The 288,358-nt window shown below is 47.5% G+C and overlaps 1 protein-coding gene across 10 annotated transcripts; it reads right to left on the bottom strand.

Moving 5' to 3' along the window:
* Nucleotides 1-49,919: 49,919 nt before the first annotated feature.
* On the bottom strand, nucleotides 49,920-284,164 carry TCF4 (transcription factor 4; the record flags this gene model as incomplete). 10 transcript variants are annotated; one of them, XM_082013467.1, is made up of 19 exons in its annotated part: nucleotides 283,609-284,164; nucleotides 281,845-281,917; nucleotides 209,457-209,518; nucleotides 206,807-206,903; nucleotides 167,467-167,531; nucleotides 143,394-143,453; nucleotides 141,115-141,244; nucleotides 140,594-140,643; nucleotides 89,049-89,154; nucleotides 86,551-86,684; nucleotides 83,059-83,191; nucleotides 73,862-73,929; nucleotides 72,505-72,583; nucleotides 69,831-69,907; nucleotides 67,360-67,563; nucleotides 54,327-54,462; nucleotides 52,928-53,090; nucleotides 50,569-50,798; nucleotides 49,920-50,056 (listed from the first exon to the last, which is right to left on the bottom strand). In XM_082013467.1, the coding sequence occupies exons 1-19, from the start codon at nucleotides 283,708-283,710 to the stop codon at nucleotides 49,920-49,922; spliced, it is 2,106 nt and encodes a 701-aa protein (XP_081869593.1). In that variant the 5' UTR covers nucleotides 283,711-284,164. The 10 variants fall into 10 exon arrangements, with proteins under 10 accessions (XP_081869593.1, XP_081869595.1, XP_081869598.1 ...); XM_082013469.1 differs by lacking the exon at nucleotides 143,394-143,453; XM_082013472.1 differs by lacking the exon at nucleotides 143,394-143,453 and having other exon boundaries at nucleotides 52,940-53,090.
* Nucleotides 284,165-288,358: the final 4,194 nt, after the last annotated feature.

Here is a 288,358-nt window from a genome sequence, read left to right as displayed (position 1 = left end):
CCTTCTTGACTTGCTCCTCTCTTGCCTTTAATTCCAGATGCATCCAGTGGAGGATTCGGGAGGTCCCTGCTAGCGCTATGTGCACGGGGATCGCTCCAAACGCGGGGACGTGGTTTCTCCTGGCAGAGGGAGGTGCACGGGGAGGGCACTGCGGGCGCTGCCGGCGGTGCCCTCGCCACCACCATCGCCCTCGTGTACGCTTGGGGCACGGGCCAGCAGCACAAGACGGATACAGCCACGCTCTCTTGGAGCCAGACGACTATCACCATGCTCTTTCCCGGCGCAAGACAGCCATAACCACGCGCACGGGCTCGGCGGGCAGCACTGTCACCCCCCGGGCGCTTCGCGCGGCACTACCGCCCCGTCGCCCCGCAGCCGGCTCTCGTGCAGCCGCTGCGACGCAGCTCCCAGGCCAGAGCAAGGGTCTGAAAGCTGGAATAACCGTGGTAAATCAGAGGGGAAAAAAAAGATTCCTGGAGGCACTTAAGAGTTGCAGGAGCAATGCAGAAAGCGCCTGCGCCTCGGATCCTCGCCCCAGGCAGTGGTCGCAGCGCGGCTGCAGTCCCTCTCCGGCAAGAGGCTCAAATAATTACCTTGAACTGCCAGGTGAAACATTTCATTCATCTTTTTTTTTTGTCCTCCCCCCACAATGGCCTTTTTCTGTGAATATTCATTTTAAAGGGTCTTTTGTTTCTTAAATTCAACCAGAGACATTAATTATTCCTTTAAATTTTTCCGTTTGTCAAAAGAGGCACAGGACCCCAAGAGATTGAGGGAGCTTTTCAAAATTGAAAAAATACATCCATACCTGAAAAAGACAAAGCTGACCTGTATGCTCCAGTATCAGATGTTCTGAAAAATCAAAGCATTTTGGTTTACAGATTTTCAACCAAAAAACAAACTAATAAAAAAATCCAGTTCATTTCTCATTCCTTTTCTGCATTGTTGGGATTTTTTTTCAAAGAAGAGAGGAACTGAAGAACAGACGCCCTGTCTGAAAGACAAGTTTGATGGTATAATACGTGATAGGCAAAAATTGCGTTACATGTATTGCTCAGCTCGAGTAGGAGACTCCCAAATGTGCCTGAACTGTGGAAGGGGCGGCGAGTGCCTCTCACCCCCAGCTCATCACATTCCCCTGTGAGGACACGGCATGGCCGCACCGGAAAAATCCCCTCGTCCTTGCAGCTGCGCTCCAAACACCACCGGCCACCAGCAGATGAAAGGGACAGACAGAGCGATTTCACCCACCAGTACAGGAGATCTTCTTCCCGCCTAAAGGGCTGTCCGATCCAGTAAATGCCACTGGTGTTCCCCTGGCGTCACCTTCATGCCTCCTAAATCGGGAAGCCCAAACAGATCATGGCTGTGGAAGAAGACTTTGAAAGACCTTTCCCAAGGACTGCCTGGTCCTACCGAATCCATTGAGGGCGTCCATTAGGAAGGATGGGGAGGATGACCTGGGCTGCAGACGTGGATACGGACCCCACGGAGAGCCACCCGCCCCTGGCCGCCCAGCAGCCGAGCCGTGTGCCGCGTGCTGGCACCATGCGCAGGAGAACCCACAGGGGCCCCGCTGGGCCGGCACCCCATCCAGCGGCTGAGCTCTCCCGGAGAGACAGCCTGTGCATGGCCACCACCGGCCCCTGGACAAAAGCCGAAGGACGGCTCCGTGCTCCGCACCGCAGAGCCCCTGGTGCGCTTCTGGCCTCCCAGCTCCTCCTGGAGAAGGACTTTCTTGACTCATCCTGTGTCAATGAACGCTACGGGAAGAAGGACAATGTCAGATGTTGGCTTTTATTGTTGCTTTTGAGTTGCCAGTAGAAAAAAGAGAAAAAGAAGAAAGGCAATGTAAACCACACTGTCGGAAACATAACTGCAGTTGTTCTAATCTTGGTTCTGAACCTAGCCTGCTTTTATTTTCTCACCTTATGATTTGTCAACCCGCCCTCTTACTCTCTCCTCTCCCACCTACACCTCCATAGCATTTTCCATCTTTGCTCTCTTTCCACCCCTCACTTTCTCCTCCCCGCTCCCCAGTGTGCCCATGAGTGCCTGCTTGCCTCCTGAAAAAGGACTAGATGGAAAAACAGGACTTGGGTGATTTCCATCCGTTCATGGGTCAGTCCAGGTTATTAGACTCAAAGCAACACACCCCCCCCGCCGCCCCGCAGATCCAAAAGACCCAAGAGAAGCCTAAAACGTGACCCAGGGCTGGAACATGTGGCTCCACGTGAGTCATGAAACACGTCGCCATGTGGGAATTCCTCTCGCAAACACACTGGTCTGATCTTGACTGGAGTAATTGGATTCAGTAACTTGTTCCAGGTGCGGAGGAGCGGGCACTGGAGCGACGTTGGCAATTTATTTGACGGTCACTGCTTATGGGACCTATAAAAATGTGTACTATCCCTCAAGGCACAGAGATGGCTTCTGCGGGTGTCGCAAGGGACACGGTTCTGATCGGATCGTCTCTCTCCGGAGCGTACCGCCATCGGTCGGTATTCATACGGATAGACGTGGGCTGAAAATCTGGCACAAAAATGTACAAGTCTGTGATATATTCTGCACTTACTCTGTGCCTATGGAAACTCGATATAATGAATACAGATCATGCGATTTCAGGCTAATTTTTATTGGTGTGTTTCTGGAGTAAACATACTGATTTCAACAAACTTTGTAAGAATTTAAATCATTGTAATCAAGAAACTAGGTCAAGTTTCGCAGTGTGGCTCAGCAAATACTGCTGTGCTGTAGAAGGGAAGGTGCTTGCTCTCAGGGACCTCCAGCGCTAGACACTTTCCTTGCATTAATTTGTCCCTAATTTGAAAACATCCCACTTTGATTACTGCTTTCCTCCCCCCCCCCCGCCTCTTTTCAGCTTAATGATACCGCAAGTTTCTTCATTAGCAAAATCTCGGAGGGTAGATGGTCTTTTCTTTGTTCTGCATCGCATCCCCTCAAAGGCAGCGCTCTCCCTTCTGGTGTATCATGAACTGTGTGTGTAACAGATGAGAGATCAGTAAAGTAGCCTTGAAACAGCCCTAAATAAAGCAGGGAAGACAACGCTGCTCCTTTCCACTCTGGATTTCAGCAAATGGTGCTTCTCTTCTCCGTACAAACCTTGCATGTGTATCTGCCAGAATTCGTAAGGAAGACGATGCTACCTTAATATGAGAAGAGAAGCTGGAGCCTCAGCGGGGGTAAATGAGTTTCCTGCAGGTTTGGAAAGCTTTCTCGGATCCAAAGTGGGGTGCTTGAACAGTTCAGATAATGAAATGAAATGAATTTTCAACTGCTATAGAAATGCTGTTCAGTGGACCCGAACACAGACCACAATTGCCGCTTGCTGGGTGACATTAGTCTGCTGACAGATGCTCGTTTCTTCACATCCTCCCATTCCTTTTATTTTAAGGAGCTCGTGCTCTGTTAGCCCCTCATGTGGGTCACGCATCGGGAGCCGCCGAGGCAGCTTTAAGCACTTGGATATTTCCTTTCCGAGGAGACCCGGGAAACTTTGTTGGGCATCGGGCCCTCCAAATGCCAACGCCGTTCCCCCCGAAGAAACGTGGCACATTAGCAATTATTATTCTTAGGCTTCCTTTTTCTAATCAAAAAGGAGTTAATAGGTTCTATGTGCAGGAGGCATCTTTGATGGAACAGAAAAACCCAGACACAAACAATAAGCGCTTCCCTTCAAGGACCGGCCCAGATTGTCCATTAATTGTTTTAATTTGTCTCATGTGGCTTCACATCAAATCTGTATTGAAATCACTTCAAGGTAATTGAGGGTAATGGACCCCATTGCTCACTCTCCGCCGGGTCCGCTGGCCGAGGCACCGCCGCGCCGCGACCCTGCGGGCTCTCCCCGGGGGTCGGGGTCTGCCGTGGGGGGCTCCACGCTGGGGCAGCCCCCCGGGAGCCCGGCCCGGGACCCTGCCCGGCGCCTGCAGCATCGCGGCCTGAGGGCAGCCTTGCGGGGGCCGTTTGACTCTCCCAAGTGCCCTTATTTAAAATAGAAAAAGCTAAAGTGTTGTTTTGTTCAGGAGTTGAGTTCAATTAAGATTATGTGCAAATATTTTTTTTTTAACGAAATTACTATACTCATATGTATAAAGTTTCTATGTAATTTCATGAAATAATTATTGTAATTAGCATCTCAATTTGAATTTAGAAGCCATTTCCTTCCCCCAACCCTCCTTTTTTTTTTTTCCTTTTTGAAAAACTAAATTAATTCCCTGGGAAACTGATGAGAAATTTTCAAACTAGAAATAAATGTCTGTAATAAATCAAGAGATAAGGGAACAGGCAGAGATTATTCTGCAATTAAAGTTTACGGAATTAATTCCACTTAAAATCCGTAGAGTTCAATGTGATAAAGTCCGTATCTTCTGTCTTCGTTTGGAAAGGAACATCTCCTAAATCTGGGAGGAAGAAGAGCTCAGCGGCAGCAGCTCCAGTAGTCACTATTCCCCCAGCCATTAACAGTCAAAGAGGTTTCAGCACTCCTCCCACATTTTGACATTCAAAAATATAAATAAACATAAGGCACAGCAAACATCGGCAAATTGATTGGAAATTTGGACAGGTGATTGGAAGTTGAATGTGAATATTTGTTTTTTACCCAAATGAATGTAAATTTCATTAGTTGATAATTAAAAGGAAATTATACAGACATTACAATTATTGCCAATGGCATAAATTATGAAGCTATATGGCAAAACAATTTAGGAATTCACATTGCAGTTCTTATTGTCAATTTGGTTACCAAAGAAACCAAGAATAAATAATATACTCAGTGACTATGCAAATGAAGCCTTGATGTGTTGCTAGGCTGTTAAAGCTAATGTCATTGTATAAAACAATAATGTTAAACATTATTAGTTTTTTAATTATGTCAGTTAATTAGAATTGTTCTTGTTAATTGCCTATGATTCATCTCCAGAAGAAAAATGTACAGCTAGCAGCTTGGGGGGGGGGGGGCCGTCCTCAAGATATCGCCTAGAAAAAGACCCCCAGTTTTGCATTATCGTCACGTGAAAAATAGCGTTACCAGGTTCCGCGCCCCGACAGGTCCCGCTGCACCCACGGGCAATCGGGGAGGGGAGGGAGGAACGGCAGAGGGGGGCCGGCGCCGGCGCCGCGCGGCGCCGAGCGGCGAGCGCCGACCCTCGTGCCACCGGTGGCGACGCCGATCGCCGCGAGATGCACGAACTCTGGTTCACGCCGAGGAAAAAGGAGCGACGGCTTGAGGGGGAGGGTGACCTCCTGCCCAGGAGCGGGGTGGCCGCCTTGCCCAGGACCTAGCCAGCCGTTGCTTCGACGGAGCCCCCTCGGTGCTGGCGAGAGGTCGCCCAGCGGCGAGGGGGCTTACGGGCGCCGCTGGGTTTGTCTCCCGTGCAGCTGCGGGCTCTTCGCTTCGGCCCTTAACGGCAAAGTTTTCAGGTTTAACTTTCAGATTTAGGGACGGGTGATGTCCCGAAGACATCAGCCTGTGCCACAGCGGTTTCCCTTGAGACTCAGAGGCTTCCGGTCGGTGTTTTGATGTCAGGTGTAAAGCTGCATCCCCTCCTATCCGTCAATCTACAGAATTAATGACAAAAGCCTCTATATCAGTGAAACGGTTCGTGCTCAGCCTGCTTGAAGCGTTGCCCTCGGGCGGCGCGGCGCCCTGCAGCGCCGAGGCACTGATTTACCCGCGTCGCGGCGGAAGGCAGCGGGGTGCACCCGGTCCCGCCGCAGCCTGCGCCCCGGCCGCGTCCAAGCGGCCGAGGGACTGCTCCCAGCGGGGGGGCTCGCGGCAGCTTTTCCGCGGCAGTTGGCAGAAATTTGTCAACGTTAAGAAGTCGTAAAACCTGAATTATTTTCCTCCCCGATGGGTGCTCGCCCGCCTGCGCTGGGACATGGGGGCTGGCCTGCGCCAGAGCCGGGACGGGGATGTGCTGCAGGGCCACGGGCGAGCTCGGGACAGGCTCCCTGCTTGCGCGGCTTGGTTTCCCGTGACGGGTGCAGTCGCGGAGGGTCACATCAAAAACCATCAATTTGGGGGTGGGAATTCTGGGCTTAGGCATAGGTTTCTCTTTCTCCTGTGATCTAGTTGTACCACTGAAAAGTGCCGCACAGGTCTTGGTCAGAAGGTGCGGAAGAGTCAGGCAGCAAATTACAGAAGAGTCACTTAGCGCTTGTGAACAGTATTCTGACCCCAGCAAACCCGAGCAAGAACCTCACCCCTGAGACTGAGCGAAACCTCTCCGGCCTGGGCGCTCTGCTAAGGGAGACCTGAGGGATTTGAAGCAGGCTCCAGATACATTTGCTGGTGTTTGCGGAGACATCCAGAAACAGAAAAGCAGACCCGGGTGCCGACGATATTCCGGAGCAGCCCCGCAGACCCCAGCCTCCGGCGGTGCCGGCACTGCGGCGCGCCACTGCCCGGCTGCTGCCGCCCGCCTCGGGTGCGGGGGATGCCACCGGGTGACGGTTGCTGCCACGACAAGGGAAGGGATCCCTGGTGTTCCTTCTAACGCATTAGGATAGTTTCCCATCCCGGGAAGAGACGTGTGGTTTCGCTTTCTGCCCCGGCCCGTGCTTTTTTCCCCCATTTTAGTGCAGGTGAAGACGTGCCCACGAGGCACCTTTTCTAAAAAAATGAGCGAGGTGATACTTCTGCCATTGCTACCAGGACGCTCCAGGTAACTGGGGCTCCTGACGGCACCTGGGAAGCCGGCAGTAAAAATATTTGCACAGCCCGATGGGTGCTGTGATCGCTGTTCGGCATCGCCCATTCCCCAGGCAGCGAAGGGACGCGACTCCAAGGCTCCCGCACACGAAAGGCAGGGGCTATTTGAAAATAAAATGTTGTTACCTACATTCTCCAAGTAGAAAGCCGTCTTCAGCAGATGATGGAAAGGTTTAAATCGTGGGGTAAGAAAAGTAAAGGGTGTATTCTCAGCTGGGAGCGTCCCCATCCTCGCCCGGCTCGGCACCGGCCCGTCAGCATCAGCTTCCTCCTGCTTTGCTTCAGCTGTTCTCGTCTCACGCTCGGTACCCGGCGCGTTTCCCCACGTCTCCAGGTGCGTTTCCTGTAAACAAAACCCGTTTTTTAACTAACTTAAAATCATCAATAGAGATGAAACCTTAACAAACAAGAAAACTGTAGGTACTTGATATCACTTGCATTTCCTTTTTAATTTTAAGATTACTATCTAAGCCTGCAGCCTTCGGAGGGAGAGACGGTCTCACAATTTCAGTATGCACAATTGTGAGTGAAATGGTTATTCGCATTAGGGTTTGCAGGCTCAGGCCCTTCTCCTTACTAATTATTTTTTAAGGACTGGGTTTTTTTAAATTTTGTTTTACTCATTGTTATTTTACCTTGTGGCACGGTTCCTGTAAGAATTCCTCATTCTGCCCCTGCCAGCACCGCTGCCCACTGACATCCACCTCCCATTGCCAGCTCTGCTCCAGGGCAACTTCCATCCCTGCTCACCATAGTGGGAAGAAATAGGAGGATTTATTTTTCTCTACATACACGTTTGAATTGGCATGTGATGAAAAACAGTTCCATCGTTTTTCCCGCTGCTGGGATCTAACCCCATCACACAGAGGACAAACGCCGACTGTCAAACTCGGGTTGCAAATGCATCCTTGTCACTTAAACTAAGTTAATGCACATAAATGTGTTGTATGGAAACACAATCCAATTAGTATCTCACATTTACAGAAGACTACAACACAGCTTTCTTAACACCAGAAACGAAGGGCTTAATAAGTCTATCAAATTATAGCACCATCTTTCTGCTTTGTAATGCTGGATCTGGCTTGTTAATATTCTGTTCCCCTCCTGACAGCTCCTTACCCAAATGTTGGATCTGCAATTTCTCTCTTTTTCTCCTAGTCTTTATACCTTGCGGTCTAAATACAAACAGAAACAAAGATCCTAATTATGATCCGAAATCATTATTCTCTGAAGAAGTTCCCAGTAATTAAATTTTAAAGAAAAATATATTTAATGAGCTTTTTACAGTTTCATCCAAGCGATACGTATTCAAGTAGATAGTGATTAGAATGAAACAGCTCTAATTTGAATGACTTGATAAAAGCTCCTACTTTACTACTATGTTTTTAATAATTGTGTAATTACATGGAGAAGTATTCCTGTAAATACCACTTGTTTTGGACAGAATGGATGACATCAAAATGGGAGGGGTTTATCTAAATTTGCCGTGCTTTGAAATGGTATTTTCTTATGTCAGCTAAAAAGTTAATGTGCGTATCTCGATATTAAGAATACGGAGTAACATAGAAACCTGCACGTTTTAGGTCTCATAATTAAAAAAAAAAAAAAAAAATCCACTTTTGGTTTGATTTAAAAAATCCAGCCACACCCACGAGCCAGCAGCAAACCGTGTTCCGCAGCGACGGAGACGCTGTCGCGCAGAGGGACGGACGAGGGTGGGACCGTCGCGGTTGTCCCCAGCCTGCGGCCGGCCCCGGCCCCTCTCCTGGGCTCGCCAGGCTGCTGCTTCCCGGCAGCTGCCCACGGGTTTTCGAGCCGGTTTTTGCATCAGGGCGTTCACTTCTGGGGTCACAAGAAATGCTGTGGGAAGAGACGTCTCGTGTGGCACCGCGCGGGGGTCCTGCCCTCCGTGGAGATGCCCTCCTGCCCCCGGCTGGGGTGCCATGCCGGCTTTGCCAAGGGAAGGGGATGACACGGGTCTCCAAAGGGAATCTTCTCCCTTTGGGAGTTGGACTCGAAGATCCTTACGGGTCCCTTCCAACTTGAGATATTCTGTGATTCTACACATCTTTCACCACCCTCACTTCAGCCTCTAAAGCATCTCCTCTGGCCCAGCTCCCTGTCCCAGGTTGCCTGAACTTCCCGCGCTCCTCTAAAGCGCTCACCCAAACGTTGGTGGGGCCTTCATCCCACGGCAGGCATCGCCGTCCCAGGCGAGATTCCTCGTCCGCTTTGCATCCTGACTGCCAGCCCCCGTGGCAAGCGCCTGTGCTGGAGAAGAAATGGCAGCGCCTGCTCGCGAGAGGCAAGGTCAAACAGGCATTCAGCGCGGGAGCTGTGCTCCGAACTGGGTAATGTCACAGAACCACAGAACCATTAGGGTTGGAAAGGTGCTCTAAGATCATCAAGCCCAACCGTCAACCCAACCACCCCCATGTCCACTAAACCATGTCCCGAAGCGCCACGTCCACACATTTTTTGAACACCTCTAGTGATGGTGACTCCACCACCGCCTTGGGCAGCCTGTTCCAATGCTTGACCACCCTCTCGGTGAAGACATTTTTCCAATATCCAAATGTCGTTATCCCAATCCATTGGCTTCCAGGGCTAAATCCCTATGAAGTCCTAGTAAAAGCAGCAGACACCCAGTGGCCTCGCTTTATTTCCCACTCATAGGCCCTTCCCCACGCTGGGCTGTAGGAACAGCAGTGGGTCGAGTCAGCCATGACCTTGGAATCCTTCAGCAGAAGCGATCGAGTAAAAAGTGTTGGAGTTGTATTAATTGGGGGCATTTCAGCTCCGAAGATGGCTGAAAAGTGGATCTGAAGGTGTGAGGTACATAAAGCTGTGAAACACCAGAGTATTTTGCAATTAAGAGAAGGTTCGGGAAGCCTACGGTACATGGCATCCTCAAGCTGGGTGTTAGGATTCACCTTGTGAGTGAGACATTTGCAGATGAAAATGAAAGCAGGAAGCCTTAAGGTGAAAGATTTGCCAAGGGCTCATGATAGACAGCTGTAATTTTAATTGCATTTGTTCCTTGCACGTGATCGAGGTGGCTGCAACACTTCTTTCCGTACGTGTGGAGGGAGAGAAGAAGATTCTCGTACCGGAAAAAAAAATGTAGAGAAGGGGGGATGTTTCCCAGGCAGCCAGCAACCAGCGTGGGGTGAAACCAGGCACCCACTCCTGCACCGCTCCCTGCCCCTGCTCCGAGCCCGGCCGGGCACGGATGGCCACGGCTCAGCATCGCTTTGCCTCTCCTCGAGGCTGCTGCCGTCGCTGCTGTGGCAGCTTCCCTCGGCGACCGCAAACTGCCGCGGCTTTGTGCAGCCGAGTGTTTTCACTTGGTTTGGGTTTTCTGCTAGCCCCGTGTTGGCTGGACTCGTGCTCGTCCCATCCCTGTGCTCCCCAGAGCTCCCCGTGTTTTCAGCCCATAGCAGGAGCAAGGGAATGGGGGGCTCACCCTGACCCGTGGAGAGCAGCGCTGACCCCAGAGTGTTTTCAGCCCTTCCCCATGTCCCGCAGAGCCGGAGCTGTCTGGAGTGGACGGGGCTGGCAGCCAGACCACTTGCAGGATATTTGCTTGAAATGGAAAATCAGCAAAAGCCCACACTGATTACTGCTGCAAACGAAGAAGGGCAGGAAACAGCATTCATTTGGAGAGAAAAAAAGAAAAAGAAAAAGATAAAATCTGGTTGGAGCATGAAATAAGCAATTAAAAAATACAGAATGAAATGAATCTGGAGTGCAGCCTGCAGCTGTGCAAAAATTAAGATCTTGGTGAAGCCTTTCCTGCACCAAGCTGGAGACGCACCGAGGGCTGGATGCAGCTCCGGCAGTGAGGGGAAGAGCGGGAGGGACGGGCTGGGAAGAGGAGCACAAACCTGCGGCCGTGACGGCACAGGCTGCAAGGCGTCAGGCTGGGGAGCAGCTTTCCCCCTCCGGACAGGACCGCGGCAGGGTGGAAAACAAAGGTGAGATCGCTCCAGCTGGTCACTCGGTACCAGGGTGCCCACATTTACCTAACAACGTATTAAACTTTGGAGAAAAAAAAAATGTTCATCTTCCATAACATTCTTTGCATCACTTGGGCAAGAGCCCTTCAAGAAGCAAGCCCTCCAGCCCGGTGTAAATAACACACAGCATTTCCATTTACTGCAGGGCTTCCACTGACTGGAGGAGAGGAGACTCGGCTCCAGCAGGCTGAAGCCTGACCGTGACCTTGTTAAATTTTTCAAGCCCAACTTTGTGGAGCAATGCTAAATGAAAAAGCAATTTCTAAAGCGGTGTTAATTTGGGTTCGCTCATATTACATTCATCTGTATCATAAAGTTACTTTAGCTCATTTACACAAAAAAAAGCAAACCTCTCCAGTTCTGTTCCTAGCATGTGTTAAGCCTCAAAGTGGTAGTTTTCACTGATTGACTTTCCTAAGTAGGTTTTAATAATAGTGGCACAACTAATTTGCTCAGATATGAAACTCAATCTAAGTGATATTATCTGTGAGATAATTAAATAGGAAAAATTTTAATGTAACTCTGATTTTTCAGTCGAGGCTGCAGGTGACTCCCTAAACATCTATTTCTCCCTCTGTATGGTTATTGTATTTAGCAAGTCCCTCGCCACCCTTTCACAGTATATTGCTCTTCTTTGAGATCATACAGCGGCATTGACATCATTATCTTGTGCGGTGATTTGAATTCATTTCTTTTTGAAATACATTCATACGCCGGTGGAAATGACTCACCTCCTGGTGAAATCCGTCAAGTGCCCCGTCAGACGCCTTCTCGGCTGGAGCAAGGTCTGGAGAACCGTGGCCGAGCTCCACCGGGTATCGCTGTGCCCGCCGGGGCACCGGGCTTCGGGGCACCCCAAGATCAGGCAGTCTTCATGCTTACTGCATTTTTTTCTGCCTCAGGCTTGTTTTCCCTGCTTCTATCCCTTTTTTTTTTTCTTCCTTAACACCTTTAAGGATTCAAGCCGTACGCAGGATGGAGACAGCTCCCCAGGTGCCGTCCCCGCAGGCACCCTCCTGCACTGACCCTCCCGGGAAAAGGCTCCAACTTGTGTAACGTCTGTGCATCTCCCTGGATGCATTTACAGACAGAAGCATTTCAATGTATATGCGTCACCCATAGGTGTCCCCTGCACACGGGTGTTTAGCTAGCTCTCCTACGCCTGCACACCCGTGGATGTTTCTGTGTCTGCCCACAGAAGTGCTCCATTCCCGTTGGTTTTCCTACCCAGCCTTGTGATCCTTATCCTATAAAAGATGCCTGAAATTTCCTTAAATTGGGACTTTTTCCACTTGCAAGTTCTCGTCAGGACAGCAGTTCATGTAGAATTGTTTTGGGGTCTTCCCCAGTAACTGGCGTTACTCCGAGGGCAGCTCCCACGCAGAGATAAGCAAGTTCTGAAAAATCGTCGACATCCCAGCAAGAAGGTTACGTCTTTCCTGCGAAGGTGCCCACGTGCATCAATTTTTCCATCGTGCGCATCTAGAAATGGGACGTCCCTTTTGTTTGCCCCTGCCAGCAGCTCAGAGCCCTGCCCACCGCCCCGCGCGCGTGCCGCCGCGGCCGGGAGCATCCCGAGGGCTTTCCACCTCGCACCCACGCCAGCTCACTTCCAAGTTCAATGGCTTATTCAGCTGCAGAGACAAAACACCTCCCAAGCCGGAGAGAGAGGCTGTGATAACTCTACACAAAATACTTTTTTTCTGCATTGCAAATGCGCTGCTCTGCTAAGGACCACGCAGACAAGACTGGAATCCAAAGCAGATGTGAGGCATTAGGTGTGATACGAGACAAGATTTAAAATACGATGTAAGATTTAAACGCCCACATGTCAGTCTGATATCCGTGCGGATTCTGCATCTTCTCATTTATACGACCAGGCATTAGGAGGTGGATGTGAGCTGCCAACCAAAGGCAGATTCCCCTTGTTCCGGGCTTTAACGCTACAATTGTTTACCGCAGGAAGGCTGGGCGGCAAGCAGATCCGTCCAGATGTGGCTGGACATCTGCCCGCCCTTGCGCGGAGCTCTGCGGCAGCCAAGCTTTGTCTCTCTGCGAAACGGGCGCCGTAAATCAAGGCGGCCGACGCAGCCGGGTGCGCTGCGTTGGGAGGCCCGGTGCGGTTTCGTGCCCAGCTCGGGAGGCATCTGGCAGCTCCAGGCTGGCTGTTTTCCAGCGCCTTGGCACTTGGCATAGGCGCAAACCCGTCTATGTGCCCTCTTCGCTCCGCGGGACCTCGGTTGCCATTGAGGCTGGTCTCCAGCTTGGAGGGAGGAGAGAGATGAGAGCAAAGGCTGCTCCTTCCCTCACTGCTAAAAGAAGGGGAACAGTTTCAGGAACTCGGGTTTAGCCTCGGCTGGAGCAGGCGTGCCCGCAGCGCGGCGCCCGCACGTGCCCGGCTCATTGCGCTGCCGTTGCTGGAGGGTGACTCTCCCGGCGACGCTCAGCCGCAGGATCCTGGCTCGCATGGAGCACCAGAGGGGTAACGTATGATGCCCCAAATACAATTCAACTTTGATCTGCTGCAAGGTAGCACCTTGTGTTCCCACACACCTAACATATAAGATTACATACAAAAAATACCGTTGCTTCACTTGACGAAAAACCACAGTGTGAGCGGGGGTTTCTGTGCGGCTGGGCTGGGCAGCGGGGACCCGGCAGAGCCTTTTCATCCCGACGTCCCCGCAGGGAGCGGTGAGCCCAGCCGTGGCACAGGGCAGCGGTCGGCCGAGCCGCCTCCCCACGCCGGGGAGCAGCGCATCACCGAGTATAAATCCATAATCAATTGTTGTGAAAGGAGAATCACGCCGTGTGCTTGCAGCGCTTTAGTTTTTCATTAAATCACAATAAAATACCATTGGCCTATGGTCTCCTGCGAGACCACTTTTAATGATTTATGTATTCATTTTCACTTGACAGCCAGCTGTGAGAGCAGGCACGGCTGATCTAATAGATATAGATATATGCCGTTCGCCCGCTTATTCTAAAAGCAAAGGAAAACCAAAGAAAAAAGTCGATGCACGTATCCTGCCCGGCAATGCGCAGGATGAACCCAGCTCCACGCGCCAGGAATTTCCCCCGCAGCCTCTGTGGGGCAGAGGCTGGAGCACATCAGCTGGTGGGTGACTCGGCTTTCATTGCGGTTTGGGAAACGGGTCTCGGGGATGCTGCTCTTCAGGGTCCCACCCAGCACCCAAATTAGCAAACTTCATTAAGCTGGCAGCAGCGGTGGGGATGCTTGAGGCTGCTCCACCGGAGACGTGGCCGCCGCCGGGCTGGGATGCGGAGCTGGTGTGTTGCTCAAGAGCTCCTCACTGAACTTAGAGCCTTAGCCAAACCCAAACCAGCTTTTTAAGCTAATTCAAAACAAAATCAGACCGGATTTCTAAATGGACTAAAAATACATTTCCTCTCTTTTGTCAGTCACTTGTGATGGTTTTTTTACCCTACTTTCCAGGGGCTTAGTGCTCAGATTTCTCTTTCCCCTGGGCGGATAAGGCTGCTGTGCTGACACCCAAGGAACTGGTTCCAGCTTTTCCCCAAACCTTTCTCACCCGTTCGTTTTTTTTTTAAACCTCCCCGGTCCCTTCTAACAAATTGAGAGCTTTTTACCAGTTTGCTTTGTCTAACACCAAGCTAGGCTCACGCCCGCAGAGCTACATCACCCACGGCGCGACCGCGGCTGCGGATGTTTGCTGGGGTGCGGGGGGAGCGTCAGCCGAGTGCGCGCGGGGACAGAGCCGGGCGAGCGGGCCCCGCGCCCCCCGGGCGTCCGCCCCGAAACAGAGATGTCCCAGGGCCTGTCGCCTGAGGGGATTTCAAACGGCGTGGCCCCCCGGGGTAAGCAAACACACCGCTGACACGGGCTGGGCTAACGGGGGGATAATGGATAGAATAAAACCTTTGCGACCTGCTGAGCGAACCCAGACGTGCTGAACGGCTAGAACATTCATGAGTGAGAGATCTCAATTACGTCGTTTGTAATTAGCTCTCCCAGGACTAAAAAAAAAAAAAAAAAAAAAAAAAAAAAAGCAAAACTAGTGAATGCAAAATACCTGTAGCACTCACACCGGCGCGCGCGCCTCCTGCAAACGCCTTTTCTGCGAGCGAGCGGGCGCGGGTCCGGCCCCTCCCCGCAGGGAGGGCGCGGGGGGGCTGGAAACGAACAGCCTGGGCTTCGCGGCTCGCTCTTTGCTCCGCCGCAGCGCGTAGGTGCCCCGGTCGCGGGCCGGCGGGCCCCAGGCTCTCCGCTCTGGGTTTTGGTCGCAGGTAACTGGAGGAGCACAAGGACCCTCCACCTTCGGTATGCGAAGGTGCTGGGGGTGAGGACAGGCGGGGTCTGGTGGGTGTCCCCCGGGGGCACGTCCAGAGCGGCCGCTGAGCCCTGCGCTCTCCTCCGGGCACCAGCCGGCAGCCGGGCTGGGGCACCCGCGTCGCAGAGCTGAGCCCGAGCCAGACTTCCACGGCGCAGCGGGTCTCGTTCGGGTGCTGGCCTGAGACACCTTGCAAGACCCAAGCCCGAGCAGGAGCCAGCCCGGAAAGCGAGCCCCTCCGCAGGCACTCCCCCGCCTCCGGTGGGGAGCCGGACCCGCAGCCACGGCCGGGCACCTCCCGGTGCCAGCAGCCGCGGGGCGCGACGGGAGCAGCCTCCCACGCAGCGGGGGAGGAAGGAAGCTTTTCCCTTGCCTGAAGGATGCCCTTTGATTTTTTTTTTTTTGGTCATTTCCAACATTTTTATGTCATCCTTGTTGTTCTTCCCCATTTCCTTCCTCGTGGGTGTCACAAGCCTTTTCTTCAATAATTTTTGTGGTTTTGCTTTCAACAGTTTGTCGTCTGGTTCCCTTTCGTTTTTCTCTCCGGCGCGAAAGCTGTTCCTTGCTGGCCCTTCTGCGGCGGCTGGATGCCGTGCCCCGGGGAGCCCCGCGCCCTGCCCGCTTTACCTGCCGCCAGCTCTGCTGCCTTCTTCCCGTGTTACACAAGCTGCATCCTCCCACAGCCCAGAGCCATTAATTAGTATTAGGGTCCCTTTTTGTTACGTTGTGCTATTTATGTGTATAAACCAACGCGTTCCTTGTTGCAGGGAGTGTTGGAAACGATGGAGACAAATGCGGCGGGAGGTAAGCAGTGATCAATGGGAGGATAGCACGTGTCTTAGGAGTGCTTTGGTGAACGTTTCATTTCTGCGGGTATTGTTTTTAACAAAATAATGTATTCCTACTGCCTCGTTAGCTGTCTCGGGTAGTTCCTTTTTAAAAGAAATCCCATTTTTCATTCCAGATGTTCAAAGCTGGATGTCACAATACCTTTCAAGTTAATCAAAACCAGCTTTTGTAATTAGCTTGCTGCATCAGATGGGGACGGGACACCCTTTAGAAACAGGTTCTGATAATAAAGCCATTAGGCAGGTTCTGTTTCCAGTAAAGGAGATGGCCTGTAATTAATTCCTCTCCCAACAGAAACAAGGTGAGCAGATGGCTTAACCCCCAAAATAGATGCGCTATTTTTGCAAAAATAGATCATAGCAGGCTCCCTGGGTCAGGTTTCAGAAGTACTTGGGGCGCTCACACGTTTTCGCCCACCTGACCCACCCGAGGAGATGCTGCAGGTGAGGGGGAGACGGGGTGCCCCGGGGTGCCCCGCCGCAGCACAGCCCGCCATGGCCCCCGCCATCTCTGCTCGTGCACGGCCGCCGGGGCAATGACCTCACAGGGGCTGGCGGCCAGCCGTGCCCACGCCGCGCGTCTCCAAGTCCTCCTCTCCGGTTTTAGCGCACGGGACGGTTTCGACGGGGTTGTGCCAAGTCTCCCTGGTGCACCCGCTTGCCGCGCCCGAGCATCGCTCGGCACCTTTCCCCGCGCCAGGCCAGTCCCCATCCAGCTTTGAAGTGCCGTTCCGTGTCGTTTCTCCCCACGCACATATGGACGGCAGTAAGTGGAAATCCCTCCCCAAAGCCTTTAGTTTGCTCACAGCTCTGCCTGACACCCCTAAAATAGCACAGCATCCTGTTCGGCCCCGCTGGAGCACAGACCTTCCTGTCATTTGCACTGATAATTAGCTGCTGGGAGCATTGCACTGATAATTAGCTCGCTGGGGGATGCCCTGCCCTCTTGCATTTCTCTCGATGGACATTTGCTCACACAAATGTTGAATCACAGAATCAGAGAATCAGAGAATCACAGAATCATTAAGGTTGGAAAAGACCTTTAAGATCATCAAGTCCAACCATCAACCCAACACCCCCATGCCCACTGAACCATGTCCCCAAGCGCCACGTCCACACGTTTTTTGAACGCCTCCAGTGCTGGTGACTCCACCACCTCCCTGGGCAGCCTGTTCCAATGCTTGACCACCCTCTCCATAAAGAAAATTTTCCTAATCTCCCGTCTAAACCTCCCTTGGCACGACTTGAGGCCATTTCCTCTCGTCCTGTCGCTGGTTACTTGGGAGAAGAGACCAACCCCCACCTCACCACAACCCCCTTTCAGGTAGCTGTAGAGAGCGATGAGGGCTCCCCTCAGCCTCCTCTTCTCCAGACTGAACACCCCAGTTCCCTCAGCCGCTCCTCATCAGACTTGTGCTCCAGACCCCTCCCCAGCTCCGTTGCTCTTCTCTGGACACGCTCCAGCACCTCTCAACGTCCTTCTTGGAGTGAGGGGCCCAACACAGGACTCGAGGTGCGGCCTCACCAGTGCCGAGTCCAGGGGCACGATCCCTGCCCAGCTTTGCTGGCCACACCATTGCTGGTATAGCACTGGTCTGGGTTTGCTCCATTTAGAGGTGGGTTCCTCGGGGCAGCGGGGGCTGCCCCGGGGGCTGGGAGCCCTCCCTGCCCGCACTCATGGCCCTGGCGGCTCTCCCCAAACCCTGAGCGGGTCCTGCGCTCTGGAGAGGAGAGCTCTGCTCCCGGCAGGGGAAGCTGGGGGCTTGAAAGAAAATGAAAATGCATTTCTGTAGTACACGAAGAGCTGGTGGGACCTGCTGCAGTTTGAGTCCCGGTCACACCCATCACCTTCCCCCCAAAACAGACGTTCATGGGCATCCCCACAACACCTGCAGTTACCACAATGCACGTATCAGCGGCCGTCTCACACCCATGGAAGGACAAGAAGCAACTGGCACAGGCCAAAATACAAAGAATTCTACTTTAATCCTTATGATTTTATTTTCTTTAATTGGGAGAGTGGACTACCAGTAGGAACAGGCTGTCCAGAGAGGCTGTGGACTCTCCATCCTTGGAGATATTCCAAAGCTGTCTGGACGTGGTCCTTGGAAACTAGCTCTGCTTTGCCTTGCTGGAGACTGGGAGCAGGACTAGATATTCCGGAGATGCCATATGCACAGATGAGCTTTGCCGGGGACGGATGGATGGATGGCTCTGCGGGTTCTGTAAGTCTGTGGGAGCCGGTCCCCGCACAGAGCTGCTGCCCGCGCTCCTGCCCTGCCAGAGCCGGGCAGGGAGACGGTGTAAAGCACAGCTGGGCAGGGATGCTCGGCCACAGGAGCAACCTGTCCTGTCCCCAAAGGCAGGGGGAAACTGAGGCACGGGGTGACACAGCCTGGGACTGATGCTGTTTGGGACAGGGTGCTCTCAGGGGAAAGGCAGAAGGGAAATAATAAGATGGGAGATCTGAGCCTCACGGCTGCTGTGGGCTGGGTGGTGCTCAGCAAAGCCAAACCAGAGCTAGGCTGGGAGAAAACAGGAAAATGATCTGAAAATAGCCGGAGCCTACCAGGGAAGACCTGCTGGGAGCTCTTTGTGCAGCCCAAGCCTGGTCATGTCCCCCGGCAATCACATAAGCAGCTCCAGAAAAGTCGTGTGGGACCCAGCTCCGTGCCAGGAGCACCCCTCCAGGAGGGGCATGTACAACCGGCCACGGCGGGCGCGGGGGCTCGCTGGGCACATCTGCCCTCCCGCAACCTTGCCACAGGGCTTGGGTGCTGCTGGGGATTTGTGCTGCGCTCACCCGCTTCGCGGCGCAATTTGAGCCTGCCCGGCAGTGCCCTGGGCACAAGGCCACCACGAACGGTGGCTGAGGACAGCGTCACCGCTCCGGGCGCCGGGCTGCATCCCACGGGGCCAGATCCCGTGCATCCCGAGGGAAAAGCAGCCGTTGCTTTCCCCACAATGTGGCTGGGGCAGACAGCCCGTGCCTGGTCCTGCGATGCTCCACGCCGGCGGCTGAGCTGGCTCTGCCGTGGCTGGGCTCTGTGGAGATGAAGGTGGAGGATGCAGCTTGCTGCCTGCCTGGTCTGTGGATTTAAAATTGTGTTTTTCTGGCTGGGGACACGACTCGGCGGTTGGAGTTTGGCATCTGGAAGCAGGTTTGCAGTGCCGGTGGTGGGAGCCAAAGGCGGAGGTTTGCTGGGAGCCCCTCTGCCCCGCGCGGGGACGGAGCCGGGCAGGCGGCAGACAGACAGCCCTGGCTGCCGCACGGATGTCTGATTCAATTTACAGGGGACAGACATGAAAATGCTTTGCAATGCTTTCTCTTCCTCAGAAATCCTTTTATTAATCTCTTTTAAAAGTGCCTTTGAGTTTGTTCTCGGGTCAAGAGTAATGAAGGTAATTATGGAGGGACTCTGAGCTCTGATATAAAACAAAAGCCAACCAGAAAGCCATTTGGTGATTACACATTTCTATTCCAATCTTTTTTCCACATATTCCTCTTTCTAACACTGTTATCAGAAGCCGAGTTCACAGGATTCGAGCGCAGCCAAGGTAAACAGGCCGGGAATTTGGAAAGTCATTCATCTTACTCCAACAAAAGGGCGATAATCCAATTTACTGGACGCGAATGCTTTGAATTTTGTTGGCTAAATGGGGTGGTGTGGCAGTGCCCGGCCTGCCAGCCAAAGGAGAAGGGGCAGCAAGGACCTCCGGCAGTGCCGGCGTGGCCTCCCATAGGTGCCGGGGGCTGGCAGTAGCTTTTCTATTCCTGCAAGGCAGCGGGGATGGCTCCGCACCTTTCCACCCCTGTGCTGCCGGGACTTCTCCATCCACCGTCTTTCCCCCCATGGCCGGTTCTCCTGCCTGCCCTTTCCTCATCACATCACTCGATATTTGCCCGTCCCACCTCTCGGGGACCTGCATGGCGTGTTGTCCTCTGCGTACAACACGTCCCCCAGCACGGCGGGTCAGCGCCGCATCTCTGCAGCGCCCATGGGTGCCCGTGGGTCTGCATCACCTGGGCAGGTTTGCTTCACCCAGGCAGTTGGGCATCGCCCACACAGTTTGGCATGGCCCACGTGCTGCACCCTCAGCTGAGCACCACCACCAGCCTCCCACACCACCTCTCCTGCCTGGGGCACCTTCCCAAAAAAAGTCCTCTGCAAACCCCACCGCACTGCTGTTCTTTCTCCTGCATCGCTGTCTGCCGTCTGTCAGGATGGCACCTCTTTGCTCCCCAGCGCTCCCCACCTTGTGCCATCTTCCTCTTGGATTTAATTTTATTTTAAAAATATAAAACTTATTTAAAATTTATAATTTAGTCTCTTCTGCAAAGTAACCAGGGATAAGACGAGAGGAAATGGCCTCAAGTTGCGCCAGGGGAGGTTTAGACTGGAGATTAGGAGAAATTTGTTTACAGAGAGAGTGGTCAAGCATTGGCACAGGCTGCCCAGGGAGGTGGTGGAGTCACCATCACTGGAGTTGTTCAAAAAATGTGTGGATGTGGCGCTTCAGGACATGGTTTAGTGGGCATGGGGGTGTTGGGTTGGTGGTTGGACTTGGTGATCTTAAAGGTCTTTTCCAACCTTAACAACCCTGTGATTCTATTAATTCACCCGCTGTTTGGGGCAGGGGCTGCTGCGTGCTTTGCAGCCGCTTCTGCTCATTTTTAAGGAGTTTGGCTATGGCTAACGGATGTCTTCTGCGCAAGCGGGCAGCGGCAGCGTTCCTAGGTGGAAACTGAGCTCAGAAGTGACTTCGGTGTCTTCGAAGCCCGGCTCCGCGCTGCCTCCATCTGACCTCCCCATCTGCGCATGCCTGCGGCCGGGCAGCGAGCAAGCCCGCCGGCATCGCGCAGCCGGCCAAGACGAAGCGGGGACAGCGGTGCCGGCTTCCTGAGCCTGAGCCACGCGTGTGACACGGCTCACCCATGGGAACAAGCGGCACAGCCAAAAACTGCAGCCCATCGGGAAGGAAAGCACGGCAATGTCAGCACAGCCACGGGGAAGCTGCAAAACAGATACAGCAGCTGATAAAGTGGTAGGTAAACAAATCCATGAGTATTAAAGTTTAGGCTCTAGTAATTAGCGGAGAAGTACAGGATAATAAGCACAGCAGGATGTCCCTCAAGGTACTTTAGGCTCCTACTGTGTTTATTATCCAGTATCAGTATGGAAATATATGCCTGACTACATTTATGGTGGCATTTAGAAGTTTAAAAGAGACTCTTACGCTGAGGAAGAGGTTACCAAATGACTCGCCCTCAGAGGTCTTTCTGCCGGTTACCATCCCGCGGCCCCGCGCGCGCGGCGAGCGGGCACCACGGCGCCCAGGACGAGGGACCCCGGCAGGGTGCTGCCCCCGCGGAAGCGGGGAGCAAGGTGTTGGCCAGCGTGCCGTGGCCGAGCCGAGCCGAGCCGAGCCGAGCCTCCCAGCCGCCCCCCAGCACAGCCCCCCGCTTCTGCCCGGCGCTGGGGCCGGCGCCTCCCACCGGCGCACCGGGCCGGGCGCCCGCCGGCGGAGCGCGGCGGGACGGGTGGTTCTGCGCAACGACAGCACCGAGCGGCTCCGTCACCTCCGGCAAGGAAAACGCCGCTCCCCCGTGAGCCAACCCTGCCACGCGCTAGGTGGCACTGCGGGCCGCGACGGGCGGGGGTGGCTTTGTGACACACAGCTGCGAGTCCCCGCTCCCGCCGCCGCCGGCGGCCGCGAGGCTCTGTGCTGGTCTCCCTGCCGTAGCCTGGCTGGTTTCGATCCAGCATTCATTTGATTTTACTTCTTTTCTAAAGGCGCTGTTCTTAATCGAGCTCGGGATGTCTGCGGCTTTGCGAGGCAGTGAAACGCGTGGGGGTTTTGCTGTGGCGACGGATCCGGCTGCACGTACCCTCGGCATTGTTTCGAGCCCACTTTGTGCCGCCGGGTTTTCCCCCCACCGCTTTGAGAAACGCGCGGGTAACGCACACAGACCCTGTGATTTCAGAGAAGGGCCCATCAGTATCCTGAGATTATTCCCAGGAAAATGCAATGAGGAAAAATAAAAAGGCAGCGAAAGGCAAGAAAAAGGCAGTTAAAATAACCGTGGTGAGGGTGGGCCATGCGAATAAACAGGATTGCTGCAAGAGCACAACGCGAACACGCGCCTGAGAGAGAAAAAGTGCCGAACCCAGCCCCAGCCGGTCCCGGGGGGCAGCTGGGGCAGCCCCACACCGAGGTCCAGGGCACTGGGGGAGATGGGGCGGCCGCCTCCTCCGAGCCAGACCTGCCGCTACCAGGCAAGAAGCCGGGTGGGTCCAGTTTGGGGTCTGGCCCGCGCATCACCCCGGCACAGGATTTGGGGCGAGGTGCCGTTCCTGTGCCCCCCTGCAGCCGCGGCAGCCCCTCCCTCCTGGGGACGTGCCCCAGCAGCACCAGTCCCCGGGTCGGGCACCGTCCTGCAAGGGTCCAGCAAAGCACCCCCCTGCAACGCCCCGTCCGCGGGGGTCCCGCGCCGCGGAGGGTCTGCGCCCCCCGCCCCAGCCCTCGCCCCTCCGCAGGGCTCTCCCGAGCTCAGCCCCGGGCCCCGCAACAGGCTCCTCGTCGGCCGCGGGTCGTAAATCACGGCAATAACAGGGTGTGCCGGGCGGCAAGGAGCGGCCTTTGGGGAGCGCGGGCAGGGGAGCAGGGCGCGCGTAGCGTTTCCAAGGGCAACGGCAACAACAAATAAAATCGAAAGATGGCAAGTATGTGGGAGCAAACGACCCGTCTGTAATTCTTTTCTTATTGCGTTTGATCGTGGTGGAGACAGTAGGAAGGATTGATCGCTCCATGTACTTAATACCTTTTATTTGTTTGGGGGACGAGGTGAAAGACGGATCTGTGGAAAGAGGGAATATAGAAATTTTAACTGCAGTGAATAAGCAGAACAAATGTATTTCCCCTGGTCCTCTCTTAATTTTATTTGTGTCAGTCTATTTGCCGTGGGAAGTCTGCCTGAATCCCAAATTATTTTAGCTAGTTAATCTGCTCAGTGCCAGTTTATTCTGCAAACAGTCTCTGTAAATCCCAAATAATTGTAGTTAATCTGGTCAGTGCCAGCCTATTCTGTGGGCAGCCCATGTAAATCCAGAGATCCATCAGTTAAATTAGGTCAGTCCATTTTAATAAGAGTAGAGGTCACGCTCTGCCCTGCTCCGCCGCGCCTCGGCCGCCGCCCGGCATGCGGCGCGCTCACGCCAGCTCCAACGCGGACGCTGGCGGACCTGGGGAGCAGGGACGGCTGACTGTCTTTCGAGAGGCAGAGGAGGTGAAACCGCGGCTCTTCAGCCCAGGGGTGCTGGAGGGGGGTTGCCCCCATTGATGGTGAGGGTCAGGGATGGGGAGGGCTGCTTCCCTGTGCGTCCCCATCCGCCACCTCGGCTCCCCGCAGCGGGGATACGCAAGGGCATCGCCTCTGCCACAGGAAGAGCTGGGAAAGTTTTCCAGGGAAGCATCGCTTGCCTTGCCCTATTTTCATATTCTTTCCTTTCCTGCGCATCCGGATGTGGCTGAGGGGCGGGCGGGACGCGAGACAGGCCCTGGGTGGGACCCTGCCTGGCTGGCCTCGGGGATGAATCTGCGTGGCTTCATCCCTGCAAGCCCCTGCCCGTGGGCATGCGTCGGGCGCCCGCTGCCGCTGGCCGGGGCAGCCCGGGGAGCTGGGTCCCCTGAGCCTTCTGCCTGAATTTTAACCAGCCCCTGCGGCACAGAGAGAAGAGGGTATAGGCCAGGATAAATCCACAAAAACAAATGCAGGATTTTAGATGTTTTAGAAACCTCACCTAGATTTAATGAGGGTTTATGCTCAAGAAATCCGGAAGCTCCTGTAACCCACTGAAGTTTCTTGTTCGGGTGCAAAAGCCTCTCACCGCGCCTTGTACCAGACCTTTCACAAGTGACCACGCCTCTTTTCCATCCTGCAGATAGGCAGAGTGCTCTTGGAAACGGCATTAGACAAGCGGCACGCTGTCGCCGGCCGGAGCGTGGCAAGCGAGCGGCGGCTCAGACGGGCCGGCAGTCAGGCATCGGTGCTCGCAGGGCTTACGGAGCCAGCCGCTGCTGCACAGCAGGTGATGGTGTGGACGTACCCCTAAGTACTCGGCTTCTTCCTGACTGTATGATGTACTTCAGACCAGCAAATTTAAAACCCTGTCCTTTCCTGAGCTGGGGCTATGGATGTGCCTACTGCCTGCAGAATCCCAGCGGAACTCTCATCAGGGCCAGGGCTGCTCCTGCAAACTCAGGCGGAGCCTTCAAATGGCTGGGAAACGAAGGAGCATCTGAAGAGCTAAACTAAGCAGTGTCATTTGCAAAATGAGTTGGCGATTGGCGTTAATCCCAGCATCTCCGGGAGAACATGGCCACGACGAGCCCTTCCGACTTGGCTGGGTGGTCTGTTTGCTTGCAGGGAAGCCAGTCGGACTAAGGGAATACTGCAGAGCTGGAGCATCTTCTTGGGCAGAGGTAACAGGCCAAATCCATCCCCAGCAATTATTAATGAAACCTTTGGTGCCGGTCTCTCTGTCTAATGCTGCACAGGTTTGCACTGAAAAGTGGCAGGAAAATACACATTTACTCGCCCGAGCCCGTCTGCAGGGCAGGTCAGGTACCAGAAGGGATGCTATAGGGACTCCTACATGCAGGAAAACCAAAAAGGCTGTTTGCTGAAGCGGGTTTCTCCGGCGCAGAGCGGAAGGGGGACGGCGAGGCGGAGGCACGTGCGAGCAGGAGGGCAGCAGCTCGCTCCAAGGACAGGCAGATGGAAGAGGGCAGCGAGCCAAGGCCTGGAGCAGGAAGGAAATGGGAGGAGGAAACCAGAATATTAGGAAACATACCCGGCGCGGGAGGGGAAATGAAGGGTGAATGAGTTCAGCGGAGCCACGTAAGGTTGAAGCTGGCCCAACATAAATTAGGATGGCACTCCACTCCAGCTGCTACGAACTCCAAATCTACTATTTGCAGGGCTCTTCAGTGAAAATACATCAAAACACTATCGGAGTCACACTGTCCATAAATTACGATTGCAATTCAAAAGCTATCTAAGGTGACTAAGATTTCCGTTACAAACCCAAACCACAAAGCTCTTCTGGGATCCCTGTCACAACAAGTTCAACTGAGCCTTCTTGGGAAATATCTTATAAGGTCCAAAATTGTTTGTAGTAACTGGAAGGAGAAGCGTTTGATGTTTGTTTCTGGTTTGTTTGGTTTTTTAACTTGGGAAAGATTTTTCAAACCTGAACTTCAGCAACTTTATCTGTGGCTCACGACAAAGCTATTTTTTACTTTATTGTTGTTAAAAATCTAACAGTAAGCTTACAGAATGCATCATCCCTGTGGTACCCACGAGCATCCTCTACGTTCCTGGCTGCTTGTGATCCCTCCGGGCAACGCGGCCGCCAGCTCCGCTGCTCTGGCAGCCCCTCAGGAGCCCAGCTCGGTGGGGGGCTGTGCCTCCAGCCCCGCAGAGGCCAGAGCTGGGCAAGCTCCGACATCTTCCCGCATGTTCTGGCCAGCCTCATCGTGGCCAAGCTAAGGAGCGCAGCAAACCATCAAAGGAATCTGGTTTTCTATAAAACCCTCCCAGACCGCTCCTTGACTAAAATCAGTGCGATCCCGTTGGAGTCAATGAAGCCGAAGCCCTCTGCACCGGTGCAGATTGCAGGAAGAGATGCAGGAAGGACTGAGCTCAGCTGCAGCAGAATGAAAAAACATCATTTTGATTAATTTTCACCTTTGGCAAATATCCTGGCATGCACTCAATGTTTCTGAACCACCTTGTGGTCCTTGGGTGAAAGGGGCTCGGCGGCGGCGAGGTATTTCTTTCTTAGTTGCCACAACCGCATTTGCTGTCCCCATCAGCACTGGTTTTCTTCCTGTTGATGACTGTTTGAGGACTGTTAAAATAGTATTGTTTAATTTGGCTTTTAACCCATGAGGAGTAAGTGCTTCCATACCTCTCGCTTCACAAAATGAACCAGTGGAATAAAATCAGTGCTGATGGGCTGTGTGACAGCTTTACTAAACTGACACAACGACCTCCTGGTTCCCAAGTCCTGGATCAGTGCAAAAATTACCCTGAAAATGCCCTGTGATTGCTCTGTCCACTCACTGACCTTTTGCTGCGTCCTTTCCTCCATCCCTTTGAAGATTAATTACCCCGATGGAAGATTTTGCAACTGTACGAGGCAAAAAAAGGTCATTTGCTCAATCACGCTGCTGCACTGAAGTGGGGAGGCAGCAGGATTATGCCCGGTGCCTTCGTCCTCTCCCACTTACCCGGGGTCTGCCGGGAGCGGCCGCTCGGCGAGGGGCTGGGGGCTCCGAGACGGAGGGATGGTGTCTGTGGGAGGAGGTGGGGGAAATGGCTGTTACAAAAACATCAGGGAAAACCACCGAAAAAAGTAGTTAGAGGGGGGAAAAAAAAAGAAGAATGAAAGATCACCCCAAGGTTAGAGCTTTCAGAAAAGGATGCTACTTCAGAAGTCAGACGGTGTGCCCACCAAGCGATTTGTCTACTAATGCAAAAACTCATGCAGATGTTTTCACCTTTCTGTAGGAAAACGCCTGGAGGGTGCTGGGGCAGCACTGGGTCCACTGGGGAGCCCCTCTGGAAAGCCCTTACAGCTGCCACGAGGAGGTGAAGCTGGCGCCAGCCATTGCAAACAGTAAGAGGTTAAAGCACAAAAATCAGAATTCAATAATAAAGGCAGAAGGCTGCAGCTCCTCCTGCCTCGTTCTGCTAAGGAAAACATTTTTCTTTTTTTTTTAATTGCGTTTAGATGCCAGGCCGGGCCCTCGTCTGGTCTGGCTCAGAGTGCTGCCGGGCGCGGGGTCTGAAGCCGGGCGCGTGTGGGAGCGTGAGGCTGCGGGGGCGAGAGCCTTGCCGGGACAGCAGCCGCGGAGGCGACTTCAACCGCGCCCGCGGGCTCCTGCCCGCCCGGGGGCCCAACGGCAGATCTCCAGCACGGAGGTGCCGCCAGGGAGGAACTCCCCCGATTTCTGCTGCTCGCCCCGGGGTGCCGGGGGTGGCGAGAGGGCACCTGGCTTTGCTCGGGTACGGACCACCGAAGGGTGCGTGCCGCGTGCCCGGGGCACACCACAGGATCACAGAATCCTTAAGGTTGGAAAAGACCTTCAAGATTGCCAAGCCCAACCATCAACCCAACACCCCCATGCCCACTAAACCACATCCCGGAGCGCCACGTCCACACGTTTTTTGAATGCCTCCAGTGATGGCGACTCCACCACCTCCCTGCGCAGCCTGTTCCAATGCCTGACCACCCTCTCCGTAAAGAAATTTCTCCTAATATTCAGCATAAACCTCCCCTGGCGCAACTTGAGGCCATTTCCTCTCGTCTTATCCCTGGTTACTTGGGAGAAGAGACCAACCCCCACCTCACCACAACCCCCTTTCAGGTAGTTGGGGAGAGAAAACATCAGGAGCTGCCTTCTGCACTCCACAGAATCACAGGACGGTTTGGGTGGGAAGGGACCTTTCAAGGCCATCTGGTCCAACCCCCTGCAGTGAGCAGGGACATCTGCAACCAGAGCAGGGTGCTCAGAGCCCCGTCCAGCCTGACCTGGGATGTTTCCAGGGATGGGGCATCTACCCCGCAGAGCACTCGCGGGGCCGCCGCAGCGACGCGAAGCGATGCGACGCGTACGTGACGTGCAAAGCCGCGGTCAGCCCGAAAGGGAGCATCCCCTCGTCCTCGCCGCACGGTTTTCCCGGGCTTTAACTCAGGGGCAGGCGGAGCTCAGCTAAGGCTGCCCGACGCCTGCCCTGCCCGGGGCTGCGCCCGCGCACCCTCCTCCGCCAGGTCCCCCGCGGGCCCAGCTCCCCCGGGACCGCCGGCGCATCTCGTGCGGGTACTTCGTAGCCACCGAGCCATTCCTTTATCTGTTTGCGTATTCCTCGCTGGCTTCGGCGAGACCTCCCCTCCATATCTATAAGGAATTATCAAATAAAACACACTTCACATTAAATCAAAGGAACATTTCAACGGCCAGATTTAATAACACAAAATAAAGTCTTGTGGAAACCCACACACAGCTGTGGAAACCCCAAAATAAATCAATTTTCAAGTGGCTGTACAGGAGCCAGGGAGCAATTTTTTCAAATTGCTTTTTTTCTAATATAACAAACTCCTGCCCAAGGTTGTGCTGCAAATGGGAAAAGAACATGCTCATTTTCTTATCACTACGCTATTGTAAAGAATAATAATCAGCCACTCCAACATTACTATCATGGTTTTTACATCTATTCTTCTGTTTCCCCTAAGTAGAAGGCAAGTGGAAGAATTAATTAACGCAAGATTGGATTAGGGCACATTGATTTACAATGTATTTCAGACAAGTATGTGTGATCAGAGCAGAAGAACATATTATAAATAAAAGTAGGGCTGCGTCATTAAGGCATCTGATTTGCTTCCAAAGCTTTATAATTTAACCCTGCGTAGGCAGAGGCACTGCAGAGGAGGGAGAAAGACAGAGCGAGCCGTGTCCAGAGAGGTGCGGGCTCTGCTGGGTCCCTGGGGGGGCTGGCAAACGCCACCACTCTTCCAGAACTGGAGTTCGAAGAACTGGAGAGATACCAGAAACCTAGAAGTTGGAAAACAAGATTTCTAACCTTAAAATAGGACCCTAAAAAAAAAAAAAAAGAGTGAGCTAGAGCAGAGATATTATAGAGCCATCAGCTCAGCATCGAGTCTCAGAAAATTACTGGAGCAATTAATCAAAGAATTTTTAAGTATATGGAACAAGGAGATGAGTAACAACTAATACGGGTTTGTCACGAATAAATCATGTCAAACCAATCTAATTCCACCCTGCAGCAGGGCAGCAGGCCTCCGGCGCGGAGGAGAAGCTGCGGGCGCCCGCGCCTGCGCTCTGGCAGGGTTTCCGATTGGAGCGTGCCAAGGCGGCCCGACCTGGAGGGAAACGCCACGGCCCGGCGCTGCTCCGGCGGGGACGCCGCAGCCGGTCGTACGCGCAGGCGTGCTGCTCGTACGGCGCGGGAAGGAACCCGTCCTCTCCGCCGGGCGCTGACGGGACCGCGGCGGGGGAACGGTGCCCGCTTCCGGGCGCTGCGCCCCAGCAAAGGTGGGGGCCAGCTGCAGGGAGTCCAGAAGAACGTGGCAACACGCGGCGCCTGAGCACCGGACTGAGCCCACAGAAGACGTGATGCTGGCTTTCCAACACGCAAAAAGACCAAAGAAGAAAAGAAAAAAAAAAACCAAACCCAGAAGTTTGTCTCCCCCCTCAATTTATGTATTTATCTTACACCGTTTTCTCAGCCATGTTTTCGTCTTTCATTTCTTTCAACACCCATTGTCTCCTTGAGCAGACAGTTCTCTCTTAGGCAATCAGGCTTTTACACAGCGGCGTCCGAGGAGATCTGGGAGGGAAACACGTCGGCGCGGAGCGCCCGGTCCGGGTCTCCGGGAGCAGACTGGCTCGGCCGGCGGAGAGGAGACCGGGGAGGCGAATTCATGGCCGTGCCTATATTTTAAGGTCTGCTTGACTTCAGCCAGCCCATCCCAACGCCGTTACAGGGTCACGGTCCGCACACCCATCAGCTTCACCGCGCTGCGGCTCGGAGCCCAAAGCCCAAGTGCTCAGCTCCGTGAGCACCCAGGGGCAGCCCCGCCGCTCTGGAGGCACCTTCCAACCTCCGTCCGAATTTTCAGTCTTCAATTACCAGGATGGTACTTTGCCATTTGGGGGGTTTGTCTGCCATTTTCTCGCTACCTCTCCTTCCTGCGGGCCGCGCCGGTGCGGGGCCGGGGATGCTGCCCCGCAGCCGGCGATGCTCCGTGCCGCCCGCCGCCGCCCGGCAAGGCACTACCTAATGCTTTTCATGTGTTCATGCTCTCGCAAAGGAAAAAAAAGAAAAGGAGAAGAAAAATAGATTGCAAAGCGCTTCATTATCCCCCTCCTCACACTCCCACCCCTGGAATTTGTGGTTTCTCTAACTGGGTCTTTCTTCTCCACATATCCCACATGGTCGCCAGCACTGTGATACATCTGTATGGGAATGTGTTAGTCATATTCAGCTTTTAATTACATGATATGGTATAATGCTATTCATATCCCAAGAGAGTTATTCTTTCTACTATAAATATAGTCTCTTACATGTTTCATTTATGAAGCAATTTCTGGAGTAAAATGGTTGGAAATATCCTTACTCATGCTATGTTTTTATGCCTACAAAGTCTTTGTGAGATGGCAGGACCATCAACGTTTGATGTGGAATACTTCTGATAAATTGCTTGAAGAAGGATATTTGGCTTTTCCAAAAAAAAAAAAATAATGACATAAGCAGGCTGCGGGAGCCTCATTCTTCTCCAGACCCACTGACAGTCAGGTGAGAGACGTGTGTTTTAGTCGACGCACCGGTACAATTACCGTAAGCCACGGCTGCCAAAGACCATTCGTTGGGCAGCAGCACCGCTGTGCCGTGGGGTGAGCGTTTCCAACCCCAGCTGGGGACGGGCTGTGGGGCACGGGCACATGGGGTTGGAAATCCGGCAGGCACGGGGTGTGCTGCTGCTCCTGCAACGACCAGCCTGGTCGCTCGGTCCCTGAAATTCGGTGTTTAAGCAGTCACCATTAAATAAGCAATTTCACCTTCACAGCAGCAGACCTCTGGTTAAACTCGGTGGGCAGAACATTAAAGCGGGGCCAGTGAAGTCAGGTCAAGCTCACTACTAGCTTATATATCATCTCCCCGCCGAGGTCAGGGGGCTTGGCCCAGAAGCCGTTGACCTGCAGACCGAGGACTGCACATTGCACTCCCACCCTCGCACGCCTGCAGAGAAGTGCCTAAGTCTGCCGCAGGCGGCCGGGAGGTAGCCGTTCAGATCCTAGCGAGGGCGAATTTCCACGCACGCATATAAACAGCAGTTCTGCGCTTCTATACATCCTCACTCTAATCCGCTCCCGTGCTTAAAAGGTGAAGCACGCGATTAGCCTAACGGGCAGTTCGCTGCGAGTTTCTGGCCGCGAAGGCGGGCGCCGATTTGACACCCTCGGCAGCTCGCCGCGCAGCGCGCGCCTGCCTTCAGCCGTGGCCCCGCAGCCCGCGCCGCTCAGCCTCCCGCCCGCCGCTCCACGCGCCCGAAATTGCTCGTTGGGAAGGACGAAAAGACATAGCTACGCGGAGACGCGCGCTCGAGCGGCGTAGCGCTGGCTTTCAGCTCTGCCAGAGCTGCCCGCTGCCGGCGGTGCCGCTGGCCGCAGGAGCACGGCCCCGCGCAGAGGCAGCCGGCGTGGCGCTGAGAGCCCGCCGCACGCCCGGACCCGGCAAAGCCGGACGTTGAAGGGTTTCGCCAGACGCTTGTGCAAAGCCAACGCGGCGGGCGCAGGCTGGCGGCGCTGAGCAAGCTCGGATTCCTCCTGCGGACTGCCCCGCGCGGGCGCGGCTCTTGGTGCGCCTTTTGCGCTGCATCAGGCGCCGAAGCTGATCGCTACCAGGCCCTGATGGCCGTGGACGGCCGCATCGGCAGCGCCGACGCGTTCGGGACCCGTCCTTTATTCGCCACGTTCAGAGGGGACAGCAGGCGGAAGGGACGGCGAGGGACCCCGCGGCGGGTCGGGGCACGGTGGCGTCCAGCAGGGACCCCTCGCCCGGCACCCACCCCGCGCCCGTGCTCCCCCCGGCAGCCTCGGGGTGAGGGCGAGACGGGAACCGAGCCCTAAGCTGGACAAATCTCACAGCTCTACGAACTAAGACCAGATTTAGATAAAATAGGAACAAGCTGGGACGCAGAGCCAGGGGTTAAGACAAATGTAAGACAAACCCTTTGAATCCAATTCCGACTTTCTCGTAAAGCTCCCACTGAAATCAACGGCAGTTTTGGACAGAGCATTTGTTTCCCATTAGCTTTAATCGTTGTTGATGTTTCTGTACTCCTCGAGGCCAGGCGGGACGAGACACAGGCGCTCGCAGGGCTGCACATCGAGCAGCCAGGTTCGGGGTGCATCGCCGGCCCCTCGTCAGGCACGAGCTCGCTGAGGATACAGACACTTACAGCCATGCTGGGCCGATGTGCACATCGCACCTCTCTCTCTCTGCTTTCGATCAACCCACATCATGGGCTTTTTTTGGCCATTTTTAAAATCGAGATTGACAAAATTAAGTATTTGGGATTGTGGATGAAAGAAATCTGCTAGGCATTTTAGGCCGGGCTCACCTCTGGGGTTGGGAGATTTACTCTTTGAACTGTAGATGAACTGTTTGATATTAGCAGTGTGTCTTAGCAGCTATTTTTATTCTGAGCCTCGCCCAGGCCTCTGATTTTATCCTGCGGGGGGGTAACTCTCGGCTTTGAGAGTCCTCACCTGAGCTTGCAGCACTGGTAAATGGCAGAATCTGGCTCTGCTGTCTGATGGCATTTGGCCCTAAACCACAGGGATCCTTGAAAATGTACTTTGAACCTCCCTCCAGATTAGCAGGATGTAAATAAAGAGCGTTTTGGTTCTTATTGATTGCTACGAAAAAAAAATTATCTTCTTCCCTTGGGAATCATGACAGTCACCTGAAGGGTCGCTGAACAGCAGCTCCAGATACTGTGATTCCCTTGAGAGCGAGAAGTGGTCCAATTTGCACAAAAAAGACCTAAAAATGGTTCTTAACCTGACATACGGGCACCACACGAACCCGCTAGCCAGGTTTGCCAGGCAGCTCCTCCGGTGGACCATTGCCCGGCGGAGCTGGGGGGGGAGCGGTGCCTTCCCTGATGCCGCCCCACGGGGCTTTTGGGGATGTTTTCCTGCTTTCTGCTCACTCACCCGCTCCGGCAGCATCACCGCTGCACCCCCTCTCCGCTTCTCTGCCTGCTTTTCCTTTTCTTTCCGTTTTTCCAGGAGCTCTTCTCCATGGCCAGCGCACCGCCTCCGCCTGCCCGCGCACACCCCGTGCCCACCAGCCGCCGGCCCGCGCACACCCCGTGCCCGCGCACACCCCGTGCCCGCCAGCCGCCGGCCCGCACACACCCCGTGCCCGCGCACACCCCGTGCCCGCGCACACCCCGTGCACGCCAGCCGCCGGCCCGCCGCCCTCCGAGGGGTCCCCTTGCTGCCCTGCGCCTCGGGACGGCCCCGGCAGCCCCCGCCCTGCCCGCCTGCTCCCCTCCGTAGTATCACGCACCGGGTTGCTACCGCCCCAGCCCTTTTGCTTGGCCTTTGCTGACGCTCTCAGAGGAAGGGGCTGAACGGAGGTGAAAATTTTTTACAAACCCTTACGAGACCCTTTCCCCGCTGGTTGCTCCACGCCCCGCTTCATCCCAGTACCCCCATCCCTGCTGCGGCCGGGCATCTCCAAAGGCAACGCAGGGCCGAGCTTGGCTCCTGCCCTCGCAACGCCGTGTGCTCCTCTCCCGACCTGCGGTCCCAGCCTCCTTCCCCAAATCCTCCTGCCTGGCCTGTGCCCCCTAAACCCAGCTGGCACCCTCGCCTGCCCCGTACGGGGTTCAGCTGGCCGAGCACAGCCCTTTCTCCCCATGCAAATTTCTGCAGAAGTGGCAATCTTCTAGCCTGATGTCTTCCCTACTTTTCATTTCCTGAGTTGTTTTAAGAACTTGCACCTGTGTAATAACTGAATACCAGGTTAAAATTGATACCAGCCTTCCAGGAGGTTGCTTGACCCGCCCTGGCTTTAAACGTGATCTTTGAACAGATAAATTTTAGACCTTAACACATATTTTCTTCCTTGGAAATATGCCACGTGTTTCTGACAAGCAGGAAAATACTGGATAAAAATTAATAGGAAATAAACCTGCACCACTATCAGACTTCCTTCAATGAGTTTTTTCTAGTAAGTAACTGAAAAAGGAGAGGGCGAAGGGATGGAGGAGGAGAGGGAAGAGAACGATAGCGCACCGAGCACCCACGAACCTCAAATCCGTCTCCATCCCCAAGTCACACTAGAAACCGCACCGTGGGAGTGCAACACCCCAAATGCGTCCACATGAAAGCGAGTGGGCTGGAAAAGCCCCCACGACGGTGGTCCCGCAGCCTCCGAAGGGGGTGCGAGGCTCCACCGACGGCGACGACTGCCAGGATGCAGCCGTTCACGGCCGCGCTCCGAGGGCGCTGCCGGCTGCAGCCAGGGAAACCCTGGGGTACACAGACCCCCTCGGCTTCTCACAGCACAAAGTGGAGTCCCGTTAAAGGGAGGGGCTCATGGACGGGGTGAATCTATCAGCTGGCCCGATGGCTTTGGGGCCTCCATGGCGTGGACCCACGACCAGGGGCAAACACTCAGGGTGCACCCAAAACCTGCTGCCCCCCAGGCCAGGCGCAGCTGTGGTGCCCTCGGGTGCCGAGCCAGCACCCCTGGGAGCTGGCGGTGCGTGCCGGGGGCCGGCGAGAGGCAGCCCGAGCAGGGCAGAGGGAAGCTGCTGGGTCACCAACCCAGCCCCACGGCGGGACCCTGATACCCCCCCAGGGAGGCAGATGAAGAAACTTCCTTATTTTGCACTTTATTGTTTTTCTTTCTTCTCCCCCCCAGTTTTTCTAAAGAATGAGAACCAAAAGCCGTGGGCGCTCTGCTGGGGCTGGCCAGCCCCAGCCGGCCCCGGCAGCCGCCGAGACAATACCCGGGGCTGTGGGAAAGGCGACGCAGGAAGGAGCCGGGGACCAGCCCCAGCGTCTGCCCCTGCTCCGCCAGCGCTGCGGCTCTGCGCCGCGGCACCCGGCACGGGGGGCTGAGGGGGCTGCCCCTCCCAGGGGCGATCAGGGAGCAAGCCCCCGCCACCGCTGCGCTCTTAAAATAGCTGCTTGCAGCGTGCAGTAAAAGAACACGCAGGATCCGCCAAAAGGAACTCAAAAGGCGTTTGCCTGCAAAAGCCGCAGCCTCCCGCCTAGAGCAGATGATATTTGGCCTTCCCCACACCAGGGCCGAGGGAAGCTGGCATAATTGCATGTGTCTAGGAGCCGTCTCTCTCCACCAAGTATCTGATCAATTTATACCGAGTCCCCACTGCTCGGAACATGATAGCACGGAGCCCTGGCAGTAGGTCTCCAGATTTTTGGCTCACCTCCATCCCGAAGCCCCAGTTTGATTGGATAAGCCTATTTAAAAAGAGCTAGAATGACTAAACACAAATTAGAAATAGTATGATATAATTTCTCCTGCTAACAGCGCATCGGAGGGATGCGGGAAGATGCTTGCTCAATACATAGGAAGGAATGTCTATGAGAAATTAGTCAGCAGCAGCAGAACGAATACACAGTTTTCTCAATAAAAGCTGACTGCTTATTTACCCATCTGGGATGAATTTATATGCTTTGTGCAGAGGAATGAGCAGCAAGGGCCTGATTGGAGCCTGCATTCCTATGCAATATGTCTAATTTAGCTTTCTGCGTTACTTTGCCCTCACAGTCTTAGAAGGAGCTTGAAGGTAGAGATACCGCAGCAAAGCGACAACGAGCTGTTCATAAAAATTAGAGGAATCGAGTGGGAAAAAGGTTTTGGTGGGGTGAACCACCTGCAACATGTTTCGCGAGGGGACTCCGCGTTGGCCGGCAGCCGCAGCGAGCTGCCGGGACAAGGCGCCCGGCGAGGGGTACGCGTGTCCTGGGAGCAGTTCAAACTGGGAGTAAAGACGATCCACACGGACACCCGCATTTCTGAGCAGGCATAAGCCAAATTCTGACTCTGCGCTGTGAAAATACCTGCTCTTTTCCTTGGTGGATCCTCATCCCTTACCCGAGAGCATCACTGCAAAGGCTGGCAGGAATAAACTAATGCGCAGTGCAGGGGAGAGAAGAAAGGCTGAAGAAGTCGGTGAAGTCTTGGGCTTTTGGTTGTTACATGAGTTCCTCTTAGAGAGAGATTTCACAGGCAATGAAAGAGGAAGACTGAATGAGTGATCTGAAAATAGGGACAGCGCTATTGGAAACACTCTTTCCGCCTCCAGGGTAGTTTTTTAAATGCCCTAAAAACCCCACTAAGGCTTTTATTTAAAAACAAATAAAACTGGTCTATAAGCAGGTGAATGTATCACTTTTCCTCTTAACAAACATGTTGATTTGTCTCTTAACCATCCTGGGATCACATAGCTATTTATTCAGTACACCTTGTCACCCATGTGTCCCCGTCCAGTGCTTCTCCCCGAGGAAGAAGCACTTGTTTTGCTGATGGGCGAAGTTTTTCCAGATATTATCCTTGCTCCGTCACTAGTGCCATAGCAAGTAACAATTTTCCTCCCTCCATTCTGATTTTCACGCTCTCAGCCCCAGGTAACCATTTAGGATCCATTCCGAGGACACGGGGACAGTATTTCCAGCGCAGGGATGTGCCTGGCCAGGCGAGGCCGGTGGTTGGTACTTGGGCTGTAAGGATGAATAACTGACTGTAAAATCCCAAGAGTTGTTGGCAGATGCTCAGCTGGTGTAAGTTATCATACCTCCATCCACTTCAAAGATTATTGACTTCAATGAAGCTAAGACAATTTACAGCAATCGCAGATCTGCCTCTAATTATGCTGGCTCTGATGCTGTAATATCCTGAGCTTCCTCGAATCCGACTGACTTCCGACCGACAGCATCAAACAGCCCCGGGGAGGGACGGATCCCTGCAGCTGGGCAGCCCCGCTGCAGGGCAGGCAGTGCCGAGGAGGAAGGGCAGGGTGAGGGGCAGGCTGGGGAAGGGCATTTGGCAAAACCCAGCCCCGCTGCAAAACCTCTCCTCGGCAGCCTGGTGCCGGTTTCCTCCCACCACGGACCCGGCCCGCACCATCACCCACTTCAGTTCGTTCCCAAGTGCTTCAGCGTTCCCCTGTGATGTTTCAAAAGCAATATTAATTTTTTTTATTATTTTTTTTTTAAAGCATAACTCTTTTAATCCAAACCACATTTTCACAAACAAGCCACTACATGTTTGCCGTTTTGTTTTTTTTTCTTTAAATAAATCCTGCATGCCAGATCCTCTTCGGATGTAACTCATTGTAGCTCTCGTGCGGTTAAAACGAACTGGCCCCGTTCACACCAGCCTTTTGTGTTTCACCCTCCACAAAAAATCCTGCCCCCTCCCCCAGGAAGAAGCACGCGTTTTGCTGATGGGCAAAGTTTTTCCAAATATTATCATCACTGTGACAGCAGATAAACGGTTCGAAGAGGCAGGCCGGGTGCGTTTCGCACGTTCAGCTGCTCAGCCTCGTGCTGGGGGACAGGGCAGGGCCGGGGGCGTGGGGGTCCCCCCTGGGTACCGGCCTGCCCTCGGGGCCGGGGAGCTGCCAGCCCTCCCGGGAGGTCACAGAGGGCTGCGGGCACTCGACAGGGTCGCTCTAGAGGTTTAGGGGATCTCGCTTATCCTTATCATCATGCTCCAAATCTGATAGTCTTATTTCTCAGCTAAAATAAGTTCAACTGACAGCAGATAAGACGGGCTCAGCAGTCTTACATTTTTGTTTCCGTTAATCTCTGATTAATTTTAATGATCTTTCAGTCCCTTTTATTCCACATTATTCAGGAATTTCACATAATCTTTGCATCCAAGTGTGGCTCCACTGCCTTTAATCCGTGCCGATATTTTTGTCTTCCCTTGGCGCGCCTCCACGTTCCACCAAAGCTTTTGTTTTCGCCTGCGCATTTCACGGGGTTCTCGCCTTTTATTTTATTATTGGCGCCACAACGTTAACAGACAGTAGGAATTGATGATGGTCTAAGAAACCAAAGGCTAAACCCAGCTCACCTTTCCACCCCCGAAGTGCTGGCTGGCTGTGGGCATGCTCCGGGGAGGGCACGCTCCGGGGAGGGCACGCTCCGGGGAGGGCACGCTCCGGGGAGGGCACGCTCCGGGGAGGGGGACCTTCCACAGCCTCGTACTAACCCATTCTCAGTTGCAGCAAGGCCTGGTGTTATTTGCTAATTAGAGACATTTAGTGCAGCCGAGATGAAGGGCACCGCTAGACGGGTTTGCCATGGCCGCAAGTCCCTGCGCCGCCGACCCGTCCTTTTCCCGGCGGGGCCCTTGTTTTTCCCTATATAGGCTGAGCAATCCACGCTGGAAACTGTTTTCTATCCTGCTGCCCAATGTTAATGCGCCCCAAACGTATTGAACATCTCTTGAATTCTGCCTCCGCGCGGCCAAGCCCCAGGGCAAGCCCACGGGGAGCGCAGCCTGGCCCCGCGGGACCTGCCTCCTTGGCACTTCTCCCTCTGACAGCTCTAATTTCTAGGGAAAAAGGTCCAGCTAAACCTCTCGGGCTTTGAAAGGCTCCTCCAACTCGCTCTCAACCTCCCCATCATCAGCGGGCTGCCGGAGCTCGCGGCCAGCCGAGCCGTGGCGCGCTCCAGCCCAGCAGCTCGGGGGCGGGCTGGGTGCCGCCGGTAACGCGGGTCGACACAGCCGGACGGCTCCGGGTGCAGCCGCCGGACGGAAGGAATGGTGCCAACGCGGAGCGCGGAACACCTCCACGATTACTGCCAAGCACAAACGTTGCTTTCCAACCTGACCGTTGGGTCAAGCGTGACCGCTCAGGTCACCTCCATGGTGCAACCATCACCCAGGAGCTACACCCAGCGTCGGGACAGGGACGCCCGCCGGCCTCGCACCCTGAATCGGGGCACTGCTGCTGCGTGCCAGCACCGAGGCACCCTAAAGGACACAGCATCACCCCCAAAGGTACCCCGGGGGGTCTCGCGCCTGGCTTTAGGGTTCCTGTAGCCTACAAGGAGGTGGCGTTGGTTCCAAGCGACGCCAACCCAACGCCGAGTCCCTTAGAAAGCCCTGTTAACACAGGGAGCAGCGCCAGTCCTCGGACACACCGGCAGCCCGGCGGGAAAACCCCGCAAGACACAGCCAAAGCCTCCGGCTATTGGAACGCCAGTACCTTGGAGGGGTTTAACTCCTCCTCTCTCACCTCCACAGACGCGCGCTGCCACGATCTCCGGTGAAGCCTCGCGATCCCCCGCGCCGCTGCGGCTCCCCGGCCAGAGAGCCAGCCCAGGCACCTGCGGGTGGGGCGGGGGATGCCCGAAGAATTACACTACGACTTTATGTTGCGTAAAGCGGCCCCAGCGCTCCGAAAATGCTAAATATCTTCCTCCACACCTGTATGGGCAAACCCAAGGATTTGTCTTCGCTAGTCACCAGTATTTTCTATTGCCTTGCTGGGTGCCCAGCTGCACATACACACACATTACCACACACCAGAGTCCCCAGGATTTTAATTCTGCCTTCCAGGGCTTATATATTTGCCCTCGCAAATCATTAAATCCCAGCAGCTTGCTGGGGATGCAGGGTCACAGGTGATGCCAGCCCATGCACCGGGCTCAAATGCGACCAAGACAACAATGACAGCGCAGAGGACGATGACACGCGGCGCTATGGAAATGCTTCACCCCCAAATTGGGGTCTGTCTGCTTCTGGTGTAAAGGCTTTATCACCAAAGCTGCCGAGTCGGAGCCTCTGCCGTTGCTGACGGCATGCGACCTGGCGCCGGACAAAGAGCTGCATGAAATCTCCCCTTCTCGGCTGCAGCAGGCGACACCGAGATGCTACGCAGCCCCGGACCGACAGCTTGCAGGCTGCAATGTCATAGATGTTTGGGGTTTCCCCCCCCCCTTTTTTACAAACATGATTTTTTTTTCTCCTTTGGATTAGAGCACCACTAAGCCCCCCAGCCCGGCGTGCCCTACATTGCCCGCACCGGTCCTCGCGCGCCAGTTCCCAAATCCGGCAAGCGGGATAACGCTGCTGCTCCCGCGCCATCCTCCCCGGCCGCGCAGGGAGGGCGGGGAGCTTCCCGGCACCTCGGCGGTGACTCACTCCTCTTTCAAAGTTAAAAAAGCAGCAACAACAAAGTAGTTCTGGCCTATTTCAGACGGTTTAATCCTCTTTAGACTTCTTTGAATCTCAGGCTTACAGTTATTTAGCGCATTTCAGTAAGTATCTGAGCGCTCACCAGCACATCTGCACGGAAGTTTGCTTCGCGCTGCAGCCCCCGCCGCGCCGCCTGAGCACGGGGACGCTTTGCCGGGCTTCTCTTAGAGGTAGATCGGAACTTAACTTGCAGCGCTACTCTCCCAAGGCTCTTTTTTTCCTGATAGAGGCGCTGAATATTTGACAACAGAAAGTCGTTTCTATCAATATTTTACTCTTACTAAAAAAAAATCCTACTAAAATAAAATTCTGGCTATTTCCGGAATAGACGGCTGAGTCTGCGGGCGTTCCTGTCCCGCGCCTTCCCAGCTCGGGCCCTGGGCTGCCTGCGGGGCCACGGCGGGACCTGGGTAAGGCCTTCACCCCGCTGCCCGTGCCGGGAGCACACCGCCCGGCTGCGCCGGGGAACGGCTTTAGAGGAAGGCTGCGGGATTTCTCTTATAAATAAGAATATTGGCTTAGCGGAGCAAAGCAGATAAGCGAGCCCTAGCGAAGGATCCGCCTGCGGTATTTAGCACTTCTGGAGGGATGCCAGGGCACCAAGTACCAAACCCCAAGGTGGCGGGATGAGCTCAACCCCGGGGCTCTGCCTCTGCCCAGCTTCGCCTTCAGCACCGCGGGCCCTCACGGAGACGCGGCCCCCAGAACCCTCTTTGCTGACGGAGCGGCGCGGTGTCAATGCCGCCGAGGTTTCGAGCCGTCCCGCAGCATCGCGCGAAGGCTCCCCGGCCTTACAGCCCCGCTGCTCTGTACCACGGACATCCGACTACAATCTGATTAACACTAGATTACAACAGAGTGGGTTTTTAAGAGCTTAAAAGCAGCTCATGCTACAGAGGTCTATCTGATCGTATAAGCAGCAGTATTTGAGAAAAATCAGTGCCTAGAAGCAAACAGAAAATTTTCAGCATTTCTTGCCAAAAGGGCTATTTACTGAGAGAGAAACTTTTCAGCCCATTTCATCTAGTGTCGGTTTGTAACTGCAGAGACTCCCGCAGGTGGGGAAGGACTCGACACGTCACCCTCCGGGGGAGATGCCTGGGTAATGCTGGGTTATCTGGGGCTATTTTGGGGTAATGTTTCCATTCTTCACCAGAAAAGCTTCCAGGTTTCCCCCGCATCTGGAACGGGAAAACATTGGCAGCTTTGCCAGCACTACAGATTGTAGCATTGGATGGGAAATCAATTTTCCCGGGAAGGATGTGGTCCCAGCTGGCAGGCATACCCCAGAAACCCCATTTACACAGGGAAGGGCCTGCTTGTTCTTCTCAGAGGTGCCTCAAACAGGCTTTGAGCCTGACAACTCCCAGTAACACCAGTATCAGCAGAAAGGAGGGGGAAAAACTCCTTAAGTTATTCCAAGAGCGTGCAGACGGGTAGCTGGGTAAAAATTAAGCAATTAAAAGAAAACACAGCGACTGCAGATCAAGGACACATCAGTGACCATCCTACCTGAGGCTGGGAGGTCGCTGCCAGCACCTTATCACTTCGTCACCGAGCTCCCGCATGGCCCCAGCTGGTCCCAGGGCCACCGCGCTGCTGGGCAAACACCCGCAAGTCCCACAGCAAAACCCTCCTCCGTCGGGCAGCCTCCCACTGCCCCAGCAGCCTTCCACCCTGCTTTTGCTCTTAATAGACCACAGGTCTCACCCATCTTCCCAAAACACACCTGACCTTGTCTCTAACTGGTTGGTGGGTTGATTGATTGATTGATTGATTGATTGATTTTATTAACACACCCAGGAACCACCTCTCCCAGGAACAGCCCCTCCCATCAGCCAGGCAGCTTTTATCTCCCACCTCTTCCAACACTGCTGCTTTTGGCCTGGTCATTTTCCTCATCCCCATACCTATCCCAATCCCCATACCTTATCCCATCCCCATACCTTATCCCATCCCCATACCTTATCCCATCCCCATGCTGAGGCCGGGTCGGGGCTGGGTGCCTGCCCCGGGCAGAGCCTTTCTCCCGCAGCACTCCCCTCCTGCAGCTTTGGGTACCGCTGCTTCTTTTTCTTAGCAGAGACGCTGTGTCTGTGTGTGTGCTTCCCAGTATTGCAACTGGATTCCAGACACAGTTTTCCAGAACAAGCGTCCCGGGGACCCCAGGTGAGAGCCAGCGCCGGGCCCCGCCAGCGCCGCGGGCCACGACAGCGGCCTGCGCCCTGCGGCGTTCCGGTGCCTGCTGAGCAGAGCCTGCCCGAGCTAACCGTCGCCACGTGGCGGGTTGGGGCACGGGGCCCTCCCCCGGGTGGCTGCCGGGCGGCCGCGGGCCCAGGCTGGCAGCGGGCCGCCCCGTCCTGCGCCCGGCCGGGGCAGCGCGCCGGGGCTCTGCCTTTCCTCTGCCATGTGCAGAACGCCGGCGTCGAGCCGTGGGCCAGCCCGCTTGTCCTGGCGGCGTGGCCCGCTCCCCCGGACGCGGGGGGACCCCCGCTGCTGCCCCCGGACAGGCCTTGGTCCTCCCCTCGCCGGCGAGCGCGTGAGCACCGCCGGCAAACGCGGAGGGCTGCTTTCCCGCGCCCCGGCGCAGCAGCAGCTGACGGTGGGGGCGAGAGCCGGGGTTTCGGGGCGCGCCCTGGAGTGGGTGGGTCTTAAACACCGTCTGCTTCGTTCCGGGCTCGGTGGGCTTGTCTCGGCAGGCGGCTCGTACCGAGTGCGGGTGTTTCAATAAAGAGGGGGAACCGCTCACAGCAGGGCCGGTGGCGGTTTGCATCCAAATGGAGAAGGACAATACAGCGTGAAAGGCTTTGGCCCGGAGGGACCCTTGCTGTGTGCCCACCGAAACGGGTTTTGGATCTTAAAACCACGGGTACCAAAGCCGAAAGTAAACAAGCCCAGGGGAGCTGCACTTTAGCCTCAGCACTGCTTTGAAAAGCAAAACAGAACAAGAAACCCCAAACCTGCATGTCTAGAGAAGATCACTGCGGAGGATTTACAGAAGAGGTGCAGGGAGGGAGCCCGCGGGGTCTTCTCTGGCTCAGACATGGGGCGAAGCTCCCTGTTAGCCCGCCGTGACCCCCGTGCCGCATAACGCAGCCGGGCTCCGTGTTCTGAGCTCCAGCCGAGAGGACGGGGCGGTTTCATTCCCAGTGCTCGCACTTCGAAGATTTACAAGCTCAAGACACTTGAGATGTATTTACTGGCTACCGACATAATTGCAGCGTAATTGCACATGATATCACGCCAAATTCCCTAGAGCTGTCAGCCACGGGACAGGGTGGGATGACTCCTCATCCAAGCTCTATCTATAGAGACACCAGAAGAATGAGACCCATTCTTCCACCCTTCAGCTCTTCCATTCTTTTTCAGAAGAACTTGGAGCCCCGTTGCTTTATTAGTAAACAAAAAAATCCCCCAAGCTCCTCATAAATGAATTACCAAGTGAATGTCCTGCTGAAAGCCCTCCGAGGCAGCGTGGCCGAGTCCTGCCAGTGCCCGTTTCCATCGCGGCCCCGGGATGGCAGAGCTGCACCCCACGCCCCGTCCCACCCGCGCACCTTTCCCAGCCCCCGCAGCCCCTCGGGGCACCCCCTTGGCAAAGGGCTTTGGTTTCGCGCGCGAGCTGGAGAGGGGCTCCGCCGCCGGAGGGGACGGCACCGGCGATGACGTGGGAGCACAGCGGCTTCCCAGACACGCTGGGTAGGCTCCGGCGGCGTCTTCAGAGCAGGCAAGGCAGGCAGAAGCAGGCAGGGGCTCCTGCTCGCTCCAGGCTGGCGGTGCAGGGAAGCGGCGGTCCGGTGGCTGTGATGAGCAGTGGGGATGTGGGCTGGGGGGCTGCAGGGGTTCCTCCAAAATGACCCGAGAGTTGGCAGGGCATGTGGAGACCTCCCCGGCCGGGCCGTGCCCGGCAGCAGCGCGCAGCCTCGAGGGGCTCGAGGGACCCCCCGCTTCTCCACAAGGGCTTAACTGGAGATTATTTTCCCTCTGAGAAGTCCGAGCACTGTCCCCCAGGAAATACCAGGGAGCCAGCGTCCACGGTTATTGGAAACGACCCACTAGCCTGGTCAGGAAGGAAAAACTCAGTTAAAGACATCATTTCCTTTCTAGCACTCGAAGAGACCAAACTGCATCGTTCAGCAGCAATAACGAATCCTGGCGGAGGGTTCATTGGCAAAACTACAGGTGTTACCGTCCAAAAGCTTTGCAGGTACCCGGTGCGTGTCCGGTATAGCCCATTAAATCGAGCCCTGACATTTTGCGACCTACGGCCACACCGACGGGCCTCGCAGGCTCCTGCGGGCGAGCGGCCGGAACGGCACCGAGAAGATCCCCAGGGCACCGCACGGGGCAATTCATTCCTCAGTGCAAACGTGCGGTGGCTTTCGTGTCCGTCCCGGGCGTCGTACAAGTGTTGTGTGAACCAGCCCCCCTTGTTTCTCCGAAACCAGCCCAGGGCCGCTCCAGCGAGATCCCCTCTCGGCTCGCGTGTCCTCGCCGCCGCAATTTGCGCACCTTTCTGCCGGTAGGATGCGACGCACGGGGTTTGTACAGGCCTGAACTCGGTGGTTTCCATCTGGCTTGAGAAGGTCCAACAGCGCCAGCTGGAAGCGAATTATTTAAAAAAAAAAGAAGTGGAGATACCATGAAGCTGCGGCTGCGGTTGGCAACGCCCGGCGCTCAGCCACGGGGCATCGCGCGTCTTCGCTCCAGCTCCAGCCGTACGGCGTAGCAGAGGAAGATCTGCAGAAGGAAGAGCTGACCCGCGGCGAGCGCCGACCGCGCGCGGCAAGCGAGGGCACGGCGGACGCTTCGCCGTTTAACTTCTGCAGATGCGCAGCCTCGGATTTTACAGACCCCGCCGGTTTTTCCGCGGTCCGCGCGCCGGCACTCCCACTGTATGGCATCCCCGGCTTGCTCCAGCAGGCGCTTCGCCTTCTTCCAGGGGCTCAAGCTGTTTCAGGGTGAAATGCAGGCGTGTTCCTTACGCAGCAGAGCGAAATCTATGAGGAGAACGATCTCGCCTTTTCAGAGCGCTTCCTCCAGGGGACTGCAAAGCGCTTTGCCAACGCTCCCGGCCGGCGAAGAAGCCACTGCGGGGGGAAGCCCGAAGCGCCCGGCACCGCCGCCAGCCGCCCCGGCCCCCGGCGCGGTGCCGAGCCCCGGCACACACGGGAACGACGGGGCTTTACCAGAAACACACACACGCACTAAAAAACCAACCCCCAAGGAAAAGCAGCCGCTCCCCGAAGACCCCCTGGGCAGAGCGCCGGGGCCGCGGGCGGCGGCGCGGCGGCCGGACGGCCCCGGCGGCGATGGGCACTGCGGCACGAAATGAAACCCAAGTGTCAGCAACGGTTTATAAAAATGGCACATTTATTGCTACAGAACGGTCATGTACATGACGGCATTGAGTAACTACAGATGAGAAACAGGTAATGGCCTACACCAAGCTGTCTTTGTTTGCTTGTCATCTTCTTGAAGGAACCCCAGCACACAACCTGTTTGGACACTTCTACAAATCAGAAATACACCAAAAACATGAAAAAATCGAGGCACTCAGCCACACATTGAAAACAAGGTGTAACTGTTCTTTTTTTTTTTTTTTAAATCTTTTTCCCTTTTTTTCATTTTTTCCCCCTTTTTTTTTGTTTTTACTGCTGCAGCTATGTGTATAGTCGCAAAAATTTCCCCGTTGCGACCTACAACTAAAAAAAAAAAAGCTACCATACAGTTTCATCTCAATAACACATGGTAAAATAACATCTTTTAAATAGTAAAATAAAGTAACAAACTTTTACTCAGAATGATTCCAAAAATCTACAAAGAAGAAATATTCAGAATCTGACAATTTTTTTTTTCCCGTAATATTCGTGGTATAAAAGGATTGCTCCTGTGAAAAATAAGCCAAATATATTTTTTATTTTTAAATTTAGGTTTTTTTTTCCTACTAGGGTGTACTACAGTCTATTTTATAGCAAAAAGAGCACTAGACAAACGAAGCTTTATAACAAAAAGCCAGGCACTGATACATGGTAAATCTCTGCTTTTTTTTTTTTTTCCTTATCTTCACTTAATTGCATCACAAGTAACAAGAATGAAAAAGGCCACAGTTCATATATTTTCACCATTACATAAGTCTATAATACTTGAAATGAGTATGGTCAAACCAGCACTGCACAAATATGAATCAACTTCAAGTCCCATGAGAAAGAACATGTTTTTTTAAAAAACAAACAAACAAACAAACCAAAAACGAAACGAAAAGGTAGGGCCCCCCCGGGCCCTGGTGCCCCGCTCTGTTGGAATTCATCGTATTCCACCTCTAGGTTTTTTTTTTTCCTAGTCAATCAGTGGACTAATTTTTTCTTTTTCTTTTTTTTTATTTTTTTCCCCCTCATTTTTTATTTGTGCTTGTTTCCGCTGAAATCTCTTTATTCCTAGCAATATCCCGTATTGTTCGCTTTTGGACACGGATCGTATTCTGCCTATTGGATAACACAGGTGAACCCCTCCTCTCCCTGACCACCCGTCTTCATCTCCTTCCCCCCGCCCCGCCCCCTGAAAAAAACCTAAAAAAACCCAAAAAACCTCGGAAGACTGAATCAGTACAAGTTGCATCACTGGTAGGACTGACAGTTGTATAAACATTAGTGTTCCTTGCAGCTACACAGAAGACAAATGGTAAAAAAGTTCTAGATGAACAGGTTCCCTATTCAGCATATTCATAAATTACTTGAATGTGGAGGTGGATCGGTTCAGAAAAAGCTGCTAATTCAGTATTTCTTTCTTTCTTTCAGAGTTTCTTAGCCCGGTTTTATTACCACAGGGTACAGCCTCCTAAAACCTTCATCGCTGTAACTACGTATCATCAGCTCGGAGAAAGGCAGCTCGAGATGCGCACACCTTACCTGGGCTGGGAGGTAACGGGAAAAATAAGGGTTTACACACTCGTGGGGTGGGGGTTTTTTAAAAATCCTGCCTCATCTGGAGCGGAGGCCGGCCAGGATCCTCTGTTCTTAAATCCAGGGCGGATGAGGGCGCATCCTGCGTCAGGTAGGGCCCGGGAGCCCCGGAGCGTCCGCGGCGTGCCGCCGGCATCCATCGCCGCGGCGGCCGCCGGGCACCGCCCCGAGCCGCTCCTCCAGTTCAGCGAGAGCCGAGTGCGAGCGGAACAAGAAAAGCTTTTTCTTTCTTTTTAAGTTCCAGAAACTAAACTCGTCATTTATTTTCTGTCCACAGATTGTTTTAAATAAACATGAAGTTGGTCTCATAATTTTTTTTTTTTTTTTTTTTTTTACATCGTTTTTCAGAAGCACAGTCCTCGGCACCTTGGCGATGCTCTCCTCGCCGGCCCCTACCCCGATCGAGCGGCGCGCTCGGACAGACCCAAACCGAGCGTGGCCCCACCGGCTCCGAGGTCTCCTGGAAAAAAAATATATGGCTTGTTCATCGGCATCGTGCTCTTCACGCCATCCGGAGGGACAACCCGCGTGGCACGGCGCAGCAGAGCCCTCCGGCCCGCCGAGGGCACCGCCGGCCCCGGTGAGCGCCCGGCGGGGCTCGAGCTGTGCTAGACCCCCTCTCAGATAAACCAGGCCTGCTCCAAGTCCAGCGTTTCTCCTGCAACGAGCCTTTGGGACTCAGCACCACGCCTCAGCGTGGCCTCCTCTAGCGTCTGCTCTAGCGGTTGAATCCACCTCCACATTTGAGAAACTTATCGACAAATCAAAACATCGAAAGTTTTATCGCTACTGAACATATTTACAGTTTTCAGCACGCACACAGCTAATCCAAATGGGTATGGGGACGTCGAAGGTGAGCACGTGGCAACTACCGTATTTGTTCTTTACGTTTTCAGAAACAAACATAAAATTCAGATTCTTGTATCTCACTATTTCATTTAAATGAGACTTTTTTTCAACCACACAGATTTTTATAAACAAAAAAACTGATACAATGTATTAAAACACATAATAACAAGAGTCTACATGTAAAAATATAACTTTTACATACACGATTTCAAAATAATGATACGTTTGCCATTTGTTGCATAAAATTTACAAATGTATTTTTCATTACTATATAACTGGCAAAACAGGAGAACAGATGGAACATTTAGACCGTTTGATGGATTTATGGCATTTATTCAGTGTTGATAGGTGGAAAATCTACTCGAACAGGGAGATTTTATTTAAAATACATGCCAGGTCGGTGTGGCTGTAAAAATAGAAACTGGAATTAGAGACAAAAGGATGCTGACAAATACTTAACTAGGAGCACTATCTGTTAATCGTACTGTACACCAAAGTCAATCGTTATTAAGATTCACTATGGAAGTTGGTTCAATTGTGCCCAGACTTCAAAGCTAGTTATCTGATGAGCTGCTGTGCCATAGTTTGAGCTATGTTACTATTAAATATGTTAAGTAAAAACTTCATTCGTACTGGCCAGAGAAATACTGTACTACCACCCCTCCTCGAGAAAGTGCAACTTAATGCTTTAGGACTCATAAGGCTTGGTATAATGCTGCGTGATGACCGGAATTGGCATTTCACAAAGAAAGGAGGAGGCAGCAAGTGGTCTACACTTAAATAATCCACTTAAAAACGAGAGAAGAACAACAGAAAAAGAAGTCGATCAAATCTGTCACGCTACTTGCAACTCCCCCCCCTCCCCGTGATGCTCCCCCCCATCTGACCACGTATTCAGCAACGCCTCACTGCACACTGTTTAGGCTACACACATAGGTAACGCTTTAATCGCTTCGTTAATCACAGCCACTTTGATTATGTTATGTTTCCGATGATATAAACGTTGGAAGGCACAGCGGTAACATTGTAGCATTCTAACCTTGTACCTCTGAAAATCCCAGACCGGGGCGAGCGGAGCGGCGGGCGCCCGGGCTCGCTCCCGCGCCCGGGGTGCCGGCGCGCCGCCGGACCCCGAGTCCCGTCTGCCCCGAAGACCGAAGAAACAACTCTCTACTTTAGTTATGAATGAGAAGCAACGTCAGGGTCAGCATTTCGTCCTGCACTACCCCTCCAGAGACAGAGTTGGCACTACAGGTTACAATAACAAAAACAGGGGAGAGGGACAGAAATAAGACAAAAAAATCCTTATTTACAGTAAAATCTTCTTTTTAAAAAAGTTAATCAGTACTATTTTTTTACAGGAGCAAAAAAGTCTGAAACAAATGAACAAAAGCTTACCATATTCACTAAATTTTTAATATATATTTATATATATATTTATATATATATATTTGTCATAGGTCTATAAGATCCATCTGTTCCTCCTACCCTAAGGAATGGCTAATGTCATCGCTTCCGTTTTCATTAGGACGTTTGCTGGTTTTGTAAATATCTGGGCAGCAAAGCTTCCCTTTTAATATCCAGTAAGTATAAACACTAGCTGTCTAGCACACCAACAAAAACGCTCATTTTTTTTTTTCTTCAGAAGTACACTTTTTCATTATTGCAAGTTTACAATTTTAAATTAAATATTTTTTTCAGACTTACAAATTAATTATATTTTTTTTTTTTTTTCCAAAAGAAGTTTAGGCACAAATGCATTGTCCCACAGTGTGGAGAAGATTGCCATTCAGTCTCTAGGCTGTGCACTTACAGCTCGTAACATACTGCGTTAGACATTCTGCATGATATGTTAAAGAGAGTCGTCCCTCAAGTTGCACTTTTTGTTTGTTTTTTCTCGGTTTTAATAATCGGGAATGCTGAAATCTCTTGCGTCTGTGATTCTTAACTACTCAGACTTGTCTTATATTACAAAAAAGGGGTTAAGGAAAAGTGTTTATGTGGGTTTAAGATAATACAGCTGTTAAGGAAGTGGTCTCTTGCTTAAATGAAGAAATGTGGCAACTTGGACCTGTGGAAGAAGTAAAAAATCTCATCAGTCCAGGAGAGCTGAGCGAGCGTCCCCACACCCTCCTCCAGCAACCCACCTGCACGCCGCCTTGGAAATCAAGCGCGCTCGCAGGGCGACCCGAAAATCAGTTTCTACGGGGCGGGCTGGCACGTCCAGCCCCGCGCAGCGCCCGGGGGACGGTCTGCCCGGGGGTGGGGGGCTGGACCGGGGAGCCCCTCCGGCCGCGGGGCAGAAGGCTCCCAGGGCACGGTGAAAACAAACTTGCCTTTTTTACATCTGTCCCATGTGATTGGAGGCATCTCCCATCCCAGGGTGGGGTCCCGCCAGGGAAAGCGGAGGAGGATCTGAAGAGACTTTCTCTTCTTCCCTTCTTTTCAGACACGCTGCTTTAGGATTCAGATTTCTTTCTGTTGAATTGAAGCAAAAGGCGATTTCAAATACTCACATTTTGATACCAGATCGGACCGTTCATTGCATGGGCATGTAAAATAATTCATCGTCAGCTATTCGTTCCGGTCCCGCTACGGGAATGTAGCGGGCCGACGCGGAGGACGCAGCTGGGTCAGGCGACGCGCTGAAGGCAGTACGACCCCGGACGCAAGCTCTGCGAACGCCTCCGCGCGCCTGAGCGCTTTGCTAACGAGCGGCCGAGCTTAATATTGAACTCGGATCTCGCTAAAGAATGTAGAATGTGCCGAGGCTGCCGAGGGCCTGTGCCAGCATCCCCGGCGCCACGGGGGAACGCAAGCCCCCCAGGTGCTCGGAGACGCCCGGCTGGCTCTGGGTGCCAAGGGCTAGGTCTTGCCCCTCTCCCTGGCACCAGGTGCCCCATGCCAAGCTTTCCCCATCCAGAACGGTGTGTTTGGCGTGGCCGAAGCCCAGGAGGGAGGTGAGGAGGTAGAAGAGGTGGCACGCTGACCTCTGACTTGCTGTTCTAAGCTGAGGATGACGGCCACAGCCTGGTGTAAGATCAGGAGCTTGGTCTGGGGCTTGTCGCTCTTCAGATGGAGCTGCACCATCCGGCCCAACTCCTTGAAAGCCTCGTTGATGTCGCGGACGCGCAGGCGCTCCCGAGCGTTGTTGGCCATTCTCCTTTCCTTTTCCCTCTCGGCCTTCTGCTCCGGTGTCAGGTCTTCGTCATCGTTATTGCTGGGAGACAAAAGGAGTACATCATTTTCTAATGGTGTGGGAAATAGGTAGTACAAAGATTTTCAACAGGCTTCATCCAAAACCAGGATACAATTCATGAGCAGACACCCTCTGAGCCATTCTTATTTGCTGCTCTTCTTCCACCAAACCTGCACAAAATTCAGTCTCCTTAAATTTTACACTGAGTAAAGCCTCGGTTTGAAAGGAAGCTTTACATCCTGCGAGGCAGGACTTCCGATATTTTAAAGCAGCAGACATATGTTTTTTTTCAATAACATTTTATCACAGCCAATACTGCAACGTCTGAAGTCGTGGCAAATCTCCACTTATCGTCACCCTTTAACCCCGAAGGACGCGGCGGTGGCTATGTGCGCTGCTCCCGCTCTGCTGCCCGCGCCTTCGCCTCGGGAACGAGGAGCTTGTCCCCAGCCAGCGAGGGGACCTCTCCCTCTCTCCCTTGCACCCAAGTCGCACGGGCTCCGGCCTCCCAGCAGTAGCTTCCAAGCCAGGATGACAGCCGCGCATTTACACGCCCTCCTTTCAGCAGACTGTCACTCCGGTTTTGGAAGAAACTTTCTCCACCACCGAGGGTGAGGATCCGCCACCCTCCCGAGCAGCGGCAAGCCACGGGCAGCGGGTGTGGGCGGCACCCCAGTCCCTGCACGGAGCACGGGGCACCGAAACGCCCATGGGCAAAGAGCCACGGAAGTAATTTATGGCTGAAGAGCCCTACGGTGAACTTCTGCATCCTTTCTGCGACAAAACTGCTTTCTACCCAGATAAAATGATGATTTTAAATTGAAAACACATCCACTGGTGAGTCACTGGCACTATATAATTTGAACTGGTTATGCAAATGCAGTAATAAATTTTCAGCAGCCCTAACAACATGGATTTAGACATATAACTAAATATCAGGAGTAACCTTTTAAAGCTGCAAGCAAGTTAAAAGCAAAAACGTTAGCCTGCAATAGCTTCAAAGCACATATAAATATGCATAAGCGACAGCATATTTGTTGAATTAACAAGCACTATGATCACCTCACGTCAGCATAAAGGTGCTTTCTTCTTACCATATCGTAAACGCACATGAAAACCTCACTTGTACATACGGTTACTTCAACACATTTATTCAGAGAAAATCTCGAGTGTCAAATATTTTCTCCACTCATAAGAGACGTAAATGTAATTAATGTTTTAAACATCGGCGAGCGCTGGCCTGGGAAGTCCAAGCCTCGGCGCTCTCTCGGAGGCAGCACGTCTGCCCAGACGCTTCCTACCTCGGCTCGGTTTTTACACAGAGAACCAGGCGTGGAAGGAGAAAAGGCAGAAGGACGCTGCCATCCATCTTTAAGAAAATCCCCTGAACAGAGCAGGCTTGTGCCTGGATTTCGGCTTCACTGGGATTTCTGCTACGATGACGAGTACCGGCAGTCCCGAGCTGTACCTCGGGCCCTGTGGTGACATGCAGGCGAGGCAGGTGAAGCTCAAGGGACAGAAGTGAAGCCTGTCCCTTGCTCAGGCTCACGTCTGCAGCACCCACAGACGCTGCTCGCGTTCACCATGGGCATGAGTTCCCCGATGATACAATGCAGCTATGACTTTGCTAGTATTTCCCCAAAACTTATAAAGAGTATGCCAACCAAGTAAAGACCTCTAAACCCTCCGCTTAAACCTAGGGAGCCCTAGAGATTTACAGAAATTGAGGACTGGGAATGACACATTTATTTCAGAGGTAGAAGAAAAGCATACGGTTTGTTAGTTCAGATGCAGGTGTGATCAGCTCTTAGGCACATCTTTAGAGAGATGAAAATCCATACTGTATTCCAATTTGCAAGCGCAGGCAGAGAGGAATAACAGCCTAATTCATACGCTTTAGCGTAACGCAATTTCTTTACAGATTGTGGAGAACTTGCTCAGTGTCCAAATCAGTGAATTGTTCGAATTTGAGGACGTCCTGGAGTACAGGTACCAGAAAGGTACTCGGTACGGCCAGAACAGCCATGCCGTTCCACTTAGGCTGTGGTTTTACCTGCCAGGAAAAAAACTCATAGTTTCCTCCTGTTCTGTTCACTTCATCGAAATCCAGTAAAGGAATTAAATGAAGCGACACTATTATATACTGTTACCTAGATCTTGACCTAGTAATTGATTTGATATCCTTCTTGTCATCCTCTAGTTTCTTGTCCTCAGAAGACTTTGTGTCCTGGAGGTTTTCATCTCCCTCGTCGTCAGATTTGATTTCGGAGCTACCCGAAGAGACGCTCTGCCCTTGCAGTCCGGTTGGCATGCCTGCGAGAAAACACACGGACAAGCTGTCAAGCCGTGCTTAAGCCAACGCCTGAACGGTCCCGGGTCTGCGCCCTCCATCCCCAGCGAAGGGCGACCCGCGGCGCAGCCCCAGCTCAGCGCCGCAGAGCCGGGCGTGGGCGCGGCAGCTCCTGAGAACGGGGTTTCGAGGTCTAGCTCTGCTCCTCTGCCTTCAGGAACAGCCGAGGGCTCACGCTCTACAGGACATCAGCTACATCAGCGAAAACGGCACCGGAGACCGTCATCGCAGGAACCACGCGCCTCGCTCTGAGCGGGGAGCTGGCACGTGCACCGGCCCTTACCCTGAGCTGCTTCTGCAGGCAAGGATTTAGGGAGAAAGCAAGACTTTGAACTCCTCGAGCAAATTTGATTCCTATGGCTGAAGGAGTTCTGCACGCTCACTACCTGTCAGTAGACGACATTATCTGCTTTTTACAAAATGGACAGAGCTTGTGATCTTGCCCAGACCGGCGTTTCCAGCTGCTCGGTAGCCGTGGAAGGGGGCACAGATGCCTAGCTGCTATTCCTGTTCTTCAATCACTACATAACTTTTCCTTCACCTTAAAAATAAAAAAATCTTTAATATGCTGTTCTGAAAATAATGAAAATACCTCGGCTGCAGCGAATAGGCAGGACCTTGTAAGGCATCATAATAGTTTGGGCTCGCTCTTCCGTGCTTGAACGGGAAGATCAGCTGCCTCTAAGAAGAACGACAAGCCCCCGATGTCCTCTGGGTTCGCTTAGCTCCAGGCAGAGGAGTCTGCCAGGCTTCGGGCACTGCAGCATCTCGTGAGACAAGGAGAGGCTCCCAGTGCTGCCCTGCCCCCGGGCCGAATTGTAAAGGTGGTGGAAAATCTGCGGGGCTAAGCCTCACCTTAAACTCATGCCCTTTTGATGTGCCTGCTGCAGTGTTTTCTACGCTCTTAATTTTGTGCTTAGAACAGTCCTGGTCTCAAGACTTGCCGTCCAGAGGTAAGCTGCTGGCACACTTCTAGTTGCAACAGCTGGAGCACTTCAGAGCGCGGAGCTGAATCAGCGAACAGGCTCTGCCCTGCCGTCTTGCCTGCGCCCTGCGTCCTGCGCCGCGTTACAGTCTCCACCACCCCTCTGACCAGAAGCGCAGACGCCTCATCCCTCCAGCCCGGGTCACAGCCGTCTGGGCCGCGTGTTTGGGAACGCTGCACCCCGGGACGGGCTTCCCAGGCAGGCGGTACTCACCCCTGTACGGGTCCTGGGGCGGGTTCAAATCCGGGGACGTGGCAGACTGGACGGGCAGCTGGGGGACCGGGACCTGGTTTGGCACGAGCGAGTGGCTCCCGCGGAGGCTGACCCCGTCCTCCCGGTGCGCTCCGACCTGCCGGGGAGGAGAGAGGCAGCGGTGAGGCCGTGCGGCACCGGACAGCCGGCCGAGCCCCAAGCGCCGGGGACCCCAGGAGAGGGATGGGGCCGGTGCGCCACGGCGCCGGGATGCGTTTCACTAGAGGGCGCAGACGGCCCGCACAGCCGCGCCGCGCACAGCCGCGCAGGCCGCCCGGGAGGGTGCTGCACCGCACGCCTCGTGACAAACACGGCCGAGCAGCTCAGGCAGGTAAAACGTCAAATCGTCTCCCAGGGTGCCGCAGCCGAGCGCACTGAATCCTACCCATCTGTCTTCTATCATGTCCGCCAACAGATCTGACAATTATCTTAATGCCCATATGCTTAATTGTGGGCTTCTCAATTCCCCCATTGCTATCGGAAGTCCTGCAGGAATTTCAATTTGGCATTCGACTTTCATTTCGGGGGATCAGATTCACAGGCCTGCCATTTTTTCCCCCCGTAATGCCAGCTAAGCCTCTGACAGCGGGAGCTGCGGCAGCGGGTGGCGCGGCCCCCGCTCCCCCCAAACATAATAACGTGTCACCTGCCTTTCCAAAACGAGAAGCCCCGTCCAAATTAGCGCTCGCTGGATTTCATTAACCGCCGAGTCCCAAACCCGAAGGGGCACCATTCCTGCCAACACCATGACTCCAGGTAATACACCAATAAAGGTTTTATTAAACACTCCAGTAATGCCATCATCATCGGAGCTGACAGCGTGGGCGTGATGGAAGCGCATCCATTCCTCCCCTCTACGTGGCTCACAGACATACTCTGCGGAGCAGGGTTGCTCCTCCATTAAGTGAAGGAGACTGCCGAGAAGCGCTCAGCATCTGAAGAGCAGAACTGTCAGGAGTTGCAGGGGACACTGATATAAAAGCACCCGGAGCGGTACCACCGGCGCTGCCTCCCCGGTCCTGCACCGCAGCTCCGGCTGGCTGCGCTCCGAGCCAGAGAGGTACCGACAGACCTCTGCAGGATGGACAGACAGCATGTCCACAAGCAAAACTCAGCACTCCACCTCCTCAGGTGCGTGCAACCCCTAACACTCGAGTGAAAGGGGTGATAAACCCGGCAGAGAACTGTAAATCGCTCTTTATTCTCAAAAAGGACTCGGGCAGATAGAAAGATGGAGGGATGTTTCTAATCAGACTTACAAGATAATATAGGATAATTGCTAACAGCAAGTCGAGACCGCAGCGAGAAAGATAAAAGGGAATCCTGCCAAGGGGAACTTGAGAAAATCTTTTACTACTAGTCAAAATGCAAATAACCGAAAGCAAGTGTAAAATAGCAGAGACAAAAAACTCTCTCCTTGTTGAGACATTCTCATTTTTAAAACATCAGATACTAGGAAAAGACTGGAATCGGCATCATTTGGTTTAAAGAGAGAACCAGTTGTCATGAGGTGCTTGGAGCTCAGCAGTTGCCCCTCCTGAAATCTCAGGGCAGAAAACTGAGTGGTAAAATCCTGATGACATCCTTCCGAGGAGAAAAAGTACTTTCTCCCCACACCTGTGAAGGAAAACGCCTAGTGAAGCAGGCTGTCCTTCTCCATCCCCAGCGATTCCCAGCTCAGCTGGGTATGACCCTGGGCAACCCCACCCAGCTTGGGAGCTGGACCTGACTCCAAAGCTGCCCCCGCCGCGAGCAGGGGTCTCTCCTCGGCCACCTCCACAAGTCCCCTCCAATCTACATTTTTCTGTGATTCTACAAAAGATGAAAACCGTTTAGTTTTGAGGTCGACGAAGACAAAGAAACATATGATACCACTTCTGGTTGGCAACCAACCACCACCCTTCGAGCAGAGCTCCCGAGAGCGGCTGGAAGCTGTAAAGCGCTTTGACAGACACGATGTCTCGCTCTGGGTCCCCCCCTTTTCCTGCCAGCCTCCCTGGGATCCGTCCATGGCCTGTGCAGACAGACTGACCGACCGACCCAGAGACAGCAGGCGTCCCGTCCCCCTCCTGCCCCAGCGCAGGCCACCTCCTCCCCTGGACCACCTCCCTACGGGGCTACACGAGATGCCTCCAGTTGGGTGGTCCAGCTTGAAGGAGGACAACCTGGCTATCTTGATTATTTGGCCTGACTTCTTGAAGGCTACGTCTTGTTTTACCATGTCAAACAGCAGACATGGTAATAACCAAAAGCTAATGATTTGGAGGATTTTTAAAGTGAAGTGTTGAACTCAGATGTAAAAAAAGAGATGCCATGAAGTCACCACTTTACCACTGACATATATAACTAACATGAATTACCTTTTTAAAATTGATTCCAATAAAAAGAGATTTCCTCACATTTCTTCTCCTTCAGGTTCTGAAGAGATCTGGCAGGTAACCACCTATGTTACGTTTCACAACTGAATGGTAACACCTACCAACTCTTTTCTTCTCTTTTACAACCCACCACGTGATCAATCTTGCTTCTTGAGATCTGCAGCTTTTTTTCCTGCCAACTGGCAAACTCTAGGCTTGCTTAATGAGCAAGTCCAACCTATGGCCATCCCTGCATGAAAGACAGACCATTTCTTATCCACTGGGACTGACTCGAAGCCCATTTTCCCCTCTCTCTGCGTGGGAGACGCGCATCCCGAGGTGGGATGGAGCTTGGGCTGCACAGCACCCCTCCCACCCGCAGTCCTCCCCACGCCGCAGCGAGCGAGCTGCTCCGAAACACCGACGCTTTCTAACTCTACGGCCACACAAACCACCACCTTGCAATGGCCTTTCCGTAGCATGTTTTCCTACATACTTTATTTCTCCGGTTTCCATCGCTTGCGAGCGGATTCAGGCAGCCCCCTCACGTCGTTCTCCATACCCGGTGTACTTTCTGACAGACAGAAAGACTTCACCGCCAACTCTACCGGGCTATAAACGCCTTTGTGTGTGTGTGTACGTGCAAAAGATCCAAACTAACCACGCCAAGCAGTCCCCCACGCAGAGGACTACAGGGGCAGTTTTTTCTGGCAGTGCTGCGGTTTTCAGCAGGCCACCGCATCTCCCTGCCCACGGGACGCTCTGTCCCGCATGGGTACCCAAACAACCGCTTTTGCAGCAAACTTCAGGCCTCAGTTGTCCCCTAAAAGAGGCTGGCCACTTACTTTTCTCCTTCAAACATCATCAGCCGCTTTCACCAGGAGCCCAGCACCTTCAGGAGCTCCACCACGCCGCCAAACGCCGCCGAAACCCACCATTTGCCCGGGGACGCGACTCCCTGAAACACAGCCCAGCCTACAGAAGGTGTTGGGGACCGAAAGCAGCGACGCCTGCGAGCTCGGGGCGTGGGCAGCTCCCGGCACCGCCGGGGACACAGAGGATGCTGCGTTTTCTGCTTCCCCCTCCCTCCGCAGCCAGCGGTGCCGCCGGTTTGTCTGTTATACAAACAACAGCTCTGCCCCGAGGTGGAGCGAAGATATGAATCATTCCCCCCAGCCCGGGAGTGTAGATTATAAATACTACTTATCTTTAGAGAATCAAACTCACTTTGAAGTTCTATTAATATTTTATTTATTTCCATCTCTTTAAACAGCCCCTACTGCAGCACTCAGCAGATTGGAGTGGAAAAAAAAAAAACCCCAACAAATAACAAATCCTAAAATGTGCACGGGAGGTGTAAGTGGGCTCTGCTGTTGATGTGCAAATCTCTGCCTTAACCTCCCCTTTGCAATCACCATCTCGGGCACACGCAGGTACCCAAGCATACGTGTGCATACCCGCGTCTGCAGTGCATTCCGCTCGAGCTAATTCAGCCAAAGGGAAAAACCGTGAGAAGCCCCAGTCCTGTGTTTTTTTGGCTACGAAGGTTAAAAAGGCTTCTGCAAGATAAATGAACACAGGTACAGAGAAGGCTGATCCCAGAGGCAGGGAGTCAAGTAAGGATCAAAATCTATCCGTGGACTTTCCAGTGCAGGTCTCTCTGGAGGCACGCACGTACTAGGCTGACAGAGACAGGGTGAAAACCTAGACAGGTATGTCCAAATTCATACTTTTATGGCATTTAAAAAACTTCCAAGAGCTGGAAGAAGGCCAGACCTTGCCTTCTCTTAACTCTGCATTTGCATTTCTATATACAGTAACAGGTAGTCGGTACAAACGTCAGGCTTTTCTGGTTATGCTAGTTTGTACGTATTCCAGATTATTTGCACTATCTGTATATACCTCGGGGATGGGAAACTGTTTTAAAAAAAATACGTGGAAATTAATTCTTGAATACTCAGCATTTCACGATGGAGAGGTATACCTGTAGTTACGCCAGGTAAAGAACATGACGGGAAAAAACCTGCAGTTTCGCCCCCGTCCTACAAAGTGCGTTCTTCTTTCTTTTAAAAAATAAACGCTACTCTGCTGCGTCCAAGGTGCTCGTTTCATCAGTGTCACGACGTACAGCGTGACCTGACAGTTATTCAATCCTTACGGACACCATCCCCACAGACGAGCCCCCAGAGCAGGCTGCTGGCCTGAGCCACCCCGGCACTGCTGCGCTGTGGGAGCCCGGGGCTGGCTCGCTTCGCCCGCTCACACAGAGCCACCACGGCTCTTTCTCTAGAAGGAGTTTCCCCGGCTCTCTGCTGCAGATGTAAAAATCACTCCCGAGAACCGAAACCCCGCTCTGCAAGCGTGCCTTCCCAGCGGCGGCCGCGGCGGAGCGGGGGGCCGGGGAGCGGCACCCGCCCCGCGCCACCGCCTCTGTGCCCGCAGCGCAGGCCCAGCCAAGGGAACGAGGAAAGGCGCCTGCGTGGTGATCAGACCCCCCCGACACGCAAACCTGCGCTGGTGCCTCTGACTTGGACCCTCCCCGTGAAACCCTGGCTGCACCCGACAGCCCCAGCGCCACGTCCGTGTTGGAACGACCTCGGATTCCCTCTCTCTGTGTCATGTCTCAGGACGAGGAAAACTTCATCCTCCGGAGCAAGGAACCCCCCACCTGACCCAGAAGTGAATCCCGAGCAGTGCTGAGAAATGGTCATCCAGGAGTTTCCTTTATTGCTCACAGACGGGCATTTGAAGCGGGGGCACGGTGAGGAGCACCCATCAGCTGTAAGAAACGAGGAAAGGTTTCCTACGAAGTTATGAGCGTTGCACCCCGCTCCTCACGGTTAACCCTTCTCATGCCGAGAGGGGGCTTTCACCCCCCCCATTAGCTGTCCAAATACAACGGAGAACTATCACCTATAGCCTGGACCACAGCTTCGGGCTCCGCTTAGGAAGAGATTAGTCCTACCTCACCGATACTGTGAACAAATGCAACAAGCAACGCGCTTTGTCCTTTTAAAAATGATGACCTTGTGTTATCCAATTAGCTAAATAAGAACACGTGGCAAGAAAGTTGTAAGGTGATGCATGTTAACATGTGTTCAATATTGTCAAAATTTATATGTCTGACAGAAAGCAGATTTGTGCAAAGCCCTTATAAACCTCTAACCGCTATATTAAAAAGGGAACAGCGCAGGCCACTCTGACACAAACGGTCTCTCACTGTATGTGTGTATTATTGGTCCAAATTATTCACTCTTATTTAACTGCGCCGAAGTCTTTCATCTCCATGCTATACAATAATAGTTTCCATATGACCAGTGGCTCAGCTATAAATAAGATCAAAAGGAAAAGAAAGGATTTAATAAAAAAAAAAAAAAAAAAAAAAAAGACGACATTAAGAGTGGCATTAAATCAGGAAAAAAGCAAAGTTCACTTTTTTTTCTACAGAAAGAAAGTAGCGCCGAGTACGGAGCAGCTCGCCAAGTATCTTATGAAAGGGCGGTTTGCGAGCCAGTTGTATGCAAAAGCCATTTAAACGGAGCTGGAAGTGGCAAAGACGGACTTCGCTGCGAAAAGGAAGGGGAAGAAGATGAAGGAAAAAAAAGCGCAAGTGCCACGTCTCCACGCCAGGCCGGGATGCCGGCGCAGCGGCGGCGCGCGTGCCTGGAGGCCACGGGAGCGCGCGGCGTGGCGGGGCTCCGCGGGGAGCCCCCGTCCCCCAGCTGGGCAGGAGGAGGCCTGGCTCGGCGCCACGCGCCGGCCCCGCGGGAAGAGCCGAGCCCGGCTGGCTTTGCCCCGCGCGGCAGAGGCCGCGGCCGAGCGTCGCGCCCGCCTCCAGCTCTCCAAAGCCGTCCCCCCGCGGGCAGCCGCTCAGCGCGAGGGCTCCCGCGCTCCACCGGCCTCGCCTGCCCGCCGCGGGAGACGCTTGAAGCACGTGAAGGGAATCAACGGGTTGCGACCTATTATGGAGAGAAGTGGGTTGCCATGGCCGTCGGAGGGAAGTCACCGGAATAATCCCTGCGATTTCTTTCCAACAGAGATGATTATTCACTTAAGGGTTGGCTAAATCCGCAGATATAAAGGATCCTAAAGTACAGGATTAAGAATATTAACTCTTCTTCGCTCGACAGCCGGGAAGGGAGGGAGGAAACCATGCCGCAAGCAAGTCCGCACGCCTGGACGCTTTAGTTCGGGACCCGGTTGCAGACGACGGGGGGCCCGTCCAGATGACGGGGTGCCCTCGCGGCCGCTCCCGGCAGCGGCCCTGCCTCCGCACCTCGAGACTCCGACACTGCGCCAAGCGGCTCTTCAAACACGCGGCGGCTGCTCCCCGGCGCCACGCGGGAGCGCGCGCCTGCCGGCCACGCGGAGCTCGCAGGGAGCTCGCGACGCAGAAATGAAACCCGGGAAACCAAAATACGACGGGGTTTTAACCACGTGCCTAATTAGCGGGTTGGAAATGAATGGAGCCGTTGTGCGAGGACGACGCTTTCCAGAAAAGGTGTCGTTTAAATATTGGTCCGTGGTTTCTCTCCTGGTCAAAATGAACTTTATAGCTCCAACATAATTTAAAAATATGATAAAGGCTGTAATTGCGTGGCATTAGGAATGTCAACCAATTAGGCAGAAAACGGTGCTATATAAAAACCCTACACTGGTGCCTGTTATGTCAGACTTCATTCCAGTAAGGTCAGTCTGTCCAGTTTTTCTGAATTTATATTACACCTGCTAACTAAAACACACGGTCAAGCAAAACAAACCACAGACGCGGCAGCTACAACCGTGCTAAAAATTAAGAGGAGAAAAAGATAGTAAGACAAAGCAGCAAGAGCCATATTTTGTCTTTTAAATAACGCCAAGTCGCTTGACGCTTTTTGTTTGTGTACGAATGACATAACTGAATTACTTCACGAGCTCCTACCCTAATTCCTAGGGGTGGAAAATTCCGTAAGTTAATTTAATGTGGATGTAAAAAAAAAAAATACGCACGAACACGCTCTCTTCCTGTGGGCCCTCACGTGAAGCATGCAGGCTGGCTGACAGCCTTCTAAGCGCTAGCTTAAAAATAACGTACACCGGTTTCTGGTTTATAGTGATTTTAATCGATACCTTCGTGCACCACTACAAAAGAAACATGTGTCTTCTAACACTCCCGTGCAAAAGTTAGCATTTAAACACGGTTTTCTCCAACTCAAGTCGAAATGTTACGCTAAAATCCCCGCAGTCCGCATAACCTCTGAAATAACAGGAACTGCGGAAAGCCAGGAAATTCACAGCTCAAGCTGAGAACATACGCTGAGCTCAGGCCCTTGAGGGATGGAGATGGGCAGAATACATCAACCCCAACTCCGAGTTTGCGTCTTGACACGCGACTTCTGAAACTTTGGCCTTAAAGACCCTTGTGGAGGCAGAAATGTTACGAGCAGCCTGACAACAAACCCACATCAGCCCCATTTCTCAGCCACTTCTGCCTCTTCCCAGAAGTGTCCTTGTTCCGTCCCGGCTTTACGAGCCCGGCGACGGCAGACTATTTGAACGACGATGTTTGCAATCCCGCAAGCGCTCGTGCACGCGCTTGCCTTCAACGTCACGAATAGTCCCAAGGGGACGACTCGTGGTGGTGAAGTCGAGCGCACGTGTGTTTGCAGAACCCGGGTCTCGATGGGATGGGAAACCCGAACCTCCATCTCATCTGCTCCATGAGCGGGATCCCCGCCTTCCCCGCTCCCCCCACGACCCCCAGATACACCTGCAGAGGGCCCAGCTTTGGGCGAGCAGCCGCCGCACCCCACCGGCGCGCCGGGGGGACGCTGGGCGTTCAAATTCCCACCCGGCCAAGGAAGCCGTGCCCGGCGCCCTGCGAGGGCTTCCCCCCCGGCTCCTGCACCCGAGGGCTGCCATTTGAGACGTATCCCTGTTTTAAGACGTTCCCGCTGCCCTTCTCCCGGCTGTACGTGCTGCTGCTGCAGCGCGGCGGGTGCAGAGGCGCGGGCGGCTCCCGCGGGCCCGCACCGCTAACGCGGTGTGCTGCTACGCCGGTATCCAACACGCCGCACTCGTAAGCGCTGGGAATTAATGCACGCCGGTTTGCTCATGGCACGGGGGAAATTAGAAACAGGGACATCAGCAAATTCCAGGGGCCTGCTAAAAATTAGTAAATGCTTAAACGCTCTCCTTACTGGGCCGCTAATAAAAAAAGCGAGGGAATGTAAAATAAGAAATCCCTTTTAAGACAGCCTGCTGCAGCGAGCCGTTCGCGCAGGGAGCAGGACTCCGCTCCCAGCCACACAGCTGTAAATCTGGCCTCATTCCATTCAAACCGGAGCACTTGATTCCCATTTCCAGCAGCATCCGACCGATCTCTGCCTTATTTTTGTCTGGGGAGAAAAGTCGCACATCTGCTGCGCGAGGGAGAGCGCGGGCAGGGCGCGCGGGCTCCGCAGCGCTCCGGGGTCGCCCCGGCGCGCTCGGGCAGCGTGCGGAGGTGCGCGGTGGGCACAGCCGCTTCCACCAGCGCGCTCTACAAGTTTCCGGTCCATACCTCCCACTGCTACTTTATTTACTGCAGCTGGCCAGCCTTTTATAGCCTGTTTCATGTATTAAAATTCAAATGTGGAAAACATTACCAGTATCCTCCTTCATTTTTTTTTTTTAAATTTTTTCCCCCTTCAACTTCCTTTTCAGCGTGGAATGTATCAAATGGTCAAAGGCTAACTTCAGACTGACTCTACTCAAGAACTATTTCCTTTGTTCTTATGTTTTTACTTCAAAATTCATACCAGTTTTCCAAAAGAAATTATCGGGCCCGACTCTTTCACCCAAGTTACGGTTTCAGACAGTGAGTAATGCTGCTTGGGAAGGCGGCAGGCTCTGGGTTTTCAGAGCAATGTCCCCGTCTTGTTTGCAGCAGCAGCGCGCTCTCCAAGCATCCGAATTCTCCTGCTCGGTTACCTTGCTCTGACCACATACTTATTCAGCAAAGTCCAAACAAAACTTCGTTTTGTTTGTGGTCAGACCCCATCACTCGGCATTTCTCTTGGAAAAGCAAGTGCCTACATATTCCTAAAAATATGAAGGGTTTTTTAGACGCATGATACCAGCACTTCGATTTCTCATTGTTGCTGCTTTTTTTGTTTAAATCTAACTTCACCTACATCTGGTATTTAGGCGAGGAGCACATATTTATGGAACAAACTGTCTCTGAAGTGATGCCCTGGGTGCATGTTGCATCAGTTTAACATATGCAAAGCGAACAAAGCTACAAAAATTAAACTCTTTTCTCTTGATTGAGAGCAGATATGCAGAAACAGTTGTAAGTCACAGATCTGGCTTTTAATAAAGCCAGATTTCTTCATTAAAACCAGTATTGTTTAAACACTGGAGGAAAAAATAGCTTTGTACAAACTAAAATCTTAGATTATATGTATCCCAAGTGTATTTAACACATTACCTGAGGCCAAGCTAAATTACAATCTAGAATTTCCTTTTGTGAATTCTCAGCAACTGCCACAGAGAGCAAAACAATGTCTGGTTCATGCTAATTTTATTGGGGAAGGGGAGAGGAGATGGATTTAACGGAGCTGCTGAAAAAGCATCTTTTTCCCTCTCGGAGCCTTTCGCCAGACCATTCTCAGTTAACACTTCACTTTTTTTTTTGAATTGCAAATGGTGCAGTCTCAGTTGTGGCTTTTAATGATATTTCACCCACGACGCAGTCGCTTTTAGTAACATCTAATTTAACGAGGAGCAGAGCCTGTCACAAAGCTGCCCCAATAAAAAAATACCCCCCGCCGCCTTTCCTTTCTCAGGTGCTTACTTTCAACAACTGATTTTACATTTTTAGTAACCTGAAGCAACAGAAACTATGGGCAAATATTTAGCTTAGGGCGTTGTATGTGGACAAGTTTGAAGGGGAGAACTGTTCAGTCAAGGAAGCTGGGTAAGGACACCTGCAAAGCAAGCTTTTCCTTGCAGGGGGGAAGCAGCAGACAGCTGGGATATTTAAATGCCCGCATGAGATGGCGGACCTCAGCTGCGAAGGCTCTGGATGGTGCTCGGCACTCAAGCCGAGACAGAAAACCTTGCCCTTGGCCAGAGATGGAGTGTGCCGAGGGCTGCGGAGCCGTCCCCAGTGCGGGATGGAGAGCGGCCGAAAGCCGCAGCCAGGCTGGAGGAGCCGCCCGAGGACTTCCCCCAGCATCGCACCAGGCTCAGGAACGGCCCTGCTGAATAAAGCCGTGCTCTCCGTACCGCTGGAGGCTAATTATTTTATAATCACCTAACCGCCTATCACGACACGCCTAGCGCGAGGGCATCCCCGGCGCGCAGCAGGCCGGGGGACGTGGTAATTATCAAATAATTGGCCACCAGGAGAAGCTCCTTCCTTCCCCTAGTAGTTGCCTCACACTCGGGCATCAAAGTTCTCCTTTCTTTCTTTACTTTTTTCCTTCCCTTGTGATAAAAAGGAGGAATCCTGTCTGAATCCTATCAAATAAAACTCTAAATGTTTGCATTTTCCATATGATGTCTAATCCTATTTGGAATGCTTCTGAACATTTGGCCTTGATTACATCTTGGAGCAATGAATTTCACAGGTCATTGTGTGTTGAATAAAAAGTATTTCTTTTTGTCAGGTTCACTGAATGTCCCCTTGTTCTTTAATTATAAGGCAGGATGAATAGGAGAGCTAGATTTACCTTCTCTATGCTGTCCATTATTCTATGTACCTCTATTATGTCTCCTCTTATTCATCTCCTTTCTAAACAAAATCACCACAATCTGTTCAACCTCCCTTCACATGAATATCCTTCCATGCTTGCAATCAGTCCTGCCATTTGTCCCTGAACTCGTCCTAATTCCACTACACTTTTTTGAGATAGGAAAACCAAAACAGAAGACAGCTCCGGGGAAGGTATACACACGTATGTATATGTAAATATATACCCAAGGCACATACTGCGACTCCATCAGTTTTGGCGTCCTTTCTCATGTGCCTTTTCAATTCAGTGGGTTTTTTGTCTTGTTTTTAGGGATCCTCACACACCAAGGAGAAATTTCCATACGAGTCTAGCAGAGTCACATGCTTTCCTCCCTATATGTATATGGTTAATTGAAATTCTTTCTTCTAATCTGCCCGGTCTTGCCCTCAGCATGTGAGAAGAGCAGGGGATCAAGCCTAGTCCTCCACAGCGCCGTGCAGCAGCAAACTGGCCATGGATCTGTCAGGTCCCTTTCTCCTTCCACATATTTTCCCCTAGTCTTAATTAACCTAAATAGCTTGAACCGTCTGAAAATACTGCCAGATAACTACTTGTTGCCTTCCCCCATTCCACGTGTGAGTAAGCAACTCTATTTCTGGAATGAAATTTGGAAGTATAAAACGAATGCCTTTTAATCCTGCTGAAGATTGCGCTGGTCTAGTTCAGCTCTGCACGTGCGCAACTTCGCCGCTTCCTAATTGAGAATTGCTGTTGCTCAGCTCCTGCAGGACTGTTATTTTTTCGTTAACTTCTGCTGAGGGACTTTAAGAATTTCTGTAGACTCAAATGCATTAAATGATTTTCCTTATTACTTTTCTGACATACTAAAAAAGAAAAAGATTGAAGAGACATGTTTCTCCTCTGCAAGAGAGAAAGCAACCGCAAAATATTTCCTTTGCCAAGTGCAAGACGTCTGTCCTGGAGACCTAAGTGGTGCATGTAAGGCAAATTACAGAGCTGATCCCACGGGCTTTTGTGACACACCGCTTCCCCAGGCAGCGGTGACAGTCGGGGGACTCGGAACCGCAAGGACAAGCGCGCGAGCCTGAGGAGGGTTTGCAGAGCCAGGCTTCTGTGCCCCGGCTATTTCACGTTACAGAAGGGTCACGTAATCCAGAGTGAAACACATGCCACAGCGAGCACATGCAACTCTAACTCTGAACTACCTTCTCCTCCCAAATTTAAGCATGTGTTTAGAACAAGAACAGGATTACCTCCCATTCCTTAAACCTTCTCCAGCCCTGCATGCCAAAACCGCGCCTTGCACTGAAAACTGCCCCAAGCAAGTGGCGGGTCCCGAGCGACAGGCGACACTGCCAAAACCTTTTTCAAAGCAAAAAGGGAAAAAGTATTTCAGGACCTCCGGCTCCTGCCGGCTGCCACGGGGCAGCTCTCACCGGCACGCTCTGCCGCCTGCCATGGGGCTGCTGTTCCCCGTACACCCGCTGCCCGTCAGTGCCTTCTTGGTGCACGCGTGCCCTCAGCCAAGCCGGGCTCGTCAGCAAGGACGGCTAACGAGGCCGGACACGGCGCCGAGCAGCTCGGTACCAGTGACAGGAGTCGTGCCAGCTGGGCTGAGGGCACAGGCAGTGCCGAACAGGAACGGGTGCGCTCACTGGCACCCGAGAGAAACGCGCGTACGCACATTTGTCGCTGTAAAATAGCTCACGCGTACACACTGTGCGAAGGCAAGGCGCTACCGCTCCCGCCACGAGTACGCTCACGTGCACTAGTGTGTAACATCTCTGAGAATCTGCAAACCCTTGCAGACCCTTACACCCGTCCATACACCCATCCACCCCTTTCTTCCCGCGTCCCCAAGCCCTTGAAGCTGGTTAGTTTTCCACCCCAGCGCTGTCAGCGAGCCCCATGGCTTACCATGAGCGAGTGCCGGTTGGCGGAGAGCAGGCCGGTGCCGTAGCCGGACCCCAGACCAGCCATGGCTCCATTGTGCGACGGCCCTATCAAGCCGTGCATGTCGGCGTGGCCCCCCGGCATGGCGGTGGCGGGCCCCACCGCGTGGTTGCGCAGCACGTGGATGGCGTCGTCCAGTCTCTCCAGGCGGTCCTCGATCCGGCTTTGCTGTTTGCGTGCGAGAAACAAAGCAGGAAAAGCATCAGCAGGCGCGCAGGGCTGCCCAGCGCCGGGCACGAGGCGCTGCCGCCGGTGGGCGTGGGGCGCGCGGGGGCACGGTCACTGACAGCCAGTCCTTCCTTCTCAACCCCCTGGTGTTTTTTTGTTGGTTTTGGCTTTTTTTTTTCTTTTTTTTTTTTCTTTTTTTTTTTTTTTTTTTGAAAGGAGTGGTTTTGTTTCCCTAGGGCAATGTTTAGAGTAGCGTTGCGGGGAAGGAGAGAGCATGGTTAACACGAGTACAGCTTTGATTTTCATGGGCAAAACAGGTTCAATGATTCCTCATGAACATAATCATTACAGTACATATGTTGCCCTCTATGTCTTTGAAAAGTTTTAGTGATACTTAAAAAAAAAATAATAAAAAAAATAAAAAAAGAAGTAGAAGTAAAGAAACAAATATACCTCTAATCGTAATCAATCTCTGACTGGGATTTTCCTCCCCCCATCTAATCCCAGGATCACGCACAAAGAGAGAAAGAGGAACTACCAGATCCTACAGTCCCTCGCTGCCTGTTGGATTTTGTCCCTACAGGTATGTATCCTGAAATCACTTTTTATCACTGGTAAAAGCAGCAATAAATACTCTTCCCTAACCGAGCAGCTTACGGCCGCTGAGCAACGTGGCAGCGCCCAGCAGCCGGGGCGGTCCCGGGGCACGAGAGGCGCGGGGCTGCCCCGACCCCCCGGCTGCGATGCCACTGGGGTCCCTACAACCAGGCGCCAGGGAAGGACGGGCCCTCGCCTCCCACTTCCCCACCACCCTAACAGCCAGCCCACCCACAGCCCTTCGAGAACCCTGACCGCCGCTCTCCCGACTCGCTGCCTCCCAGCACTGTGCTCCTGGCTAAGCCAAAAATATCCCCTGAGGCGTGCTGCTGGCAGGGCCAGGATGAGGAGAAGTGATGGGCTGCAGGGAGGATCAGTCTCGAGGCATCAGCCTGCGTGTCGCACAGGCTGCTCCACGGAAGGAGGGACCCACGTCTGCGTGGCATGCTCTGGGAACAACCTGCTGTGGGAGCTGCTGCCCATGGAACCCCCCTGCACCCCCTCCTCTGCTTCCCCCAAGCCCCACCACTGCCCTCGGCTATCCTCAGCGCAAGCCTTGTGTGGACCTGGGCACCTGAAGTCTTTGCTCTTTAATAAAATACGGAAGGGGGAAGCTCCCAGGACAGCCCCCAAGCACGGGGGAGCCTGAGCTGCAAAAATAAATAGGCACAGCTTATGGATCTCTTCAGCAAATCTCTTGGCCGACCCATTGCTCTCCACAAACCAAAATAACTAAAAAACCTCCAGAAGACAGACAGCCTAGAAAATATCACAGTCAATCATGAGAAGGATTTCTGTATCGGGGCGGAAAAAACAGCCCCTAATTCCAGACTCTGGCAAACTTCTAACGAAGCCAACAGGAGTGTTGCATTGCAGAAAAAACCCCACCCCATACTGGGGGGTTAAACACTGTGCCCTCGGGAATTACCTGATGGCTTTTTTCTTTTTAAGGAAACTTTCAAATTCTAGCACTATTTATTTCACACCCAGCAATACGTCAGGCGTTTCACACAGATTAGTGAAGCCCCCAGACTTCCAGCTGAGGCCGACAACCAACCGAGAAGAGCGAGACAGAGGACGCTGGACTCTCTGCACTTCTTCTCTGCCCTACCGTGCTTTTGGCCAGCTCCGACTCTTAATCTTTCCACTAGGAAAGGTGACAAATCTTACCCACATCCCTTTAACCCTCTCTGCCACATGAGCATTTAGGACCAGCTCGGCCTGGCAAGCTCAGCCTGCCGGCTTTTCCCAGGGAGAAGACTCCCGACCACCGCTGCTGCATCGGCCGCGCTCCCTCCCTCACTCCACGGGACTGATGGAGGCTTGCGTCCTGCGTGACAGCCACCACAGCTTTCTACTCCCATTTTCTCTTCAATCTATTCCATCTGCCTGCTCATCCTCCCCTCTGTTTGTGGTCCTCCTTCCCCTTTGCAGTAGACTTCAACACCGCATCCCCTGTCAAACAGGAGACCCTGGCCAGCAGCATCTCGAACCGCAGCACGTAGCTAGAGCACGGGGCGCCCATGATATGAAATTAGAGGTGGTAAAATCAAGTCCGAGGGCATAGCGGTCACTAACGAAATGAAAACCTGTGTGAGAAGAATGGATGAGAAATGGAAAGAACAGCAAGTAAAATACTGAGGCAGAGGAGGTCACTAATCAAAACATACCAAAGAGTGTAAGGGACCTTCATAATTGGGAGATGATGACGCTTGACCTCCATTTCTAGACCAAACAGCTGTGCCTGCTAATAGTAAAATTGGAATTACCATTAGAACTATGCAAACAAAAATGTCTTTCAAACTTTTTGGACAGTTTTGTAGACATGTAAATGCCGTATTCCAGATAGACTATAGAGCAGACATATGGAGAACTTCCAAAATACACACGGATTAAAAAAAAAAAAAAAAGGTATTTTGTAGCAAAGCACGTAGATGCAGGCCACAAAGTTCCCCCAGGCTGCTCCTCCGCATAGAGGGCTGCATTCATTCGGCAGCTGGAGCTCCGAGAGGCTCCGGGAGAAGGAAACGTCTCGGTGGTGGAAGCAGAAGCAGCGCTGCTGCCGGGTGCTGCGGGGCGGCTGGACCCCTACGCGAGCCCAGCGCAGACTAGCCCATTCTCCTAGCCTTGCTTCCAGACACACTCAGGGCCACCGATTACGTCATCCCACCATCAAATTCACAAAATCTTACAGAAAGAAGTCAGTAAAAGCACTGCACACAACATTCACGTATACGCTGATGAGGTTTGCGCTCTCTCTTTGGGCAGGTTATTTGGTTTAGCCCGGTGAGACCGCCAAAGGTCTGACCGAAAACCTTCTGGTTTGTATCCGCTGCTCCAAATCTGTTCCTGTTGCTCCGGGAAGAAAAGGGCTCCTGGTCTGCAGCAGCATTTTCTAAGGAAAAATTTGCCCTTGTGAAAGAGGCAAACATGGGGAAAAGAAGGTTTTTTCCAAGTATTTTCCCAAAAGCTTTTATACAAAGCTTAGACATTTTATACTGTTCTTTTGAATGAGCGATCTTCTGAATGATCTCATAAAATGGGGTTAAGAATTTGAGATGGAAATATTAGGATTTTAGTCTTAATGTCTACATCGAGTGGTATTTCCTTGAATTGAGACAGGCCAGGGTGGAACTCATGGCAATTTTTTTAAGCTCTCACAGTATAATTTTTTTCTCATAGAAGTCAAAATTATGCCAGTTCTAATTAAAACTTACATCTTCCCTCTTCTGGTCCCCATGGAGTTTTTAGTTGAGGTTTTGCTACAGCACTGAATGGAGCAATGAGCAGCAATCTTTACTTTCAAAGTATTTTTTAACTAGTCCTTGATATCCTTGAGGGAAAGCGGCTTGCGTGCTAAACACTTTCAGCTCTTATCTAAACGCACTTATACTCCTTATTTTTATTTATTTTGACACTCGGTTCTCCCTATTTACCCAGCAGAGCCTGGGTAATCCCAAATTAACACGGGATTTTTCTCTTTGGCTCGGCCCTTTCCATCGAGAAGGAGGGCAGTGCCTTGCTCGGAGAAACGCAGCCCCGGCACCACGGGTGCTACACCTCGGGGGCGGTTTCGGGCAAAGTAAGGGCAGAAAGGCATTTCCTGAGGCGTGAGACCCCCTCCTAAGCTACGACAGGCCAGGTGGCCCCTCCGTCCCCTGCTAGGGGTGGCTTATGTGGGGACATTTGTTCGCCCTGACGTTACGTGCTCCTTCGCAGCAGGCGAGCCGGAGGGCGGTGGACGCGGCGTCCTCCTAGCCCTCGCCCTGCAGAGGCTGCCCGCGAGCACAAGCTTCTCTCCATCCCTCCTCCCCAAAGGGTCTCGTCACCGCAGAGCTGCTACTAGCCCTGCGTCTCTTTAACGGATGAGGAGCCCAGGAGCTCCTTCCACCTCTGTCCTGCTCCTCATGCCCCACGGAGGAGGAGGGATGGATCACACCTCTCGCCAGCACGGCCCTACTGCCTCGGCTGCCTCTTAGGGTTCCTGGTGAGGTTAACAGGATGCAGGGCTCATGCACAAAGAAGAGGAGACCGGGGTCTTCGGTTACTTGTGATACAGACCTCGTCTCAGGGAGGGGATGGAAAGCCGGGAGGCGTTCTCCAAAGAGTCAGCGTGTGCTGCGTGGGAGGAGAAGCCTAACACTCTAGCTGAGAAGTCTCAAGGTTTAAGAAATATGAGTTATATTCAGGTAAACATTTAAAACACCTGATGCTCATGAGAACTACCCTGGGCCTCTAGATCTTTTCAGTTTAGGCTTTTATTAGTAAAGTGGGTTTAGTTAAAATATGCGTTTATTGTAAACAAACTATAAAATGACTCAACTGGATTCACAGGGGCTCAGTTTGTCCAGAGACACATTTAATGGATCAAACCAGCGTTCGCTTCAGCCCCGGGAGGGGAGGGGGTAACAGACAAGGAGATGTACCTGGCACAGCCACCCTGGCGTGAGGCTGCCGCGAGGGCGGGGGTGTCCCTGCACAGGGGCACGGCCACGGCACGGGGACACGCTCTGCACAGGGCAGAAATCACCTGCCACGAGACCCCGAGGGCACTGCAGGAAGCTGCAATAAAGATGCATAAACCCACTGTGCTTTTCTGGAAATGCATCCACCCAAGAGCTGCAACGACCTTCTCTCTGCACTGGAAATACAGCCTGTAGGACACCTCTCTGCTCATCTCTCTGGGGCCACCAGCCACCTGCGACGCTGCACAGCGATACGGGAACCGCCTGGTGCTGCCGGCTGGATGCACATCTCACACCCAGTACCGCAGGAGCTCATTTAGGCATCTCCTACCAAAAATATGTTGAAACGTTCAGTAAAATAGAATTGTAACAACAATACCTGAGAGAGAAGGGGGAGAACCAACAGGAGTTGAAGGATTTGATGAAAAGCTGTTGTTGGTGTGATCTGGAGAATAGATCTTTAAAAGATGATACAGAATTAATCTAAAGCCATCACAAACTGATGCAGAAAGAAATATGGAATTCTTATGCATTCAGTTCATTTAAATGAAAGCAGGACAGGTTAAAAAGCCTCTTATTCAAATATTAATATTTTTATAAAGACAAAACTGTATTAGATGCAGGAAGCTAGACAACAGACCCCTTTTGATGGGAACAGACACTACCCAATTAAGCGATGGTTTCTGATCGTCACACGGATCTGCTACGGTAGATAAACACATTTCATTGCATAGACTACTTTACGAATGAGTGTCATTGAACAAGGCCTTAAAGCACGCCTGAAAATTGCTTTTTTGTTAAGCTGAAATCCCTTAACGGCCAAAATAAAGCAAAGGGAGCAGAGCACGTTAAACCCTGGCACAGCGGGTAATCCGCAGCAGCAGACTCCAACTACTCGTCCGCTGCTCCGGCGAGAAAGCCCCCGCGTGCCTCGTGCCTGGGCGAGGGTGCCACCGCCCCGCGGCGTCCCCGCTCACCACCCGTGCCATTTGTCAGGGCACCACTTCAAAGTGGATTCTGTACTGTATCAGTTATTTCAGGCAAACTAGACTCTGACTTTTCGTCTTTGTCAATGAAGCATCGAAGAATATTAAAAAAAAAAAATTAACTCTCATGAGAACTCAATGGAACCCACTCTGCCCAGAAAATAACTATAGTGGTCCTTATTAAAAGTCAGCCCGTGCCAACTGGTACCGCAACAATAGCTGGGGCACGGCAAGGTTTCCTCCTGCTTTGAGCTGGAAACCTGCCGTGCCCCAGCTACCCAGGTAAGAGGTGGTAACTGCTGACTTTAACAGTAACCACAGTAACTGAATAGGTGGAAACCGCCATGAAAAATAGAAAATCTAAAGGCAAATTCAAAAGGAATCTTGTTTGCGGATGGCTCGGTAGTGCCAACCTGCTGCTGGGTTCTGTTCAGACCTCCCTCGCCCTAGGAAACGCAGGGTGTGATAGACTAACAGACACAGCTCCTTGGCACCCAGTCAATGCGTCCAGGTCAAGGCTTCCCCTCTTTCCATTTCTATTCTACCATAAAATTAAGTCTAAAGCTTCTTAAACACCATTTTGCACCGATTGTTCAATATTTCGGTTGGCAGTAACTCCACGCGGGTGATCTCTGAGACCAGATCTCTCTCATTTGCTGTTCATCTTCGTAAACTCCAGACGTCCAATTCTGATTAAAGTTCACACTTTCAAAACGGTAAATGTGTATTCCAAAGTAAATATTTCCTTACAGAGGCAAGTGCTTTCCCCAGCGCATCACCAGTCTGCGAGCTGCCTGCTGCCCCACTTCCTCTGTTTGCTGAAAAACAAAAGACTCCATGTAAAAACAAACAGTAAGACATCATAAACTTCTATTCCTGGTCCACTTACTCATCATTTAACTGCATTTTCATGCTAATTACATAAAATTAATCTTTAATTACCATTAATCTGTTTGCTAAGGTAGATATCAAACACATTCATGCTCCATTTTTGCAGATAAAATATGAACTTGACATGCTGTTTTTTAAAAAAATACATGGCGTATTTGATAGTACTCGGCCACGTGGCTTTACTTTTTCTGAACGAAGGCTTCTAACAGTAGAAGATGCTCAAAGGTATGGAAAATGTGCAAGCACACAGCTAGGCAAGCCTGCGGTGAGCTGAAGCCTGGGGTTGAGGAAAGGCTCCTGCCTCCCCTGCCCCGTCCTCAGAGCCGGCAGCCGTCTGAGGGTGCCGAGTTTGTGCTCTAGGATGTGCAAATGCAGCCCAACGAGGGTTTTCTGCTTCAAAAACTCTATGGCGCTTATCTATAAGGGCAATACTTCACACTTAAAACGTCAAAAACTACCACCGAGGAACATTATAGAGGCGGGGAAGGGGAAGACAAGCCCCCTGGGGCCGGGAACGCCAGCGCTCAGCCTGCCTGCACAGCCCGATTTCCCTCGGCGCGCCTGCCCTGGGAGCAGTCACTAACTCCAGGCTCTTGCCGCGCTCCCAGACAGCCCCAGCCTCCCCGGCTGCAAGGGAAGGACAAAGTGCCATTAACAAGCAGCTACCCGGTATTTTGTTTTCTCCTCATTCACTCTGTGACCCTGGTCCTTTGTACACTTTTCAATGCATGTTTTAAAGGTGTTATTAAATTCCATACGGACTTTTCCAAAGTGTTCCTTCTGATTTCACTTGAACATTCCATGAGCATTGAATGAAATGATTTTTCACCATGTCTCAGGTGATGGGATTGCACCTTTTATATGAGAAATTTAGGGCAAGAAAAATAATGGTGTAGCAGGCCACCCAGTTTCTCAGGCTCAGGTGATCTGATGGAAAACTTCTCCGTTACAGGAGAAAGCAAAGGAAAGAAAAATTAGGGCAAAACATCCCACCGGTTTCAGCATCTGTATGTCCATTTATAAACTAAAAGCACAGCTTTGCCTGACAGCTGCCCGCGATCAATGCTTCTGCTTTCATAACCCAAATCAGGTGGCCAGAAAATGATTAACAAGCAGTCAGTAACCACCCCTGAAAGCCCAGATTAACGGCTGGAACGCGAGGGCTGAGGCAGGAGAGAATCCCGTACGTGGTGGGGGTTTGTACCACAAAGCCCATTTTTTAGTCATTGAAAAGTAGTATTAAAAAGCCTCCTCCAAGTTTCACCCCAGTATTTTTCAGTTAAATATTCAGGGCACGGGAAGGAGCAGGGTTGGATCCATTTTAGGGTGCTCTGATTTTGGCGTTGGTGTAACTACCGTCACTAGTAAAGTAAACGCAGCTGGATCAGCACTCAAAGCAGATGAGCTGATCTGCCCGCAGACGCTGCAGCTCCACGGCAGCGGCCGGGAAATCTGTGGTCCAGGGTATGTCCTGCCACCCCCCTTCAGAGCAGCCTTTCTGCTCCACCTCCTCCAGTCTTCCCACCCTGAAAGCATTTATCTCAGTCACTGTCTCCGCTTAGCTTTTCCTAGATTCCATCCCTCGCCCCTTTCATCCCAGCCTTCCTCGCTTAGCCGTTACCGTATCTCTGCTGTCAGAGGTATCAGTTGCTGATCACCCACCCTGCCTAAGCCCAAAATTTCTCATAGTAGCTTCAGCAGGGTCTAGTTAAGAAAACTTAAAGAATGGCACAGCACAGTGTTTTCCTTCTATTTCTCACGAACAGCATGCATGTTACCCCATGTAAGAAATGCAGCATCTTCAAATTTAACCTGACTGCGTAACTTGGACATCTCAGCATTTATCCTACAGCATCCTCCTCTGCTGTAGGATAAACGGTCTTTGCATTTATCAATGCAAGGTCTACGTGAGTCCCAGATGCTGTTAGACAAACTTGTACGGTGCGGTTTGCAAGTACATCTTTGCTGACTCCTTTTCCCCCTCCTTTTCTTATTTAAACTTTTATTATTGCATATTTGAAAATGTGCTCATCTGCCAATGGCAGCTTATTTGTGATCTCAGCTCAATTTGAAATTAGGCATCAAGATGTATAAAATAAGATATATAAAGAAATGTGAAGAAAGATAAAACAGGTGGTGTCAGCTAGAGATACAACTTATCAGGGCAATTTAATGCTGTAAATCACAATCTAAAGATTTGTGACTTGAATAATACCAGGCAGATGTCCAGAAATTCAGTTACTTTGCTGTAAAGTGAACTGTGAATTTACATGTAAACCATGCATTGTTTTTTCCTTTTTGTAAGTGACCCTAACTGCATTATTCTAAAATTAAAGTCCTACATTTGTCTGTCTGAAGGCTGGTTTCTCCCAACGAGATGAGCTATGCTGGTCCTGTGGGAGAAGCAAACGCAGGAACCACAGTCTTGCTCCACGTGCTCTTAGAAACCTGACAGCGCTGAGCTGGGCCACGTCTTATATTAGTTACTGCTAAGAACAAAGGAATTCTTCAGATATACTGAATATTAAACTTTTCCTGAAAGACTTTGAAGACAAATTACTGCGGTAGGCCTGGAAAACATACAGGGAGAGCCTCAGGGATGGGCAGCAGTGTGCAAAGTCCAATTTCACAGAGAAGAGGGAGCTTCCCGGGGAAAGGGATGCTTGAAAAGCAATACAGTAGAGGTTTGTAACATGGGGAAGGCAACTTCCCATCATTATTCGTTGCTCTCCCTGTATAAAAACTGAAAGCCACCCATTAAAACAAACAAACAAAAAAGGTGTTTTCTTTTCAGTCATGTCCGGTCAATGGGGAAAGTCATTGCTTTAAGGTATGCAAAGACCAAGCTTACATCCCTAACCGTTTCACATGTGAACTGTTAGCTGCTTTAGCTGCCATTTCAGTAATGTAGGAGACACGACTGAAATCTGTAGGTGACTAAAGAAAACGCTGTATTTGAAGAAAGAACAGAAAAATAAGAGTCTTAATAAGAAACACAGCAAGAAGCTCTCATCTGCTGCAAGAGCCCAAACATCTTGGGAGCAATGGGACAAAACTAACATCATCCCAGGACTGGGCACTACAGGAATAAGAACGAGACCTCGAACACAGGAAACACTAACCCAGGGTATCACTGCAGAGAAAGGTAATGTACAGCGCTGCTTTACATTGGGAACAGCTATGGAACACAATCAACTGTTTCTATTAATATCGCACAGTTGTTGATCCATCACTTTACCACTGGCTTCAATGAAACACGATTTAAATACAGCCGCTGACGCCCCAAAGGCTGAGCAGGGACGGGCTTAGCTGACAGCTTCGGTATGCACTGCAACTCTCAGGTTTAAACAGTCAGGATATCTACCCGAGCTCTGAAAAGCACCACTGGTGTCCAGAACAGCACCCAGAATGGAAGAAAATGTATATAAAAAGCAAGAAAGTGTATCTGGACAAGGCTGGGACGTGCATCGTGAAGGCAGATGCAGATATTCAGAGCATGTCTGTGCAGACCCCGCTCCTTGTGCGTGAGCGGCCGGCGGGAAGGTCACGGCAAAGAAGGACTGCAGCCCAGCCCGGCTGGCATCAGATTTGTCACTCTGCGCCAAAGAGTAATCTGATGAAATCCGTGGACGGTGCTCCCACAGCAGCCCTATAAATCTTCCCAGCAGGGACGGTCGCAAGGTAACCTGCGGAGAGCATGCCGAACCCTGGCTGAACGAACTCTGAAATAACTTGAGGGTCATCACCATAGGGTCTCGGACAGTCTAAAGCCTCGCTCTGTCACCTCTGGGTAAAACCAATCCTCAGGTGGTTTTCCAAAAAAACCCGTAGAACGTAGAACAGGTATCGATCCTACCTAAATAAAAGGCTTTCCTCACATCTAACAAGCGCTCCTGAACTTCCCTTCAGCTTTTGGAAGAAAACCATACGATGTTCAGGTTGAGCAAGATGGAGGATTTTCAGCAAATACTTAACACAAGTTACATGTAAAACTAAAAAAACCCAACAAAATCTGTGAAAGAGCCATTTTAATGGCTTAAAAGCAATTATTACAAGCTTTTTCAAGCCCATCAGAAATAGGCACAATCATGGATGGATGCTAGTAACAGGAGAATTCAAGGAAAAAAGGGTACTAGAAAAAATGCTAAACAGATTATTTTCATCTGCCTTGCCATGGGACAGATGATATTTTACAAGGGATTAGTCAGAAAAATTGGCTCCAACTGAAGTGTCAGTGTAAAGGCTTTAAAATAAATCAACAAAAAGAAAAATAAAGAAGAGCCAAATGACATTTCTAAGAGCTCTCAAGAAACTCAAACACAAAATTGTCCAACTTCTAACTGCAGTGTAAACCAACTGCTTAGACCAACCCAGTTCTGAAGTAAAGAAGGTAAAAAACATTAAATGTTTAACATTAACATTAAATTAAAACCAATACTGAAAACAAAGATCTGTGAATTCAAGAGCCATCAGATTTTAAACTTGACTTCTTTACTAGGAAAGATGACAAAGAGCAATATACATAGAGTCAATTACACCATATTGCACACCCAACACTGCTTTTTTGGAAGACAACATGTTTTGCAAATCTAAATTCTTTCAAAAACATGATGAGCACACTGATGCAGGAGATCCAGTAAATATAACAGATTTGTACTCTCAGCTTTCACCAAAGCCACTCCTGAAGGCTCTTAAAGGAACTAAACTGTCTTCTGATAACAGAGAAGTGAGGACGTTCTTGCAGATTAAGAAATTATTAAGAGAGACTACAAGAGCAGGAATTAACAGTTAGCTTTAAAAGGGAGGAGTATTACCAGGAAATTCCCAGTTGTGCAGATCTGTACTGTTCAACATACGTGGCCTGGAAAAAGATGTGGTATACGCCGAGGTTGTGACGTTTGATTCAGAATAATAAAATATAATGTTATTTGTAAAGAGCAGCTCTTGTAACACTAACTTGCTGGCCAATAAATGCCATGCATACATAAAAAATATCAGGCAACAAACATGGGGGCAAAAAAAGCCTTATGCCATAAGTGAGCTCTCAGTTACCTAATAAGCAGTCCACGAAGAGGAGAAATCCTAGAGCTACAGCGAGTAATTAGCTGACAACCTGAGCTGATGGTTAAGCAGCAGAACCCACCCCTCACTGCCCTCAAGAAAACCCCAACAACGAGCAATGACTGGGTGAAGAGCAGAGATAACCCAGAAGCTTGTTATGGCCCTCTATGAGTTGTCAACACACATATATTTTGGGTAAGGAGCAAAGATCTGGTAAGTCCATCAAGAAAGAGCATCAAGCTCTACAGAACTGAAGAAGTGAAGTCAGAAAAAGCAGAGGGTGGCTCCTTTAGAAGATGAACTCAATAATGTGGATTCTCCAGCTTGCAAAAATCTACACTGGGATACGGGGAAGGCTACATAAACCCAAGCAACAGGGCAGAAAGGCTATCATCTGGTGCTTACAGCAACGTGAGAAGGAGGGAGGACCACGCTGGGTCTTGAGGGAGCAGAATCAAAGTGACAGAGGAGCACCGTTTCACAAATGTGTAACACCACTGTGCCAGGCCAAGCCTCCAGGAAAGGCTGGGTCACCTCATGGAGAAGAATGAACTCAAGCTTCCTAAATACTCAGCGTTGCACCCAGCGCTGGAACGACTGGGAAAATATATATGCTTACTTTGTTTTTATATTCCTCCCAAGGAAATCCTTACAGTCTTTGCTGGAGACGGGAATGTCTCATAGATGAGCTTTTAGTCTGAACAAGGACAGATGTTTTCAAGTTCTTACACAAAACACTGGACAACTTAGTGCAAGGTACAGTAGGGAACTCCCCCAGATCTGGAAGGGCGCAGTTGATTCAAGACATTTCTGCACTGGGCTTTAATTGAATGAAATAGGCAAACCCAGACTTCAAGAAAGGCTTCAATTAATTAATCAATGATGGACAAAGGTTTGAGGCAAGAGCAAGTGAACACATGATGAAACTTCCAGGAAAAGAAATTAAAACAGGTAAGCGAAGTCCATCTCCACACAGCAGGTAGTGAGCATGCAGCCAGGGAAAGTTGGGCAAGCAGAGAGTTTCCGCAGGTTCAAAGGGTATTAGATGATTGCAGGGACAACAGGTCCACAAATGGGTGCTCAAAGAACCAGGCAGGGATGTCCCCTCTAACCTCACCGGCATGACAGACCTGGGTGCTGGGACAGTATGAAGGGCAGGAGCTGCAGAAATGGCCAGGATCACATTTTGCCACTGAATGCTAAGCTAGATGGACCACTCGTCTGCAGCAGTAAGGCATTTCTTATCTACCTATGCTAGTCTTTGTTTCCTCTACATGTACTTATGTTATTAGAGAATACAGCCATGCACATGTGAGCCTGAACGCGGGCATCCCCCCTTGAGAAGGCAGCTCTCCACCGACACAAAGCATCAGCAAATTTTGGCATGATGTAGAATCAAAGATAACTTGGGAACAGGACTATAAAACAGGGCTTGAAAACGCACCGCAAAAGCTTGTTGCTTTTACTTGTGAGCTATTCCCTCCCTCAGAAGACTATTAATGTACTGAAGACATCGTGAAAGACTGCAACCTTTTGATGGATTGATTCTAACTCTGTTGAAGAGCGTGTTTATTGTTACAGTTAATCTCTTAAAACTTTCTCAGCGTGTTTCTGCAAAGAACAATTCTACACTGGAAGGCAAAGGGACAGAATGATGAAGTACAGCCTTTTCACATCCTTCTGGTGGGATTCTGATTGTAAATCTTAGATTATTGAATAAACTTCCAGGAATTGGTATCTCAGCGAGTATAATTATATCTAGCAAAGCATCTAGTGTAACCGATAGGCTGGAGCCTTCTATAAGAGAATTCCAGCCAGACTTTTTATAGTTTAGATTCTAGTACAAACTCACGCTGTTCTGATGGAATAGTGCTTTCTAAAACAGCAGACTGGAAATTATGTTTCTATGTTAGGAAGAGTGGAAAAACTTGCACCATCTCGGTATTCACAGCTGATGATCTTCCCAAATTATGAGGAAGTGACATTGCTGGATAGAAGTCATATTCTTCTTATGCTGTGCGACAGTTCACCACCCTCCTGTAACTGGAAGCTTAACATTCTTGTAAAATATACAGTGCAGTATTATGTGACTGCTCTGGTAATAAAATTACTGTGAAACCAGTGCCTCAAGGGGAAATGCACATAATGTTTCTCCTGGAAAAGCTGCGTGTCACAGTGCATAATGTCATACAAACAACATGTCATTAGAAGTGAAAGCAGCGAGCGGGATTAATACATGCATCAGATGGATACGATAGACTCGTACGGCGTACGCTAAAGGCGCTCTATCTCCATAACTGGTTGCTTAAACACTGCACCGCTTCAGACCTTTGAAGAGAAAAAGCCAACACTTGGCATAAAATCAACCACTGCCAATGCCGTCCTGTAGCCCCCTGAAAGGATTTTCTCCCTGCTGCCTCTCAGAGCTGCACGACCACCGGGGAATGCAGCTGATCTGCCCGAGCCCGGCTCACTGTGGTCTGTGTCCCCGCGCGGGGACGGCATGGCGTGGCTATGCCAGCGGGGACCGGGATGGAGGCACGTCGGCTCCTGGCTGGGCCAGCTCCAACAGCTTTCTCGGGAAAATCAGGGAAAAGACAGCGTGTGCCCAGACTTCAGGGGAGGTTCACTGGTTTAGCAGGAAAATAGGACTTGCATCCAGATCCAAGAAATGCTTTTGCAACCCTCAGCTCAGACATAGCCCAACATTACTACTTGTTGAATATTTACAGCTGCTAAAAAAATCTGCATGTTTGTACTGTTGCTCTTCTGATTCACACACTGGGTTTTTCAGAAGATGAATCCAGATGGAAATCTGGATGTGTTTTTTACACGGGAAAATTAGGCACTTTTCTGGGTGGCTCTGAGGCACAGGGGCAGGAGACCACATTTGCACTCCTACCTGTTTACAACCCTCTGCAAGACTTTGCATCCCTAAATGTTATCTGTAAGGCTTCTGCATAACTGGTGTAAAGACAGCTGAATTAAACTGGACTCTGTTAGACTTCTTTTGAGGGAGAAGGAGAGCGCGATTTTCCTATGTCACACGCACAGAAGCAGCAATAGATGGTAAAGGAAGAACTCTCGATGGAATGGCAAGATTGGGCACAGAAACGCTATCCTGAAATGGGATACGTTTTTCTCAGACAGTGACAAATTAAGAAGAGACTGTATTCAGTTTCTTCTTTGTTCAGAGACCTTGAAAAATATGATGCCCATGTGTTAATGTTTGAACCCACCCTCCATTCTTACTGCATTAGTCCTGCTCGCAGTCATTCAATACAGAATCATGTGTGTAATCCGAAACATGTGTCCAGCGATGTGTTCCCTATTTACCAATTATTTAATTAGCTTTATTTGCTCTTTGAGATATAGGCAAAGCAGTATTTTTTTATTTCCTGTATTTAAGTACGAACCGGTATTTGCCAAATATTTAAGTATACAGAGGTATGCTCTTAATTTACGGAGTCACTCTCAGCGACGTCAGAGGCGGCTCTCTCCCTTACAGGGACACGCTGCCATCGCCGCTTCCCCCACACCACGTGGAAACCCAGCAAAGAATTGAAGGGGATGAACATCGCGATACAGAAGTATCGCCTCACACATCACTGCAGGCGATTAAATCACTAAGGACAGTAACATCAAACTTCAAAACCAGTGGGGTCAGGCACTTAGCTGGTGCAATGTCTGCCGTACAAACTCTGAAGCAAAGTGCTTTGCTGTAGTCATATTTAATTCACAAAAAGAAGTAGTAGCAGTAAAATGCATGAGCAAAGGAGGTGAAGGTCAACTATGAGGTACTTATTTCCATGATATTCTCGCTATCTCTCTGTCCCTGCTGAACTAAGAAGCTAGTTCTTCTGCACACTGGGACATACCATCCACCCTGATGTCAGCTCTTTGGCGCTAGCTCAGTGCGCTGAAGCAGATGCGAGGGGAGACAGGAGGGAAAGGGAGAGCCTCGGCGGCAGCCGCAGCACCCGACCTCAACTCACCCATGATACTGTCCGTCCCGTTGGCAGGGGGTGTGCAAGAAGACGCGCTGTAATGATTTGTGCCACTGCGGTGGAAGGTGGACATCGGAGGAAGACTGGAATTGATGTCTGCTGAGGAGTGTGATGGGTAGCTCTGTGGCAGAAAGGATAAAAAAAACGGAAATATTTTAACTATCGAGACCATGGAAGGCAGCAGGCTGCTCACGTTGCCCCAGTCCCAAGTGCTGTTGTACTTCACCCAACTGAGAAAAGCAGAATGCTGCCCTAAGACTAAACGGGGAGCATATTTTTCTACCCTAACTTGACATCTTCTTGACATGGAGGAGACAATGGCATACACCTATCTGATACAGACAAATATCCACAGTGGACTGTTCACAACTAATGACGGTGCCATCGAGATGTAATGAGAAGAAATTAAGAAAGAGAAGTTAGGTGATGTATCAAGCAAACCTTTTGACAGGGACAGCTATTGGCTGGAGGAGAAGCCTTCCAAGGGAAGTGGCAGAAACCTCGTAACTGCTTTTGACATTAAAAACAAGATCTGACTACAAGATGTGCACAGCTGGCACTACAAAACGTGCCATAAGGAAACACAGTGGCACCCCAGGTAACCAACTGGATCAGTTTTCCCTCCCATTGCAGTGTCTCTGTGTGACATGATCAAAGATGCGATGGATCAAGCTCCCCAAACAAGCGTGGGCCAAGTGTCTGGGCAGCACACAGAAGACTTCGGCAGCTATATGGCCAGATCACACAAACCGTCCTTACTGTGACACAACATAGCTGTGGCCAGATGTTTTGCTGAACCGGCGTTACTATAAACCTGGCTTGCATCAGTGCTGTCTGTCACTGCTGAAAAGTCTTTTCTTTATCGGTGTAAGACACCGTGTGCAGACAGGTCCTAGAACATGCCCAGCTTTTATCTCCATCACAGCACTGCCCTCAGCAGAGAAGAGGTCCTGCAGAAGACCTCTAGGTTTTGGAGACTCCTTAGAAACACGGGTAGCTGGAGACACATGGCAGTACCTGGCCCAGGATCAAGGCAGTGTTAGAGCAAGATCATCTCCACATCCTCTGCCTCTGTAGGTGGTTCACAGTAAGCTGGCTGAAAGCATCCTTCCCTTCATTTGTATTTTTTAATTACTTTTACAGGATTTCTTGTAATTAAGTGACAAGTAACTGCATACTGTAAAGTTATCTTAAAGAATGTAAACAACATAGCCCAAATCTACTTTTCTTAACCGTGGCAAAATGACCATCAACTCTGACTGAGGTCTGAATAACATTTTCAGGCTTTGACTCAATATAAACCACTCCAGGACTTCAGCCCCAAACCCAACCGGCTGAAACAGCAAAGCTGAACAGAATTTCTCATGTGATGGAGACATGATCACAATGATTGCCTAGGTGAATGGTCTGAACACGAGTGACTCCATCTCCCCTGCTAAACGGCTGCTCCATGACACGTATCAAAGTGGTGGTTTGGGATTTTCTCATTTCTCAGGGGGTGACATCAAAACGCCATTGCCAAACATTTTAGGAAAAACATGGGATCTGAATACAGCTTAGCGGAGAACTGCTCTCTGTATTCAATGCATCTGTTTAGAAAACCACTGATATGCCTGAGAAAGTAAAAGTAGCGAACAGCAGCTTTCCTTTCTTTCTTTTGCTATATGCATTTTCTCTACAGGTCACTGAGAAGTTAAGGACATTTGCAGGGAACTGAACCGAAATCGCTCAAACTTTCCTTGACAAGCCGACCGCTCATGGACGCGCCAGCTGAGCACAAACTGCTGACCTCTCACCGGTGCTCCGGCAGAAACTACGCGGAGTTCATTTAGAGTATCCCTACCTCCCTTCTGTCCCAGTGCTACCTAAAAGATAGAAGGCTCTGCCAGTCCAGACACACATAATAAATGATTAATATGAGCATCGTCAGCACTGAACACCTACAACTCGGACTGGTATCAGTGGTCCTCACTATCTCTGATAAATAATAATGCCTACATAGAAAAAAAATATCGGGGGGAGTTTAGGTGGAACGTCCCTACCCATTTTACATTGCAGAAATATTTTCGCTCTTCATAAGAACCCCTACATGTTACAAACCCAAGAAATTCAGAATCGAGGCAAACAAATGCCAAAATGTTTTCAGACTTGCCCCATGAAGGCACTCAGCTGTCTTACCTCTACCCTGAGCTGATATGATGAAAAGCCACCTAATGCTGATGGATGAGCACCAGTGTAGATATCAAATTAGAGTAAATTGGGTTTTAAAAGTTATGCTCAATTTTTATTATACATGCTTGTCACTTCAGAGCAACGTTAAGTTTGCTTAGTGACTTAATTATGCCTTTTATAAGAACATGATTAAGCAGTTTTTGAGGCAATTTCTTTTGCTTTTGACTTCCTATTAATTTTACATAGCAGTGTGCTAAACTCATTAAACGTGAGACTTTAAAAGATTTGTTTTGCAAATTAATTTTCAGTTTGCGAGAGCGAGTTTAATTCTTATCCCTCAAAAGATGGTTCTGCAAGACTTTACAGCAAGACTCCCTCCTCCCTTAAAACCAGTCTTGCTCATTGCTCTTCCTTTTAACAGTCTTCAAGAAAGAGAATTATAGGTACAGAATAGAAAAACGTTACTTCACTTTAGCTGCCTGTTCATTTCTTTACATCCTACTTAAAAACAAAACCAAGAAACTGAATTGATGGAACCCAATGTTATTTCTACATATTCAAATCAGCCATGATATCAGGAGAATATCCCCTAAGCTGTACTCAGATCAGATTGAATTCCAATTTTATTCTGTTCCAATACAATAGATGGAATCAGTCCCAGCAACTTCCTCTTGCGAGAGATCAGGATGTACTGGAGGAAATAAAAAAGCCTCTCTTCTTTAAAGCAGAAAATTGATGCTAGGTAGTTATCTATAAACTCAGACCAGCAAAGGACACCGACTGCCATAAATTATAAACACCACAAAGCATGGGCGAGCGCAGCTCATCGGCAGGCCGGCGGCCGCAAAAGGAGCCGGGGCTACGAACATGGGCTCAACCCTCTTCTTGCAACTTCAGCTGAAGGAACAGTCTACGCGGCAATTTTTTTCCTCCTCTTTTCGCTTCCCAGTGGCACTAGGAGGGGTTCTGCACAGAGGTGCCGCGCACAGGGCGAAGCTGCGGCAGGACCTCATCACCATCCTCCCAGCGGCAGAGGCAGCCACCTCCGCTCCCAGGGGCTTCCCAGCCCGCGCTGCCCTTCGGCTTCACACTCCCCTTCTCCCAGCACAGCCCGAATAAAATCTTCGAGCCAAAGCCGTCCCAGGTTTCTCAAGCTCGTTTTTGCAGAGTTGGGAACACACAACGGCGCGCGGAGAATGCTTTAGCGGCACAACCGGAAGACGCGCCCATGCCGCGAGCGGGTAGGTGCGACGTGCCGACCGCCGCAAGCCGCGCCCCCCGCGCCGCGCACCCCTCCCCGCGCCTTACCAAGCGGTCGTGCGGGTGCAGGCTGCAGTAGCTGCTGGACTGGGGGATGTGAGAAGAGTTGCCCAGCATGCCCCCGTACCCGGGCTGGTTCATCCCGCTGGAGGAGCTCCACGGGTCGCTGCTGTGATGGCCATCTGTAACACAGGAGGGAAACACTGCTGGCCGCCGGTGCCAGACCCTGCAGAACCGACGGCTTCGTCCCGCTGCAAACTCCATCCTAACGACCTCAGTGCGGCTACAGAGCTGCGCCGCTGCAGCAGAAAGCCACGTGCTTTAGTAAAAACGAAGCTGAACTCGGCAACGGCGCATACTGCAATGCTGCACTACAGCCACATCAGTTCGGCCTGGAAGTCTCCTGCTGCTTTATTCCTGCTCCGGTACCATAGACTCAAGGATTTAAACTCTGTTATAACAAATTTTATGGGAGATGGAATACACTGCAGCCTACAGAAGATGGGCTGATGAGCTTTGCAGATTCTCAACCTGGTAAATAATTGGGTAATTCCCGAACTTTGAATGTTTCCACATCCAGAAAGTTTTCTGACTTGTTTCATTGCTGCTTTTTGTTTGTTTAAAGAGAGCAGTGCCACTTGTATGGTTTCTCCTTCTAGGGATTTCTCAGCTTGTGTCTCCGCACCTCCTCTAAGCACAACATTCATCCTTCAGGCCAGCTCGCTGCCGAGGTATAATGTGCACTGATAAAATCCCCAGATTTTATCAAGTGAAACAGTGGCTTGCATATTTTGCATTTAACCAGACATGCCAAAATGGAATTATAATAATGTGGTGAAATGTATTTTCTACTGGAAGAATGCCCATGTCTTAACAACAAAAAAAAAGTTTTAAAAAAGGTAACTTTTCCATAACGATCAGCAGACCTGAAAGATGGGCACGTGAGCTGGAAAAGTTGCCGGCTTTTTCAAACTACAGGACTTGGTCAAGTAAAAAATTATTGTGTCTCACCTACAGGCCTGCCTTATTTATACACTTCAAACACCCTGGCAGCAGCAGCACTTCCAGCACACCTTCCCATAGCTGTTTGAACAGTCATTTAACTCAGATTTATGTCTTCAATACGAAACTGTGCGAAGATAACATTTAAAACCGCAGAACGGCTAAGCACTACAAAGGGTAAATATTTGATATCATTAGAACCCTATTAATCCCCAGCTTTATAACGCTATAGGAGTTTCACAGCAGGTTGCTCTTTGGGTGGTATTTATTCTCATTTCAAGCCAAGAACACCGTTTTCTTTTCAGTCATGGCCTGTACTTTCCACTGCTCAGGAAACGGTCCAGATGCGGATCCCCCACCACAGGAGGTGACCACAGGGGTCAGTGCTCCAAATGATGTCCTCTTCCCTCCCACGAGGGCCCACCAGAGCTGGGGCAGGACCAGCAAAACCCCCCTGCAGCGCTCCAGCCCCGGACCCGGGGCAGGGGGGTGCAGTAGTCCCTCCTGCCCGCAGCCCTGCTGGTCCTGCCTGCTGCAGCTCCTTCAGCCGCAGCCAGCTCGTCCTCCCGTGGGGGCTGCCTCACGGAAAGCCAGACACGAGCGTCCTCGCACGAAGAGCTGGAGAGGTGGCGAAGCTCCGCAGGAGACGGCCCCGTCACCCTGAGGCCGGGAGCTGAGCCATCCCTGGGGATGCTGAGTGGCGCCCATGACCTTCAGGTGGCAGGGACATGAAAACGCATTGGTTTTTTCTTTTCTTTTGTTTTTTTCCCAAGGGTGGGAATTGGAAAGTGTATATATATGTACATAGAATAAAATCCGATCCCTTGCCCTGCAAATACTTGAGCCTAGCAGTCCTGCTGAATTAAATGGATCTCTTTACCCTTTACTTAGCCTGAAGCAAAATATATGTACAAGTGTTTAAAAGCTGAATGTTTTGCCCTAAATGTGGCAAAAGATGAGCACCCTAATTGTGTGTGGATCTTTCCAAACTCTAGGAATCTTATTTGCTAAATTATACCGAATTTCCTTGTCCTTGCAGGTAATCATTGTGAGAAATACAACATGGTAGCAGAAAATACGTGAAAACTATTAACCCATCCTGCAGTGAGAACAACGGCTTCATTTTAAAAAGGTTTCTCTTATTCCATATGCATGCAAACAGACATACTTGTAGCACTGTTTACTTTACGAAAGACAAAATCTTTCTCATTAACATAAAACGACAATGCACAAAGTACATGCCCAAATTTGTGTGCATTTAGTATATGCATAAGATATGTGCACACACACATGCTGGAAAAAAATGCTTCAAGAACCTCAGGTGATAAGAGGCTGGCAAGTTATTCATCATGCTGCTTCGCTGCAGGATCAAAACAAGATGTTCAGAGGCATAATGGACAAACGAAGACGTTCAGGTCTTCATTTTAATGGTAATGTTACAGACCACAAGATGATATTCCAGCGTGTCTCGACTACATATAAACCAAAATACAAACACAGAAAATGTATGCAAAACAGATTTCCTTTTGAAAGCAGTGTCTTACCTTGCATGAAGAAGGAGCTAGGAAAAGTGCTGGCTGCTGGTTTTGAGGATGGATAACCTGGTGAATCCCTATTGTAGTCGGCAGTGCTTGCTGACGGGGCATAAACCTAAGGAAAAGAAGACTAATTTAGTATGCCTTTAGCAGGAAGCAGGAAAGAAATATTGAGTTTTTACCTTGCTCAGTATAAATCAGTTCACAACACCACATAATTCTTCTCTCAGAACACAAAAAGCTGAGTATACGTGTGACTGGAAAATAAATTTTAAGCTTCAAAAGAAACTCCAGCCTGACATTTTCCAGCTTTAAACAAGGATATTTGCAAGGTATTTGTCAAACTATGTATTTCTGTAAATAAAATGAACAAACAGATGTACATATGTTCTTCCTAGAGCATTACAGAGCTTAAAATAAACAGGAACTTGAAACAACGCTGATTTTCTCATAGGAAAGCGTACAGATTTTACCCACTTAAGAACAAAACTGAAAGCACTGCAAGGAAGTAAAAAACTTTATTTCTCAAACTAGAAATGAAATTTAGAAAAACAGCATTATCAAGAACACTGAAAATTACAAACATATCTTGGGATATTAAATTCCCATGGATCAAGCTCTTTCCAGAGAAGCTTGAAAGGACTATTAAAAACCTGGATCTACACAAGACCACCAACACAGCATGTGTACGCATCAGGGGAAAAATTCCTCCTTTGTTAGGACTTATTATATTTGTCTGTGCAATAAAGTTAGTGCATGTGCCAAAACACTCATTTACTTATATTTGTTTACTAATACACCAGAGCTTTCCGCCACTTGCCTTTTAGCAAACATCCGCTGTATTCCTTGCTTTATTTTAGTTCAACCAGGACAGCATTTAAAAACAAAACTGAACCAAATAAAAAAAAAAAACCAAACCCAAAACCAGTCGGGGCTGATAAGCGTAATTTATTATTTACAGTGCAGTTCGCTCCCTCTGCCTATATGCTCTCTATATTCCACCGCGCTTTGTTTCTGCGCTGGAGGTGCCTCTCTCCAGATGGTCAGGAAGACTGAAGCACTGTCATCTCCTTGATGAAAATGGATACCTTCCTGCCTCCATTTTGAAGCAGGCAGCAGATCACAAAATTGGCAGAGCGCCTGCTCCGGCGTTCGCAGGTCACGGCGAAAGGGAAGAGAAATCCACCAGCGAAGCACGGCCGCCGGCGGGGCTGGGAAGAGCGCCCGGCTCTCCGCTGCCGGCATCCCCGGCCAGGGCAGGGGGAGCAAAGGCCTCATTTAAAAAACAAAAAAACACCAAACCCAAAAAACAGGGAGCACAAGGCCGAGGGCTGCGGGATGCCGAGTAGCTTCCCTGTGTCCCCCGAGCCCAAGCGAGAAGTGGGGCCACGGGACGGGGCCGGGCAGCCTGGCATCGCGTCCCCGGGCGGCACAGCAGCTCTCCGGGCTTCGCGAGCCTAAACGTCACCCGTGCGGTCAGGGTGCAGAGCAGCTCAGCGTCCGGGACAAGCCTGACATTCCAAGGGAAAGCCAAAAAAAAGGCTTCAGTACAGCTAAATTTTTTTATGCCTCAGTTGAGACCGACGTGGGTTTGGGGTGCTCGGCGTTGGGCGCTCAGGAGAAGGAGAAATGCCGCACGGCTGTGGCAGAGCGGCCAGGAGCGAGCCCCAGCAAAGCCTGAAGACTGTTTGGATGGGTACAAGAAGAGGCAAGGTGGCCCTGCACCCAACTGGCCAAACCAACCCCTGGCGAAGCCAACAGCCCGTGCTGCCGAGCGGGAGACACGGGGTGGGACGCCGACACCGCCGGCGGCCCTCCGCTGGCGTCACATTGCTACCTGTGTGGCCACAGAAAGGGTACAAATACCCAACAAGCAATGGCCAAACGCTGCTGCCTGCCTGCCCGCACGGGGCGGGCAGGGCCGGCCCTGGCCAGGCTCCCAGCTCTTGGGCGTGCTCTTGCCGGGCTGTGATTTTGGGGTGGGGCTGCCGCGTGCTCTCGCCGGGCACCGCCGTCCCAGCCTCTGCCGTGACAGCGAGGGACTGGGCAGAGTCCCACCGCCCCAGGATCGGTCCCTGCACCCATCAGTCAGGGCAGGCACCGGCTGCGAGCTGTGACAGCCCAAAGTCTCACCTTATTTATTAGTTATGATATTAGTTACAGTATCAGCACCTTCAGCATCGCTGTTTTCAGACCAGCTCTCCCTTGAGGAGGCAGAAAGCAAGCTGGCCTGGGCTGTCAGTGATGGTTTCAACCTGGGGCCGGGGGAAAGTCCCTCTGGACCTCAGCCCCTCCACATCTTGTACAGACAAGTGCTGTGATTTAGCCAAGGGAGGGGAGGTTGGGGACACAGGCAAGAGGCTTTTTGAAAATCCTGAAAGACGGGATGAAGGAGAGCTGTGGGAAGTATCAGTCAGCCCAAACCTTTACACTCTGTCAGTGGAAGGGTAAGGGGACGCCTTCCCCAAACATGCCTTCCGAACCCTGCCCTCTCCCACTGCAGTTCCTGCACCGGCTCCAAAAACGTTTCATGCAAGTTCTGCATTTATCAGAAAACAACCCTACAGAAACTGCAGAGGTTTTTGGAAAAGATATCTGAATCATAGAATCATGGAATCACAGGATGGTTTGGGTGGGAAGGGACCTTTCAAGGCCATCTCATCCAACCCCCCTGCCGTGAGCAGGGACATCTTCAACTGGATCAGGGTGCTCAGAGCCCCGTCCAGCCTGACCTGGGATGTTTCCAGGGATGGGGCATCGACCACCTCCCTGGGCAACCTAGACTTAACGCTGAAAGATTAAAGATGGGCAGGTAGGGGTAAAAAAAGGGGTGCTTGAATATGCCCAGCGCCCAGAGAGAGTGCAAAGGAGCACAGAGGTTGGAAAGCAGCAAGGACAGCAAAGGCAGCACGCCGGCTGCTTGTGTTAAAATAAGAATATTATGTTAAATATGTTAAAAGAATAAAGCACGCATCGGGCACTTCTTACGCTTGCAAAGAAAGCGGCGTGCGTGCTCCGACACGTCTTGCGGAGGCGTAACGGGTGCCCTCCAAGAACAGCTTTGCTGCACCCCCGTGTTTAACGTACAGGAATTTCTCTACGCTGCTGTATCACGGTATATTGAACAGCTCGGGGCCTTTCACACGGCATGCCACGGCCTGGCTCGGGGTTTTCTCTCCGGGCTCCACCCAAGGAGCGGGGAGGGTCTCCTGGGAAGGGCGGCAGTGGCCGCCACGCCCTGCCCCACCCCTCCAGCACCACCCTGTCCGGGCACAGGACACCCATGCCACCGACCCGTGAGAGCCACTGCCCCTCTTGCCCTTGCCCTTGTCTAAGCAGACCCCAGCTGTGCCCTACCTGCTGCGCTCGAGGTCACCAGGCTTACGTAAAGTCTGATGCGCATTTCAGAGGAAAACCAGGCAAAACTATGTGTTTTTAACTCGTACAGTGACGAGGTCAGACGCAGTTACAGCTATCCCCCAAAGTGCTCTGACTGCCAGGCAGGTTTCCCAAGGGAAAGGTGACCACCTAGCAGATGACCTCATCAGTGAGGCAATGATTCCAGTGCATCCCAGCTACTGTGCGGTAAGAGCGGCTACCTGGGAAAAATACGATGGGCCTTGGCTTGACAGAGATGAAGAAAATCCCTTCCGTGTCCCCTGTGATCACTCCTGCTACTTCAGGAGCGACCGGCACCTCTCTCCCCCGCCCCAGGGCGGGGACGTCCCTCGTCCTCCACCTGTCCCCACGCAGCCCAGCCCTCCTGCTCACGACGACATACCTTCGTCTCAACCCAATGCCTCTTTTTTCCTATAATCCTGCAGCCACCCAGCCTAACTGCTTTCAGACGTGACTCCAGCTCAACCAAACTTACGCCTGGAAAGGGCCCCCTCCCGCTGATGGAAATTTGGCTTTGCACCTCAGCTTTCTGCAGTACCTGCAGAGCGTGAGTTATAAACGTCTGACAGCTCCCCGTACGCACCGTAAAGAAAACAAGTATGGATTTTATGCCTCTCGATGACTTACTCCCTAATTTATGAGTTTGTTTTGCTTCGTCGCTTGTTGTCCAACTGAACTGCAAAGCTGCGGGGTCGGCGACTCCAAGGCGGGCACCCGAACTGCAACCACCCCCCCCGCCGACGGGGCTCGACAGGAACACGCTTCAGAAACAACCACAACCGGTACAGCCGGCGCTCCAACGGACTTACAGAAAAGCGCGGCGGCGCGCGGCGGTCGAAGCTGCGGCGCTGGCCGGGGATGCCGGTGCAGAGGCAGGGTGCTGCCTGGGTCTCACCTGCCTGCAGCTGCAATCCAGCCTCCCCGTTAGCGACGCCAGGAGGAGGCGGCAGTTCAGCCCGGGTCAGACGCCCTCGGGGGTCGTCCCGAACTGCTCTTGGCGGTGGCACAAAGACACGGGACGGAGGCTGCGGCGCGCGCCAGCCCGGGCGCTGCTGGGCACGCAGGTCAGCTTGGAGGTGGAGAAGGGAAGGAACGCAGAGCATCGGGAGGAGCAGGGCAGGGCGGACGGAGGCTGGCCGTCGCAAAACGACGGGAAAAGCGGCCAAAGTAAATGCCAGCTTACAAAGTGTCATGTAACTGGGTGTAACTCCTCCTCGCTGAAAACAGAGACTTGATTTATTCTTCTGTTGGTTTTACAGCTGAATTTTCACACAGCGAAAGCCACTGGGCTGAAGCAAATTAACTCATTTTGCTGTGACAGGCTCAGTCACAGGAAGAATTTGAGAAGATATAAGGTAGCTTTTTCAAAAAAAAGCATGCATTTCCTGAAGAAGCGTCACTCAACATAAATATTCATTATTTTCAGATTTTTATCGCAGTGGGATTCTCATGTTATCACGACATTAGCTAAGAGCACACATGGAGATTCCTCTCATGTTGAAATGTGAAGAAGTCTCCAGATTTGTCTCCCTCTGTTTCATCGAGACTGCAGTATTTTCAACAGGCAAAAAAGAGGGTGTAGGAGAGTAACTGGATGAACAATATTCTGACTGGCCCCCGTCTTTTTGTCATTCTTCCACAAAGCAGTGCTTGAAAAAAGCAAGAAATGTATTATTTAACCACATTAACGATCTGTCCAAAAATGTTTGCCAGGTAATTTTACAAAGAGGGAATTGCGCCGATAATCCCACTTAAACAGAGACATAAATTATCACGAGTAACTGTTGATAAAGAAAACAACCCAATAACTTCACTCAGGATAGTGAAAGTACAACAGGTTCAATTTATGGCACTGGTAAAAATGGTAATATGCTATCTCCAGAAAGGCAAAAGAGAGTAAACCGCAGATGTGTACGAGTGACTTTCTGATTTGACAGAAAATATATTATAGATTTAAAGATGTTAATATTCTTAAAGAGAGCCTGAATTTAGAAAATCACTCTGACTCATGCTGGGAGGTTTGAGGAGATGATGAATAATGATCTGGGAAAAACACACCATTCTGTAATATGACACGATGAAAAAATTATCACATTGTTGCCATTTTTGGGAGCCTGCCTGCAAGTTCCAAACACCTTTTCTTCTTCAATTCTTCCGGAAAGCTCGCTGTCCTGGGAAGACGTTTCCAGCATCTTTCATTTCTCAGTATTCCAGAGCCCCAGCGAGCACTGCCCCAACCCCCCTGGGTGCTCGCGGGCTGGATGGACCATGCGCTTGCGCTCGGCCCACGGGGGATCCGGAGTCTACCAAATAAAGGACAAACGGCCTCGGAAATGTCTGCTAGTAAGTCATAACGTTAGCTGCGGAGTGAACTGGAGGTGTGCTGGTAGGTGCTGGCGGCGGGCTGGGGGTGAGCAACCCCAGCTCCACGGGTCAGGGATGCGGCTGCCCCTCGCAGGCGTCGCCAGCGGGGATGCATGCGCTCGCCAAGCACCGGGAGATGTGTCCAGTGTCAAGGCGCTGCGGGGCAGGCATCTCCCTGACCCACCGCGGCCTTCCCACCAGGCTGGCTGGGGGCAGCTGGCCGCAGGTGTTTGGAAACCCAGCCCGAGCAAGGAGACGTGAGAGATTGTCTTTTCCCCTTCCGTCTCGGCTCTTCTCGACTCCCTCCGCCTCTCCTCTGCTCGCAGGCGCTGGCTACACCGCTGCCAGAAGATTTCTAATTCCCCCTCAAAGTGAAACGTGTCTCCATTTTCCCGCTCAGGAGATGCTCTGCGCGAGGCAGGCTGGACAGGAGGGCATCCCTCTCGTGCGACGGCTGCATCGGTGCAGCGGGGCTCCGCAAGCCCCATCCCGGCCTTCGCATGCGAGGTGAAATTAGGAAAAATCTATCACCTGGCACGCACGGCACAAATGTAAAGCATAGGCTGTAAAATACAATTGCGATACTGAGAGCAGTGTATTTCTGTATACAGAGCAACCCACTTAAACAGGTACCTCCTATAAGGAAACATTTGTGAAGAGAGTAAACCCATCAATCAGCAGTCCAAAGACTTCAAAATACATGGTGAAACTCCTTTAAAATTAAGATCTCAAAGAGAACGGTTATTAAATTGGAAGCGCATTACCCAACGGCAAAGCGTACCGGCTATCAGAGCGGTCAGGAGGAATAAACCTGCTCGCTGGCACAAGCTGCCCTGCACTGGCGGGTGTCAGCTCCGCACAGAGCGAAAAGCTCTGTAAGCGAGCACCTGACCGCACAGACCGCGCTCCTTGCAGGAGTCCCCGAGCCCGCCGCACCGGCCGCGCTGGTGCCCGTCGGCCTCCGCTAACTGGGCGGAACACAGGCGAGCTGTTTGCGTTCTCCGGCATTACAACTTTCTTGTTTCGCGCTCCTACGAGCGGGGCTGCCCGCAGCTGCCTCCCAGGCGAGGCTGCCGCTGGCGCTGCGGCCCCGGAGCTCTGCGTCCGCAGCGGGCTGAACGCGAGACCCCAGCAGACGGGTGCGTGCCGAGGACGGCACCGCCCTGGGCAGCGGCAGCGTCCCCAGCCAGACCATGCAGAGAGAAACGCTCTCATCAGCGACACTGAAATAATTAAATATTAAAAAAATTCTAAAAAAATCACTATTCACTCCTTTACAACCACTTGAGGGACACAGTAGGCTGCTGCCCTCATTCCTCCCAGCTCTGCCATCAGACCAGCGACCGCTCTGCCTGGCTAGGGATGAATTTCCCCAGCTTTTAGTAAAAAAAAAAAAAAAAAAAATTCCGTACTTTCATATGCACGAGGAGCATAACCCCCTTTCCGTGGGCTGACCTGTTCCAGGTTTCCAGCAGAAGGGCACTTTTCAAACGGCAGGTCCTTAATTTTGGCCACATGTTGCTGTGGGTGAGCGGGGGGAGAGGAAGAGGAGCGGGGCGCGGGGGCTGATGAAAAGAGCAGCCCCGCCAGCGAAGCGCATTACCAGCCCGGCCTGGAAGGGGCCGGAAGGAAAACCCACCCACCTCAGCCTGCGTTTATTCTATCAACCTGCAATTGCAGCAATCAAAACCAGATGTCGGCTCTTCCAGATCTTTCTCACAGGACAAACATGCGAAAGGCCTCGGGCCTGGCGTTGCCATCAACTGGTAATTGAGACCATATGAGCCCCAACACAGAAAAGCACATGCAAACCACCCCCCGGCCCCGTGAGAGGTATGAAATTGCAGGTCCCGCTGAGCCGTTAAGTGCACGGTGCACCGTGAAAAACAAGTGTACGCAGCCGGGGTAACCACCTGTACGGCACACCGGCCCCACGGCCGCGGCGGCAGGGCCCGCGGCGGGGCAGGGCGCCGGCCGGGTTAATGGCAAAGGCCGGTCAGCGCTGCGGAAAGCAAGCGCAGGTGTGAGACACACAACACACACACAACCCGCTCCCGTCGCCTCTGCATCGCCTCTTGCACCCCGTACTTTAACGGACGCCGGTTCCCCCGCACGTTTCGCCTCGTGATTCTCTCCTCTCCTGCTGCTGGCGGTCATTAAAAAATTTATCAGGCCCTTGCTGAGGGAGGCTCACTGACTGTCACCTCCCGCCTCCCGGCAAAGGCTCTGCACCAGGGATGCTGGCGTGGGTGTGCTCCCTGCACCGGGCTCCGGCAGGCGCCGGCTGCGCGCGGCGCTGGCCCGGCGCAGGCGAAACGCCTCGGCTCCGTCCCGCCGCAGCACTGCCCCGCCGGGCCCTGGCTCTCCTCTCGCTCGCACAAACGCCGTCGAGTAGGAGCTTGCAACGACGGTCGTCGACTCAGAAGCCACTACGAAGCGCCAGCTTTACAAAGCACCGCTCCTTCGGGGCGGAACGCCGAAATCTGGACCAAACCACCCGCTTGCTGCGCGCCGGTTGTTCCGCTCCTACCGGGAATGCCTGCTCGCACAAAGGGCTGCCCGACGCTCAGCGTAGCCTAAGCGTTAGCTGCCCGACTCTTCTCCCTTATCCCACCCTATACGATCCTCTAAGTCCGCAGATCCTGTTCAGTTAAAATGTCTTCCAGATGGGACTGCTGAATACTGCATCTCGTGAACGCCCAAAGTTAAAAAGGGGTCAACTAAATTAGAGAAAAAAAATTACAACATTATGTCATCCCTATGCAGTAATACAGGCTCCAAAAAAGCAACAATAACATAAATAGACCCCAAAAATTTCTGCTCAGACCCCGATTTCTTTCTGCCATTTGTCTTTATCACGCAGCTGTTCCGGATCATCCCCAAAGCAGTGCAAGAGCAAACGTCGCCGCCACCCCGCCGGGTCAGGAACCGCAGGTGAAATCTGCTCTAACATGACGCCATTTTCCCGGGATCCCGGACAAGCAGGAGGCAGACCTCACCAATGGTCCCACCAAAGCACAACTGCTTCCAGTAGGCAGCAGGGAAAGAAAAGGAAGAGCGAGAGGAGCAAGAAAAAAGACCAAAGAGCGGCTAAGGACAGATTGGGAGATGGCCACCTACGGCAAGAGGAAGTCCCAGGGATGAGGAACAACGAGAGGAAAGCAAAGTAGAAAGAAGAGCAAGAAAAAAATCCATAGAGAAGAAAAATTTAATAACTAAGTAGCCATGGGCCATAGCGATGGGCACAGCAGGAAGACCTCATGTGTTTTTAAGAGTATATTACTGAAGGGACAAGGCAAAGGGGGATGCCCGGGATCCCTGGCACCACCAGCGGTGAGACCAGCCGAGATGGGCAGAATCAAAGAGCAGCATCGGACACAAAACCTTCGGCACAGCTGAGTGACGTGCAGTGGGGCATGGCGTTGCCATCTGGGGCTCTTCTTTTCTTTCTTTCTTTCTCTTTTTTTTTTTTTTTTAGCCACGAGGTCACACGCATGTGAGCACAAGAGGATCAGCCTCCACCGGTCACAGGGCTGGGAGAAGGGGGGCTTTGAGAACCGGGAGACCTGCCCCGACTCCAGGGGCAGGAGACTCCGAGACACGAGCCTGCTGTCCCCAGCCCTGCGGGCACTCGGGGAACACACGGGTGACGGGATGGAAAGACACGCCAGCACAGAGGATGCAACAGAGGCTGTGGGGAAATGAGAAAATTGCAGATTTTGGAGACGCTGACTCTGATGAGGAGCTGGCGCCCCAAGAGCGGAGGGGAGGAGTTGGCTAACTTGCCTGATTTGGGTAAACCTACATGCAACCCTCACAGCGAGCAGTGGCTAAATCGGTCTCGCTGCGGCGGGGCTCGGGGAAGAACCCCGAGGATGCAGAGGGCAACGGAGAAGAGCAGGAGACGTCAGGAGGAGAAGCAAAAGAGCAAAATCGAGAGGGAGTGTGTAGGAAGAAAGGACAAAGAACCAAGGGTGTGACTGGAGAGATGGGACAAAATTAAAAAAATTAAGCCAACATCCTGCAGTTACCAGGATTTCAACAGTTGCAGATGCTCAGCAAGGCAGAACCAGACCTCCAAAAGCAATAAAGAGGGAGCAGAGGAAAAAGAGTGGGAAAACAGAAATAAAAGTGATGATGAAAAGAACAAAGGTGCCACTTGGCTGAGTTCCAGGGGCAGTTTCCATACGTGAATTCTAATTCACATTTCACCTAAGATAGCATGTTTTTAAACGTTTGTTTTTTCAGTAAAGGAGTTCCCAGAAGAGACAGAGGAAAGGAAAAGGATTATTTAATGCATTTTCCTTCTTTCAGGATCTGCTTTCTAACTTCCTTTTCTCCACTGCATTTACTGAGAACCATTTTGTGTTGGGTTTTTTTAAATTTTCTATGCTCTGTTTACAAATACACGCAGAGACAGTGAACGTATCAGACATCTGCCCGTATTTTCCTCTCCAATCTCTCTGCGAGAAAAGAGCCTTAGTTTTGCAATCTTCCAGTGTTTCTGGTCATTACCTACCTACCACAGCGTGATCAAATAATTCAAAGCATATACAATCGTTAATTAGACCTTATCTGCTTGCCGAAAGTCCTGACAGCGGTGGGTTGCACACCCAGCGGTGCGCCCTCACGGCGGGCGTCAATCCGCAGAGCAGATCGCAGGGCTCTGATGTCCATCAGCGGGTAAAGAGGGGACCAAAGTGGGCGCAGGCTGAGCTGGGCGCACTGGCAGGGACTGGGACCCAAAGGAAAGGGTGCAGAGCGCTAGGGATGGAAATACCCCCGTTTAGGACTAAGGCCGATGGAGCATCCCCGGAATATCAGCTATGAACTCCCCTACTACCGCCTAGGAGGCCAAGCCTGCCAGCAGGCACCCTGTGCCCCAGCTCCAGCCCATCCCGGCGCCGGCAGAGGTGGCTGCAGTCCCTGCACGCCGCCCAAGAAGCCGGGATTTCGCCCAATACTCCGTGCGAACTCCAGGATAACTGGATGCTCAACCAACTCAAGTGGAAATGAAGGTTTCTGTGACGAGCGGAAAGGAGCCCAGACCAGATTCCGCCTTCCTGCCGTTTGATTTTTAGGCAGAGGTGGGTCCTGATGCGAACCCAGTGCCTCAGACCCACCTCGTGTGATGAATCGCGAGCTGTGCCCGCTGCGGAAATGTCTTCATCTCCGGGAACGGCGGGAAGCGGGGTGACAGCGGTTTCAGGTGCCGAGACACAATAAAAACAATGAGGAAAGAAAATGTTTGCTTTTTATGTCAGCAGAGATGTCAGTACCCATTAATAAATCTATCTGCTAAATCTACTCTTATTCATGTGGGACATCACCAAGTTAAAGTAAAATAAATTATCTTTAATTAAATGGAATTGTCGTCTTCCTCCTGCTATCATCCCCAATTATTACATCCTAATCAGCCCTTTTGGGAGAAGGCATGAGGGAAGGCTGAAAGGCACATTTACTATAAACAATTTCTCTCTCTGTCAAGAGATGGAAATTTTATTTTAATTATTGTTTAGGACTATGATTTTCACCCAGTTTCTGATGAAAGGGATTAAAAGTTGAAAATGCCATCATTCAAAGAAAGAAAGAAATCTGTTCATGTCATCGCCGCAGAGCAATTTCCTCCTAGTCCCTCCTACAATTAAAGCCCAGAGCATGGCAGCAGCAGTGAGGAAATATGCAAGTCATTTGTTTAAACTTCTTTATTATGATTTCCAGCGGGAGGTTTACGTTGCAAAATATTTTGAAGGCAAAGACGAGGTAAACGCATTAGGTTGGAGGAGAGGGAGGGAAGGGGACTCAGCTGCAAGCAAGCACCAGCCCGGGCTCTGCCCAAGACCACGCCGCAGCACTCTGCCTGAATAAATGCATCAGAAGTTCAAACCCCTCATGCCTCACTTCTTGGGGCCAAATCGCCCTTGAAAAGCAGCCCGCAAGCTTTCTGCTGCCCGGGCAGCGCTCGCCTACGCAATGCCCCTCGTGCTGGGGAGGGGGAGCGGTTTTGAGCAAACTTGATTAATATCGAGAGTATCAGGACTGTGTGAACCTGCACGGTTTAAATGCGATCATGGGAAATTCAGAAGGCTGACGTGCAGATCTGGGCTCGGCCGAGCCTGACTCAAACTCAAACTCCATCATGTGAAGATGGGAGGGTTCAAACTGGGGGAAAAAAAAAAATACTGCTGTAAAGCTCCACTGGTTCCCAGCCCGAGCTGCACACAGCTGTACTTGAGAAGTTTAGTTTGCTAGTGTTTAAAAAGCACTTTGAATGAAGGGTACTCTCAGGGTCTGATTTTCAAACACGCTCCGAGTTGTGTTTTCCCCATTACCATGACTGCATGTAAATGAAGCACTTGCGCCCGCGACTCCGCCGCGCCGCTGCTCCGTAATCCTTTGTACACAGCCCGGCTATGCAATCACCGTAATTGTGCACACAAATTAGGCACACAAAACAGCCCAGGCACAGGCTTGAGAATCGAGTCTTACAAGCGTGAATAGTGTCACATACTCAAACACGCCAAAACCGGGGGCTGCGAGTCAAACGGATGGGCTCCCGTTGACTGGGACAGCCCAGGAGCACGCCGATGGAGCCGGATAGGCAACCCTACTCAACAACTGAAACATCTAAAAGAGAAAAACAAAACAAAAAACCCCCAACCCCGTCCCCAAACACGGTTTTCTTTCAGAGTTTACCTGATAAATAATATTTATAAGGTATTACAAAAATATGAATACTGTAGCTTAAATAACTGGGCTTAAAGGAAAGCTAACGATAAACACACGTCTTTTGAAAATCTCAGCTTGCTTCCTCCGTATTATAAAAAGAACTCTGCTGATCAAAAACTCAATGTCGTTTTAAAATCTACTTTATTCACTCTCAGCACTGATAGCCATGTTCTAGCTTTAGCTTTTTTTAACAAAGCCAGGCATTTAACAATGACTTTTCACAAAGCTTTTAGCAATGACTGAGCATTTTCATCTCTATCTTAGGTTCAAGCTTACTGCTGAAATGACTGAACTACTTGGCAAACAATAAAAATCTAACCCAAAATATTTTTAGAGGACACATTATGACCATCATCTGAACTGTGCCCTTCCTGAGTGTAACATTCACTTACCAGAAGCCTTCTACGGTGTCATTCTTAAAATAAGCCCTCAAGCAAAATTTACCAACGAGGCATCCAGTCTTAAGTTATTGCTGTTCAACATCACCAGAAGCTAAAGCTGCACTTCCCTAATTAAACCTAAGGCCCTGTATGGGTTTTAAAACATGTTCCTCTCTCTGCCCATTTTGTTCTCGCTTGCTCGTCGACTGCGGAGTCCCTGAACACACTGCGAACAACTGCTGCCCAATTATGAAACAAGATATATTTCAGATAATAATGAAATTATTCACCAGAGATAAAATACAAATTATGACAAGAAATGGAACAAGGAGGAACTGCTGAATCCTGATTAATTAATGCAACTTTTTAAAAAAAAACCGCACTTTTGAGGGTGTAGCACTGTTTTCATTTAACAGGCTTTGAATTGCCGCCTACAGAAGTTAAAAAAAAAAAAGGAAAAGAAAGAAACCACAGCTATACAAGCCTGCTGACTTCTTATAAAAGAACCAGTTTTAAACTTGTTTACACTACTGATTCCAAATGAATTCAAGATGGTGGCTAGTTAAAGAAAGGGAGACCATGCCAAGGATTTTGATCAAAGAACTTCAATTCAACAATGTTCAGTTTTAATTGACCACTAATTAAGCTACATTAGTCAAAGAAAAGTCTATATCACTTCTGAGTAATGAAGAGAAGAATTCGTTTAACCCTGTCCTAGCCCTCCTTCAGCTGGCTTACAGAAAAGCAGCTTCTCAAGTATCAGCCTTGGAAGCATTTCCAACATTAATATGCCAAAAAATTTTTAAAAAGGGAAAAGAAAAAAGTGTCGGAGGAGGGCGAGCTTTCCCAGCTCGCATTCCTCCTTCCACGGGGTGAAGCTGTCCCCCTCCCAGGCGGAGGCATTTTCGTACAGCGAGGACTAAGTGACCAAGGGGCAGAAAACCCAGAGAGCTCTCAGCTGCTTGGCACTGCGTGCCGGGAGAGGGAGAGCCGCACCGGCACGGGGCATTATTTAGAGGCAGGTATAACTACACCGCCGGTACGTTTATACGCGCACATACATCCTTAATTTTGACGAACTACAGAAAACTCCATAAAAAGGCCCCCCAGGACCAGAAGAGCCTCCCGAGCAGCTCCGCTGACCTGCAGGGATGCTGCGGCCCTTCCTCGACGTGCCAAAGCCGTCGATTCATGCACGACTCTGGCTCGCGGATGCCCAGGGAAACCTACGCCTAATGAAAAGTCGGCTGCAAAATTAGGCTCTGAAATGCATTAGGGAATGAAATACTGGTTTTCAATTTAGCGCTTTTGAAGTCCGCAGGATCAGATAAATTCAAGGAACCACGCAGATGCCAACACGAGCTTGCTCAGGGCAGTAAGGTCAGACATGGAAACGCCCAGGGATGGCACAGGGACAGGCAAGCGGGGTTTGAGAAACGCTGGAAGTTCACAGCGTCGCCGTTTCGCAGTTAAGGAGAGAAGTTTGCACGATGCAGTAAACAACGCCATGGCTCTGCAGCTCCCTCGTGTCGCTGCACCCTTTGATGAGGGCTATACTTGTGGCCTTAACTTGCATTATATTTTATCCTAATGATTTTTGGCAAGAAACTACTGCATTTCATAGAATAGAATTTAATGAGTACCATATCTTTTTTTAACATTCTGCCAAATGCTCATTAAAATGCACTTGTTTTGCAATGCAATAGCTAGCTATATGAAACCAAAATATTAATGCAAATTGGCATTTCTAAGTTTAAAGCGGTATTTGCATAACAGGAACCAAACATGGTGCAAGCTGAAAGAGAGCACACAACACAAATGCCTCTTAACACCATAATTATTGCAAGGAAAAAATGATGGTTTGTGCACACCATCTCGAGCTCCAGGATAAAGCATCTGTCAGTTTGCGACACCGTTATCTCCCAATGCCCAGTCTCACCAAGAAAAGAGTGTCTGAAAAGACTCCGCACTCACTGGAGCCGATAAACAAGATAGGTATAAAATGTATTTTAAAAAATAGGAACGCATTTATGCAAATATGACAATCCTAACTAAAAATTACAAGAGCCATTTGAATACACGGCTGCCAGTAGCTCTGAAAGATTAGCTTGTTAGTTGAGAGCCACAGGCCAAGCCAAAGGTATTCCTATTCTAATAAAGCAGTCATTAGCTGTAGTAATCAGAAGCTCAAAGTAAATACGGTTATGAACCAGACTTCGTCCTCTGACACAGCAGTATTTAAAAAAATGTGTCTCTACCACAAGTGGAAAGGAGCTGCTCAGAAAACCAATTACTCCCTACCTATTAGCAAACGGGCGTCATCAGACCGAAGGACATCTCCGTTGGGGCATCAGCACCGGAATAAATCTTTAAAGCTTCCCTCGGCGTGTGTGCTGCATTGCTTCAACACAAAGAGGAGTGGGCAAAGCGTGGGACCTGCAGTTGTCGCAGGGGTACAACAGCTAGCTCTGCGTTAAAAATAAAGCTGAACAACGCTATGCTTGCTTTTCCGGAGCTATCGGAAAGAATAAAGGTAACTCAACAATTATCTCATGGATCATCGGTAAAAACTGATCTCTTTATTACTACTAGAATGCCCCAGGTGTTTAGGCAAAGAAAAAAAGATGCCTACCATTAGAGAGCAGGGCTCAAAAGTCCTCCAGCTCTTGTCCATGGGACCTGCTGGCATCAGCACAGAGAGGCAGGGCTCTTCCACGATCGTGCCCCAGGGAGCACAGACCACAGGACTGAGCCTGGGGAGCCCCTGCCTGCTGGGATGGAGTTAAGGGGTTAAATTCTCTCTGACCACAGGTCCTACGGAACCAAATCATTAAACCTTCCCACTGTTCTGAAGTAAGCACTAAAGGCAGAAATTTTCAAAACTTCCAACCTGAAAACACTCCCACCTGCGTGCCGGTAACTGCAAACACACCACCACACACATGAAAGCCTGTATTTACAGTTCCCTTTTCTTTTTTGCAAGTAAGAGTCCTGGCATCTCCTCCAGCTGGGAGTTCTAGTATTCACAGATTTAAGCATGTGAATATTTCCACTGAAGCCACTGCATGCGTCTACGTGCTTACAAGAATCTGTTCTGCATCTTACTGAAGACTAAAAAAAAAAAAAAAATTAAATTCCCTTTTTCTGCAAATGACAGCTCGACAGAAGTACCCAATACCTTATAAAACAGCATTGGGTGACCAGGACAGCAGGCTGGACATCATAGATGGACACCAAGACGTTACAAACAGTGCAAGTCCATAGTGACATACATAATATTTGAACACCCGTTAAAGGCAATTCAGAGATGCAGACGACTGAGCCAGCAGCCCAGTTGCCACCATCCACTCTTCTGCGTTAAACTTGCTGAACTTCCCCAAACTATTCTTCATTAGAGAACAGTCTGTGCTTTGAGAGCATTTGTAATCTGTTTTTAAACACAAAATGTAAACGCCGTGGCTGTCGCGGTGCTCGACACAGGCTAGCGCTGGCACGGACCACATCCCCGCATCCCGGCCAGCCCTCAGGCGGTACCTGGGGATTATTCCCCCCAGATTAAGGGGTTTGTCCCACGAAACTAAAAATGCTGTGATTACCTCTCCCATCAAATACGCAGCTACAGGACATAAAAAGGATGGCTTAATGTGGCGTGATGTTATTTACCGGATCTTTCTTCCCTTTATTTTTCCCCCTCTAACACAGCACAAGTTGCTATGGAAAAAATAGTTAAAGCTATAAATAAGACACTGAAAGCAAATTACCATCCTATGAGTTAATAGCATACCAAATTAAAGACCTCAGTCTAGATCTTTTGAAGATCTACAACTGCAACCTCAAAATTGTGGCAGATAGCCGCATGCAATCGGAGCAGCAGAACTTATTTCGTATTCCGACTTCCACAGATCTGTGTGTGTGGTTCAGGCAGCGAGGGGGATTATCAGAAACAGGCTTCTGCCAGAAGTGATCAGTACAGAGCTGTCTGTACATGTGTAATTTTATTTTCCCCTACAAGGTGCCCTCTCTCGGCTTTGGCAGAATCAACAGCCCTTCTTCAGGAGACAGATGTGTGCTGGCACGGCCCTCGCAGATTCGATAACCAGGGAGTCAGTCGGTGCTCCCCCGGAGTAAGGGGGGATACTTAGTTCTTCTCAACGCCGAAGCAGGCCATTATCCTTCGGTTCCTGAGACCGTGCTGAATATGAATTCTCCACAGCCACAGAGATGCTGAGCAGTGGCCACCTCTGCTGCCCTCCTGATCAGAAGCGACCCCCCCTCCCAACACACGTGCCACCGGTGTGAGAAAGGGCGGGCTGGGGAGAAAAGAGGGGAAAAATGTAAAAAATAATAATTAAAAAATAATCCCAACAGATGGTGGCTATCGGCCACCGGGACCTGGGGCTGAACTGGGACCAGTCACCTTGCGTCCAAACTCTGCCTCAAGTGGGTTAGGGCAAAAGCACTGTATTGTAACGAACCACTGGAAACAACATGTGTTTAACTTCTGAAATGGTGAACGGTTTGTAAAATACTAATTTAGGAAGTCAAACAAAAAAACATCCCCACCATTTGTTGTCGTCGTCATCTTCCTGATAAAAATAGCGACAGCTAAGTCTTATCCTGGAGATGGGTTTTACTGATGAGTTACAAGTCTCAAACGATGGGAAAAGTGCTATTTGGTGACCAAAGGTGCCCGGGAGCACCCGCCCGGGCGGTGGGCTCCGGCTCCCGCACCCCTGCGAGGGGTCCTGGGACCGCGCGTGGGCCCCCGGCCCACAACAAGCGACGGTCGCGTTTCATTACGCGACTGCCGGGAGGCGGGATTACTGTCCCGAAGCGCTGCGTACCGGCTTCCGTGGCCTGAGTTAAGTTTTCAGTGCTACCCGCTCTCTTTTTCAGGAGTCGGTAGGGAAATGGGTTTCGCACCCCGGCAGCGGCCATCACTCGGAGTCTGGCAGCTGTGCCCATTCCCCCACCCAGGCAGGGACCCGCTGCAAGCCCAGCGGCAGGGGAGGCGGCTGGGCTGTACGGGCCCTCCCTTCGCCAGCCAAACGTCCCGTCGGGCTGGCACCGGGAGCACACGGCCGTCGGCGTGCGGACGCGAGGGATCGACCTTCTGCAATAGGCGGGGACAAGGTTTAAAAGGGCAAGATGTACGTTTGGTTTTCTGGTTACATCCCCCTTCCCTCCCCTCTGCCACAGCTGAAGAGTACTTCTTCTTTCTGGAAGTAGCGTTAATTCTGACCGATCGAGTCCGACAGCCCCCGTGGTATCGAGGATGTCTTTGTGCAAGCATTTGGCTGCGAAGCTGGAGGGGATGCAAGAGAGATGCAATACGTATCAGGTGTTCAGAAATCACAGGAATTCAAATCGTTCCGTAACTCAAAATCTGCAATTGTCTAAGCACCTCAAACAACCACCACTTAAAAGACATCGATAGCTTAATCATTTCTTCTTCGACCCTCATATTCTACCTATTTTACATGGAGGCAGAGCAACAGTTAAGAGCAGCTGAACTGGAATACTTCTTTATTCTCATTCCCAACAATCAAATTACACACTGTAAGGAGCAGGGAGCGCAGCAACAAATATTTAGCCAAAATGCCAAAGAGGAAAAATAGGTAAGCCCCGGGAGGCAGGTGGCACGGCCTCGCCGTGGGAGGCCCCACGGCTGACGACCGGCTCCCTCGGCATCTCCCCGGTGTGGTGGGGTCTTATGGCGCGGGGGGCTCCGAGCAGGCTCGGGGATCGGCGGGGGGAAAACACACCGGTGAGCTTCAAATTTCAGAAAAGTCGCACTTGACAGCGATTGTATTAAAGCAGTTTTAACCTTACCTAGCCGGGATTCTCACCTAGATTAATGCTCTCAGCTGATCTAACACAAATCCTTTGAAAAACACAGGCTCCGGCTGTGTACGACGGGCATTCATTCCACACACGAACACCGTTATCTGTGGTTGTATTTGCTCGCGGGGACCTCATGCAGCAGGTATCACAGAGTGCCACCTCGCCCCGCATTTGCCTATTTTTTTCTACGCTGCGTAAGATTTCCGAAAGCCTGTTAATCACTTGACTGCGAGAACGAGCTACTGCAGAAAGCAAACCCGCACTTCAAACACGCTCGTGGTCCCTTCCAGCCCCTCCCTCGCTCGCACAGGCAGCCCGAGGCGGCAGCCCGAGGCGGCAGCCCTCGTGCCACGCCGCTCCGCAGCGAGCTCGGCGGCGGTGGCAGGTGCAGTAATAATCATCTGCCGGGCAATCAACTTCTTCCCTCCGATTTGCCAGTTTAGCTTCGTAATGCCATTAGGAATGTAAACATTTCTGTAATTTATATTTAAAAGTCAATAAAATAATGGGGTGCAGAACTTAGCCTTTTTAATTTTTTAAGTAATACATTTGATTATTTTAATCACGTCAGTACTTAACTGAATGGCTTTAAATATGCATGTTACATCAATTTGGTTTGTTTTATTCATCAGAAAGCCATTGAGTAATTCAGCATTATTCTTTAAAAAAAAAAAAAGGGGTGGGGGGGCGGAACACACGGGACTGTCGCTAGATACATGGCACAAGATTTTTCCACGAGGTTGTCCTTGAGGGACGAGTTATTTGTTCGCTGGGACTTCCAGGAGGTACGACTGCCGCTATCGTGGATTTCAGGGGAAAAAAGAAATCCAACGTATAGGGCTAATAACCGAATTTAATAACGATGATTCACCAGACGCCGCATAAACTCTTTTAACTGCAATTATGAAAGGCCACTTCGTGAGCAAAGAGCTATTTTTAAAGCAGCAAGATTTGTTTTCCGCCGCGGACATCCCCTTTGTCAGGGCTGCGGCTGGTGCACGCCGGCTGCTGCTCCGCAGTTCTCACCCTCGCGTCTGCAGAGGTGAAAAAGCCAAGTCAAATGTTAGCCGGGATTGTTCCCGTCCCCTTTTCATTCCCGGGGCGGCCACAATGGCAGCAGCTGCAGCGCAACCTTCCCCGCGCGGCCCCTCCAATTACCGGCGCCGCGTCCCCGCGCCGCGGACGGGATCGCCCCGCGCCGCGGCTCGGCCCCGGGCCTCCGGAGAACAAGGGCGAGCGCTGCCGCGTTCTGTCGCCCTCGGGCCCCGGCAGCACCCAGCTCAAACCCTCGCTCTCTGGGGGCTGGAGACCCCTCTTCCCTCCTCAGCTGCTTTTCATTACGGACAGAGTGGTGCACGCTTTAAAGAACAATTTGATCTTGTGCACATGAGTTCTCACACCAGTCCCACTCCTGTGCAGACACCTAATAAAGCTCTGCAGGTGTATGAAATTTCCTCTACACAAACTTTGGGGAGGTTTGGGTTTGGTGTTTTTTTCTTTTTCTTTTCTTTTTTTTTTTTTTTTTTTAAGTATTATTAATTTTACAGGCAAAACTAAAGTCCTTACAGAGGAGAGGATTCGAAGCTCAAGTACCAAATTGTACACAACAAACTGCATCTGTATTTGCACGCGTGCGAGTTTAAAATGGAGCTGGAAGATGTGTGCTCAGCATGCTGCGTTTCACGTGGACACCTCTGCTTGGGAAAAAGCCAAGAGCCCCTAGAGCTGAAGCTGTGCCTTCGGAAATCAGACATCCCACAGCACAAAAGGACGAATCCCTCAGGAGTAAAGGTCTGATCCTGCTCCTCCTGTGGCCAACTTCCAGCTTTAGAAGTCCCTTTGGCCAGAGGGAGTAAGGCTGTAACACTACTTTCTCAGGAAAAACAAGAAAAACAAAAAACCAAACAACAAAAAGGGAAAAAAAAAAAAAAAAAAAAAAAATCAAACACCACTCCCCCCCCCCAACCAAACAAAACCCCCTTATAAATGGAGACAGATAAATTCACTAAGTTGAGAAAAGCAAGACCTGCCCTGAATTTTGGGGGAGAAACATATTCCAGTGAAATCCATGCTTTTGGTTTTTTGCACGATTCTGTCTTGCTATGCCAGAACAAAGCGAGAGGCTAAATATTTTGAGATACCTGCTGAGGTCTGAGCATGCAGCCCCCCCGTCGAACCCCGAGAGGCTTGCGGAAACTTTTTAATGAGCCTGAGAATTTCTTCCCCATAAAAAGGAGCACAACGGAGGGAGAGATCATTTCTGACGTAACGATCTCGGCTATCCGCGCTAGCGGATCTTTCGATTAACCAAACAGTAATAAATACAAACACTTTTGATCCGGAAACACTGGGCATGCACGAGCCAGCGTCAGTTAGATACGGCTTCGTGCTGTACAGGAGATTATTTTCAGCAGAAGTGCATTACGGTTTTTATTACCGAGTGTCGGCAACGACATCTTAAAATACAGCTATGTGGCCCTGGAATTTTGAAAGGATGACGTTAAGCTCACTTCTAGTAGCTTTTCCAGTCTGAAAAAGTAACTGGAGAGGGGAGCGATGCGCTCTCGGCGCGGCGTTCCGCGTGTCTGCGGAGGAAGGCTGCAGAGCCGGGCAGCGAACCCGCGGCAGCAGCGCCGCGAGCGCGGCCCGAGGAACCAGCACGCAAGTTTTCACCGGGTCATCTTTACAAAAACCTAACTTAAAAAAAAAAAAAAAAAAAAGAAGAAAAAGGGGGAAAAGACGGGAAGAGCAGCAGAAAGGAAGGGCAAGTCTGCGCGGGCAGCCTGCACCCCAGCAGAGCTTCCCACGGTATTTTCCTGCGTCTGCGGGGAGGCTGACCAACTCTGTGCTACCTTCCCCGCCACGCTGCGGGCACCGCACCACCGGCACCTTCCCCGCCACCCAGCCAGGCTGCAAGACTTCAGAGGCCAGTTTGAAGAAAAAAAAAAAAAAAAAGTTCCACTAGTAACACAGTATCATAAAATCAGGAAGAAACTGGCCAACATAGGCTAAAATGTTCACTTTTCAAAATACAATCCCTGTGCAAACTAACCAAATCCCATGTCTCCAAAGTGCCACGGCAATTTTACAGTAAACCAAGTATAATGCAAACCAGATTTATACTGAAACAGGAAACAAACAATTCTTCTGCACAATTTCCTGTAGATCAATTGGAAAGGTATTTAAAGACTGCACCAGCCATTAGATCTTTTGTTAACCCCCCCAGCCCTGCCCACAAAAAAGCAGCTCATAATATACACTTTTATAAGATGTCAACACCCTAACATCATTTTCCATGTCTACCATCAATCTATAACCAAACGAAATAAAATTCTATTTATAATTTCTTTTTCAGAAAAAAACCCCACCATAATAATTTCCAAGCTGGCACAGACGAAGAGGTGAAGTTCACTTCTGATCAGCATATGCAAAGCATATTTAAAACTAAGATTCAGCGTCACATCCTGCAAGGACACTAAGCTTTAATAATTCCTAAAATATTTCAGCAAAATCCAGCTTTGCAAACACGAGGCCACTTTTATTTCCATCGCGTACAATGGGAAGAAAGCGATCAGACCCACCAAGCGGAAATTGGAATTCAATAGGTAAGGCAGGGTGACCCTTAAAAACAGTGCTACAGTTATTTCAAAACTCCAAGACACAAACTCAAAGATTCAGAATAAATTTGTGCCATCTCCCTTCCCTTCCTGCAGAACGTAAAACACAAAACCACTGATTGTGTCAAAATGTGTGTGTGTACATATATGTGACTATATACATACTTTTAGGTGTGTAGCTATAATTTACAAAATTTTGTTTTGTTGTTATCAGCAGGGAGCCGACAAGATTGTATTAATTCAGGATATAAACATACAGGCCTTCCATAAACCCCACAAATATTGGGGAAGTCTTCTAGATACCTTGGCATCTGCGCACAATCCCGAGAAGAGTAAGCATTTCTATACACAGACGTATATACATACACATATGGATTTCAAATCGGGAAGCCTGAGCCACCCGTATGCGGATGCAGTTCGACGAAGGGGTTGTAAATTTAGTGTTACTTCGTTACAAAAATCCACCCCTACGCTTCAGAACTAGCTTAAAGTCTCTTGTAACTTTTGCTAATAAATATTTTTTTTATGATCCGTGTGTCAGTACTCCCAGTATTCCCAGCAAACGAAACGCTGACATTTCTTTAAACAAAGATGAGCCATAAACATCACGCTGAATTACTGCCGGCTCAGGCAAAAGGGTGCAAGCACCCAGGGTCTCTCATTTCGGTTTCGAGATTTCTTCCTCCTCGTGCTCAAAAAGAAAACTTTCTCCGCGCCGTTCCCAGAGCGACGCCAGCCTCGTGCCATTCACAACTCCTCACTTGTCATTATTAAGCGCGGTACATGGAATTATTACACTCTTTGGCCTAGCCTATTAGCAGGAACGATACCATGGAGCATTCATCTTCATCTAGGAACTTTATGGAGTTGAAAAGCTTTATAATAAGAATAGCAGACAGAATGTAAACAGGAAAAACTCATTAGCATTTACTTTTTGTGATTTGATGACTTGACAAATAACTATTTCAAAACAACTAGTTTGAGAGATGGGTTGAAGCTTGTTAGGATAAAGCAAAAAGAGCAATTACAATAATTATAGGTTTCCCTATATGATTTAACACATGCGCACGGTGGGAGCTGACGATGTGATCTTAAGATAGCATTAAAAGAAAATTTTGCCACTTTTGATTTTCATTTGCAATGATTTCTTCTTTATAGTTCCACGCGTTTCAATATATTGCCTATGACCAAATAATACTTTATTAAAATCTCAGTGAGGTGCGATTGAAAATAAGCAATTTTGAAAATCAAATTTAGTCAGGAATCCTGGATCCATCCCCTTTCAGGTAACGCGCATATCCTAAAATATTGCACCCATCTCGGCTAAAAACAAGCAAGGCTTCGGGAAAAAAAGGCTCTTCTCGTTTCATTGCTTCCAACGTAATCGAAGCGTTGATCTAGTTAATCACAGATAATAGCGCACGCTTCCAACTCCTTTGCTGAAACGTCTTTTTTACAATATTTTAGGGGAAAAAAGTGAATCGAGAGCCCAACATTTATATATTGTACCACTAACGCAATCACCAAGCACTTAGCTTCTCTTTCCACTTTCTCCTTTGACACTGGCAGGTTTGCTGTTCTTTTCAGATTTTGCAAAACAAATATCCTCTATCACAAGAGATGCGAAGGAAAAGGTTTCTTACCGATGAACATCAGTAAATAGTTAAAGGCAGAAAGTGCTCTCCCAGAGAGTAAGCTCTGCTACAACGCCCTGCGAGCGAGAAAAAAAGCAGCAAGTTGCAGAAAATGCGTTCTGCACATCTTGCATTTATGGCAGTTTAATTTTTTTCCAGCCATTTTTGTGACTCCTGTACCCAACTGCACTCCTCTTCCCACAGCAACTTCGACTCAGAGGGCTTTGGAATGATTTTGCATTTTTTCTTCTTTTGTTTATTCCCAGGGAAGACCTGCTTCCGCTGCCTGCTCGCGGTTCAGAGAGTTCAACCCGAATTTAAACAAGTAATTGACTTGTCACTGGGGAAAAAAAAAAAGGGGGGGGGGGGAAGGAGGAATTCAGAACTCTATCTTTCCCGCACAAGGAAACTTGCGCGAGACAGAGCAGCCCCTGCCCTGCCCAACAAGCGGGCGAGAGCTGTGCAGCCCCGAGAGCCGCGGGTCCTTTCGACGAGGGGCTGTGAACAATTAATGCATGGCATCCCCAATCTCCGCACGATGCCTGGCACCACATCAAGAGCCGCACAATGCGGAACCGGGGCCAGAACAATGCCGGCTCTATAAAACACAGAAATCTGTGTGTCAAGTGGACGCGGGAATACTTTCTCCCCCTCCCAAGGCTGTGGGCTGGCCTCATCCCCCGACTCCCGCGACTCCCTCGCTGCGGCCGACGCCTTTCCCCGAGCCGCGGGAAGGGAGCGGGCAGCGCGGGCAGCGCGGGCAGCGCAGGCAGGGCTGCCCGTGCGCCCCGGCGGCACGGGGACCCTCGCCTCTCTCTTTGTGCCCTCCCGGCACCGAGGCCAGGCTGGCTTTTCCCAGACATCTTCCGCCGGTGCCCATAAATACACCTCCTGTGACAAGAGCCATCCTGGTTTTTACGAGTCCCACCTTCTGAAAAACACAAAGAATAGGGGAGAAGGCCCGGCAGCCGAGTGGGGTTAATTAGCCCTATGATGTCATATTCTGCAGTTTTATGTAAGTACGACAGGCGGCCGGCACGACAGGACGACATTACTGTCTCACCGTTCCCAGCCTCGGCGACATGGACCGTAGGGCCGCTCGCTAAGCGGGCTGGGCATTGTGCTTTCTGTGTTTAGTTACTTAAAAAAAGAAGCCAACAAAAAAAATACAAATAGACTGGGGGGCACACGACACACGACACCAAATCCAACAACCCAAACCAAAAGGAAAAGCCCAGCTCCCCCACCCACCTCCATATCAAGCGCTCCATCTCGCCCCCCGCAAGAAAAATGCAAAGAATAATGAAGTTGGTCGAAGTGTTGAAAATTGTTTCCCGTGGCCCTGACGCCGTGCAAGCGCTGTGCATCGCTGCTCCCTGCGCACAGGCTGCTGTCGCCAGGATTTTATTACGTACTGAGGATGAATAGCAGCGTTTAGGAACTTTTTCTTTTAAAGCTCCCGAGGCTGCCGGCCCTGCCATGCATGGGAACGTCAGGTAGGCTTGAGGTGAAGCCTCAACAGCTCTGGAACAGCAATAACCACTTTAAAGGCGGGGGGGGGGGAAGCCTTGCAGTACGTTTAGGAATCTTTATTCTTCTGCATTTTTGTAATTTTAAATCTCAATTGTTTTTCCTGTGCAAATCCTCTTAGTTTCTACCCCCAAACCAAGCGTCCTGCACTACTGCAACACGTTATTTGCAAAACATTCAAAACAAAAGAGGAGGCCCACAACTCTTGCTAATAAGCATATTTTTAAAAAATTAACAACAACAAAAAAAATCTCAGCTATTCCAACAGATGTTCACTCGCCAGAGCAGCTTTCCGTAGGGAACAAGCTGGGCTGGAGGGGGGCTGCCCAGGCGCAGCCCAGGGCAGACATGCCCCCCCATTCCCCCACGGCCAGTGGGATAAGGGGTTTGAACCCCCAGCAGCTCCACGCTGGCCTAACTACGCCAGCCTAACTATGCCGCTCCGCCTGGGAGCGGATGCAAGGGAGGAAAGTTGGAGGAGCGCAGGCCGGAGCAGCTCCCCCGCCCTTCCCAGCCTCTCCAAATTTTATTTTCCTCTCCCCTCAGCAACAGTTCCCCTCCTTACCTCGCCCTTCCCCCTCCCCACAATATTTTAAAATATACTGAAATACTTTTCCTCCTCAAGACCCAGCCAGAGAAAAAAAAAAACAACAAAAAAACCCCTCCAGATGGCAAGTATAAACCTTCTGCTGGGGTTATGCACAAAATACCAGACACTTTTTTTTCCCCCTCTTAAATAAAGCCTTTCTGTTGGAAGGGGGGGGGGGGGCCAAGAAAAAAAAAAAAAGAACCAAGCAGGCCGGGTCCGGCGGCGGGAACGGGCGGGAAGGGGCTTTTTTTTCCATTTTCCGTTATTTTACGGCTCCTTTCCGAGCAGGGTGCCGGCCCCACGCACCCACGGGTGGCGGGGGGAGCCCCGCGGCCGCGCAGCCCCGCTCCGCTCCCGCCCGTCTTCCCCTGTTTTCATTTTAATCCCACCGCCCCGCTTTGCACTATTTTCACTTAATCCCAAACTTTTAAGCCCGGGTGGACTTTCTAGCGTACAGAACACAAAAAACCCAAAACCCCCTAAAAGAGGGAAGGGAGGAGAGACAATTAAAAGCCCCCACGCCGGACTGCAGCGGCGGCCCCCCCGCCGCGGCGGGAGCGCGGAGCAGGCTCGCCCCCGCCACCACCGCACTTGTCCCAGCCGCGCCGTGAGCCGCCGCGGCCGCTTACCGCTTTCCCGTTGTAGTAGTACATCAGCGGGTTGCCGCCCATGCCCGGGATCGTGTATGCGCAGTACATGGTCCCGCCGTCCCCCTCCGCGCCCGCGCCCAACTCCGCGCCCCGGCCGGCTCGCCCGCTCCTCACGGCAGCGCCCCCGCTCCCATCCGCCCGCCCGGCCCGGCCGGGCGCGCTCAATATGCAAAGCAGGGCGAGACCATTCGCCGCGCGGGGGCGGAGGCTGCGCGGCTCTCCCCCCCCCCCCCGCCCCTCAACCCCGCGCACCGCCCCGCGCCCGCGCACCGCCCGGCGCGCTCCCCGCGGAGCCGGGCGCGTTACCGAGCGGAATACAAATGGGCTTAATTGCCTCCCCCGCTCCCTCGCCCGCTCCTCTCGCCTTTTTTCCTTCTTCTTCTTCTTTTTTTTTTGGTGTGGGTTTTTTTTTGTTTTAATTTGATTAAAAAGCGAGTGGCAGGAAGGGAATCGGATGATGCACATCTAATAACTCCGCCATCTGTCCGTGCTGCTGGCGCGCTCCCAGCATTGTGCGCAGCTGCCGCGGCCCGCGCAGCCCCGCGCAGCCCCCCTTCTGTGGGCTTTAAATAGTAATAGTAGTAGTAATAATAATAATAATAATAGTAATAATAATAATAATAGTAGTAATAATAATAATAATAATAATAAACAACAATAATAAAAACGAGAAGAAGAAAAAACACCCCCTGGGTGTCCCGCGCCAGCACCGCGCAGGGCAGGGGGTGGTGGGGCACGAAACACCCCCCAAGCACCGCGCCGGGACTCGCCGGGCCTTGCCAAACTCCCAGCATCACAGGAAAGGAGGGCCCCTGGGAATGGATCCCAAATGAAACTAAATCATTTGCATATGGCGAAGCAAATGCCATCCGCAGCCGGTTCTCCGGGCTCGGCTTTAATAATTCAAAGCACCTATTTCCTTACTCCTCGACGCGGTACGGCACCGCAGACAGCATCCACCCAGCACAAAGAGCCGGCGACGCAACTCCGAGCCGTCGGCTCGGGCGACGGCGAAGTTTTCTGTCGTACTTTCCACCCAGATCTATGGGGTCTGCGCGCGCGGCTGCCCGTGCGAGGGGGGAGGAAAGAACGAGCAGAGGTTTCTCTAACTCACTTGTTCTGCGTTTACTCGGGAGGTCCCCGGAGGTTTGGGTAAACAGTACTTGAATTATAATCACACATTTCATTCAAATTTCATGCTTTGAGGATTTTTTCCTCATTAGAACAGTTAGTTGTCAATCTGACAAGATCACATTTGTAACCTTTAAACCACCCTCGGCGTATAATACGTAAAGCCAAAAATCCCAGCTACTACAGGTCAACGGGCAACAAAACGTTCCTCCAGAAAGGGAGAGAAACGGCTCCTCGCACCCAGGGCTTGTGGCAGACGGGCAGAAATCTCCTACGCCCGTAAACCTGCTTTGTAAAACGTAACCTCCTACAGACGTAGGTATCAATGAAAAGTAACAAAGTGCTTTGATCATTTAGCAAAAAACCACCTTCTGGTGTTTTTAATACACACCTAGAAATAAAGCCCGTTCCTCCTTTCTGCGTTTGCAAACTGCAAGGCACGGTATTTTCTCTCTTAATAAAAGCTGTAGCTTCACAGCTCCACACAAAGTTATACAACTAGCATTACATTTTAGTACAAAATTTTACCACAAAATTAGATTGGATGGACCTTTAAATCATCTAACTTAATTGCTCTCCTGCCACGGAAACAACCCCCTAACTCCAGCAGAAGCAGCTTTTTCTGACTGGCACTAGATAAGCCTAAAAACTTCACGTGTCGATGTCTATAGATCATGGAATCGGAGAGAGACCCGCAGCTCTGGAGAGCAATCCTTGAATCGTGACCCATGTGTCAAGAAAATGACTGCAGATGATTTCAGTTCGGTTTTTGCAACCTCGGAGTGGGGAACAGTCCAACTTAATTTGGCTCCTGTCATATTAGTGCTTTCATTCTCCTGAATGGGAAAATTTCACTATAAATACATTGTACGTAACACGGTAAGAAGTTAAGGTGGTTTGCAGGGAGTAAGCCCATAACTATAATTCTCAACACACGACAATAAAAATTAATTACTTTATTGTATCATATTTGCATTCGACACACACATTAAGATAACTTTAACGTATTTTCCTGCCTCGCTTAGGAACTTGTGATGGTCCTGGATATTCTGCCTTTATTATTTTTCAGAAATAGAAATGTGTATCTCACATAAAATGCGTATTATTTATAACAGCCAGGAATACTCTCGGAGAGACGCGGACCACAGGCAGGGCTTTGCAATGATGCCAGGCCAGGTTACGTGAGTCCTCGGCCACCCACCCGCCCCTTCCCGCACCCCTTTGCCCCAGCACCCCCCAACGCAGCCCTGCTCGGGAGACCCCCGTGGCTTTCGGGACGGCGGGTCTGCCGCTGGCACGCTGGCACGGCCGAGGACACGTCTCCAGCCGCGTGGCCCGAGCTGGGCTCCCGGCTAACGGGAGCCCGTTGATTAAAAGAGCAAACCGCTAGAAATGTAAGGGGAGTTATCTGATGAGAAGCAGCCTCTTAAAAAAATTAAATCGTTGTTGGGTGTTTTAATCTCCGAACGCAGCGCTCGACGCATTTGCATCTGGGCGCGACAAAGCTACGTTGGGGATTTTTGCTGAACCAGGCAAAAGCGGGTTTCTGCGCTGGGTTTTGTCGTTAGCGGGGGCTGCTGGAGGGCCAAGCTCCCCGGCACCGACAAAGGCGAGGGTTCGCCGCCGGGATTCAGCTCCGGACACGCCGGTGTGAGGGCGCAGGGGGACGCTGCAGGTGCAGCTGTGCGGGACCCCCCGCAGCCCCCCGCGCCTGCATCTGCGCTGCCGCGCAGCCCCCCCGCGCTCCCACCCGCCGGTGGGCGTCAGGCAGCGCCGACGTCTGCCAGCCCTTGCCACAGAGCGGTGTCGGCAACGCTGCAATTATGTCCTTCGTCTTAACGAGCGGTTGGCAGCGTGGAGACACCGAGGCGCAGGCGGGGGAGAGTGACGTGGGGACGGCGCGTCCCACCGCCCCGCGCCGCTCCCGGGCACCGCACCGGCCTCCTCCGGTCCTGTCCAACCGGCGTGCTGTCTCCGCTGCCCAAAAGGTCCTTGTTTTCCATGTAAGGGGTCAAGGATGAGTATTTAAACCTCTGTTTTGGTAAGAACAACGTTATACTGTACCCGGAGGGAATGCCCCCGAAGGGCAGGGGACATTAAAGCACATACAGCCCAAGAGATGCACGAAATGCCCCGATAATGCCTTATTTCAGCACTTTCTATGCCAGGCCTCATTCTCTCAGCATCTTGCCGGTCACAAGAGAACACGGCTGACCAGGCGTAACTTAGCCGTGCCCTCACGGTGTAAATGTATTCCCCGAACACAACATGGGTAGCGGCAAATTCGGGTCGATACGTCACCTATACAGCACGACACAGCAAGCGCAGGGTGCCATGGTACACGGGCACGTTGTCAGAATCCAGTTCCTTTAGCGTTGTCTACGTTAGTAATTCCTTTTGGGGCCCTCCTGTTCCATTCGCCCTTTGTACCGCTGGTCGCCCCGGAGCAGCCACCCAGGCACGGTACAGCCGGCGGGGGACGGGCAGAGAAGCCGGGTGGGGCTGCCGGGAAACAACCGGCGCTGGGACGGCTGCGAGAGAATTCCGGTGCTTTGGTATATATACGCTCGCTGCCATCCTCTCCTCGCTTCTCTTCTCTCAGATCTCAGCGGCAAATTCCAGAAGAGGGTGAGGAAACATCCGAGAAACCCAAGAAGGAGGAGGAGGAGGAGGAAGAGGAGAGAAGGGCGGGTTCTGCAGCTCCTGCAGGAGGCCATCTCTCCTGGTCCAGGAGGGCAGGAGGGAGGTAACGGATCCCTGCTTTTCCAGCAGGATTTTCAAGACAGAGAATTTGGAAAGGGTCTCATCCTGTGAGCTGCTGAGCACCCTCCTCCCTCAACTAGGGGTGCTGCAATGGATGGTGTCCTGTCGTCCCGACAGAGCGGTTTCCACCACTGGCACGCTTCGCATCAGGCATCAGACCTTCCAGAAGGTCACAGAAAAAGAACGTTGGAAGGAAGAGAGGGCAGTCACGTTCCTGACACTACTGTAACTGAGGTCCTCAGAAGAGGAGCAAAGGAAGGGAAGCTGTCTGCGAGGTGACAAGCTTGCAGCCACAAACTGGAACGGATAATGGTGAAATACCACGTAAGATGACTAAAATAGCCAGTATTCCTCTAAGTCTGGGTCACTTGGATAATCTCATCCTTCTTACACAAATCCTTATTAAAATACCCACCATGGGTGGAGAAGTGGCTCTGAATGCCCAGATGTGAAGAACCTTACCCAGCTGAGTCACCAGGACCTCCATTCAGCAGTCCCATGAAGACATGTCCCATCTTGCGCACCACAAGCCTTTTCTGACCAGCTTCTCTCCTATTTAAGCTCTGTACCCCAAAGCCAGGTCTGTCCTAGGAGACGCCAGAGCTGAGCTGAAGGTTTCTTAAAATCCCCCCCAAAGTACCTGCGCAGCACCGGCGCCTCTGACCAGAGAGGACACAAACCGAACCATGGAAAGCTCACTCAGATGCTGGATAAACCCCAGAACAAAGTTGCACCTTACTGACCTCCTACAGGTGGGACATGTTTTCGGCAGCGCGTGCCATGGCCATTGCCTGGTCTCAGTTTTGGAGGATCCCAAACTGAGTTAAGAGATTAACCTGCTGAACACTAGGTGATGGACTTTATAATGGTCGCTTTGGTAACTACTGCAACTAAAGGCAATGCTTAATTTCCTATGTTTTTGTACATTAATATTCTCTCCTCTCTCCCCAGGAAGAGGTTCACATTCAGAAACTTGTGCACCATAGAGTGAATACAGTATAAATATCTAATTATACAGATGCTATATGAATAAATCAGATCCTAAAAGCCACAGTCTCTAAAAAGCTACTTTAAATCAGCCAAATGTGGATACATCTGCTTTAATATTATAGACTACCTACTGATGGCAATCCTAATCAACCCAATGATCCTACGCCTCGCTTCCAGGCTTGTGTGCCAGGAGGAAACAAGCCTTTTTCCCAGCACCGGACTAGCTCCTCTCATTCTCGTTAAGGGGACAAACTCTCCACCAGATGTTTTAACCAGGTGCAGCTCATGGAGTGGCCCTGAGGGTTGGCTATTCCAGCAGAGAGCCTGGACCGAAGAGCCGGATGGCCAGCAGCGCCATCTCAGCCAGCTTCTGCGGGACTTGGGACTGACCCGGACTGCACCCACGGCACGCCGGTATGACAGTCCTTGTCCACAGGATTTCTTTGTGCATGAGTCAGGTCATCGTGACAGTACCTAGACGTTGCTGCATTTCAAAATAATTTCAACACAAGTACCTTTGCAAGTTTTTTTCCTAAATTTAAATGGTCGGCCAGCTAGGACTCATGAGTGTCATGACCAGTGCTGATTCCACCGAATTCTTGTACATTTGTCTGTATTGAACACGTTAGACAGGCACATTTCCTATATCCAGAGCAGGTTTTGAGCAAATTGCCCTTTCAGCAGTGACAGAATCGGTGACATAACTGCACGTGCTCCTGTTCTTGCATGGCCAAACACAAGCTAACTGGCCGAAGTGGGTGCTGTAACTGAGGTTGGAAGCCAGGAACATGGCCAAGGAGTCGGTCTGAGATTGCCAGAATAAACCATAGGACACCTCTGCAAGCAGCCGCCAAGTTTAATCTGTAAAACATCAAACTTCTTCTCCTTTTACCTCAAATACTATACAGACTGTATTTACTAGATAGCACATGAAGTTAATAACATAATAAAACCCTAGATCAAAACCAGCTATTGAAAACCAAACCAGCATCCAATGTTTGCTTTCCAGATAAGCCAGTTTTAACACATGATCGGGTTGAGCCCATCCCTTCAGCTGCAAAGACTGGCTCAGTATGAGCTGGCCTGGACCCCCAGAGGAGGGCAGGGCACTGGGGGCAGGCAGGGCGGCACGGTGTCCTCCCGCTTACCCATGGCCTTCCATAAAACTTAGCTTACAAAAGGAAAAATAAAGAAGAGCATAGAAACATACTTTACAGTTCATCTATTTGAAACAAAACCGTTTATCTAAAATATCCGTTTGCCACTAGGTTTATTTTTGACTACCCTGCTTGTGAAAAGCCAAGAGAGAAACTTAAACCACATGGGCCAGGATTTCTTCTTGCACGAAGGCACCATTGCCAATTTTTACCATTTTATCTTGAGTATCAGAGTGTTTGGTGGGCTTTCTTTCCTGGAAAGTCAGAGCTGCTGTGGTCATTGCTTACAGGATGATCTCAGATTTCGTATTTTGAAGACTCGGCTTCTAACTCTGATAACTGTGGAGGAGAGCTGGGAAATGGGAACTTTGAGGCAGAAGACCCCAAAGGCTAATAAACCCAACCCAATCTTTACTATTTTTAAAATCTCGTGATTTCTTTTTTTTTGTGGATGGGAGGGCGGCTGACTCACGATATTCGAACCTTTGAGGTTAGCAACACTGTGACGGCTTCTCCGCATTGCTCTGGCTACGTCAACAGGCCCTACCACACGTGCAAGGTGGCATCGGGGTTTCCAGAACAAAGTCAGGAATTCTGCTGGCCTAGACTGTGTGCCAGAACATCGCATGGGCTTCCACTTGGGATTCACTACAGAAACGGAGAGGAAAAGTGGGTTTAGGGTTCATTTCTGACATCTTCTCTATGCTCCCAAGGCACACAGGGAGAAGTGATGGGAGGTTCCTACATCTGGAAATTCCAGTGCCATAGGTCTCAGTATGAGACTACAGACATGGTTCCATAGTTGAGAGTCCACTGGAGAAGTATTCGGTAAAATAAATGAACAGAGTTAAGGTTTTTAATATTTCATACAGTGCCGAGCAGCTCGCTGACTGTACACACCACATAATAAACAGGTAATTTCAGATTACAAGGGATTATCTTTGCTTTTGCAGCTGAAGCACAATCTAGAGTGATCAGTGCTGCAGTTATTGCTCATATGGCGTTACCGTGAGGTTTCCATACGTTCCTGGTCAATTGTTCTCCATTAGCAGTAGCTGCCGTTACAAAATAAACAAACATTTTTGAAGCATAATGCAATCAAGGACCTGCTCTTATGTTCAGTCTTTAGGGAAAAAAATCACACTGTAATATAATGATTTTCATTAGTAACCGTATATATTCTCCCAAGTGGGTTCAGCGTTTTATAAAATGATGAATACCTACTTGCACCAGAACTTCAAAAAAAAAAGTGTATGTATTATGCTGTTGCGCCATTATTTTTTAAAACAATACATGAAAAAAGGGAAAAAAATGTGGAGAAGGTAAGAAAAAGTTGTGGACGGACACGTGGCTCGTGTTAAGAACCAAAACGTGGCCTCTTTTTCAATCACACACAGCAATTTGTCTACATACTAAACCGTTAGCAGAGCTGATCAAAGCCCTCAGAAGCGTTCCTCACTACCCTCCTCTCTGCTAAATGATCTGCAGGACTGAACAGAGATGTGGGAGCCTGCAAACTCAGATTCGTTCCCACTCTGCCACAAGAATCTGGGGAGGGAGCGGGAGAGGAACGCTGCTCCTCGTTTCTTGCACGTTGCCATATGGAAGGCTTTTCAGCTGTTACATAGTTAGGCCTCGCAGCCCCTCTATCTAGCAGTTAAATATTATTCTGCCACTGTTTCCCTTTGTATAGACGGAGAAACCAAAGCTCGGAGAGGCCGCGGGCACCGCGTCGGTGCTGCAGTTACATCGAGCCGAGGGGATCGGAGCCTGGGGCCCCCCGCACACGCGCCTCTGGCACGGGGCCGCCCAGGGGAACGGCTCGGGCTTTCTGCCCCGACTACAAGGGGAAATATGAAGTTCGGTGACCTGGCCGCACGGTGATGTGCAAGGTGTTCGGGAGGAAAACATGCCTGCGGCTCAGCTCCCGGGGATGCTCGGGATGAGCAGGTCGCGTTTCCATGTGTGCAACGTGCTCTGAAGATGAACTTTGTACTTGGAAATGACCTGTGCTTGAAAAGAACCCCCAACCTCAGATAGCCTGGCAAAAGGAGAGGTAGAGACAGCGCGTTTTCAGAAAAATTGGAAAAGAAGGCAAATCCCTTTTGCATTGCCCACCCATGCACATCACCCTCCGTACCCGGCCGTATGGCTCGGTTTTGCTGCTCGGTGCAAGCATGGGTCGCACACAGAAAGATGAAGGGGCTGGTCCCGAAGACCTCAAAGAACTAGGGAGGACGCAGATGAATTTGAACCCTGTTCTGCTCTCCTGGGAGAGCAGTGCACGTGGAAGGGGAGTCGGGAGAGGGAAAAGGCATGGGGAGAGGTCTGGTCAAGGTGGGGATCATAAAACTGAGATGCTGCCAGAAGAAAGAAGGGAGCACCCTGTGCAAGGCTTTCGTTAAGGATACTGCTCAAAGACAGACGGTAAGAATGCAGAATAATGGGTATTTCATGAACACAAAATACCGCTTGGTGATCCCAGACCCTACGCAGAGTCTCTCCACGCCAGAGGGAACATCAGGGCTGGGGCTTCCCACCCGCGCAAACAAAGCACTGTTCCCTCCGCATCCGCGACTGCTGGGTTGTGCTTCTGGCAGGGGTAGTGCTCCCGTCACCCGAGATGTAAGGATGGAGTTAAAAGGGGTTTGCAGCAACCGAAAGCTTTCTGCTGCCCCAGCTCCGGATGTGCAAGAGCGGCTCAGCCGAGCCGCAGCACGGGAGGGTCTCCAGCACATAGTATGTGTCTTGGTATTTCGTCCGTTTTGTCTCTATGTTAAGAAATATGGGCGAGTACTCCCGAGTCAAAAATCTGTGTCCTGCCACAAAAGCTTCACCCGATATTCTGCCAGAGCACTTTTGTTTTATTTGTGCCTCCTTCCTCACGGTTACCCCTCCTGCTCTCCTAAACCACATCACTTCTCTTCCCTTCTGCTGTTTATACCACCTTCAGCACGTTGCAAAATTGCTGAAGTCTTGCTCACTTCCCAAGAAATCAGGACCTGAAGTTACTGCTTAAACCTCGTTCTGGCACACGGGGAGAGGCGTTACGCCCAGCCTGGGACCGGGGCTGCAGGCGGGCGGGCGCAAGGTCTGCAGGAGGTGACTGAAGCACCGGCACGAAAAGCATCACGTCTTTCCCAAGTCTCAGCTCTCTGCCTGCTGCGCTGGACTGGGCCATAAGCAGCGTTGGCATTTTTGCTTCTCACAGCCTTTTTCCCCTCTCTTTGCATAAAATCGTTTTGTCTCTAGTACTCCAGGAGTATCGCCCGGAGGAGGGAAACCGTCGGGTATCTGTCTTTCCTTGGAGATTTTCAAACAAAAGATGTTCTCTGCAACATTTGTCAAATTTCCCATTAAAGATGAAGAATTTGGCTTTCAGGGTGAATTTTAACCCTTCGGACGGTGAAGCTGGATCAGAGGTGATAGTAATGTAAAAGGCGGTAGGCAGCTGTCGAGGTTGGGCGCTCAGGTGCAACGAGAGCAGCGCGCTCCTCTCCTGCACGCTGCGAGCGCGGAGGCGTGCTCCCGCACCCACGGGTGCTGCGCACGGTGCCTCCACGATGGCCACGGCTGGGGGCTCGCAGCCAAATGGAGCAAAGATTTGACGTCTCTCTCAACACGGGCACAAGTCACGCTCGTTAAGCAACTCCTGAGACGACGCGTTTCTGTTTGACGTACAGCGTGCGCGGTGCGTAGCCCGCGTCGGGACTGAAGTGGGGCCAGGGATGTTGTTGTGCGCGGCATCTGCTAACCGCGGGGCTGAGTTTACTGCATGTGGCCTGGCCTTCCAATTCTCTTGCTTTTGTAGATTTGTCCCTTAATGGTATTTGAACATTCTTTCGTGGTTTAATACTGAATTGCACAGTGCGGGAGGATAATTAGTGGCAAGTATTAAGCAGTTTATGTTCTTCTGTGATTAGAGAATAAGTCTGTGAGGTCATTGGGCACTAGTTCCACGATGTTTTATTTTTACTATGTAAAATCCTTCAGGAGGAAAGGGTATTTCTACCTTTGATCTCATTGGGCTTTTCACAGTGAATAATGTGCTAAAATGTACCTTGCAACCTGACTGGTTGGACCAAAGACATCAGGCTGCTGGGTCTGAAACGAAGGATATGATTTTCTGAGTAATTAGGGTCATGCAGTAGTTTCACTGTGTATTTTATATTATTTCAAATATGTGTATTCTTTCTTTACATACAGAAATATGCACTTAAAATACACGGCAAACCAACTGTAAACACATACATATTACAGAAGAAACCTCTCACTGAAATGACATGCTTACACTTTCCCATGAACTTTTCCTTTCAGCAATCCTAATTAATACTCCAAAAGCACATTTTCAATTATACGAATCCAGATGCTATATTAAAATACAGCCGTTCCTAGAAGCCTCTGTCATCCTGCGCTGCACAGGCACCGTGCTGAGCCGGAGCCTGGCCTGAAGGGGTTACAGCCTGGATGAACAAAGACAGCCAAAAACAAAAAAAAAGAGGGGAGCTGAGGCACCCAGAGGTGAAGTCACGTGCCAGAAAACTCTCTATCAGGTAGGCAGCAAGCTCGGGGAGCAAGGTCCAGCTTCCCTGGTGCCGTTTCCTAACACTGTACCATATTCCCACCGACTGCTCAAATTCACACTTAAACGCCTAACACATGCTAGCGCCAACTTCTACAACAAAACGCGGTTTTTTGGAGGTCCTCTAAAATCGCTTTTGCGTGAAAAGTAGTTAATGTATAGCCAGATTAAGAAGGAAATCAACTGCTTGCTGATAGATTCAGCGTAGCCAACTCTTGGGATTTTATCAGAAGTCCTGCACTATTTCCTGTTCTTTTGGGGTTTTATCTTTTCCTAAAGCATCAGCTGCAAAAATTCAGTAATTACATTAAAATCTAGGTTTGATTAAAAATAGCCATTTCAAGCCCTCATAGCTGTGGACAAAACCTGAAAGTATGATCAGAGCATAGCTCCAAGTTCAGAAAAAAACGAGAGGCAAACACAAACCCACTACGTTTACAGGTTTCCAAAAGTCTGCTGAATTTTGTGGACTTGCGTGTCGGGAACCCGAGCCCAGATTTTTACCGTGTATCTGGAGGCTGGCGATCGCGCCCAGGCGCTATCCGAGCGCGGTGGAAACGCAAACCGACAATCCCCATCAAATCCCTCTGCAACACGGAGCCCGGCACGAGGGGCGGCTGCGGGCAGGGGCGACGCCGTCCCCGCCAGCGGCGCCCGGCCAGCTCAGCCGGCCGCCGCAGCACCCGGGGCGGCAGCCACAAACCTGACCTTCCCTGCCCACCCCCCGCGTGATTTTAGGCGAGGCTCGGCGCGATGTTAGCGGCAGTTTTGGTAGATATTATTTGTGCACTTCGAACGTCCTTGATTATTTACTGCAGTAGCCACAGCAGAGAAGGCTTCAGCCATGAATTAAGTGCAGCTCGTTTCTTCAACCTCAATAATAAACCACAAAATGTACCTCGCATTCTAAATTCTTCCTCCAAATATCACACGGCAGGAAAATCTGAAGTGATGGCTCATGTCAGAGGCAAAACAATTTGGGAATAGCCTCTCAAATAACGCAAGTTGTACTAAAAATTCAGGCGCTGCAGCCCCAAGACCGGCAATGAAGTGGTTAACAGACATATGCTGTATAATTAGGAGATGCATTAATGATTATGAATAGTAAATGACTTGGTGCAAGGAAAGAATCTAGTCAAAAGGGACATGCACCTATCTTACATGTTTATTAGAAACTGCGTATAACTAGAGAATTCTGCTATTAAGAATCCTGCATTATTGGTGTAAATACTTCCAAGGGTACATCAAATTGTAATCTTTCATACGACATCCATCAAACCAGGCTGGAGATTTTGACAAACATTAAACACAGTAAGGAGGCAATTATGTATGCATGATTTAATCTGCAACTAATTAATATGCAAATTTATTCATATGTTAGTTACTAAATTAAAAATGCAAAGAAGCCCTTATGGTGATTCTCAAAATTTTGCACAAACAGAACATTTAAAATATAAGAAAAAATGAAGTTTTTTGGAAACCTGCGGCATACTTTAAATCTTCGGAAACCTGTTGCACGGAAACGGTTCAAAAATATTTACTTAAATACCGGAGAATGATAAAAGGTGCGTTGATTTTACGTCAGAACGTGGTGGCAGAAAGGTTAAGCACGAATCTCTGAAAGTCTTAGGAGATGTGCACTAATTATCAAACAAACTGTATTCTAGACCAAACTCCCACAGCCTGCGAAAAAATTCAGGCTCGGCACAAACCGGTCATCTTTCTGGCATTTTGCTCCATTTGCGGCTGCGTGTGTGCTGAACCCCCGTGTTCTAACACCGGCCGCTGCCCCCATCCTCACTCTGCACTTGGAAGCTCTCTGACGGTCGCTGGCGCAGGAGCCCCCGCTCCGTATCCACCTCGGTAGGTTTTATGTTTAAGAAGTCTTCTGGAAAGATTGAAAACCGGAGGTGTGAGGGAACTAACTGGGTGAAGGCGGACAGAAACCGCCTTAATTCTTTTCCAGACGCATCTTCAGAGAAAAACAAGGATGCAAGAAAGAAGCAGACATTTAGACTATTTCTGCAGAACTGCTACAGCTATGATTCAGAATAGTTTCTACCCCCAGCAGGTAAGCAAAGAACAATAATTAAGTATGTATTATAGCATCGTTTGCATTCTGAAGAGATCTGTTAAGGCCTATGTTTACGTGCCTGACTTCCCTTTCGCTCCTATTTCCAGGCGAGTACGGTTACACTGTGTGCGCGGCGCTCAGGCTGAGCTGGAGCAGCCAGCACAGCCGAAAAATGAGGCACAGCTCGCATACGGAGGGAAGCACAGGAAGCGCTTCCCGGCCGCTTCCTGGGCCGGTGAACCCTCTCCACTTCCTTTTTTTCTCCTAAAAAATAACAGCCATCAGCTCGGCTGCAGGCCAGTGCCAGAAGAGCTTGCTGGCATCAGCTGCTCCTGCTCCCGCTGCGGTGCTGCCGCCGGCGCCGAGGCCATGCCGGCGGCGGCGCGCCCGCGGCCCCTCGCCCGGAACACCCCCGGTCCCCACACAGCCCCAGGAGCCGGCCCGAGCCCCCGGGGTGCCGGGTCAGAGCTGGGCATCCCAGGCAGGTCCCGCCCGGGCAGGGGCCCCACGGCACAGCCCTCCCGCAGGGCCGGGACCCCGAGGGGCCCCTCGAGGCTGGAGCGGGTCCGTGCGAGAGCGGCTTCGTCTGCTCGTGGTGCTACCGCCGAGCGGCGTTTCTTGTCATAAGGGCGACGAACTCTTCTCCAGTTTTCATCAGTATGGTTGTACCAGCACTTCCTTCTTTTGTGATTCGCTGATGCAGAGCGCTCTTAGGATCAGGAAAGAGCGTCCCAAGATCCAGTTTACCCAATTTCAGGGAAGAAGTCTAGACTGGAATGGAAAACTCCAGAAAAGTCACTCTGAAAGTACGAACAGGCTTGGTTGTACATATTTAAATCGACTTTGTTGCGCCTTGGTAGGTGACTCTTGATTTTTGTTTAGGCCAGAACCAAACGTAAGGCTTTTAAAAGCTTAAACGTACACATTTATGCATTCATTACACAGTGTTAAATCTAATTTGTTCTTTTTACTGTCACAGGAAGCACATGTTTAAAGCAATCTGTTTCCTCATATGAATGCTTTCCTGTCTGTTTGAAAAAAATTGCAACACACTTTACCCCAAGTAACCAAGAGGTGATCATAAATATCCCTAAATAGCATTAAACAGATATGAAAGACATTAACACTTCCAGAATGCCAAAGTAGTATTAAAAAAAATTCTAACAGATGCTCCTAGGTCAAAAAGTGAAATGTGTGTTTCCTGAAAAAACACTCTCATCAGAATCATAAATGAACTGTGAGCGGAGAAATGAGGTGTTGCAGAGCAAACGAGAGGATCTTTTTGGTTAAGGACTCTCGCACACCATTGCCAAAGTGTGGTTGCAATAAAAGAGCCAAAATTAAAGGCGAGTTTGCTGGAAACCAATATCCTTTGATACTCCACCAGGTGGCAATGACAACAAGGGAGGGCTGCCGGCTCCGGACCTGCTCCCGCCCGGTCCCGGTCCTGGTCCCGGCGCAGCGCCCGCCATGCCGGGAAGGGTTGGCTGCGCCAAACTGGACTCGGACCAAGCGATTTAACTTTGCCTTGTCACTTCGTGGCTTGCATTTGGCAGGAGAAAGATGTTCTCATCTGGAAACGCAGTCAAACCGTCTGTAATATGCAAACCTAGCTTAAAATACCCAAGTCACCAAAGCCCCCCTCGCTCCAGAGCGGGGACACGCGCTTCCCTGCTTGGGGGTCTCGCTGCAGTGCTGGGCAAGAAGTCATTTTGCAGACAAAACGCTGTGTGGCTGGCGTTGTTTTAAAACGGATTAAAAGGTAGAGAAAATGCTGGGCAACGCTGCAGCACACGAAGGCTACCAACGGAACGGGTCTTTGAGGCACCTAAAAATATCAAGTCGTCATTGTCTGCTAGAAAAGCAGCAAATGCGAGAGCCTTTAAGCCTTCACGGCGTAGCGAGGATGGCATCGGTAGAATGCCCGTGCCATCCACGCCCTTCAACATCGCGGGTGGGCTCTAGGTCCGGGAGGGCTCCCGTGCCCGTGGCCAGCTGCGGACCCCAGGGGACGGGCCAGGGCACCCGCGCGCGCCTCTGCAGAGACAGAGGTTACACCTGCATGCATTACACCCGTGGGCATTAAGCACGCCGCGCCGACCAACGTGAGTAGGTAAGCGTCGGGGAGCATCAGCAGGGCTGACGGGAGCCCTCTGAGGGCTTGAGTAAAGGGTACTCGAGGTCCTGCTGGGGATTTCCAGCAGGAGGGTGGGTGACCGCAGCAGAAGCTCGGAGGGGAGAGGAAGCAGAGCAGGACAGCCCGTCTCGCTCTGCCGGAGGTGCCCGTGGGGCCAAAGCTTCGGGAAGCAAAATGCAACATGCGTTTATGGGTCTCAAACCACGCTGGGGCCGCTGCGGTGTCCCCTCCGCTCGGGCGCTGACTTTGACCGCTTGCTGGGCCGGTCGAAAGGCGCTGTATGCCACTGAAAATAAAGTAACAATAAAAAAACAGCCAGCCATTGTAGGCCTCCTAGGTTTTGTGCCAAGAAACTGTCAGGGGAGCTTTGCTATGCATTTAACAATGTTAATAGTTATTGGAGCTCTTTATGCAATTTTTTTTTTTCTATATTTTCACTATGCTGGTTTTTTTGCTCATTTACCGCTTCAGTCTAAAGGCAAAAAATACTTCAGAGCAAAAATTAATGTTCCTTTGATAAAACACAGAGACTCTGTTAACAAATGTGCTCCAGTCAGAGTGCAAGCACATCGATCTTGACAGGGTATCTTAAACTTCCATAGATAACTTCTTCATTAACGTCCGGCGCTCTGCAGCACTCTCCCCACCCCGACCCCATGTCCAATCCATTCTGAAATGGAAGAAAAACTTAAAGCAAATGATATCAAAGAAATAAATCCCCAGCCCCAGAAGCCATCCTTTCCTAAAACCACATTGGAAAAGCCTGATACAAGATAGGATTTAAATGCTTATATCTTAAATGCTGAATTGTGCTAATCGGAGATCTGAAGGCGCTGCACTGCTTGTAATGAATACAATCTACAGATAATATTTTAAGAAAAGCTACAAAATCAAATTACTGCATAGAGAGTATTTTTTTAATCTTTAAATGCCTCTTCCTAACAATTATCCTCAAGTTCAAACAGAAAAATTAAGTGCTGAGTTTTACAGTGGTGAAACTCAGCTTAATTCCCAAATGAAAAAAGAATTACAAATTACGTAGCTATGGAAAGAAAATGACTGAAGGTTGGACGTGACATCGCCATGTATTTTTACATTTATTTACCAAACAAAACGCATTTTCTGACCGACCCTTGCAGCAGAGAGCGAAGGGGCAGCCGAGACGCGGGGCTCAGCGGGGTGCCGGCGGGACCGGCTCCCCGGCGCGGCGGCCGGGGCTGCAGCAGCTCCTCCGGCCGCAGGGTCACCGCCGGCAGAACCGCAAGCCACTGGCTTGTCTTTTGTTCTACCGGGAACCTGCCAGTACCGACGCTCGGTACACGCAGCTAGATCGATGAAAAGTTTAAATGGAAAATGTGCGTCAAGTTTAGAGGGAAACACGACAGCGGGCTCGGGCAGGGAGGGCACGTTTCACCCCAGAGAACAAACCCCAAGTCCCCGCGAGCAGGGTCTGCTCCTCGGGCACCAGCACCAGCCCAGCTGCGGCGGAGGGATAAACGCTGCTCTGCCTAAAAAGCAATCGCAGAAGAACTGCCTTAAGAATACTGCTGAGGATCTGCTGCGCCTCATTTTGCCCGTTTTGCAGGCACTTAGAAATCACCTGGATTTGTTGGCCAAAACCTCCAGCCCATGAGGAGGAAGTGCCTTCTGCACTACCTGCAGCGCTCTGAAGAGGGAGTCTCTGCTCAAGCTAAACAAAAAACCCCCACTAATCCCACACCTCTGTTACCAGCTGCTAAGAATGGCCCAGAACCATTCAGCACTGGAATTTTTTTTTTTTTTTTTTTTGAGTGCAAAACAGTTAACATTTAGAAGTGTGTGAATTTTGCAGTAAAGGTTTTACCTTTAAATATAACGCATGGCCGAGGCCTGAGAAAAATACACATATCGGACCATCCCTTTCCGATTGCTTTTTCATGCTGGAGATATCCTGCGCAATTCAGTAAAAACGAAACACCAAGCTATTTTAATCTGCGTTTTCTCTACCTTTTAATCTATTTTAAAACAACACCAACCACACAGCATTCTGTCTGCAAAATAACTTCTCAGTCCTTCAGGTTCGGCGAGCGATTTCAGGTGCAGTTTGCAACAGACGCTCTTTTAACCGAACACCTCACCGGCGTACAGTAGATTTTACCATTTCCTCGGTTTGACTTCATTTGCTGTGTGCTAAAGCTGCACTTCCCCATTTATTTATTTACTTTAAGGCAAAAAGCAGAGCTCTTTGTTGTAACTGAAAAAAAAAAAAAGCTGTGTGGAATTTAATAAGGCTCTAATTTTAATACGGAAAGGCCCCGGCTCCTAGCGCAGCACGACTTACAGGGCTGGCCGGAAGGGTGAGGAGGGACGCCGGCCAGGCCGCCTCCCCCGGGGCCACCGGACGAAGGGGACCTTGTCAGCCCGGTGAGGCGGCGAGCGCGACAGCCCCGTCGCCGGCGGGAGCCCTGGGCAGCGCCCGAGGAAGGGCTCGCGGCCACCGCCTCAACTGGACAAATTACTTCGGGATAACGTACAGGCTGCTGCAAGGCCGAGGAAAGCCGCGTACCCTGCTGCTGGCGTGCTGCAGTGCGTTACGCGGGGCTAGTCTCACCTCTGTGGGCTCTCAGACCTCAGAAGTCACTGAATTATACTAAAACACCGCAGTAAAATTATAATATTAATTCCTGCTATCCCCTCCTTAATCCAGCTCCTACCTCGCGCCCTCTCACTTGACACACGTCGTTAGCCGGGTCCCAGCGAGCTGCCTCCAAGCTTCCACCCCCATTTTACCCTGCTGTGCTTGGATGCCTATCTCCAGGAAGGTCAGTCCTGTCCCAAGGAGGCTTCACCCCATGTCGCTGGTCCTCAGAGACCCCCAGACTGGGATCCCCCCACCCCAGGCAGAGGCCGCATGGCTGCCCCAGTGCCGTTTGGCAGCCCGAGTGCTCCGGTACATCTCCGGTGGGCAACAACCCACAACCCACCGCTGAACCCCGGGAAGCTCCAAAGCACCCAACAGGTCCAGCGTGGAGAAACGTCCCCAAGATGCTGGCAGCAGCGACCACGTTGGCATCCCAGGACTGGCCAATTTTCTGATACGGCAGGTGGCACAGGGAAAGACGGGGACATTGTATTTGTTTTGGAAAACTCCCATTTAAGTTGGATGTTTGAAAGGAAATTCATACGGTTGTGTTTTTTCACTTGAGGTGGGAAGTCTGCAAGGTCTGCACAAAAAGCACGAGCAGTGCTTCCCCGTCTCCCAGCAAAACTATCAAGGTTTCTCCCATGGAAATCAGAATAAAGTTGTGGAAAAACTCCAGGTGGCATCCCAGTAGTATTTCTCTTTTCTCGATTTTTGGAACCAAGCAGGTGTTTCCTTAGGATGTACAACTGAGTCATACACTTCCTTATCTGTCTGGCTAGCAAGGTCAGAGCTGGTGCTCCTGCAAATACAGACAACGGCAAGTGCAGTAGATGTCTCCGGTCTAAGAGGGGACACCTTAAATTAAGATGAAAGAAAGAAGCTCTGGCCCTTAAAACTGAGGCTCGGGAGATTCGTCAACAAAATCAATTAGTTTTTCAGTTCCTGTCTCCTCTTTTAACACAACTGAGCTGACATTTGACTTCCCCCACTCTTTATGCTGGATGTAAAATTTTCCCCACAAGCACTCGTTCAGTATCTACATTCAAAACAACGTGTGGCAACTGTCCAGGCTGTGGTTGCAATCGTGCTCCTTGGTGCAGTCCAGCTCCTACCGCCTGACCCAGTTCCTTCACTCCGAGCCCAGTCACACCTATTTGATGAACAAAGTGTGCGCCACAGGCAGAGAGGAAGCCCCTGGCAGAGGAGGGAGCTGAGCCCCAAGCCCCCTTCCCAAGCAGGAGGCTGCCCACCTTCCCTAAGGGCTCCTACAGATGCAGCTTCCAAGGAGATGGTTCAACCTGAGGAGCCATCACCTCCTCCTCTTTCCTTCAGTTTTAAGCCTTTTATTTAGTTTTGAGCTGTTTGGTTCTATTAAATTAACCTTGGAAACCAGGAAGACGTGACCGTGATGGCTGGCTGAAGCCACAGTCTCTGCTGAATGGCTACACCAGGGCCAGGACATGGCTTCTTTCACAGCCATGGCTCTTCTGCTCTTCCCATTCTGCTGCAGCCCATCCCAGGGATGGGGGACACCCAGGGACGCTCCACCTCTCCTCAAGGAGACGTGAGGAAAGAAGCATGATCTGAAACACTTCCATGGGGTCCCAGCAGGGGAGCACCAGGCAAGCCACTCTCTGGGGAAGCCCAGACCCACCAAACATCACCCCTGCTGCTGCCCCCACGACGGCCGGCACGCAGGGTTCGGAGAACGCGGTGCAGTTCAGCGGGATGCACAGCTGTGAAACAAGAACTGCGTCATGGCTCAGCGTTCACTACTGGCAGGGTGCAAGCTGGAGGAACTCCGCCACCATCCTCCCATTTCATGAGACAGGTACCTCTTACTCTAACGCGAACTCTCCATCCTTAAAGCATCCTAAAACCAGCTCTGCATTGGCTGCACTGCACGGTGGTGGTGATGGAGTTATGGCAGTAAAACCTGTGGTTTAGGACTGTGACTTCACTCCAGACCACGCGGTTCCATCGCTGAGCTCCTTTACATGCTCCTGAGCCCAAGTGGAGAGGCTGTTTCCACCAGGCTGCTAAACCGTGGGTGCTGCCGACACCCCCCAGCACTAGGACATGGGGACAACCCCACAGCTCACACCCCCACCTCTGACTCGCGCCGAGCTGCACCAGCCCACGGAGCACAGCGTTTTCGGTCCTCCCTGGGAAGGGGCTGCATGACAGGCACACGGTCGGGGATCCGAGACAGGCTGAAAGCTGCATTTATGGGCACGGGTTGAGCCTGAGCACCCCTCTCCAGGGGCAGGGCAGGACGTGGGATTTCCATCTGGGTTACAGCCCCCACTCTGCCATAACCGGGGATCAAACAACTGCAGCCATCCCCTCTTCCCGTGGAGCGAAGGGAGCAGGAGGCCTTGGTGGAGTTGTAAAGGAGGAGAGTGTCCACGGAGAAGGAAAATGGAAAATGAGTATCTTGTGCCGTAACGACTGTACTTGATAGCACATTTACTAGATGATAATAATATCAAAAGAAAAAGCACTGGCGATGGAGGAAATGCAGGAGCTGAGCAGTTTATTATACCCAGGCATGCTACTGGAAAGCCTGGCCACCAAGAAGAGCAACTTGAGACGCAGGAAGCCCGCAGACAGCCGTTGCTGGGCTCACGCACCCATCTTCATTCTCAGAGGCGAAAAGCCTGCCTTGGCCACGCCGGGGGCTCAAAGGCAACGCCGCCACGGCTGCTCCTCCAAGCTGCTCCCGCCGTGGCCTGAGCAACCCCTCCTGCTGAAGCACGCGACCCTGCTCCACGGAAGCCAACGCAGCACTCCTACCATGCCCACAGACAACCGGCACCATAAGCTCTCTGTGAAGGCTTCATTTCTGAGCTTTCTTTTTGTCTTCAATATACTGCTTTGTATTACAGGTGCTACCTGCTGGAAACCAACACCTGGGCAGACACCGATTCCCTGCTGCGCTGCCACTGTGGCGGGCTTACTGAAGTCAGGACGATACAAGTTCTTGTAAAAACACCACTCAAACATGACCTCTGCAACCTAAGCTCTTGCCTCTTTGCTTACTTTCCCCCAAAAGACTTCCCGTTCCTTGCCCCATTCCTTCAGAGACGCTTCCAACCCCGCGTACCAGCGCAGCTTGCTCATTCCCGACTCTTCCTGGTCAAGATAAGAGAGGCAGAAAATGTTGCATCACTTGGCAAACACTCAATGTAAAAGGTCAGCTGTGATTAAACTATCAGCAGCCAAAATGGATGAGGGCTTCAGGTTAAAGATTAAAAGTACAGCAAAGCCTTAGGATGAGGTTAAGGGTGAGGAGGTGACCGTACAGAGGAGCCAGGCGGACTGCACGATGCTAGGTGACGGCAGCATCGACACTTGCCAAGAACATTGCAACGCCGCTCGTAAAGTACCTGTTGGTGTCACTCCGTAAAGGCAGCGCCAGCCCGCGGGTCCAAACAAAGTTCACGTGCCCTCGAGTCTGGTCCTACATAAACGCCCAGGTCAGACCCCGCCTGTGGGCAGGAGAACCACTCCTGCCGCGCCCGCCGACCGCGCCAGCCTGGGTACAAAACATTGCCATGGCATAGCTCGGTAAAGGCACGCGGGTACTTAACAAGGAAGACAAGGTTTAACAGAAACATCTGATTTTTCCCAATATAGTCAAGCCCATCGCTCATCTTCAGTTGGCTCAATCCCAAATACCCCACCCTCATCGCACGGCTCGAGCGGGAGCAGAGCTCTCAAAGGCCCTTGCCCCAAAGGGACTATGTAGAGCCCGTGAGTCCAAGGAAGGACGTTGGCTTGTGCCATGCCACGGGCAGGAGCCCAGGGCACGGTCAGGCCATGCGTGCCCAAGGAGCTGGCAGAGTTGGGGGTGCTCAGCCCCCCGCCTCCCGCCCCGCTGCCTGCAAAGGCAAACCACGCTGGGGCGGGCAGACACGTCCAGGTTACGACACCTGAGGTCAGTGTAAGCGCCTGAAACCTCAGAGGTGGGAGAAGCTCCGCGCAGGACGCCGTGAGCACGCTGGGCAAAGCCAATCTCAACAGGCACCTGGGAAGGGCACCCCGAGTCCCCGCGGCGGCCGGGCAGGCACTGGGGCACGCAGGGAACGGGCTGCTTTGGCGGGGGACGCGGCCGCCCCCAGCTCACGTCTTCGTTCAGACCGAGCTTTTGGAGTTCAACGCTTCGGTTCCAGCTCAGCTCCAGGCTTGTCTCCAGTTTGTAACTGCTGTGATGAGCTGTGGCTGAGACCGGCCGCGGGGGTCCAGCACAGGCAGGACCATCACAGCCTGCCTGTGAAGTCCCCTGAGAGAGGCTCACCTTCCCAGCTCCTAATTTAGTTCAAATCTTCAGTATTTTTTAAACTCTGATTGTTCCCATAGTTTAATTTACTTTGTTTTCCAAACTCGTAGCCCTTTCTGATAATAAAGGGGAGCTGATACAACATATTTATTACCATTTATCATTGAAATTTTTATAAGACTACTTATGAATTAATCAACAATAACTGCTTTCAGAAACGCTACTGCATTAATCTCCATATCCACTGCATAAATCACATGGAGAACAAGTTAATATACATATTTTAAGAGAAATACAGCAATATTTCCACCCTATCAACTAAGTATACGATAATCTAGTTAGTCAATTTATAAATGCATATACTTCATTCAGCATCATAAATCCTGGCAGTTCAGTGCAACACAATCTATAACCTAAGTATAATCTGACCTTTTATAAGATACCGGTTCTGTTTGAGACACCTAGGTGCTCTTTCTAAAGCAGCAGTATTTCAAATGAAATGTAAAATTCATGACATATGAAGACAACGAGACCCAAATACCCCTCTGTACATTCACTTAAAAAGGCTGTATTTCCTTCAGAACCACAGTATTCTTGTATTCACATTACTGGACTTGTATTTGCATTTACTTATTCTTAGAAGACACAGCTATGGGTGATTAAAATATTCAGGAATATCTTTTTACATTTTATTTTCTAATCAGTTGTTCAGCTCATTAAAATAATTCGAAGGGTTTAAAGTGCATATTCTACTTTGAGATAATTTCACTTAAAAACAAAAATACTGTTAAAATAGTTGAGCGTATTGAGCTGTAGGAGTGCTTCCATCCTGTGCAACAACCGTATTCACAAAAAATTAAAGGAAGCACACATTTGAGATTCATCTGCAACAAACATAAATCGCCTTTCGTTCTTTCGAAGTAAGAAGCAGTCCACAGAAAACTTTTGCAGCGGTTATAAATCCCTGCGCGTTGACATTCCCAACAGAAAGGTTGCCGCTCTTCCCCTCGCAGCGAGGGCAGATAGCCGGTACCATTTTACTGAAAGTATCTTTTATGACACGTACGCAAAAATATCCCCGTAAATGTCCTGAGACGGTCACCTGTCTACAGAGCAATATTTTAAATCATAAAAAATGCACGTTTGGGGTGTTGGTTTGTTTTTTTTTTTTTTGACCCTGCAAATGGCTAAACAAAAACCCAGCACAATTCCCGAGCTCTCACAAAGAGCTGCCGAACGCGCTGTCGGCTGGTGCCAGGCGCGTGCAGCGCCGGGCGCTGCGTCCTTCACGCGGCGCCTCGCGGCGCGCCGGTGGCTCTGCGGCACAGCGGTGCTCTGCTGCTCCATGGCACGCTCGGCTCCGCTCGGCGTCGCCCCTACTACGTAACTGTAAGGCGCTGGGAGGGATTTCTCATGTGAAGTTGTCAGAAAAACTATTAAAACCTAAAGTTTCATCTAAATTAAAATCCACCTCGAACTTCAAGCATCATAGCAGTCATAAAAACCTCTGGGGAGGATATTAGCTATTGCTGTAAAGGAGTCCAATAAAAACCAAACCCAAAAAACACATAGTGAAATAAATGTAAAATACACACGTGGGAACTTATTTTTAATTAAAAAAAATAATAGTATTATTACTTTACTGGAAACTTGCATTTGAGATTTTCCATATTTCAACAACTTACAAAAAAGATTTATGTTTGTATTTGTTTAACATTATCAAGATCACAATAATCCGTGCGATTAAATTAGGATATTCATATGTGTTTTCCTCTTTCAGATTAAATTTTATTCTTTATAAAGTGACCAGTAATGAAACTACCATTTAGCACAGTCACTACAATAACTAAATCTTTAAAAGTAGGCTAGCTTGCAAACTGTGAATTTACTTGGATTTATGATAAAAACATAAAACCCATCTGAGATTAACGTGCCAATTTGTTATCTATTCCGCAAGACTGACTGCCACTCAGCTCCTCCTAATAACCAGATTTACAGATAAAACAAACAGAGTTATCGGGTATGAAAGGGACGCTCTCCCCTCGAGTGGTTTGTTTTCTGTTTGTAGGTATTGAAATGAAATTATGTATTATGCATTTTTAAAGTAACGGCAGAGAAAAAAATTAGAATAAAAATACTCAAATAAAATGCACTTCTTAGCCGTACCACTCTTCATGCTGTATTTACTGAAATGTCGTACCGTTTCTTTTATAAACCACTATTTTATATGTATTTTAATGGGTTTAAAAGTAAGTGCTCTCAAAAGATGCGATGCACCTTGGTACAGCTTCTTCAGGTGAAAAACCACAGAGCTTTTACACCATGATGAAAAAAAGAAAACTAACAGCATAAGTATTGGGCTCACGAAACAAAAGACTCCACCGAACCAAAGAGAAACGCCAACTTCTGACTGCAGGATGCGAAGATTTCACGATAAACACTGAGAAATGTGCCCAGCGTGGCTGGAGGGCATCCGTAACCCTCCCGACAACGAGGTGCCAGGGACACCCTTTAAAACATCGGGGAACACCCTGGGTGATCACCAGCTCCGCCGTCGCTGCTTGGGCAACCCACAATGCCTCTGGCCGCAGCGCGTCCCCGCGGCTCCCAGCCGGGCTCGCCCCCAGCGGCTTCTGCCGCAGGTGCCGCAGGTATCGCAGCTTGGAGACCTCACCTGACAATGCCCGCCCCGCATCCCGGGCTGAGGCCCACGGGAATGTCGCATAAATCCTCTCCGCCCATCTCTCGGAACGTGCAAATCCGTAAACCATCATCAGCCCGACGAAGCAGCTAACCGGCACGCGGAACGGGCGCTCGCCCCGCGCAGGTACGCACCGCCCGCGGCGGCCCTTCGGCGTCCGCCGCCGAAAACCCGCCTGAGCAGCACCCGCTCATCCCCACCGTGCAATTAATCGCTTCCGAGTCGGGACGAGCGATGAGGTTTTTTACCTCTCCTTACCTTGTCCCCAGCCTCTCGCGCCAGGCGCTCTGCGAGCCGGCAGCGGGCTCGCTTCTATCTGCCTGCAACCGAACAAAGCCACCGCGATCACAAGCAAGCGAGCAGACGAGCGGTACTTACTGAAGATGGCAAACCTGGAGGAACTTTTCGAACTTTCTTTGTTTGTACTTCTGAAAAAAGACAAAACGGTGTCTTCATAAGACAGGCTTTTTGGGGGTTGTTTTTTTTTTTCACAGAGATTTTCTACAGACCCAGCTGTTAATCGCCCTGCCCGCCAGCTCACGCCAGGCTTGCAGCAGCTCCGGTAACGCCGAGCGGATGCCACTGCTCTTAAACCCAACAGTTAAATGCTGGAAAATTGTTCATATTTTGATGTCGAGTGTCAGGGCCTTTGTTTTCGCCTTACGCGGGTTTGCTTTGAAAACGCGGTGTTTTAAGGCTCCTCGCACGCTCGACAAAGAGGACAGAGAGGAGCGATCGGCTAGCGTTAAACAAACCCCTCCGAGAGTCCCGGCGGCGTAGCCGTACGCTCTGCACACTTACTGTCTTTATTTCAAAGTATTGCTAAACAGGACCAAACTCCGATTATTTGTTGAAATGGGGAGGAAAAAAACAAAAAGGTTGAACACAAAGTCACTCACCCATAGAGGTGCTGTGGAGAGGCCTCCGCCGGGGGTTATTGCTAGAATACTGATAGTACTGGGAGCCAGGCTTAGTGGGGGAGAGCGCTCCTGGGTTGCCAATATCCATGTCACCTCCAAGGAGACTTTGCTAAAAGATTAAAAATATATACGTGTGTGCGCGTGCATGTTAAATCCGACTTTCCTCATCATTAGCTATTTCTCATTCCTAAAAATAACACAGTAAAGAAGCCTTCATAAGCAACTGAAACACGGAAACAAGAACCTGCCAAATCTTTAAAGGAGACATTACAAAAATTTCCAGTTGAGCATCTTTTCCTTTACTAGGAAAACACAAAGTAATTAATTTCAAATATGATTATTTACATTTAAAGGAGACATTGCCTAAGTTAGTCAAACGCGATCAGTGTTTTAAAAACTTTCGGAACTCTGTTAATATATTTGAAGGTATTTCGGTTTCTTCACTGCAAACAAGGTAGTTAAGTGCACAGATTTAACAACGATAAAACTTTAAAAAAAAATTTAAAAAAATCCTGCTGTTGATAGAGTGGTTGGTCCAGTGTGCATGAAACAGCTTCACTGTCTATCCCCGTGCAAGGAGAAATTCGTATCTGTGAATTAAATATGTCAGGTTTTGCGACATAAAAATCTGCACAGCAGGCTGTACATAATATGCGATTAAAACGTGAAAATAAAATTATACATTATTAATACTTTTTGCAATGCTATCAGAAAAAAAAAAGCACCTCCGAAAAGCAAAAACAATTAACGCTATTGTATAGCAGCAGCAGTAGCAGCAGCAAAGGACTTTCAATATATCCATTTTACGCCTGTACCATTAACTAACAAGATGCATCCTAGTAAACGCAACATTTTCTCAGCTACGAAAGGACCCATGGTTTCCACGGAACAGCAGAAAACATTATCTGACCCATGCTATGAGAAAAATTATAAATCTTTAAGAGACTATGACAGAGGAACAATTTCCTGAGTAATGTTCTATTTGCTATAAACTACGTCGAAACTTACCCATAATATATAAATCCCCTGATTATACTCTGCATTGAACACATTGTTCTTTTAATTATTCTGATACGCAATAAAACAGGTGTAGATACTACCATTTATATTAAGAACAAATTTACCATTTAATAAAGAAATTTTAAAATTAAGTACCAAAAATCTAACTTTATCGTTACTTGTAATCAACTTTTACTGACTGAACTAATTACTGTACTTGATAAAGTACAGAATGTGTTTTCCCTAATCTAAATTCTAATCACCATGTCACTCACAACAGACTTAGTAATGCTTCACTAACACACTATTCACATGCAAAATACTCTAAATAGGCCAATTATGACTCTGCCCCTGTTCCCTGGTTAACCCGCTGAGAACTGAAAAATTTCACAAGGCAGTCACCAACTAAAACAAAGGCTCCTTGTTTTAAATTAAGACAGTCTTTTTGATTCCTAAATAGCTCAACAAAGTGGCATGTCTTCTGCTGAAAGCAGTTGGTCAAATATGACCCATGAGCTGGAAAATCAGAAATTAAAACATCCTCGCTCCTTGACTATACTTCTAAAAACATTTAAAGATAACTTTTGGTTTTAGAAAACTATATTCCTCTTTTTCCCAGAGAGGCTAGACGAGAGTCGCTGACGAGGGGTGGACAAATGGGCTCTGACTGATCGGGGCTGAACCCTTTCTTGGTGTGCAGCCTAGCATCTGCCTTCACAGACCTCTCGGAGACGCAAAGATATAAAAGCGCCAGTCAGAAGGCACTTTTTGCTAATATCTTTACGTTCAGCCAATGCCTAATATACACCTGCAGTGACTATGCTCCTTTTAATAAACAACACCTGCACCGGCAAAAATGGTTGGGAGTCTCTTGCATAATGGCAGAGAAATACATGCAAAAACTCCCGGGAAAAAAGGGTTATCGGTTCGTCGTGAATATCCTCTGAAAATAAACGTACTTTTATTGAACGTCTTGGAGCATTTCAGAATGAAACAGTGCTAACCACAGAAATTCTCTTCAGTCATATATTTTTATCACGTATACGTTTTAACATAAAGACAGACCTGCTAAATCTGTGCACGGTTTATCCATATGTCGGGTAGTCTGAAAGACTTAGAGCCATCAGCTGTATAAATTCCTATACCCAGCCTACTAGATTTCATCTGACAAAAAAAAAAAGAAACGGATAGAAGACAGCGTTTGCAAACTATTTTAGATTAAACAAGATTCACTTTAGGAGCATAAAACACACACATACCCTACGCTGGTTTTGTTTTTTCATACAAACATTTTTCTCTATAAAAAGATGCAGAGGTTTCTACAGAAAAATAATCCCCAACTCGTGTTATTGCATTAGAAGGAAACGCACGCGCCATCTCGAGGCTGCAGGCCTTCTGTTTGTTAGCGACTGAACGCTTCTCTTGGCCACTAGTTGCACCGTCCGGTGACTCCTCGGCTCCTCCTGACCGAAGAGGCAGCTGCTGGGGTCGGGATGGCGTTCGGCAGCGCCCACCTGAGGCTCTGCGCCCAGAACGCGGACGGCTCCCACGGTTTGCAACCCCCGGGCCCGGCCGAAGCCCGCCTCACGCAGGAGAGGGTCTCCCCGGACCCGCACCGGAGCCTCGGGCGTGAAGGCGCTCCCGCCAGCGCTGCGGATCTCACCACCGAGAGATTAAGTCCAAGGGCTACGCTATAAACAGCTTTTTCTACAACAAGCGTTCATTTTTTTTTTTGAATCGCACATGTCGAACATTTTCGGCGCGACTGTCAGACTCGTTTCTTCACTCTCTTAAAAGAAAAAACCCACAAACAAATGACCCAAACCAGAGAAAAGCTCCCTCCTTTGTCTGCCACGGGACAGAGACATCCTCACAAAGTGAAAACGAGGTGGGTTTGTGCATTAAGGGGACCTCACCGAGCACTCCGGGGAGGAAAACTAAGATAAAAATATATATGTACTTATTCCGAGATGCTTGTAAAAGGAACAATGGGCATTTATTACTGTTCAGCCTACATGTCACACCGCTAATGGCCTGCAACAAAGAGAGAGATAAAACGTTTACAGACCACAATGCCATCGATTACGCAGCCGTCGGAGCTCGCCTTCGCTCCAAATTGGGTCTCAGAAACGCAATGAATTATTAGGCATCAAAGTTAATATTTACCACTAAGAAACGACGAGCTTAAAAGCCAAGCGTAACATTTGTCAAGCTCCTCTCCGGCCCCTAGCCAGGGGCTGATGCGCACGTACGCTCCGTACGCTGGAAGTGGGTGACCCGTGGGTGCAAGCAGGACGGCAGGCAGGACGCAAGACAAGTTGCAAATCATCTTCGAGCTCATCTGCACAAATCCTGCAGGCATATTCTGGCGTTACAGCGTATACTGCACACACAGACCCCAGCAGTTTGCCGTTTATTTGTTTCATAATAAACAAAGCTAATAATATATTGAATCTGCCAGTTGAATGTTAAGAGTCTGAGGTAAAAACAATCAAAGAAGGAAAAAAACCCCACAACACAGCAAAATCCATTTTCACATTCAGCCACGCGGCTGTATTTTTTATCAATTGCAATGTTTTTGCTCTTCTCGTTGCTACACGCAATCCTGTCTTCTTTCTAGCAATTCGTAAAATAAGTCACCGACTAGTGAATACTGCCGCCGAAAGCTTAGTAAGTAGATAAAGAATTAAAGCTGGGTAGGGAGAAAAGATGCACATACTATGAGAAAGGAATATCCCCATGGATATATTACCCCTCCCGGAAAAAAACAACTGTTGTTTCTATTGCAAACCTGAAGTTTCACTTTTCAAATGAAAATCACATGAACTTCACTTATGTATTTGTTTCAGACCTAATAGGTAGGAAATACATTTACATTTTTCTTTCATTACAGAAACAGGTGAGATTAGAGTCTGACAGAGTGCTGCATTTTACTAATAGAATGTTAATTCAGATTAAAGGAAAATGGCCTCGAAGCCTATAATCCAAAAGCCTCTGAAAACACTGATCAGGGAAAAATACCTCAGAAATGGCCTTTTTTTTTTTCCTGACAGCCTGGATATTTTTTTTTTTTTTTTTTTTGACATCTTCACGCTACGCTGTGATCCAGTATCAAACACAACATCACGGGGATGTTGCAGGCAAGAGAAAAACGGGCTTAGATGAAAACAGATTAAGCTCCTTTTCTGAACAATTGCCAAACATTTGTGGGTCGCGCTCACGCTGGCGCGTTCCTGCGCGCACAGCTGCAGTCCTGCGCCCCGCTCCCAAGCGCGTGATGTATAGCGACTGCGGGACGTACATCCCCCTCGCCGAAAGCCTCGGAGAAGGACGCGTCGCGCAGGCACGACCGGAGGCGAACCGCCGCACCGCACGCGGCCGCGATCCCGGCTTTCTCCCGGCCCTCTCCCACCCGGCGCGGTACCGAGGTTCCTCCCTGCCGGTGGGAGAGGGCGAGGAGCGGAGATGAAGGCTGAGCCCGCCGAGGTCCTCGGCACCCGCAGGTGCGGTCAGCGGAGGGCATCGCGCCCTTGGTCCGCGTGCCCGGCGGAGCGGGGCCATCCGCCCTCGGGATGGCGAGGCGGCCCTGGGCGGCGGAGGAGCCCTCGGCAGGCCCGTGTCTCATGCACCGGCGCGCATGCGTGTCTCGTACAACGGTATCGGCTAGCTTGTCCAAAACGGGTTTTAAAAGCAAGTCCTCTTTTGCAATAAATTTCACATGTTCGATGAAAACTGATACACGTCCTCTAAAAAACCCACCGAATCCTACTATTTTTTGTAACGTTGCTCCACTTCTTAAACTAAAACTCTTATGCTTTTAAAGACCAACGCTTGTTCGCTCGCGTTATTCGTGCTTAGGCCCTGCCGGCTCTCCCTGCGAGCACCGCGGCTCTGCATCGTTCCCTCCGCTCCGGCCCCGGCGCCTCCGCGGGCCGGGGAAGCAGGTCAGGGCGGCGGTGGTCCCGCGGCCCCCGCGCCTCCCCAGGGAGCCGCGGCCGGCACCGAGCTCCCGCACGGCCGCGCAGCCCTGCAGCTCCCGCCCCGCCGGGGCACCCGCCCATCGGGGGGCTTCCCTGCAATGTAATTATGGGGTTTGTCCCCCAAAAAAAGAGCAGAAAGGAAGGCGGACTGTCACCTTCCTCAAGACTTAAAACTTAACGTGTGCTGTGCACGTACCCAGCACAGCAGTTCGTGATGCTGGACCCAAAGCGCTGGGTCACAGCGAGCAGGCTCCTCCGCAGCGACCGACATCCTCCTGCCGCATAGCTGCTCTTCTCCTACTGCTCTTAAACCAGCTCCACTGGACTTTCCGACATCCCTTCTCTCGCAAATTTGCAAACAAAGCAACCTGAATTTGTCGAAATCGCATCTAATTTATGCTGAAACAGATGAATAGGAGGTAATTTTATTTTTTTTGTTTAATACAACAGATTTCTAACTGCAACTGCCCTGTTTTCCTCTCCTTTAGTGAAATCACAGGATACAGGATTATACCTCATCATCCAGATTTCAGCTGCTCTATCATGCTCTATCGTCAGTTTATGAATTTTCACTTAAGTCAAGTTAACTAAGTCATGCCACATACACATCTGAATCATTTCTTGGTTATTTCCTTCTGTGATTTCAATCCTCTGTTTTTAATCAAATTATGAAACTAAATTTCCACTTATCATGTGACTATCAGGGCATCTGTTCATAATCTGTCCAATTCCTACAAATACTCCTTTCTTTGGCTTTTGGAAATTTGGCAGCTCTCTGTAAAATCTTCTGTGTGTCATTTACGTCCAGTATTTCTCTCTAATGCCAAGTGTAAATTGCAACCCATTGACGGCAAACACACAGAAACAATTTCCCTGGGTTTTGCTGAGTGTGTTTTCAAGCGAAGGTACTGTTTTCCTTTTTTACTTAAGCAACCGTAATTCTGAAAAGCATTTGCAGAAAAATTTTGACTTTTAGAGAACAAAGGAACTTCTCTCACAGAGATTTCATTTTTCACAGAGATTTATTTTTTCCAAGAACGTTTATGTGTATGAAGTGAGAGAAATTGTAGTATGTTTATTTTATTTCCTCTATCTGGTGGCAAATAACCTTTTGTTTCATTTCTTCTGCCTTCTAGGGCAGCACCTTCAGAAAGCTGTGCACAGTGTTCAGCAGTTTTCTTTTGACTTTGACCTTTTTCATTAAAAAATGCTTGCAGGTATTATCAAATAATTTTTCATGTTCAACCAACCCTTGTGCATTAATGTCATCAGTATTAGTTCTCTGGGTTTTTTTAATTTTTTCACTATCTCTTCCTCTGCATAATTTAAAATTGCTCTTTAAGTTTAAACCATTCTGGAGTAATTTTTCCCAGTTGTGCTTTTTGAGCACTGAATATAATATCAGCACAAAACCAGCAACTTTCAAAGTTCATTTATTGGGTTCAGCAGCATTTAACGGACACAGAGTGCTCTTAAATACGGCTGAGGTTCAGCCACCTCTGGCCAGGGAGATTTCAAATTTGTTCCTGTGCTCATCTTCCTCATCTATTTCAGGTGAGCAGGAGAAAAAATCAGTTGTAACTTCTTACCTCATTTTTGCCACATTTACTCTTGGTGTTTGCTTGCCTCTTCCCATCCCTTCATTCACCATTAGGCATGACAACTCAGATTATTATACTGCTGCTTGATTATCACTAAAGGTTAGTTACTTGTTTGCCTTAACGATCCCCATCTTTCACATTTACAGTGAATGATTTCACCATCAGTTGCACACTCTTTGCTGTTTTTCTAGAGCTTTAATATAATGAAAATATTTCATTTCCTAGTATATGGGAAAAATGGATAAAAAGTGACTCAACTAAGCAAGTACGAGGCACAAAAATTTTCAAGGGAAGGAGGGACTTTCTCCCCCATTAAGCAGTTTTGCAAAATACAGTCTGCTCCATTTATGATTTGCTGCTGTACAGTTTTGGAGCTGGAAATACCTCCTTCCCTACAGTTCACATGAAACCACTAGCGTTTTCACCGCCGCAAAGACCAGCAAAACATGGTGCTAGGTATGCTTATATCTGATGTGCAACGTACGCAGAGGGACATACAGGCACCCAAACACACACGTGCCTGCAGGAAATCGGGTGTCCCACGCAACTGCCTGACTTCTCCGGACGCTAATAACCTAACAAATAGTTACTAGCTCTTAACCTAACCCGAGAAGCCCGCCGGCCCCTCCGCCTCTCCCCGCTCCCTCCCAGCAAAGCACCATCCGGCTCCTTTGTGCTCGCTTGGAGGCAGCGGTAAGGACATCCTCTCTGCCTTGCTAGTAATCTTCCAGTATATAGTTTTCATTTACATGTTGAAATTGAGCCAGATGATTATAGTGTTTAAAAACACATGCTTAAATACAGGTAATACTCATATAAATACGTCCCGGTGAGTAACGAACACAGAAAGGGGAAAGTCCTTGTGGTGACTGGAGAAGGGAAGGGGAACGTGCCATCGCGTTCACCTTGGAAGCACCTCAAAAAAAAAAGAACATCAAAGCTGCTGGGTTTCTTACTGCCCCGAAGGGCTGGCATTTGGTGAGGGTGGCTGGGCAGGATGAGACCGAGCGATCGAAGGGGCTTTGGTTAAAGCCCAGTGTTTTACACTTAGAAAGTTCTCCCGTGTTGATAACGGTGCCCACAAGAAGAGTTGGGTTTGGGTTTTAGTCGGTTTTGCAACGCCCTGATGCTGCAGACGCCGAGGCAGAACGCAGTACCAGCTCCGACACTTGCAGCACTGAAGCTGCCCCGCGTGGCTCCCAGAGGATCATCCCCGCGCCGGGGCTGCCGGCTGCGGCCGCGCTCCAGCCGCCGCGCCCTGCTCCGGGGCCGGCCCCAGGCAGCGGGGCGGTCTGGACCACGCACCTACGGACCCCCGCTGCCAGGGGACATAACCCGCGGTTGTTGTGGCCCCCGATTTGTAACAGCGCTGCGTTGGAAAGCAACCGCACGGAGCGGAGCCGGCGAACCCCGGGGCCCCGCGTAAAAGCCCGTTACTGGGAAAATTCACCCCAGAATGATTTGCAGTCAGTCGAACGTGGTGAAAATCCAGCTCCTTGGAGCTTGACAGCGCTCCCACATCTTTGCGTACCGTGATACCGTGCGGTAACATTTAAGAGACTTTGCAATCAAGAAAATGAAGCAAGCTCAGAGCAACTGTAGTTACTCAGTTTGTACAACACCACGGAGCCAGTCTGGCTTAACGCGAGTGTTATCTGAAGCACACTGGTAGAGCCGTTTTCCAGGACAGAAGATTTGGTACGGAATTAAACAGCCCTCAGTTTAGCCCAGGATAAATCCTCTGAAGTCACCGGGGGCCTCCTGGGCGTTCATGAGGGAAGAACTTGGCCCGCGGACAGCAGCTGGCTTCCCGGGCGCTGCTGAACGTAGCGACGCACTGTCTGCAGTCTTTTTACAGAGCACCACGGTGCTGCTAGAGAACAGGCTTGCCCTGTCCCCGGGGCGTTCGGCCGTTCTCCTGCACCCTCCCCATCGATCAAAAACCCCTCCGCACTTACTCCACTCAAAAATGCACGCTAAATACATACGGTAGGATGCTTCAGGTATGAAAAAGTGCACAATATCAGAATATTAATGTATGGCTAAAAAAGGGCACCATAAAAACTACCACTTATGTAGGGTTGAATAATAATCAGATAAACCCAGTATTTGTCAGTATATACATACATACATACATACATACATATATATATATATGAACTGCTCACTGAATTATGAAACACGTGTCCTGGTATCCCTGTTTTTCACAGTGCCTCCCCGTACACAAGTATCTGTATTTCTCTGCAACACTGAAGTTCAGAACATCTGTAAGTGCCCACTTTTCCCAACATTTCCAATCCTATACCATCTGGTAGGTATCGGCATTGCGGTCACTTATGGCGGGGGAGACGGATACGAGACAGTGAGGATTAATGACATGCAGGAATGAATGCTGCACAGAGAACAACATTTTTGCACTATTTTTCCCTGAGAAAAATACCGAAGACTTGCTGGCAAGAGCTGCTTCGTTGGGCTCTGCTTTCTTTCAGTTCAAGTAAGCACTTCAACATGATTCAGTAAGGATGTCCTACCACTACTTGCTTCAAAATGTTCCTCTCTGGCAAATTATTACAAACCCTAAAAAAAGACCTGCTAACCTAACAAGTCAATTATCATCGCTCTGCCCGGTGTAAGCATTCGACTACAAACAGCTTACAACAGAAATCCTGGCTCAAGTTGTCTCAGACAGGGTAAAATATCCTGACATGCCTCAGTCTTAAAAAGGTGTTTCGTGGCTGAATTCCCATTTTTAATGATGTAATTATTGTTTCCCTTTGAATACGAGAACACAGGAAAGGCTTACAGAAGTTCAAATGCATGGGAAACAGCATTTTTCTGAAATTATGTTAGTCATATTTTTAACCAAAGAAAAGTTACCGTAAAAACATCCGAGAGACCAAAGAAACTTCCCGTCCAAAAAAATAACAAAACCCATGCAAAATACTTCAAGTGCCTCAGAGGATGTTTTTTTAAACTTCTTACTATTCATCAGCCTGAAAGATAAACAACGGCCTCCCCCTTTTTGATGGGGAAGCAAGACTTCGTGGAGAAAAAAAAATCCTTATCCTCAGACTAAGCGCCATTCGCACATCCTCAAATGATCTGGCACCGCAGACGGCCGATGGCTACCGTGCTCCGCGTCACGCAGGTTTGGAAAGGACGCTCGATAGGTAAAGCTCGGAGAGTTACACGGAGAGCGCGCGCCAGCCCCGGGTAAGCAGCGGAGAACTGAAACCTTGGCCACTCGTTGCAACGGAAGCGGAGGGAAGATGTGGGACTTGAAGCTAACGGTACGCAAGGGCGGGAAATAAACCACGCTTGCGCGCCCACGGCGGCGGCACGCTGCGCCCCGGCAACGCCAAGGCGGGCGCCCACCGGAGCGGGTCAGGGAGGGAGGCACCCACCTTCCGCAGCCCTCCCAACTCCCTGAGACAGGGCAGAGCCCTCCCTAGAGGAACACAAAAGCTGGAGAAAGGATGGACGTAGCCCCACTCCAACGAGACAACTGAAAAAAACAGGTTCTTCCTGGAAGATCGGCAATGACCCTCCTAGGACCTAAGTAAACGAACAGAGAGGAGTGATGCAAAGACACGACACCGGTGTATGTTGCCATCATCTTCTTGGGAAAGGACTATTAAAAATTTAAACTTGAGCAGTTTGAGTATCAAAATCGTGTTTCACGTTTACAGGAGCCTTATGTTTTCAGTGTTATAAAGTCACATTTATTTTTTACAGAACCGTGTTATGCAAATACGCCTAAAACCGACTAATGACACTCGTGGTAGTTAAAATAGGAACTTTCTTTTCTCCCCTGTTTTAAATTTCCCTCTGCTACTCACAATATTTTTCCACACAGCTAAGTATGTGATCTTCAATGGAAACTGATATATCCTAACAGAGCGTATAGCTGAGGCCGAATAAAGTGCAAAGGCATATTCATTTCAAGTAAAGTCCGCAAAGTTCAGGTCACCTTGCGCTTAAGACAGGACAAAAAATTAGAGCCACCCTAATACAACAACAGAATTGGCAAATTCAGCTGTTATGAGAAATTGGAAGGGAAGGAAAAAAAGCACCTTTTTATGCTGACACAGGTAAAAATATAACAAGCTGGTATTTCAGTGAGTCAGAGCGGAGCGTGCCACCCCAGCCCGCTCCCGCTCGCCGAGCTGCAAACTGCCTCCCAGTTAGCTCTGCACCGCAGGAGGGAAAACAACGCTTTTAAGTAAAAGCGAAGACTGCACACGTTCAACGAAAAGCCAAAGCACAAAACGCTGCGGTCGTATCTGTGTTGCTGCCGTGAGCCGGCTGCCTCCCCGGCTGGCCGCGGCGCGTGCCCAGCCGCACTGCAGGCGCCTGGTCCATTAAGATCACCGAGTGGCTGCTTCGCCCGTGCCCGGCTCCGCCCGTGCCCAACGCCTTCGTGTTTCTGGTCTAGGTCTCTCTTCAGGATCGTCTCCTTAGTACGCAGCGCGCATCCAGCGTCTGCCCGTGCCTGCGCACCCTGGATTACCGCAGCACGCTCCGGCACTCACCGGGAGCATACCTGGGATTTCTCGCTACGGGTAGAGCTACCGCAAATGCAGTACCCCAGGTGTTCTCACGCATGAAGAAAACCAGTCAGCAACGCTCCGTCCTTATGGTACAACTTTCATCTTTCATAGCATCGCTGGTATACAAATTAAAGCAGATGTACCTAGTAACCTGCCTAAACTCAGGGAGGAGCAACGTGTCTGCAAATAGAGGCACGCTCATTTAATTCAAAAGACACAGTGCTCGGCGGGGTCCGGCAGGCCGTGCAGGCACCGGCGCCGGTCACTCTCGCCTCCTGGGCTCCCACAGAGGTGGTCTTTCCGGTGCTGGCGAAGAGCAGACCCTCCGCACACCCAGCTCGCCGTCCACGTAGCACGTGCGCTCCCTCCTTTCTGCGCGGGAAGGGGAGGAGGATCTCTGCTGCTGTGGAGGAGATGTTTTATCTTGCCGACGCTGCAGGGAGAAGCGTTGCTGCCGCTCCGCGATCCTACAGCTCAGGGAAACCCGCAGCACCAGCCACCCAGTCGAAGCAAGTGCCCAGGCAGGTTGGTGCTGATTTAAATAAGCCGGGATGTGACTGCGTGGGGACATGCCTCCCTCTGGGTCTCCTCGTACATCTCCTTTACACGGTGCTTTACTCCAGCCTGCGCTCACGGCACTAACACAAGGTACAGCAACGCCTTCATAGTCAAAAGACGCAGAAAAGCGCTGACGTGGAGTGGAGCTCCGCAGGGATGGTACCACCACTTCAGACTAATACCAGGGACAAAAGTTGTCACAAAACATGTAATTAGTTTATCTGAAAGAAGTAATTTAAAAAAAGAGTAAATCAAAGCCGCTACGCTGAATTACTCTACAGAAAGGTAATACCAGGCTGAACAGAAGCAGTGAGGAGAGCAAAATTTCAGAGATACTGCTTTGCTCTTGATTTTACTTAACGTCCTATGGAAATACAGACAACATCTCTCAAAACAATCGAATTTATAAAGGAAAGAAGTAGGGGGAAAAAAGCAACGAGCCAGAAGTTACATGGCAAAATTTGTAAAACCAGGTAACTTCAGAGTAAGATTCTAGTAACTGGAAGACTAAATAACACCGGCACAGCACGTCGCTGTTCTCCTACCCCGATGCAGCAGCAAGGGTTCATGAGGAAGAAGCCTCATTCATCCTTTCTCAGCTACTTAAAAATATGCAGCAAGAGGTGTCTTCCTATTGTACGTTTGCAATTTCAAAACGGCCTGTGCTGCTCTACGCATGTACAATCACGTCAGATCTATCGTTACGGTATCAGGATGTGCCATGTCCCCATAAAATATGACAGGCAGTAGAAATTTCCAAATGTGACTCCAGTATCTGATGCCCGGGGATGAAGAAGGATATAGCTGCTACAGAACCCTGCTGATGCTGCCAGGAGAGCAGAGCGGTGACCTGCACTAACTGCGAATGCAGTTCCTCACAGTCTTCTGAAGCTGGGCTAGGAATCAATCATTTTGCAAAGCCTGTCCAAGACTGGTCATCACGGAATAAAACTTCTAAAAATGATTGATTTAAACTGGAAATACATATTAAAATGAAAATAGTAAGGATTCATGGAAAATTATCACTCTTCCAGGCCCAAGGCTTAAAAAAAGGGGAGCAGTGAACCGGGATGCAACCACTGAGTAGTGTTTTGGACAACAGACGCTGAAAAGGCATTAGAAAAAGGCAGAGCAGCTCTGCTCCCAGCACGACGTAGGCAGAGGGCAGGACATGGGCGATGCTTCTCAACGATGCAAGATGGCCTCACGAAACCTTTGTCTGAGGTTCTTAAAATCTGACTTTTCAGGACCAAGAAGGCAAGCAGGATTTTCAAACTGTGGAAACAACCTATTTTTGTACCTTCTCGTTCACAAGAGAGACATTAGCGACCATGTCGGGAAGCTGCAGTCGCCCATCACTCCCACCACGGCACAGGGAAGACGTGACAGCAAGGCGCCATAAAGCAATGGGCAGCGTCTTGCTCATTTTCTCTGTAGACGGCTACGGTAGGCTGGGCAGTTAATTGCCATCTTTTGTATTACATGAAATAATAAAAATATAACTCTCTCCAAAAATTGGGTTTGTCACAGCACCTTGTTATCCAATGTAAAGGTAACACTGTATACATAAGGTATGTAAAAAAAGAGACAGAGAAATACCCAAGTGAGTCATATTTCAGTGCTACAGTTGGTTTTTATTAAGCTTTATATGCATCTTTCCCCAGACACTTTTGAAAGACAAGGATGTGGGAAATATCCATAATTCCAACTGTAGTATAGCCTATATCTTTACTATTTAAAAAAAAATATTTTCTTCTGACAGTCAACAAGGATCCATTTTCAAAGAAAGTAAGTAGTTTAAAAAAAAACCAGACAGACCTATAAGCATGCAGACAGATGGCTGTATTCTGTCATTAACTTCGAAACGAAATAAAAATACTAACTTCTCCATTGTTGCTAAACATACTGCAGCAAGACTTGAATGCCTGGCAGACATGCACCTCATCTGCTGCAAAGGCATAAAGAAATACCTGGCTCCTGTGTTATTATTATTTATTATTTGTTAAGCACCAACAATGTGTTCGGCACTTTTCAAAGCCAGAGGGGGCGGGAAAAAATGCTTTAAAAATGCTGCTCCCAAGCTAAGGCCGAGAGCACAAGACAGAGCAGGGTGGCTGCAGCCAAATGAAATACACATCTTAGAGGCACGAAGGGCTCGAGCTCTGTTCCTCTCCCTGCGAGGACACATCCAACCCCTCAGACAGAGCCCTCGCCCTCCGACCCGAGCAGTCGTACCACCAGCCACAGACTGCAGCAAAACACAAGTCAGTTATGGGGGAGAACTACGAAAGGGGAACAATGAAAATCAAGCAAAACAGGAAAGGGGAAGCGAGAAAGACACACCGCAAGGCATTGCTAAGTCGTTGGTCGATGGCCCCCAGTCTACAGATGTGGAGTCCTAAGTCGGGCATGGCTGCACTGAGAACATGGGCTCCCGCTCCCCAGCGGAGGACGAAGGGGGGATGATTCAGCTAACCCAGCTCCCGGAGCCGCTCACCGCACAGGAAGAGCGGTGTGTGCCCGTGCCACCCCGGGCCGAGCCGCCGGGCACCGCCGGCCACCTCCAGCCCGGCCTCCCCGGGGACCTCTCGCAGGGGATCGGGGCTCCCACGCCCCGGTCGCTCCTCCTGACCTGCCCCGCGGCTCTGGGAACAGCTACGCAGCAGTCACGGGAGCCCTTCGGATACCTGGGGAGGCACCTAATGGCCATGTGCAACGTAGGTGGGACGCAGGGACCCGAGCCCTGCAGAAGTATTTCAATGCTGAATTAAAACAAGCTGGAAAAGTGTCTTCAGATGGGCGAAGATAAAGAATTAGAAAAGAAGCAGGGAACGCTCCATGATGGCTCTACAGCCATTTGATGTTGCTTGTGTGTTTGAGGTATCAGAGGGTTTTCTTTTTTTAGGCAGGCTGATAGCAGAACTTAGTCATTGTTTTTAATTATTCCATACATAAATAGCTGGTAGGATTCATATCCTCATACGTTCCCCGAAATCTCTATTTGTCAAAAGTAATTGCTCCTTTTTTAAGCCCAGAAGCAAACGAATAGCTCACGCAACAACAGAAGCACAGCTAGAGTGTCTTCTTCCAAAGAAAAAATATCGCTAAGGTCAGTGCTGATGCCAGGCTGGACTGATGGCTAAGGCTGGCACCAGACACTGAGGGAGCAACTCCATGGTACTCAAACGTGTCTTTCAAGTGCGATGAAAACATATTTCTTTTTTCCCTCCAGCTATTAACCAGAAGGAAGTTAAAGAGCCTTCTGTGAAAATCAGGTGGCGAGAGTTTATTGGAATGTCAAAGCTCTTAAAAATATACAGATCGTAGGCTTGTGTTTATCTGGACCTTCCCAGAGAGTTTGCAGTAAAACAGGTGAAGAAATTCCACAGGCAACGCAGCAGGAATGATCTGCTGTCTGAACGTACAGCACTTGTTTGTTAAAACACTGATTTCTCAGTGTATCTGTGTACTGAACTATTTACTTCTGTATTTGAATGACCTAAAATATAATTATTAGCCTGTGCAAAGTGTAAGCAAAAGAGATGCACTAGAATTTGAAACTCAGAGAGATGTGGACAACTTGCAGATTGCTTAAATTGCAACCAGAAACACTGTAAAGAACTTTGCAAAATGAGAGAAATTTTATGACTCGTAGAAACAAATTAACAGCTGTCTTAGAAAGTATAGACCTTGACTAAATCCTATGTAGTGTGTGTTTTGAAAATAGCGATTATTTTAATAATTAGTATTCTGTATCTCTCTATGCTTGTAAAGGATCTTGTTTCTCCATCTTGAGCTGTTCTGTATGTGAAGTTCCTGTCTGCAGTCGCACGGTAATTAAGTGTGATTAAAGATGCTATTCATTCCCCTGCAAAGCAGCAGGTAACCGCATGTCAGAAGGGGGTGGCGGGAGAACGGAGTAACCTCTGGGCAGCCAAAAGGCTACTGGAAATGCTCCGTTGGAAATGAGCAATGCGACAGCGTACAGGAAACGCTACAAAAGCACCACGTGCGTCTGTGGCCACTGTGAGAGAGCATCGCGTTCAGAAACACAATGGTCACCTGGAGAAAACAAAACTTGAAATAAACTTTATTTCTGTGTGCACTGGGCGATGCTGAGACACCAGTCGTGGTCTGGACAGGACAGAGACAAGCTCTGTTCAGAAACACAAGGAAAAGCACCCCCCCCACCCCCAGATAAACCCAACGGGATCAAACCAACCAGGTGTGTCCGAGAGGAGTCAGACCAGGCGAGGAGCTACGGAAGGCAGATGCCTCCACCGCTGCAACGGTGGGAGAAACGGGAAGAACAGAAGACGACTCTCAAAAGGCAACTGCTCCCAGAAGACAAGAAGACTATTTTGTCTTGAGAGGTGTCAGAGATGAGGTCAATACTAGCATGCTGAAGCTACCCCAGAAATCCATTTCTTAGAGCTACCTTATGACTGTCACAATCCTTCGTAGTACCTAAGCACACGAGCGTGTGCTGTGGACGCGTGCTGCGCAGGTGTGCGTACACACTGCACGCACGTGAGCTCCTCCTTCCCTCCCCGCATTTACATAAAATTGCCAGTGAAAGCTGGAGATTTTCTGAATCCTCTGGAAGTCAGCGACCCAAACCACTTGATAACTGAGGCAGCAGGCACAGCCTGGAATACGGAAATTCCACTTAAAGACACGAAGACACTTTTTTACTGGGAGGGTGGTCAAACACTGGAAGAGGTTGCGGAGTCTCCACCTTGGAGATAATTCAAAACCCTCCTGGACATGGTCCTGGGCAGTCTGCTTTAGCTGCTCCTGCTTGAGCAGGGCGTTAGACGAGGTGCCAACCACAATGATTCTGTGAGTAAAGCTCTAAAGCTATAGTGTCCTTAGTGAGATATATCCGTGTCCTCACAATCATCACACTGATAAGAATTTACGATAGTCCACAAACTGGTATTTTTCTTCAGAACTCGCTGGAATTGTCACTACCTTGCAGCTGAGCTGAGCTGGATTATCTAACGGGCCTTGAAGGCTCGTTACATGAGCGATTCAGAACAAACATGGCTTATTAATGGTGCCAGGGAAAGGAACAGGTAGCTCACCATTGAGAGGTGAACACATGGCTACATAGGAGACTGCCGTCTTTGAAGAAAGCAATGAAGGGTTGATGAATGCCGCTGTTTGCATCAAGTATGCAATGAAAATGGTTTTAGCCACTATTCCACTGGACCAATTTTTGCTTTTTAGGGTTTATGCATTGATATTAGCAAAACCTGCCAAACCATACCTTATAAGCCAAGGAGAGCATCCCCAGCTATCACCCTTCTACGCCACGGCATTCAATAGTCCATTCCAAGTCCTGAAAATCGCCAGAATTAGTCAAAGCACAGCTTGCCTTTTTGCTGGAGGTCTTCCATCAAACACTGACCAGACCTGAACCAGTAACGTGCAGCATAGTGAGCCCACAACCTGCCACGGTACAACTGCAGGCAAGCATCATTCCCCTTTTTATCGCATTCACGATAGCACAGAAAGTCAGAGTGCAGCGACTGCGAAGGCAAACCGAGCTCCTATTAGCACTCAACCACAACATAAACCTATTATTGCACATTACAAATCGCAGTGTTATTCTGTTGCCAGGTTATAAGCTCCAGAAAGGTGCCCTTGGAATGCTCACTTCCAACAAAATAGCCCTCAGCTTAACATTTGATCCAAAGGGCTAAGAGAAAAGCACTCCTTTTACCACTAAATTGCAGTGTTGGGTTTTAGCGTTTCTTCAATTATGATATGGACAATGAAACCATGTCTTTCTGGATGCATGAGGAATTCTGCTAAATGAGCCATTCAGACATCTGAACTTAAGTCTGTTCCTTTAATACATTTGATTAACATGGAAATTTTATCTCTTATGTCATTATTTTAGTGCTGTAACATCAAAAACATTAGTCCACAATGTGCCCACGATCACAGGAGGATAGTTTATGGGCGCTAGAACTAATTTCTGGAGCAGTAGCAATGATTCCACCTCCCAAAGCGAGATGCTCAAGCAGAAACGATGACAGAGGTGAATCTTCTCCCATTATAAATTACCACAGACATTACCAGGCAAAATTCTGCTTCCCAGCCCCACTGAACTCAATGGGACTTCTGCCACCGACCTCAGGGTAGCCGCAGTTTTATCCATTCACACCGATCGTTTGTCCTCGGGGCAGGAACGTGTACTGACGAAGTCAGGGAAAGGCAGATCCAGAGTTCACCTACTCCACCTCCTTACCCCACATGCAAGATCAGAGCTACACAAGAGGTTAGTACGGCTGTAACCGCTGAGGAGGAATTTTGGACTCTAGGGGCAAGGAGCTCATTCTCTCTACATTTACTTTAGCCAAAGGCTATACGTACAATACAGCGTAATTCTATTTTGTACCGTGCCTCCTACGGAGCGCATCACATCCACACACACAGCTGTGGCTGGGAAGTACGTACTGCCCAGGCAAGATGTCAGAGTATTCAAATACTTAAAAGCAAATAAACAAAGCACTGGAGTTTTTCTCAAGAGTGTTGACGCTGCAGATCTAATCACAAAAAATGGATTAGCAATAGACTTTGTAGGAGCCTGAATTCTTTGGTACATCAGGTATCTGTTACGGCTTTAGTACAGCTTTTGTGTGTTTTTTATAGGGAGAGAGAATGAGGGAGAAATTATTATAGGTAAAGGAATCTTGCCATCAAAATGTGAGGAAACCTAGTTATTTGACTAAGCAAAAAAATACTAAGTGATTTGTAACAGAAGAATAAAATGAACTCGCTGTGTCTCCAGAGGTCTGCAATATGATCTTCAGAAAAGAATCTTCTTGCCAATTTAATTGAGGTAGGAGTTATTTAATTTTTTTATATACAGGTATAGTTTTCAATAAAACTACATATGCCTATAATACTGCAATGGCAGATGTGTCTCGATTATTAGAGGTGGGCTCTAGGGAATACATACAATGGATCTGGAAATCCGTAAGCAGCTGTTTGGAAGGGAGGGGCGGAACATTGCACCACACACACATGTTCCTTAAGTGCAGTAATGTTTTGTTATTTTACTGCAGGTGTATTACAGAGATGAAATTTAATAACTTATTGTATACAATACCAATAAAATGGAAAGATTCTTTGCCCTGACGTTCATGAACAACGTGCAAATTAGAAGCAGTTCAGAGCGCAGCAGCTCCGTGCAGACACCCCCCCACCTCGGTTCACACCTTCCCTGTCTGCAGTCACGACGCCGTCTTTTTTACTGTTTACTATGAAAAGGTGGGCAGGCCATAAAAAAGGGAAAAAGAAAGCAAAGCCCCAAAGTGCTCTGCAAGATATTGAAGAACGTGTTGTTGATCAAATTCAAAAAAACCCAGGAGCATTTAAATGCACGGGGCAGCACTCGTGCATTCGTTGGCGAGGTCTCTGAGATGCGGGAAGCCCCTGTGCGATGCTACCAGAGTTATTTTTATAGTAGTTATTCTTTAGCGGCTTAAATCGGAAGCCTGATTTCAGAATATGCATTAGTCTCAATCTCATGCTGAATGAAGCACTGAAGAAAGACCTTTTAAAAGTACATATCAGATAAAAAGATAATCCCTCCTGCTTTTTTTTTTCACTTCTCTCTTTCCTGGACTCCTCTTCACGTCATTAGAGACGTTGCAACAATTCAGTAATTGACAGCAGAAAAAGGAAGTCCCAGCACTTCTGGAAGAAAAAAGAAAATGGGCAATAGCTATTTCTGTCCATTCCGTTCTCAGCATGAGAACAGCAGCGTTATGCAAGGATTTACAGCCTTACTGGACACCCAGACAGGCGGGCATGGGCAGCTGGACTGAGTTAATCCATGTGCACTTGCTGCAGAAGCTGCCTGTGTCTTTCCTTTCATTTCCATTACCCTCATTTTAAAGTTTTCCAGCAATATTTCTGTTACTTCTATACAAAACCTCTGTCAAAGGTATGTCGTGTCATCCTTCTACTACGCACACTGAGCCACAAACATTCAAACATTAAAATCCAAGGTTTTCCTTGCCTTCCTCCATGGGAAACATTCAGGTTGCTGTTGTGGGTGGGGGACAGAAAGGGATGGGACAGGAGGGAAGTGGGGAGCGTGTCGGCCACGCGGCCACCTGCTCAAGGAGAAAAAGCCAAGGACTTCTCCCCTCGGAGCGAGCTTTGACACAGAGAGGATGAAATGCCCCACGCATCTAATGAGAAAACCTTCTCAGAAAGCACCTTGGCTGTCCCAGCTGAACGGAGAAGGGACCACAAGCCCCATCGTGTGCCAAAAGCTCCTCTCGCCCATCACAGAGGGACAGGGGAGTAAGAAAAGATGGGAGGTAAAGGAGAGAGAATCCATGACCACGCGGGAGGAGGGACGTCGGGAAAGACCATGTAGTGTCTGTAAATAGACTGCCATGTCCAACAAACATCTGGAGTCAGATCCAATGGGAAAGGATACAGGAAAGCATTAGTAGCTACAAGAAGGCTGAACTCTGGATGGATCTGCATGAACTTTTAAATGAGTTTTTAGAAACCTGGGCCAGAACTGGCATATTCGCTGGCCATGGCAGCCTGCTGTGCCCTTGATCATTAAGGCTCTTGGAAAGACACACCACTGCTTCCAGAGGGACAGGGTGGGCTGGAGGCTTTGGAGTGAGAGAAGGGAGGAAGAGAGGAATTGGAGAAAAAGTACTTGAAGAAAGGAAGAGGTGAGTTAAATGATATGCGTTGTGTTATGGTTCAGAGATGCTCTCTGTAGAAACGCTGCCCTGCCAGTCGTATCCCTCCGACTTCTCAGGATCTCGGAGCCTATTCCTTTCTGATCTGGATTCCTTGAATAAATTGCTAGTGATACAGTCCCTCAGGAAATCCTGGAAAGCCACAGGGCTGCTGCAGGTTTGGGCGGACTGCCCTCGGATGCCTATGGCATTGTAAAGGCACGAAGGAGCCATTTTGTTCCAGCCCCTAATGCTGCCTGTTCAAACTGAAGCTCCAATAAAAACAAAGTCAAACATCATGCCTATGTCATTCCGGTGGTTGGCCTTTCTCTCACCGTGGTACCTTGAATCAAGCTGAAGGCTAGCAGATCTGATCTCAATCTGGATAAAGTTTATTATATTTTGGTAGCAGTTGTGTCTTATTAAAAAAAAAAAAAAAAGCCCAAAAAAAAGCTGGCTGAGCTTGTACTACTCCACTAGCTTTTACCTTAACACTTCATTCTGGAGTCAGCTTTTAACACTGGGATGGTTCCAACTGGCCTCCGAGAGTATTTCTTGAACATCAAGTAAACCAGTACATCCAAAACTAACATTCAGACTTACTTTCCAGAAGACTTAGTAGTAAAAACAAGTCATCTTAGGATTTGGGGATTTTGCTTTAAGTTAAAACACCTTAAAAGCTAAGTATCTATTACTACGCCTTTGCCAAAAAGGCATAATCCAAATTTTCAAAGGACTGTCTAATTTATTCCCACATACAATCTCGTGTGTTGCCTTGGAAATCTATGGTGTATGTTTTCTGGTCATCAAGCTCATTTTACAGTTCTCTTTATTAGCTGCTTTTTTGAATTGCTCAGAAAAGCGCAATAGCTCTGGATTACTCAAAGTCGGGCTCATCGACTATTAACTATCGACCCGTGGAGCCACGCTACTGTAAGCAGCACATGTTACCATTAGTCTAATAACAGTATTTTGTGTATCCAGATCCTCTTGCACTAAGGAGTATCAGCGGGTTATGGACACTGTGGAATTAACTCAGCCCCTCACTTTTAGCTGTCGTTGGGGAACCGAAGCATGGCGATTTACACAAGCCGAGCCTCCAGCTCACGTTGCCACTGGAGCGTTTCCCTGCTCCGCGACTGCGGATGCAGCGAGCGGCTGATGCTCAGTTCTACCTACCAAATCGTTTCTTCTAGCCTTTACCTCCTTAAAGTGCTGGTTTACATGAAGCTCTCTGAATAAAGAAGCAGATGCATTGCTCTTCATTACCATGTGCAGACCCAACCAGACTAGTACAGAAAACCGGAATAAAGTTAGAGAAATCAAGCAGGTACGCTTTTTTAATACCACTGCCTTGCTAATCCCCCCCAAACCAGCACAATATAAAAAAAAAAAAAAAAAATTGGTCTTTGGGGAAATGGTAAGTAGCGCAGAATAAGACATGCAAAATCCTGACTTCACTGAATGAAATGAGATTTTTGTCATTAACTTCAATGAAGCCAGTGCTTCAAAAGTGTCTTGACAACAACTTTGGTACATGTTTCTTAGATGACTTCTCTCTAATGGAATTAAATAGTTCCCAAGATAAGCTTTCTTCCATTCCCACTGTAATCAGTGTTGTATTTGCTATGGTTTTCAGTGAGAGCCCAATTGGGCCCTAGGCTCGGAAATAAAAATCATCTGTAAGTAAATGGGTTGCTGTGCCTCTGACCTCTTCTCTCATTGGTGCGAGCACAGCGCGGGGATGAAACCGCAGATCATTGCTGCTATTCGTGTGAAGAGAGGTGGTTGGGTTTTTTCCTACCAGAAGATTAATAGGTAGCAAGTTCACTATCGTTAGGTATTTAGTTTTCCTTAATTGTTCCAGGAACTCATCTACGGAGAGCAATGCATCACATCTGGAGGTAGCAATTTACCTTTCAGAAATCAACAAAAATCTGCACACTCCTCCTGGGTTTAGGAAAAAGGAGCTCACACAGCTACTGCCGCTACTCCAGTCCCTCGGATAACCCAGGGCTTCAGGAGATTCTCAACGATCCACAATATTAGCACCAATATTTCCTTTGGCATTCACCAAGTCTTCTTCAGTATCTTCTGTCTAGATAAGCAAATCTTTCTCAATACGTGTGAAAGCACATCCTAGAAATCTTGCAATAGGCTTGTAGCTTATTAATTTTCTTTTAAGCCTGAAGGTTCATACTTTTTAATAAATCGGTGGATCCTGATAGCTCTGCAGCCTGAAAACAGCCAACAGATGGCCCAGCCTCTGCATTAAGCATTATTCCTTCTGTACCTTTCAGGAATTCGAAAGATTCTTATTTTAGATATTTTTTCTTCTCCTTCCTGTCTGGGCACTGGTCATCTGCTTCATCCACTTTTCCACGATACTTCAAGAAAGGGGATGCATATGGTAGAAAGAAAGGCCCTATTCCACGGATTGAAATCTTTACTATTTGTACTTCTTTGTAATGTTTTCCTAACATTCCTCAAATTTTCATGAATGAAACCACAGAAGAGGAGAGTGGGTAGGTAGGGATCTCTCCATTAGTTCTTTTTTGACGCTACACAACCACCGGGCACTACCATGTGGATACAATCAAGGGGCCATCCAGAGAGCTGATCATGTCTGTACCAACTGAATTCTGAGGAAACTTCAGAACTGGTCCACCGAAGTGTAAAAAATGATTATTCAATGCTATCATTCAGGGAAAAAAATACAGTAATTCTCACACTATAACCGCAGGCATCGGCTTGGTTACTGGAATAAATGTTGGTTTCTTCCCAGCATCCTGACAGACTGTGTTCCCCGGCACGCAGGACAGGCAGCAGCGCTGCGGTGCTCGGCATCTCCCCGGTTTGCACTGCCTGTTGGGGCTAATCCTCTTTTTCATGCGATATGAAGCGGCTCGCCAAAAGGCTGGAGCTCGTTGGCACTTTCAGGTTTGTCCTCTCCTGCGTTCTGGACCAGAAGAGAAATCTGGCGAGAAGGAACAGTGTGTGGACTTCGACTGCAGGCGGTTGGTGCTGCATAAAAAGATGAGGCGGAAACCGTGCTGCCTGTTTCTGCAGGCAACCGTCCTCGTTACGGCAATTACCCGGCAGCTGCCCACGAGGGGTTTCAGCTGTTTGCTGATCTGCCAGGCGGTGGCACGGCGTGAGCAGGGCTGGGTGGGGGCCCGCAGCTCCCGCCAGCCGTCCCCACGGGACTGATCCGAGCTGCCCCGACCTCTCCACGCTCCCAGCACCGCGGGTGCGGCGATGCTGCCGTAACACCACACCGAGAAATTTCCACATCATTTAACACTGGGGGTATCTGGAACCGGGTCACTCTCCACCACCACCTCGCTTTGGCTGGGACATAAAGCTGAGGATGCTTAAGAAAAAATTATTTGTTTATGGCAAGCTATCTTCTCAAGCCTACAGCTGCATCTCTGTCCTTAGTTTCTAAGATTAACTTTTTACTCTCAAACCAAAGAAAATGCATGTCTGTGCCACACAGGTATTCACAGACACGGGTGTGCACAAAAAGGCTGCGGTACGAGTCACATTAAGAATCCACGCACAAGGCATATGTGGACCATATAACTTATTTAGGTGTAATGCCATTTTGAACCCAGAAACAAATTCTAACTTACTTGCAGTATCACAAGATCATTCCAATACAGTAAGACTGAAAGCAAAACTAAAAGCAAAGTGCAGCAAAGAAAAGGTATGTTTCCAGATGAAATGGGAAACGGCAGCAGACTCAGGAGAGCAGCAGAGCAGGATCTCCAGGTGGCTGGAGCTGCAGAGAAGATGGGTCTCACCCTTGGATGGGTGCCACTACATGCTGGGGACAATATCCCCAGCGCTGTGCTAGCACTGGGGACAGGAACACATCTTGGTACCTTCTAACAATAGAGCGCAAAAGCATGCAAGGCCTTAAAAGCAAAGAGGACTAGCTAGCAATGGCTCCTAAAATGAACTACGAGCTACTGCAGTCGTCTTGGATCAGGTGAGGTTACAGTTACACGTCTGATCTTCTGCACCTATGCGTCTGGTTACCGCAAGGGAGATCCGTAAGCCACGCACCGACTCCCGCAACAGTGATGCGTGCGGCGGCTCGGTGCATCACCAAGTTTACTGTCGAGGCTCGGCCTGTAAACCCTCGCCAGCGAGCAGCTCTGTATTCTTCCAGTTTGTTCCACATAGAATTAAACAGGTATAACTGGGCTTTTAGCCAAGCAGAGCAGCTCCCCCTCCTTGCCTTCCCCAGTCCAAGCTCCGCACGCGAAACTTCGCACAGGAAACGTCCCAGAACTCAGAGTGGATGACGACCGGCCAGCGCAGGGGCCGCTCCGGCAGCAGAGCGCACCTCGCTGGCCCGCCGGGCTGGCACCGGCCCCGATAGCAGCGGGGGCAAAGCAGAGCAGGTCCGCGCCGGCCAGCGGAAGGGGCCCCAGGGCCACCTGCGCGGGGAAGCTGCCGCCAGCCGCCGGCTCCCCCCGCCTGCCCCAGCCCAGCCTCCACCTCCGAAACCAGACCTGCGGGCAGGGCCCCGCGCAGGCACCCGCAGCTTGGCGGCAGGGGCGCGGGGCCGGCGGCCCAGCTCCCGGGACGCGCGCCCACCCACCCGCGGGAGCCCGTCCAGGCGGCGGGGCCGGGATGCGGCCCGGCACACGCGGGGCTGCGGAGGGAAGGGGCACGCCGCGACGGCCGGCCGAGAGCAGGTCTGGCCTCCAGACACCACTGCCGGCATACATGCGCGCACTGCGGACACAAATTTCTCTTTAATTGCTCAAATGGTTTCGTTCTTCTACCCTAACTGTTTAAAAAAAACCCAAACCCAACAACATAGAAATAGACTGTTTCCCCACATTATTAAAGAACACGGACAGACGAAAGGAAAGAAGGGATCAAGTATTTCCCTTTCCTATAGGGAAATCATATGCATTTTGGCCGTTTTTTTGTGGGCTGATTTTTTTCTTCCTGGCAGATTTGAACAGTATAAAGCTTTGAATATTAAGAAGGCTATTAAATTCTTTCAATAGTTTTCCAAAGTGCAAAGCTACTGCACTTAGAAAAAGGAAAGCAAGCCTAGCACTCTTCAAGAACAAAATGAATTTAAACACACGATTAATATTGCTACTGAAATGAAAAAGAAAGAGTCTTTTAAAAAAATCAATTGTCTTGAAACAAAGCACAGACTTTTGGCTATTGATAGTATTTTTAGACTCAGACTTTCTCTGGAGACTTAAAAGTATGCAAATGCAAAGTGCAGAGAGGCGCACACACACGCATGCTATACCTTTGTATTACATCGGCATTTTATTATTTAATTAAACTACTCTTATTTTTCTAGCTCACGCATGCTTCCCTTGAGACGGCTTTGCTGTTAGCCTGCTGGCCTTGACTTCCAGCCAAAAACAATTCAGAAACAAAAAGGGACAACAAATCATATTTTCACAGACATTTTTATCCCTCAATACAACCTTGTTTTCACACAACATCATACAGATTCTATGAAAACTATAATTTACTGCAGTAGCCGTCCAAAGCTAGGGGCTGACACAGGCTCTGCGGTGCGTTTCCACTTCTGTAATTTCTGAAGTTGTGCTGTTGGGCAGGACCCGCCATGCTGAACAGTGCCGCATTGTTGCGAGGGACAATAATCAATAGTTCACAGCAGCTCTGACTAGGGCGGTTTTAGGTCAACCCAAGTGCTAATGGTCTCCAGTAACTGTATCCTGGCTAGAAAAGCTCAGGCAGGAGCTTTAAAACCCGCGTTTGCAAGTAGAGCCCGTTTCTCAGAAATGCACATCTGCAGCCGTCGCCGTTTATGATGGAGCCTATCCCTAAGACGCACAACTTTAAGAAGCAAATCTCATTTATCAAGAGTATTTATCACAACCCCTCTGCTGAGCAGACTTCCACTTACCTGGTGGCAACCCTGTAAATTCGAATCTCTTCCATATGATGAGTATGAACCCCTTTCTGTTTTACCTGTTAAAAAAAAGAAAAAAAGTATAACAGATATAAACAGATATATATAGCTTCTCCAAGCGTTTTATATGATGTTCACCACATTTTCCTAGTGCTGTTTACATATGTAAAATAGGCACTGCTGACTGCGTAACGCATGTAGGCACCAGAAAGGGATTAACGCTTTTTCATGCTGAGGATGGTGATGTGAAATAAACTTCCTAATCTCAGCTGCGCTGCTCCACATGCTTCCTGGAACCAGGATTTAACGGGCTTCCGCCGGCTGGCTGGAGGTGGGAGCAGATCTCCTCCACGCCTCCCAAGCGCTGCTGTTCCCAGGCTCCCCGCCTGTCCACCACCCCGCCGGCGGCACGGCGGGTCCCTCGCCAGCTCTCCGGACGGCCAGCTTCGCCCAGCGCTGCTGGGGACGCGGCTCCCCGCTCTCCTTCCCAGGAGCACGGTGCCCCATGATCAAGGCGATGGTGGCACTGACACCTGGGAAAGAGACACCGACTGGGAATCGCCAGTCGCTACCAACGCTGGGGCTTGACGGGGGTCCCAAGGGCTGCCGAGACTCCCTGCCAGCCCTAAGTACCCTTTTTTTTCCCTTTCTTTTTTTCCCAGGAAGCCTTTAACACACAGATCCAACAGCCTGACTTGCAGTACCGGTTACAGTTATGCCATATTTACAAAGGAAAATAAAGGTTCTTTCAGGTTTGAATGGCCAGACGCAAGCGAAATCAAGAAGGGAAGAGGTGGTTTCTGCAAAGCATTAAGTCATGGCTGAGCAGCAGCGCACCACGTGCTCCGGAGACAAAGAGCAGTCAAGAGGGCTGATACAAAACATATTGACACTAAAAGACCACCCTTATGGTGAGGATAATCACGGGAGGGGGGGAGGTATTATCTAACAAAACATCCAAGAACACAGTAAAAATCACTCATAAAATTAAAGTTTTTATTATAGGCTGGGGCATAAAACCCACATCAGACAGTACCAGTTACTAGGGACCAGATGCTCAGTTTATTTCTGCGCGGAACTCCCAGCCGCGCCGGGGACACTCCGCACCTAGAAGCCAGGTTCACGGGGCCGTGTACCCCCGCGGAGGAGAGACGCGGCGACCGCCCCACACCAAACCCTGCGCCGCCGCGCCAGTACACCTACCGAAGCCATTAAAAAAGGTCCTTTAATAGCATTTGGAAATAGCAGATTATAACAACGGCAATATCCACCGACCTCAGGAATTTCCGGGGCCGAGCAAGGCAGGCGGCGGATGAGGGGTCCCTACCTGGCATGTCCCCTCATGCTTCCCCGTGCGATCCAGATCTCATAAAGAAAGAGGAGAGGCAGATCGGCAGACAAAGGATGATGGAGTTGATTTTAATCATTCCCAAAATGGTGTGGCCATATTCTGACTCCACAAGCCTTTCCTTTAATATACGGCTACTAGGTTTGATCGCCCTTTAGAGGTATTATTGATAAAAGTTTGACTATTGCAAGTGGTTTGGAATAAAAAAAATCACCTTTCTCCTCCTCGTAATTTAAGACTCTAGAGCTTGCTTTTGTTTCTCGATGGGTTTTGGTTTTGTTGTTTTCCACATAAAGTGGTTACTTATACATGGGAACCTCCAAAATTTGTTTGCAATTCATAGGACATTTGCACACGTAGTAACTTTTGAAAGCACTTGTATCCAGTTATACAAAAATGATGGATCACCCACTCCATAGCCCCCCTCAGGTTCAGAGTGCTGAATGCCTTTGCAGAAATAATTCAAGACTGAAATGAAAACGAAATTTTAGTCATGAATCCCCACGTCCAATGCAGAGATCTGAAAACAAAATGTCTTGCTGGCACGCCTGGAGTTACGTGTGCTACTTCCCACCACCCCAAGAGGGCCAGAAAGTCGATGCAAATCACAAGCGGTGAGAACGGGGGGGAAAAAAATCCCGAACAGAAAAATAGGGTCGAGGGGAACCAAGTGCAAGCAGCGACACGAGATACCTTGAACGCGCCTCTCCCTGCTGCCTGGGTATCAGTAATCTTCTTTTCTATCGTATCAGACACAGGCAGCCTCATCTTAATTTCAGTTGTTAAAAAATATTTATCCAGATACAAAAATAAACCCGCTGCAAATTACAAGTTGTCAGGGTTAAAATCTACTTCTATTTGTGTGGGGGAGGATAAGAGAACAGCATAGACATGAATCATTCTCAGTAATTTGAGTGTTTCCATGACATCAATGGGCACTCGTCCAGGACTCTGTCGAAGTCTGTGAGGTACCAAAGCGGCACAGCAGCCAGCAGGAGATTGACTTTTTTTTTTTTTTTTTAGGATTATGCTCCTTGTAAAGATTTCATCTATAGCATCCACTTTTACCACCAAACAGATAGCTCTGGAGATCACGAGTGAACACATTTCATTCTGATAGTGTAAGCCTTTAACTTTATTACATTTGTTGTTGTTGTTCCCACGTACAGCTAGAAATCTGCCTCCTCGATTAAGAACGAATCACCAAAAATTATGAAAAAGTCAAGAAACCGTTAAAAAGATGTACATACGTAGATTTTCAACTGTAATTATGAAATTATCATACTTTTTGTAATGACACTTCATGGGGGGGGTATATCTTTTGTATAAACTGTCCATTTAAAATTAGCTACAGTCTTGATGTTGATTTTCTGCTTAAAATTCACTGGCACATTTGTTTCAGATAATAAAATTTGCAAGAGTGCTGATAATATGCAAGAGTAGGCTCTTTAAGCAACTATTTGTGCTCACAAATACAAAAGCTTCTCCTGAATTTCTACGTTTACTGTACATTATGCATCATTTTCAGTCACTTGAACACCCCAGCCTGTACTGTGCGTTTTCTGAGGTCTGCAAGAGCTAAAGATTCTCTTTCTTTTTTTTTTTTAATGTTTTAAAAAAGAGAGAGTGTCTACAGCGATGTAGACACCCGACGCATTCACTGCGGAATTTTCGAGACAACCCTCTAGTACTAGAATGCGGCAGCCGCTGCGGATATTTTTTGGCACAAAGACAATGGTGGCAGTGCCAAGCCCCATGGCTAAAACTACTCAAAAGAGGCATAAGGGTAGCATTAATCGTTCAAGTCTTTTACTGCATGGAGTACTGTTGTCCATATTTTAAAACCTAAAAGTACCCGTTAGTAATATTTGTCGTAAGGCAGGAGAAAAGGAAAAAAAAAAAAAAAAAAAAAGAGGAGCCTGAAATACAGACGAATAACAAATCTTGTCAGACATCTGATTAATTTTTTCTACCTAGAGGACCAAACGCTAAAATGTGCCATTTGTTACCAGCACTCCGAACACGCAACACGATCTATACCCTTCCGTGGCTTTATGATCTGACAATTGAAACAAAGCTCCATGGAAGAAGTTGACCTACAAAGGCTGGTGAATAACTTTCAAGTATGCGCTTGTTCTTTAGGTAAGGCAGAAAAAGCATCTCCATTGTTATCGGAGGCAATAACTTAGCGTGTGTGTAAATATATATGTATATTCAATTAATTGACACAATGCATGCCAGTCAAAGAGAGACAAAGAAAGAACTACATGCAGCTCCTGTTTTCTGACAAACACTGAATCTCAAGTCTCTGCTTTCTAAATACCTCCAGAAAAAAATACTGCTTATCTCCACTAAACTAAACTGATTGCTTCATAAATATTTTGTTTGCATTTTTGTTTAACTGTGGAAAATAAAAGCAGCATAGGATTGCCAATCAATCAATAAAGAAGCCACTTGCCTTTCCATGGTATACTTTGAAAAATTCATCAAATTAAGTAGAAAATTTAAGCAACTTCCAAAGCATAAATGCAAGTCATCTGATTCCCCACTCTCTTTTCCCTGCCCTGGGAGATAGGGCACCTTGGCTTTTCCCTGGTAGACAGAACGAGAGGCATGAGGCAACTCTTCCCATCTGCAGAGAAAAGGAAGTGAAGCTATTTCTATAAATGACTTCAATTCAATGTTTACATCGATTTCGTGTTTGACATATTTTTTGAGAGATGAGTTTGACCAGAATATTCTAATTCAGGTTTCTACTGCCCTACATTTGGGGCTTAGTTCTTGATTAGACTGAAGAAGGGGAACCTGCCTGGGGGGGAAGTAATTGTATTAGGGACTGGAATTTTAATGGCTGTAAATTTTGGTCTGTTCAGGTCTACAATTTTGCTTAAACATATTTCTTATTTTATTACTGCATTTCTAGCATTTTTGAAAATTAATGATTGTTCCCTCTAATGTTCAATGTCTCATATGCATCCTGAAGGGAGCCCCATCGATTCCCCTACAGAGAATGACAAATTAGAGGAGAATTCAGTGTCCAAGTCAGACCAGGTACAAGGAACACAGAACTGGAGAATATTTGGGAAAAAGTTCTGAGCAACTGAAGAACGGGCTGAACTTTATCGTTCCACACTTGTCTGTATAGAATGAACACAGACACGTTATCAGCTGTAGCAGGGTTTATCTGTGTTGTTATCAGGCCCATGAAACAGTTGAATTCAGCCTTAATCTCTAATTCTTGCAGTCAGAATTTTCTTACACTTGTTGAAGTCTGGCTGCACGAGAAAGGGAGGATTTGAGCTCTCCAGGGAGCCCGTGCCGGACTCATCTCAGTGCTCACTAGCGTGAGTGAAGGTGTGCGAGCACCGGCCCTGCCGGACACGAGGACCAGCTCTGCACACTGACTCCTGACAGTGACAGCCAGATTATCAGTACTAAGTTTTTTTGCCTCAGAGATTTGAAAACCTGACTCATTTCAGCAGAGAAATCAAACTAAAATTTATGTAGGATTATAAATTATCTGAGGGAAAAATCCTCACTGAAATAAATGAGCCATTGTACACTATATATTCTGTATCTACAAGCACCTCGCTCTCAGAGAAATGTATATTTCTCTGTGCCCTCCACGGACAGCCTCCCAGGCCTTGCTGTCTTTTGCCCTCGACAAAATAGCCTGCCCATGTTTTTATCAGAGGAGCCAGCAGGTAGCTTTGTTTTTTCAGAACTTTTCAATACCCCGTTCTCTAAAAGAAAAAAAAAAAAAAAAAAAGAAGAGAAAGGGAAAATGGAAAGGAAAATGCTTTTAGTAGTAAATGAATTTTTTTGGCTCTTAATCGAAGGATGCAAATTCACACGCCATCCTTGGCACCAGGGCTAACAGCTGGCTTGAGGCTTGTCCCCCTTTGTGCGACAGCTAGCTCTTCCGCGCGGCTCGGCGTCTCCTGGGCTGTTAACCCGGGCAGGGAGCGGTGCTCGCCGGCACAGCGCCCGGGCAGCGCAGGCAGGGAGCTGGCAGGGGAATAAGCAGCCCTTGTGCTCGGGCTGCGGGGAAAGGTGATGCGCGGGGGCAGGCGCCGACAGGGTTCGGTAGGCATCGTCCCCACGGACTGGGGGGACAAGCGGGTCCGGGCAGTGGCTGCTGATGCCGGGGGTCCGGCTGTGATTTTTCCTCTTCCAACATTTAAACAGCAGAGAGAGTTGCTTAGCTCAGCTAAGTTACCAACGCGGGCTTGACCGGGGTTATATATACATACTTCTCCAACAGTAGCGCACTTACCGGTATAGGACATACAGTCAAAATACCCTATTTATCTCAGTGAGGTTTTGAACAGCGTATTTTACATCACAAAGAATCTCATCCGATGGTAATGGAGGTATCATGTTAATGAGCTCTTTCTGCTTTGTGCTATATGTGAAGTGCAGACAATAAGAGAGAAATCTGATAGACTTTAAGCGAAGTTTGTGCAATAACCTTCACAAAATAGTACAAATGACACAGCATCTCATCCAGGGAAGGTCCATGAACTAGATACAAAGCTAAGGGAAGGCATTAATCCCAATAATTCAAATGACATCACACCCCTAAATGTAGCGCAATGCTAGGGGAAAGAGATCTTTTTGACGTGAAAGAGGATTTTTGCACTTACGGTGATGTGCAGTAAACAGTAATGGTTCCTAAATAGATGTTATGATGCCAAAGCAAGCACCATTACAAAAGGACATTTTTTTTTAAACAGTATCATCAAAACACAAAGGAAATGAAATCCTAAAACTATACTAAAATAAAAAAGAAAATTCAGAGCGAAAGTGGTACTTCACTACTGACTCACCTCACTGCTCTGGAGCTTAGGCTTGAACGGGCAAGGTTAATTCCCAAACGCCCCAAAGGCCAAACTACCTCCTTACAGACACAGGCTGCGTACGTGTGCCTGTGTCTATACGTACGCACACACACGCGTTGGCGGGAAGGGCTGTGCTGCCTGCTGAAGGGTATCCCGCAGGGTGCTGCCGGCAAGCTTTGCCCAGTGCCCCCCGCAGGGCTGGTGGCTTCAAGCGCAGGGAAGGGACTGGCCCCGGCGCCGCCCGCCCCAAGCTTCACGTTCCCTTCTATGCCACGTTCAGCTACTCCATGAAAAAAACAGACCAATTTTTTTGTCACTGATCCCGGTTCATGAAATATTGGACCCAAACCAAAAGACTGAGGCAAATTGCTCAATCTATTTCTGTAATCTACCAAATAATAGCATCTATTACAGGGCAGTATGTGACTTCTCTGCTTGCGTGCTTTTAAAACAAAATAGCTGTGGCAAAACTATACTTGAAACTGTAAGAATAAGAATGTGAAGACAGAGTATCAAAGACCATATTCTACCACATTTATACTAAATGGTGCCTTAGTCCTTGACTAGTCCGACCAAAATCAATTAGATTGTAAAGATTATCGTACTATCCCATAGAAGAAAGGTTCGATGCTAATAGTTGGTTATTCGCCTGGTTGGTACAGCTGCACTACAGGATCACTTGTACCTAATCCAGTCCGAACAAGCTCGTTGCACCCTTTGCAACAGGTTTTCAGCACCCTGAAGTTAATCAGAGGTTAGGCAGGTATTGCCGTTTCGTAGCCATTGCTGCAATTGTGCAGCCAATAAATAATACTGCGTTCTGCAGACAAGGAACATTAATGAGCTTAATATCAAGTACACACGCTAATTGAGACCAGAATAATAAACTTTCATAATTAAATTAGATATTTAAACAAAACAACTGTTTATTTCAATGCCGTCTGCAGAAATTATATTTAACGAGTTGAAGAAACCTTAACGACGCCCCACTGTCGTGGGCCCCCGCGTTTGTCTCGCAGAGCCTGCTGCTGCACGAACGGCCACACTCAGCAAGCCAGAGCAGCCGGGCACCTACGCTCGCTCAAAAGCTGCGAACGGAAGAACATTTATGGGAGACAATCCTTCATTTAGAGGGAAGATGCATCTGACATCATAAACATCTTTAGTCTCTTCTCCTTTTCACATGTGCATGGAATTTCAGTCTAGAGGAAATAATTATGATCATCTAAGCCTGAACACCTGTATCACTCTGGAAAGAGGCAAATTTATTTTGGAGAGAAACAAAAACTCTAAGAAAACCCATTCACCGTGTTTCACCCTGCTCATTCTTGGAACAGACAATAGTCAAAAGATGGGCAGGGGATGAAGACAGGCATTAGGGAACAACAAGAACATCATCATCAAAAGCATTATCTAATACTAGAGAACCAGAATAATAAAAAGGGGCAACATTTTCATAAAGATACGAGACAAAAACACGTCGTAGTAATACACCGGACCTGAAAGCAATATGTAAGAATTGAATGTAAAGCACTGGATATTGTCTTATCCTAAGTAAGCCTCACAAGGCTATTTTAAATTGAAATACACTGTAGGGCGATCCCTCATCATTTGTTCAGGGACCAGCCAGGAGATCTTTATCACGTATCTGGAAACCTGGGTTTTCACTCAAGCATGAAAACAGCATCACTTTAAAACAAGTTAGATAAGGATCTAAGGCCATGAAAGACACAGAATTGAAAGAGGACAATAAACCTTCCTACAGCCCAAGTCTGGGCTCTAAATCTTTGGTCTGTAAACCACCCCTATCTAGTAGCATTTATTAAAAGGCTACTAAAACAAACCACGTTGGACACGAGCAGGGATAAAGAGATCAAAAGCCTTATCATTCAGACTGGGGATCAAATCTACACCTCAGCATGATAAACAGAAACCATTCTCATTAGACGGCTGCCTTCTGTCCCGAAGCGACAGAAAAGGCGCGATCTCGGGACTCTGGGTGACTTTGCACCCAGGCAGCGGGACCCCCAAACCCACCAAACCCTCCGCACCCCAGTGCTCGGCTGCTGAGCCCACCCCTCCTGCCCAGAGCCTGAATCAAGTCTACAGCATCACCTGCGCACCGGAGAGAAGGAAATAAATGCTGACCACAAGCTCGCGCGGACCCATTTTAAAAGCGTGATGGCAAAGATAAATTTTCAGGTTTTAATACAAAAAGCACCAATGCCTTTGGAGCAGTTTACCTCCTGTTTTTCCCCTGCCTTCACAGGCTCTCTGCATATATAGACAGAACTAACAGAGTCTCTAATACTACCTTATATTGAGATTAAATAATTATAAATTTCTACAGAAATGTTATTTATTTGTAATATTGTTCAGTATAGAAAATTGAAAGGAAAAAGTTAGCATTTATTCTTGTTATAATCTTGATGTTTTGAAAACAATGGATTGGTAATTTGGATTAGCTAAGCAGACAAAACAAACTACAAGCTTCTCAGTGTATGGCAAAACATCAGGAATGATGTGGTAAATATACTGTAACATTATGAAATGCCCAACAGTCTCAAATCGGTAATATCCAGCAGAGGGCATGCATAGCCTAATAAGATTTTTACACTTGAGAACGGACATTTCCTAAACATTTCAACAAACAATTTGGGCTGAGAATACAGGCAAACTCATAGCATCAGTACCCGCACTCTCCAACACTTTCAGATCAAGAACGATAAAGCCCTCTCTTGAAAAGACACTTAGGAATGTTGATTCCTACACTGAGGGAATTAAAAAAAAAAGTCTTTGAGAGAGGGATTGCCCACCTCTACAAGATGACAATTTTCCTTTTGTTGCCAAATGCAAAGACAATAACTTTAATGCAAAAAAAATTACCATTCCTCATACAAACTTCACACCTGAAAGGAATGCAATATTGAAGAGCAAAATTCAGATTGATTTACAAATATTTTATTCTCTATAGGTGAAATAATTGGCTGCACTAATATTAAATAAAACTTAGTATCTTTAGCAGGGCCAGATTTTTACCCTAGATTCTTCAATTACATCACAGAATAGGACAGCAATGTTACCTGCGGTTTCTAGCCAATATTTTATTGTTTTTTATTATACTTAAGTGAGAGGAAATTAAAAAAAAAAATTATCCAGGGAAGAATTTGTCGTTTCTCACATTTGTCTCAGAAATCACTTGCTTAAGTTTACATCACAGAAAACTTTCTAATGTCCACCCATGCTTTAGAGTCCTCCAGCGGCAGCTTTTTATTGACAGCCAAGAGTCCCCTCTCCCAACCACGGCAGGTTCCCGCGGTTCAGAGAGGCACAAACACACCAAGGAGAAACCTCCATTTCCTCTTGCAGCCACAAAGCGTTGGATGGTAATTAACTGCTACCGGCCCAACCGCGGAAACGATCCCTCCCACCCTTAACCTCTGCTTTACAGCACAGAGCAATGGCTACTTGGGCTCCTTATCAGATAGTATTTTTTTTTAAGTTTTGGTAGCCTTGGGAGATGAACTTAATTTACAAGGTCTACAAGGCAGGCAGCTTAGGTTACATGTAGGTCACAATAAATAATACTCATCCCTTGGCCAGCGCGAGCTGCGCCGCCGCTGCCTAAGTTGAAATGACAAGCCTTTATTATTCCTAAGCACTCGATTCTGAAACATTTGCACAATCTGTTAAGTCCAGACAAATTTAAATGGTTCTGACATGCAGCCTGCTAGGGTCAGTGACAGGGATAATGCCTCTTTACGTGGGTAAAATTTTGTGGCATATAGGTCACTCTCTTAAGGGGAATCAACTGTGTGTCTCTTCTTTGCATTTCCACCACAATCCTTCATCCTGCAGCCTGGAGCTGAGAGTGAAATGCAAGAAAGGAGCCGAACGCTCAAAGCAAAAATCTGCTTCCAGGACAATCCATTATATCTGACAAGTTAAATGTTCCATGGTAGACCATATGGCATCGGAGCAGGGCCGACGATGGAAGAGGGAAACTCAGCAAATGCATCACAATTAAGGAGTTTGACTATAGACTTTACTTTGATTTACTTTATTTTTTATTAAATTTTTGATATTGTAGTCTTTCAATTTTCATATAGCCCTTCCAAAGCCTCTATCTATCTACCAAGCTAGCTATACGTGAACAGGTGGTTTGCCAACATTATCTTCTCAAAAATCTTACGGTCTTAGTTACTTTAAATAGTGCCATTTTTATACCTGGCAAATTTGCTAAGTGCAGGGCATTTCCATTATTAACAAGCATACATGTTATCAGTAGTTTATCAAAGACCAAATAAAAAGTAAACCAGACAAAAAGAAGAAAACAGCATAAAATCCCTGTCCCCACCCCAAAGCCCTGGTGATGAGTTCCCAGTAGAAACGTCACCCCAAGGAAGAGCATGGACGCCCGAGACTGAGGGCCAGCAGAAGGTGTCGTTCTGGAGCCACCCTACTGAAACCCACCACGATCTGCGGGTACGAATTTTTCACCGGTTTGGCCCCATACTGCTGGGAGAACTGGCAATAGGCAAGCTAACAGCACTGATGGGCTGAAAGATCTTTTCATCTTCAAGGTCTGTGACTTTACCATCTATGGTGTAAGCAGTGGAGCCACCTCACCATTCAGCGTTAGTAGATGTTCGTTATACACGTGCACACAACCAGATCCAACTGAATAATTACCGTGTAGGAGCCCTCAGCCGCCATGGTCCTTCTTTGTTCTGTTTTGATGACCGTATCATACTATTGAACTAACCAAAGATGCAAACAGTAAATTAACCCTTTCTGTAAGGTGCCCAACCGCCCATAATCACTTTCTTTTCAAGAACCAAAATCTTGGGCTCTTAGGAAGGAATCCTTGTAGCCAGCTGCTGCAGCGGTGGATTGGGAAACCACGTGAACTGGGAATACTGGCTTTGCCACACCTATGGAGATTGATCTTGACTGACAAGTGGACCAATGAGAGGAGAAACCATGCAAATTAGCTGCTTGTAATGAAGTTCCTAAATAATTTGGAAATGCAGTGCTGGAAACAGTAACTAGTACTTCCAGAACTCCTTACAGAGAATCTCTTCTGTATAAGAGGACAGAAGGACTTCTATAAACTTGTCGTTATCCTGGCCCAACATCACGCAGGTCTGCTATCATTCAGAAATAAAATCTGCAGAAATAACTGTGTAACCATTTTTGGGCAATGCTCTGGGGTCATGATGCAAAAATAAAGTAGGTAACTGCAGCTACAACCTTATTTAGGCATTTAAATAAAGTCTCATAGGCAGGAGTACTGTAAATCCAAGCCAGTGTCACTGGTGGAAGCTGCTGATCCACAACTCACCAAAACAAGCCACTTACTGGGCTCTGGAATCGGGAACCTAGTTTTAAGCACTTCTTTTTGTGATCTCTTTTTTTCAATTTCAACCTTGCAAATGCCAAGCCAATGTTGCTACCAGCAAGGGCCCATTCTGCCCAGTGCTGGGATCAACAGATGTTCCCCAGCGATTGCCAGCAGGATCACCCGGGAACTGGGAAACGCCTTCACTGAAGCCAAGGGGCACTGAACTGGGCACGCCCGTGGCCAAGCCGTGCCATTCTAAGCCCCCAGTAGCATGTCGTCACTGCTTAATTATTCTCTAGGCTTGTAATACAGTATTATTTTTTCTAGTATTACATGTGTTCTTATTCAGAATGAATATCTCTCACTATTTTTAAGGCTTAAAACCAATCATTTTCCAAATTACTTTCTTTCTACCTCTTATCAAGGCTCGTGCCAGGGTCCCCTTCCAGGGACGGCACTGCCCGATGCCCACTAGCCATCCCACCTGCAGGAGCCGTTGGACAACGGGGGAGGCTCTGGGGTCTGCTGGGGAACATCAGGAATCATTTTATAGATGAGCTTGGTAGTTTTATAAATAGGGCTTCACAGTGCTGTGCCTGTCTCACAAGACTCTCTGAAAAGCCCGTCATCTACACTGACAGAGACCAACACAAATTTAAGTTTAAATGCATGCTTATTTTAAGATTTTGGGAAACTGGGACAAAAAAAAAAAAAGAATAGGAATACCAGGGGTCACTTTACTGAAGCAGTCATTAATTAACTTTTAAAATTTCAGTGGGAAAAAGAATGTAATTTTTCAAAAATATCTTTATTTGTATTTTGTTGTTCTGTGTAAGAAAATGTTTTTAGATTAAACACAATTGTTATTTCTAGATTTTTGCGAAACCGCTGTTGGTTTTACTATCATGAACAAAGATTAAAGCAGAAAAAAAAGAAAAATGCTTTAAAAATTTTGGAAATCCTTACATAAATCAAGAAGTTACTATTTTGAACTTGATAGCTCAGGACTACCCCAGGCAGAAAGGCAAGGTGAACGGCAGGCAGTACTCCTGGCACGCTGGCAGAACAAAGACCATTATGAAACCAATGCTGAAAAAGAGTCGGATCCATTACTCCAGTGCTGCAGTTCTTCACACAGATCTTAAATTTATTATTGATTTAGCATTTAGTACTGCAGGCACTGGAACAAAGACCCCCATAATTATCAATGCATGCTTTTGTGGCACGTGCTTTAATTCTAAAAAGGGTACTTTTTTTCCCCCCCTCCAAAGATCCTGCATATTAAAAGGACATCAACTTCTTAAAAAGTCACACATCTTTCAAAATGTGTTTTTACAATTTAAGGTTACTGTCAGAGATGACAGAGAAGGATTTCTGGGGTGGTTTGGTGGGGGCTGTCATGGAGTGTATTAGAGCTGCAGCCAGCCGCAGGTCTCATCCCGGCACAGGGAGCGGCCGGCACCCCGACGGGGAATTTACCCCCAGCGGTCCCGGGGAAGAGCGGGAGTCGCGGCCACCCTCGGCTCTGCCGCGAGAGACGCGCGCGGGAAGACCTGCTGCAGGCGCCTGGGGAGCTGGGTGTGGGGGTGGGAAGGGAACCGTCCCGCTCCGAGGTGCGTGCCCGCAGCCCTCCGCAGCTCCCGAGCACTCCGCACGTGCCAAGGGCAGTTGTTTTGGGATGTGATTCCACTGCTTTCACCGAAAAATTCCCAGGCACCCTCACAGAAAGCGGATGTGCCATTCTAAACTATTTGTTGTTTAATTGGGCACATACCAAATAGATAATGGCTCTTTAAAACACTCCTGGCGTCGGTGAGCCGCTGGGCTAGCACCGTCGAGAAGACAAACAGTTTAAAATTGATGTTTTCTGTAATACAGCTCCATAGGCTCACGGAAGAAGCTCGTTGCTTCGCGGTATCATAACCGATGTGACTACCTGCTTGGCGATCAAGAGCAATTGATGTGTATACATAAACGAAGCAGAGAAGGGAGATGGGAAGAGAAATACAGCTAAATTCACACCAATAAAACAAAGCAAAATGAGGCAGATATTTGTGCTTTGTAGATTCTACTACTAAATCCTGATCAACATTTTTATTACTAATTAAAACGTCCATATGGTAAAACAACACCTGATCCAAGGAGCTTTTAACTACGGCAGTTGTCAGTGCTGAACTTCTGCATTTCGTTAGCAAACCTGAAATTTTGGCCTGGATTTATTTTCAAATGCACTATTTTCCGAGTCATTAATGAAAGAGAATAAAAACTTTGGCAAAGTATTTACTTTCCCTATATCATCGTTTTAAACAAAACATGTTTAAAAATAATGGAAAAGTGAAGTTAAAAAAAATACTACTAGAACTATTCTTTGTCTTCTTATCAAAAAGTTAAATATACCAGAAGCAAAATTTAATGAAACTCAAAACAAGTCCGCGTACAAGCGTAGTACGTCGTTAACGTCCAAAATTCACTCGGTTTCATGAAGCTAGTACTGGAGACCCAACACAGAGAACCTGCCCCGGGAAAGCGTTCCAGAAGCCCTCGTGCCACCGCCGCGCCGCGGGCTGCACGGCAGCCACCTCGCTTGGACACAAGTCCACGCTCAGGCGCAAGTCGCACAGGTTTGGGATACCGGCAGCGAAAAGCGGGCTACGGCTGCTACTCCTACACACAGCGCTGGCCAGCCTCGTCCCATCAGTCCTTCTGGCAACGTCCAAAGGGCGACACGGGACACGGAGGTCACTCGCAGCATCTCTCCAAGGACGGTCTCAGCAGCACTTGCTGGCTGCAGGAGCAAGCTGAAAACTTTGCTCGCCTTAAATTCCGCCATCGAGCGAGCGCTTAGCTAGGAGCACCTCTGCGTCCAGCACGCCGGCCGCACGCGGCTGCGCCGGCAAACGCGGCACTCATCAGCCAGAAAACCCTTGGTGCCCGTCTCCCGGAAAAAATGAGTCTATTTGCCGTGTTACTTCATCTGCACAAAACACATTTACTCAGGCCTGTGCAGGGGGAGGTGTTATGATCCTGATTTCTGCTAGAAAACAGAAAGCTCCCCACTGACCTAAATGGACGTTAGAGCCATAAGAACGCAATGAACTCCAGCAAGAGTTCTTTTTTTTGCCTAAGAAATAACAGCTTATTAACTGCAATTTGTTAAGTACCCTAATATATATATTTATGACAAACATGGTTTCATTTTCAGAAACTTCAAGCTCTCCTAGCTCCTTCTGTGGGCGATCAGTAATTCTGAATTATTACTCTAATGAATTCTAATTAAAAGATACTCTTACAGAAAATTTTCTCAGAAAGGTGCTGGTAGACTTTAACACAGAGAAGCTGGGTATTGCTGTCACCTGCGAAACAGCCAGATAGAATAAGGTTCCAAAAATTTTTAACCTTCATTCATCTTCAAAACACTTTAACATAGTGCTGGACTTTACTGCTACCAGGAACAGCTCCTGATAAAACCAGGCTTGGTTCAGCCCAGACTTTCCACGTTCTGCCTTAGCAGCCGCAGCAAATACTTCTACTTCTGACAGTAAATTATTAGCTAGTTTGCTTTTCATTCCCAGGTGAATTCTTACTGGAATGATAACATTCTGAAAAGGTAAAATTTCAAACCAGGAAAGAACTTGGAACAAGCTTTGCAAGTGTTAGAGTATTTGCACACAAACTGCAAGGGCATTTTTTTAAAGGCAGACCAGAAGTGCCAGTCCAATCAGGACTTTTCCATGGATTAGAAAAAGAAAGCCGTCTTTCACAGGAAAGGGTATTATTTCCCAGAAGATAGAAGAAATACTGTATAGGTTTCTGGAATTAAAGCATAAAATGTCTTGGTTAATTATGAAATTTATTTTCTATAAAAATAAAGAAGATACCGAACTGGGCCTGAAACAAAGTATTTTTGCAAAAAAAAAACCAAATTAGAAGGATAAGACAACAAATGGATCTTCTTAGGTTTTATCCATTACCAGGGTTTGAAAAAGCCTGGGATCATTTCTTCTTCTCCCCTGAAAAATCACCAACAACCCACAAATGCTTTGTTAGAGCCGTGCTCCCATAGCCTGCCAGGGCGACTATGGGAATGGGCTTCTCACTACAAAATATTGCAATTATTAAGAAAAAAAAAAATTTCGTTTTGAGCTGATGATGAGCTGTTTATTTCTTCTAATCCAGTGAATTCTTTTTTCCTCGTGGAAACAGTTACTAATTTCAGATGCATCACTTTAAGGCCTGATTTTCAGAAGAGTGAAGTATTCAGAACTTAAAATAAAGTTTATGAGAGCACTCTGGTTTCCTCAAAGGCCCAGGGTGTCACACAGCGCATGCTGAAATCAGCAGTCGGCTCTGAATATTTTACCCCAAGTGCCCTGTGATTTTATATGATCAAATAAACACCTATAAAATATACGGTGTGCTTGTACACAAAGGTTTCTCTCCTTTCGTGCTGAGAACAAACCCATCTCTCTCTGTCCGCTCAAGATCCCATTGCTTTCCGTTCACCATACATTAAAAAAAAAATTTAAAAATAATCTTTTTTCCAGCTCTTCTCTAAGAAGAACCACACAAATAAGGGCTCTATGATTATGTTTTAGGGTAGCTTGCACGGTAGAGATGTATGTAAGCCTGATAACGTATTCACAGCTGCTTTGGGGCTTTCTAAATACAAATACTTCTCACCTTACTCCTGCCAGCAGCTCCACTGAAGTCAGGGGGCCCGGCTGCACAAGACGACAAGCAGTGCCTGGCCCTTGCCAAGGCAATCTCCAGTGCCTCACTCGGAGAAAATGAACTAAGGTGAAGCTTATCCGTAACACCAGCAGGTCAGATTGTTAAGACCAGTATTACGCCAGTGCACGGGCCTAATTTTTACTTTACGCAAAGTAAAAGCGGCTCCTCATTTTAAAAACTAACAGTGAAAAGACTACGCAGGTGAAAGCTTTCGTGCTTTCCTGCTATAAGTCACTGGGTATCTGCGCAACGTAAATCTGCCTCCCGATAACTCTCTGAAACAAGGATAAACCGGAATGCGTAGGGTACATGCTGGCGGTCCCACTCGGTTCTAGGCGGCAGCGTACCCGCCCCATCACAAAACCGCATCTGCAGCGACGACTGCAGCCCCGGGGCAGCGCGGGGGCCCCGCGCCCCACGGCGAAGGCACCGTGCCCACGTAGCGTGGGCAAGGCTGGCCGGGCAGGGGAGCGCGGCGCTGCCAGACCTCGCTCTCCCGTGGGGAGAGGGAGCGGCAGCGCCGGGGGTGCCGATTTGGCACCTCCAGAAAGAACAGCATTTACAGAAATCGGTAGTCGTTAAAAGATGTTCTCTTTAGAACTAGGATTTTTTGGTTTGGTTTTTGGTTTTTTTTTTTTTTTTTTTAAAGGAAATGGTGAACTTCTTAAAACATTACGTGTCTAAACAATCAAATGTGTTTTTAAGTTATTCTATCGCTTCCTCATTTACTCTTTTAAAAAATGGCCAAGGGTTTCATATGATGTCCTTTCCGCAATACCAGGAAAGTTTCTTAAGTCACAGATTTTTCACTGAGCCCAAACACGCAGACTTTGGGGGAAAACAGAACCAATCACAGCAGGAACCTCTTTAACAGGAAACAAAAAAAGAAACACCATCTTGAACAGTCTCTCAGCAATAGTTGTACCGTATATAAAGGAAATAAAAAGCTCTCTAAAATGTAAGAATGAACCTATCTATTCAGATTGCTTACAGGTGACACTACACCATCTGCTTGGGCAGTTTGCCCATACAAAAGGAAACTATACCAAAAAGTAAAACCTGATGCATTTTAAAGAAATAGTTATGCAAAAAATACAAATTATTTTATATAGAAGTACAAGTTAAGTTACACAGCACCAAGCTACAAAAAGTTCTTAAAAATCCCAACAATCTGTGCAAAACTGATGCTCAAGTAGCTCATGGGCAACAAAGAGAGAGACGGCTCTCTCCCCCGAGAGCACGGTATCGCTCCGGACCCGAATGGCTCAGCATCCTCCCGCAGCGATGGCCCCGCCAGCAGGGACGCCTTCTCGGAGAGGGACACGCGGTGTTCGGCCCAGTCCCGCCCGGGGAGCGAGTCTGGGGCTTAAATAAATAAATGAGTGCAAAACCCAAACCCGGGAATTGCAGCTCCTGACTGCCGGAGCGGTCCGCGTTAGCCACCAGGCACGCGGCGGGCAGGGAACGTTTGCGGTGGCCTGCTGGATTCCCAAAGCAGCAGCCTGAAGTTTGTCTTTTTCTGAAAAAAACGTCCTGGCAACAGCGGTCTGATTACCCCTACCCCGACCGTGGGCAGCGCTACATGTCGCGGCTGCCTCCATCTTCCTACCGCCCGGCCTGGGATGCTTTACACGTCTCTGCCTTTGCCATTTTGTTGTCACAACAGAGCTTCCCGCCGGCGCCGGCGCAAGGTGCTGCAGCCGGGTCCCAGCCCGGACTGGGGGAAGCCCGGCTCCGCTGCCCGCGGCGTGCCGGGGCATCCCCCGTGCTTCGCAGCGCGGGCCTGCCCGAGGGGAAACACCCGGCCGGGCGCTGGAGCCCCATCCGGCGTCAACGCTGGGGACGCGACTCCAGCCCTTTCCCAAATGCAAGGCAGCCCGGCCTGCCGAGCCAGCCGCGCTGGGGAGCGCGGCCGTGTCTCCCAGAGGCCTGACAGGGAGCTCGGCGGGCGAAAACCGACGCGAATGCCTGTCCTCTAAGGAGCAGCAAACAGCCGGGGCCGCATCCTGCAGCCCACGCTACATCGCCGTCCAGCTGATGCCGATGGATCTGCTTAGGCACGAGGAAGCCTTGGATGTATAACAATCGTAGAATTAATTAGATAAGGCTGGGAGAGAACGGACCACGTAAGATGCCTAATTTTCTCTGAGTTTATTAGGACGCAGGTATAATAAAAACAGAGTGGGGGGGGAAGAAGTTTTACAGAAATTTCCATATGCTGAGGAGAAACCTAGAGTTATTTCTGAAAGACCCTGACGCTTGTGCATCAAACTATTTCTATGTCAGGGTTGTTGTTTTTCTTTCGTTTCTTTTTTTTTTTTTTTTTTTTTTTTTTTGCAGAGGGGGCTCAGGGGATAGGAGTTTAAAGAGTTAAAGGCTCCCTACCATTAATTTGCATCTGGTGCTTTTAGTGTGTGTGTGTGTTTTTTTCTTCCCTGAAAAGTTGGCAGAGCCGCCGATTTTCCATAATGCAAGCATTTGGGAATTGTGAGCGGAATGAAACCGATCCAATCTCCTGACTGCGACATGAATTTTCATTAATTACAACCTTGTCAGCAAAAGCATTATCAAAGCTGAATATGAAAATGCTAATGAGTTCTCATTTGCATATTTTTCTTTGTTGGAATGTCATTAATTATTACATTTTATGATGATGAATGCAGCTGTCGAAGCTCTCCGATGCATAATTAGCCATCAGAATGCCAGGAGCCGATCAGCATTTTTGGGTAAAAAAAAAAAAAAAAAAAAAAAAAGGAAAGAAAAAAACCCACCCAAATTTCCCTGCAACCTCTCGCACTCCCCGCTCACGGCGAAGCCCCCCAAACTTTGCGCTGCCGACACTACTTCCGCCACCAGCTCGCTCCCGACAAGCCCGAGCGCGGGGACTGATTTCTCCTCCTTTAATAAAAAATTATTTTGTTTTTGCCGATCATGCGCTTATACAATTGGAGCAGCTCTTAATAAAAAAAAAATCGTTATTCCAGCTTAATTAATGCCACGCTTAATTATAACACCATGATGTCAGCGGTTTTAATTAAGTATTGGCTCGGTTACAAAAAAACTCCTCGCTGCAGTAAGAGTCACTATCCGCAGACTTGTGCAAATCACTTCACTCGCGGGTTTGGGGTCTCTCCCGGTTCGTGACCCAGCCGATCCCAGCCGGCACCGAATCCCAGGCGGGAGGGCAAAGCGGCCGAGGCACAAAGTAAGGAGTGGTGTGGCACCGCGCTCCTCGCGCAGCTTTTTGAGCTCACCTCCTTGACCACTTTTTTGAGCTAAAGCGTAAGTGAAGATGACAAAACCGAGCTCATCCTCTCCCAGCCGCTGGGAACGGTGTTTATAAGTAAAAAAAGAAAAACAACACGGAGCAGATGGGACCATTACACATGACCAAACCAATCAATCACAGATGAAGGGCCCAGGTGCAGCGCAGCCGCGCAACAACGCACCATTTCACAGTCTGTCAGACACATACACATGGTCGTACATGAATGACCCTCCTCGGCTCCCCCAGGACCTCATCTGGAGCGCGTCTCCCCTCTCGCCTGCCTCCGCTCCGACTGACGTCTTCATAATCACCCTGTCTCGGCTCTGCCGCCGCCGCATGGGGAGGGGGACGAGGAGGCACCTCGCCGGCAGGAGCCCGGGCACCCCGGCCCGCTGCGCCGGCAACCCCGAGGGCAGGGCGCGGGGCCAGAGGCGATGCTCGCGCCCCACTGCCCTCCCTGCCCTTGCCGGGTTTTCCAAAAGAGTCGGAAGTTTTTCTGGGCACGGCAGCAGGCTGGGGCATCACCAGGGAAGGAATTGACCCCAGCTCTGGCTGGGCGACAAGCACGACAGCAGCCACGAGGAGTGTCCACACTGCCGGACACAGAGGCTGCGGCGTGCGCCAGCGCCCATGCGTACGACCCACGGTGCCTCACGCCCTGAGATGCTCCCGGCGGGCTCCAGCACCCCGGAAGGATGCGTGGACGCCAAGGAGGGACCACAGCCCCATGCCAAGCTGGCGGTGCCCTGCATACGTGCTCTGCCCTGCCTGAGCTCCAGGAGGGAAGATGCTGGGGCACCGCTGCGGGAAGTGTGCAACCCCAAAAAGGGTGTATTTTAACCTATTCTGCCCAAGGAGCTACAGTGGGTGACGTTTACCAAACACTGCCTCATCCCTTTCAAGCTGTTCAGCTGGACGGAAGAAGAATGAATTCAAGCCACGGCACCCAGCACAACCTGAACATCGTCTGCCATCACGCAAGAAAGGCACTCCAGCGGGCGCGCACCAACGCGGCCGCCTGCGTGAACCAGCAAAGCCCAAGAAGAGCAACAGAGCCAACTGCGGCCACGTCAACTGGGCAGCCAGAGAGGGGAAGAAAGATGACTTGTGTTTGTAACACGAACTGGGAGAAAGCTGTTTGTAAGTGTAGGGGGTAAAAAACATGAAGTACCAAAACCTTCATGCCAGCCGATGACTTGGGTAACTCACCCTCGTCCCAGCGATCGCTCGCCCCACGGTGACAGTGGGGATACCTGCTCCCTACCCAGAAACTCCTGTAAGCAAACCTAAAGCTATGCCACTTGAAACACAAAATGTTTTTTCCCCCATTGTTGGACAGAATTTGCCAGTCCTTTATAACTTGCCTAAACTGCAGCAGCCTGAACCCTGCTGCATTAATAATATAAAGAAAAAGTGCAATTTCTGAAATGGCAGAAGGACAAAATAAAGGCAGCTGAGGTAAAAATGGCCAGTTCTCAAAAGCAAGCTAAAGCTGGTCATCTTATTTGACTGCGTAGATCTGAAAGATGTTCTTGACTCAGAGACACTCACCTGATGAAAGGTCTTGCCCAGGCAAATGCCTAATGAATTTCACTTAAAATCTGAAAATACACTGAAAAGTCACAAGGCATGAAAACAGGTTATTTTAAAAATAAACAAACAAAATCATTCGGGTTTATTTTAGCGCTCTGCTGTCACACAGAACGATCAGGGCTTCTTTACATATGCTTTAAGATATACGTTTTCATTAATACGGTATTATTTCAGAGACTGACCAAGCTACTGTTTGGCAGGTTTTGACAGGGAATAGGAAAAAAAGGTGCATAGGGGAAATTCTGATGGAACATCTACTGGAGCCAAAGTATATCTCCCGCACGCATTTCTGTCTGACGTGTCTTTTGTCAGTTTTTATGCAAAGCCCTGAAAAACACAAGTCGCATCTCTTAAGTAACGTTTTGAAAGTGTCTACCTTGAATTTTGGATCACGTTCAATTTACGAGGCGCAACTAATTTTACAGCACTCTGGGCATCAGCAGAACAACTGAAATAAACTCTCCACTGCCTTGCGGGCAGCGTGGGCTCCTTCCACCTCCCACCCCCAGCAAGCTCACAGAGCGGTTTTATGACACGCTTGTTTTGTTGTTGTTTTTAAACTGCTTATTAAGAGAATTTCCCCCTCATTCTTTTCATTAGTACCTCGGAAATACTCACATATTATATTTCCCAGAAATTTTTATGGTCCCAGAAGTATCCTACCATTTTATGCTGTCTGCTTGCACGCACAAAACTTCACCTATAAACTCCGTAACGCTAGCACCCATCGTACCTATTAAGATTTTTCTAGTGCTATAAAGAAAGCGAGTCAACTTATGTTTTGAATGGGCTTCCTTCTCTTCCAACGAACAGAATCCACAGATTTGCATTAATAAATTTCTATTTTTTGGCTCAAAAGAAATTGCAGTACAAAAAGCAGATGCATACGTTGGATTCTTTCAAATTAAATTTCCAAAAGCTGAGCCTATTCTAGCTTCAGATCAAAGGCACTAAAACGCCATCTCCTCCTCCTTCCAGTATAATTACAGAGATTTCATTTCTTTTGTTACGCTGAGCACAACAGGTAAATCTCAAACCTCCAAAAATAATGATCAGTTGTTGCTGCAGTGGCAGTCCGTGTGTGCCGCGGTACACCTCCGTGCCGCACCCCTGCTGCCTCAGCTGCCCAGGCATGGGAAATATCTGCTTTATTCCTGGAGATTGCTTTTCCTTACGAGCTTCATGCCAAAGCTGCCGAGAGGAGCGTACTGGGTTACACGTGGTATTCTGGCAGGACTGGAGGAGGCTGGGGGCAGGGGAAAGGCGAAGCTTTTAACACCGATAAAATGCAAACTGGCAAGGGAGGGCAAGGGAGTCTTGCAAGTTCAGATGTTGTCAAAAAGTTATGAAAACGTAGCGGTTTTCCATGCGCCTCCGAAGAAAGAAGTGCACAGTCACAAAAAGCACGCAAGAGACATCCAAAGATAATATTTTTAAAGAAAAATACACCACCCCTTCTCTGTTGTTGTCCACAGTACTTGCTCAGAGATCGCATGGACTAGTACAGCGAGCGTGAGGCCAAGGGGCAGAAAAGAGAAGAAATTTTGGGGTGTACACAAACCTGCCCGGGTTGCTTTGCGTTTGCAACCAACCCGCTAACCAGGACACTTATTCCAAACACCGACGCATTTCTGCGTTTAACTTCGATAGTATCTGGTTCTAGCGCTGGCCGTTAACGCATCCCTACAGTATTTTCTCTGTGTAAGAACTTTTGCATGTAATTCCTTTCACATCTGGCCTCAGCTCAAGACTCGGGACCAATTTTGTATTTGTCACCAGATGAAAAAGCCTTGCAACATCCCCCCAGCCTTCAGAAGGGGCCCTCTGCACCCCGTCCTGCCTGCAGGAGGCAAACCTGCCTCTCCCCCTCTCAAAGTGAGGGCGTTCTCAAAGTCGACGCTCATTTTCACTCGCTGCTGTGGCACCTTACGTATTCCTTTATTATTCTTATAGAACATAGAAATCTGCATGGGTTAATAATAATCAATGAATCATCACTGAAGGAGGTAACCAAATAATGCAATAAACCGGTTCCACCCATCCACTGCAACTATGTGAGATAGATAATTATCTCTAACGAAAACCAATACGGATCTGGCTGCTTTGTACACCCACACCCACAGCCAGCGTCTCCGGCCCCGCTCCTCCGCACCGTGCCCCCGCGCCATGCCGGCGGGCTGGCCAGGCAGCGGCCGAGCAGCGGAGGGTGAGGTACGCGACACGGACACCTCACGTCGCAGCTGTTGAAGGAAGGTAGATAACCCATACAGAGCACTTGACCGTGCTGGGGTCTCTCGGATGGATAATGACAGCCAGCACGACAGAGGAGGAGCAGCAGGCTCACGCTATACTTAAAACCTGCAATGTAAGTAGCTTCAGTTACAACTCTGGGCTCCCAGTAACATAAAATCACAAACTTCAGCAGGAGATCAGCATTACCTACAACCAGAATCTGGGCTTCCTGCTCCTCGTTCCTGGATTTTATTCCAGTTCTGCCTTTGAGTCGCTGGGTGACCTCAGGGAAGTCACAGCATCGCTATCAATTTAGCAAAATCCACTCGGACCGTTCCACCTGGCCCAGCCCGGAGCCCCGGCCCTGCGAGGCCAACCGCTCCCTTCCCGCCTGGGAGGGGGCAACGCGTGAGCTAGTCACCCCCCGTCTCCTCTCCACCCCCGCGTGCATCTCGGGGCAAACATCAGGAGTTGCCAGAGGCGAGAAGGTGGACAAATCTCCGTCTCGCTCAGACACCGCAGCCGTTCCCAGAGGAAGTGAACCAACCCTGGGCTCCGTGACCCACGCAGAAGACCCTTCAGGCGCAGAAGACGCGCCGGTGGCCCAGCTGCAGTAAGCAGCACGCCGCGGGGCCCGGGCAGGCGCTGGGCTAGCCTGTGACCCGGTTTCACAGAGGGGCTGCTCAGATGACTCCAGCTTGCAGGTAGAGCATGTGGTGAAGCGGTCGCATTCGGAGCCAAGGCCCATGGCCAGCCCACGGGGAAAGCAACTCCTACACCCTCGCTCTGGCGATACAGCGAGGAGACCTTCCGAAAGTCAGTCAGATGGAGCTTTCCGCTGCCAGGGAGTGTCTGCCTATTCCATCTAACCTATGGAGTGAGATAACATCAGCAAATAACACCTATCTGTCTCACCAGCGTGTTTGCAAGGCTTAATTCATGAATGTGAGCACAATACTTCTCAGTCCTTACAATTTTCATCTTGCTGGTATGCACGTACATCAAAGCGTCTGCACACCAGGATAGGACACGTGGACCAGAATAATTTTCACAGCCAGCACATGCACCAAGGGACTCCGGGGCACAGGAAAAGAAGGGGGGGGGGGGGGTGCACGCAAAATTTATGAGGCAGACATTAAGGGAGAAATTTGCAAATTAAAAAATGAATGTGAGAGCACAAGCAGAGCAGAAGTGTATGGCTGAATTTATTTAATTCTTCTAAACTCAAAAGGAGCAACAATGAAGCATGAAAGGGAAAAGAGAGAATGTATTATGGAAGGACTGTGGAAAAAGTAGAAAAGAAGGAACGGGCTCCGTACTCCTTTGTCCTTTTTCTATTTCCTGTTTCTGGTTTCTTCCTTTCTTAGTTTTCTGCTTTCCTGACTCCTCTTTTCTCCTTTCATTATCCTCTTTCCTGTTATTTTGCTTAAAACTGGCAAAAATTACAAACTGCACAGGTGTTAAAACTGGCCCGAATTCCAAATATAAGCCCAAATCTAGGCCAGAGGTATATTTGGCAAATACAAATCCTTGCCAGATTTACACAGCTCTAATAATAAGGTGACAAGAACCGTGCACAGGATTACGGATATGGTCTCACTCATCCCTTATGAAGTGCCAAAATAGTTTCCTTTGACTTTTATTCAACCTTTGCTCATGAATCTCAGACCATTAGCTCCAGGGGAAAAAAAATAAACCCCCCAAAAGAAAAAAAAAAAAAAAAAACCACAAACCTGTTTTGTGTTTGGGCGAGGGTTTAAATGCGCTGTTTTCCATCAACCCTCAGATCTGTCTCTCTCCATTAAACAGCAACACGAGCCTACACAGAACATGGAGGGGCCTCACCTTGCAGCCCCTTCAGCCCGAGCAGGACGCTGCAGCGAGAGCTGCTCTGAGCCCTGCTGACCAGTTCCCGGATCAACCCCACGCCCCAGCCAGCAAAGCAGAATCTGGCTTCCTATTCACTTTGGCGCTCGGCATTGTTTCTCTTCCGTTTAATGCATCAGAGAAGAAGCAGGTTCACATTATCCTCCTTCCCTCCTTATTCATCTCGGTAACTGAATCAGAAAAATCCTTTTTACATTTTTGAAACCTCCTAAGATCCCACATCACCCTTGTTCCTATCACAGGCCCACTGCTGGCTGCTCTCCATCTCTGGTCAGAAGAGGGACACCCGCTTGCCGCAACTTGACGTCTGGAATAGTCTTACGGTATCTCTCTAAACCGCCAGCTTTTTTCAAATACTTCCACCAGTACATCTTTACTTCCCTCCCCTTTTACTTTCACTCTCCCTCTGCATTTAAGAAATTATTTTACTCTGCATTTTAAAATCTTGAAAGCATTAAAAAAAAACCACTGTAGCAACAGAAACTTGCAAGCAGATTTTTATGACTACACAGAGCCATGTTCAAGTCAACAGGGCTCTGCACTGTGGCAGGACTCCTCCTGCATGGATCCAACTGCAGGACTGTGGCCAAAGCCGTATTTTATATTGCCTCTCTTTTAAGTGCAGCTTGCTCCCCTCAGTTTTGTATCATCAGCAAATCTCATTACATGATGGAAGAAATATGTGGACTCTTATGAGAGAACAAGTCTAGCTTCAAAGCCAAGTCCGTTCCCAACATGTTACAGGTGTGCACCACATGAGCAGGCACAGAAATTGCAACTGTTCAGGGTGTGATGACAGCTCCATATAACGTGATCAAAAACATTTCGCATGTAAAAAAAAAATATCAAAGTTAGACAAAGAATAGTTCTGCCATACAAAGAGGTGAAACCTAGTCAAACAAAACAGACTGAAAAGGAGTGGCTATTTAAATGATCAAGTTAAACAAGACGCAGCTCAGTCTGCCATGCTTCACTAGCATTTATAAGCCTACCAAAGAGATCTCTACCATTGCCTCGCTAACCTGCCACTCCACCTGGCTTACCACCAGAAAGGGGGGGGCAGGAAGGGAACTCCCCAGGTTGACCTAAACCCAAGAATATTCTCTGTGTGTAAGCCAAGTACTCTGGAGACAATAAAAGTCTCTTGCTCCGTTCCGCAGAAAAGCAGAAACAATTCAATAGTGAATTTCAGGTGAATTTTCAAAACCTACAGAGACACACAGAGATGCAAAGCCTGGAGCTCCATGGCCTTGAATCCAACCACAACAAAAAAGCAGAGAAAGTCTTTTAAGACGGCTAGAACCTTGGGTGTGTTACACATATGGAAAATTTTGCTTATGGGCATGGAGAGCTAATTTTTGTATTAGCAAGAGGAAGGCCAAAGTAACAAACTCATCCTCAAGTGAACACCCAGAAGTCTACCACACCAACATAACCTAGACATGCTCTGTAGAAAAAAGGACAAATTTTACATGTGCCTTCTTTCTGTAGTCATTCATGCTTTGAAAACTCTTGCTTTTCTGCAATTTCCATCAAAAGAAAACTAGTATTATATTGAGTGGATTTAGGACATGGACTAAGTCGAGCAATAAGGATGCTACTTGATCATGACCAGAAGGGTGGCAGAAAACTCTAGGAATTTAAACATGGACAAGTAGAAGGCTACAGGCAATAAGCTCAGTCTCTGGTTGCATTAGTTGCCATCCACAAAACAGCTATTATGAGATAATTTATCATCTACTCAGAGATTTCTCTGCAATCCCTTGCATCCCAAGAGACGTTATTTCAGAAGTTGGTGGTGTAATAGAAGGCTACTGAAGCCAAAGCACATTCCCATCATGACAAGCAGGTATATAAAGTTTATCTGAGTTACAGTGTACCTATAAGATATTTTACTTTTCCAGCAGAAGCTGGGAGAAGATCCTTAAAAGGAAGGTCTAGCTAAATTTAGTTGAAAGTTTAATGATACCCATCAGCCTATCAAACATACTTCCATTCCTTAGATATCAGCCTTCATCATCTCAGATGCTACCAAAGAGGATGGGTGGAAATACTGGAAGGTGTCTCTCCTCAAGATGACCAGCAAAAACAAAGCACATTTCCAGTCAGTAGGTCAAAGGAGGAAGAGAAGATGAAGGCAGAACAGCCTCTCTGCTGGAACCTTTGCCCTGCAGCTGCAGAGGTGAGAAACCAGCAAAGAGAATCTGCCAGCAGCTGCATTTGGGAACAGGGCAGGACTCCACCTGGGACAGAAGAAAGGGTTTTGTCTTCTGCAAAAGCTATCCAAAGCATTGGAGAGAAATTTCTGCCTGGGGGATGCAAAATTTTGTTTGATCTGGATTCTCTTTCTAAAGTATTGCAAGGTTTTAAAAATGTTTTGCTGAATCAGCTTGGTATCCAAATGTGAAAGATCTCCTCTGCCAGATGGACAACTTAAGTTTAGTTTCAGTTTGCTTCCCCCCCCCCCAATCCACCAAATATTGGTAATACCATTTTTATTGATGTTCTTCTAATGTATATGCTGAGGAAGAAAAGTCTTAAGTCTGCAGCTCTGCAACAGCTTAGCTCTGTGTTAAATATTCTACCCATTACCTCCCTCAGTTTTCCCATTTGCCTGTTCAACAGAAACAGAAATCAAGCACCCCATTTTGCCTCCAGCTTCAGTGTTACTGCCTGCCAGTCACTTAGACATCATTCTTGTGGAGACAGCCAAACCTTATGAGCACAAGAAACTAGTGAATCTGGACCAGGAAGGGGCACGAGAACCTTTGATAGCAAATTTGTGAAAGCAAAAATGCCTCTGAAGAAACCCGAGACTCAAGAATGAGGCTGGCAAGATAACCAAGATGAAGCTCCATTGTCAAATTGAACATTTAAGTTTAGTCATTCATAAAAAAAGTTTTACGCTCATTCAAGCTCATACACGGAAGACTCTGCCAGCAAGAATATGATTCTTCTAGGTCATTACAAGGCTCACAAAGTGGAGCATCAAAACTTTGGATATTAGTTCTTTATAGACTCAGGTCCAGACTGGCCAAGTGTCAACTCTGAACCCAAGGACAAATGCAACAGCAAAACAGAGGCATATGTGCCCTGGTCTTCTATACTCCTACAGACCACCAAGATGAAAACATTCCAGATGTGTGACCTGAAATATCTTGCTTTCAAATGTGAACATCAGACCACGCAATATCAACCTTCCCATCAGATGAAGAATATATTTATTCTGGCAGAACGAAGAGCTATCAATTATTCTCTTTGAGGAGGCAGAACACACCATATAGCAGAAACCATGTGGAAACGCTTCACCTTATGTTTGTTGATCTGTGATGGTTCCCTCAAAGAAAATTTTCTCCTGACCCAACTGAGCCATTGCTTATGAATGGCCACAAGTTCAGACTCCCTTCCATACAGGACTGCACATTTTGGGGAGACTAGACTCCTCATTGTAAAATATATTTTAAGTATTTAAAATTATTATTTTAAAATAACTAAAACAGAGACACGCACAAAACTTCTCGATAAAGCCCTTATAGGGCAAAAGCATTGTGCTGCTATGGTGAAACACAGAGCTCCTCTTGTGGTCACCTCTGTGGACAGCTGAGGACGCTAAGCAAGGGAAGGGAGTTAGTTTTTTGTTCTTTCCCCATGAGCATGAAATAGTCCTTTCTCTTTTCTTATTTAAGAATTCTGTGATGGTTCCTCTATAGAGTTTAATCCATCTACTGATGTTCTCACCCACCGTGTGATCACCCATTCTGGAATAATCCCTATTTCCTTCAATATTTCTTGCCTCTCTCCTGGGAAATTTATGTCTGATTCTGGCATCTGTTCCCCATCCTCTTTTGTGAACACTGAGGCGAAAAATCCATTTATTTTTTAGCAGTGTCTACATCATCTGTCAATAAATTACCCTTTCCATATCTAAGAGGTCCTAAAATCTACTTTACTGACCTCCTGTTCTTTATGCATTTCAATAATCTTTCATGATTATTTATCTTAACCTCATGTACAGTTGTTCCCTTTTTTCTGTCTCTTTGCTTTCAGATTATTATTTTTAACACTGAACCTCATTCCGCACGTTCTCTGAACTTGATGTTTTACATCTTATATTCTTACCTTCCTTTCTTAAGATTACTTTTTGCCATGCTCACTGTTCTAAATTAGGCCGGTAGTATGCTTTTCATCATATTATTTATTCTTAGCATAGCTATGTAGAATATACTTGCTACACTTGTCTTTCAGTAGGTACCAATTCCCCTTGATGTTGTATATTTACATGACATCTTTCTGTTCCCTATGAAAACAGGTTCTAATATGCAAAGCTAAATGCGAGCTACACTCAGAATGTAACAGCTACAGTTTGCACACCTCAACTTGCTATCACCAGGTTAATTTAGTGCTTTAAAAATTATTACTAGTATTGCCCTGGTTTTAAGCCCGCTTTAACGTTCAGTCAACAACAGTTACTCTGAAGTTTCACTAATATTCTCATGTGTCTTCTTTCTCTTTTTTTTTTTTTTCTTTTTGTTTTGCTGCTAGTTGAAATAAGGAACAATTAAGCAGATTACAGCCATCGGGTCAACTTCTATTGATGCCTGCAAACTTCTTCATGTATTAGTTCCTAAAACAAGCTCTCTCTTCAGATTTTCAGTTACCTTCCGGGTGCTGCTCTGCACACCGTGGGAGATTTGTAATCTCAGCCAATTGCAAGTCTGGGCCAAAACCGGCTTTGGAATCGATTTGCTGGATACGAGATTGACATGAACGTTAAAATTTAGAAAGGAAAAAAAATATTCTCCTAGAACGCACCTTTGGAAAAAACCAAAGCTTGCTGGCAATGTGAACCAGAATCAGGCATCTTCAATTACAGTATCGTATAAAAATGAAAATATAAATAGTAGAAAGGATATGAACATGTTGATATAGATTAGTATATAGATTAGATATTATCAAAGGTATTTAAAAAAACAAAAACACTTGTAACTAAGTTCTTGCTGATCTGTTTGCATAGCTTCCTCATCCAATAATTAATCAAAATGACTTTTTCCAGATAATTCACACACACGTGTGTATATATATACATGCACAATGCCACTCTTAATATTTGATCGCTGGTCTAATTTCTTCTGTATCACATTTAGTCAGCATGTTTGCTTCCCAGAATATCCTTCACCATCACTTCTCGTTCTGTACTCTTTTTAGAGCTATTGAATATGCTCAAGACCACAATCACATAGTAAAAGTTTGCGGAATAAAGAAATGTATCCGAGTACTCTGATTTTAGTTAAAAAGAAATATAATTTAATTAAAGTACTGATGGTTCCTGTTAAATACATGCTCCGTATCTTTTTATTTCACATGGTACAAGGATCAAAGCATGGACCTACCATACCATCAGCCTTGTGTAGTGTGAGAACTGGTGCTGTCCTTAATTCAGACCATATGGTAAAATGTATCTATTGGAATTACTGTACCCTCCTGTCATACCCTTTTTATCATTTTCGTTGGAACTGTTTTATATTTGATTTTGTATATTCTCCACGTCTGACCAAACGTGCTAAACCCAGAGCAGTACTAGTGGCTGAAGGCTGGGGACAAGAACAGAGAAGTCATTACAGAAACTGTCAGAAGTAGCCTCAAGAGAGAATTAAAAATTTAACTACAAAAGTAAAAAAAAATTTTTTTTTTTTTTTCTACAAGACTATCAGGTCTTCCTACAGAAAGCAAAGATAATTTTCTTCTCCGGGACACATCCTTAGATGCAGAGAAAAGCCTTAGAAGAAACCTGTCACAGAAACACAGACAGCAGTTTGTTTTGACCAACAACACGCTGCCAAAGCTCTGCCTTGTGGCTAAACTCGAACGCGGTCTGACGTTAAGGCTCAGCCACCTCTGAGCCCTGACGGTTGCAGCTTTATCTGGTTTTTGTAGGAGAATACACCAAGACCTAACAAAATAAGTTGATTTTATTTAGTTAACGGCTCTACACACTGTGAAGTTCAGACTTAAGGTACATACAGGCTCAGAACTATTATTAATTATCCAGCTAACTCGGCATTGTTTTACGCATTCTGTGCCTTAACTAGAGAGCATAACAAAACCATTGTTTTTGCCTGTTTAACGGACCATGACTGGAGCAGCTATGTAAATGACCTAGTAATTCAACAAATTTGTTTTGTTTCACAGATTTTCCCACATGTATGCTTTCCAGCTGTAATGCAAATCTACTCCGCACCCAGGCCAGTCGTGTCCCCCGGCAGCACGCCGCTACCCTTAGGTGTACGCTCACTGATTACACGACTGCAAACAACTTGGGAAAATACGAAGATTGTAACTAATTTGCAAAGTCAGGTTTTTTGGTAGTGTGTTTTTTGGTTGGTTGGTTGTTTTGTGTTTTTTGGGGTTGGGTTTTTTTGGGGGTTTTTTTGTTTTTTTTAAAAAGCCTACTGATGGTTTTCCTAGTGGGATAAGATTTTCCAGAAATTGATTTTTCCCTCTCCATGAATATTTTGAGGACATCACTTAGAGGTTTCTTTCAATGCTCAAACAGGTGTGAGCACGAATTCCCTCTGCCACCAATATCAACTCAGCTGGAGAACAGCAGCAGCAAATGCTTATTTGAAAGCCAAACTACGTTCATCTATATAAAGGGCAGAAGCTCATTAACCATTAAAGCGCCTTCGGGATGTTACTTTAAAAGCCATTTCCCTATTAATGTGCTCGCAATGCGGAAAAACACAGCGTCTCGAGCAGAGAAACCCGGAGCCTTGGCGGCCAGCTGCCCCACGTAGCTCTGCGCCATCCACGCCTCGGTCAGGCGAAGCCCAGCAGAGGTTTCCGGGCCAGTGCCGCAGCCCGCTTCACCAGGAACGGCAACTGCCCCGGCCGTGCGCGCTCCCTGCTTTTATCTCGGCGCCTGCCGGGCGCACGGCGCGATTCCCGACACCGGGCTCGAAAACCTCCGGCCCCGCAGAAGGTTGCGGCAGAGGAGGGGGCTGGACTGTTAGCAGGAGGACGTTCCTTTCTGCCTCCAGGGACGGTAACTTCAGGCAGTATTTTGCAAACTCACAATTTGTACTCCAAATACAGATCCAATACATTCGCAGTTCCATGCAAATTTTTCACACAGCTTTAGTCTAGGCCATGCTACGCAGAATGCAACCGTCACACAAAATAACTTATTAAAAATGCTTGGACTTGTTTAAGAACAAAATACAATGGAATGTAAACTTCACTGAAAACTATGTAGTACAAAATAATATTTCAATTCTTTGCTCAGTATGCAGACATTAATTGCCACAGTCTACAGTTTCTATTTATACATCTGCTGCTCGTTCCCAAATAAATGGAAATGTCCTTGTAATTTCTTTTCTTCAGGACTGTACGAGAGGCTGGGGCTGAATGCTGAAGCTCAGAATCCTGACTGGCAGCGCTTGCAAGATTGCCTTGCTGCAAAATACATTAACTCTTGATTGGGAACTGTAACACATTTGTACCTACATCTACAAAATGCTTTTCAGCACGGATTTTTTCCTGTTGATTTTGTTCATACGCAAGTAAGACGAGAGAAGCAGCGGGCATATTCCACAACAAGAAGGGATACATGAACCGGTGTCTTCTACAAAGCGCTTTTAAGGCATCTTTCAAGGCCACAGTAAATTGTGTGATTTTCACTGTGTTTATCTTAGAAAGCTAAAGTGCTACATCTAAGCTCCTCAGGTCTCGGCCTTGACACCCTGCATAGCTGAACTCAAACTGTTGCTCAGGGTTATCCAGAAGCACTTCCACTTTGTTGTGCAGAAACCACTAAAACTAATCCAGAAAAAAAGGCTGGAAGAAATCCCGTCCAGCTGTTCCTGGATAGGGGGAAGGAGGAACACGGAGCCTTATCTTACAGTGAAATTTAGATACCTGTCCATTAAAAGAGCAGAACGGCCCAAGTCTGAAATCCGAACTGTTGCTGTTCTGTATTTCAGTCCTTGGAAATGCATTTACAGACCCCTGCTCTCAGAAATATGCAAGGGGGCACACTTATTTCCCAGATTAGCACCATTTTTAAAGTTTGAAGACATTGAAAACAAGATATTTTGGTTGGTGAAACAATTCTAGATTTGGCACAAAAAACTTGACAGATTACTTTTCCTCGATTTAGGTTGAAAAACCTGCCTCAGATCTTCCCTTCTGTACTCACATGGCGATGGGAAGAATAAAACTTAGGTTGGTGGGCATGTATATCCATGCAGCGTTCAACAGAGGAGCGGTAAGGGGAGTTGAGCGAGTTTAGAAATGAACAGAAACACAGAACCAAAAAAGCGGGATACCAGATGCAGATTTGGAGGGACTACATGCCAAACAAGCCAAATAGCTCAAACTTGGCAGCTGAATTCAGGATTTCAGACCTTTCTCTAAGCAGCCCCAAAGCTCCCCCTCCCACCCCGCTGGCAAGCTGGGGAGCACTGCAGCCGTGGGAAGCAGTCCTACTCGGTGGGACCTGTCTTCTCCAGGCCACAGTGGTATCTATAGAAAGAAACAGCAGTGCTGCTCGCGGCCCCAGCACATCTTCCATCCACGACCACGGAGGCAAGTCAAAGGCCTGCTTGTAGTCCAGCGACACCACACTTCAGCTTCCTTTGGGGACGTGGCAGCCATCGTGCTTGAAAAGGAACTCTGATACCAGTGCCCGTCCCCTCCCCAGAAGTACTGCAGCTGGATCCCTACTGCATGCACCCCAAACTGCCCCATTTCCAGGTGGAAACAAGTATGGTCAGATCACTCCTAACATTTTCCAGCTGGCCGGGGAACACCTGGGTGCTCAGCCATTGGGAGAGCACTCAAGGAGGTGACGCTCCAGACCTTTGGACACGCTCGCCTGCCTCGCATTGTCCATTCGGTGACTCCTCCTAAAGCTGCAGGTGCTGGGTTGTGTCAGCTGCACAAACGTAAATACTTTAAATGAAAACTGGAGTCTAGGATTTCCAGTTCTTTGGTTTCTGAAGGCCTTTCCTGACCTTCTTGGTTGTTACAGTCATATTTTCTGTTGTTAAAACTCATCTTAGTTAATGCTACAGCTAGTCAGACAGATTTTTCTGGAAAAGATAGTTCTGTTCGTGATTCCTGAAAATTCACCTTTGACTGCTTTTTTTGAAAGTTGTCACATTTCTGTATGTCACACAGAACTTACACTTTTCCAAATATAATCATTGTTTCTTTGTTTTCTATCCACCATAAGCTACCAGGCTCCTTCAATACTGCATTGGCCTGAAAAGGCTTGGGGAAATAGCAAGAAAAAAGCAGACACCACTAAAATAAATAAGAGGCCACAGAGTGTGTGTTCCCATGACGTGGATGACCCACACGAAGCATCACAACTGTGATTTCCCAAGTGGTGGCATGTTTGGGTGCCACTGAACACAAAAATTGAGAGACCATCAAACCCTTTTGCATTTCAAATTTACAACTGAAAATTACTGGACAGTTTTTGACATTTCCCTCATGGTTCGTCATGTACCTTCGCTTCTCCAGCTGCAAAACGGGAACCAAAGCCACCTGACATAACAGAGGTGGTGTGAAAAAGAATTAATGTTTGTGATGTGCCAGCCACTAACTGAGAAAATCAAAAATCTGCCAGGACGAAATGTAATCTCATTTTAGGAAATGTTGAAATCATTTCTGCAGAAGGTTAAAAAAATAATAATCAGGCTGAGTCAGATACACAGCATGGAAAATTTCATTCCAAATGTTTATAGTTTAGCAATTGAAAGCAAGGCCTTATAATGCTGTGTTGGGTAAACTTAACTAATCTGCAAAAATTCCAGTTCTACTTATAACAACAGTAACAGAATCAAAGCCGTACAGATTAAAAGCAAACGCCACAGCAGTATTCGTACAGACACAAGTGCTATCATAGCATTAAAAATAATATTAAAAATTGGCATATAAATGGAGTATCCAAGGAACTCTGCATGTTTTCCAGACAGTAATTCGTCACATCTCACAACATCCCTGCAAAATATATCGTGCACGTTCTTCAGGCAGATAAATAGGAAGGCACGTTTGAGCACAAAGGCCTAAGGAACTTGCCAAGAGCACGCTGCGGATCTGCGGCCGCGCCGGGCTCCCCAGGAACCCGGGGACGAGCCCTGCCGCCCCAGCCCCCCGCTCCTGTGCCGACACCGCTCCGTCCCTCCAGCTGCGAGAAAACACCGCCACCTCCAAAGCAACAATGCGCAGAGGAAAATTATGACTTGGACATTTTTAAAAGGAAAATGGAAGAAACCAGAGGGGCAAATACTTGCTTTGTGATACAAGTGCCAGTCTCTGGCAAACGCACGCGCCAGCCCTCCCAAAAGCACGTCACGCAAGCGATTGTGTAAAAGCACAACCCGAAGCGGTGCAGCATTGATCTGAAGCAGACAGCCGGGGGGATGTAGGAGTAAGCACTGTATCTGCTCTGCATTTTGTGTTTAGCAACAGAGAAAACAAACACAAGCAGAGATTTTTGTCTTCCCATACTACAACTTCCTACAACTATTAAGAGATCTACATTCAGTGACCTTATGTCCTTTTAGAGAGTATCAAAGCAGTATCAGAAAAATTAAATGCTGTCTTCTAGTTAGTGGCATAGGAACTTTTTCAGTAAGATACATAAAATCACTACTGCGAACACCAGAAATACTACACATAGAGGGGAGGAGCACACAAACTGTCTGTGCAACAAAATAAGAAAAGTGCTTTTGATTTTTTCTCATTTTTATTACATTCAACAAACTGGACTAAAGCAGCTTTGTGCACCTCAAGGCAAGTTTTCTCCCGCAGCAAGTTTCTCCCTACCATACCCTCCGCTGTGACTGCCTGTCCAGTGGGTGGTGGCTGGTGACCGAAAGTGTTCACAACGCTTTACCTTGTGCAGCGTGCCAGCTTAAATTCAGGGTGGTTAGAGCACTTTGAAGCAACACGAACCTAAATATTCCTGGTAGGCAGACCAAGGAGAGGAACTGAATTATAACGAATCAGCAGCTGTCACAATATGACCACAGTAACCAAATCAAAATATCAACCACTAACCCAGATGAGATTCAAAGGTCACCACACAAGCCAGCAGCTTTCTTCAGCAGCGCCTGAAACCTCAACCTAATCCTTGCAGTGAAACGCTCCATTAAGTTACCGGGGGTTTAGAAGCAAGTTACTGTACATTGGCAAACAATTTCGTGTACTAGCAAGATATCCCAAGTGGTAGGACAAGAAACATTCCCAAAGAGCACACCTGGAAACAGGAAAGGCGATGAGAAGCGACACCTGATGTGCCATACCTGTCGCAGCTATCTGCCCGTGCACTTTTCACTGCTGGGCCAAACAACTACTCTTCAGATACTCTTAAGAGTTGTGGGACTCCAGACACACACAAAGCAAGCTGTGTTTGAGTACATGCGAGCAGTAGTTTGAGGAGTTGAGTAACAGCTCTGCGACTTCTCTGCTCCTCCCCACAGGGCTTGCTCCAAAGCCTAAGGCACAGGCTCCCTGCTAGACACTGGCCACGTAAAAATGTATTTTAAAAACAAATATCTGAAAAATGAAATACAATATAAGCCCTCATTTAAGCACGCTCTGCCTGCAAACATATGTGGTTCACAGGTACGGGTTCAGTAATATCCATCCCCAGCAACAACATCTTTCTTGCCTGGAAAACCACCTCAAGTCAGGAGCAACTCCACTCAAGTCGGCGGTACGCACCAGTACAAAACCAGGTCAAGCTGGATGATTGTCAGGTTCTTTACCAGTTGCCAAGAGAAAGAGGAGCATGGAAAGCAAACTACAGTGTGGCTCTGCAAGTGCCAGCTGCATAACACCAGAGTTTATGGGGACCTTTCCTTGGGGGAGTTTGAAGATCTGCCAGGAAAAGGGAAATGATAAAATACATTTGGAGTAACAGGAGTTGGGAGCTGACCACCCGGGCAGCTTCCATCCATGTAAAGAGCATCACCACAATATTTAGATTTTTCCTAAAAATCACAAATAGAGACGCGCAGTGGTCTTTGTTAGGGCAACGCTTCAGACAGGCAGTCCTCCACGGCGGTGGCAGTGCTAGTAGCCACCGCGCGTGTCCCTGTGCCAGCCAAGGGCTTCCGTTCGCGCACGGCACAGAGGCGGACCTGCTGGCCGAGGCCCTCGGAGGTGCCGAGCGGGAGGGAAACGTGCACGCACCCCAGCAGCCCTCCCTGCTCCTCCAGCACCAGCGCCCCGCGCCCAGGAGCAGAGCCGAACTGCGGAGTAAAGGGCTGCCCCAGCAGGGCAAATTAAGAAGAATCCCTCTCGTTCTCAGAGAACAGTATTAAAGCGTGGCTGCAAAGCGCGGTGGGCTGCGGGAGGCAGCTGAGGGCCCCGGCAGCACCGCGTGTTATTGCACAACGAACACGTTTGTCAAAATCTGTTAGTTGCTTGCCGTACGCTTGCACACACGTTAATCCGTGTGCATAAGAACATCACTGGTCTTGCTTCCAGTTGAAATTACCAAATTTCATAAAAAAAAAAATTTTCAGGGCACTTCGGGCATGGCACTGTGTGGACGCGGCCGTGCTGCCCAGGCCACCATCCAGATCGGCAGCGCCACGACTGGGTCGGCCACGGCTGCGTGAGCCCCTCTGATGGTGATGAACTTCTAGAAACATCAGGGCTTCCAAAGTTCCTGATCAGAGCATAACATGGCTTAATTCTTTAACCGGGTGCCTCTGAACATGTTTTTATAAAACAACCGTTTCTTAAAGCAAGTGAAACCAGTATTTTCACTAAGATTGGCAAAAACAATCAGAGGCAGGAATGAGATTCTTCTGTAACCCAAGGGCAGGCAGAAGAGAGACACTTTTAAGTTCTAAAGACTCAAATTAGAGGTTAAACTTGAAAGCACCACGCAGCCCAGTGGGTTTCACAGAAGTGTGTGGCTATTTGCAAAGCGTCTCTGCGCACTACCTAAGCCCCATGGCGTGAGTTAAGAAGGGAGTGTTGAAATTTCCATGCTTTTTTTGGCTTATATTAGACCCTTTAAAACTGCTGTAACCATGTTTTGTACGTGAATACATACAAATGACTACAAGCTCCAACATTGTCCCATATGTTGAACAACTCACAAATATTTCCCAATATTAGAAGACAAGGCATATTTTAGGGACGTATATTAGAGCTGAAGAATGATATATCGCAGTTACAGCTCCATGTTTTTTTTGGCTCACATTCAAGCCTTTAAAGTAAAGCATTTGGTTAGTTCATTGACAACTGCAGAAGAAGGGTGTGATCTTGGCCAAGCATAAGCATTACTAATATTTTTACATCATATATTTACTTTAACCAAACTCATTTATCAACCGTAATTAAAGAAAGTAGCTATCATTCACTTACAAATAATTACAGCCTCTCTTCATACTGCTATGGTGTCTGCTGCTAAGCTTAAATGATTATTCAGGGGTGTCAAAACTTTCTATCATGGGGTGTGGGGTGGAAGGAGGGCCCTTGCCAAACGCCCTGGGCAAAATCTCACTCCTCTAAAGGAGAATAGGCTGCAACTGCCCTCGCCTGAAATCCAGGAGTTTGCGGCTCACAGGTCCCAGCAGGCAGCGATCCATCATGCTCCAAAACAAACAATGGCTTCAGTGTCCCTCACCAGTTATTTATCTGTTCCCTTTTGTGAACATGTATTTATCATATTTTCAGAAACCCTCTTCTACTTTAAAAGTCCGGTTCAGAGGATGTCCTGATTTCCTCTACCAACTGGTCACATCTTTGAAGAGGAACGGCTAAGCCTTAGGAAACGACCATTTACCTCTTTCAACAAATATTGCAGTTACTGCATCCAAAGTCATATCCCTCTCACAGCAAGAAAACACAGTCTGTTCAGTAAACATCAGCGTACATTTTTGAAATTGCATGATAGCTTAAAAAAAAAAAAAAAACCAACAAAATCCATGTTCCCACCCTTATGCCAACTACAGTCAACCCCCAAAAACGAGGATGAGGGACTTAAGCCCTCAGAATTTTATTTCTGGTTCAGTTATTCCACTTTCAAGAACACGGTCAAGTTAGGAAATTTGATTTCTTACTTTGTATTCTGGAATTGACAAAGGGAGGAGAGAGATTGTCATGCGACCCAAGGTCTCTGCTCGCCATATGATCATAGTGAGTCCCATCTCCATAGTTCTGTTAACAAATTGGGAAAAAACACAATTTTACAAGTTTAAATGGCATTTTCCAAAACCTACAGGTCCGTATTTCCCTTCTAAGTTTTAAGTCATCTCTAAGAAATATTGTTCCCTTTATTGTTTTCCCCTATTGATTCTGCTGGAAGTGATATGTTCCAGCAACATTTTTAAAGCTGTTTCAAATTTTTATTTCATTAGTAATTGACTTCAGTTTGCTGTGTGTGGATAACCCTGAATGGGTGACTGAGACGAGGTTTCTGGAATTTCGTGCTGTGCAGTTCAGTGTAAAGCCCTCTCTTAGCATAAAAGTGTTCTTGCCCATAGCGTAGGCAAGAACAGCAAAGGAACACTTCTTTTATTGTTTTGCTTTTTAAATCCATTTTTATATAGAAATTTGCCATCTTAATCACCTCACTGCTATATACATGCACTGGCTTATAAAAAATGTTTTTTCCTCAGTGGGTGTGGAAAGTTATTTCTCACTGAAAATATAACCCTGCATAGCACTCAACCTGCGTGCGTGCAATCCTGCACGCGGCAAGCGAGCGGCAGCGACCCCCTCTTGCCCCGCACAGCCCGGTTACCCCTCAGTACTTGCCTGGGGGTCAGACAGCATCAGACGCTACTCACAGCGTCAAGGACGTACAGAAATCTTGCCAGGATCAGGCCCCTAGTTTTTGAAACAGTCTTGGTGTAACCTTCTGCTTTCAGTCACTCAATTAGTAAAATCTTAAATTTAACTACAAATAGTGGCCAAGCACAGCAGTTATGTAATGTTTTGTTTCTTCGGTTCAGAAGAACTCACAAGAAACTAATTCTCCCAATGTGGAAATACCATCATCATTTTACAAAGAGGGAAAGAGAGAGAGGTCAGGCTGTTTGCAGAATAACTCTGCAAGTTAATGCACAGTCTTGATTGAAACTCCAGAATTCTTCCCAGGCTCGTGCTCTTTTCTTTATATCTCAAAACTTAATTGTACACTCACATTCAAGTTTTTGCATGCATAAATAATTGTGTGTGCAAATTCAGAATTTACTTTTCAAAACATTTTTCCCTAGGAAGCAATACAAGTGTCAAGTAAAAAAAGGGGGTAAAAATAAAACTGACAGATGTGAGCAGTAATGACGTAATGGATGCTAAGCAGGATGGAATAAGAAAAGGTGTTGGGCTTCCCTCCCTCAGCGGCAGGGCCGGGGTCCCCCCGCCACACCATAAATGGGGGACCCCCCTCGGCTGCCCGCGGTGCGGTGCAGCGCCGCAGACATCCACTTAAAACCTCAGCTGGCGTAACGTCCGCCGTGGGCAGGACCTGCCCCGAGGGGAAAGGACGGACCGAGGATGAAGAGGGCCACTGCATTTCTCCTTGCCAGACAGATACTCGAGGGCACACAGCTCCCGGCAGCACTGCTCGCAAGCCCTGATCCTTCATGTTAATTAGAAAACAATTAAAAAGCAATTTAAACAAACTGTTTAAATAAGGGCATAACTAAGAGCGAAGCCACTTTTTGCCCACGTAAGTGTACTTCATGCATTTGCAGGAAGTAAACAGGAACAATCATCTTGGTACTGAAGCACAAGCCGTGCCCAGCCCCGAGGACGGGCGACGCTGCGACACTCCGGCCGGGGATGGCTCGCGACGACCATCGACAGGGCTGCCCACACCGTGCTGCTTGGGAGCGGCAGCGGCTCGGGGCGAACCGCACAGCTGCTCTGCTGGAAATAGCGTTTCTTCCCTACCGAAGTAACCAGCATCCTGATCCTGAGGTGTCTAAAGAATTTGGATAACCATCCACAGCCACAATTGAAATGACTGCCTCCAGCTGTCTTGCAAATCCCAGCAAATGCCGAGTATTGCCGCGCCAGAGAGCGGCTCGGTGGCCGCGTTCCCCGGAGGGGGATCCCACTCGTAGGTGCCTTGGGGTGGAGGCAGCCGGGCTACCTGCCCCGGACCTCATGTGGTGCAAATGCTGGGGGGACACGATGAAACACTCTGCTTTCGCCTGCCCGGCTGCCACTCCCGCCCGAGGAGGAGGGTTTGAAGCCTCCTCCCGGGAGGCACGGAGCAGCTGAGGTGCCCCAGGGGAAGGGCAGGAGCACAGCCCCTCTCCAGCTTTGCTGCCCTGAGCGCGGGCCCTGGGGTGGCCGTGGAGGGGCCGGCAAGCTCCCGCACGGGGACGAGCACTAGCCCTCTGCTGAGGTTTGGTGACACCCGCAACCCCTAAAAAAATCCAACTGCAGAAAATGAAACATTTGGCAACGACAGCCCTGCTCCACCTGCGCTCTGGGTGGTGGCAGTGGCTGATAGGGCCTAGCGAGAAAAAACGGTTAATTAATATTCTCGCTACCTGGTAGCGGTAGCGGAGCAGATGCCAAATTCACTCACAGGATCAGGTTTGAATGTTAAAAAAAGGCAATTTTAAAGAGAAGACAGGCTACAGCCAACTTTGCATGCCCATTTTTCAACGCGATCAGGTGTAAAACTCGTATTTAAGATCGTAAATTTACATATGCAGGAAGTCTGGTTTGGGGAAAAAGATTAGATATACTTACCCTGGATGGACTAGGATGTCCTGTATTCCCCCAGGACCCTGAGCTAGTTCTGTCTTCTACATCTGGGGACAAAAAAGTTCTTTAGGCTTTATTGCAATAATTCTTTCCTTTTGTATAGGCACTTTTAAATTAATGTTTCAAATTAATCTCCTGTTGCCTTTAATTAAGAATCAGGCACAGGGCTACTACGATGGTAGTGGCTTCTGACCCACTGCTTAAATTAACTCATTTAAATTCACAGCAGAAATGAACCGGACCCTCAGGAACCTGAGGTCTGAACATAAAAATTACTGCAGCGGCTCAGTGTTTCTTGACACTTTAAAAAGTGACCGCACTGTACCAGTTAAAGTCCTGTCAAAATCTCCAGCACAAAAATAGGTATTGTCAAACAGCAAAAATAAAGCGTGACAGAACAGACGAAACCTCGTAGAGGTTACCTTAGAGTAAGGCATGTTTGGGGTGCCTCACCACCTCATCTAGGCTTCTACTGCAGAAAAGCGTTTAAGAACATGTTTATATCTCACAAAAAACACATTTCTGAAGCTAAGCACAGAGGGGGTATTTCTGTTTTTTCCTCTATTGTTTGATAGAAAATTCACTGCAATCCTTGAGAGACTCTCCAGTCACTTCAGACAGCCCATTCAGGCCGCTTTTCACCATTTTTCCCCTCCCTTTGAAAGGGTATCTCTAGGAATAATACGTCCCATGGCATATGTGCCAAGAGGTGGCGAAACCTGCCGCTTAGGGTATGGACCAAAGAACCAGGACTGCTACAAGCTCCTCTTAACTGCAGCGACACACAGAGATGTCGCAGCCTGCCATTTTCTTGTGTGCATTTTACCCGGGCACCGAGGGGACAGCTTGACAGTCACCCCAGGAAGGCGGGGTGAGCTTTGCTAGCCAGCCACTGCAGCCTGCTTCCCCGTCACGGCTTGCAGGGGGCTAGCTAGACTGCAACACTACATCTGTCCTCAAGAAAAGCAGGTCACAGACACATTTTGCATATGAACGCTCTCCACATTTCACAATTCCCAGTATTTTTTCTCTGATGCAACTATTCTTATTCTACTTCCCTCAAGACTTTCCCAGTATTGTCAATTAAGCCAGTTTATTGTTACTATAACTTCCTTGTAACGCTGTATTTTCTTTCAAACATGGAGCCTAAAAAAAACCAAACAAAAAAATCCCCAAACAACAAAAAACCCACAGTAATTTCTTCCAAAAACACCCCAGCTGCCCAGGGCTGTCTCTCTCGGGTACCCTAAGCTATGATGTTCACCTCCAGGATGGCCACGCGACTTCTGAGGTTGCACCAAGGCCCCAAAGAAGTCCACCAACCCAACTCCGCAGGCTACCGCTGAGGTAGAAGGCAGAAGATCCTCTGCAGCGCGCTCAAGTACGCCGGGATACGCTTGCACAACCGCTGCCATCATGAAATCTTTACTAAAATGAGTTGGGAGTCTCCTGAGACCTTCCACTTGGCTAAAAACTTAATGGCTAAACGTAACACCGTTTCAGACAGACACTTGTGCACAGGTTTAATGGAAGCCTGTGAATAATTCCACTGAAATCATAGTTCACTCTCATGTTAATTCAAGTAACTGAGATCACTCATGCTTAACATTAAGCACATCCTTTAGTGCATCGATGGACAGGACCATACCGCTTAAATCCATTACTTTTTTACTTACACTATGTTAAACATCAGGAAGTGTGATTGACATTGATCTACAACAGTATTATTGCACATTTTAGTGCTATTTTCCAACTTACTCCTGTGTACCCACTAGCATCCTAATGAAATACTAATATTGCTTGCCTTTTGCCATGCACAAACCGTAGCTTTAATCTAATTGGAAAAAAATACATATTTGGTTTTGCTGGCTAGAGAAACTTTCTCTGAGTGTTGCCGAAGACTACACACAGGAGCGCGGTATTCCCCTTTCCACCTGTGCATTGGTTCATCCAGGCTTCCAGGTTCGGTGGGAACTTCAGCTGTCTGAGAAACAGGTATGGTCATTAGCACTTTATGCTGGTGCTGCGACCAAAACTGGTTGATTTCCAAGATTAAAAAGAAAAAACAAAACAGCCCACACATTTGTATAGTTTAATACTTTCCCCCAATTACAGTTCCTATTATCTCAATAACAGATGAACGTGTTAATAGCACAAGACACTCTTAGGTAAATATTTAATTAAGCTCCAAAAAAAGAAAGAAAATGTGTATCATTTACCTGACAGATCAGATCAACCATTCTATTAGGTTAATTAGGCATATTTTTAAAAATCATTTGTGTTATGTAACAGGCAATTAACTCTGTAGAGCCCCGATCCATTGCCTGCTAAAAATCAGTGGATATTACCCCATTGGCTTTGATGGGCATCGTCCCAACCTCCAAAAGCACAGCTTCCAAAAACCCCTCCGCGAGCAGAACAGCTCAGCCCTCGGGAACAGCACGGGGGGGAGCGGGTGGCAGCTCTGCGCCCGCCTCCCGAGAGGTGTTAAGCCCAGCACCCGCAGGCTGGGCTTCAGCCCTGTCCTGCCCTCGACGCCCTCGCGCAGACCCACGGGGCCGCTCGTGCGCGTGTCAAACAGAGAGCGAAGGACACAGCAACGCCAGCAAAGGGCTCTGCGCGGAGCGACGCGGGGCAAGGCTGCGTTATTCACACAGCTCCCTGTTCAAAACTTCATTTATTAACGTACCTATTTTCTGTAAAAGTCAGCTAATCCAAAATAAAACATGTTATCAAGGCCCCTTACGCTCGCTCACGGCCAGCGATGGGAGCAAGATTTACATGCCAACAAAGGTTTTCAGATTGCTATACTGTACATTTTAATTTACATTTTAAGAATATAGGTGCCGTGGTCTTGGGCACTTTAATGCTCACCTAAAATAACACACTTCAGGGCTGTGTTTTGAGCAGTAACACTTCTCTTGTGCTCAGTGCCCAAGAGGGACAGCACGGTGGGAGAGGGGCATCCCCACATGAGCCCAGGCAAGGGGCGCGCTCGGTTGCTGAGCTCTTTCCTTTGGGAGCCCATCACCCAGCTCCAGCCAAGGGTCTTCACTCATCCCCTCCACTGGTGCTGGGCTGATACGTGCAATTTAACCCACTCATGGTGACTCCCGAGTCATGCTCTTCAAAAAGCTTTTTTTCAGGCACAGAGAAGGGGCACCCACACTCCCAAAGATGCCCGCTACTTTCCAGCGGCACACGGAAATACTGGCTTCATGGCCAGCCACTGGATGGTCCCAATGATGTGAAAGAAACCGCTTATAGTTAAACATACATTTTTGTGGTGAGCTGAATTCCCACCGGCTGTCCTTTCTGGTATTCTTTGCTGCATTATCCCTACCCCTCCCTCAAGCTAAGCATGCCAATGACCAGAGGGCACTATCAGATGCTTAAAATAACACAGGAACAACGCATACCTCAGGGCTGGGGTATTCCTCTTCTCTGGGCACACCAAACATTAACTCAGACAACAAGTCCTGCCTAGGCAGGAGGGACACTTTGGGGGATACGTCAGGGGAAGACAGACATCAAAGGTACACAGACATCATTCTACATACCCAAATACACTATAGTGGGTGGAGGTTAGGAGGCTAATGTCACAGGACAATTCGTAACATTTGCCTAGACTCCAAAATTTTTACCAGTCTGAAATTTGGCTGAAAACTCCTTGCACTCTACCTTGCTTTAATGTGAGTCCATATAATGCTCAAGTTCTTCCACCAAAGTTCAAAGTTCTGGACTCTGATCAGAAAATGACAAGCAATGGCTCTTATGTCTTATCTTCAGGGGTTGCATCTTAGCTTTCGACCAATTTTCTTTGTATTTAGACTTAAATGTGCAAACTACACTATATTACTCTGCAAAACATCAATGAGAAGGCTTAATTAAGTAACACTGACAGATAAATCCATTTCTTTCACAGTAATCAAATCAAAGCAGGTTGACATAACACAGGAACTTAATACAGTTATTCCCTTGTAATTGGAAAAAGGCCCTTTGCTTCTCATTAAAGCAATCTTCTGGGTATTGGCATAATAAGAAGGCTCAGGGCTTTAATACTGCCCTATAAAAGCCCCAAGATACAGACCCCTTAAGCAAACATGCCAGATTATCTAATTCCTTGATCACAGTGGAACATGTAGTTATTGTTTTAAACTACTAATTCTTTATCTCAGCTACAGAAAAAAAGAAAGACCTTGGTCTAAAACACGTATCACGAAGCTCTATAAAAATGCAAGCTCTAGCTGGGGAAAAAAGATGTATTTTCAAAAAAAACCAACCATCAAACCCTAGATCTTCAGCTGGGAAACTGAGAGCTTAGCAAGATAAAAATTGTTCTTTGACATAAAAGGCTATAAAGAGCAAATAATAAAATATAGTTTTATTGCACTTGTGAATTTGCTGGAAACTGGCAGCGGAGCTAGCCAAAGCCTTCCCGCTGTTGCCGTGTTGGTACCACAGCTGTCTCCCACTGCCCCCGCCATCACCACGCAGAAGGCAGCAATTGCCTGTGAACCCTCAGAGAGACACAACTTTTCCTTCGGCCTGCAAGCAGATTCGGAGCGTCAGGGGAGCGGGTTCAGCGCCCGCGTGATGGGTTATGCCGTGCACAGAGCTCTCAACTGCTCCACGTGGCCAGGAAGGGGTTATGTGGTGGGGTACAGCACTGGAGTGCTCGATGAACAGATGGGCATCTGCACCTCACATGCGCGCTCCTTGTCTCTTTTCCTCTCGTTTACAAGTATTCTCTTAGTGTGATCCAGTGAGCTATCGACAGTCAAAAGCCAGCTAACTCCTGTCCCCCTCTACCCAGCCCTCAAATCAACAGCACTTCTCCCTCAGCAGAAAAGAAAAACACCTCACTAATTACTACCTAGTTAATCTAGCCTAGTTTACTAATAATTCAGTACGACAGATATTGCAAGAAGGTTTGTAAGCTCCTAAACCTAATTCCGGAAATTTATTATGTACCCTGTAAGTACGGCCACTTAGCTAATTAGGACAGTGAAACCCTAATGACACCAAAGTCAATGCAAAATTCTCCAGTGACTTATTCTCAGAACTTGGATTTATCCCAGAGTGCCTAAACTTGAACACATATGTAATTTTCTCCAGAACCTGGCTCCTGTAAATTAACCTCACTTAATCACAAGCATTAGGCAATGTGACATTACAAAAAGCAAATCATCACCGACAGCTTCGGCCAGTTTTTCAGAACACGATTCATACGTGATTAATACAGTGTGATTTAAATAACTAAAGCTTCACTCAGCATCTCAAATTCTACCTAGAAGTACTGAAACGGGCATTTAAATGGAGTCAAACCACTCTGAGCATTTTAAGCAAAGAACGTGGGAAACGCATATTCAACTGAATCCAGAAAAGATGTTCAGTGCTATAGACCAAGATTGGTGGGATTCATATGATCTAGGGAAAAAAAGTATTGCAATCCACATTGATTACACCCCTGTTTTGGAGGGTAGCGCAACTTCAGCGAGGCCACTAATGCTTAAGGACATAGGGAGAAATCCAGAGAATTGATTTTGGGGCCAAAACCTGCATTTCTACAACGGAACGAGTTCCAGAAAGGCTGGCAGCTTTCTGTTCCAGAAAGCCAGCTAACCCTAAAAGTACTTTTCAGCAGCTTGCAGAGTTCCGCTTCTTGCACCAAGGTTCCCTTGACAACTAAAAGAAGGGGGATGCTTTGGGAGCCCCCACGCAGGGCACGAGGCTCCGAGACCCTCCAGCAGCAAGGGTGAGAGATGCTCACGCTCAGCCCAGACCTCCTGGTGCTCCCCATCTGTTAAGTAGACTCCAAACATGCCCAGCAAATACAGACAGGAGCGAGTTAAGCAAAAACACAGCGATACCATCACAGTCCACCGTGAAGGCGGAGGTCTGAGCACTCCAGCGTGCAGGCGATCACCACTGCACCTCCACCACCCGCCTGTGCTTTACAGAAGCACCAGCCTGATCCTCAGCTGTCTTCAAACAGCCTCCGTGCTCAGGATGTCAAATGAATAAAGGTGATTAATACGCACCTCCCAGCTCCAGAAAAGGAAAGAAGTTCAGAATTAGGTGACCTGAAGGGCAACCTACTGCCTAATATATGTAATTTCAGATTACTTTCACGGCAGGCCACCAGCTCTGACATGCTGTGTGACTCTCAGGCCAACACCTACTCTATTTTAAGGGGCATAAACTGGAGGCACCATGTAAAGCTGCTTGACCTTGGTTGTAATGCCCAGTCCCTTGAACTTTCTTTAGCAGAAGTTTCACTGAATCCCTTGAGGTGCTCCCAGAGACTTTAGAAATAGAAAAATTAATATTTTTTCTGGAAAAAAAATACCCCAAGCCCACAAAAAACACCAAACTCCTCTTTACAGGAATAATCCAAACAAATACTTAGGAAGCCATCCAAAACTGTAGTAATAACACAGGACAATAAACTAGATGACTCTGGAACATAATTTTGTTTGAACCTCCCACCACCTCCAATAACAAATTTGGGCACATACATAAAATCTTAAAATCACAGGCTGGAAAATTATATTCTCATGCTTTACTCTGGTAAACAGCAACACAGACATCACAGGCATTTTGCACTATAGAGAGTTGGGAGAAAAAAAAAAAAAGAGACTCAGACTAGCAAAAGTAACTAAGAACTGTTTCGAAAAAAGAGGTGCCATTTGAAAGATGATACATATGAAAAACCCAGGTAAAAAGAAGTATGGACCTGGTCTTAGACACAGTAACAGCAGTCTGGCAACTAGGTGAACTAACAGAACAAAAAAAAAGTCACAGTGGTGGATCTTGTAATTTTGTAGCAAATCTGATTAGGAATGTGGATTTCTCCACCATTCATACATACATGCTGCTTAACTATGCATCACATGGGATCAAGCTTCCCACTGGAGTGAAGGGAATGGGAGGTTGGGATTTGCAGCAGGAGAGTGTTTCTGGTTCCCACCATCGGACTGAGCAGTATTTTGAGCAATTTTGTGAGAAAACAGGCATTCAGCTGGCATCATACTCAGTCTGGCATTATTCAAGGGGGGGAACTGAGGATGTTTATTAAAGCACACAGATCACTACCCCAACCTTTCCACACAAAACCAGAGCATGCTCACAACCTCTTGCCATACCCTATGATGCTTTCTAGAGCGTGAAGGTGTTTCATGGTGAACTCCAAGAGCCTTAGCCTCACTCCACCTTTCCAACACCATCATCCCAGCACATGTGTAAAGACGCAAAGGAAGCAACCTAACCACTATGCTCATACGCATCTATCTAGCTATCTATGAACTTTTCTAGATGTTCAAATAGTTCAGTGAGCAGAAAGAGCAAACTCAGTTTTCACTGGCTAAACCTCCTTGCTATGAAGGGAAAGGGGTGAAATTCTACTTCCGTATGAGTTTTTCATTTGATTTCAATCAAGACTATAATGTAGTCTTCAGTATTTGCATTCCCTTAATTTAGAATAAACAATATTTCACATTTAAACCAGCAACATTCAGAGAAGCAGCACAATCAAAATCATGACATTTAACAAATGTCCTAATAGAGGTGCTGAGCGAGCAGCCTGTACTCAGAAGTCTGCCTGTGAAAAATTTGGCCTTTATCTACCATGTTCAGAGCAAGAAATACAGAATTATGTTTCTTTAACTCAGTCCATGCCATATTCTTTAAAAGGACCTGAATAAACTACATATCAAGCCAAAGATAATTCTTGAAGAATGGTCATTTCATGTGCATAAGTGCAAAGTAGTATTTATTGATATAGTTACTTGTCTTTGTGGATCTAAAATAGAATTGCATTAACTAATTACAAAATACTGTAACAAACTTGAAAAATATTTTAACATACAAGAGCATTAAAATGACTTTTTAATCTTTTGTGAATAATCAGAGCATGTATTTCAGAGAAGCCAAGTGCTGAGTTCCTGAATTTACCTATAAAGCATGTGGGATCAGTTGTGGAAGACCAGAGTGAAAGGAATATCTTCCAAATGCTCACTGGTGAACTCAAAGTCAAATTCAAGATGACTTTCCAAAGAAGAAAGGTAATATACTGTACTCAAATTATTGCATTTGCTTAACCTCCCCCCAAAATGCTGTAATGTATTTGCATTGGGAAAAAGATGCCAAGGAAAATGGTGGTTCCTTCCCACAGCGTGACTCCAGCACACGAAGAGTGGGCGTCTTCTGGACACCGCACTTGTGTCAGGCAAGCCTTTCTGCTTCAGCGCCAAGGGTAGCTGGTGACATGCACCAGCCTGCCATCCATCACAGGCCAGTGCAGGTGGCCTGGCAGTCTTTCCCGGCCTTGACCTCTATAAATCTCCCAGCCTTCACACCCTGCACACCCATCTCCCCCATCCATGCCTGCTTGCACAGAGGGCTGCGATTCTGAGATGGATACAGAAAGTCTAGCTTCTCCAGAAGTAAACAGCTGAAGAGCAGATGAAGAGGTAACTGGAAGAACTGAACAAGGTCCAAGCCTTTGTCCACCAGAAGGACTGGGCTAGCAAGGGCTTCTGGTTCAGGCCATCATTTCATTTGTACCACCATAAAGTCAGGGTAACATGTTGTTACACACTGTGCTCTCCCCAGCAGACAATCAGATGGCACAGAAGACACCAGAAGGACTGCAAACGAAAATCCAGCAGTCACAGCGGTATGGAAATATGGCACAGGAGCACGGAGAAGGGTAACCAAGCTGGCTAAGAGGAGCAGGAGTGACAACTGAGGAGGACAGGAAGGGGTAGCCTACACTTACTGGGGAAAGGGTGTTCAGAGCTATAAAAAAATCCCCCCCCCGGACTGGCTTTTACAGTACCAGTTTGGGTGACAGGGGAGAACAAAAGGATGCCCCCCACCCTTGCCAGCAGCAGATAACAAGAGCAGTTTGCCTTAAAGGAAAAGCTAGACCCTGTTTTTTTTTTTTACCACATTAGCTCAAAAAAGCTGATGGCTGTTCTGTTCCTGGGACAGCGGGTGCTCCTTCATGGACCCAGACAGAGTTGGGGTTATTAAGGTGGGTTCGTGATATGGGCTGATCCCTGAGGGGTCCTCAACATTGAGATCTCTGAAGAAAGTTGTTTGGAGAAAGATAATGGAAAGAGTGTGAATTACAAAACATCAGCTACTTTTTGTATAATTTTAACACAGAGAATCAAAGATATTCTTATATGCTAAAAATATATTAAAAAAAACAAAAAATCTGCTAAAATACTGAACATGTGCAGCAAGCAGTGGTCTGTTTGCAAAACAGGTTTTTCACCCCTGCAGTAATTCAGCCAGTGTATCTTCACCTGCATCAGTAAACCCTTTCATGCTAACCCTGAGTACTTTCCCCAGAAGAGACTGCCAACCGTGTTGATTTGCTGACATGATCTAAAACACACAGAATAGTAAATGGAGACAAATGTCTTCAGATTTGAATTTTATCTTCAAGGGGGGAAAAAAGTATATTAAATAGTATATTAACCAATGAAAGTAATTTTAGATGAGATTTAACAGTCAAAATATCCTCAAATGAGAAGGACTGAGATCGCTACACGGAAGAGACTTTTTGTACACATGCCGCACTAACACATGATTAGCATTTCTCATTGTATGAATTACAGTTGTGTCGAAAAGGAGAAGGGTGGGAAAAATCCTAGACTCTAATTATGATTATCATACTTAGACAAGTGTGATAAACAGAGACTTCGGGATCGCTATTTCCTCTTTGTGCTCTGAAGCACCTTACAAACAGTACATCAGATACTGCTCATACAAATTAAGGTAAACACACTAATTTTGTGGATTGAGACTTTCTCTGCTGTTTTGTTTTCCAAAAGATTTTTTTCTTCCACTCAGAGTATTATGTTTAAGAACTACATAAAAAACGAGCTCAACAGAAAAAAAAAATGACAAAATACAGACGAGCAGCTGATCAAGGGAAGAATAATTTGGTAACCTGGACATTTGGTAAGCTAAAGGACTGGCAAATTTAAAACATGTATCCATTGATGCAGCCTTTTTTTTAAGATTTTGCTCTAAGTATCATTAGGACATGATAAAAAGAAAAACAGTCAACGAGGCGATCTGGAAGAAGGGCAGTACGAAGCTTGAAGGTGACAGACGTAGTCAAGGACTGACTTCATCAAGAGAAAGGAGCCAGGAGATGGAGTCACGAACAAAAGCATAGACTGTGAAGGGCCATGGAAACCAGCAAGGAAAACTTAAATATGACATGGGAAACAGCCGGGAGACAATAAAGGGATTTATGAGGAATCAAACGTGGGTTTAGTATCAGACAATAGAGGGGATGTTGACAGACTGCAGGCAGAGGATGGGGAGAAGTTGCACCAAGTTCGGGCTTGAATGAGGACAGAGGAACAGACGAACTGTGAGCCCCTGCACCTCCAGCATGCGGGAAGTTGCACAGAATTATCCTTGCCCTGACAGCAATGCAAGAGAAAGCACAGATTCAAAACGGGAAATTTCTACTACTTATTTGATAAACAATCTACTATTGGTTTGCTCAAGGGATTAGATACAAAGCTTTAGGATTTGGTTTTTGGTGGTTTTTTTTTTTTTTTTTTTTTTTTTTGGTCCCCAAAGAAGTAGGACCAGCTGCCAGATATATACAATACACTTCAATCGCTTCAGTTAAAGCCACAAATAATTAGAAAATTCATTTGAATCAGATGGTCATTTTATTTTCTGCCTGAATTTCCAAAGTCTATACAAATATCCACAGACAGTCTGAGACACCACTTGACAGCATTTGCTATAAAACGTCAGTGTAAACAAATCTAAACTGTTCTCAATCTTAATATTCATTACAAAGAATTGCATTGTCCTGCCGTCGGGTGAGGTCATAAAACCTCACATTGTCTTTAGTAGAGTTACATAAGCTATTTTCTAACACACGTATGACATAGACTTTGTGCTCGTAAGGACAGATGACTTCCACGTATCCATTCCATTTGCGTAACTCCAGCATTTAATCAGTTTTTAGCAGATCTGCTGGAAAGATAAGCAGATAGTAAGAAAACGTTTAAGGTTCTAGTTATATTGCCCTTTCCAGTTCATCAAGTTACTGAAGGTTTGATTTTATTGTGGTTTTGGATAGTTCAGGGATAGGGAGTGCTGTGGGGGGCTTCCTGAGCAAAATGAATCTTTTTTTATTTATTTTATCCTGAGATGAGACAGAGTTTAAGCAGGAAATTGTCTGTTTCTCCAGACTGTTTCAGTTATGAATTTAATGTGATTTATAAACTGTGGTTATCTAACTAGTTTACTGTATATTCATATATACCCTACATTAAAGTACTTGAGTTTTACTTGAACACAGTAACACAGAGCACTCCGAAGTTACGACAATTAATCACGCTGCTCCAGGCAAAGTGCATGTGTTCTACACCATGATGTATGTAAGGGCAGATTTACTTAAACTCTCCCTGTAGTAACAGATTATGAAGGTCTCAGTATGAAGCAAACAGACATTTTGGTTCCAAACCAGTACTCAGAGCCAAAAGGCGATGGTGGAAGCTTTGATTAAAACCTACCTAAGGCCAGGCCACTTCACAGAATCACTAACGGTTGGAAAAGACCTTTAAGATCATCAAGTCCAACCCTCAACGCAACACCACCATGCCCACTAAAGCATGTCCTGAAGTGCCATGTCTATGCATCTATCACCTAGGATAAGATGGCTAATTAGGAGACAGTAGTGGACTTCCAGGAGGGCTCGTTATGTATCCTCACTGTTCTCCATCACTGCCTTCTACAACACTGCATTCCTCTTTTCTGTCTGCCCACTCCTCCCCCGGCAGCACCCCGACACCGCTTTGTACCACGCAGTCCCTCCAGCACTCCCAGGACAGCCCCACGCAGCTCCAGCGCCTCCGGGCCCCATGGCATGCCGCGCACATCTCAAAGGGCCTCAAGCAAGAATGACAGAAGGCTTGTACCCACATCTGTAAATACTGTGACACAGACTGTCTGTTGGCTTCTCTTGTAAATACGAATTACCTCAACAATTAAACTATGCCTCATGGACCCGCCCTGCCCAATCTGCCCACCAAGCACCTCTGTAGATCTCCGCTTCCCAAGGCTGGTGTGAAACCCTCAGATGCTTATCTCAGCTATGGAGCCCTGAGAAGGACTAGTGACACCAAGAAGCAAAGGTTACCTTCTTATTTTAACATTCGCTTTGTCCCCTTTCTGGAATAAATCTGCATTGAGCTTCTAAATAAATAATTTTTCCAAATTTTTTTTGCACATGTTTGTGTAGTCTATGAAAACACAAGCTTTGTAAGGTAAACTTGAATGCAAGATAGAAAATTCTGGTTTTCTACAAGATACAACTACATGATAAGACGTACTACAAACAAAATGTGTTTACATGTAGAAGAGAAAATATCCGACTTCGGAACCCAGCACCAAATGAATAATGTCATATTTAACCACCTTCAATGATTTTTTTTTCCCCCCAGACACCAGGTTTCTACAAGTGCCACTAGTCAGATATACAGATTAAATCTTTTTAAAAGTTACATATAAACATATAACACACTTTTGGAGTGTTGTATGAATGAGAAATGTTATGGTCCAGATGTGGCAACATTGAGAGAAAATACTATCATACAAGACAAGGCCCTCAAAAGCTCCAGATAACAGAACAGAACATGCAGAAGATGTTACAGCTTCAAAGCCACCTCTCTCCTGCTCCCAGAAAGCCATAACTAACGCTACAGTTGGGTTAAGCATTGGTCACCAGGTGGGTCTGGGCTTTTACTTTAGTTGAACAGGCCTTTTTTTTTTGCCAGCACAGCAGTAACACCACGATACCTGGCTTACTGGGCCATGAAATATTAGGAAACCCTGTGCATTAGCAATTAAAGCTAGGTAATTCATTGCTAAGGTTTATATCCTTGACATTTAACTCCCTGCACAAGGACCCCAAATCCTTTCGGCAGTGCAGAGGCGCACACAGAGAACATGCGAGCAGAGCACGCGGCGATGGCATAGCGCACTGCGCACCACGCCTGGACACAACACGTGGGCGAGAGCAGAGCACTTACTCAGTCCTTCCTCCAGACTCCAGCGGTGGAATTCTTCCCACAGCTTATTGTGAAGTCCGGTATTGTTGCCCGTGACGCAGTGTTTAAAAAGTCAGATTTAATTTAACTCTTGATTAACAAAAATAATATATGAGGAGCTTGATTTACAAGGAGCACCCCTCTTACAAATTGCTAAAATAAGCTGAATAACGGCATGGAATAGCATTTAATAATTTGCTACCCAGTTACACTGCATTAGTAATCTCATTAACAGTTGGCAGCAATGCTGCAATATATCACAACAATCTGGGGAGGGCACCAGGGCTCCCACAAGGCAAGGGAAAAGAACAACCAGGTTAATGCTCTGCTCACATACATTAAGGAGATTATTTCATGGAGTAAGTCAGTCCAATAATTTATGGCATCATGTAGACAACAGCATATTTAGCACACAGTAGATACTCTCATGAAATCCATGCGCCCTGATTTGAAAAGAAGAAAAAAATGCCCAAGACTATGTTCTTAAACTTGAGGTAGGCGATTTAACTACACAATTTTATATTTAAATATAAATATAGAAAAGAGCCACTGCCTTCGGTGGAAACGAGGGGACGAAGGAGGAAAATGAGCATTTTCAAAATTAGGTAATATGTTCAGGTGCTGAAGTATCTCATTAAAAACATAATCCAGGCACCCTCCATTCAATCCAGGAACTTCTATAAAAACCAGGGTCCTGGCACCTAAATAGGCCTGGACGAAATGTGACACAGAAGAGCTCAGCCTGGAACAACGCTAGCGAAACTCTAACCGAGCTGGAGACCCGACGGCAAACAGACTGCGCAGAAAGACTGGTAGTAGAGGCACTCCAAGAACAGAGCTTTTTCCTACACGTTTTTGAGTGACAAATAATTTTTAAAAGTCAACATTTGTTCTCACCAGCAGGCAGTTTTGCTTTGACTTAAACTGTCCGTAACTACTAACTGTTAAAGTTGACTAGTGGCTTTGAGGTTATAAAAGCAAATAAATGAAACTCATACTTAATGGAAGCGATCCAATGGACTTCATTCCTCTCTCTTCTGCCTGCAAAATCTCAAAGCAGAGTTCAGCTCTAAATAGTCTTTCAAAACCTTGGGAGAGGGGTTAGTTTTTCACCCCGCTGTGCTGGCTGCGAAGCCACCGGAGCATCACACACGCCCTTGACCCCCCGAAGCACCGCGCTCAGCGTTGCGAGGCTGGAGGGTCTCGGGCCATGCCCGGCTGCTGCCAGCTGCAGGGCCGCGGCGCAGGAGCTGTCACCGCGCCATCCCCGCGGGACCATAGCCACTGGGACAAGGCAGGGCTGGGCAAATCCTCAGTGCACCGTGGTGGCACCGAGCCCACCAGCCAGAACCCGTGAACTTCCCCCTCTGCTCTGCTCATCTTCTAACCCATTTCTGCAGCTTCCCCCTCCGCTATGAATCATCACTTCAGCAGCAGGAGCTCTGCCGTGTGACTCAAGGGGTGAAGGCTGGCTTCATTATAAAAAAAGAATAAAAAAAAAAAATCAAGCATTTAAAAAATGCAGGGTTTTTTCCACTCATGGGTAGTGAATAAACTCAGCGCTCAGCTCGTTCCCTTTGAATGCTAGCTCCGAATCGGGAGTGTATCTGTTACAGCTGTTTCTGTATATGCTTCAATATGATGCTGTTATCTGAACTAGATTTTTTAGAGACCACACCAGCAGCTGGGTTTTGTACCTCTCTGGCCAGTACATGACTGGTTAATTCCCAGTATTTATGTTTCTTGGAAACAAAAAGATTAGTGAGGAATGTGTAACTGGAAAAAGTTGAGGTAAAAAAAACACACAGAAAAAACAACCAAAAAACAACCCCCACCAGTCCAGCTCATCCTCCAACTGGCTGTTGCAGAAGTCACAAATTACACCAACTGCAGTGAATAGAAGATACTGTCCTGATTGCGAACCATGCAAATCTGATGAAAGGGAAATCAAACGTTAACAGAAGAAAAATATCTAATGAAACTAAAGGACTTTTTCTGCTAAACTTGTAGTCTTTGGAGAACAGCACTTTAATTTAAGCCTACTTTAGAATTACTTCATCTACATGAAAATTACATTAAAACTGCTCTAGATGTATTTGCATTTAAAGTGTACTATGACAGCCCTTAGCAAACACTTTCTATTTACTGGACACTTGCTATCCTAAGACAATCCATATGTTTCTGGGCAAAGAATATCAACTGACAAGGGAAAAATCTACCAGAAATCAATTCTACAGAAATTTTAAGTGATCTCTTAGACCATAGCGCAAAAGGATTTTTAAAGCGAAGCAAGTGAATTTGTTTTATTTTCAAGGACATGCTGTGACTCTTCACCTGGCTTAACCCATCCAGTCTAAAGCAGCCTTTGGCGATAAACCTGGAAAAATAAAAAACCGGGATAAAAAAAATGGAGAAAGGTTAGTGATGGCAAACTATTGGCTTTAGTGCCACGTTTAGCCCTGGTAGAGATTTTGGCTTCTCCCTACCTCCGCCATCCCCAAAGCCTTTTAAAAGTCATTTAACATCAGTTTGTTAAATCTGTAAATTTGAATAGGATTAATATGATGGCCGAGAAGGGGCTCTAGATATGTAGTTATCTCAACAAACTGCCTAAGCATGAGTATATTTTCTTTCCACTTTCACTCTGACTTGAATTTACAAGGAGAGAGAGAGAAAGGGATTGCGAGACTTCAGCCCCAGGTGTGTCCTCTCTCCAATGGCCACCAGCGTGCAATATTTCACATTTAATTTCCAATTTTGCAATTCTCCAGAACTCTCACAGTTGGAAAACACAAACCCCAAAAGCCTATTATCTGCATGCCCCAACTATTTCAGTGTCCTGGCAAAGAGAGTTCCTCACTGCAGTGGATGCAGATATACCTTGTATTTAAAAAAAAAAAAAAAAAAAAAAAAGAAAAGGAGTACTTGTTCTTCAACTTAGGCATTTAGTGAAGTGTCCTGCGGATGCTGCCCTGCTGGAGTCCCCAGGGGACACGGTCGCTCCCCTCCAGGGGTACAACCCAACCTCTGGAGGTCCTGGTGTCCAACCCACTTTCTGTTCTTCCCTGCACTGTCTCTGCGGTCGCCCGCGCACGCCCAGCGCGCTGCGCTCTTTCAACACCAATAAAGCCACGAGGAAGGGATGAATGCGCACGGGAGCCCCGCCATGAGCTTTCCCATGCACATAAGGAGGCTTGGGTTCCTGAAGAGCCGGCTACGTTAAGAGCTGCCAAATAAAGCATTGATGTTTTAACCATCGCATAAATGTCCCAAGTGTGCCAAAATACAACGCGTTCACACTCAATGCATTTCTGAGATTCAGCATTATTTTTAATGTTACAATGCTACTAAAACCATAAATCTCTATTTTTCTCCCCAAAATGAATACTTCCAAAGTTTCCATGAAAGCTTTTTAGGCTTCCCTTGATCTTTGAGGAAATGACTCCTACCCCTCCTCGTGCACCTGTTTTGAAGCTGCCCACACACCCCTTATGAAAAGCCATAGAGATCCAGTAACATAGATTAATAAAATGAGTTTCAAGCACCTGACTTGAAAAAGATTGCACAAAAGCATTCCATCATTGGTCAAGAATCATCTTTTCTGTCTTTCATTATTACACTCTGATGCAGTGGGCTAGATTTTGCTTGGGCTGAAAATCCCTCCTTTCTAAAATCCATGCTCAAGTTCAATCAGAAGTTGATGCAGGAATTAGGTCACATTACACAGTACTGAACCCAAATAGCTTAACTCATGATTGGTTAAAAATGAAGCTTGCTTTCTTTTCTTTCTCTGTTTTCTTTAGTTTTTATGGTACATTAAGCTCAGCTCATTTTTTTTGCTTTTCACTGCATGCAAAAGTTAGAGATTTCCTTTTGGTTAGGAAGAAAAAAAACAAATGCCAAGATAATTGCATTGTTTTTCCCCTGACCAAATTCACAGCAAATACTAAGTCTCATGGTGCAAAGTCAAAGCGGCAACCCTGCACAAGAGTACCATAATGTTCTCTATTGACTTAAAGAAAGGTGTTATTCCCTTTCCACTGTTTATACCTTCTCAGGTCCAGATCACACTAATAATAAAGCACTTCATGAAGAAGAAATTCCAGGTAACTGCCCTGTATATATAAGACATCAGAGAACATCTCCAGTGAGAATTACATATTTGGTCCAAAATCTTAATATATATTATACATGGAAAGAACTAAATGAGAACATCCACAAATAAAAATATATCTGTTTAAAGGCTTTAAAAAACACTGCTTTGACATGAAAGGTGCATTTTAAACATTTCCTGCAGCATCACAACACATCAGCTCAGTTTTAAACCAACATTTACTGTTTCAAGTCACCAGCATGTCTCCCGTTTAAACTGCAACACTTCACCAACGGAAAACAAAATGCACATGCAATCATATGCCCTCTTCAAAAGAGGGGATAAATAATATACGCATATATATATTTATCAACAAAGTACATTTTGGGAGGGAAAAGGAAAAGAGAAGAGGCAAAGGACTACATTTAACGGCTTTTTCACTGTTTAATATTTATGCAAGGAAAAGTCTATTTGTCTTCAACGATGCCACAAATTACTGACAATGCATTTAGATTTGGGCATTATGCAGCAAAAATAAATGCCTTTTTCTTATTCCAAGCTGTGTAAAAATCAATCACATTACACCCTTGGAGTTTGCTCAGGTACTTTAAAATAGGCAAGCAGAGGAGGAACAGCAACTTTTGAACATTGTATTGCTGCTGTACCATCACTGCAACTCAAACTTCCCTGCCGCCACGCACTAAACCTTTCTCCAGAAAATGAATACAACACACTTGCAGCATCCAGACAAGGGAACAGTACAAACAGGTTATGATGACAACTGAATCGGATGCGTAACGCTTTAAGTGTCTACTAACTAATTCCGCATTGTAATAGAAAAGCTTAAAAAAAAAAAAGAAGGTATGACATCCACATGAATGCCAAATTAATTCATTATGATCAGTGCTACCACAATGAACACCAAATTAATTCATCACTGTAGAATACACAGAGCACTACTCACTCGTCGTATGTACTGACAAAAAAATAAAAGGCTGCCTATCCTCAGCAGACACATAGGTGGTTGCAAGTACGGCTGACCACAGGCACACCGACTGGCTCCCTTGCAAGGAGCACGCCGTGCCATTCTTAAACACGGACTCCACGCGCTGGTCAGCCCCCGCCAGCTGAGGAACAGGGCTACCTTCACCACACAGCACGCGCTGGTTTCCCTGGCATACGAGAAACCACTAATGAAACCTCCGTTCTTCAAACCGGATGATTTCATTAATTCTCTCAAGGCTTTCTGTTCTTATAAGATAATAATGAATCCAAATATATCTGCAAAACCTCTTTAGTCTTCGCTATCTGCCCTGCGTAGCTTCTTGTATCAAACCTGTGCAGGTTGCCAGGCCCTTTCAACTGGACTCTTTCGAGGCACCATAACTCGACCGTGTTTGATAAGTTTGAGAAATTGTCACTTTTGGAAGACTTCCACTCTTCCACCAACAGCTGAGGCATGACTGCAAACCTTGAAGCTTTTGCCAGAGATAACTTAGATAACAGCAGCATTTGATTTTGAGCCGAAAAATCACTGAGCGAGGGTCTCTTGAAGTCTTCTTCACCTCCCACCTTGTGAGGCTCTGCCCTTTGCTAATGCAGCATCTGCTATTTTTCAGCCTGACCATATGCTCATAAGAACCGTACAGGGCTCCGAGTCTCTTGCTGTTCCTGAGAAGGCCACAATGCCTTTGCAAGGAACTCATTAAAAAAAAAAAAATTAAAAGCCACCTGTAAGGGAAGGATGGAAACCATTTCAGCACCCCATCCTCCTTGCTAGACGTGAGGCCCAGTTGCCCAAGCTAAGGGAAACCGCTCCTATGAATGTCAGGGAAAGGCAACAAAAGGAGAAGTTTCACAGTGCCTTGTTGGAAATCCTGTCTATAGATCATCATTCAAGTAATCTTTCTAAATTATACGGACTTTGGAGAACACCACTGAGAATTAAACCTAGGAAAGAGTCCACAGCTTTCTGAAAGGTGTTTTTAGCAAATTCTGTAATTTTTCCATCTGATGGGTCATTAAGAAAGAAATTGTCCTTAAAGGTATCCTTTGAAATGAAGTTACAGCATTTGAAACTGCAGAGATGTGAAATTGTGTAAGTTATGTCCCTCCACTAAGCACGCATGTATTCAGCAATGTCTTACTGGAGTATGTTATACCACACCGATGAAATATTATTTCCTGTTACATACCTTAACACTACTGAGTGAGAGACAACCACAAGCTCAAGAGATGGAAATTTTACACCCACCATGTCTAGATAAAAGTTCCTCTCAGGACATCCTGCCTCCCTCTTAGCTATTGAATTTGCTAATAGAAGGGTTTTTCCAGCAGAATTTGGGAGAAAATTTTCATCCCTCCTCCCCCTCTCTCCCTTCTTCCCTTTATAGTATTTTGCTAAGCAAGAGAACAAGAATCCAGACATCGCTCCCAAACCAAACCTGGATATCTTTAATGGCAGCAATGCCAGCTAAGCTTTTCGTCTTAGAAGAACTGATTTAAAAACCAGAGCACTATGTCCTTTAGAGGATCCAAAGATTATTTTCAGAAGTGCTGATAACAAGCAGACGCTCGTTGAAGAGACCATTGCAGCGGAACCGTGTGCTAGTTCATTTCAGCACATCCTGTTTACAGCCTGTGCTACTTTCTAAGTCATTCAACCATGACAATTGTTGTCCTTCTGAATATGTTAATTGTGATATTTTTATACAGCTCCAGAACATATTTACAGACCACAGCAGACTTTCAACAACAATGAAACTTGCAAGCAGTAAATATAGGATGATCATCCAAAAACAACCAGCTATCCTTCAACACATCTTGGCATTTGGGACACCATCATCCATTCAAAACATATGTCAGAGAAAGCTCTACAGCTCAAACGAAACGAGGTGCTTCTCTCCCTTATGCTTTCGGTTTTCTTGCAGTTTGAGGACTTGCCACATACCTCTGGCAACACCGTACAACCTTGATCTCCGCTCACCCTCCATCCACCTTGCCCAGGGAGAAGGTGGGAACCCACCAGGTTTCCATCAGCAAAAGCTTCGGGATGGCCAACTGCATGAAGACATGGTGCTGGTGGTGGCCATCACCGCAACACCAGCGCGGCACCTGGACCCAACCCGGGTAAGAGCTTAAATCCACCGTCTAGCTCCCCCATAAATATTTTACCTTAATAAAATGCAGGGCTCCTCTTCCACTGAGGCATTGGCAGCATTTTAGGGTATTTCCGATTGCAACAAACCAACCCACATACAGAATTACAGCCATAGAGAGAGGCACAATATTTTAATTATACATGTTTACTTTGGAAGAAAGTAAACAGAGATCGGTTTAATGAAAAGAGACCAACATAATGAAAGCAGCTGGAAGATTATTTTCTTTTGTACCCCAATCGCTATTTCTTCCATTATTTAAAGTTACTTGTGTCCCCAAATAAAGCAATTTTTATATATGATATAAATCTAAACCTGTTTTTCTGTACCCTAACCACAGGTCCAAACACAAGAATCTCAGTACTAAAAATGCTGAAGTGTTATGAAGTCAGTATATTTTCCCCACTTAATTTATTCAAGGTTTCTCTTTTAAAAAAAAAAAAAAGACTATAAATTTTCAGCTCTAGTGGCAAAAGGTTTATTGGTCTTTGTACTTCATTAAAGGTTTTTTATAAAGTCATGTTTGTTCTTTTGAGTAGCAAATAAAACTACTGAAAAGGGCAGGTTGGTTTTTAAAAGAGACAGATATGACCTAAAGGGAACACATTTTACTGTAGTGAAATAAACTGAGGAAACAGTTTGCAGATTAAAAACCTCTTAAAAGGAAGCATCATCTCTGGAAAAAAAAAAAAATCTTTGCTGAGGAAAACAGCTGGAAACAGGAAGCTTTTGTGCTTTCATCCTGCCTGCTTTGATACCACCGCATCCCCATATCATAAAAAGGCAAAGAGACTGATGTCAGCTGCATCTTATTTCAACCGCGCGGGACGGGGCGGGGGGGAGACGCTTTGTGGACTGTAAGCAAGACCATCCACAGCCCAGTATACGAGTCCACACACAGGCACATGTGCATGTATACATCTATATACACACACGTACGTATATTTATAGTCTTTGAAAAATTGATTAAACAGGGAAAATGAATGCAGGTTCACTATCTCCTCCAAGCCACAGGGAAGAGCACCTTGTACTCTTGTGCTCTGCAATCTCAGCATCGCTATGACTTTTTTTTTTTTTTTTTTTTTTGAGAGACAAGTCACTGGGTGTTACTTCTCCCATGTTAGTCTGATGGTGCATACGCGCCTCTTGGCGCCTCGGAATTCAGACTAAATGCCACTGGGTGTTTTTCTAATATTATCACTGTAACTCAAAATTGCAAGCTGTCCTTTTGCTGAGTGATGCCACCAGCTTCTCAGTTTTAGAATTTCTTGTTTGCGCTTCTTCGAGTAATCTTCTCACCAGCAGCGATGGAGAAGCTGCCTTTCTGGTGCTCTCATGCGTGCCTTCTTCCCAGACAAGCTTTGCAAACGAACTGTTATTCATACAAGGCAAGTAAAACACGACAGGAAAATATGACACAAACCCTTCCAAATCTACTATAATCTTGGGCAAGGCAGCAGCATTTTCTTACTCTTTCCAGGCAACTAACCAAGCATATTATTCCCTCTTTTTTTAATGCTTTCCCTTATGATAGTTTTTCAATACTCTGTGTGACGTTTCACAAGAAAACAAGAGGTATATACACAAGGACTGACAACCTTCAATTTGAAAGTTTCCATTAATGGAATTAATCATGTTTACACAACTTCCTGCTGTTAAACTTATTTCATATCCTCATATCTTTCATCCAAGCTATTTCCCCTACCAAGAAAAGAACAAAAACTTCCCCAAGGGCATGGGATCTAGTCAACTGTTAGCAGTAAATGCTCTCTCCTGCTGTCTCTCTGTCAGCCTGTTTCAGATTCCCCTAGCTGCAGTCAGCAAAGGTTGCTGCTGCTCCACTGACTACCTGTCGTCTTCCGATTCCGAGACCCCGTTTTTCTGTTCCCAGTCAGACCACTGCTCCGCCGCTGGTCAGAGGTGGCTTTTCTCCCCAGGCAGGAGCAGCACTATGAATTGATACACACGATATCGGTTTCCCAGCTACCCAGCTGGGGTCAGATGGGAGACAATTCCCTAACCATAGTCCTGGTGTTTTCACTCTGGTCTTCTTGGGAATGAGCATCCCAAGAAGAAATGCAATTGTTTCTGAGCTCAGTTCTGAACCTATAGAGAAAACAGCCCCAAGCCACACAAGGAACAACATCTTTTCCGCTTGCACACATAGAAGCTATCCCTTTCGTATACCTCCACAGCTTCTAGAGCAGGCCATGTCATCATGATGCCAGAAAAGAGCAGGGCAGCAATGTTCACATATAGAGCGGTAAATTACTCCAAGATGACATACCAACTTTTTGAAGCCCAAAAGCACTAGGATATTGAGTTCTGGTTTTGGTCCACTGCGCGTGTAACATATATACGCTTAAATAATCAAAGAACCTACAAATTTGTATATAGACCATACAAAAACACATACACATGTTAAAGTAAATCCAACTGATAACAAAACACGATTTCACACATGTTGCATAACAGGTTTGCTTTATGAGCACTGAGTTTTCAGTATTCTCCCCTAAGAACAAGCAATTACGAAGGTGAAGAAAGGTAATGGCTTTAAAACAACACGCTAATCCCAGTATTAGTGCCTTGGAAAGGGAAAACTGCCAGGAATTTGGAGTAATGCCCAGTTATCTGTCTTACCTTCAGTAATAAACCCGTACTATAAACATGAGCAAGAGAGTTAGGATACACTTTAACCTTGGTTGGTTGGTTGTTTTTTTAACTATTCTTTGTAACACAAGTGGTAATCTACTGGCTTTAAAAAAAAACCTGTAGATATTCATCCACACACCAGCATGAAGCCTTTTATTTAGTATATATGTTTTAAAAGTCTAGTTTTATTTCACTCCCATGAATGACTGTTTAATTCTTGAATCAGTTTAGCTATTGAAATAAAAAATACTGCAAGAAAACCTAAAACAACACTGGGAATGGCAACTGCTGACTCAGTTTCTGAGACCGAGTGATTTCTGGCTGTGAGCTCTATCTGATAAAAATCTTAATCCCAGTCTACATGGCCTAGGGACTCCTCGGCACTGGTTAGCACGGTACCTGCCCACAGACAGTGGTCGTTCCCCTACCCTCACACCTCCCTGGGAAGGAAGAGATGCTGTGATCCCGGCTGGCAGCTCCAGGTCCAGGTTTGAGGGCAGCTCGTGCTGGCTCTCCAGCTGGCCTAGCCACCACGACGCAGAAGCATCGCACGACATTTGGTCTCCGGATCTAGTCCGAGTCTGACAATAACATGTAGTCCTGAAGGTGCTATATGCTGTTACTGCCCAAGAACTTGCTCTGAACGTGGGTCATACTAAAGAGCGGGGAGAGAAAAGCGAAGCAGCCACAGAGCATAAACAGGGGAGAGAAAAATAAAATAGGAGAAATTAGGATTAAAACTCCAAGTAAGGAAATACTTAAAAAAACAAACACAACTAAAGAGAAAGTTTTATTCACAAACACAGTCTAAGTCTTAAACTGAGCGCTTGCCCTGCACAGCACTTCTGTCTCCTCAGGCTGGCTGCCTGCTGTGGCTAACTTTAGCCGAGGTTATGGCAGCCATGCTGTTGGCTTTGCCAGAGCCTGGCAAGGAAGAGCTGCGGCACTGTCAGTCGGAAGAGGCTTTGGATGTGCCTGGTGCAACTTCTCTCCAGAAGCACGACCTCGTCCAAGACTGGATCAGGTCAGCCACGGCACTCTCCATCCCAGTGTCAGAAACCTCTGCGGACTGAGATCCCGCAACATCCCTTGGACAGCCAACGCCAGCACCGCAGGACCTGTGGGAGCGGTGGTTTCCACACCCAGGTCAGACCTCTCCGGCACAGTTTGTGGCCATTACCCCTATTACAACTACCCCACATTACTGGGAGGCTATGGTATCACCACCACTGCAACTGCTCGCTAAACAGCTGTAGCTGTTGTCTTTTAATAAAACTTCTAATAAAATTTTGCATGTCTTCTTTCCAAACTGCAAATGACCTGGCACACACGAGTGCTGCAGAAAGGAGATCAGATCAGCTCACGTCAGTTAACACTTCAGCTGATCAAATGTGATTTAGAAATGAGTAAGTACAGCACGAGCTTAGCGAGAGGAGTCCCTTCAGCTACTTGTGGATGCAGGGAGAGGTTCTGGCAAACACCTACAGGTAGCCATGAAAAGTCAGACACACAGAGTTTGCATTATGGGCTTTGAGTGGAAAGAGGTGCGTATGTTAAGCACGTCCCGAAGGACGCACCGGCACGTTCTGTGCACAGGACATTGATTTCTTAGGGCTTAACTGTTTCAGTTTTAGGAACACTGGTGCCAGTGCTCCTCCCATTCAGCACGAATGGTGGATTTAGACTTTCAGCCCTGAGGATTTTGTGTCATTTAAGCACTTTTATTTTATAGAAAATTTGTCACTAGCTTCCTATTTTTTCATTTCACTGAATGTCCTATGTTACAGTTAATCACCCTGAGCAATAGCATCAGTCCCCAGCCGCACGGGATGAGCTTCGCCCTTACTGGTGACCCCACGGGGAAGACAAGGGGCTGTCGGGCAGGAGCTCTCGGGGCAGCACGTTTCACACTGAGCTTCCTTCAGCATATATAGAGCTCTCTGCGCCCGAACCAGGGTCAGTGCCTGCACTTCGTAATCTGGGAGATACCCTAACTGATACATTGCAACATCAAAACAATAACAGCCAGCTTTAGATGCCTGTTTTCCTGTATGTGCCTAAGCTATCATTCAATAGCTGCAAATAAAATTATAGCAGCAGTTTGTTTACAAGCAACATCACAATTGGAACAATAACAGACTAGTAACAAAACCAACAAAAATAAAATATGAGTCAACTTGTTCTTTGCCAGACTGAGGTCTCAAGATGGGCTTGTTCTGCCCCTTGGGAATCCCAGTGCTATAAGCACAATAACAGCAGGACATGCCTCATTTCCTTCAACTGCTCAACATGGCTCCCTCCGAGATGTTTGTAAACTTCCTTCCTCTACGCATCAGGCTGTCAAACTGTCGTCAGTTCTTGGGACTAATAACATCCTGTTGATGTCTGAACAGATCAACTTTTTAAAAATAAAAGTGTATGTGCCTTTGTGCACATGTGTATTGGTTAAAAAGAACGATCCAGCAACAGACGCACGTAACGCGCTTCAGCTGATCAGCTCCGAGGAGCAAGCCCGAAGAGAGCAAGGGAGCAAAAAATAATGGCGGACTGGGAATTTGATGAATAAATAAAGCTCCTAAATAAATTGGTTCAGTCCTAATGCAAACTTGGTCTGTAAGAGGAATGAATACTGTATCGCCTAGTCGAATGCCAGAAAATGAGCTGGTTTTTTTTACATCGGCGACCTTCAGCAGCTCAGGATACGCAGTGCCAGAGCAATTCCTCTGGGTCGGGGAAATAGGTTCCAACTCCCCAGAGGCGACGCTAGGTTTTACAGCTTCAGATGAATCTAGGCTTGGAATATGAGCTTGGAAGGAAGTTCACACACACCATCACTTGAAGCCAAACAAAAGCCATTGTGTGGAGAGAAGCATTAACAAGAATTAATATGTTTTAGATTAATTGTTAAAACACTCCGAGACAGAACGTGAAAGATTAGGATGGGGGGGGAGGGGAACACGACACAACAAAACAAACCAAACATTTACTGGAAAATTCATAGGATTAGATTACCCCTCAATCTGGGGGAATTATGACTTCTTCACCCCAACCCCCATACCAAACAACTCAAATTACTTTCATTCTCATCTCTTTGGGAAATTGGGTCTAATTCTGATTTTATTTATACAGGAATTAATCAAGAGTGGCTTCACAAAGAACAATGTGGGCCCACTTGCTCAATCTCTCTGAAAACTACATATTTCAGTGTTTACTTGTGGAATTGAGCATCCACATAAATGTCAGCATCTTTATGCCAAACGACTTGTCTACAACCACATAATAAATACATGTACGTGCTAGGATCAGACCTGAGGCATTCCAGTGTCCCCATGCCCAGCCTCAGAGCATTTAAGATCCTAAATCATAAGGCTTCTTACATCTCAGTTTCCTCAATGGATGCGACCAGATCGCTAGGAATCGAGCGATCACGCTGGTCTCGACTGAAGCGCAGGCACACGAGAGCCCGCAAAGCCAATGCTCCCAGCAGTGCCTGGAGACCACCATCAGCTGTGCAGAGACCCCAAAATAACAACTGTCCACAGGTCCAAACGCTGGTCTGCCCAAAAACCATGAGGCATGCTAGCTCTGCGGCCTGGGATGGACACCCCAGAGCAAGGGGCTGCCCAGGGACCGGACCCCGTAGGATGAGGGTCTCTTCTCCCGACAAAGGCACAGGGGAGCGCGAGCGCCCATCACCTTCTCCCCCGCAAACCCACTCCAGCGCAATGCCGCTCTACCCCATTAAACTTTCACATCCAGATGCCACCTACTCACAAACACAAACAAAAGCCTTAAGAACAAACCCAGCTATTTACCTATTAATCCTGCAGGCATGAAAAAAAAATGACAGGAAAAATCCTTTTGCTGTTTGAATACATTCAAATACAATGGGGAGAGAGGAGAAATAACCAAACATTTAGATAGTTTCCAGAGAGCAATGAAGAGTCTAGGGTGTGAAGTTCTGCATGTTTATGTGCATATTCCTCCTGTTTTATACCCCCCCCCCCCCGCCCCGTGTATTATTCATAATACTGGGATGAATAAATTTTAATCAGAAGGGTAAGTGTGAGACAAGGAGAGCTGATTCACCTGGGGAACCTGGTTGGAAAGGGACCTCTCTAACAGGCAAGAGTGTCCTGAACACTCCAACGCCCTCGGGGGGCTACTGACCCAAACCTGCCCCACACTGCTCTCCATACAAGGCAGCCCAACACGCCCACCAGACTTAACCCCACACCAGAGCACACAGGTCTTTCAACTTCTACCCAGGTTACCCTTACAAACAAGAGGATTTGTATGAAAGGGAGAAACAAGAGACACACAAAAGCAGTATGGACTCCAGATTTAAGGATACAGGTGTTTTCGGTTTGCCGTGGCTTGGGGGATTTTTCCCTCATTTAAAAAGCTCAGCGACATTTCTTTTTCTTAAATTCTATGAGTTTTTCAATAGCATAGGTCTGTCTTAGTTTGTATTGTAAAAAATTTTGTAATCGTGCAAAGTAAATCAATAATTCAGTAAAAATTTAAAGCCCAGCATAATCTAACATGAGTAAGTTTTGCAGCAGAGAGCAGAAAATGCAGCCTTTAGTTTGCTGTGGCAACATTTATTTATTTTTTATAGGAAATCTGTATAATGGAAAACACACACAACCTCTTGGAATTTTCCTATAAATATCTAAGTACTCCCAAATCACCGAGCAGAATGCAAATACACTCTTCTTTTACTTCTTTCAGGAAATTCTCAATGACTTCCTGTCATAAAGTCCAATAATCACTGTCTCTTCTCTAACGTTTTATAATTGCTTTGCCACTAATGTGTGTCTCAACTTTCTTTCCAGGATTAAGTAAAAAGTCTTTTCTTTCCATCCATAACTAGTCTATGCCTTTTAGCATAACACTTCTTCAGTAGCCAGAGTTGCATTTGCAGTTTTCCCAGGGGATTTCATGTTATTTTATTTTACCATCAGTAAAGTAAACTTGAGTTTAGTCTCATCTAAGGAGATTTATACAGGTATCGTATTTTCATTATTCATGAAAGTAAATCCATAGATGTGCGTGTAAAGACATAGTCCTCTGTCAGCCTTCATGACTTACTCCTGCAAGCAAAGCATTCTTCTGCCTAGAAATACAAACTAGCCACGAGCGCAGGATACAGCATTTATAGGAATTATAGGAATACTTCCTGTTCTGTGTGCCCACGTTAGTAACACCTACCATTCCCAGAAGTCCTTCCCATATTTCACTCCCGTTATGCCCAGGGTGGTAACACATGTGATTCCCAGAAATCCCTCCAATAAATGAAGGTCTTTACCCTTGCCATCTCTTGACCGCACACAATATTCTATTTATTCATATCTGCTCATTACACCTCTTGACTTGTATAGGGTATTTTGAAAGACAGCAGAAGTGTCCAATTATATATGGGGCTGTTGTACATTAATATTCTTGGACGGCAGCAGATATTACAAGGAAGTGCAAAGCACTGTTTCTACTATTTTCAATGAAGCAATCATGCACCACTCCCTAATAATTCCTTCCCCAGTTCTCAGTACTGTGCCTCAAAGCTGGACCTTGTTCTTTCCCGGTCCTCACTGTAGTTTGTAAAATACACGATAAAAATTTGCTTCTATTGCCATAAATAGGCTACTAACTCTCAGGTATTTTTCAAGGGTTTCATGTGGATGGTGAATTCCAAAGGTCAGTTTTACTGATCTGTAATAAATATGTATCTGTATGGAAGAGTAATCTGTTTACTCCCACTTTACTACTAATACCATTTTCTGCAACTCACAGGATCCAGAAATCTTGGAGAAGGGGGATCAGAAATAGGGAATCCCGAGTACTCCCAGCACCAGATGTGCTTCAGGAATTCAAGGTAAAGTCTTTGCTCAGAAGTCAGCCCATCACAGCCTCCAAAAACTCAGAGCCATTACTGAGTGTGATTTGCAAGCCAAATTCAATCTCGCACAGATGCTGGGAATTTGTAAACCTTACTCCATGTAGGTTTGATAAAGAAAAAAAAAATTAACTGCTCCCTTCTTTACGCTTACGATATTCCAGACCAACCTACCCCTTAATTTCCCTTGCCAGCTCAGTTTACAGATGTTGCATAGACCAGTAGAGAAGGTGATGGATGTTGCATACTCATGAAGTATTTTAAATCAATTTTTAAAGGTTCAGGTTCCCTCCTGTTCCCTTAGCTGAAGGTGCTGCCACAATATCCTGAAGTTGCAAAAACAGGTCTGTCCAATAGATAAGCTACAGGGCTGGAACAAACACCCACAACCTGCATGGGGAGGGTCTGCCGCTCCCACCCGGCTGCGGCGTACCCACACGTTGCCCCTGCCCCGGTGACTCCGTGAGCATCACAGCTGAGAACATGATGAACGCTCACTAGATTTCTCATCCAAGCGATTTGTTCTGCACGTTGGTTTGGAGACTAGGGCTGAAGAAACAGCCTTGGGTCAGGCTTACAGGGATGGGTGTAAATGTCTACTTGTTAAAACACACGTATATTTACTATGTGTGACACGCATTTTGCGGTGACCTTAACTCTTCCCTCAGTTGCCTTCAAGAGCATGGGGCTTGTAAGTGGGACTGGCAAGTATGCAGTTGTTGCGAGACAGCAGGATTGGAAATTCACTGAATAAGACAGAAAAGATCTAACCTATGCACTTACTAACAGACTTCCTGTACTTATCTTCCCAATTAATATATTTATACATTCTCCAGATACATTTGCACAGGCATGCAAATAGCAATGCCAAATAAAGTGCCAAACTCTGCTGTTCCGCCAGAATTTCGAGCCACGGTCTATGGAAAAAGACAGGAAAACCTCACCCTGAGTTCAACTCAAGTCTTTTACCTTTCCATGTTCTCCCCTCTTTATGTGTTAACTTCCCACATTCTCCTGCCCTGAAACAGCAATCCCCTCCTGCCCCGTGTGGCTGGGTGGCCGGAGCATCGCGCCCCTGGGGGAGCCCCTCCATCCCGGCCCCCTCCTCTGCAGAGCAGCACCAGCCCAGACGGCCACACCACCTCGCCTCCTCCAGACATCCCTTCCAGCACCCTGGTCACGGCTGGGACGGCACCCGGAGTAAACTGCGTTAAGAAGCCCAGGCACTGACACTGCCCTTGAGCACCCCAGTACTGCAGGACACGACTACACGAAGTCTAAGCGACCGTGGCGAAGGCGTCCTCCCCCTCTGGGGCCGAGAAGGCCCAGCAGGGCGGCACACTGTGCCGAGTGGCCGCCCGCCCCAGCAGGGCATGCTCCTCGCGGGCACGAGAGGCGGCCGCAGTACCGCCGCACCGGGGCCCTGGCACCCCCACGACAGGGTGCCCAGCACTCCTGCCGAGTCCTCCTGCAGTAACCTACAGCAAGGACAACTTTGCGCCATTAGGCTAACAGCTTCCACAGCTGACAAGAAGAAAAACAAAACAAAGATCCAAACAAAATACTTTTGGCCACTATTGAGAACAAAGCCAGGGAAATACACGTTGTTTTGGTCACATGAAAATTAATGGCAACCACTACTGGATTGGGCAAAGTCATGAAACTTGACCATAGTGGGGTATCCCGAGTCAGGGATTCACATGAAGTATTATACACAAGGGTTTGCTACGTGCATGTATAAACAAGTCTATAAGTTACCTCCTCCCATATACGTAGGCAAAATTAAATTCAGTGTGCCTCACTTGTGTACACCAGTACTGCGGTGCAGGCACACAGGCAAGGATTCACCTGCAGCACAGGCAAACCGCTTCCAGGGAGCTCCTCTTAGCTGTTAATTGCCCGTGTAAAATAATTGGGTAACAAGTCTGGGCACACTACTTACATTGGCAGATCATTACAGATTTCTCCAAACAGTCTAATAAAGTAATTTTCCAATGGAGACAATTTTTGCAAATTGATCAGAGTACAAATATAGTTCCTCTCGTCCTTCTTGTTGTTCCATATATTTCCTCAGAGTTAACTAATTAGGGAGCCTATCACCTTTATAAAGGAAAACTCTTCCCAGTCGTCTTCTGATCCTGCACTAAAAACATATTTGCTGTAATAGCTCCTTTAATTTGGAATTAACTGAGTTACTGTTTGAATTACAGGAACTACATCAGAGTAGTTTCCTTGGTAGAGAGATGATGTCATTCACTGGAGTATGACTTCAGCATAGGAAAAGACTAGAAGAGAAACTGGGCTGGGAAAGAAATGTTATTAAAAAAACAAGTCTGCAATAAAATAAAAGAAATTGCACATATTTCATTTCACCTTTTTTTTCTTCCATAAAATGAAAAAGTAAAAAAAAAAAAAAGAAAAAGCAACAGTAGCTGCAAGGCTCCTGCTCCTTCCGAGGCAGACACTCTGCGCAAGGTGCAGTACAACTCAGCAGATATCTAGCACCGCCAGAGTAAAACCAGTAATAAATATTTATATTAGTTATCAAATTCAGAGCTCTGCTGCTGACTTATTATACAACTTTAGGCAAGTGACCAAGTCTACACTTATCTGCCTGCCGGCGTGCTGCGAGCGCCGAGGGAGGCAGGGAGCCGGCCGAGCGCGGTGCGGGCCACGCGCCGGGAGCCGAGCCCTGGCAGCGCCGGGCTCACCTGGCGCAGGACACGGCGATGCTATCTGTGCCCTGGCGAGGGGCTCTGCGCCACTCGACCCGCCGCCAAACCAGCGACGGGCACACGGCTAGATACCACTGGGTCACAGAGGAGCCGCTTTGAGCGGCACCAAGAGGCACCTCTCCTACGTCTAAGGGGATTAGGACTTTTATTTTTCCTCTTTGGTTGCCCAACCAACCAAAGCTGAATTAATGAGTCACCACTTTTGCTTATGTCAGCATCACCCTTTGGCTGCAGCACTCCTTCCTTATAACATTAGCAAGAGAAGTTTGCCCTGCAGAATGAACCAGAGATTTCTGCATCTGAACTCCTGCCTAGAAATTTGTTTTCAATTTTCTGAAATCCAGGTATTATAAAGATTGACCTCAATGCAGTCTTTTAAGCTTGCTCCAGAGATTTAGATATGGTTTATGGGCTGCAACATGACTAGTTAAATCAACCCTTTAATAATCTCCTCTTCACAGTTCTAATACACTCTGTTCTTTCCCATTTAGAATTTATACTGACTACATGTTTTGATGCTTGAAATGTGTTTTATAGAGAATAAACACCACAAGTGCTGCTTTTTATTTCCTTTGAATGCAATCTTTCTATCGTGGCCCCTTCCCAGCATTTTGAAGACAGGGAGGATAAGGAGAACAAACCAACCCCTATTTTAATTTTCCAGCAATGGACCTAAAATTTCTATTCTGTGGCCAATATTTCCTTCAAAGAAAGCCTTTCGCTCCACCCGCGGCATTTTCACATAGTGATCCTGTTACACCTCCCGACTTCAAGAAGATGAGAACAGAGAGAGGAAAATTACACATGGTTCCAAAAAGCTGAATAATTCATCAAATTCATCATTCCAAAGCAAAGGCTGGTACAAACTACCGAGGCTGCAGGGAAACCGGCTGGGCTGGGCTGATTTACGGTGCCTGCAGAGCTGACCGCTTCCATCACCTGGGCACCCAAATGCTGCCTTCGCTCGCTGTGCCACAGACAGCTATTTTACAAAATGAATAATTAAAAAAACAATAATTAAAAAAGGCTAGCCCAACGTGCCCAGTGGAAAGAGAGAGGCTTTGCTACATGGATACTGACCTCGTGCTACAGTATTTACCTGGAGAGGCAGCGCTACTGAAGTATCAGGCTCGGGACATCCCGCACGGCGCCCGTCAGAGTGCCCGCGCTTCGCGCAGCCGCACAGCATCGTGCCTGTGCCGCCGCCTAGAAGTGGCTCGTGATGGTTTGCCTGAATCGATAATAGCTGTATAAACTATAAAAATTTCAGGACCTCGGAAGAGGAAAAAAAATTTGTAATTGATTGCTTTTAATAGCATCAGGAGTAATTGTCAAAACCCCGCAATGCAAAGGACCCCAAGCTGTAAAATTCCTGCCTCCCCTGCCAGAACGAGCTACATCATAATTGCCATATGCTGAAAGAGCCATTCCACCTTGTGAGAAATACCCAGTTTCATTCCAAAATTGTTCTTTTGAGCCGAAACGTCTTCTGCAGAGTTTCAGCACAAACAGGACTCTTGGACAAGCTTTAGAATTACCGGCTGAGCCATATGATTTATGAGTGCATATAAAAATGACGATATGTTTCTATGCTATGATAACACAAATGTTCTTCTTAAACAGCCAAATTAATTTCAGAAAGCAAATGCAGCGGAGTGAAAGGTAAGACATCTGATGACGGACCCACTGTCAACGACTTTCTTTTTCAGACTAAGTTTTCCCATTTTCAATAGGTTTTATCTCCTCTGGCTGCTCTGCAAGCATTGCAGGGAAGCAAGGGAAACTATGAAAATAAATACAGAAAGTAATCCTGAGTGTACAAAATAAACCCATGTGATATATCCAATTCATTTTTCTCTGACTTTTGTCCATTATGATTTTATATGAAACTAATAAAAGTTGGCAAAAATTTTTTGAGGCAGCCCCAGGTTTCATGCTCGCAGTGTGAAGTTTATAGCCCGTATTCTGTTCCAATGGATGTGTGTAACAAACATATTAATTAATAATTTAACATATTAAATTACACTGTTTCACAAATAAAAGTGTAAGTCACTGTAAAATTATGTTGGCTGTGCTTAGTACCTCCTTTTCACTACTGTTTCAGAAAAAGCAGTTAGTGCTTATGGCTGCTGTGTCTTGCACCAAAAAGCATCGTTCTCCAAGATGCTTTCTCACTTAAGAAATTTCAACAAAGAGGAAACACTGCAGAAGAAATAACTAAGGAAAAAAGCAAGCATGAAATAAGCAGCTTTTACTAGCAAGATGCTTATGACCGCATTTACTAGGACCATTGTGAAAAAAATTCCCCAAGTCAGAATTTTTAAGATATCGGACAAAAGATAAAGATTCATCTGTTTCTTAATAATAATTTTGTTTGTAAGATCAGGAGTTTCTCATTTGGGGAAACTGTGCATATTTCACCTAACTTTTACAGGCTCTGCAACTACCTGTGTAGTTGAAATCTGTGCAGTTAACTTTGCTGGATGCAGAAACAAGCCTTTTTATACAGAAAAATATTTGGGGCCTAGATTTGCAAATTAATTTTGCAAAAACACACGTGTGTGTACAGGTATGTATATTTATATATACACTATGTATGTCTACGTACCTGCAAGAGATTTCTAGGACACAACTAACTAAAGCTTGCAATTTGGAGCTTTCAATATGACTGAATTTGGTGACATGCACTTTTTTCTGATCCGCAATACATTGCTGTGTGCTCTGAAAGAAACCATACATCGCATCAGTCAACTTGGTAGGGAGTTTTCCAGTCTATTTGGTGTTTTGTCTTTTATTTAATCTTTCAACTTTTAGTATCTTAAAGGATTTTGCACTGCCATTACCTCCCCCAACTTCCTTGGCTGCTCTACAGAACTGGAAACTAAGGACTCCAGGGGAAAACTAACACCAGAATAAGGAAAGCATTTACTTTTATCAGTCAGAAATCAAGCTTCAAACATCTTGAATTAAATATAATTTTATTTTCAAAAGAATTCAATGTAAATGTAAAAGTTTGACTTCTTTTAAGATCTAAGCTTGCAAAGATTGCAGTAATTAAACAATATGAATGAACTAAAAGTTAATATTCAAGCATTGCAAATTTGGTGTTCGTATTTCAAAGAAATATAAACCACTAGTCTAACGGAAATAACTAGCCAAACTCCTAGCTCTCTGGCGTGAAGAAAAACAACGGTATTTTTTGACATGACCAGCCTCCTCTCCGAACACATTCAGAACATTTCCTTCATTTCCATTTGTTTTACCAGTACAGCCCAACAGCTAGTATGTTCAAGGCTGGAGTTGAAAAGTGTACTTTCTTCCACACTATCAATAAAAATAAACTGAAAGCATGAGGTTTACTAGTTCTAAAACACTGAAGGACACTAACCAAACCCAATCAATTCAATACACTAGCTAATACAAATCACTAATAGTTCACATTTTTAGTGCCACTGTTCATTTCAATGCAGAACAATTTCGTAAGCTTATGGTCATCACACTGCCAACAACAATTCTTTAAACTGCTGGGGTTTGCCTACTATAACTTAATTCTAAATTTAAGTCAAATGTAAAACTTGCTGGAAACCACAATTTAAAAATCACAACCAAATAACTAATGAGAGTTTCATTCACTTTTTTCAATGTCACACAAATATGAAGATTACTTATCCGAATTAGCAACATAATTGCTAAAACGCAAGTGACACATACAGAATCACTCTACCTCCCAGAGAATAACAGTAAGTAGGACCACTGCAGAAGAGAGCTAAAGTTCATTGTTTAAATCAAGATGTCAGAGTGACCGATTAAAATCGGTGATTTAACTCCCTCTCCATTAAATCCTCCACCTGGATGAAAATTTTGTCTTTTTGTGCTCTGCAGAGACAAGGCTTCAACGGCCATCGCAGAAAAGCGATGCCCACGTGGTGCCAGACTAAAGCAGGGCTGCTGATCTTGAGGCCTGGCAGGACAACACAGGGGTAGCAGCAGATGAACAGAATTATCTGGCAAACTGTGCAGAAGGAGGTTTCTTTGGATAAACCTGTGGAACTGTGCAAGAGAGAAACCCATGCTCTCAACGAGGACCAACAGCCCGTGAGTGAAAAAGGGCATCACTGAGCAACCCAGAATGAGAAGTACAGGTTCAGGCCACATCAGTATCCAGAAATTTCAGATGTTTATTGAAGTGCCTAGACTGCTTGGGTCTGGAAAAGCGAGTGGGAAACCTCATACAAACAGTGTCTCATGGTACTTCAGCGCTTCGACTTCTGGTCCTGGCCAAACCCAGGAAGCACAGAGGTGTGCTCAAGAGCAAAATACTGGGAAAAACACGCTATCAGAACATTTTTCCACCGACTTGCAGAAAAACATTTGGTTACATGTGCGTTTTGGGCACAGATTTGCAGTATCTGGGGATCTTTTATTCACCCCTATGGAAAAAGTCACAAATTCACTATTCTTCAAAAGCCTCAGAAAAGGAGAAGGGAGATGTTCGGTTGCAGTTTGGTAGTTTTTTTACAGAGAAGGGCACTACTGGGGAAGGGAGGGACCGAGCACAACTGAAGGCTATAAATAAGCTGCTAACAACCCTGACTGCAGAAGTGTTCAGTTTCTCTAATAAATTAGGTGCTTTTGGAGAGCAGAGAGAAGTAGAGAGATCCACAGTATTTGAATAAGCTAAATTTGCGCACTGGGGTACGCGAAAGGCTGCAATGGGTTGTGGATTGATGGTGGAAGTGAGAGGCATGGCCGGCCAGCAGCAGGAAGATGTGCTCACCTGGGGAGATGTGGGGGCTGGAAGGAAATAACATTATGCAGTGATAAACATGGAGTGTGAAGCCAGGAAGAGGAGGGTGGAGAACACAAGAGAAGAAAATCAAGAAAGATTAGCAGATTAGGAAGTTACTTGGAGGAAGTTGGTTATTTAACTGGCAGACACCAAACCTCAGGTGATGGGACTCGCTGACAATTATTTTTTGCAATAGCCAAGATTAACAGAAGTCATGAAAGTTGGAAATATTGAATATGAAATTGAATGACAATTTAGAATAAGTTATGAAAAAAAAGAAAGAACAAAACAGTTAGGAGACCGAGCTTCCAAGATACAAAATTAGCAATTCATGCCCAGAACACAACCCTTGTCGAGGCAGGTGTAAGAGTCCACAAGGACCCACAAATGACAGAGCAATAAGAAGGCATGAAGCTAAGCAAATCTGACCTTCTGTAGATCAAATGCAACAACTGAAGAGCTTTGAATAACAGCAAAGTAGTAATTTGGAAGCCATCTTAGAACAGACTATTTTAATTCTTCTGGATAACTGTTGGTTGGGAAAATAAGGTACATAAGAACGAGATGTAACATGTTTGCAGTTAAGAGTACTTTTTAAGAACATTTTCACTTACAATATTGACCTTTGAAAAGGCAATGTGCAAGGGACCCTGGGAGCAGAACTAACAGAATTTATAGGTGAGGCCAAGGAGCTGGACAAAGAGCAGCACCATCTGACCAGCAATCACCAGCAGAAGCCCCAGCAGGCCAACCAGCCAGAAGGTGTATTTCTTCCTATGTCCACAGCCCACACAGCCAGACCCAGTGCACAAAGAATGCAGTGCTTTTAATTAAAAGTCTGCTGTTTTTAAAGAGAGCTATCTGTGAAGACAGCCAGCCTATGTCTACTGAGCTATTTTACACAAGCTCTGAAATAAAGTTCAAGTTTTAAACTTCTAAGGTTTCTATTTTGCTTCTTATTATCTCTACAGCAAAGAGGACACAAACAATTTATGTCTTAAAAGAATTTTAAGCAGAGTAAATGATCAACCAGGGCATTAAATTAAATAATGAGTAATAACCAGTTAACTGTGACTGGCAACTAAAATCTACATTTTCTAGCAACCAAGCAGCTGTGCAGGAAGTTGTCAGCACACATTTGCTGTCTACAAGAAATACACAACTGCCCACTCTGTGTTGGCAACAGAAAACCTTGAGTCCCTGACTGGGACTGCTATTACCTATTGTGTTTTTACACATTCAGTATCATGTTAAAGTCAGTGAAGTGAGATTTTCTGTTTAGCAAAGTTGGAAATATTTTGGTCAAACCTCCTTAACTGTTTGCCACCCTTTCGTATCGCCTTAAACACAGCCGAGTCCCAGTCCCACTACTGGGACTACAGTCCCGCTCTGCCAGCAGCTCCTAAGCACTTCTGCAACTCAGCTAATAACTAATGATGCTAACCCAGTGACTTCACTGCAAATGTCCGTACCGAGGGTGAAATGGTTGCGAATCAGGCTCAATAACCTACATGCCATAAACCACTCTGCGTCACCATCCTGCAATTTGAACTGGCGGTGGCCAGCTGTGGGACTAGGCGGGTGCTGCCATTTCGACCCCCGGTTCACAGGAGTGGGTGCTGCTGCTCTCGGAGCTTTCTGCGGGATGTCAGCCTTCGCTAGCGTCGTGGCGTCTCTGAGGGAGTCAAGTTTCCATGCTTATTCTTTCCAATTTTATAGTACGACACAAGACTGAGATTAAAGGTTTTTGTTAAGCTGAAAGCGTCACCACAGGTAAAGCGCTGCCACAGCTCCAGTAAGAGGGAGCCAGCCCTGCACAGGGAGGCCCAAGTTAAGGCTTGCTGGGCTTTTCATTGACTGCAAAGGGGAGAATGCTATTTGAGCATTTGAGAAGACAGGCAATAAAATGTATTTCTCTTGCAGGCAAATCTTGTAACAGATAGAAAAACAATCTTTGCCTCTTGCTAAAGGCACACTTACTAATTGAAACAGAAATAAAATGAGGAATAGGAAAGAGATAAAGCTACAAAGTTATGTCTTGGTCCAATTAGTAGATAGGGAGTTAAATTATCAGTTAAAGACATTCTACAAGTTTCAATGTTGAAAATTGGAAGGGAAAATACATGCTGTAGAACTGCTGCCACCTGGTCTTGATAGCACAATCCAGAATATTTTCTAGTGAAATAATACTTTAAAACCTCTACACATAGTCCAGTGACAAATGCAATTAAACAGAGAAGTAAAAAGCCCTGGCGGGTCATTTAGTCCACCTATTTGCCAGGACAGCCTTGTTCCAAACCAGCTATAAGTACTCAAACTCTTTGATGGCATCCCATTTTTCTTTCCTGTAATAAACAGACTTTCCCTAGGCTGTATCTCGCCTACACTTCCCTAGAACATACCTGTACAACGTGCCACCTCCATCTCCATGCCCTGGCTACACCCCATGATCCACATTTTGGCAGTACCTGCTGGGGATGGGTTCCCACCCCCAGGAAGAAGATGCTGAGCTGGGCTCCCCTGTCCCCTTCCAAAACTCCCTCCTTTCTCTCCCGTCTCCTGGCTTTTGCTCTGGAGCTTCAAATGGGGCAAATTATAAGGGCAGGTCAGTGCATCTTCACCAGGGGCCAAGACACAGCTAACCTGAGGGAACGGTGTGGAAAGAAGCTTAAAGACACTTTCTCTGCTCTTTGAGCATGCAGACAGTTCAGGCAAAGAGTTGAGGCTCCAACTTATCCTACAGCATCCACAACAGCAAAGCAAAGAGCAAGGCAGAGCCTGAGCCCCGTGCCCCACATCCGAGGCGAGCACGGGGCAGGAGCTCCAGCACTGCCGCCAGCCCGTCGGCGCCCCGCACTCAGTGGCACAGAGCCTGCTCAGCTGCCGGACCCACCGTGCCATTCCCTTGGCTCAAGTCTCTCCAGAGACAGCCCTCCCACCTCTTTGCTCTGCCTATTCCACGCATTTCCACACACACCATCATATTCTCACACTGAATAAGCTTCTCCTCGCGTTACCCTATGTGACTGTCCATCAGCCTGGGGGCTGATGTTCCCCTTTCCCCAAGGGCAGATACCATCACTCTCTTCCCCGTTCCCAATTCGCAACATTAGAAATGTCACCTCTTTTCCAGCTATTAGTTAAAACTTACAAATCCACCGCTTTGGCCCTCCATAAACATCGCTCCTTTCCCTCGTCCTCTGGTCGCGTTCATCAGCACGACCGAACGCACAGGGCCCAGTGCAGGTTCTCCCTCTCGTAGGGGCCAAGCAGGCAGGAGCCCTCGCTCTCGGCTGCCAACCCCCTGGGTGCTCCACGTTGCCGGGTTTGGTTTTTCCTTAGCGTTCCTGGTTAGAAACCATCACATTACAGTATAGTCTCATCTCTAGTGCCTTTTTTAGTATCTTAAATGCGAGAGAACTGGCTCCCATTTTGAATAAATTTTTTCTACTGCTATTGTTCAATTGTTTTTTCGTTTTTTTTTTTATTTAAACACAGTACAATACGCTAATCAAAATTGCTAGGCAGATATTTTAAAGTAATTGGGTTCTGATGTTCTCTAGATGACGGGGCATGCATGCATGTACCACTTAAAAGTGAAATAATAACAATTAATTTGCATAGTAGGTTGCACTGTGTACACTTAAATATTAAAAGCCCCACAGTAAGCCTGTGAGGTTAGTAGATACTATTACATCCTGGCAAGGTCCAACTGAGTTTCTTCAGTTTGTGAATAAAGACAGATCTAGCTTTTTATTCAAAGTAGCCATAAAAGTTCTGTTAGGATCACAGCACCATTGCGTGAAGCAAATAAAAATAGAATAAAACCAGCCAAAACACGGCCAGTGGGTACCAAAGAGAGCTAAGCCAGCGCAGGGCAGCACAGCAGGGGCTGCACGGCCTCCCTGCCCGCATCCCATGGGTCCCGTGGGAAACGGGCCCCTTCTTGCTTGCTGGCACTGGGGTTTCTTGGAGACAGGTCTTCGGACATTCTGCTCATGCAGTTTCAAGCGGAGCCAGAAAAAAAGACATCTTCTAGAACAGTAACATCCTCTTCCCGCTTTCAGGCGTGCCTGCTACGAGCCCTCCTGCAATGGCACAGCTTTGGGGAGGCAGAAAAAGCACGTCACGCCTTGGTAGCACAGGCACACCGTTCACCGACCCGATCCCTGCAAAAAGGTCGCCCAAGGAACGTCACTAACTATTCATAGCAGCAGGGTATGCCGCTTGCTTCCTACTGTCAAGTAAAAATTATTTTTTCATTGTCACAAACCCCTGATGACAGAGGCTCTTGTGTGAACACAGCACGTCCTGAACTCGCCGGTTCGTTAGGAAAGCTCTACTCCTGCCAGCCAAAAGTCACCAAGTGCCTTGATCAACAGGAGATTAGTATCGAGTATGGCAAGAGCCACACAGCACGCAGTAAAAACTCTCGGCTGTGTTATCTGAAAATGGAAACTTCTCCTGAAGTGCCATGGTGGGAACATGGGTGAAGGGCACCAGCTCCATCACTCACTGCTTGCACCCAGAGAGCCAGACACATCCCACCAACGCTGCCGGCAATCCGACAGGGACTGCCTTGCATGCCTCCAACTCCTCGAAGGCAGCACGCCTACCAGCCCCCGCCGCAAAGGGAAGATTTTTTTCAGATCTGCAACGCTGCCAACCCTGCCACGCTGGTTTGAGGTTATGGCACTGGCACTCCATAGAGTCATAACCCACCCTGGAGGTCAACCCCATTTCACCACGGTCTCAGGAGTGCCTAAAAGCCTGGTAACCTGTACCGTCTTAAATGCAAGGTGCTTGCACTGACAAAATACATTATACTCTAACATTCTTCACTGCCAGCCTCAGTCCAGTCCTCATGCATCATCCAGCCTGTATCAGACTTGGCTTACAGCTTTACACCCATGCAGAGAGCCGCGCGGCACCCAGCCCAGCAGCTCCCACCGGCTGCAGCACACAGCAATCCCATCAGGCACACTCAGCCCAGGTGCGACTGCTCCAGAAAACAGCCCTGAGCTGTAGCATGATACAAACCAGAAGGGAACCGCTTTTATTTTCATCCTGAATAGCTGCACGAAAGCAAAAGGAAACACATTCTCTTAGTACAGCAGAAATATTCAAGTGTGTGAGTCAGTAGTTCCAAAAATACATTTCATAAGCTGCTAAACAGATATGTATGTTGCCATGGCACTTAAGCAAAATTAACAAGTCCCAAGCTTGTTTCATATATGAATAAAAATCCAAGCAATCGTAGTTTCCTCTATCCTCAGCTGCTTTATTGCTTGCACACTAAGGTCAGTTTTGCCACTGATTTCATTTGGCTTTTTCTGGATTTGGCTTTCAAAGCAAGACTTGTAAATAGCATTTAAAGGTGCAGGTAGGTGCTATGCAGGATTTCCACAAGCACCTGGCTACCTGATTCTCAATGATGGTTAGATGGATCCGTGCTTCTCAAAGTCCTATTAGATACCTGCCTGCAAGTCCAGGCACCTAATGCCTGTAGAAATCTGGCCGTTAGAGCATGATCCTGCACTGCTACAGTTAATGGGAGCTTTTCCACAGCTTGAGCAGGATGGAGCCAGCCCTAAATGAATGCTTTGATTAAATTATCTCTTGCACACAAAGAGCAAGGTGCACTTAGGTGGGTGTTAACAAAAAAAAAAAAAAAAAGAAAGAAAAGAAGAAAAAAGAAAACCACATTACTAATCCTGACTCTTATTCACATCTGTTTAAGTCTGGAGCACCTCCAGCAAGGCTTACATTCCCTCAGTTAATGCCAGGAGGAGTAAGAGAAGCATTTGAACAGAAAGGAAGGAGGGTACAGTCCAGGCACGGTTGTGCCAAGGCAGGGGGCTGTGGATCCCATTCGTGGGATATCATCTTGCTCCACCGAGGAGCTCCCAGGCGAGTCCCAGGGTACAGGGAACTCAGTGCTGACCTCCCCTGCCCAGCAGGATGGGGACAGCGATGTCACTCCACCCAACCCCATCACGCTGCTCTCCTCCTCTCGCCGGCAGAGGCATCCGCATGAAGCGATGCCTTCAGCCTTGACTGCATGTCACCTTCACACTCAGAGGTGCTTCGTTTCATTTTTCCTCCCCCTTTTCCACCCGTACCAGCGAGCCCTAATCTGCTTACTGCAGGGGCACTAGCCAAAAGAGCATTTGGCGATTCCCTGTTACACTGACTGCATATTTCCTCCTGTCCCAACTTCAGTTAATTCAACACACCAAAGGCCAACTGCAAAGAGCAGGCAGCTGTCTGTCCCCATCCACTGTCCACAGGCACGTCCAACCAAGGCATATATGCCTTCATTGTATACAAGATGATTTACGTATGTATACATACACAGTATGCACACACTGTGCTTTCTAACAGCCAGGCACCTGCCTGTCCTCACTGTCCTCAGCCACACACTGCTGTACCAGGATGGTACCCACAACCTCTTCTTGAAAACTGGTCAAAAACACTGTCCCCAAGATACACACATGCACGTACCACTGCGCTGGACGGAGCCGAAGCACAAGCACCAGCAGCAGCAGTGGGTCTCCAGGACTGACTGTCACCACCCCTTGTCCTAGGAGCCGTCCCTAGCTGTCGGAAGGATCAGGTGTTGCAAACTCTTACTAACCAGTGCTTGTGCCTGGGAGCAATCCCATTCAAAGAAAACACAACAAACCCCGTGAATATGGTTTACAGGATGCAACCCCAAGTTTCTTCAGAGCTGGCAGAATCGGCCTTGCTGTACTGAATCAGTTTTCTTAGGACAAAACGTGGTGAGATCCTGTGCTCAGTGCTCTTTCAAATGCATGTTTGTGTAGTTAGCTTTTAGTTAAATCATTCCGTATAGGTTAAGTGCTACAGCTTTCAGTGTGCAGCATGCAGTAACGTGAACCCAAGTATACTTCCCATGGGAGTAAAATTAACAGCTAAGTCGGGTAAGAATCCTTACTATACATAAGACCACCTTTTGCTTGTATAGGGAAGCTATGAAAGTTAACCCCCTTACGATCTTATTTTAGCTCTGAAGGTTTCAAATGAAAGCAGAGAACAAGAGGGGTGTATTTTTTTTTTTTAAATGTTAAATGTAAAGTCTCAAAAAAATTTTTCAATATGCAAATAATTTCTCAGCAATTCACTTGTTTTTGAAGATGTGTGTCACTAGAATCATGCACCATAAATCAAAATTAGGTGAGAAAAATAATAAATTAGCAATTTTCAGGGATTTAATAATCTTGCCTTTATAATTCATTCCAGCATATCAGCACCATCTTTACATTAACAGCCTTACTTTAAAAATAGACATAACACTATCGTAACATTTCATGCTTTCAGTTTTTTTTAAGGATGCCAAGAAACAACTCCCAGCGAGTGTTTCCATCAATCAAAGTTGAGAAAGAAAGGGGAGAAAGTAAAGAAAAAGGAAAGGCAACCCCCTGCCCGGCAGGACAAAGAGGGAGGACCTGCCTCCCAGCTGCCGGAGGGACGCCCTCGCCCCAGCACCCGGCCGGCCCCGCAGACCCCCGACAGCGCCAAGCCCCGGCACGGCTGCACGCGCACGGCTCAGGACACCTCAGTTCAGCCCTTCACTGGACCACTTACTTCTAGAAACACGGGTAACAGTCAACTGTGTCTGCCAAAGGCAGCGGCGGCAGACTGAGACTGTAAAAGGTTCCAAAGACCCCACCAGATACTTTTTAAGCGCAGTTAAGCTACCAATTGCTTTTATACTCACCTTTAAAGTTTAAACACGCACCAATTCATTTTTACTGATTTGGATTACATTTTCATTACAGTTCACTGCAATGAGATAAAGGTGTCTCAAGTTGCCATGTCACTATACAAGCCCTCTTGAAAACTCTTGAAATAAAGAAAATGTAGGGATTGAGGAGATGGATTATTTCTGTACAGATCGTCATCCTAAAGTCACGTTTAAGAAAATCTGGCTGAATATTTCTCACGCAATATGAAAACAATAATTTTTTTTTTTTTTAAATCTACTTAATGCATTACAAAGGAAGAGGTGCGACTACTGCATTTTCACTGTAGGCTCTGCACCTTCTCTCTGATGCTAACGTCACTTGGTTCCCACCAGCCTCGGACCCTGCAGTTTGCTGGTGGAGAACCAGACAGTAGGATTTCAGTTTCAGACATTTTGCCAGGTCTCCTCAGCCTGGTCCTCCTTGCCAATTCAATAGAGCAAGGCTGGCCAGAGCTCCGGGGCATGAGTGCAAGGGCATTTCCTTATTGATGGCTCTTGATATTGGAATATTTCTGATGACTACGGTATTGCCTTTGATCCTTCTTTTTTGTTTTCCCCTGTTTAATGATACTGGCTTTAGTAGGTGTGTGAATTTCTGGAAGGCCAAAAAAACCCTCCTAAAAGTCAGCTGAACAGCAAAGGGGGACTGGAGAAGTAAAATTACCTACGGCCATGGATGTGACTGCTATCGACTCAAATATACTTCACAGTAGGGTTTCAACTATATTCAAAACTCAGTTTCTACATAATAGCACTCTTAATAATAAACCTATTTTTTCCCAGCAACCCTTCAACTCCCCCTGTGTTATCACATCACTACTCTCCAACCCCCACGGCTCGATTTCTTGACTCAATGTGACATCTGTCCACACTAGATTGCAATATCCTTGGGCAACTGAACAGGAGTCTATAAAATTCCTAACACAAATATGGCACTACCCAAATAAATCAACAAATACTAATAAATAGCTGCTAAGGCACTCAAGACTTCCAGAGCTTGTGGCTTCATTTCACCATCTGAGATGGCGGGGGCACGTTCCTGCTTCCCCTGTGAGGACAGGTCTGTTCCAGCACGACCAGCAGCAAACGGCGTAGTCACGTGAGATCCTTTTCAATGCACAAAGACTTCCTTGTTGAATTAAGTTTGTTCATGCTACAATCCGAACACCACATCTGGTGCTCACAGTGACCAAAACATTCCTTGTTAGCTTCCCAGTAAATAAATTATTTTCTACAGAAACACTCCAGTGACTAAGATGAAAATAGTGTGGAAAAGGAAATGTGCCGGACCATTTATACTGTTTTTATACGTCGTTTAATGGGCAGAGTGCTGCTGAATACCAGGCTGCAGTTCAATTGAAGTGTTCCACTGTCATCACCAGCAGCTGCAGAACCCCCAAGACTGAAACACAGCCCTTCCATTCAAGCTCATTTCATCCATTGTTACTTATAATATGATCTAAAGGAACATTTGCAGGATTTCATAGCAAGCTTAAATGTTGTTTGATGAGAGCCATTACATATTTAAATCTGAAGTGAATGACATACAGTAGCAAGAGAGGCAATCACAGCACACCTAACACAGAGCACTCAACTTCATGGCTATCAACTTGTTCATGGCTGATATTTGTAATGGGGTACATGGCACCATAATGGCAACAAGAACCCTGCCGGACGAAACCTGGACTGACATCAGCCCTTGCTTTTTCCAGAGAACAGACAGTTTTGTATGAGCTGAGCATGAAATGACAACACCAAACGGACAGGCACTTCTCATTCTTTTTCAAAGCCACCCCACTGAAATCCAGAGGAAGATCCACATTCAAAGAACAAGGTATTGACTGGCATAGTTTTGTTACTTGAATGACCACCACTCTAACCTTGCAGCACCATTTTCCCACCATTCCCGACATGGAGTGTCTCTGGAAAAGGCCCTACCCCAGTGTGCTGCACAGGGCTTCAGCACAGGGCTGCTTCCAGCAGCACCTTCATCCAGGGAAAGAGTGGCCTTCAGACAGGTATGAAAACATCTCAGTCGTTCACAACCTATCCGTACCGCACTCCTCGCAGTAATCGCAAAGACACATCTTTCACTAAGCTGCCTGCTTGGAGGTCTATCCTTCCCCGACACTTTGCAACCCCCCTGCTAAATTTTTCCTCTCCCATTTTTGTCCCTTCCAAAAACTACCATCTACCCCTTCCTACTCTTCGAATTTCTAACTGCATAAATACTCTTCTTTGTTATTTCTGTGTCCTGCCTCTACACCTCTTCAGCTGACTTATTTTTCCTTCTCCTATTTTTCTTCTGCTCTTCTCTGCATTTCTACTCTCTCTCCGGGCCTTCATGTTTTCTTTCTCATCAATACGTTCCATGAAGTCAGACCCTTGCACTTTGTCTCCATTTGACAGAGCAATAAACAGGCATTTGATAGGCAATACCTACACCTGTGCACCATTACTAAGTTGATTTGATGTTCACCAGCTTCCCTATTGAATCCCTTCCTACCTAAAACCACAGTGTCATCCTTCCTGATCCAGTCTCCAAACTGGTCAGACCACAACTGCAGAGCAGGCATATTACCCCTCCTACCTTCCAACTCTCTGCCATTCTCTGGTTTCCTTCCATGCACTTTTCCATGATTTTCAAACCAACAGTGGATGACTGACCTGTTCTCAGCCCTCTTCTTTCTAGCCGTTCTTTCCTCTTTCCCATAGACATGGTTGATCATTCTCACCATAACTCTTCTCCACCTTTCAGTCTTTTCTCCCTCTCTCCTGTTACAAGAAGCTGCTGCTCATTCTCAGTCCTGGCCAGCAGTACCAGCAATCCTTGCTTCACTCCTCCCCTTGCAACGCCAGCTGTCTGGGTGGAAATCCCACGACCAGGTAGATGTCCTCCACCAGAGATGACGACTCTGCTTCTTAAATTCTGCACCCTTCCTACTAAATAGCTCTGCTACTCCAACTTCATAGAATCACACACCCACAACCCCAGCTGCCTTTTCTCTGCTTTTCACTCAGTCTTCATTCCCTTTCATTCTCCTGGCTCTAGCTCTCCCTCAGTACAGTGCTTTGCCAATTCCTTCCAAAGAAAAACTTATCAAATAAAACATGACTTCCTCCCTGTTCTTCCCCTCTCCCTCCTACAGCCTTCTCCTTCATCCTCTCTCAAGAACAGAAGGTTCTTCTCAGTTCTCTTAAGCCCATTATTATTTTGTTCCAGCATTCCAGTCCACACTGTCTCCCTGCTGCCTATCTCATCATCTCCTCCTCTGCTCTGACCCTAAACCTCCATTTTCTCTCCTCTCCACCTCCAGCTTTACCCTCTCACGACTCAGAATACATCTGAAAACCCTCTTGACTGCACTCCCTCCTTGCATCCTTCTCATGGTCTTCCAGTCCCCATCGCATCAGCCACACATTATTCACCAGCCCTCGATTTGGTTCAGCTGCCGGGATGAGCCGACCACAGCTATTTATGCCGAACAATACTGTCTCTTTGTTTTCTTGTGCTCCCCAATCTGTCTATCCATCTGTCCTCCCTTGTTTTATACTCCAATTTTAAGCTCCTGGGGAAGGATCCTCCTCTTTGTTTAGGGCTTGCTCAGTCACAATAAGGTTACAGTTCAGGACTAGACCACCTCAGCGCTAAGATTTTTTTTTCAAATAAATAAATAAAAGCTAGATTTTACTTGGATCCAACCTGTTAAAATAACAACTCTCTTTAGTCAGAGCTGCAATTTTCTCAGGAACATTTTCCTCAATGTACTCTAAAAATGAACCAACTTTGATTCCTGGGAAATTCTGTCTAAAAAAAGGGTTGGAGGGAAGCAAACAATTACAAAAGGTAGCAAACAACAAGACTTGTCCTGGACAAAGACAGAAAAGCAATGATATTTTGCTTCCTGGTTTTCATTACTTTTTCTCCAAAAGTTTTGAAGATGATGTAACAAAAACAAAATTATGTTTGTCAACAATCTTTATTATGGAAGAAAAAGATTTCCTATGTGCTTCTTGTCCCAATTCTGATCCCCATCACTCTCCAGATGAGCAGGATTGGCCGGTGGCACCGATCAGCCCTGTACAACTGCAGCAGAGTTTGGTACAAGAGGCAGTGCGCGCAGAAAGACGAGCGCTTGTCAAAGTATTTGAACTGCAGTGCCTTCAGATTTGCTCTCTCCCTACTGTGTGCTGGGAAGTTTCCCTACATTAATGCAGTTTATCAGGTACAAGGTACAGGAATAGCTAAAGCAGCAGTGCTCCAGGGAAAGGGACAGGCTGACCCTCAAGGTAAAAGGACTTAGAAATAAACAGTTTTCTTGGTTTCTGCTCAGGACGATTGCTTGGAAAAAAATTCTCTCTCTAGAAGTACCTTGTGTGTTCCTTTAGTGCATTACTAGTCATGAGAAATAATAGGCTCTAGAGGAGCAGTAACCATTTGTTATACTGCATGTATACAACCTGACAATCAGGCTATCTGGCTATGAACAATACTTCACTTGTGCCATCGCTGTAGATTGTGCCTGGATTTTGGGGAAGCAGCTGCACATAAGCCTGCCGTCTACATTTAGGTCTCGAAGCAAGCAAGAAACCTCATTTTAAGCATGACTACTAAAGTATATCCAATGACAGTAACGGGAACTCATGAGGCACTCTGGATTCAGAAAAACAGTCCCCTCATTCAGAATCCCAGTAAGGGACTTAACGATTCCCAACTTGAAATAGCTTCATTTTTTACTGTCATTTTCAAAACCTGTGTATGTCAGACTGACATGGCCAGAAAACCCACTGCAAAAGAATTAGGGATTTCTAACCCAATATCCAAGCCCCATTCCCCCCCACCCCAAGCCATGATGGAGACTGTACAACAATACCAAAGAATTATATGGACAAGGAGTGAAAATCCTGCGTTGAAAAAACAAACTGCGCTCTCTATAGAATCGTAGCCTTTTTAGAGGTCTATTAGTTTTGCAGGCTTTGTGGTGTTTGGGGTTGGGGGTTTTTATTGTTTTTTTTCAGACAGGCCAGCTTACTTTCCTTCCTTTCATAATTAAGCCAATTTTAAATAAGCAAAAATAGCACACCCTGACTATGGTAAAGCCATCAAATATTGCAAGAACTAAGGCATGAGGAAGAATTAACTATACATAGTTAATTAATTTTCAAAATGTGTTTCATGTATTCTGCTTTCTCAAGGAAAGAGCTTTACATGGAAAGGGAAGAGGTAATCTCCAACATCTTTCTGGACAAAGCTTGGAAGATAAGCAAATTAAGAACCACTTCTTGCATTCTGGGTGCAACCAGACAGGTTTTGCGGCTCCAGGTACATGCAAGGTGACACTGCATTAACCAAGAGACACCAAAGGCTAGGCACTGCTGTACAAGGGTTTTTTTCCTGTTATCCAAACTAAAAACACTATTGTAAGCCTCCTGCATGTGGATTTTTTTCCACTGGAAACATACTTATCCTAGTACTTTGTTTAAATAATGCAGGGACACAGCAAAATGAGGCGGCCTTGCTTGTACAGTGCGTTCTCTCACCATGGTCTTGGGTCTCTTCACAAACCTACGATCAACAAAACTGACCAAAAACAGTGCTCTCTTTCAAAAAAGTGCACTGAGCCAAAGGTTACATTCTAAAAACTGAGCCCAAATTGAACTAGCCAAAGGATAAAGCATCAGGAATTTAAAATTGTAGAATGTATTTTTAAGGAAGTATCCATTTCATTAAGACAAAGATGTTTCAGTCATTTGATTTGTAAGAAATGTAAACTATTTCCTTGCACACGCCAGAGCACAAGATTTATTCAAAGGTATCTAATCAAGGCACTTCTCCGTGGTTCAAATCTATGATTTAGCTCACAGAGCAAAAGACTGACAACTCAATTAAGCTTCCTATTATAGACATCCCCTAACCCACTAAACATGTACTCTCCGTTCAGTGTGTCACCATGTACTTATTGCTGCTATTAGCCAAAGGCGGCAGGCTCAAAGAATGCCCTCATCACAATTACACCCTACGCCACGGGTGGGGGGCGGGGGAGATAAAATTAAAACCTTTCTTTTGCAAAACCATCTTCTCATGATTTGTAATTAATTTAGATCTCATATAAAGTTTTTCACTGTGAATCATTCTGCAGCCATTTGGTGTTTTTTTTCTCTCATAAGACTCAGAACAGGAAAATTAAGAAAAATTCAGCCCAATTCACTACCTACATCACATGAATTGCATGAAAAAGGCAAAACCAAGCAGTACGACGTTCTAGAGATTTTTCTGACTTCTAATACAATATTGTAATAGACGAGAACAGCATTTTCCTTTATTTTAAGTAAGTCTTTTATTTGATATTATCTCATTAAATATTGCTGAAGAAGAACATCCCGTTTACGGGATAACATCTACTCATGATTAAGGCCCTTCCAGGCTTTAAGCAAAAGACACTATCCAAGAAAATACTGATATTTATCTTTTTCTTCCTGACATAAAAGAAAGTCCTGCAAGATCTCTGAACACCAAATTCACAGGCCACAGACGGAAATGCTGCTCTGAACCAAACCGGAGCAGCTTTAGAAATTACCACTTTATGCTGTTCAGAAGAGCCCTTCACCTGTAGATTGCCGCTGCCCAGAGAGAAAGAAAACAGAACGTGTGCAAGGCAACTTGAACTGCAAAGGTGATCCGTCAGCTTTAGCAAACAAACGAGTAAATGAATAAATGAAATAATCAACCTCAAAAGTTCCAGTCCCACAGCTGACTTACCCCAACCCACCCCAGGCTGGGGCGCCTTCCCCCCAGCTGAGCACGATCCCGTTTTAAGCCCCCTCCCTCGGGCTGCCTGGCACCGGGGACTTCGTCCGACTGCCACGACTCACACCTGCTGACGGCCCAAGCCCTGCGGCCCTCAGGAAAACTGGCCTAGACAGGGAGCTGCAGCACAGGCACCTGTGGCCCTAGAATAATTTGAAGGGGCCAGTGACCCTGGTCTGCAGAAGGAGCTCTGTCCCGAGAGCTGCAGGAACATACGTTCGCAGATAAATATTATGACAGCTTAACAATGTTTTTAATTTCAACCAAAATAAAGCCTTGGTGACCATAACACACCTGTATCCCAGACTCTGTTCCACCAACCCTGGCTCGAATTTCACAGCTGACCATGGACCAGCTCCAAGAGCAGCCCCCAAAGTGGCTGGCCCAAAGCCAGGAGGACGCTCCCGACTGCTTTGGAAGACCCAGCACACGTCGCTGGCACAGCTCAACCACCTCCGGGCTACCAGCCTGACCACAGTGGCAACAGAGGTTAATCCCCCCCTTTTGTGGGGTAAGATCTCATTTCCAGTGCTCCCAACCACAAGCGCGGTGGCAGTTTTCCTTCCGCTCAGCATTACGCCGTTGTCCCTCTAAGCGGGGCAGAGACCGTCCACCTTCCTCGTGCGCTCGGGGAGGACTCGGCCCAAGCACCCAACAACGCGAAGCCCGATCTGGGGGCGCAGCCCACATCCTGCCCGCTCAGAGCCACGGAAACTCCCAGAGTTTAGTAGGTCCCACAGTGTTAAATGAAAATGGAATTTAATCTTGTACATTTATATGAAAAAGGGCAAGTGAAAAAAAAAATAATCCTGGTGCTTTTAGTCCCTTTCCAATAAGTTATATCAAATAATGTCTTTTGCTAACTACATTAGAGCGCAATTATGACTTAATGGCTGTCTAAATCCATTATCAGTGTACATTTAACCTTTCAATATTTAAAGATAATATTTAATTTGAGCAAATTAATGGACTGCCTGTGAGACCAAATATATCTATTTAGTCTCTCTGGTTTTCCATCAGTGATATTTCCCTTTAGATATCAACTTGTGTGACAAGCGAACTGGTAAAGTCGCTCCTTGCATTCATATTTCAAATAAACATTAATACTACAGCACTACAATGACTTAAGTAAAAAGTGAAATCTTGAATAACTACCAGATTTATCCTTATCACTTTTCACATTATTTTCATATCCCTCCACAGTTATTTCTGAGCCCATACAGAAAACATTTTATATAGTTGTCTACATTGTTCTTACCATTTTCACAATTAATTACTGTTACTTTAACAATTTACCATTATTCCTTCCTTTTAATGTTTGAGTTACAAAAGCATTCCCAGCGCAATGCACGTTCCGTATTTTCATGAAAGATTGCAAAGGTGTTTATGAATTCCCAACACTGCCTCACAACAAAATTCATATTTCAATATAATTTATGTACTGAAGACCCATCACTGTACAAAGCTGCCCCTCCCGCAAAAAAAAAAAAAAAAAACCCAAACAAAACAAGCAAGTAAACAAAGACCAATTACCTAAAGACCAAAGGATTCCTGGAAGACCCTGCTCCTTTCATATTCCAGTTGCCATGGAGTCTTCCCGACATTTCAAATTGAAACGTACACTACTTAATACGAATTTTTATGCTTGTTCAGTGACCAAAACCCTTCATTATTTAAAATGGCACATTTAAAGTGAGTTTTCCACACTTTTATTTTGAACAGCTAAAACGACGGCCAGGTTTCCAGAATGAAATGTCTTCCTCCAACTCACTGGTAACAGAATGTAGAATTCACATCACTCACTTACATGACTAATTTATCTAGCTAGAACTGCTTTGGTAAATATTGACACAGATATAGAAGTTTCAGTTTAAGGAAGAAAATTTGGCCTTCATTCCAGGGATCTTGCAATTCAATTTCAGAAAGGAAAGGCAAAGCAGCAGGGAACACCTTAAAATACATGCCTCTTCAAAACTTAACTGTCTATGCATGATGCTCCATCTTTGTAGTCTCTTTTCTCTTAAATAAGAAGGTGATAACATTCAAAGTTTGCACTATTTAAATAAACACAGGCAAATTATTGCACTTCACCAATGCAAGCATATAAGTGACTGCAAATGCATTATCATGTCAAAACCTGGTGGAGTTGCAGAACTAGGTTGACATCTTATTCACATATTGAAAGGTTAGAGGTGTTCCTCTGTGAATAAAGCGTTTTAAATATAGTTTGACTTTGCACGTTATGCACACTTCTGATTCCATGGTACTACTTATCAGGTTCTGTGACAAAACACAAAAAAGTTTTTCCGTTGCATGAGCATGAGTCTGGCACAAACCCACTGAATTCAGGCAAGTTACATCCAATTCATACCATAGCATACAAGTGGAATTTAGCACATGGCTGACGGGCGGGATCCCTTCCTCTGGCAAACTCAACGGGATTCCTCCTTGAGTAGAGGTCCTTAGGATTTGGACCAGAGTTTAAGGAAAATTACATACAAATTACATTCTGGCCCCTGCACAATGGAGAAGGTTTAACAGCAGAAGAGCTGCTTAAGCTTTCATTCACACAGAATTTCAGAAACTACACTTAACTCAATATCTAAGAGCACATCCAAAGTGGAAGTCAAAAGGCAAGCGTTTGCTTGCAATTCTATTGCAAGCAAAAAGATCACATGGGTCTGCTAAACTGGGAGAGCAGAGCAAACTTTAAGGAAAATAAAAAACAAGCCCCACACGCTAAAGGTAGGTATCTCATCATTGATATCCAGGCAAATTTCCTTATCCCTTTAACCTCTACATACCACCACCACCACAGTGGCGACATACTGCAAGGATCTACCTTCATCTTAGAGGCAGCCAACAGCAGAGACAAGGCACATGAGCAAGAGGGGCACTGGGATCCTCTCGACCCAAAGGACTCCGTACTATCAAGCCCATCCATGCTGTGGGTCTGTATTCAGGTCAGTATTTTTATTTCAGACCAGGAGACCAGATTTAACTATTTCAGCCCTAACAGAATCACAGAACAGAACAATGAAACAGATTCTATCTCGTGCAAATAAAGTTCTCTCAAAACCCCATGTATCTATAGAGTTGCCCACAAGGCAAGCAAGTTCACTTACTTAAACAAGTAGATTTTGAAAACAACTGACAAAAACCTGCTACACAGACACACGCATACATATATACACTATGCATTTCCACTGAGGCATCCCACCTTACTTTCTACAATCTAAAGCAAAGCAGATATACTCAATTCACAAATTCCAAGGGAAGATTTTTCCAAGAAAAAAATAAGGTAAAACCCAAACATCCCAAGGAAAAGTCCCTAAGGTAAGAGCAGGAAAGACAAGGTACACCAGCCTCCATGTATTTCCCTTCAACGCATTCAAGTGGAAATCCTTACCTTAGTAGAAGCAACAGCAATCCCACCACCAGGGCCCACCCATGTCCAACCCCAGCCAGACTGCATAGAGGCCCACAGACACAACCAACCACCTCCCTCCACACCCCTGGCCAAACTAGCTCCTGCAGCTCTCTGGTAGCTCAGCTTAAATGACCCCAATTAGGCAGTTCCCCCCAACACCTGCAGGGCCTCCACACCCACCGGCAGCTCCCTAGGTCAGAAGGCACCACAAGAAGGCTTCAGCTGCAGCAGCGGTGGGACAGGACTCCCTTAGGTCTATGGAGACAGCACCTGCTATCATGGTGTTGCTCCACAGCACCCTGCGCCCTCCTGGGGAAAACTACAGAGCAAACTCAACTGGGGCAAGTGCATGCATGCATCTGGGAGACACAAATGTCTGGTTGACTTTTCCTATCAAAAAAGGCATGTTCCTGTAGAGACATGCCATGCGTTGGGGGAGGGGGACAGATGGAGAAGGGAAACATGCTATTTAAGTGCTGGAACAAAAACAAGTGAACATAAAGTGGACATATTTAAATTTTGTCAAAACATTACAATAAGACTTCTGGCCATCAGGACTGAGATGCTGGAACACTATTCCAAAATAATTTTTGGATCAAAAACCTTAACAATTTTAAGACAGAGCATGACAAGTAAGCAATACCAGGCACCTGGACCTGCTAATCCAAAAACCTCCCTTTCAGTCCTAACTTCCTTTTCAAATACTCTAATAAATGGCATTAATATACATCCCCATGTCTATAAACACCAAGGAAATACTTTGCAATACAAGTCTTTCATTATGAAGTCCAACGACTGGCAACTGAAGACACAACCATGGGAATGATTAACTGCGAGTGGCCAGCCAGCTATCTACAGAGAGAAACTGCTCAGGAATGCGGGATTACCTGTTTTTAACAAATCCATTAGATAAGAGATTGTATTTTTTTCTGCTGTTACTTGTGAGATGCAACAGGAATCCCAGCTGTTCATGGGATCTTATCCTACAATATCTCATAATTCATGTGATTTACTCTGGAATACAAAGGGATACAACAGCCATTACAGCACTCACCAGCATGGCATCGGGCAGAAAAAAAAAGAGCCTAAGTCCTTTTGCCTTTCTACCGGAGCTTGGTTTGAACCAAGCACCAACTGCACATTGTAAGTATGACCACTGGTGACTCTTTTTGGTTACACATGCGTAATTTATTATTTATTTATTTTAGCGCAGGTTTTTTTATCCAGTAAGGCTACTGTAAACATTTTTCTTAAATACCCTCAAGAGTCTAAAAGAAAGAGTGGGGAACTAATGACCCACAGACAGCAATGGTTTGCAGCTTATTTTGTTGCAAAGTGTTATCTGTAAGCTAAGAAAGCTTTCTACTTTAAAATCTGTATTTCTTCAAAAAAGAAAAACAGAAAAACCTACCTTCTCCTTATAAGGCTAAAGCAGGACGACCTGCAGCGTTCCAGAAAGGTCTCTGTCTTTGCCCACAGCGTAAGAGACATCAAGGCAAGAAGGGATCAGGGTGACGTTCCTGCCTGAAATCATCCATGAGCCTTCGCAGAGCACCCCTCACCCTACCGGGCCAGCCACCGCTGACCTTCACTGGCATGTTTGGGCCATTTCCTCTGGAGTTTTCTGAATTCTTGAGTGCAATGGGAATATTTATTCCCATTTAAAAATAAAATATTATTTCCCACTTGATGGGGAAAGTACTTCTGTTTGCATTATGATATTTGCTAACAACTACGGAGTAGACATAGAGGCTTTGAGTTTTTTGTGAATGTGTTTGGACAGTGAAAACAATTATACTTACAGCCAACTTTAAATGCTAGAAACTCATGGAAGACCTTTATTTGCTAGGCAAGCACGTACCAAACACATGACACCCAGGTCTCTCCCTGGAGAAACTTTGTCTATAGCTCAGCTCTTCCATTCCATTTTCCTCCCAGAGGAAAATACCCCCAATTGAGGCTCACTCAAAAAGGAATTACTGGTTAAGCTTCTTAGGTACAAGCTCCAAGCCAAAATTAATCTTGAGACAATTAGATCCAACGCTGTTCAGGAGAAGACAATTAAGCCCAAAGCTGTAGAACCCAACACCACTGCAAATGACCTCTGATGGTCAGTACAACTAAAGGAAGTGGATCAATGGATGCTTACAAGGAGCAGGTACTCTGCAGGACCTGAATGTTTGGAAGATCGAATTTACATTGGGGACCTCTGGCAAACACCAGAATCAGAGCGCAAAAAACAAACAAATATTGTTATGCCTTAGAAAACCTTATTAATTTCACAAATTACAATCTCTGAAACCAATGCCAACAATTAGGAATCAGAAACTGTCCTTTGGTTGTCATCTTAAAAGCTCAAAGAGGACTGTATCTACAGACCTGAAAGAAGATAATTGTTGGTTAGACTTCTGTTTGTGACCATCAGAAATGTTACCTTAATTTGGCCTTAATGACCTATAATCTCTTTTAGCATATGGCTTTTAGAATGGTTATTATTCAGCTTGATCTATGGCTATAATGGAGCAGAACAGAACTGTGGGTATAATTAAAATAAGTTCCTGTAAAAGTGGAATATGTAGTACATTGCTAATGTGTAAATGACTAAATAACTTAATTAGGTGAAATGAAGTGCACTTATAACCACAGATGCTTAAGCCGAATCATGATAATGTTGTGTGTGTGAATATATTTTTTTAAATATGTTTATAACCCAAACAGTAGGACAAGGAAATACAAAGTGTACACTAGTTATAAGGATGGCAGCAGTTTTTAAAGGGAAGTTTTCATTACAAATTAATGCAAAGCTGGTAGAGAAAAATAATTTTTAAGTCACTTCAAAATGCTGAAAGGAAACAACTTTTCAATAGGCTGTTCCAATCCCTGTAAACATCTTCTCCCAGCAAAATCTCAAGCAGAGTATGAGAGAAAAATTATTCTTCTGGATAAGCCTAAAAGAACAAATAAATAAAGGGAGACCTCCTTGTCCAAGCCCACCTATTCGTATCATGACTTTCCATGCCTGTACCTTTATTAGCATGAGTATGTAGGGCAATGAAATGTATAAATCTGCAGAATAGAGGCAGACAAAGAGCCCCAGTCCTTCTCACAGGGAAGTCATCAGGAACATTGCTTTCAATATCCAGAAGACCAGGTCCCAACTCAGGGGGAAAAGCACAAGTGCACTTGACGATTCAAAATATGGGACTGATCTTGACAGTCTTCCATGTGAGACTGTCAAACTGAATATGAGAAGCTCTAAAAATCACTTATAGCACTTGTATTCATCAATTCATCCATATTCATTCTTCTTCTATCATCGAATCCTTACTGTAGGTGAATGTAACATAACCATGAGCATGATGAGGAGATGAATAAGACAAATCATTCAACGTGTGCTTGAAGGAGGCTTCAGCCAAATAAGCAACCAGGAAATGTGTACTTTAATTTTACAATGAAAGATAAAAAGGAAGGGTACTTCACAAGTACCTATGGAGCTGTAGCATGCCTTCTTCCCAGAAAGCAACGATTTTCCTCACTGCCCTCACTAAAATAAAGATATTTTAGACTTTATCCTGTTAGTTTCCTAACAGAACACGAGATCCTCAGATAGCATAAAATGGCACAACTTGGTGGGTGTTTGTAGAGTTATGCTGATTTATTCCAGTTGCGGATCCAATAGATTATATAAATCCACCACCACTTCCTTCCGCATGTTATCTATTATTTTTTATTACTCAAAAGAAAGTCAAGGTTACCAAGTTGTAGTGCCCAGATAGGAAAATGTTATCAGTTAACTGTCTCACATTTATTAATTAGCTGCCTCTAATGGGCAAGAAAAGTGCGATATTTGCAGTATTTCTGAGTGAGCCAGACACAAGAAGTGTGAATACCCACCAGAAAAACTGTTGGAGCACAGTTCATAAATCCACTATTAGACAGTAAGCAGCCAGAATGTTTGATGATTCTCTCCAAAGAACTTTCCCAGTTTCACCAATCAATAAATGTGATGTTCTTCCTTGAAGTCCTCTCAGGAAACTCTGATTAAATTAGAAAAGATCAAAACCCTTTTCAAGTTGAAAATAATTTGAAAATGCTACAATGAATGCAGGAGAGCAAAATAGCTCTTGTATGTAAGCATACCCATTTTAAGGCAAAATTTGGACTGAGTCAAAAGTCTCAGAATAACTATTTGGAAGCTGTTGCTATTAGTCACCGAGCTGGAATAAAATCAAAAGATGCTAATAATGGAGACGTGCATTCATGACTGCATAGACACCCTGCCACTCGGAAGGAGGCATTTTATAGGACACGTTGTTAAGAAGGAGATGAAATGGCAACGCAGAGAATTATTTCCTTTCCTAAGGTACAAAGGAGAATTGTACCTCGCAGGAAGGGGAGAGGACGTGTTTCCCTCTCCCGGGAAGTGTCACCCTCAGAAGAGACTCCATTTCACATCTCCTCCTTGGGAACCAACTGAAATCAATTAACTCTGCAACTGGAACCAATTAACCCTCTAAAACACACAACACCAAACACAGTGGCAGTCTTTAATAAAAGTAATACATACATAAATAATAACATAAAACACTGCAGTGCGAGAACAGTATTCTAGCCTACATCATGTGGGCTCTTGATTCAGACATAAGAATTAAGGAGGTTGTGTTCTAAAAAAATAAAAATTAAAAAAAAATGGATACCAGTAGACCCAGGGGACCTTTAAGATGGGATTCATCTCATTTAACTTTAGCCATCTAGTCACTGAGCTGTCTTTACAATCAGTATGAGATGGGTGCCTTGAAAGAGCCATCTTAAACCCTTATCTTAAAAAGGGATAAGCCTCCCTATCTCTTCACAGACACCTATCTCTCTCCACCAACATCGGAGGCACCTAAATGATTACGTTCGATGAAGATGCCAGTCTTTGATGGAAGTCACAGTAGGCAAGATGGGTGCCATCTGTGAACGCACGAGCGAGCGAGCGGCCCCATCCTTCCCTCTCACAACAGTCCCCTCGCTCACGTTCAGGAATTCTCCCAACAGCGCAAATGAGAGACCAGGAAAAGCATTATTTCACAAATATATTTTTTAGCTTTATGTTTGTTATTTTTTAAATTCGCTTGTATTTTTATTCAGCATTGTTATTTTTCAAGTTTACTTACGATAAATACAACAGAAATGTGAAAATGTTCTACCGATTATCCATTTTTATTTGTGCTCTTAATTTCCTGTTGAACTAGGTGTTTTAGAGAGCAATGGACAGGGAAGCCGCTCAAGTATAAAAATGTGATTGTACCAATATTACCAAAATGGCAAAGTGACTCCAAAGAGCGCACAGGGCTTGTAACCCCTTACAAGCGCACTGCAAAGGGGGGGGCGGTGCACCCCTGCAGAGGCCACCAGAAGTTTATTTCTTCCAGCAGTGGGGACAGGATTGAGCTGAGTAAGAGGAAACAACTTTATATTAAAAAGAATAAAGCTGCTTCTTTTGTAATCCTGCACTTTCTATTTAAGCTCTTTCTATTTTGGATTAAGAAAATAACAACTCTGCATTAGGCATTGCCCTGTTTTCAAACACATGACAATTTTGCCCAACGGCAGAGCCAGAGGGTGGGTTTGGGGTTTTGTGTGGGTTTTTTCTGTTGTTGTTTTTTGGTTTTTTACACTTGATGTGTTTTAAAAACAGTTAGATACAAGTTTTTTAAAGTTTAAAATATCATCCTTTTAGTATAATAAATCTCGTCTTCTCCTTGGAGTCAGATACTATGGGTTCAATGGCCACATAAAACACTTGCGCATTTACAGGCAGTGGGACTCCACAAGCACAAAAATGCAAATAATCATCACCTTATCTGTTTTCTGCTTTAGATTTGATCACAGTGTTTTCAGTTCCTTCCTCCTTTCCTATGTCTTCACTTCTAAATTTTAAATAGAGAAACTTTTTTGCACCCTATGCAAGGAAACATGGGATTAAAGGGGACAATTTTGAATCAAAGGCTTGAGTTATCATACTGGTCAGATCCAGATGGCCATGCAGTCCAGCAGTGGTTTTTTTCTGGACATAGGAGAATCCTTATTGTTGGAAAGTGCTTCGCTGCTGCCCCACATCACACTCATAATGCAGTGGCAGAGCTCTCTACACTGGATTTCCACTGCAAAAAGACTATATCTTGCCCCACAGTGCTCAGATAATGAAGGTTTAATGAACTGCAGTGTTTTTCCTGTCCTACAGAGCCTGCATTCACAAGTCCGAGGAAAGAATAAAAACAATTCAGTAAAGCGGAAGAAATAGACAAAGTGAGATGACAAACGTCTGGACAAGCTGGGACCCGTGTAAAGGTAAGAAGTGGCCACACTGCTGATCCAATACTGCTGAAATAACCTGGATTCAACTGAATTCTCAAGAGACTTTATTGAAACATGGGTTGTTATATATATTTTTTGAGTATGACAACGTTCTTGCGCTTCAACTAAACTGGGTTCGTGGTTAAAAAGAAAATGACAATTTACTGCCAATAATTTTACTGTTAAGGATTTATGGCACAGCCAGGGAAGCAGCACTCCCCTGGAGAGGGGGCATCTCCCGAACAAGGCCCATGCCGGAGAGCTTGTGTGCTGCCGAAAGCCGTCCGGGGCTGTGTGTTTATTTTCTGATAACTGGTAATTTTGCCATGCTAACTTCCTAATTGGATATCAACACATTTTCAGTAGCTGTTGTACACTTCAGTCACGAGCAGGAAGATGTGAAGAAGTAACACTGACCAAACTGCTTAAATCTTGACACGAGCATGAACCCGAAGCACTCTCACCACTATGTTGCCACTACTGACAATTAACCACTTCAGTTTTAAAACACAGAGATAGGGGGGGAAAAAAAAAAAAAAAAAAAAAGAATACAAATGATAAAATTAGAAGAGGGAAAAAGACAATGTCCATTAATTAATAACATAGTTCATAAATGAAATTCTCTAATTTGTGGTGTTTACAAAATATCTAATTTTAGGAACATGAATTTTCCTCTGTTTATATAACAAGACACAGTATTTCCTAAGTAAGTAAATCTTTCCAAAGAGTATAAAATCAACAAAGTGATTAAACACAGAAAACAAAAGTTAAGCAATGCATTTGCTAACAACTCTGATCCTGCAGAATAAAACATTATCTAGTCTCTAATCAGGACTCAACACATAATTTTTCCCGAAGGACTGTAAAGAGACAGAATAGTATTAAATAAAGTTGGCTTAGGAGAGCCCAGATTAGCACAAAGACAACAAGTGGTCCTGAACAATATGAGTTTAAGGCAAACCAAAAACCAACTGCTCTGGCAACAGACAGCAACTAGTAGCTGAGGCTAGTTAGTCACAGCACGGGAGGATCAGTTTGTAAGGTCTGACTAGAAAAGCTGCATCAGTGGTACAGGAGCAAAATGAAAGCGTGCCTGAGAGGTTACAGTGACATCAGGAAACACAGAACATGTAATTTATTTGTATTTATAAGATCAGGAAAAAGTATTTTCTTTGCTTCCATTTCTCCTTCATGCCTCTGCCACAAACATTCAGATACTACCAAAAAGGTATCCTAGGTCTGACGAATAAAGTAACATTTCAGAGTCGGATGAAGTCATACTGCAGAATTGGTACTACTTGTCCTGGAGGGGACATTCACAACCTTGGGTTGGACTACACAGCTTTCATTGCAAAGGAGCAGATTTCAGAAAGGCTACGTCAGAACAAAACGCATGCCTAAATTTCAGGTAGATGTGATGTTATATGAAATGCTACATGAATGAGGTTTTGCCGTATTGTTAAGTTTTGAGAGTCCAAATCATCTCCCCTGTGCACAGCCCCAGCACAACAGTTAATCCTGGAGAAGGAGGAAGGGCAAAGAGCCGGGATCCTCCCGCACACATAGCAGGGTGAGCTTCAGGGTGAACCCAGGACTCCCTACGATGGTCTCACAGCTGCAGAACTTAATCAAGCTATTAGGCCACTTTCCTTTCGGGAGGTCTGATGGTGACTCTGCCTTATCATGAACATAGTAGTCTCATCCCTGCCCTTCGCTCAAAAGATCTGCAGCATTTAAACAGTTACAAAGCCTAATGGACAGCAGTCATCCAAGGATAAGGAGCATTTACTCGTAACGCGATGCACCTCGAGCGGCACAGCACTAAATATTTACTCTGCATTTCAGGATCAGCTGCTATGTGTAGTCGCCATAATTAAGTATGCAGATCTATAAGGAGATAAAAATAATTTAATAGTTATTTCTGTATTATAACTGTACACGCAAGCTTCATGACTGTCACTTCTCCCTTTAACAAGAATCCCCTCAAAAATGAGGAAACCTGTGCTATAGCCTGCAGAACTGTCGGCAGAGAGGGACCACGCTCACAGCTACTCCCAAATGATGTTATCACATGGAAGTTCACCCAGACAGCTTGTGGTACTGGAATTACAGAGACAGACGATGTCATAGTCTCACCCCTGCATGTCTTTGTTTCTACAATACTAACGAAACCCTCTTTCACGTGGTTTCATTAGATGCCAGTATTTCAGCCTCTGCTCTGTCAGATCTCAGTCAGCTCAAATAGGAACGGGGCCCAAGGAACAGCACAGAGCTTCAGAAAGAGATAGGCGAGGGAAGAGTCACAGGGAGGAGCATGGCACATCCTATTAGAGTTTGGGGAATTTTCTTGGGTTTGTTGTATTTGCAGAACAAGTCAATTCCAAGCTGGAAGTTTACATGCCAGCCTTCAGCCCAGTTCAAACGCTCAGAGCCACGTCACAAACTTATCAGAAAGGTTTGTAATGGAAATGCTGACAGACCCTTAAGTCTAGTGGCACTGGCAGGTGCTCCCACAATACAAGAACATAATTCAATCAGCTTTTGGCTGACGTCACGAAGCACAAAACAACTCAAATGCTTTATGAACAGTACCAGAACCCCTGAGATTCAATTACAGTCTTGATATTCGATCAGGAGTCATACTTAGCTGTTTTTAATATAACAAAACCTTTGTACCAGTTATTTATCAAATAGGTCAATCGTATTTAAATGTACAGTCAGAGGAAAAAGTGCATCATGCCATGCTAACTTGACAATCCCAAATCTTCAGGAACAAGACAGGCTTTTATTCAAGAACAGCAGCACCAGAAGAAAGTCTAATTTTCATATACTACAGAACAAAAAGAACGGAATCCCTATTTTCTTAGGGATTACACACATGCCTAAGAATTAATTCAGAGATTTAAATTTTTTTTCCATTTTTGGACCCCTAAAATTATCCTGGCGGAGGTACTGATCACTGCATAGTGAATGTAGCATGCAATAGGTTGTTTGTTTTGATTTGTTTTTTTTTTTTTTAAAACAAATTTTGCTAGTACCCACAGAAATAGCCCATGGACCTGAAAGATCTGCTGCAATGGTAAGAATCCAAAGGTAAAACCTCCTCTTTGAAGCCTCCCTGGTTTTGCACTCTTACAAATGAAGTGCCAACCAAGGAGGAACCCCTTCTGCACCAGGCCTGAGAAGATCACCTTCCGCGGCTCGCCGTACACACACACAATGAAGCAGGGTGCCATATACACACGCACAACGAAGCAGGGTGCCATATACACACGCACATATGACAAAACAGGGTGCCAAGGGCAGCACTGGCAATGGGAAGCGTGTTACAGGGCAGGAAGGGACGGAGCTGCTGGGAAGGCTGCCGGCAGCGTGCCGGCTCGCAGGCAGCAGATGACAGCCTGCCATTGCTCACAGAGCCCGAAGCAAGAGCCACTTCGCCTCTCCCAGCAGCCGGAGAGTGCGAAAGCCGCGGCTGCTCTGCCCCTGCCTCAGCACAACACAGGCACCCATGCCAGGGCCATCAGTGTCCCCTTCTGTGGCAGTGACTTAAGTGCCGACACAGATTTCGAGTAAAACCCCGAATGAGGGAAATGAAGCCCAGATGCCAGCCGCACTGAAGCCAGCTGAAAACGGGAGCAGGCTTTCAGCAAGGACAGGACCAAGCGGCTACTGAACATGCAAGTGCAGCACCCGGCACCTCTCCCCGGTACCCCGCTGAGAGAGCGGAGCAGAAGGCACTGCCAAGTGCCAGTTACAGCGTCTTAACCTCAGAAGCCTTTTCACCAGGTGAAAAGAAAATCATTATATTCAACAAATCAAGTCTTAGGGGATTAGACAAATTCCACAAGAGTACTCTGCAAATACAGCAGCACGTGTGAAGCGTTGTTTCCAAAACAGATCAATACCAGCACAGACAACAATAGATTGCAGCTACGTATTGTCATTACTACCAATCGTAGTCTTGAAAGACATCCTTAAACGGTGACTGTCACAATAGCTCTCACAGGAACAATGCTGTTACTGCACCTTCACATGAAATACTTTCTCACCACTCTGAAACCCACCAAGATAAACCCATTTTTAAATACACCTGGTTGCTTGATATGCAGATCAACTGCACTAGTGTTTACCTTGGAAGAAAGGGTAAATATGCCAACCTTTCTCAGCACTTTTCCTATTTGTGTAAGTTTGCTGAGAAAAGAAGTTACACAACAGCCTTTGAAATCATTAGAAAAATTATCTAAGAATTTGGTCACTGCCACCCCTGCTTTGCCAAGAAGCACTAGGCAGAAAGCTTCCACTGCAAACAGGTTACAGAAGAGAGTTTAGCAGGCTGGCATTACAAGACCTATTTGTGTTTACAAGACCCAATTTGTGCCCCGTCACAGGTTTGAAAACGTTTGAACAAGCACACGTGGTAAGAGGCAGATTTTGGCATTTGGGTTAGATCCCGTGAGGCACACGATACCTCCCAGATGACAAAAAAAGTAAAGACTCCTCAATATCTCAGTGCCACAGACTGACAGGCAGCATCAGCTGCATAAAGGCAGATGAGGAAATCTGGTAGTGACTTTTACTTAGCGGTTAATAGAACAGAATAAATAAACCCAAATTAAATTATTCAAGGGACTCATTTTAACTGTTGTTATTCCTCCTGTCTTCCAAGGTGCAAGAGGAACTCTGCGGACCATCTACAGACACTGGCAGATGGTACATACTATTACGTGTATATTAATTTTATATGCCTACATCTTCAGCAGGACATGCAAAACATTCCCAGGCTATGCCAGCTCTTCTCTCCGATGACCGCAAAGTAAGCTTACTTGAACTAGAAATTTGTCTGAGCAATGAGAGTGTGGTCAGGCTGGGGGGATCCATCTCACCTAGCCTTCGACAGCGAGCTACGCCTCAGCTACGTCCTTTGGTAGAGAACAGGCATCATCAGAAAATGATTCACAGCGCTGACCTGACCTGCCTTGGGGCAACCTCTCCTCTGCCAGCTACGGGGAGCCCTAGGACATGTAGGCACCTTTCGGAAGGCTGCATTTCGTAAGCTTCAAAACAATAGGCTGTCTCCAACTCAGGACATAAACAAAACAATTTCCACTTCTTGAAATGTAATTTCTATCCCTTTTTAGTTCTACTTTGATTATGTCCACTGCCCTGGTATCATTTATCTGAGGAAATTTTGGTAAAAGATCTTTAAACCATTACAAACACATACCCTGCTCCTTATTAAACAACTGCAGATCTGTTATCTGGGCTTATGGGAACTGATCTAAATAACATCATGATATCAAACACTGAAAACCACAGGCCTGGGGCCACTAGGACTCTACTCTTTTTCTGGGCCTTGCAAAGACACAAATTTCCAGATACAAAATGTAGTTTACCATTAGAAGTAAATGTTTGATCTGTAAAGCTTACAAAATGACATTGTTTATCATAGCAGACTAAAAAAAAAAGGAATAATTTTAAACTCAAAACAAAACTGTTTATATGACAGCTTTTAGTGTTCCCTGATTCTGTGCATATAAGAAAGATGCAAGCAATTAACAGCATAAACTTTCATTACATAGTTCTATTATATATGTTTATGTGACTTAGTTGTTCATCTGTTATTTAAGTGATTTCCTCATTACAATAGCATGGTAAAGATATTTGCTGATCTTGTCAAAAAAATGGCAAGCAGTTTATTCACAGCATTCCTGGGATCCTAAAATGTGTGCTTAAATCCTTTTACTTACTAGGTAAGGAAAATATCAAAGCCATTCCAAATTCAGTAATGGTTTAAATCATGGGGGGAAAAAATAAAAATAATAAATTAAATCACACATTCTATCTGCAGAAGCCAAAAAATACATGTAAGTGGTAAAAGATTAAAATTTGTGTGATCTGGTGTTCACAAGATGTGCAGACTGACAATTATTCGTGCCTATTTAATGTTTCTTGGGAATTCAGTCAATGGGAGCTGCATCTGCCTACGACAAGAATCAATATGAATTCGGGAGTGGTACGAGCACAAATCTAATGGGAAGAAGCCAAATTGTTCCTCACATGCTCACAAATGCCTCTTTTTCCCACATCTCTTACTGAACACGTTATACAAGCTTTGTACTCCTGCTTAATTCCAAGTCAGACCTAAGTTCACTGGTTTAACAGATACACTTTGTTCACAGATACCTCGTATCCACTGAATAACCTAAAACAGTATTTCTGCTACTGCTAAATTTGGCAATGGCAAGCACAAATGTCTCCTCCAAGTGACATTTGGCTGGATCTGGCCCCCAAGCGTTTCAGTCTCTCAGACAGCTAATGTGTATGGTTTTGAATTATTAAATATATTCAGGAGTCTTGACAAGGTAGACATGCAATGACTATGACAAAAAGCATTCTAAAAAAACCTACAGTATCCAACAGGCATGACTGAGCTGTTTCAGATACAATCCTCTTAGATCAGATCCAATGCAACCATTTTGCAGAGTATTTGTTTAGACCCTCTTCCATTTAATAAGCCTATTTTTCTTCCAAAATCAGAAATCAAGGGGATTCACATCTTTGGTTTTTTTCTCTTTTGTTTTGTTTTTGGGTTTTTTTGTTTTTTTGTTTTTTAATTACCACAACAGGACCTTAGCTTCCAGATTTAAATCTACGTGAGTGATTGTAGGTGGCTGTGTCTCTGGAATGTCCTCTGCAGGACACACTCAGTTTGCCACCGCGAGCAAGAGACAAACTCAGAAGTAACCTCTCTTCTTTGAAACTAAATATTTAGCTCCTCCAAGTATGCACTACGTTGTCTCAGGCCAATTCAAATATCATAGCGTGGGTCTTTTTCTGCCCCCACAGTACGCTCTTTAATAGGACTCGGAGGGGAGGAGGATCGAACACTTCACAAGTAAACATAGCTGGAAGGATGGGAGGTAACTAGCATTCTTCTTCTTCTTAATCATAATTACGAAACATTAGGGATGAAAAATATGGAAGCAGTTGCCTTTGTGTATCCACGTAGCTAAAGCCTGAAGTTATTTTTCAACAGGCAAAACAAGAGAGGAGTGTTACAAAGCACAGCCACGGGCTAGCAGCAGCAGAGCCGGCCCGGGCGAGGGGCCGGGGCTCACAGGTGCCGTGCCCCGGCACACCAGCGCGCCGGAGACCTGGAACACCGCCTGGCAAACGGAGGAACGTGGTGCAACACGCAAGCAAGGCCAACACCCAAATTCAGTCATAATTTTCTGTGTTTCTGACATACACCATCACAAATGTGGACTACCCTTCAGAGTCACCTATGTAATTGCAATAGCTATGTACCTACTATGCTTCTTTTCCTTCATTATTAAAAGTACTTCTCAGATCCATATGTTTAAAATTTCTCATGTATTAATTTTCTTTTCCTCGTGAATGGCAATTCTGCACTATAACCCCCAAAATAAATCACATTCTTCCAAAATGATTCCTGGTAAGGGGTGTATTCTTCCCTAGCACATGCACTATTCCAACTGACACTACCGGGACCTATGCACGCACCCTGAGGTGTGCCTAACCTGAGCGGCTATCGAAACACTTTCAAGCTAGAGACTGTATTTAACTTCAGTTTTCCTGATGATCCACCAATAATAGCAAAATTATGTATCTTTCCCAGAAGGCCACATTCCAAAAATGAACTGTACTTAAAAAAACCAAACAACTGTATTTGGTTATAATTTACTCACAGATACATCCAAAGTAAAAAAAGGACTTAAAAAATCAAGCTGAATTTGTGATTCCCTAGTTAAAGATGTATTAATTTATAATCGCTGTTATTCTAATGTAGGACAAGCCCTAATCAAACTAATGGCAATGTTAAAAGCAAGTCTTTAAATCCTTTAAAGTGACTTAGCTTTATTCAGTGATGTCTGTACTAGCAAAGACTTTAGATAGTTTTATTTTTTTTATTGTGCAATAGGAATGGCCAATCATAAGAATTCGGTTATTCTACTGCTACGCACACCCACACAATATTCAAACATATACATAGTGCGCAATCTGTAACAGATGCCTGAAAACTTAGGTAAAATTAAATACTTAAAATAGAAAAAAACAGGGCATGAACATAATCAGGAAGATGTGGGAGATGTGGGCTTTGATTAACAGGTCAAAAACTGAAATATGCCAAATGTGACAGACCTAGCGAATTCTTTAGCAGCACAATTGTTGAAAAACTGCTTCAAAACCCATTCCTAAAAATCAAGGACCAGTGATCATAATTTTCCCCTTATTTTACAATGGCTTACACTTAGATTCTGGGAAATGCTTTTACTGCAGAAGCGGAGGTAAATTATTCCGAAAATTTTAGAAGATCTGGGAAAATAAATTTTATTTTGGCAATTGTCCTAAAAAAAGAAAAAAAAAGGAGGAGAAAAAAAAAAACACAACCCGCTTCATTCTAATGGATGTGTATTGTTCAATTTAAGTAACAGGTATTAAATCACTTTCCAAATACAATATAAATTTGAGGTAACTCCAGGGGAGTTTTCTTAAAAATAATTTCAGTCTTCACCAATTCCCCCCGTTAAGGTCAGAGTCTCTAAACCAGCATGGCTGAATTGTTTTAGTGCTCTCTGCTGAACACCTGCAAACATCAAACAAAAACTCCTGGTCCTTTACTGGGTTGACAAAAGCCTTTCATGTGAAAAATGCTCCATGGGAATGTCACGGCTGTGGCTCAGGTTACATTCCTTTCTCCCTTGCAGCCCTCACCATTTCTTAACATGGTAAGAAGCCATGTTTGTGAAATTAAAGATTAAAAGGAAATGTGGCTTTACTTTATTTTCATTCACACATTACAAATCACAATAGAGCATCATATATTAGATGAGTAAAAAGCTGTTAAAATGACTTTAAGCATGAAATATTACCACACTTTCTAAAGTACAGTTAGTTTCACTTCACAGCTTGGGATTACTTTACTTTGGGGTCTTTTTTTTTTTTTTTTTCCTCCCCCCTATAAGAGAAGTTTCAGGTTAATGCAGAGGAATGACATCTGTGGTTCCCCAATTCAGTAAATGTAATTTTTAAAAGAGGACCATTAAAAGAAGGTCAGCTCAAACTTCAGAAGGGCATCTGTCCAGAAGGAAGAACAGGCTGCATTTGGATCGCTAAAATTCCATATTATCAATATGCATAATTGGAGTAATAAACTCTGTTCATATGTTACTGATGGAGCTATCTTTAATCCTTCCAATATAGCTATAGAAAACATCTCTTAAAGCAGTTGTCTGGGCACTATCACATCAAATCTGAATTTCTCAAGCCCCAGCTCATTACACCACCGCACACCAAATATTCTGAAGCAGCAAGACTCTCGCTCACAGCTAGCTGACCAGCAAGAACACAGGGAAACAATAGCCACGCTTCTCCTCCATGCAACGCTACCTCCAGGCCACACATCCACCCTCGCACAGAGTATCACTCGGGGGCAATCCACCGATACCTCAATTCTGACAACTTTTTTGAAATCACTGATCACTCACTACAAAACTCCCTCTCTAATAACCAAGCAACAGCTATTTATGCAGTAAATTCAAAATTATTCTTCCTTAGAAGAGCATGCCCTGTGCTGCATGCCATTGTGCAAACAATCTACCAACACACACTATACGTTCCTTTATCAAGCAGGGTACTTCATCCTTCACCATCGGAGACTGGTGTATTCAAGCATTTACATGCTGTTACAGTGTGGGAGAGTTCAGGTGTTATTTTAAATGGTCTACATCTTAATATTACTAACTTACTTCAGCTCATTACATTATTTGATGTCTAAAACGATGCGTTAAAGTTACATCAATGCTTTCAAATTTAGAGACAATAAAAAACAATACAGCCCCTCGATTTCACTCACTGTGCAGATTTGCTATCCTGTGTTATTTCTGAATCAAAATTACTTCCTAGATGTGGTTTACGATGCATTTATTAAATATAACTATCTAGTCAATTGCTGTTAGACCAAGTGGTAGTTGCTGCATCGACTGGTATATAAGCATGACAAATTGATTTGTCTGGCACAAACACTCTTCCCTTCTCTCCAGTGAAAACAAATATAGTGAGTATTATATATTTAGTTAAACCAGTTACTAAAATTATGTAATTCAGAAAATGACAAAAAAAAGGATTAAAATCTTTGCTTGTGAGATATAAGGCAAATTATGTTTGGAAAGTTATTCAAAACTAAGAGTAAAATTCTCCAAGTCACTAAATTCATAATATAACCACATTTGTGACGGTAAAACAAAAACATGTTATTATTTTGAAAGCCCAAATAGAACAAAATTCACAAAATGAGTGCTTAATAATTGTAGGCGGCATTTGATCCAATATCTTAGAAATTTATATTACAGACTACCTTCAAATCAGGAAGTCCTTCTTTGGAAATACAAAGTTAATTGACGTACTAGTGCATTTAATAAAAGGGGCTATACTGAACACACAGAAGAGGTTCCTTTAATTGAGTACAAGCTGCAAACACCAGGCATGAAACTGTATGCAATGACGTGTTCATACCTAGATATCCACTGGCAGTTTGTAGCGAAGACTTGTCCAAATTTACCATCTGATTTAGAACAGTACTCGGTCTATAACAATACTACCTACAGTGTATGGCTATGTGTAATTGCCTGTGCTTTGAACACACCGCAACTCTCGACCCCGAGATGTGTTTGTGTCCTGTCCAAAACACCACATCCACAAGCCAGGGAACCCTCTTAAACGAACTTAACAGAAGAGTAAGGAAATTTCAAATGTGTCAGTATCTTTCCTAGTTTTACTTCTAATTTGTCAGGCATATAAAAGCCTCTATATAAAACTTTAGTTGCCAGACAATTACTGTACACGTGTTCTACCGCAAAGAGCTCTGATATTTCTTTTGTCATCAAACAGGACTCCTGTTCTTATGGAATGCAGAAGTTGCCCATATAGTACTACTACAGTCAAATAAACAAACATACAAACAAACAAATCCTCCAGTTAAATTTCAGGGACTCTTCAAAAGCTGACAAATATTTAGAAAGAAAATGCCCTAATTTCCACCAGGAAAAGAAACTAGCCTCAAGATTTTAATTCACCGAAAAATATTCCATCAGCAAACAGTCATCTCTAATACTAAAGAGTTCTTTTCCCGGAAGAGGTTGGTGTTTAGACTCGGATACTTGCTTATTTATTTATTTAATTTAAGCAGCCTTCAATTCTTATTCACAAAATTAATTCCCACGCAAGATGTTTTGGTTATCATTTCTGACATACAAAAGATAGCATCTGAAATTGTAAATAAAAATCCCCAATGTTCAAGATAAAAAACAGAAAAAGATTTAAACTAGCTCACCTTGAACAATTATACGGAGGAGAAGTTTAAGGTTTTTTTTTTTTTAATCATAAACATACAGAAATACTGTGAAAGTGTCCCAGTCTTGTGGAAATAACAACAATAGCCAGCACTTAGGAATCATTCCGCTCAAATCTGAATGAATCTGCTCCCCAGAAGAGATTAACACAACCACAACAAATGTAATACCTATGGATAAATAACGAGCAACAATTTAACTACATACGAAATAAAAATTTTACATACTTGAGCCAGTAAAATGTCCACTCGCCAAGGAAGTTGGTCCATTTTTCCCACTGCTCACAGGAGGTGAAAACATCTAAAAAAAAAACCAAAGAGGCATTACTACTGGAAAACAAGAGATTCGAGTCCACTGTTAGTCAAAAGTTCCTTCCACATTTGCTGTGAACTACGTTAATAGTTTGTCTACCATGGAAGATCATTCCCCACAGACCTGAAAACGAGTCAATATTTCTTAGAGCCCCCACCAGCCCCTCGCCACCATCATCACGTTTTTATTAGGCTCATTAGCTCCCCAAACAATATTTGCTTCCCGAAGAGTTTGAGCAATCCCAGTTCCCAGCAGCGTTATCCAGCCTGGGAAGCGGGGCTCGCTCCCCTCTCCAACTCTCAGGCTGACAAAGATGAAAAAAAGTTTTTTTTGCTGAAACCTTGGCCATAAATGTAGCAATGTCCGTTTCCATCCCGCTTTAGGATTTGCCTGTCATATGTGAACCCAAATAATAATAATGCAAAGTGCCACCTGCCCTAAATTCTCATTTCGTCTCTAACACAGAGCAATTTGAAGCAAGGCTCTCTCCCTCTCCCCCCCTCGCTCCCTCTCTCTCGCTCCCTCTCTCTCTCCCTAGCATTTATTTCGACCCTAATTGGTTTCTCTCTTCTTCGACGTGTCTAGTGGATAATACGCACCTTCCCTGAGTCAGAGCCTGCAAAAAGCCAAGGAACAAATGGAAAAAGTGCAACAAGCAAAGAGGGGGCTGCAAAGCTGCCTCAGGCTATGTTTCCTGGCCAAACTTCCCCAAGCCATTCCTCCAAAGCAGAGTCTGGAGCAGCAGCAGCCTGAAGCAGCCTCATGGAGACGGGGAAGGGGGGGTCAGGATTTTGTGGGGTGTTGCTGGTCTTTAGGAACATACATGCATCTCACAGCAAACCGGTTCGCCCCTTAAAATAAAGAACTAAGTGGACAGATAGATACTCCTGACATATTGGGGGGAAGGGAGGGAATGGGGAGAGGAAGGAAGGGGCTGGGAGGGGGGGCCTTACAAAACTAGACAAGTGCACACGTCCGGATTAACGTTTGGCCTCCAAACCAGCCTGGCCAGTAGCAGCCCACAGAGACCAAAAGTACTTTTTTTTTTTTCTTTTTCCTTTAAAAAAAAAAAAAAAAGCACCATCTAGCTGGGGGGGCTTCAGAAAAAGATTGGAGCAGTTTTAATGACAGCAGAAGCCATATGAGATTTCAGTGAAAACTTTAAACTGAGACAGTCATGGATTTCTTTGCACTTTCCATGTGCCAAAAAATGAAACAAGGGAAGAACTGAAAATAGAATATAAGCAACTAATTAGCAATTAATTAGTTCATGTGCCAACAACGCTATAAAACGTAAAGCACAATAAAAGTGCTAGATATTGTTATTAACTGATGATGAGAAATGTTCCGTTTCAGGGGCGTCTCTTTTTGTAAAAATTATTTTAGACATCCAAGACATTAAAATAAGCTGTGAACACGACTGCATCTCCCATCACATACAATAAGAAATAATAAAAAGACTCTAATTTTTTGTTTTCTTTTTTCTTTTTTTTTTAAGCAAAAAAAGATATTTACCATGGTTCTAGCTGCTGATTAAAAATTGCCCAATGTACTTAGATCACAGTTTTGTTTTGGTTTTGTTGGTTGGTTTTTGTTGGTTTGTTGTTTTTTTTAGTTTAACAGATCAGCTAGAAGAGATTTTTTTACAGCTGTTGTTAATTTCCACCGTTGTTTCTTACCGCACTGAAATCCAGTAAATCACTCAGTTCTTTGTCCGTCCCTAAGGCAGCCATTCGCTGTTGGTGATGCATTTTAGCAAAATCACACAAACCTAGAAACATGGAAATAACCGCAATCAGAAACCCAGTCCCGAGCCTTGCAGGAAACACAGTCGGGTTTTTCAGGGGGTGGGGGTCAGGGGGTGGGTAGTTGAGAAGAAGGGAGGGAGAAAAGATGGAGGGGCAGCAAAAACAACAACAAAAAAAAGCGATATTGTATTTCCAAAGAGGCGATCGAAACCCGGTAACATCCACTCTAAACCCAAATCCAGAGGAGAGAAAAAAAGAAAAAGCCTCGCTCCCAGAGCATCATTTATGCAACAGGAGGTTCAGCGAGGAATGAATGAGGATCCCAGAGAAGAAACTACAGCCATCCGCTCCCAACTTTTTCCCTTCTCCTTCTTCCACGCAAAGTAGCGTTTAGAGGCAGAAACGGCAAACAGCGATAACAGCGGTGAAGGGGAAAAAATAATCATCCAAAAAAAAAAAGAGTCGCGGGCTACGGAGGCGCCGGTGCGGAGGGACACGGGAGAGCAGCCTTTGACAATTAGCCGCGATTCCTAATTTGCGCGGGGGGGGGGGGGAGGGGGGGGAGAGAATAACAGCGACCCGGGAGCGGCTCGGGCCTGTGCGGAGCCAGCGGGAGGAGGAAGGGAGGAGAGGGCGCGGAGCGGCGCGCAGCCCAGCGCAGCGGCCGCCTCGCCGCTGCCGGGCCGGCTCCGCGCCCGCCCGCGCGCTGCCCCGGCGCGGGCCTACCGCCGCCCGCGGAGCGGCGCGCCGCCCCCCTACCCGCAGAGCATGGAGCTGCCGATCCTGGGCAGCAGCCGCCGCCGCCGCCCGCGCCGCACTTTTGCGGGGATTATACTTTAAATTGGCCCAGCCCGCGCATACAGACACGGCAAAGCGAGTTTATACGGCGCTGCGAATACACGTGATGCGGGGGCTCTGCCAAGAGGAACGGTATTTTTCCCCTTCTATCACCCAGTCTTTTTTTTTTTTTCATTCCGCTTTGTTTTGGTTTGTTGTGACACCCCCCCCCCGTGCCTACAGCTACGCTCCCAACCCGAGGCTTCCCCTTTACAGAGAGCATCGCTGCAAACTTTGCAAAATCGGCCCTTGGATTCGCTTTACGCTCAAGTTTCTGGGGACGACGCCAGCGGCCCCCTCCCCCCTCAACATGTTATACTTTTATTTCATATTTTGCCATTGCAGGCCCGACACACTCCACCGAAAACTAGTTCGACTTCATTTTCCGGTAGGAAATAAAGCGCCGAGTTACCGCGCTTAGCGTTTGCACCTTGGTGTGTCCCTCGCACATGTAATTACCCCGTGGATACATAGCGTATATTTATACACACGAGCGATTATGCGCGCACACACACGGTGTACTTTCCGTTTGCATTTACACATCGAATCACTTGCATCTCTTTAAATAACACATCGGGATCGACAATTTAAAAAAAAACAAAACCAAAAAAAAACCACAGACAAGTTACTCTAACAGCAAAATGTAACTTTACCTTAAATGGCCAGAAATATGTTCACAATATTCCAAGGGAAAAAAAAAAAGAATAAAAATAAAAAGAGGAATCTTCTGCCAAAGTGCTTTATTATCTCACACGTGTGTGACCCTCCAAAACCACGAAGAAGTACTTTAAGTGTCAGTCCTGCTCCGGGGTACTCCACCGCGTTACAGGCACCCTACACCTGGCTCTGGGGGGATGTGGGGTTCCCGGCCACCAAACGCCCGCCACCAGCTCCCCCACCCCGACAGCCGAGACGCCAGCCAGCCAAAAAAAAAAAAAAAAAAAAAAAAGGCAAAAAGAAAGGAAAAAAAGAAGGTCCGACAACTTTTCCCTCTATTGTTTTTACAAACACATGGTGACTGACAAACTGCGAGCGGCTCGGGGACTTTCCCCTCTGTCCTGCCTTAAAAAAAAAAAAAAAAAAAAAAAAAAAAAAAGGCAAAACCCCCAGAACGAGCGCGGAGCCGCCCGTCCCAAACTTGTTCCAAGTTTACAGCGCTCTCCTCCTCCTCCTCCTCCTCACCACGGCCTCCCCCGCGGAGACGCGGATAATAGCATCGTTCCCGGGCAGACGCATCGCCAGCCGCTCACATCCGGGCAATGCCCGCCGCCTTATAAGCGCCGCCGCCGCCGCGCCGCCGCTCGCAGACAATGACGAGGGAGGGAGGGAGGCGGGCGGGACGGCTGGGCCACCAAGATGGAGGGGCCCGCCGCCCTCCGGACCGGCCGCGCCGCGCGCGCCCCGCGCAGCTCCCGCGCAGTGCCCGTACCCCCCCCAGCCCCCGCGCAGGAACCTGGGAAGGGGCTGGCAGGCTGAGATCCGCAGGGCGGGGTGCCGGGGGGGGGGGGGGTGTTTTGATTATTTTGTTGGTTTTGTGTTTTTTAATATCGCGGGAGCAGAGCACACCATCTTGATGGTGCACACATGGTTCCTAAAAATGAAAATGCAGAAGCGAGTGGGAAAGGGCAAAGTGAGCGAAAGGGGGGAGGCCCGAAGGAGGGCGGCTGCGCAGGTGGGGGGCAGGCCTGGAAGGGAGGCTGGGCCGGGGGAGCTGGGGACCACGTTTCTTTCCCTCTGCAGCTCGCTCAAGGGTGGCAAGAGACCCTCTGTGCTGAACAAGAGGCCTTCCTGCACCCACGTTGCTCTCCTAGGCCTAGGGAGGAAAGTGTTGACCTAAAAGCAGTAATAGAAAAGTAAAGGTGCCATAAATTTAAACCTCTTGGAACGAGAGAGTGGGAAGGCACACCCGCGGTGCTGTGGGATCAGGGAGGATGCGCTGGCCCAGAGCAGGACTGGGAGGCCGCTGAGGGTGCGTACTGGGAGAAGCAGCACCGTGTTGCCACATGGCAAAGGTTGCTGTCCCTGGGGCCTCTCTGGAGATACCACCCCCTATAGAACTTGGTGCTTTCTAGATCCCAGGCCTCATTTTCACTGATCTGTATCTTCCCTCTGGTCCTCTTTTCCACGCTGGACCATGCACACACTGCAGTATACCAAGGGATGCTCTTTGATACGGACACGTGTACGCCACAGTGAAATGGTGAGAGGAAAGCAGAAAGGACATAAAAGATAAGGGCCTTTCCAAAGGGCACAGAGTGCAGATGTGCTGTGTAATACAAAAATACCTGATCTTATTTTGATTTTATCAAAAATAACTGTGAAGATGTCACCAGATAGCACTGGTTCCCCCCTCAGCAGTGGTCCAGAAGCTGGCTTCCTTCTGACCACCAGGATATCAACGTGGAGGGCCCCACACATTGATGTGAACAAGGCCATCTTCCAGCATGGCCTGAAAAACAAATGAGAAACAAGATGGCTGCCTGGGAAGCAGGTGCCCCTACCAACATGGAGGTTCTCCATTGGCTGTACCTGGTCTAGATGAGGGGTGGACTCCCCCTGCAGCTGGAGGCTGGGTTTCTTCCTGGAAGCAGAACTGCTGATACCCCGCTCCAATAGACCTCTCCCTCAGGAGCACTCAAAGCCACCAGCACCCCTATTTCTCACATGAAGTAATGGTTCAGAGAGAGCACTCACCTGCTTGTCGCACTTTTAGCTGAGGAGATGGCCCTCGTGGAAGTCAAGCTGGAGTCCCAAATAGCATCCCGAATGTCTTCTCCCAGTGGGTACTGAACACAGCATCACGTGTGGTGCCTCCAGTGACGACGCCATCACATGTTGCATATGGTCAAGGAGGCCCTTCTCTGCACTTCTTCCTTGAGCACGAGTTGCTGTGATTTTGCCTGTGCTGCAGGCTTCCAAGCACCCATTTCAGAATAGCTTTGCAAAGCTGTGGCGCATCCTGCCCGTAGGGATGAAGGGCACAGGCATTCTTCCAGGAGGAGGTGGCATCCACTGCCACGAGGGCTCCATCTTCTGCCCTAGCCATGATGTTTGGAAGAAGAGACCTGTTCACAGGCCCTGGCATGTGGTGTGAGAGTGTGTAAGACAGGTGACACTCTGGGGGACATGTATTCACAGAGCTGCAACGGTCTCCACAGGTGTAAGTCAGACAATACAGGCACACTAGAATGCTTTAGGTGCCAGAAGAAGTCCAAGGCACAGCTAATGTGGGCAGTCAGGATTTTGGCCTCAGGGGGCTGATAAGGACAGTTAAGGGACAGTGTACGCAGTCGATATTACTTACTGCTTTTAGTGTATCGGCTTTAATTTGCCTTCAACAACTGCCTCGACAGCCAGAGTACTGAGTTCAGTGAGGCTGGAACTGTTCCTGAACAAAACCGTTGACAGCTGCTGGGACCTGGCTGCGGGTTTCGTCGTGCTCGCTGCCGTAGATGTTGCTTTGAACGCCTTGCAGATGAAGAGTAGCTGTGGGAAAGCAGCAAGAGCAGTGTGCCCCATGAGAGAAGGCCAGCCGTCAGCTGTGGGCAACCACAGGTGGGCGCAGTCCCGTGGCCCTGATGCAGAGGATGGCACAAAGTCCCACAGCCCCGATGCAGATGGTGGGGTGCAGTCCCACAGCCCCAGCCGGATGGGCAGAGCAGGGTGGTGCCAGAGGCCGCCCGGGAAGTCTTGCAAGGGCCTGGGAGCTGGGAGGGACAGGACACTCCCCGCCTCTGCTGTACCGCCAGGAGGCCCGGGCCGAAGTGCAGCTCCTGTGCCACAGGCAGGGGCCGGGGGCAGGCGTGGGGCGGCCTGGGCCGACTGAAGCCGGCAGGGTCGGCTG

Source organism: Phaethon aethereus (assembly GCF_964289735.1).
Source record: "Phaethon aethereus genome assembly, chromosome: Z".
In the NCBI taxonomy this organism is placed as follows: Eukaryota; Metazoa; Chordata; class Aves; order Phaethontiformes; family Phaethontidae; genus Phaethon; species Phaethon aethereus.
The sequence above is the reverse complement of the archived record's forward strand: the minus strand, read 5'-3'. Positions and strand labels throughout refer to the sequence as shown.